This window comes from Pyrgilauda ruficollis, unplaced genomic scaffold (genome assembly GCF_017590135.1).
Source record: "Pyrgilauda ruficollis isolate IOZ18807 unplaced genomic scaffold, ASM1759013v1 scaffold18, whole genome shotgun sequence".
In the NCBI taxonomy this organism is placed as follows: Eukaryota; Metazoa; Chordata; class Aves; order Passeriformes; family Passeridae; genus Pyrgilauda; species Pyrgilauda ruficollis.
In genome coordinates, this window is record NW_024516984.1 from 9,265,752 (window position 1) to 9,554,109 (window position 288,358).

The 288,358-nt window shown below is 38.6% G+C and overlaps 1 protein-coding gene across 14 annotated transcripts; it reads left to right on the forward strand.

The window, feature by feature from the left end:
• The first annotated feature begins 629 nt into the window (after positions 1-629).
• On the forward strand, positions 630-157,789 carry EYA1 (EYA transcriptional coactivator and phosphatase 1). 14 transcript variants are annotated; one of them, XM_041464451.1, is made up of 20 exons: positions 630-658; positions 11,780-11,887; positions 72,627-72,676; positions 74,084-74,211; positions 76,040-76,102; positions 86,627-86,707; positions 88,596-88,665; positions 89,066-89,208; positions 93,281-93,403; positions 99,928-100,010; positions 100,423-100,609; positions 111,592-111,731; positions 112,979-113,062; positions 119,116-119,205; positions 144,730-144,788; positions 144,982-145,142; positions 145,341-145,455; positions 145,780-145,901; positions 148,105-148,205; positions 155,561-157,789. In XM_041464451.1, the coding sequence occupies exons 2-20, from the start codon at positions 11,855-11,857 to the stop codon at positions 155,639-155,641; spliced, it is 1,914 nt and encodes a 637-aa protein (XP_041320385.1). In that variant the 5' UTR covers positions 630-658; positions 11,780-11,854; the 3' UTR covers positions 155,642-157,789. The 14 variants fall into 14 exon arrangements, with proteins under 14 accessions (XP_041320385.1, XP_041320389.1, XP_041320384.1 ...); XM_041464450.1 differs by having other exon boundaries at positions 633-658; positions 89,063-89,208; XM_041464449.1 differs by having other exon boundaries at positions 637-658; positions 93,266-93,403.
• The last annotated feature ends 130,569 nt before the right edge of the window (positions 157,790-288,358 follow it).

Sequence of the window (288,358 nt, forward strand, 5' to 3'; positions counted from 1 at the left end):
GGAGCCCCGGTGCCGGCCGGGGCCGCCGGGCGCTGCGGCGCGTCAGCGGCGCTGGACGCGTGTTGTGTGCCGGAGGACAGCACTGCGGACGCTTGGCCGTGTGTGAGCGTGTCCGCCTTCGCCCCGCTCCCGGGGCTGCCGGCGGTGGGCACGGCAAGTGCCGGGGGAGCGAGGAGCGCGCAGCTCGTCCTCCGACGGACGGGGAAAAGAGCGATGCCGGGGCACCGACGGCGACCCCGCCGAGCGCCGCCGCACCGGTGTCCGGGCACGGCCCCGCTGGGGCGGCCGCCTCCCCGCCGGGAGCCCGCTGGCTGCCTGCCTCCAGCGGGTCGGGGCACGGAGGGATGCTCCGGTGCTCCCCCATCTCCGCTCCGCGCATCCCAGCACCTGGGGAGAGAGTGCTGAGCAAGGGCAGCAGGGAGGGGGTGCACCCACAGGTGTATCCTGCCTCAGCTCGCTTTCTGGGGTTCTTATTTCTCCCGCCGTCACCTAGGACCTTCAAAGTGATGGATGGATGTGGCTACTTATGAAATGGTTTTGGTCTCTGTTGTTCATCCTGGAGATAAAGCTTTTTTTTTTTTTTTTTTTTTTTTTCAGGAAATACTCTGTTCTTTAAGACTATACTCAAATTGGCGGTTTCTCTATCACGAAATCAAAGGTCAGAGTATTCTTCAATCATGAAAATATAACAGTAGGCTTCCCCCATCGCTCCCTCCACTTTTTTTCCCTTTTAGATTTGTAGGAGCAGTGTTGTTTAAATTGCAAAGAGTAGCTCCACTTGACTTTTAGCAGCAAAACACTGTTATTGTTACATATGCTTCAGCAAAATGCAGTATGAACAACAGCACCACACAGTTGCTACGTTTGAAGACTCACACTTTCCACAATACTTTAAAATAAAAATATGGTTATAAGAAGAGAAAATGATCATTCTGTGCTGTCAGAAGTTCTTTAAAAAGAGTGGTGTGTGGAAAGTCCCTATGAAACAATTTCCAGATTAGAGCTGTTCATTCTCTGCCAAAAGCTGTGTAAGCATGAACTGTAATGAGGGTAGTTGTAGGATCATGGAGTAGGCACAGAGCAGGTAGTCCAGCTGCAGCAGAAAATAAGAGACAGAAGGGCTATATGTATGGAAATGTCCCTAATTGAGGACTGCAGCTTGTGGAGGTAGCTGGCACATCTTCTGAAGGCTGGTCTAGATACATTCCTCCCAAACCTTCGTTCTAGCTTGTACACAACTTGTTCTACTGTAGATTTAAGTGTGATGTAAAAGAATGCACGTTCTTCAACAACTTTTTAAAATGTGTGGATTACTCTTTCTGAATGGTTCACCAGTCCTCAAAATTTTAGAAATTATAATAGCATCAATAAAAGTATTTATAACCCATCTAAGTAGAAGTTAAGCCAGTGCTTCCTTATGTGACCATAACCAATGGTTACCAATAGCACCAATAACTGGTGTTATTCATTCCAAGCTTGATGCATCATTACTAATTTTCTTCATTAGCTACATCTTCCCATGTGAAGTGAATCACAAACAAGGTAGGAAGAGAAAGGAGGAAGCAAACCACTCTTTTTTTTTTTGTTTGTGGCTCTGTCCTCCTTGTGCTGCAAAACTTGTCACTATGGGCAAGGTGAGGTACGGACTCTGGCAGGAGAATTGTAAAATCTTCAAAGATAATTTGAATGGTTTCTCCTAGTCAGCTAGAAACTGGGGCCCTCTGGCATCCTGTGCATTTTCAGGATTTTATGTTATTTTCTTTGTTTCTCTCATTCAATTGCTTCATTATAGATTCCAAAAATATTATTGCTCAAAATAAACTTTCCTTCTAGATTTAGAGAGAGGGAGAGAGATCCAAAATTCAGAGTTTAAACTGAGTTAAGAGGCTTGAGATTTTCTTCCTTTCTCTCATTTTTACTCTCTTTATCTTTGACTGCTTAATCTGATATACCAAACATCATAAGATAATGATTTCTCAAATGTCTGGACACTTTTAGTGCTTTCTTTTCCTTCTTTTTTTCCTTTTTCCTTTGTTACACAGAGTATCTTCTCACTCTGTCTGATTGTGCTAATCCTACTGCATGGAGCTAGGAAGTAAAATATGAATTTACCATCGGGTTCTGTTACCTGGGTCAAACTACCATGAAAAGGTTGTAATGGTTGGACCAGGAAAAACTTGCCTGGATTTGATGGTGTGACAGCGAGCTGTGGCTGCCTGGCAGTGACACCCAGAGGGGCAGCTCTTGGGGGAGCCTGGGGGCAGCTGCTGTCCCTAATGAAGCCCTGGGCAGGGGCTGGGGGCGTGGGCAGTGCCGGCAGCCAGCGCCCCAGTCTGCCCAGGCCCCCCCGTACTGTGCCTGGAGAAATCACGGAGGTGAACTCCCACCCTCTGAGGTGGGTCTGCGTTTTTGCAGCTCCCCTTATAATGAAGTGAGCTAGGAGAAAGCTCTTTTTATTTATAAGAACGGAAATTGTGTGTAAAGTCCTTAAAATCGAGGAGGCCACAGCTGGGTACTTAATATGCTTTTAAAAGCTTTTCCAACTCGAGGTTGTTTCTCTGTCCTTCCCATGCTGTTTCCACAGCAAGTCACACCTACTGCTACTTTAGGCAATTGGCCTAATTCCTGAAAATTTTGAATTTTAATTACTCAGCTCAATCTCTTGAGCTCTTTGTCATCTGAATATTGAAGGGGATTGCATGGTGCTGCGTGAATAAAATTTTCTTTTTTTATGTTTTAGGTTATATTGTTCTCAGAAGAAAGTGAAATATTTTGTTCAAAATAATAGTGTAGTTTATTCTTCACTTTTTCCTTTATTATGAAATATTATTTATAAAAACTTAGCTATAACATTATTTGATAAGTTAAACTATTTTTATAATAGTTGTAAAAATCATGTTCTTTAGATAATAACCATTGTCTTTTCTGTTCTTCCCGCTTAATATATTGCTATAGTCAGTAATATTTAACAATAATTAAAGTTTCATCTTGAGCTGTGGTGGTGAAAAAGATTGCAAGACTATTAGGATAAGCAAACACTTCAGAAGTGTGCCTGTTGCTAGAGGACAGACTGATTTATTTAACTACTTAATTTCTACTGTGTTTTGCTCTTGAGTGTTTTGGTTTATCCATGAATGTATATAAAGTTCATTCTCATTGGTAGATACAGTTTGGAGACATGGAGAACTGAAACTAAATATTGTTGTTTGACTAGGTGCATTTTTTGCTGACAAAACCCACAAAATGCATCTTTGTGTGGTTGTGTAAGCAAAACCTATTTATCAAGGTTCCAAATCCTTAAGTTTTCAGTTTTTCTTATGTTAAAAATGAGAAGTTACTGAATTCATTTTCTTGAAAACATAGTCTGGAAGAAATCAGAGAAGAAGGATGTCATCTGTCAAGCAAATTATATGATGAAGTTGAACAGAACAGCATTAAAAACCAAAAGTGTTTTAGCATTGTTTTGCAAGGAATTGGGAGTCCTATAAAGACTCCTACAATAATTTTCTTCTTCTCTCCTGTAATATTCCAATGCAAATTGTCCAAATTTGTCAGTCATGTATTGGTGAGGTTTAATTTCATAAGGAGTGACTGCTGGCTAGAAAAAAGAGAGAGGTTCCAGCCAGTGCCTCCTTGCTTGACCCACTGACAGCAGGGATGGCCCCACAGGGAGGTGGGCAGTGCCTTCCAAGGCAAGAGCCTGAGGATGTAGAACAGAAACGTGAAGGAAAATTAGCATCATTGTTAGGTAAAAACAGTATCACTTCTGCCTTAAAACTAGTTTTCAGTTAGTGAATTATGGGTATTTTCACCATAGGCCAGGCTTCCAAGGGTATTTAGGTGGCTAAAGATGCAGCTGGGTCTTCACTGTAATTCACAAGGGTGCTTGCAGTATAAAGAAACAAACAAGTAAGTGTAAATGGCTTAGGCTGATGTGGTGCCTTTAAATGTCCCATTGCATCTCACACTAACAGATTTGACAATTTAGTGGTACAGCCTTTTGGTTTTCTCAGTATTAGGACCATTCATGCTCTTTCATTTGGACTTAACAGAGGTTGAAAAAGATCCCATTCTCAGAAATTAGTCCAAATGAAGAAAATAGACTACTTGCACCTACTATGAAACTCATCCCAGTTTCAAGTAGGTACCTCTACTGCATGAAGAGAAGTATTTGTAGAAATTGATCCATTGTAAAGATTGAAAATGAGATGCTCCTTGTGGTGTGTGATTGTTGTGACTTACCAGTGAAAATTTTGGTGACCTCAAGAGACAGGGAAGTTTCCTTTTTGCGAAGAGGAGAGCAGCATCCTTAGCCTTGCTGCTGGTGATGTGAGGAAGGTCCCTGCTATGCACACTGGGTTGCTGGTTTTGTTGTGAGATCTGCAAGGGGCATTCCCACGGAGACACCAGAGACATGGCTCTGTGCCACACAAGGACAACTACACAGCTCCCAAGGGCTGGGGGAGTCCAGAGGCAGCTGGGTTCTCACAGAAGCACTGGGACCTCAGCTGGCCCTGAGCCAGCGCTTGGGTCCCCCTCTCCAGGAGATGCCAAGGCTTTGGCCTCTGTGTTTCCTGGTTGAATGTTGGCTTTCTATAGCCAGGGTGGCTCCCTTGCACCCCTGCTTTCTGTAACCCATCTATCTGGGTGGATTTTTCTGCTCTCTGGGATGCTGTGGCATCCACTACTGAAAATATTGCAGATATATGTGAATGCTTTTACCAGCTTGGGGGAAGCCTAGGTTTTAATGAAGGTTATTACAACTTCAGACCCAAATTTACATGATTTAAAAAAAAAATAATTAAAACTTAAAAAAATTATACAACGAAGACATTTTACCTAGAGGAAAATTACTTTAATTGCTCTGTGTAAACCTTAAAACCTCTACATGTGACCTGTATTAATTATAACTAGCAGACTTTTACCTGTTTGCACTGAATTATGCAGAAGCAGGACAAGTTGCTTGCTGTTAGACCACAAACTTTTATAGAGTGCATATATTTTACAAACTACTTTAAAAGCACATGTAAAATAATAAGTAATGCCCTACCTTTAATCTAAATTTATAATAGGTGTAGAAAGGCTTCTTAAAGCACATATGATTACTACATTGTACAGAACCACACAAGTTGAAAGAAAGCTTTGTTTGTAAAGTGTCTTACACTTCTTTCCTGAGCTAGGTAAGTGTTCCAGTTGCAAGTTATGATTCGTAGCTCAACATTTTTCTTTCATGTATTTCATATTCCTTATTAGCCATGACACTTCACCAAAAAGTGTTAATCTGTTCATCCCCCCCACCTTTTGTAGTCTGTTTGACACATAGAAAGCAGAAAACATATCTATTGCTCAAAGACATGATGACAAAGGAATTAGCTGTTGCATTGGTTTTGTTCTTTGTTAATGGTACACAAATAAAATCAGGGAAATTCTAACTTTTTGATGATAAAGATCCTATGGAATGCTGAGAGGAAAGCTGTTTAATCCTTATTCAAGGCAAAGTTCACCTTGTAAAATGTAATTTTATTAATTTTTAAAAGCAGAATTTTTATGTTTTCACCTTAAGAATATTCTTTATTTCCTGTCCTAAACTGTTAGTGTGTTTTTCTGCTGAACAGTTTCAACCTACTTTTCAGATACGACTAAAGTTGATCCCACTGGATAGTTTAAATGTAGTATTAATTTTGTAAGTAATTTAGAAAAAAAATTCTGGCAAGCAAGTAACCAGTATAATTTTAACATTGTTCTACATCTTGGCTTTTGTGTGCATTTAGTATTCAATGAAAAATATGATCTTTTGCTATGTTTGGAGAGCTCTGCTTTTAGAATAACATTATTGTTTTAAATTTTTGTATGGATATGTCTCCCACTTTAGCCTTTTGTGGAGCTTCCTGACTGAGGCACCCTGTGGGGTGTTTGTGTGAGGGAGATTGAACTTAGACATGTGCCCATTGCAGGCACCAGGTTTCATACCTGAAACACATACCAGATCCTAATTCCTGTTCAAAACCATTCCTGGCCATTGGATGCATGAAGCAACTCAAAGACTTCATGAAGACAGTTTTTGAAACAGTTATATTTCAGTAAAACATATTTCAGTTATATTTTAGATCTTGTAAAAGCAATGGCAAATTATTTCCTTTATTTTTTCTAGTTCTTCAGTCTTATTACACTTCTAACTTTTGAATACTGCATTGTCAGGCTTCTGTCTCCACCGCAGGAGAGTTTTCTTTGTATTTGACCATCTCTTCCAATGCTGAGAGACCAGAGAACTCTTCTGAGCTTGCTGAAATTAGCAACCAGGAGATTCCCATAAAAACATGCCAATATCTTTTGCCTTTGTTTGTTTCTTCAGGTAGGACTTTTCTGTTATCCTCACTCCACTCCCCAAAGGTCTCAATAAGTGTGCTAATCAGGCAGAATCATTTTTGGAGGTTTCTTCCACTTGAGGTGAATAGCAAGGAGAGTGGTGAAGAACTGCTCAAGGACATTATGAGACAAGTCAGTAGATGGTAAAATGGCAACTGAAATTCTGCAGATATAAATGTCAACTGCTAAACCTCCGTTTAAATAGTTGTAGCAGCACATGGAAGGTGATCAGCACTGGGCTGACCCTTTCAGAAGTGGGGTTGTGGCATCTAAGATAATTCCAAGAAAATTTGTGCAGTTCTCAGTAAGCCCCCCTAAAATGGATGTTCAGAACTGCTAGGAACCAAAGAAAAAAATTACATAGGCTTCAGGAGGAGAATAGACAAGTACTTGAGAGTTGTACTGAGGATTGCCACACAGATGAGCTCCATCTGTCTCAGGAAACCCTCTGAGCTGAAATGTCAGAAAACTGGGAAAATGCTGTAAAAATAGCATATGCTTGTTCTGTTCTTGCTCTTTTGTCCAGTTATGGCTGTTGATGGAACAGCACCAGAAGGGTTGTTGGCTTCAACCAGTTGTGTTCTCAACACCTTTTTCCTGTTCAATTTGATGGTATATGGGAGAAATGGGGAACAAACTCAACAACAGAGTTGTTCCTTCAAGACATACTTAGGCTTACAGTGTGATGGCAATTTTATAAATGTAATCAGGATTTAGAAAGTAGCACAGATGTATTTTCCAGATTGTCACTGATATCATTTGCCTGTGATGTATTTTTTGTGTTCATAATGCTTCATTTCTACCTTCTTTTTTGCTTGCTTTTGCTCTTGAGTCTCCTTGGTTATTCTGGTTCAACACCCAGTGAGATTCCTGTGTAGGCAGATGAGACCTCATGTTTCCTTACCAGAAATTTAACTTCTCAGTCAAGTTAAAAATGTTAGGGAAATACCATAGTTTTAATCTTTAAAGTAAAGTTAAAAGTGATTACCTAGATAGCAAAACACAATTCTTGATACTTAATTTACATTATTTACTTATAAAGAATGAGATTAATTTGATGCTAGACCTAGACTTGACAGTGAGTGTAAGAGCCATGGGTTTTAGACATGCCTGTCCAGGACACCAGAGTGCTTGTTCTATTTTATATAAAGGAAACCTTACCAATAAAACTGAAAACTTTCAGCCTCCTCTCCCACAGGTTTACTTCAGCCTCAAGTCCTGCCACGCCATACATTTCTGCTTGATGGTAGTGGAAAAAAAGATCTGTTGAGATGAACATGGATGTTTATGGGGGTGCAGAAATAGTGACCTACCCCCTGTGCTGTTGTTCAGTATGTTGCCTGCATGCTGCATGGTTTGCACACCCCCAGAATCTGTCTCTGCTCAGCGTCAGCTCTGCAGTTGGTGTGGGATGCTTTCATGCAGATGTGCATGGTAGGTCCCACACATCTGGGCACCTGTCTGTTTTGCTGGAGTCCCTGAGGCTCACTGGAAGGCAAGATGCTGTATTGCATCTGCAGGCATTCCAGGCTGAATCAGAGGTGGTCTTCAGTCACAGTCCTGGAGTTAATTGTTTATAAAGCTGCTGAAAGGTCCCTACTAAATTTCATTTTTAAAAAATACCTTTCCCTCTTCCATTTTATTTCCTTCCTCTTTTTTTTTCTTCCTTTTCAATTTTCAGCTGTTACACTTGGCAAGTTTCTTTCCCAGCATTTGGAAATAATTGTTTTCTAAATGCTACCCAGGTTATCTGCCAAATTTAACACCTTAAAAGGAAGTGGGGGTGGGGGACGAGAGACCTACCTGGGAATAGAGTGAATGTAGTGAGTCTTTAGAAAGTGCTGAAAAAGAAATTTACCAAATATGGCGCCTAAAATCAAAACCATTGAGTTCCCTCACATTAACTGTAAAATACCACATGCTATCATCTACAGGGTAAAAAAAGGCCATTTCACTCAGCCTCAAAACTTCTTTTTTTAATTTTCTTTACTAAAAGATAAAGCACGTGTGGCTTTTTGGGTTCTTTTTCTTCTAACAAATGTGTATAGTTTGGGGAGGTACAATTTTTTCAAAGTGTTACTGGAAAAATCCCATCAGTTCCTGAGAAAACATAAGAAAATAAGTAAGAGCAAAGCAGAAACCACTGATGGCACTGAAAATGACCTTATCTTGGAGACTTTGCAATGGCATGATCAGCCGGGACGTTGTAAGACAGGATTGATTTTGCTGGTGGCACAGGAACAGGATGAAAACTTTAATTCCTTCTCCTTGGTGATGGAAGGGCTAAGGCAGCCCAAGGTATTGTGTTGGTGCTGTTTCTGATCACTGTGAGTTTTGTCAGGGGCTCAGTGCAGCTGAAGGTGTGTTACAGCAGCCCTGGGACAGCTCCAGGATGTGGATTAGTGGCAGTGGAGGTCTTGCATGGGAAATGCACAGCTTTTATGAAGAACAGCTTGGCAAGCTTAAAGAATCAGGTTCCTTGTCCTTAAATGTAGGTGTCTAGGTGCCAGGGGTCAGCCATGGCCAGTTACTTTTGGACACCCTTGCGTTTGGTACTCTCTCTGCAAGTGGTCAGCCTCCACTGGCACCTCCCATCCCTAGGAGTGTATTTCTCGGTGACTGTGTTTAACATCTGCTTAACACTGGCTTTTGCCAGGTTTTCAGGTGGGCACTCAGATGGGGACAGGGGAACAGCACTTCCCTGACAAGGAGCTCCTTAAAGCTCCTGTCACCTTGGCAGCGTGGCTGGGAGGGGCTGGCAGCCGCCCTGTGCCTGGCGGCAAAGGCGCGTGTTGAGATCCGCGTGCGTGGGGAAAATTGCATGGTGTTGGCTAACATTTCAGAAAGGAGGGAATAAAAATCCCCCATAAACCACTTTCTGTGCTTCTCTGTGGGGTTTTTTAGTGCCCTTTTAAATAGTAATAGCTGCTTGGAAAGAGGGCTGCTGGGCATCGTGTCTGGTACTACAGTACTTCTTTAGCTGGTGGGACTCTTAATACTGTTGTGTATTTAATGGTAATAATATTTTACACAGCAAATGACTTCCAAAGAAGTAGAGAAAAATAAAACAGGATATGTGCTTTCATGACTTCCCTTCAATTTAGATCTTGTCTTTTTCAATAAGTTGAGTTTTTGTCCTACTCATATTTGAAGGCACATTTTGCATATAACAGCTTCTCTGTAATAGATACCGTGTAATTTGGATGTATTTTTTGATACATTAACATGTCAAGGGAATTTAATTAGTTTTTGTAAAGCTTCACTAAAAGTTAAAAATAACTTAACATGACAATTAGAATCAGGATAACTAAGTTGCTCATGTTTAAAAGTTGAATTTTTCAAAATTAAAATTACTTAATTATTATTACTTGATTGTGGATCAGCTGTTCTGTATTAACATCTAAGCCCTCATGTTACTGTGACTTGATTCTGCTACCAGAGGTCTCTGGTGTCTTCTGAACAAGACAAGTCTTTGCCCCTAGCAGTGTGGGTGGGTGCCCACATATATAGGAGCTTTTTTAAACCTCTTTTGCAGTGACATGAAGTGCAGCGTATGTCAGAGCAGAAATTACAAGAGTAGGTTCTTTTAACAGTGGTGCGTTATAGGAATCTTTCCCAGAGAGAGAAAATATTTGCCACAGCAGCTCCTGCAAGTTAGGTTGCCTAATTACGGCTGAGCTATAATACACTCTAAAACACATATGCTTTTTCCTTCTGGGCTTCAAGAGAAAATTACCAGTCTTTGTAAAGTTTTCTTTCCATTAGTAAAGAGAGCACTGCTGATCTGAAAATCCATCAGGTCATCCATACCAGCATTACATCAATTGACTTTTGAATATTTTTCCATTAGAAAAGGCTCCATTTTATTTCCTCGCTGAAGTGGCAGACTTTCAGTTTGTGCGGTTTTTCCATTTATTGAGTTTTGCAATAAAAGAGTTTTTGAAACAGATGTCAGTCATTGCTTAGTAGTGGGGCATTGTAAGAGGGCTGTTTTCTTCTCTCTTTTTTTTTCAGTTAGAAAAAAATCTTTTCCTTCCCTCCCTAATTTTAATTGTCACTTTTTAAAGCTGTAAATAGTTTTCTAACCTATAATCTGGTGTCAGAACAAATATAAGCACCAAACCCTGATTTCACAGAAATATTGCAGATTGGCCATTGTTCTCAGCAGGAGCAGGACTGGATTTGATCTCTCAATTGTAAACCAGAAAGAAGGGAGTGGATGCATTGCAGAAGCATGGTTCATATTAGCATCTTCCTTAGGGTGTGGAGTGGACCTGTTAACACTTTCCTAATGCTTAGGTTTTATAGAAGTAGCCAAATGTTGCAATAAGTAGTGTCCAAAAAACCGGGTTTGAAGGGATTTTTTTACTTTCTTGCTAGAGTCTTATCCAGGTAGAAAGATAAATAAGATTTTGGGTCCTGATTGTAAATTATATGTATTTCATATGCAGAATGGTTTTAGAACAAACTGTATATCTTCAGACCATATCTTCAACTGTCACAGAAGAGCAAAAAGCTATTCACATTTCTGTGTCTATAACGTGTGTCTGTGTGTATATATATACACACTTAAAAGACCCCAGATTTTAATTTTTATTCTTTACTGACAGCATTTTCCCCATGTATTTTAAAAAAAGTGCCAATTTTTCTAATGAAGATTTTAGCTGGGTTTGTTTAAATTATTCCAATGAATAATTCTGAATTTTAAGAGGTATACAGCATTTTATTCTAAAGGAGGAAGGAAACCATACTTTGGGTTGATACCTGTTTGGGAGGGTAAACCTTTTTTGCCTCATGTGAATACTTCACTGTTACTTTAAACATCAAAGAGCACCCTTTCCAAAGGTGAGAGAACACAAAGTATCCCATATTTATAATTTATGAGGCCTAAGACTGTGACCTAATGTAAACTTGAAGAGATTTAGTATAAAAATATCCTTAGCTTGAGGGCAACGTTGGAAAACTTTGTGGATTTTCTTTTTTATCCTGGCTCAGTCTGCAATCATATTGCTTTGTTATTATTTCCTCTTAGCATTAAAGTATGATTGACATTGATAGATATCAGGGGAAGGCTGAGCTTCCTAAAGGAAAAAGAAAAAAAAAAAGGAAAAAAAAGAAGAAGAGATGTGTTGTTGGCACAGAAATAGTGGCGGTAGGAGCGTTCCTGGCTGCCTTTTATTCTTCTGCAGACAGTGAGCACAACGGGGCTCTCGCAGCCTGCTTTTTGCTTGCATGGATTCGCAATAAACAGCTCAGCTATGTGTTTATTTTCAAGACTGATTCAATTCTTCAAAGGCAACTGCTCCCAACTTGTGAATACTTGTTAGTTGCTGGAAAGTTGCAGAAGTGAAGATCAGCTCCTAGTTTCATGCCAACAAATTAATCCGACGATGTGGTGCTGTCTTTTCCACAGGTGTGTGTGTGCTAGGACTGTCTGAAGCTCCCTGTAACTAATAGCCCATATATAATTTGGAAGGAGAAATCTTCAATGGAAGACCCCGAGGGAATAAATGGGAAGTCTGTAAGTAAACAACTTGTCAGTCCTGAGAAAAAAAAGTTGCGGCTTTTAAAGTGGCAATTATTTTTGTGGCAACCAAGCAAAGGAAAGTCTTAGAGAGCTACATGCACTTTTAGTGATTGGAAGAAGCAGGGAATGATGAAATTAATTGAGAGATGGAGGCTTATGCTAAAGCTGCAGAAAATTAAGTATGGCTTTAAAAATCTTTGTCTTCAGTGATTCATATTACAAAATGATGATTGTTCTCTAAGAAATATTTGGCCCACTGTGTTTATGTTGTTAACATTTTTATCTGTTAGAGAGTTTTCATCCCATTATTTGAAGTTATTTCTCTTTGCCTGTATGAATATATAAAAATACTGCCTCTGGGAGAAGCGAGTGCAACTCCTAGCTGCAAAGTCTTAAGAACAGTTGCAAAACAATATAGTAGCATTGTTGTTTGTCGTAAATGCCTGTTTGTAGAGTCACAATAATAAGAAATTTTGCAAACTATCAGGCACAATTAAGAATGTTTCATGCATGGTCAAATGATTAGTTGTGTGTTTTGGATTTGTTAGTTTAATTTGTGACATCATTCTTGGCACTCAGTGAAATTCAAAATGCTGCATATATGTTTTTATTCTGAGTTGTTTAACAAGTGTGTGTATTGAGATTACCTTATTTTTACCAATTGTAAAATAAGTCCAAAAGCTATTTAGTAAATTTAATTAGATTTATTTCCTGCATTTTTTCCTGATATGTTTATTTTCTGCATTTGACAGTAGTCTATTCTCTCTCACTTTTCCCTTTGTATTTTATGTTTCTATATCCAGTTTCCCTGATGCTTCCATTTCATGTAGCAACAGGGTAGAAAAAACCAAGCCCCTTGATAATAAGCCTGTTGCGTTGCGTGTTTTTGTTACACTTCATGTGTAGTGCAATTTTTGCTGTCTGAAGCAATATGGATTTGATTATTTTCCGATGTTCATTTTTTCCAGTCTTGTCTCTATGTGTGTGTTTGGGTATTTATCCATCACTGCCACCACCATGTGTGGACAGGACCAGTTAACTTTTAGGGAAAGGGTGGCCATGGTTACCAACAGGCACTACACAGGGATGGTCCTGTTTGCAGTTGCCATGCCAGAGCTTTCAGCACCACCCAGACTCCTCGTTCTATTTGGAATCAGGCTTTCCTCCATGCGTGAAAAGCCTTTCCCTAATGCTGTCAGGATTTTCTGTGGCTTCCACTGCAATACTTCCCCTCTGTGTGCCCGGCATAGCCTGGGCTTTGTGTGCTGTGGAGGGTTTGGGCTGGGTAATTGTGTGCTGGGGCTGTATGTAATGACAAATGTAACTGTCACTTAACATAACAGGAGTATTAAGGGAAATATTTGTTCATGGTTTGGCACCACCAGCACTCCTGTTGGGGTTATTCAATCCATTCCTTCTTTTCACCACTTAGTCCAGAGAGCCTGTAAAACACTTTGTCTGCTCAGAGTTTCCCTTCACATTACCCAAGTGGGTGGTAGTTGTTGATGCTATCAGGATTATCAAAATCTAAGCCAGTAACTGCTGGATAGACCCACTGCACTGACCAGGACTCAGGCTTCTGTAAATGAGGACTGAGGTGCCCAAAGGTACATGACACAGGGCAGGGTGTGACTCTGCTGATTGCAGTGTCATTGGAGAGGTTTAAAATTGGGGTATTAAATCCTGGAATCAGATCCTTCAATTAGGTCTCCATTCATAACTGGACAGTCTGCTGCTTTTGCAACAGCCACTTGACCAACAGGGAGATTTCCTAAAAGTAGTAGTCAGAAGCAAAATAATCTCAGTGAAAATAAAGATGATGGCATGAACATTGTTTTTTGTTTATTTTGCTCTGTGTGTGTGCATAGAAAGAAAGAGAGGGTGAGGGATAGATTAGCACTCTGTAATTAGAAACCAGAAACCAAAATCTGTTTGGGATTTAAGATCCCAAATACATGTAGTGACTTTGAAAACCTGGTGCTAGTCAACAGAAAAAGAATAAAACTTCCCTACACATACTAGTTGAGAGGTAATTTAATTTTGCACTGGCCAATGCAAACTATGTGGTGGAAGCAATTTCAGGTACATGTGGATAAGGGAGGAGCTTTATTCAACAACTGAGAAATGCAGCTGGATAATGTAAAAAAAGTTATCAGACAACAGTATGAGAGAGTATATGAGGAGGTACTTTGCCATTGTCTTTGGCTAAGATTTCTCTTTTGAGGAAGAGGATGGTGTTGCACTTGGGAATACAGCCTGTCAGTGTTGATGTGTACAGAAGATTCTATAATAAGCCCAGTGAAGTCACTTCTGCACTTCTGTTATACTCACACAGCTGAGACAGTATTTTTGCCATTTTCTAATCAAGAAATGGTTCTAATTGTACTAACTGTCACATGCTTGATTTGCATTCTGTAGGAAATGGATTTCAGACTTGGGCTTGCAAACCTGAACATTACGTCTGCCCCTGCCTTTCCTTTACTAGGTGCTTGAGAAAGAAGCAAAACACAAACCTGAGGCTGGCTGGACAGAGGATGTCAGTGTTTTATTCTGTCTGAAAATTTCGCTGAAGTTCTGTTACTTTCTTTCCAAGTCCAAAAAAGACTTTAAAGCTTGTTTGCTAATGATATATGCACCTATCAAAGATGGTTCACTCATGTTTCATCAAGCTAAAACAAATTGTTGGGTTTTCTTAATTGGTATTTTCTTCACCATCCTGAAGGGGCTTTTCTGCCTGCCAGTCATTTGCAACAAGTCCCACTGCTCAAATATACTTGAGAAATAAAATACCAGCCTTTTGTTTTAATTATTTTTGAGATGAGAATGTCATTTTGGGTGTTACAGAAATTCTAATTGTAAGGAGCCTGAGACTGTGTAATAGTACATCTTATGCCAAATTGATTTAAAAAAAATTATGCAAAATTATCATTGCTTAAATTTTTGGTAGGCTAAGTCTACCAGTTCCAAACTTGGCATTGGCATGAATCTGTCGCCCTAGAAACCCTCTAGAAGCCCTAAAAACATGACAAACACTGATAAGATTCAGCATGATAACCCAGGTAGTTAGAGGTACCCTGATGATGACTTCCAAAAAAAAAACTCGAAAAAGGCAGTGTAGAGGTCAGCAGGTATTTTATTTCGTTTGATTTGCCTGTGATTTTTTTTTTTTAATGTGTGGGGTTTATTTATTTGCAAAACTCAGCACAAGAAAATTTTCACAATACTGGCATGTTTTCAGCAATTACTATACCCTGTGGGGATATTTTGGAGGGCTTTTCTTCCATAACTCTCTCTCTGGTAGCAATATTAAGTTATTATATAACATAAAATAATTTTCATTCCTACCCTGTCCAGTCTCATAATTGAAAATTCTCATTGCAAAATTGCACACCAAGAAGTATTTTCAGCATCGAGTGTTTTTGATGGTGGAGTCTGCCCATCTGGAAAACAGAGTGAAGACTCTGAGGCCCTCAGCAGTCAAGGTAGATCCAAATAGTGTGTACCCAATGAGCCAAAAAAGGAGGTGCTCTTGGTCCACTCCTGCAGTTAGTCTTCTCTGATTCCCCCCACAGCCCCCAAACCTCAGCTTTCAGTCAGCACTCTGGGCAGCCTGGCTGTGGATTCCCAACTTCTTTCTCCTCCCTGCTGCTCCCTGGACACTTCTCCCGTGCCACGTACCGGAGACCAGCACTTTGCACCGAAAATTCATCTCCTACCTCCGTTAGTGGAAAGACACAGAGCAAGTAGCTGGTTTCAGCAAGAAAGGGGGAGGGAGAAAATAAAAACCCAAACCAAAAAACATCCAGCACCTGGCTGCAGCAAAATAATGAATTTTGCAGCAAACATGCGAGATTCTGTGGAATCTTGGAAAAATGCCAGACTCCACGACCACAGAAATGCTGAGTCCATGGGGCCCAGAGAGAGATGGCTGGGGCAGTTCACATCTCTCTGTCTTTGTTTCAAGCTCCTTGCAGTCTTACTGAGGCATCAGATTACACTCTCTTCACATTTTCAAGGTTATCTTCACTACCAGAAGGGCTAGAAAGTTCATTTTGTTTCAAGGCGAGCCAGGATCCGGCAGCACAACTCTCGAGCACTTTCAGAGGCCACTGCCACGGTGGTGGCATGGCTGTGCCTGAGGGCATGGCTGGTGACCTGCTGATTTGAACAGCATCATCAATGACATGTTTGTCATGCTTACTCACATTACCTGTTTGTCACATTAGGGAGCAAAGTCTATGAGGAGGAAGGGTGAAAATAGAAATATTTTACCTTTGGTTGAAAACTTAGAGCATTGTCAGTGTGAAAGTCATGCATGTGCTGCCTAGTTTTTCTCAAAGACTGGCAAAGTTCTCCCCTCTGTGTTCCCCTCCTGTTCTGAAGAAATGCGTGACACGCTTCCTTTTTGGAAAGCTCTGCAAGGCAATAACCAACAAGCACCATGCAATTGCAATCTGTAACTGAGCCTATAAAATGTAATCGCCTGCACCCTTCCCACTCCCCTTCCCCTCTCTATCTGCAATTGGTAGAATATTGGAAACATAAGCCACAAAACCCACTTATTACACTCAGTAAGTGTCAAAAAGAATGAACAGCCGGAACTAGCTGATGTATTTAAGTTCCCCAAATTGAAGTGAACTGCTGCTAGGCTGTCTATAGCAACTGCTCAATCAGTAACTATTAATAGAATTTTTTCTTTCAAAACATTTTAGTGAAAATACTCCTGAAAATTGTAAGCTGTTTGTGGACAGTTTGAAAACATTATTCACTACAGGCTCTCCATTCATCTGTGTTTGCAGAAACACCAGGGAGAAATTCTTGTCACTTAAAATGTACCTTTCTTCGTTGGAAATCCTAAGGTGCCATAGGCAGCAGTGCTTGTATCACTGACAGAAGTACTGCTACCCACAGCTTGTAGCGTTGGGCATATTCCTCAAGGTCACAAACGTCTTGCAGGGGTTTTGTTGGGGTCCATCAACAGATACCAGCACTTATCTTGATAACAAATTCTTGTTTCCTCAAATCCTTGCTTTGTTACAGCGTGAGGCATTTTTAGACGGCTTGTAAAAGTGGGTATATGAGAAGTATACAATCCATCTGACTTTTTCCAGCCACTGTGTGCAACTGTTCAGCGTGGAGTCTCTTCTTGAAAGTCTTGATGAAGTTGTAGCTTAGCCCTTAACAGTAAAAAGCAAACTGCCAGTGAAGTTTATTTTCTTTTTTACTAGGTTTTCTGGACCATTGTTCCGCTCGAAGAGCCATGTTTGTTAGTTTTGGCTCTCTGACTTCTCTTCCTTAAGGATAAGCTCTCCTTAGGCAGTTGTACAGCTATGCACTGAAAGACTGCATAGCAGTTTATTCACAGCCCAAGCTCCAGCCGAATTCAACTGTGTGACTTCCTGGCTTAAGCAGGGGTGCATCCGTAATGTAAATACCTACTTGATTCTGTGGAAAACCAGGAGGTTTTTTGTTTGTTCTTGTAAAAGATTCCTGCGGGAAGCTTAACTTTAAAGTTGGCATCCAGCCTTCTGTGCTGTGACTCGGATACTGATATGATTTTGTGCTTTCATGGACATTTTTATACTTGAAAATTTTTAATTCAACATTAGCTTTGCTTACAAGCTACAGAGCAGAATAAAATCACATTACAAACATTGTAGTATTAGATTTTATCACCATTTATTTCTTCTCGTCTGCCCAGGGATTTCTACATGTTCGGTAGAACTAATTTGCAGTCAGACACTGAGGTCTTCTAGAAGGCCAGCAGGCTCCACAAACTAATTTATCCAAATAACCAATCCCTCATAGGCCAACCATAGAAGGACACCAAAATGGCCTAAGCAGGCAAAGCCCCCTTTTGAAGTCTGGAATGTTTTGACTGACTTGAAACAGGCGGCAGGAATGAAGGGATAATTTTCAGTGACCCATGGGACTTTTTTGCCATTTTCAAATATTAGGTAAAACAAAGAGAAATTGCTTGTTCTAATTTAGAAAGACTTAACAATCCGGAAGGTAACCAGACTCAGAATTGAGTACTAAGGTATAGAGCTGAAGTTTACTTAATGCATTGAAGGTTTGCATCTGGGTGTATGGTATTTACACACCCACACATACACAGGCTGCTTTACTTATACATGCCTAAACTGTTTTTTGAATTTGGCTTCTATAAAAAAAACTTTAGTGCAAAGTATATTTATGCAAAATTAAGTGGACTACCTGAAATCCTGTTTTTAAGAACATATGATTTTTCTCAAAATGATAATTTCTGATTAAAAGGATGTGTTTCTGTTGCTGCTTCAAAAGCTGGAATAGTCATTCAGATGCCAAGACTTCCATGCCATCCCTGTTTTCTTCCACTCCCTGTCCTGGTGCCATTTGAGTAAATGTGGAAGTTAATACAATTTTAAGTGCGTTTTCTGGTCTAAAGTACTCTTGCAGATACAAAGGACAAGTGTTTTGATGCATACATAAACCCACAATTTTCTATGAATACTTCTAGGGAGAAAGAGAGAATCTGAATATTAAGAAATAAAATGAAAACTTTACAGATCAGGTATTTCATGTTCAGCTACTTGAATGTGCGTCTTAAAGACAGTGTGGAGCAATCACATGGATTTCAGCAGCTTTTTTAGAGACATTCTCTTGTAAATTTGGTCTCAAGTTTACCATGCGTATTTATGTGATAGGTCAAACCCTGTATTTAGCAACACTAATGGCAGACCAACTCCAGCACTCAGCTTCATCCCCATGACATTGACTTGCACGTAAGCTGGAGCTTCCCAGCAGAAGGAATGTTGTCTGTAAGAAGGGTCACTAAGCCAGTAGTGAAGCTGCTCTACTTGTGCTTAATAGAATTATGTTACCTAAAAGCAGTATTTTGACAAGGATTTTGGTCACCAACTCACCCTTTTCCTTCTGACATCTTGGGTGGTTCTTGGCATGGGGCAGTGCTGTTTAGCTCACATGTATGTCCTGATAACTGTATTGATAGCAATGTCAGCAGATGGGAGGTTCAAGCTGGCACTTAAATATTTATGGTACTGCGTTGGGCTGTGGCTGTCTCTGGTGTTGCTCCTGTATACAGAACAAACTCCTAGTTTTAGTTTATTATTTTATGTGGGATATTGAAATATAAGTTCCTCCCATTTCAGATTTCACTGAAATATTCATTCTTACCGTTGTCCTATGGTAATATAAAATACAATAGAAAGAGAAAGAAATCCTGTTTAAGTGCAGTTTTCAATCCTGTATATACTGACCTCAGATTAGTGAATTTCAGAAACATGATGTTTAAATTAATGTTATTTTGGTGTGAGTTTATATATGTGTGTGTCTGTGTGCATGGAATGTATTAGATTAAATTAAGTTACGTTCCAGCTTTTACTTGAGGAATATAATTTTGTTAGTAGTTAATAATGTTAATGCCATGATTTTCTCATATTATGTTTACATATATAGCTACAGTAAAATCAAATTATATTTGCTGGGGGTAAGATTAATCAGTCAAGGAGCTGTTTACAACAGGAGAAATTTAAATTCAGACTTGGTAGGAAAGAGATTCTTCTCTATTTCTGTCTGCCTTGCTGTAGCTGTACTGTCTAGACTCTCCTGGAAGTCGTAGACTCAGTGGTCTCGTGGTCCATGCACAGCACAGCAGCAGAGTCTGGCAGTGAATAGAAAGCTTCATAGGGATTTCTCATCAATCACATAGAATTTGTCATTTCGGCATTTTTGGCATTCAAAGCCTTATGTTCTGCCACCACCATTCCCATGGGGTGGACTTTCCATTGTACTGACAATGCACCTCTACAACTGTGCAGTGCAGCAGATCGGAGAAAATTTCTCCCTAGCTCCTATGGAGGTCAGCTCCTACCCCAAAGCACAGGGTTTGATTATCCTGATTGTAATTTACAGAGCTGTAAATGCTGTTAGTGGTCATGAGTCAAGGAATGAAGTTGCTTGGAGATAAAAAAAAAAAAAGTCTTGATCTATTTTTTTAAAATTCTATTTTCAAAGAAGAAGGTAGGAGAGTAAGTAATTTCAGACACATTTTCATACTTTCCTTATGCTGTAGAGTAATTTTAAAATGTAATCTAAGTGTAGCATTTGGGCAAAATGAATGGGGATTCAGAGTGTGAGCTTTTAGAGTAAGCACTGCTTTGGTGCTCATAGATTCAGGAATTTGCTCTTGCTGAATGTGTGTTTAGTACTGTAGATATTTTTAGAAAGTAAGCATGATCTATTTTTTATTTTATTTTTATTCTTAATAATTGGACATATTTTTCATGTTTGACCACCCTTTTAGGCCTGTAAATAATTTAAAAGATCTAAAAGTATCTCAGTATTCAGAATCAACTAGTTAAATGCTTATATGCCTGGCTTTCACCTTCAGTTATATGTACATGAAGAAAGAATCTAAATTTAGGGTTGCCCTGTTCCACTTCTTTTTTTCTATTCTAATTTGAAGCATTTGTTTTTTGGGGGACAGGCAAGGTGTATTTAATGGTAGGCTGGTGAGTCCCTCAGACCTTTGTCCTTTGCAACAATACTTTGAAGAGGGAGAAGGTACAAGATCTATATTATGTTTTTCTCTGGTTTTTGCAAGGCTCTGTAAAAGCTAAGTGGCACATCAGGCAGGTTTCTATAGTGCAGACACTGCATAAATCCTCTGCTCAGTCCCTGTAAGGGCTGTATGCTGCCATTATGCTTTCTATAAACAGAAGACAAGCACACTGCCAAATCCTCGCAGCTCTGGACATCAGCTCTTTCTGTTCTTAGCTTGTTTTGTTTATTGATGCTCAAAGACTGTCTTATTTGCCAGTATTGCATCCGCTTTTGATCATCAGGAGCAAAGAGTATCTTGCACTTCTGGGTGGCTTGGAATCTCCATCTTTGCAATTTCTTCTCTTCTGCAATTTTTTAAATAAAATAATTACCTCTGTTGAGTATAATTAATTTGATTTTGTATTTTGGTCTGACTAATGAGACTTAAAGACAAAAACTACTCAGAAGCAAACACTTTCAGGGCTGGACAGGAAAACAAGAGCCTCATATGACAGCTTGAAGAACCAGACTGGGACTAGCACAGGAGAGCAAGAGGTAAGTGCCACCAGATTGGGATAGACAACTTAGCCTGGTGTTCTGGGACTGGTGGCAGACAGTTAATGAGAGTAGGAGAAAGAGAGCAAATCCTGCTTTTGAGAGGATGGAAGATACATCCAAAACATTGTGTTTAATGCTGTCCTTCATGAATTTGCTTTTGGATACGTGTGGCTTTGATTCTCTGTAGTGGTAAGTTCCACAACATAATTATGCCTTTTCAAAGAAAGTGGTTCTGTTGTTTTATGCTTGCTGCATAATAACTGCAGCAATAACATGGGGTTGTTAAGTTTTCCTGACATGAGAAATAATGACTTGCCAATCTCTGTTCATTTCCTGCAGTCTCTTTCCTGATGTAGTAGAATTCTCTTGTTTTCATTACACGAAGGTATCTCTTCCAAGCTGAAGAGCCTTGTTTTTTCCCGAGGCTGCTGCTGAGCTTTGTGTGGGAGATTCAAGATGTGAGCATTCTGGCTTTGTGATGTTCTCCGTTTTACTCTGTATTTCTTTCCTAATATTTTTAAACACTACATCCACTCTTTTGACTGCCATTGGCCACTAAGGCCTTGTTTTCAGAAAATTATTCAGAACAACTGCAAGATCTCTTCCTTGGGAGCAATAGATAATTTAGCACTTATCCTTGTCCATTCTCAGTTTGAGTTGTCTTTTACTTCGCATTTATCAGTACAGAATTTCACCAGCTCTTGTCATGAGTAGTTACCATAAAAGCAGTTTTCTGTAGGCAGATTTACTTTGAGCTGACTTGAGTTATGTAACAAATTTATAAACTTGCTGTTTGTCATCTTTTCCAGGGTATTTATGTTTAATAGACCAGGTCATTTTGCAATTCCGCTAGTAACATTGTGAAAACTGCCCACTTACTCAGTTCCATCCTTTAAATAGTAATTCATGACAGATCTTTTATTTTACCTTATGAAAAAATTGTTTAAGAGCTTTTGGCTCGTGAGAGCTTTTCAGAAATCTAAATATACTACATTAACCAAATCATCCTTATCCAAATAATCATTAACTCCTTACAGAAACGCTAGTAATCTTGAAGTTATGGCTTCTCTTTACAAAGCCATGCTTTCTCTTCCCCATTACATCATATTCCCCTGTGCCTACCAATTATCTTGTTTATTATAGCAGCTGATTTGATCATGCTTCCATTGTTTTAGAGCTCTTGGGTGAACTCTTGAATCTGGCTGGTTTGTGTCCCTTCATTTTGTTAATCTTTCCCAAAGCTTCTGCTGATACTTTGTTTTAGAGCTGTTGAGGTCTTATCTTCTTGGATAGTGAGCATCATTCAAATAATTAATTTAACTATTTCTGTAATGGTTTTGTCTTGACTGAATTTTCCTTTGTTACTACAGTTAAATGTTGGCTTTTTGCATGTTTTAAATGAAGTTTTTATATTAATCTGAGACAATAACAAATGATTCTTCAGGGTTGGGTTATTTTTGCCTATGTTTTCCTGTGTTTGCATTTGAATCTACTGAACATGAGCCCTTTTCCAGTTTCAGGTATTTAACTGTTGTGTGTGGCACTCAGCTTGTGTAATGTCTCTGATGGACATTCAGAACCTTTCTCACTGAAGCTAATCAGGAAAAAAAAAAGTCTTGAAAGCTAAAACTCTGTATGAACTTGTGATGAATTAGGTTAAATAGTTTTTGCCAAAAAAAACCCCAGAAAGTGGGGGTACTGGCATCCGCTGCAAATCAGGAAGATGTGATTCCACCCCCTCCTCACTCTGTTCTCTGGTGATGGTACTTTGGGAGTCTGCCCATGACAGAGAGCTTGGGCCAGCGCAGAGAGGGGAATGAACACCTCGCCATTATGATCAAGTGTTCTGCCCACTTGGCTACAGCTGAGCAACTTCTTCCAGACAAACAAGAGGAATGGTGCTTTCCTGGAGGAGCAGTTTGAATTCTAGCTGTAATCTGGCAGAAATGTGGATTAAGCTCTCTTTTTCATTCTTTGGCTTGTAAGATAGGGTTGTAGGAAGCACCTGCCTCAGCCACCTACCTGCTTTTTCTGTTGTCATCCAATCTTTTTGTTAAAAGCTCTGTCTCCAAAACTTTCTTCTTCTGCTAGTAAAGTTTCTGGATAGTTCTGATTTATTGTCTGACTCAAAAGGGATAGACAGATAGGTTTTGGGAGAGCGGGAACATAACTTTCCAGAAGATGCATATGGGAGTGTATTTTGCTTTCCTTTTGGAACCTGCATCTTACTGACCGAGAAAAAATATTGCTGTGAAACATTCAGTTATTTATGTAATATTATTTTAAGGTCAACTAGTAGCTTTGTGAGTTTCAAAAAATATGTCCTTTATGTATAGAAGATCAAAGACCCATTCTGGCAGGTGGCACAGAGAGAGGAAAGGGAAAAGCAAGCTGTCACTTAAAGAAATTGCATGTTTAGTTCAGAGCAACATATGACGGAATACTAAATTTTAAAGTTTTAAGCCCATCTGTTCTAAAAGCAAATTATGAGAGTTGAATTACTTAATTTATCTTTAAAAATATTATATTTTTTAAAATGAAAAATTAATTTATTCAATACTTTTAATAAGTAATTCAGTGACTACTTTTTCTTATATTTTGGGTTGAACTGTTGCACTATTTGAAGACTGACTCTTATACAGGGCTTTGTCCCTGTTGTTAAAGATCAGTAATCAGTCAGATCTATTGAGACTCAGTCCCCAGGCAGTTTAGCACCCCTGGCTTCAGTTGGCACTTGCAGCCAGTGTCTGCTGCAGTGTTGCTGGGTAAATCTTAGAGCTTGGGACCGAAGAGACACTCTCCATCATCACTCCTGTGCACTGCGGCTGAATCCCGAGCAAGTCAGTTGGAGTGCAAAATGTGTGGTTCTGCTCTTATTTTGTGCTCTTCTTTCTCCACTTTATTCTTCCTCTTTCCCCTCTCTGTTGCCTTCTGTTCACGAAAAGTGAGTCCTAATTAACTTGCGTGATTCCTCTAGCACGAGTTGTGAATCCTCAACTGGCAAAGGCGCTAAAACCATACCTTACACTGTCTGGTAGCAGCATAGTTTGTAGATCTGAGAACAGCTCATAAGATCATGAGCCCAACTTGGTCAACATATTACAATTAAAGGTGTGCAGGTGACAGAAGCTGTTTCTGTTTTAATTGTATCTCCTTCTACCCTTGTTTTTATTGGGCACCAGCAATATAGCAGCTCCAAATCCCTTTTCTGTCTCTTCCCAGGCTTCTTCCAGGGGAAGAGTTAATCCAATGACCATTGGATTATAATGGCATAACAAAAGATTTTATCCACTTGTTGACCTCCTCATGAAATGTTTTGGCATATAAGTGGGAAGAGAACAAGAGGTGTTAGCAGAAAGAAAGCAGTTGTAATACCTTAAAATTCTGAAAGCATTAATTGCTTTTCTTTATTAAAGATTTAGACAGTCTGTGTGTGGATCATTATGATGGTGGGGTGTGATGATTCCTCTATACTTGAAATGCCCAGATGTATTGACTGCTTGTCATCATGTAGTGAGAAGGGTCATGCCAGCACCTTTGGATCCCTGGGCCTTTTAGAGCATCTCCTGTGTGTTAGAGCTGTTACCTGCATGTTGTGGCACTCAGTGTATTGTGCAGGAGGAGGTTGTGCTGAGCAAAGGTAGGGAGGAAGGAGGGAATTGCACTATGTAGTGTAATCGAAGAGTGGGTAATAACATGCTGTGGAAGATAACTCTGAATGGGAAGCGAGGCAACTGAGTTTGGGCAAAAAAGAAGGATGTCATTTGCTCCTTCCTTTTACCTCCAGCTGAAAGCACTCCTCCACTTATTTGCCTTTCCCAGCCTTTGATTTCTCATCTTTGTTCTCATGTTTTACTGGCACCAAAAAGTCCTTTATTTCAGTTGACCAAGGATCATAGCCGCACATGCCTGAAAAATTATTTGTGCCTGTGAGATCTTCAGTCTTTTATAGCCTGCCATGAAAATAGAAATGGATGTTAAATATTTTTCCAACATGACTTTGAAAGTTATCAGTTATGAACTTCTGCTGATGAGCATTTTCACTATTTGCTTACTTCACACTAATGCCAGATTTACACTGATGCAGTTTAGGTCATCCTGACTCCTTTCCTTAAGCCCAGGTACACCTTTGGCTTCACTCCCATTGACTGTCAGCTGGTGCTAATAATAAACTGCAGATCTCAGCTGTCTTTGCCGAAAAGCCAGTGCTCTTTTGGGGACTTTTGTTTTCTCTGCACTCATCTTATTCAACCACTGATGTTTTGTGCCGTGGTAGTTTCTCATTGTCAGTGGCTAAGTAGGAAAACATTATTCGCTGGGAAGTGTTCACAGGGCGTTCAGCATTAGAGACAGCTGCTACAAATAGAAGTCCTGTCCTTCTTGGTTTTGCTGAGCAGTTGAGGATAGTTTGTGTCAAACGAACTCAGTGGGAGATTTTATGTTGTTGTTACTGCTGTTACTTAGAGAGGATTGCAAACTCTTGCTGCATTTTTTATTGCACATGGCATTTACTGCATTTATTGTCATGGAGTTCTTGTCTTAGTATTTTTCTTTTTACAGGGTTGCTTGGCAAATGTTTCATGCTTAAGTATCTTTCATACCAAATCCTTGTGAGATACAAGTTTAGAGGGCATTATTATTCTTCCTGCACGTCTTGCACCCTGCTGGGAAATCGAGAGAGTTACATTTATAAGTCAAAGAGGATTGTCAGAAACAAGTGGTGCTGACAAACCCGAAGTGTTTTGTGCTTTAACATTTGTTTTCTGTGAGTAATTTGTAGGTATAAAAGTAACATTTGAGTAAATTAAGTGATAGGAACTGTTACACAGGACCTGTGTAGGTCTGCCAAGAAAAATAAACATGACTGTGATGAAGTGTGTGATGGTGGTGTTAGCAGAGCTGTAGAGGCTCTTGGAGGGACGCTAAACAAGCATCATTGGGATCATAAACAAGCTGACCATGTGGAGTCCAGGAGCTGGGCTTCTGAAACAGACATTCTCTAAATCCACCACAACCTTTCATTTTACGGTTCATAAAGGAGTTTTAAAACTTTGTTATTTTTATTAGTTCTGAATCTGTCAAAATTGGAGGACTGGATTAACTGTAACATCTGATGTGTTTAATCCAAGATCTTGTGTTAGCCTAAACTGTCACTAAAGGTTTCATGATTGCTCTGCTGACACTTTTTTAAACATCTAAGACAGTAAGGAGGAAATGAAATTTCTCTGCTTTGAGATCTCCTTGTTCTGGTAGTAAGGAGGGTTTTGTCATTAGGACGTCGATCTGACTTTGGGAAATGAATCCTCTCCACGGCTGTCCTGCAAACTGCTTCTATGACTGTGATGCACTGTAATTTGTCTCTGTCTATTCTTTGTCTGCAAAATGGCACAGTAACGTTTTCCTTCTCATCATATTAGTCTAAATAATTTGAGCTAGTTGTGGTAAGCATCTGTTATGTATACAGGTTGCACTAAGCACTGTCTTATAGTCCCGAGCATTGAATTTATCATTTTCAAAGTAAAATGAGAGTGCCAGGCATGAAAAATGAACTATGAAGATCTATGAAGATCTCTGTGTAAGTGCTCAAAGCAACTATATTCCAGTGGTCAAATACAAAACACACAGAGACTGACCCATATGTTTTTGAACTGATAAGATCTGAAGTCTAGATTTGAACTCTGTATTATCTGTCCCCATGGAGGGAATGAGAATTGTGTGTGCAGAGCTAAAGCTGTGAATTTGATCCAGAACTTTCTTCTGTATTCTGTAAATGCAGTAATTTCTCTAAAGGCATATTATTTTGTGTGACTCCTTCTGCTTTGTGAGTGCACACACTTTTTATCATGGTTGTTATATAGTTTATGAAAAAAGGTATGCTTTGGTGCTATTTAAATGCTAGAGCAATTATTTTCTATAGCAGACATTGACATTTTAAAATGCTAAGCACATCTTTAACTGACACTATTCAATACTTTCACATTTCTTTGTTCTCATCTGGCCAGAATATAGTGTGGGAATATTCTGCAATAACCCAAAATATAAAATTTATTAGTAGTTTTTAGTATATTGAGTAGTTTAATGCAAAGTGATACTGAGAGGCAAATTAAGAAAATGCCAGGATAAATAAAGCTGATTTTAACTTTTTTCTTTAGCTGTTTTTAAGATAGGACAAAGTTATTAGTCTTACTTTTAGCCATCTGCTGTTGCTACTGTGTACAAATGATACTACATGAACAGAGGGCTACGTGATGCAATTTTAATAGCAGCAAGAATCTATTCTCTGGTAACTTGATGGTTTTTTAAACAATGCAAATTTTAGGATCTTTATTTTTAAATTATAAATGTAAAGATAGTTGCCATATGTATTTCTCCTATTTAATTTATATTTAACTGTGGTTGGTCTATTAATCCTTGTTTCGAACATTAAATGCTTTCCTCATGGCAGCTGTCCATTCACTAGTACCATGACTACTGGCATGTTAAGTTCAAAGTGGAATGTCTTGGAGAATTCAGATAATATATTTAGTTCCTGTCACCAGACAGCACAAGGCACCAGTGCGTCTCGTTCTCAGAAGAGAAAGCCAGATACTTTCTCTGCAATGTTCCCCTTCAGTTAATATAATTTGGGGTGGTTTTTTTAGCATAAGTGGTAATCAAGTCTATCAGCATGATTTTTGTTCCTGTAATCTTTGGTGTTATGAATACCTGGAAGAAAGTTTTAAACAAAATAATTTTAAAACCAATACCAGAGAGAATATGAAGGAGATTATATGGTTTTTTTTGGTTTTTTTTCCCCAGTGCTTAAATATATTTGTGACAAAAAATAAGCTGGAACTGGAGTGGATGCAGAACCCCGGGTCTGAATGATCAGCCATTTTAAAATGAATTATAAAAGCTTATAGAAGAGAAAACTTTCCCAAGAGTGTATTGAAAGGCTTAATCCATATTTCTAGAAAATTGCAGCTGTCAGGCTTTCTTTTATTACCCTAGCAAAATGCTGTGTCAGGTGTTACAAAGAAGTTTGGCCATGCATTTAGAAAATTAATACCTTCCTTTAATCAGATGTGTTAAATAGAAGGGTCTGGTTGTACAGCCAGTTGTCATATTTTGATGTTCCTACTGAAAGTTATTTCTTTCACGGTATAATTTACATTCAATAATTAAGCTATGAGGAAAGACTCATCTTCATGCATGCAAAAAAGATCTATAGGATGAGACCTATTGCTATGCCAGTCTTGCTGCATAAAGTGTCAGGTGCTGCTGAGAGCGTGCCATTCAATCACAGGGAATTCCAGTGTGGAACAATAAAGAATTGCAAATTTACTACAAGGAAAAAATTGGTATTGACATATTCTTATGTATATTATGTATCTTATGTAATAAACTGTGTTCAGTTTTCCAAAGAACATATTCACAGGCAGTAGAAGTATCTTATACTGATGCTCTGAGAATTAGTGATTAGCATATTGAAAATTTCACTACTCTAATGGTGATTTGTTTTCTTCTTGTGTGTAATTTCCCATGTTGAACCTGATGTTTATCGTCTCTTACCTTGTCATTGTGCATCTCCAAGAAGAATCAGGCTTCATCTTCTTGTCTTCCTACTAGGAAAAAAAGGAGCAGTAAGATCAAAACCAGTTGTCTTAGCTTATTCTCATATGAAATGTTCCCCCTAGTCTTGATAGACTCCTGTCAGGCCCTTTCCAGCATCTTAGATTGGGAAGGCCAAAACTAGACACAGTAATTCAGATGCAGTCTCTTAAGTGCCAAATAGAAGGGGGGAAAACATTCTATGATTTGCTGCTTGCACTCTTGCTAACACAGCCCCATATTCTCTGGCTTCCTTCACTTCTCATAGCTCATGATGCTTCAAATCTCATCTTTTTCTGTAAATCTGCACCCAGTCAGCTCCCAGCCTGCACTGTTGCATGGGGGTATTCTGTCCTGCCATGGGACTGGGCATTTCCCTTTGTTGAACCCCATGAGTTTCCTACAGACCCATATCTCCAGATTATCAACATCCCTCTGGTGAACTGCAGCTCTGCCTAACCAGTCTGGGCAAACTTGTAAACTTGGCAGTCTACAAACTTGTTCAGAGTATACACCACCCCTCTCCCTGCTTCTTTGTAAAGATAGCAAACATTATGGGCTGTATTATCAATGCCTGATAAGATGACACTGGCCTTTACATGGCTGATCACAAACCTTCAAGCCCAAATTCTCCACCTGCCTTATCTTCTACATATTTTTCCGAAAGGATACTGTGAGAGGCTTGCAGACTCTTGTCCACAGACCCAGTTGTTTCATCTCGCAAGCAATCAAGTTAAGCACAAGTCATGCTTGTTAAATCCATGCTGGCTATTCCCTTCTATCTTCTTGTCTGTCCTGTGCCTAAAAATGGTTTCTGAAAGGTTTTGTTCCATAATCTTCCTGGAGACTGAGGTTAGGTTGACTGGCCTGTATTTTCCCAGAGTCTTCTTGTTCTTCTTGATGATGATATTGCATTACTTTTTTGAAGTCTTAAGGAGTCTCCTCTAATCATTGTGACCTCTCAGAGAGGCTCTGTGATGCCGCTTTCCTGCCTTTATCCTCACACACTCATGCTGTGTCTCTGTACTCCTCATGAGTAGCCTGTCCCTGCCTACACCCTCTATGTTCTTCTCTGTTGTGTTTAAGCAGAATCGAGTGTCTTTTTCATCCATGCTGGCCTTTTGCCTTTCCTGCTCAGATTCCTGAGTGTTGGAAAGGCCAGAGCGTTGAGGAGGTTGTTCTTGACGGTGAACCATCTTTCCTGAGCCCCTCTACTCCCATGGGGTCCTGCCAGCAGGCCCCACCTGCTCTTCTGAATGATCAGATGGGGGAGCGGGGCTGTGCTGTGTTCCTGCTCTTGCCCATCACTGTGCAGTACCCACTGCTGAGTCTGCCAAACCTGTGCTGCTTTCAAACCAGGAGGCTCCCTATGGCAGCCTCCTCCCTGTCCTGATAATGGATTTGAGACATGCTCCTTTCTCCCAAGGTGAGAACAATTTTTCAAGGTCACTCTTATCCCTAAGCTTCAAAGGAAATAGCTTTAAATAAGCAGGCATTTTGCCTAGAAATTGGCAATAATTAACAGTGGCTGCTCATTTCAGCAAAAAAATAAACAGTAAAATATGAGTGCAGATAGAGGATGTAAACCATGGCTGGTTAGTTTAGGAGATTGATCTAAGTGTGCTCTTTTCTGTTTTTTTTCCCCTTTGAAGAAGAATGCAAAATAATTGTTGTATTTTGAATGACTGTTGTTCCTGTGTAATGCTTATGGCATAAACACACCCCTTGACTTTTGAGAGTGTGATAGAATTTTATCAATTCCTGAGGGAAGTTCACACTTTTGAATGACCAGCAATTTTCTGTTGCTTTATCTATTTGATAATGTTTATGCCTGTACAGTGTACATAACAGAAAACTGCTTTTGTGGCAACTTCTAAAAGCTGAAACTAGGCTACAAAATTTGATAACCGCAAAAACTATTTAATGTAGCTAAACACCAGGGCCCAAATATTTTCCCATTATGTAATGCACAAAACAAGTTCAATACCCACAACATTAAAACAATGCTTTTCCCTACTTCCTGGGATGCCTCCAGTTCCCTGCCTTTTATACTGAGGGTTTTTTTAAGTACTCCAGTCGTTGCCCTTGTCTGCAGGGAAGAACAGTAATCACTAAATTAGTAAATTTACTAATACAGTGACAAAAAGCCGTAACTCTTTGGTACCTGTCAGTGGACTTATCTTTGCTCACATTGTTATAAGTTATGATGAAGAGTACAGTACTGAATTGATGATTGAGACATGAAGCTGAATGCAAGGACTGAGTTATGTAGATACAGGTGATAAAATGTTTTCAGTTCCTCTGTCTTTTCCACCTTATCCACTTTATGCTACTGAGTGCTAGATGTAACATGATTAATTCTGAAATTGTTAAGGAGTTATTCAAGAACAATTACCAAAAACTAGTTTAAATTGTATTGTCCCTTCTGAGTTGCAGTCAGGTTTCCATCAAGTAAACTGCTGCAATGTTTGCCTTAAGCCTGGGGATATCATTAACAAAAAATGCTATTTGTGTTAAATTATAAAATCTGGTTTTATAAAGTAGCTTGCATTATGTAGGGCTAAGACTGGGTCCATCACAGATACTTCCTTTAAGATCTTAAGTTTGATGAACCTATATGTAAGGTTTCAAAATAATTTTATTTTCTAAAATATGCAAAAATAATAATGATAATAATAGCAATAGGCCTGAAATTTCATCTCTTCTTGATCCTTCAGGGGTAAGAATTAGACTTACTCAGTGGTTTCTGGAATAGTTGTGGTAGTTGAAACTCCATAAAGCAACTCAAAGACCTTAATAAATGAGCAGGTTTAAAAAGACTACGTAAGTTACAAAAGGGTGTTACTGATGGATTTTTAAAATAACATTATGCCAAAATTTTTTTTTTGTATCCCTTACAGTTCAGTTTCTCTGTAATGAGATTTATACAAGAATTCACAAAGGGAAAAACTAGGCATGTAGTTGAATATTAATGCCGTTGTTTTCAGCTGTGGTGAAGCTGCAGTTCAGCAATATCCGTGATGAAGTGGTTGGTTTTAAACTTTTTGTTCCAGTGACTTGCCTTTTTCTGTAAAACACACCTGAATAAAAACATATGTTTTGGTACATGCATATATAATTATGCTATATAAATACATATGTATGTTATTTATTTTAGGTTAACTGGGAAGATGTTAGAAAACTTCTCAGTAGTACTGTAAGTGTAACTATCATCAGAAGAGAAGGGATCTCAAGTTTGCATAAAAGAAAAATGATCTATTAAAGCAAATTTTGTTTTAAAAAGTAATTGAATTTTTCAAGTATTTATCCCTAATCCCTTGCTTTAATTCCTTCTGTATTATCTTTTCATCTCAGCAGAAGCAAAGTGTTACAATCACAAAACATTCAAAGTTAGTATGTTATATCTCCTAGAAGGAGACTTGTAAAAGGGACTTCTACACTCTTTTCTGGGTATCTGATTGAAAAAAAATTATCAAGGAAACTCTGCTAGTGCCAAGATTCATTTTTAAGGTAGGTGACATTTCTGAACACCAGCCAACATGAAGATTAGGCAGATCATTTGTCACGCTGTTTGATTTTGCTTGATTTTTGATTGTGAGCTTTCAGGTTATACAGGGAAGATCTTCAGTATGCACCAAGTGTAAGTGAAAAATTCAGTGTTACTATAGATAGTCCTATGAACAAACAGTGTTTTTGCAGACCTGTTCTTCTATTTACAACCTCTTATTAGTTTGTTATAATACAAATAATATACATGTTGTTCAGTGTGGTGTCTAGGGCTCTAATCACATGTGTATTCCTAGGTAAATTAAGATATATGTAATTATTTCTAATGATTGGAACCTAATGCAGATATCATGAGAGAAACTATGACCTTGTCGAAATCAGCAAGAAATCATTGATTTCAGAGGGATGAGGCTCCCAATTTTTTTGCAGTTGTCATTTTTGCTTACTTGAGATATCTCCATGGCCCAAATTCCTCCCTTTTTATATATATGGCAGTTTCTGCTAGTTGATAATTGGTTTGTAGTGGATTAATCTGTTAGTCTGTTGTGCATTTCAAAGACTATTATTTTGAATTCTATCAGATTAAAAGTAGACCTTTGGTGCAATTTATGAAGCTCAGTTTTCAGTAGCTGTCTCCTCCTTGGATTTCCTATTATCTAAAATCTGACTGAGGCTATGAGGCAGACTTTCCATTTATGGGGAAGGATCTCTCTTCCACTGAGGCATCTCTGTCCCCTAGCAATGTAGAAGCTGCCCTCTGGCTATCACATTCAAATGTTACCAAAGAATGACAAACACATGGCCTGCATGACAGTAAAATACTTGGTGGTTTTTCTTTTGAGGTGAAGTTGGATTTTTGTTTGCTGTGGAATTCAAAAAAGAGTAAAAATGAAAAAACATATTTAGTTTTAACATATACCCTTCAACATAATAACCTTTCTGTCATGTAAATATTAAACATAAATAACAGGGATGTCAAAGTAAACCTTTAAGTATCATCATGTGTTGAAAAGACACCTCTGAGTAAAAGAAATTAGATGCCAAGTAGCATTCCATGGGATCTTTTTAAAATTCAGATCACATATACATTAAGAGGACACTTTGGATCTTTTGCACAGTCGGATTATGAAATCTTGGGAAAGCAATTGTAAGTTTTTTAAGATCCCAGAAGTAAGATGGAGAGTGTGAAGGAAAGTGTAATCTCCACTGTGTGACTTCTGTGTCCTACATGTTTTGTTGGGAGCTTGTGTAGTACTTCTGTGTGTACCACAGCAGCCCCTGAAAGTGAATTACCAATGTAATAGCCAGTATTAATAGTAAGAAATAAATTTATTGATGTCTACTCACTGGAAAGTGACTAATAGCAGGGCTACTCATAATTAAGGAAAAAAAAAAAAAAAAACAACCAAAAAAAAAACCCAGGTCCTGGCCAACACAGAAGTGATGCAGAACCATAAAAATTTTGATGTGTTTTAATGTTTATTTCCCTTTTTGTGGTACTAAACAGTGCTAATAGACCAACAGACTTTTAAGATTCATCTGCAACTGTAAGTCTTAGTTAAAAATTATTACACCTTATCCAGATATTTGTGGGTCATATTCTCACTTGCAAGGTGCCCCATTTCATTATGCACATTCCTGAAAATTAAAAGTACAACATGATTGATTTTATTTGATAGGATTTGCTTTTCCTTTGTAAACACTCTATGTGTTATGTAGATAACAATGTCTAGGGGATTTAGATGAATGTGCCTGGAAGACAGTTTTAACCATCCTCTTTCAGATGAACCAGAGGGGACAGGCTGACTGTCTTGAGGAGCAGAAAATGTTTCTATGTCTAGTCAAGACATAGAAATTTAGAGGGATCAGTGACCTAATTAAAGAACATGAATTCTTCTAGTGTTGACGCCTAAAGTTCAAATGTCCTTTTTATACAGGAAACTCGCCTGCCTGGCTGCTACACAAATATTAAAACAACTCTGTGTGAGACCAGGTTTTTTGAGCATCTGGTCTGCAGCACCATGAGACAGTAGCTAAATCTTTGCTATGCAAGACCTCCTTGTCAATCTTGAGCCTAAACATAGTAACCAGTGTAATAGGATGTTTATTAGGGGAAACAAATAATTAATGTCTTGAGATAAGCTCCTAACAGAGACTACATTCCTCCTGCAAGTTGCTCTGAAATGACTACTGTATTTTCTGACTGTATTTCTTTCAGGAAGAGACTCGGCATGCCTGCTAAAGTCATTTGTAGCCTTGTCTTCCATATAAATGAATGTCAAGGTTGAATAAGATAACTAATGAGTTGGACGACTTCATACTTGAACACCAGAAGAGATGTAGCTCCAAGTTTCCTTCCTCTAATCCTTGGTGGCTTGCTCATATTCTCATAAGTTTTTCTCCCAACCAACTTCTCACTGTGTGTTTCTGGAAAAAAATACCTTATCTAGGGCTTATCCAAATCAAATCTACATCATTACCACATTCACCTTGGGACAAAAAGCCCTTGCAAGTCAGGAGTAAAATATGGAAACAGTGGTTTCCAACTGTTCTAAATCTTTACATTTTTATAACTAAATATTTAAGTGTCTGAAATCTAACTAATAAATTGAAAGCTTTCAAAATCACAACCAGGAGGTATGCTGTACCTTATAGCACATGTTTTAAAAAGGAAATGACTGAATAAATTAAAACATAGGAAGACAATCTGAGTTACATAATAGCTATATGTATTAAATCATTCAGGAGAAGTTGCAGCTGAACTAACACTCTGTAAAAATGAACTCTCTGTGGTAGACTCTTCACTCACTGAACTTATTTAAAATGTAACAGAGATGAGAGAATGGTTGTACAAAATGGAAAATTGCTGCCATGGAAGAGATATGTTCAGATTTATTCCTTCCAGAGCAGAAGTTGATGATTTAGTTACATACAAGGGAGAAGCAATTAACTGTATCTTTCAGTTTGAATCTGATGCTTATTTGAAATTACATTTAACCCCTAACCAATTCTTTCCCTCTTATCTAAATGCTGATCTATAAAAGGAAGAAAGCATGATCTATTCATAGAGAAGACATTGTGGATGTAATTAGAAATTGTTTACGGTCTGCATAAATGCCAGGTCTAAATGCTTTCCCCATAAATGCTCATTTAAGCATCCCATTGATCATTTTTTTTCTCAAAATGTTTAATCATGTTTTCACTTCAAGTACATGACATAACTACAATCCAGCTAAAATTAAAGTCTTAATAGCCTAATATGTAGTCCCTTACTGGGGCCCCCTTACAGACCAACCAGCCTTATGAATTCAAATCTTACTGTTTTATCTAAATTAGAAGCCAATGAGCTGGAACACATAATTTAATTTTATGATGCACTGAAAGTATTTCAGTAAGTAGTCATACCAGACTGCTACAGCACTCAGTCTCGGAAGGACATTTTACAGGTTGTCTGTATAATAGATTTTGAAGGACAAAAGTTATCTTTTATCAGAAAATGTAGAAATATTTTTCATCTGGCAGAAGGGTACCTTTATTGTTTTTTAAATAACTTAGTTTGGAAAATACTTTGCCATGTATCAGAGCAAAACATTCCAGTTAGTACATGGAGAATGAGCTCTCTTCCTTTCTTCTCTTCCTTTTTTCAAAAGGGATACTTGTCAGAGCTGCTTTCTAGTAATCTTTCTTTTGTAGCTGCTATAAAAATATTATATTTTATTTTGTCAGAGAAAGAAACATAAACATATATTCAGTTCCCTATATTCATATGCTGAAAGCATTAGTATTTCATTTTTGCACTAGAACTTACAAGTTCAAGGGATTGTCCACCCATGCATCCTGGAAAAATGAATTCCCATACCAAGGTGGATGCAATTGGTAATTCTATAATGTATAAAACTTTTACTACAAAAATTACTTTAACTGAATTAAGTTATTTAGCAGAAATGCACAAAAAAGTAGTATTAATTGGAAGGAACCCATTGTATTTTCTCTCTTGCTTTCTAATCAGTAATTTAAATAAAATCAGAGATATTTTGCTGATATTTCAGGGAAGAGCTTTACTGTGTGAGATGGCTTGAATGGTTGCTCCATCTCTTCCTGGTTTTATGCTGCAGTTGGGGCAATGTCAATGAAAGAGGAGAGCACAAATGCAATGTGTCCTGTATTTCCCAATGTCTTCGAGGAAGCAGCCAAGTTGAATCTGTTGCAGTTAGGCTCATGAGAATGTAGAATTGGCTGAACTGTGAATACTTAAGTTCATTTCGTTCAACAGGGCTTCCAATTTTAAACCAGAGGTAGACAGACTTCTTCACTGTGGGAACCCCATCCTAAAATCTCTGGGGATAAAAAGCTGCCTGGGGTCCATTGCATACTCAGGAGAGTCAAAGAGAGAAGGGGTGTGATTTCCCAGTAAGAAGTGAAAGAAGAGTCCCTGTGCTCCATAGGGTTGACCTGCCTCGCATCTGAGTCCCAAAGCAGCTGAAGGATGTCACCTTTAGCAAGCTGGACTCTCCTGGCCATATGGATTGTGTGGCAGCCCAACTAAAACCCTTCTGCTTGCCTTTCTATTTAGCAGGGAAATCCTTTGAACAACCACTTCTGTCTAGCACCACATCTTGGCCAGCCTTATCTGATTGCTTTAAGAATCTGAGTCAGCTTAAGCATTAACCTCAGGAGTAAATGGTCTCATTATAATCAGTGCAGCTACCAACAGGCTAAACTTATGGTTTGTGATTTAGGACCCTCCATTAAGGGATGAATAGAGTGGATTCTAGTGGTTCCATATGTCCATTCATTTTTTATTTATTGAAGGGTACTGCATCAGCCACAGTTCAAACCAAATGGCTTTACAACACATTATTATAATCTATTTGAGTGAGGAACATACAGTATGTTGTGAGGTTAGACACAAGCCTTGTTCATTTGAAAAAATACAGTTCATGTGGGAGTGAAGTGAAAACATGTTTATTGAATTTAGAACTCCTCTATGTTCCATTCAAGGATTTAAGATTATTTATTTTGCTAAATTTTTGTGAGTTTGTTCTACTAAAATCAGTGCTTGAAACTGGGATTTGCTATTTTTAGGGTTATAGAAGAGTTTTCTTTAGAGACACTTACCAGGAATGGGACTACTCTGTTATATAGAAATCCAGGGAGGATAAAATCCATTCTTGGCTGATGCAGTTGTTTAAGCGGTAATGCTAAAAATGATATAAGACAATTCTCAGTTATCAATGTTTGCTTTACCATTTATCTACAAAGAACATTTGTTATACTTATGTAGATGTAAATGTATGTATATATATGTGAGGCCATGTGAGACTAATTATCATTGATCTATGAATAAAATAACCCCTTTTAAACTTTTAATGAACTTTTTCTTTGCTACATTACATACCACCATAACATTTTAAACATGCCATATGTAAAATGAACAGTCTTGATAGAAACATGGATGAGAAATTCAACAGATTGTTTCATCTATCACTGTCTCTGAAGCAGAATCAAACATCTTAATTACCATTGTACCACTGGGACACTTATCTAACATGATGGTGGCATTTACTCCATTCCCATTTCACAGAGGGTAATTCACTGCCTTTGTAGGAGAATTTTAGGAATCAGTAATGATATAAATCGCATTCTTCTTCTCAATTTCAATTTTCTTTCTAGATCCACCAACCCTAGATCCACCAAGCTCTTTGAGCAATTCCTGATAGCTCATGTTTCCTCAGCTTGATTGTCTGTGTTGCTCTTTGCAAGGTTCACTTGCTGGGGAGGATTACTTTGCATATCACAACAGGATAAACATTTTTTTTACACATATTGCTTAGATGTGATTTTTGATCTGCTCCAAAACCATTTCTCCGTAGCTTCAACTACGGAGTGCAGTAGTGACTTTCTCATATCTGTGCAGCTTCTTGTTTGCATGTTGTAGTTGTTTTGCATATTAAGTATAATTTTAGTTGATGATAATTAGAAGAAATCAAAAAGATAGGCTCAGTTTTCTCACTTGACATTTGGGGAATTCTAAAAATTTTCAGTGAGAATCTTGAATTTCAATTTTGCTTTTATTTCACTTCATGTTTGTATTTTACCACTGTTGTTGAAATAAATGTTCAATACAGTAGAACTTTACCATACCTAGAGTGAAATCACTCATTCTGCATTTGAAATGATTAAAATTTATGTATTTTTTTAAATGTAGCTATATTACCAGTCTCATTTTACTTATTTTTTTTAGTGGAAAAACTAAAGGATATCTATTTTTTCTGGTAATTTCTATACATAATTTATTTATGTATTTGTCATCAGCTCAGGCATAAACTTTTGGTGTTGATTATGTTCCATATAATGGCTTTCTTAGTCCATGTTCTTGCAGATAGGCATTTGCATGTAACTAATGTGGTTGACGTTGAGGTGATACAGTTAAACACGTGTTTGCATCTTTGGAGAACCGAGTCTTTACTTTGAGGCCTCCAGGGAAGCAAATCAGTGTGCTTTCCTCCCTGGAGAGTGTCTCATGCATTATAACAACAAATAATACAAGGAAGGCATGTCTTTTCTTATTCCAGCATATTATTCAAGTGCCTGCCGATTTCTTTGGCAAATACTTTTGTTGTCTGATGACCTTTCCATCATTAGTATGAATTTCCCTTCAAGGCAGGCATTTTTCAATCAACGGTAATTTGCATATAATTTATCAAGAGAAAAGAAAAGCAAAATAATTTTATTTAAAAATTTCCCTTTGTTTTAAGTGTCATTAGCAGTTCTGACTAATCAGATTTTTACAATCTCATCAGGCGCTTTTAGAAAATCTCTATGAACTCATCTAGAGGATGCATTTATTCCTAAGTGTCCTGTATTGCATTACAGCACAGTAACAAGTCACCGACTGCTACAGATGTTTATGTGAAATGCAATTAACACTCTGCCAATTTAGTTTTTATAGGGACACAATCAATTTTTATTCATTTTAAAGCTGGGATGCTTTCTTTTATTGTGTGCTGCCTCTCTGCAGATTATATAGCTAAACAAATTATTTTGTTTGTAGTAAATGGGAGTGTTTAGGCAGACAGTACTGTGCCATGGATCACATATAAGATAGGAATGCAATATTTGGATTATGTAGAATGTGTAGGAACTAAATGTATTTAAATACATTTAAGTTATCTTTATTATTTTAAAAAGTCACATAGTAATGTGATCGCAGGTATTTAGAGACAGTTTTTTAATCCCAGTCTTGGTTCTCTGATGTGCTTAGTGTCCACAACTACTGTAGCTTTCATTATTAGGAAAATAGGAAACTCAGTTTGTTCAGGGGCTCCTTTAACAATGACATTTTCTCAGGTACTTGACTTAGGTAAAGTACTTGCAGTGAACAATGCTGAATTATTATACAATAATCTTTTCTGCATAAAGAGACCCAGAGTAAGTGGTACGGTCAGGAAACATGGGAATGTTGTTGTAGATAATAGCTTTGAAAGAGTTGTGAATAATGGAGTTTTCTGGATGGTCTCTGTTGGGTAATATTTTTTGGATATTAAGGGTGATGTCAAGTCAAGTAAACAGAAGTCCAAAAAGAGGACTGGACGTGGCATGAATGTAAGGAAACATTTTTCTTAGAATGAGTTAACTTCTGCACTTAGCAAAATTATTGATAAAACTGGCTTGTTCTCATGCAGAAGACGTTTTTTTCTAGGTGGTGGTTCCACCCTATATAAACACGTCTTGTCATGGCTTTGGTGATCACATGCAGAATCTGTAAAAATAGCTCTTCCTTGCTTTAGCCACATGCCCATATTATTTCCTTCCTTATGCATTCATTTGCTTTTCTCCCTTGACTGTTGGGATATATTGGTCTGCTTTTAAGAAAGCTTTGCAAAGAGTTGCCCCCTGCCTGTCCTCAGTGTGTCGAGCTGTATCACCAGGTTGGTCAGGGAGACACTTGAGCCAGGCTGCCCATGGTGGCTCCTGCTGGGCAGTGGTTGATCCCCTGGGCATCCCTGTTGTGTCTTACCTCAGCAAGCAGTCTCAGCCCTGTCTTTCTGCCAATACTGATGTCTCTTCCTGAGTGGATCTTCCTGATCACTCTTGTTTCTCATGGTCGTGTTCATTCCCAGGATCTTCCAACTTCTTGTTCTTTCATTTTCCAACCCCTAGTTCTGCATTGCCCCTTAGAGCCCTGCATCCCCATCTCCTGTCCTTGCTAATCCTTAGCTTTCTTCCTTCCTCTGCTCACTGGTCTGCCTATTCTTCATGCTTTTCTCAGCCACAGAGCTCATTTTCTCTTTCAGCTACTCTTCTTTCCCTGCATTTGAATCAACTTCTTTCTCTGTCCTTTGTAAACACTAGACAGAGAATGAGAGGAAGGTAAAGATCATTAAAAAGAAGATAAATCCCATTGCTGACCTAATTTTATGAGACAGCTCTCAGAATTCCTCAAAGCATGCCAAGTGTGAACAGATTGGTCCATAGGACTGACTTGCTAAAATGTGATATGTTGTCAAGTCTCTCCTATAAACTTCAGTTTTCCAGGGTTAACTATTTATTATGAGATTCATAGTAATGTTAATAATTGCTGCCCTGAAATGAATTTCACATTCCTAATGTATTGCACAACTTAAATAATTATATTTTTAAAATAATGATAATTATTTTGAATATGGGTGAAATTGCTTTCTTTCTTATGATTCTAGAAACAGCTGAACACTTTGCTTGACATTTTATGTCAATCAGCTTGATATTGGGAAGCTGCAAATTTGTTGTGGAACTTGTTCACCTAGTAGCTAAAGCATGTGTACACTTAAGCTTTCTAGGCTTCTGCCAGTCAGGCTGGGAGGTAAGTTGGAAAGCCATTTCTTCTCAACTGCTTTGCTACCCTTTTGCTGTCAGGCTGCAAGGATTTTAAGTGTTTTTATAGCCCCTGTCACTCAGAGAATGCTTTTATTGTGCCTACTGGCAGAACCACCTCTGTGTAACCTGTGTAACTATTAAAATACTTTTAGAGAACACAGTAAGCATGTGCATCCTATGTGTGTTTAAAGCCCACATTTACATCCTGTGAATTTTTGCTGCATGTTTCAGGGAAGTTTCAATCTAACTCCAGATGTATGGGTTCTTGGAGGCAGTCTTGCCTTTTTATTTGCCTGTCAAGTGTTATGAATCTTTGTAGTCTTGTTAACCATACCAGTGTTAATTTACTTAGGATGCCGTACCAGTATGTTGCTGAATTTTCCTGACCTCAAGCACTGAGACAGAAATGTAGCTTAAAGCACAGAAGTAGTTTTCTTAAATTAAACTGTGACTATAAATAATGCACATTCTTTTGTGTAATTAAATAATTGATATTTCCCCCCAAATTTAGTTATAAACTACTGAAATTAAATGCTTAAAGCTAAGATTTCTATAAAATGCATCTAAGAACTTTATAGAGGACCACAACACAAATCTAAAGAAAGTATTTACAGTTTATATTAAACCTTTTTACTTTAGATTGATATGTAAGGATGTTCATGTGTTCAGAGAAAATGTACAAAGGTTTTGTTTTCTTTTTCCTATGTTTTTCACCTGACCTGGCTTTCTGTGACAAGTAACAAAGAATTAGTACCTTTGGTGCTGATACTAATGACTCTCAATGCAGTTTTCTGAGGCCTCCCTGCAGACAGCATGAAGGCTTCTTGTTTCACTTCTTAAAATTTATTAGTATTCAAGTTCAGTGAAGCCTAGATGAATAATTGCAGAAAATAAACACCCCTAGGAAGTATGAACAAGGTGAGCTGTGGAAGCTGCTCTTACACTGAAATCAGATGAGATCTGCATTTGGCTCTTTCATGTTTCTCCTGCAGTTTTTCAAAGGGAAATGGTACAATGACAATGACCATTTTTAGTGCCATGCTGTAATTACTAAAGAGTTAGGACACAAACTATTGTGAAGGAAGCAAAAAAAAAAAAAAAAAAAAAAAAAAAAAAAGAAAAGAAAAGAAAAAGACTGAAAATGACCAACAAGGACACTTTAATGAACACTTCATTGCACCTCAAATGAAATCCAGATGTTCTTTGTTAGCTTCAGCAGCAAGCCTTCTGTTTCGATGGAGGAAATTGTACCTTCATATTTTTTTGTAGGTTTAATAGATAATATGGCAGAGGTATGTTTCTCTACCTTTCTGAACTTTTATGGCATATTTAACATTGCTGATATAAATAACAACCCATGGTGCCGGAATTTTATCATTTGAACTGTATAGTGCTTTATTTAGGAAAGCCCTGTAACACAATTTGCCTAGCAAATGGAAAATATTTCTGCAAAATCCCTATTGAAAAACTACAAAAAAACCCCTATTTCCTTACCATTTCACTGCACCAGAAGGGATACTGCAAATAAAATGATGTTGTAAATAGATTTTCAGCATAATTTTGATTTAATAGGTCATAAATACCACTTTTCTGAACATTCTCCAAGTTCTAGTGGGGCTGCCTAGGTCTGGCAAATCATCCACTGACAGGAAACTGAAAATTCCTGGGAGAATTAATCACAGCTATTTATGTGTATGTGTGTATCTATATCAATACATACCTAGACATTCAGAAATATATAGCATTGCATATAATCCCTGGACTTTAAAAGCATATTGGCTTGTAGAGCATCTACAGCTGCTAAGTCAGGTATTAGGTGCTTCAGTTACTCATGTAAGCCTGCAGTTCTACTCCAAACACAAATTCAAGGACACTGCTGGAGCCTGACAATGTTAAAACTTCAGCCTTTAAGGAAAGGGTTTAATCAGAGATGTCCAGAACTGATTCTGGAAACCCATAGCACTTTATAAATTCACTTCATATTTCTCCAGGTCATCAGGTTGTTCTACAGCACATGGTATGTGGCCACCTAAATCCTTAGTAGGTAGTGAGGATCCTGTCCCTGCCCAGAAATGATACAGATAATTTTCCTGTACCATATGTTTCCTTTCTCATCAGGAAAAGTGAAACTAGAAGGACAGAGAGGACATGGTGAAACTATCTGCTCTGTGTTTCATTACTTTTTGGACTGTGTTAGTAAAGTACAGGGTGGGCTGCTGTTTGTTTTAGCTGGAGGTGAGGAATGGAGAATAGTCAGCTTCTTGGAGCTGCCCCTCTCCACTATGTCTGAACATAGTTTTAGGATTATGTATATTGTACTATTTCATGAATTACTAATGTAATGTGAATCATTACAATCTGCCAATCAAGGCCTACTGAATGGAAATGTACTGTAACATGCCAAGATCTACTGGGAGACAATTTAATTTATGGCTTATTGACTAAGATTTCTTACCATTTTCTTTTGAGCTTTTAATATATGCTAAGTAAGGCTTTATGAAGACACTTGTATAATAAGTGGTGTGGGAACTCTGAAAGCCTAGCATACAGTGGCTGATGCTAAGCAAATACTAGAGCTACATGTTCTTGCTTTGTGCATTCATTCTTCTGTAATCAATATTTAATTATTTAGCCATTTATCTGTTTTAACGGTTAATAACTTAGGGTGTTAGGACTGTAGAAAAATTCAGTTTGGAAGGTAATCCAGGAGGTTCTTCATTCATCCTCCTGCTCAAAGCAAGATCATCCATAAAGCCAAACCAAGTGGCTCAGGGCTTTATCTAGTCCAATCTTGAAAAACCTCCAAGTTTTTAACCTCAGGGTGAAAAAGATTTTCTTATTATACACTCTAAAGCTCTTGAATTTCAGCTTGTGCCTGCTGTCCTGAATCCCCCACCAGGCATCAACCAATGTTAAGAGCCTGGCTCTTTTTTTCTTGATGACGTTCTTGCAGGTACTGGAAGGCTGCAATTAGGTTCCTCTTTACCTGCTAAACTTTGTAGATTTTGTGTGATTTATTCCACTGGCTAAGCCACATATTATTTTGAGAAATAAAGATCACATTTTAGCTTTTAAACAACTCTCAACAGCTCTCTGTTGGCACGTTTAGGTCCCCCAGGTTTTTTTGCCCTCTCCTTTGTTTGTTAGGACCATGCCCTTCCCTGCTGATCTGACATCAGTGAGTAGTTGTGAGTGTTGTGCCCAGAGGTTCATTTTAGGAAGAGCTAAAATGTTGGGAGGGATATTTAGGTTGTGGATACTCAAAGCTCTGTGTTACATGCATGAGTTTTGAGTGCTTCTTCCCGTGATAGGAGTAGTCTGGTGTTTATATAAATCACACAAGGTTCCTGTAAAGGTCAGGTCTCCTCTCTTCTACTGTTCCCACTTAATCTATTCAGGAGGACATACTGTCTTGGCATCCTTTTTGCTTTCTGCCCTTTTGATGGGATTTTAAACTTTAAAATGAAAGTCAGATGTACAAAGCTACTGGGAACACAAGTTTATCTTCAGAGAACTTCTGTTTTGCTGATCTTCACCAGATTATACCATTTAACTACTACTGAGTATTTCATAAACTCATAGGACATCTTATCTTTGATTGCTGTCTGATTTGCTGTGCGTTTTTTTTTAGCACAGTTAATTTTCATCATGAGGTTTCTCAAAAATATTCATACTTTGAAAAGTGGTTCATCCGCTTTTATGAACATTTAAATTTTTTTTGCAAATGAATGAATCTCAGCCTTCTGGGGATCTGTCTCAAAGTTGTCATCAGCTATCTTTGTTACTTTGCATTCAAGAATGTTTTGTTCCTGTGTCTGGATGAAGACTAGACTTAAGGGAGTAGGTGGGGACATTCCCATACATGCTCAAAGGGAATTAAAGGGCGTGTCTTATATTTGTTTCAAAGAAAAATGCTAAAATTGACAAAACATAAGCATTCTATGTATCAATCCCAATTTTTACATTTCCCATTTGAAAAAAGAGATCCTGTGTATGCCTAGAGAAAGAAGTGAAAATCTGTTACTTTCCAGCCAGCAGTTTAAGAATACAGAACTGACCTGTCCAGCTGTATTAACAGGTTTCCATTCAGCAGTTACAGCACACCAGAAATTACTTTGTGTAAGGTGTTGGAGAGACCAGATTCATAGATTGTTTTTTTTTTTGGAGCCTTGCTCTTCTCTCGCAACTTTATGCTTGACTCCAATGTTTCTGTCCCTATAGGGCTGCTGAGAACTTGTAGCTGGGTTGTGTGAAGCTGAGGCTTTCATAAAGTCTTAATTAAATGTATCCAACAGATCATTTCCAGCACAAACTGTTGGCAGGAAACATAAAGAATTCCTTGAGATTCTCTGATAGCTTTATGCTTGATATCTAGATTTTCCCCTCACAAAATGTGTTATTTCTACTATAAAGACTCAGTTTACAATGGTTAGGTGTAGAGATAGAAAGCTTTTCCTTTTGATTTCTGTCTTTATGGAAATGAACAGTGGTTTAGCATTTTGTTCTCATCCTTGGAAGACTTGTAGGAAGTTTAGTGCCACCTGAGACTGTGGAGAGACGTACTAGATGGAGGGACAGAGAAGCATGAGGAAGGAAGGGAGCAGATCTCCAGATCCTTCTGAATATCAAAAGATGTGATCATTTGGATTTGGCAACAGCTATTGAGTGAACAGGATCAACGTATGGATAGATTGACAGTTTGCTCTTTGATTAGTTGACTTTTGTTTGATTGCATCCCTGAGGTGCCTTAGGAAGAGTTCATTTAGCAACACGTAACCAGTCTGAGTTCTACAGATTTTGACCAGTTTTACCAGAGAATCCCTCCCATGGTACAAGCAGCAAAAATATTAGTGTTTTGGTTTCTCTCTATTTGGTTTCTTTGGTTTCTTTTTAAGTAGATTTTTTTTCTCCAGCATAACTGAAGTTTTGTTGTTCAATATGCCAACTAGTATGTCTCATGGAGAACTGAGGTCATGGAAAGCGGCTGGGGAAGGACTTCACAGCAGAAGGAAGGAGTCCAGAAATGGCAGTAAAACTGTGGTTTTTCATTTGTTTGTTGAAGCCTATTAAATTTATGTTTAACTGAACAAACTTACAAGATATGGATTGATACACTGAGGAAAAAACCTCTGGGGTCATTCCTGTATTTCATATTGTAATAATTGAGAGTGTAAATGCATGTGCTAGTGCTTGGGTTTTTTAAATAAAAGCTAGGCTGAAATACTGATTCATGGGACTTGTGGAAATAATAAAATATATACTTATTTGGGAAGTCATTCTCAGGTTTAATTTATATATTTTAAATAGGTTGTGCACAGTTTATCCCAATGTCATCATAAAAGAGATTCACTTCTTCTTGAATAATACTACAGTAAAATTATATTCACAGGAGTAGATTTCAAAAGAAATATTAGCTAAATCAAAAAAGCCCCAAATGCACAATACCTTAGATACAGATGCAGTTTTAGAAATGTGTTTTGGTTTGCCTTTGAAAGGGCCATATTGCATGTATTTCTTCCATTGCCTGCTCATTCCTGTGCTTTGAGGTTCAGTAACGCAGGCGTGCAATGAGCAGAGCTTCACAAAAGCATTAACTGGTGCCAAGAACTGACTCCTCACTAGGAGATGCTGATGTGTAGAATCAGGTTAGAAAATAAGCTGCTGATGCAGTTCACTTAAAATATTTCCATACTGTACCATGGTGATTTGACTGTTTTAGAGTACATGGAGCCACTGTTCTGCCACATGTGAATGTTAAATTTTGTGAGTACTGGAGTGTAGTGTGAAAACTCTGTCTGCCAAAGTTTGGACTTTTAGGTGGCTGACAGGAAATTTCTTAAAGAAAAAAACGCCATAAAACCAGAACTTTTTCTTCTTAGGTAGATTTCCATCAAAATATCTCCATGTCACTTTCTGATTTGAGTCTTTTTTCTCTTTTATGACTTATTGGAATTTTATCATACAGGCTGGGAAAGCAGGAGCAGATTCCTATGAGTAGAAATCATGGATTGTAATTCAAATCTAGGGTATGATCACTATTGCAACATCATGTGTAGCAGTCTGCTGAGGTTTTGGGGTAAGAAAACTAGTTCCTGGAGGCAGGGGGAATGAACTTTGTAACTTAATAAGAAAAATAGAAGGTTCACTCTTTAAAAAAACAAAATTCCTCTGCCCCGAAAGTCTTAAACTTTGGATACCAGTCAGAATATTTCAGCATTGAAGTTATGCTCCAATAAGACATTGTGGAAATGCAATCTGAAAAATGAAAAAAAAATACTACTGTATTTCTCCTGTATTTCATATAAAACAGGGGAACTCTCAATTTTATAATGCCTTGTGTGTTTTAGCTTGGTGTACTGGAGGTCTCTTTTACTGGAGATTTCCTTAGAAAAGATGGGAGGTGGATGGAGAACTTCATTAGTTCTTAAAGGACTATAATCATCAGAGATCTTAGTTCCCAGCCATTTGAATTGAATAATCTGTAATAAAATGTACACAAATATTTATATAGGTAACTGTGCCTGAAGAAGTTTATTTATAGCAAAGAACATCTTAATTTCAGTACATTTTCTCTGAATCTTCTTTCATAGACACCAAGAATATCTAACTCTTCTGGAAATCAGGCTACCGAATTCTGGGTATCCTAGACAGAAAACACAGCCACTTTCATTTTCTCAAGACATGTATATTTTTGTTTCTTTGTTTGTGAAGAAATAGATAGAAGAGGGTATCCTTTTGCAAATCCTCATTAGAATAAAAACCATCCAGTTATTCCTTTTGTAAAAGCCAAAACATCAATCAGTCAGGCTATTAAACTGTAACAATCTAAATATAACAGTTGAGAAGGAAAGAGGCACTACATCTCCGTAATGACTCGTGAATGATTCATTTGTGTTAGTGTAAAATTAAACACCTACTTTTTATACAAAGTGAGGAACTGTTTGTGTTTTCAATGCTGAAGGAGGTGCTAAACCAAATAAGAGAGCAGCAGCAAGAAAGCCAAATGGCATGGTGTTTGTTCAGCTTAAGAAGGGGGTGGTCAAAAAACATGTGTAACTATACTGAAAGCACTGAAGCATATTTTTGTATGAGGTAACCAGTGAGTGTGGAAGTGTAAATCCCTCAGAGAATATGTGTGAGACACAATGAGGTTTCTGCATTCTTCGTGTGAGTCACTGAGAAGGTGAACAAAAACCAGACAGATACAGTGTATTTGGATTTTTCAAGAAAGGTTTAGATTCTCACAAGAAATAATTCAAGAAGCATGTTACTGCTAAACTTCCATGTGGATTGAAAAGTGTCTGGGAGAATAAAAATAGGAGATTGATATTCATCGTGGAAAACCTTCAGCATTTATAATAAACGTACCTTGATTAATGTACTTATTAATCAACTAAAAATAGGATGACTGGAGAGATGGCAAATTTAAGACAAGATAATTTAGGTGAAGATTAGGAATGGCTGAAGAACTCCTGTGGGACCTCATATAACTGGCAAATATGATGCAAACTATTTGGTAGGACAATGTGGGCTGCTGTAGTCATAGCTCCTACAGACATTTGAACATAATATTATGTAGCTTATTGCCACTTCTGCTCATAGAATAGCACCAAACAAAAATTAAAATTATCTCGTTGATACTAGAAAAAAAGTATTTTCTTTGTGCAAGTAATAGTCCTGTGTTACTGACAGAAGAAAAAAATCACTTTTAAGGCTCAGAAAGATTTAGAAGGGTATTTACAAAGGTAAAACAGATAATAAGTGCTGGAATAAAAATATTTTCTTATGTATGTTACATAATACTTGTGCTTCAGAAGGCACAATCATGGGCAACTGTATCCCTCTGTTTTTCTAAAAGAGTGATTGTAATCTTTCTGATAAAAATGTCTGGTACCATCAGACAAACTGCAAGCCTGAGGTGCTACAGTAGTCGTTGGATTCAGGGTCTACCAGTAAAGATTAAAATTTCTAAATGAGAATGCTTGTGAGTGTACAGGTCGTGGAAAAGTGAAAGTTCAGATTGCAAACTCATCCATTTAGCTTTTTGGGTCTTTCACATTTATTGTGTGCAAGGTGACACTTCTGTCTTATCTGTAAAGATATAACCTTCAGTATTCATATTAATTCATAACTGATCACCTGCAAATGAGCTAACTACTTAGACTTGTATGGTTTTAGTATCCTACCCTAGCTAAGTGCTTCTGGAGACTTAAAGCTCAAAACTCAGCCCACTCAAAAAGCTTGTTAATGGGTCCCACGTGACACAGCTATCAATTTTTTAGTATCAGATATACATGCTGTATCCATTATAACTTTCACTTAGGGGCAGGCTTGCCCTAACTGTACAGAAGCTTGTAAGGCTTTGCTTTTATTTTTGGTCTGAAAGATGGAAAAAAATTAACAATGCTAGATGAGAGTGAAACTGCATATTGCAAAAGGCAATGTTCACTGTGTGTGTGGCAGAGACAGGGCCTGATGCACTGCAAAGGCTTGCAAGATTCTCTCTCTGTTTTTAACATTTCCCAGGTTGTTTAAATGTGCATTGTAAGCAATGATAAAATGACAAGTTATCATTGATCTGTCCTTTCCTCCATCTCAGAGGGATTCATTAAATAATGCATGTACCCATGTGAATTACCCTTCTTCACTATACTATCCCCAGACCATTAGCCAAATATAGCATCAGCAGCATCTTTCAACCCCTAAGAACCCTTTGGCTTTCATTTAATTAAATTATCCCATTATGAAAACTCTTATAATGAGATTAAATTTAATTATTTATTAGACACTTATTTGCACTAGGGAACCTATCAATTATGCATGGTTGTGCTAAACATTTTTCAATCCATCACCTTTTCTTTTCATGGAAGGTGCAATTTATTAAGTGCAACTGAAGTACTGTAACAGAAGAGCTCTAGCAGAAATGTGCATGCCATATTAGTTCAATTAATTGCAAATGTAATAGGAAAACAGAAATATGAAAATTTATCCTCTCTCCTTTTGAAGTAAAGAACATTGACAGTATTGCATATTTTGCAATTATTTGGTGCATCTCATTTTTAGATCCTTCCTAATAAAGTTCATGGACAGTCATTTTAAATCATGATTTTGGTTGTATTTTGTGTGTTAATGGCTCCTAATTGCACAGAAAATTCAGATGTAAAACATAATTAGAATAGTTCAAAGAAATGTTTGCAGCACACTGTGACTTGTTGTTAAGCACACACAATAATAATTGTTTATAGAAGACTGATGTTCTCGTAATATAAATTACACAATCATAAAGATTAGATTTTAGGCAACTTGTTAAGTCATATAGGCGTAAAACATTGTCAGTCACGTATCTTCTTGATAAACATTTGGATATGAAGGCAAAAACTGTAAGCTACCAATAATTGTTTCAAGCAGAATGACATTTTCTAATGAATTTAAGAAAAAGATATAAATGTCAATACAGCTCTGAGCTTTTCTTTTATAAGACCTTGTCAATATGTAATTAATTATTCAGCTAGAGTTCTGTGTGGCTCAGGGCAGCATTTCAAAGAGCTTTCTTTTATAAATCGCAAAGTCATCCTAAGATTGCTTTTAGTTGATTCTTCTTTTTTCCCATTTAGAAATTGTGTGTGTATAAAAGCTCATGGACACCTGTGAGGTGGCATATGCAGTGCAATGATAAAGTGAGGAGCAAGAGGCTTTTTAGTAGCAGTAGACTTTAGCATATGCTTTTAATACTTTGCAAAATTCTGCCTTGCTTTAAAAGTGCTCTTGTTTAATGTTCAGATTTGAATGGGGGTCAAACAGAAAGATTTATTTCCTTTTTTTTCCTCACTTATGCATGTAAGAGGATGTTTGCTTCATTAACTTTGAAATTCACTGGCCAAATAGACTGCATATTTTAGAGGATTTAAGTAAATGTGCCCCAAAGTTCACACAAATTATTATAGAGCATTTCAGTCCTCATCTTGAAGGAATGAGACATGATGCATCTGTTAATAAAAACAAAAGAGTATTGCTTGTATTTGGCAAAACAGTCGTGTTTTGTATTTAAGACTTTATCAATGTCACCTGTTGTTATTATTTGGTACTTTCTTCCTGAAAGTCAGGACAGTTAATTAAATCTCAGTGTACCCTGGTGGGTTTGATAGAATGGCTTTATTCCTATGAGGAAGATTACATTCATTAGGACAACTTTCCAGATGATATTCAGAACTTAGGTTTGCTTTTTGGTATGCTGCTTTTGCCAGCCGAGAATTTAGCTCATATTTTCCAGAATAACCACTCGTCTCCCACTTGGATAGATATGGTCCTGTGTAAGATTGGGATGTAGTTACACAAACAACAGAAGTTGTTTCTTCTGTTAAAGTACCAAGATCTTATATGAAGCAAGTGATGGTACCATAACTGGTAATTTTTGGTTTCTGACACTTCCTCTGCAGAACCAAACCTCTGAATGAAGCTTAAAAATAGTGTCTACAGGAAAACCCTTGCTTCTTTACAGTACAATGAGATTACCATCTGTAAATCCTTGAATAGTGAAAGGGTGAGTTGCATCCATGTCTTCCCAGCCTAAAAGCAGCATTTTAATATATTTTTCAGCAAGTTGCAGCAAAAACTTAATTTTAACTTTGGCAAAGATTTCTGTATTTTGCCTTCTCAAACCTTGCTGCTGCAGTTAGCTGTGGAACAGCCCATCTTTGTCTGTGTTGGGGGCTGATAAATTGGCAGTGGTTATTCTCATTTTTCCCACTGTATAATCAATTGGCAGCTTTGAACTCTACTTTGAAATCTCCTTCAAGGATCACGTACACTACACACTACAATATGTTAGCAAATAATTTTAAATGCATACTTGAGACATGAAAATGAGATTAAAATAAAAATGAACATGAAAAGGCGTGCTTGAGATATGACATCTGTCAGCCACCTGCTTAAATTATAGCTATCCAGTCAGGCCAGATGTACTGGTAGGTGTATGCAATTTTTACACCTATATTGCATGAAAGTTTCAGTGTTTGCAAACTGATTGTGGTTGCAACTCTCCATATACTCCTCTCTTTCTTTTACATGTGATGATACCTTTCTTTTTTCAGGTGAAAAAAGTGAGCTTTCTAAGAGCTTCAAAGGCTGAAGCTTTACACAAGCCCTAAAATGAGTTTATGTTGTGGATCAGGGTTTTTTGATACATCTTCTGAATACTTTGAATACAAGTTTTGATAGTTTTACTTGAGCAAAGACATGATCTATGAGGAAAATTAGAATTTCAGTGATGAATTCATCATTGGTATGAAAGTCTTGTAGACAGGCTTTTTATGTAAATCTTGCTAAAGTCTTAACTTTCTTCAAAATCCCTTATCTTTTGCATTTAATAAAGACCATAATGAATAGAACAATGCATAGATATTAGTACCTTTAAAATCTACTGATTTCAGCTGTGTTCAATTTTTGAGCTTTATTTTTAACACTGATGGTAAAAACACATGACATGGTTGAGTCTAGTTGGTTATAATCTTTGGGCACTTTATTAATAAAGGAGAGAATCAATTTAGTATGATTCTGGATTAATATAATTTTAAAATGTTTAAAAAAAATATGTGAGTTTAGTACTAGTATTACTTAGAGTAAATTTTCATCTTTGGTGCTTGTTTAGTGCTTTCCCCTTCCATTACTGTTTCACTAGAAACAGGTTTCTGAAGAGGAGTTAAGATAGTAGTAAAAATAATGTTGTATGAGGGAAATTATATTGAAAAGGAAAAACTTGTTTAAACCAGAGGGAAACATGGATTTTCAGAAAATTGCAGGATACAGTAAATTTTTTAGGACATTCTAAATGCAAAGACTTTTCAGCTTCTTTATTTTTGCAGCTTTTAAAGTACTTTTTGATAGGAGAGACTTCATTTGGTTTAGGCGAAGAGATTCCTGATTTGAGACTTGCTTGTTTCAGGAAAAAAAATCCTTTTCTGAAGAGCATTGATCGTTTTCCCAGATCAGATAAATCTAGCTGGAAATATCAAGGCATCAGGTCATTAAGTGAGAATGGAAGACTCTTGCTTCACCTCTCCCTAATGCAAAGCTTTTTTCCCCAGCATTTTTGGCCCTGAGGTTGCCAACAGTCTTCCCTTTTGCTTTGAAACAAGCTGACAGCCTCAGGCATTCCAGTAGGCCAAACAAAGCCTTTTCAAGACCTGCTTGGTGGAAAATTAGATTATTCATGAGCTCATACATGGTGTCCATTGTTGTTGGCTTGCAGTTATTTTCCGGTGGTCTCATCCTTCGCTGCATTGCTATGGTGCCTTTGGTTTTATTTTTTGGTATCCATCAAAGTAGACTGAAATAATGGGTTAAGAAAGATGCTCTTCATTGACATCACTCTTGCTTATCATCTGCTGCTAGGTGGTGAAAAGGAGAAAGTCAGTCTGGTCCACATATGAGAGAAGACAGTCCAGCTGTTAACTGGACATCAGGTCTGAGATTGAAAAAAAACCTCAAACAATCTGTAATATAAATAAGAAATGACTTCTTGATTGCAGCCATAGCTGGTCCCTGAAAGGAAGCAATGCACAATTTTTGTCTGTAGTGTTGTTTTCCTTCCTTCAGCAGCTCGATAGGATGAGCCTGATTTCTTGAGGTAGAGTTTTACTTTTGTAGGTAGGGACTGAAAGGCTTTCGTGTGACAACTGACAGATCTTATCCCCTGGGGACTGTCTTTCTATGTAAAATGAAGTTGCCCTGTCAGCAAAATCAAAAACTTCATTAAAATAGCTGAACAGAACTGTAAATGGAGATCAGGCAGTGTCTTGTTATAACCTGGTTTCCTAAAGCAAAAAGGCTTTTGCAACCACATTCTTTGTATGTGTCTGTCTAGCTGCATGTCTCCTAATAACTTTTCAATTTCTTGGGAAATCTCAATCCAGTCTGATGGAAAGCTAGCCAGCCTCACACGTGTCACACTCCTTTAATCTTTAGGAAAACACAAAGATGGATTGTGCAGAATGAGTGGAAGTATCCTTGACTGATGAGAGGCTAAAGACAAATGTACCTTTTGGGTGGACATCTGTGGAGCTCCAGGATGGGGCTGCTGTGTACTGCTGATGGTATGGTGGAGGCATGCCGGTCTTCAAGTGCAGACAAGCTGCCTTTTGGTCCTAAAGGTGCTGTTGATGACCCAACCCCTTGTGTGTCCCTCTCCCCAGACTGGGGTGGTGGTAAGAGGTTGGCTGGGCTGTGTCAACCCCAAGCCATTGCACCTTCAGAACTTCCAAGCCTAGAGAATTCACTTTTAAGCAACTTGCATCCCAAAAGCCGGACCCTTTCCTCTCCAGAACTACACCAATCTCATCAGCACACCTCTCCTTCTTCCCTGTCACTTGATTCCCTTCTCTTAAGCCACCCCATGATCTTCTCTTCGAGTTTCCCAGCACAGAAGCTCCAAACCCATTGCAGCTGCTCCACCACTAGATCTCAGCCTGGTTCAAAGCACTGCTTTGAGCCAGCTGTCCTCCCCCTGGCTGCCCATGTTCATTGCCTCTGCCTCCATGAGCACTGGATCTCTTGAAGTTATCTGTGTGGGGAAAAATGTCCTCCCTACCTTCCCCCACTCCTGGTTTTCAGGAGATGTAAAAAAAACTGGTTAGAAGCAGCAACTGTGAAAATTGAAGCCTGTGAGCTATAAAACAGAGGGAATCTCTGGCAAGGCCCTGTAAGTAACTCTAAGCCTGTAATTCTCTCTACTCACAGCCTTGCTCTAAAATACCCTGGCTGACCTTCCTGGCACATTGTGGGGAAAGTTCAAATATAGTCAAATGCAAAAATCTTTCATTTATACTTGCTGTCATTAGCTTCTGGAATGTCAAAGCACAATTTCTCTGACTGCTTGATGGGTTACAGGTTGATTATCTCTTACTCTAGTTTTAGTGGTTCTTTTGATCATATTTTTTTTTTTTTGTAATTTTACTTCTAATTATTTGAGAAGTTCCCAGGATACTGATACTCTATGCATCTAAAAGGCATTTCAGCAAAAATATTAATGGAAATATCCTCAGAGATGAGAATTAGGAGCAGCACGAGGAATAGAGTAACTATCATTAGGCTGGAGACTTTTTCTTCTGAGTATAAAATGCTAATGGAGCATCCTGTAGTGTCTGTATGAAAAGACTCTATGTTCCTTCTGTATTTATAGATTGCAGAGAGGGAGATGCAGACAGTGCATACCCGGAATTAGATAGTTATTTTAGATGGTGGAAAGCAGGAGGGAAATTTTCAAATTAGAGTGTGAGAACATAACCATGTGACTTACTCAAATTAATAGGAACTGCATAGTGTAGTCTCTATGCACCACTTTGAAAATTTCCCTGGGTGTTTTTATGCAGTCAGAATAATATGCAGGTGATGAAGCAAAAGCCAGTGTAAATAAAAAGTGATCACATAATTTTACATGTTTTTAATTATTGACATAAACTCCACTTTTCTCCAGAAATAAAAAATACATATGAATGAAGTAGTAAACACAAAATAAAACTGTTTCAGCAATTATTTAGAATGGAAATATTTTTAAATTTACTTTTTAATGAAGTCACTAACCTTGCTTGCACATTTAGAAAACATATTTAAAATCTTTACTCCCATGTATGTATAAAACACCCCAAAATACAGATTATTGCATCACTCTAGAGGACATGTTTATGTCAATCAGATCACGAGGTATCAAACAACCTTCTAGTAAGGTATCCAGAGTCTTAATTTGATCTCAGCATTGGGTTAAACTAATTCTTTGTACTCTGAAGACTGTAGCTGCACTGCAGGATGATATGAGGAAGGTGTAGGAGGTAAAAGGAAAGGCTTCTGCCTTTGCTTCAGAACCCATCTATCCACTGTGTTCCTGTGTCCAGTTACTGCTGTAAAAGTAAAAGACACATGGTGCTTATCATTAATTAAGTCATGAATGGTGTTAACTTTATTATCCACTGGGCTTTCATTCAGCATCATAAATCCAAAGCAAAGCTCATGGTTTCTGATTGTCAGTTCAGCTCAGGGAAAGAACGAAAGATGAAGTGGTTATTACTGAAAACAAATGTCATATGGTGTCTGCATCCCCTCCAAAACCCAAGAGCTGCAGAACTAATTTCAGCTGCTAGTATATTGCTGTACCACCTTGGCTTTCCCAGGACAGATGCAGCAGGTCAAAAAATTATAATGCCTGTAAAATGAGAATAATTCTGAATCAATATAGCTCTTAAAAAGCCTGGCATGAAAAGTAGGTATTCTGCAGCTTTCCTTGTCTACCAAGTGGTTTTCACATTTTGAAGCCTTGTCAAACCAAGCAGCAATCTTCCGCCAAATAATTCCATCACCAATTAGTCTGTCATGGGCTCTGTCAGTTCATCTTAACTTCCCTGCCCTATAGACTGAATGCTGGATGCAAGAGATCAGAGAAAAACATGTTTTGTTTTCTCTCTGTATAACACAGCTTTAACCAAAGGATCCTCAACTGCTGACGTTGTGAAGCAACAAAATTCCTTCCCAAGACCCCAAACTCAAAAAAGAAACAATCACATCTCCAGCAGGACCAAGAGTCTCACACCCTTCCTAGCAAGATGTGATGTAGGAACGGTTAGATGTATAAGGAGGAATATATAACAAATCAGTATCAGAGAGAGTGATCCTATAAAATATCTAAGAGAATAAATTCCCCTGGCAAATACGTGTGGGTATTCTCCCAGAGCCTACAAACAAAATACAAACACCTTCTTGATCCTATAGAATATCTAAGAGAATAAATTCCCCTGGCAAATACGTGTGGGTATTCTCCCAGAGAAGGAAATTTTAACAGGCTTGTGTAAAGAAAGGCAAACTGTGTAAATTGAGTAATGAAACAGTAAATTGTGAGCTGGAAAATCGTGCAAGGTGACTGTGGGCATCATCAGCTGTTGCTGGCAGCTCATGAACAAATGGAGAGCAAAACCTTGAGCCACCCAGCTTGTGGTGCCACAGCAGTGTCCACACTGCCAATATAATTCAGAATATCAGTGATTCCTACTTCAGGGGTTCAGGTAAAGAGAGATGAGAGAGTGAACACAGAAATGATCTGATAAATACATCCACTCCTTCCTCTTATCTGCAGAGTCAAGAGGAGGGAAGTAAGCATCTGACATGCCATAGTCAGTCACCCCTGCGTGGGAGAACAAACTCCTAAGAAGGCATTTGTAACAAGTTTAGGGGCGAGACACCGGCGTGTTGGACAATGCGTTGACTTCTGTGATAAATGTTCTCTGAAAAGTAATTTCCAGAGCTAGCAAGGAATTATGTAAATGGAGAAATAATCAGATAAGGTGATCAACAGTGAGGAAATGAAACAGTCTTTCAGGGTTCAGTTATGAAAAGATGATTGGAATGCATTTAGCAGTATTCAGCTAATGAAGTTAGAGTTGTAATTTCAGGCAGGTGAGGAAACCAAACAAATTTTAAATGATAAATCAATATTTATGTTTTTTAGGCTTGGAGGAAGTCAGGACTTCAATTTTTTTTTTCTTTTTTTGATTTCTATTTTGTGAATCTATTTGCACATTTCAGAAGTACATTTTTTGGGATTTTCAAATAATGGAGCTAATCCAAGACCAATACAAGTGATGAAAATTTACTGGATTAACTTCTTTCAGTATAGCCAAACCTACAGAGATGTTAATATGGATAGAATGGCATTTGATGTTAGACAGGGAAGGATGCTGTGGCTTATTAGTTCTTATGGGATGGAAGGAGAGAAACACATTGTCATATGCTAAAGGAGATAGTAACTGTCACTCCCCCGAGCACATGATACCAATGTGGAAATCTTATGAAGTCTGGTTATCACTGTTTTTATTAAATATTAGGTTATCACATTTCCACTGATGTCTGCCTGTGTACTTTCATAATTTTTACTGTTAGATGACATCACTGCTTTCTGATTGCAAATACTTTGCACTGCTACTAGCTCTTAGCTTTTGAGGGAAGATTTATTGGTATTATCCATGGATCTTTCTAGCAAGAGAAAAGCTACACATGCTTAAACAGCGCTGAAGTTGGAAATTAGGCAGGTATCCCTAAGCTGTGCAGTGCAGTTTTATTGAACCAGAGAAACTTATGTCTTGCAAAGTTAAAAGCAGGCTCAGGTGATGCCCTTTGCAGCTGCAGTCTGCCTGGAGCCCTGGGCTTTGTGGTTTTCAAAACCCTAACCCCAGGCGAAACCCTAACCCTAACCCCAGCCCTAGGCATCTTTTCCTGCCTAGGGCTAGGTCTGGTTCCAGGGAAAAAGCTGTGGAGGAAGGCCTGTTGCGGCAATTTTGCGTTGCTTTTGGGATGCCCTTCGCAGCTGCAGTGTGCCTGGAGTCCTGGGCTTTGTGGCAGCTTTTTTGGGGTTTCACAGAGGAACAAGAGGAAACTGGGGGGAGCCACTCTCCATCCCTTGGATTTCCCATTTTCAACTGCTCCTGAGACCACCACACAGGTCCTGAGACTATTTCTGAATTCAAAACCATTCTAGACACAGATTAAGCTTCTGGAGGGGAAGCCTTCATTCTGGAGGCTCGTGGGGTGGGTTAGCACTTCATCAGTGGCTGCAGGGGCTGGGGATGCTTTAGTGTGTGACCAAAGCCCATTGGGGTTTGGTGGAGCAGGAGGTGTCCTCAGCCAGGGCAATGCAGCCTTTGTGTCCCAAGCACCACAAGGCATCACATGCAGCATTGAGTCTCCAGAAGTTTAATTCTGGTTTTTGTTTTTTTTTTATAACCGGCTATCTGCAGTGCAGATATATTCCACACTGGTGGAATATATTTCAAACTAATGCATTTCCAGGCTACTAAAGCTAATAAATTTTCCAAGGTGTCTCTAATTTAGGCTTTTGTGCTTTCCAAAAGGGCTATTAAAAATCAGCCTGGTTACAAAAAATATCCTGCTTGTAATTAAAATGGCAAAGACAAATAAGCATTTCTGAGTTGCACACAACACGTTCCTTTTACTGACAGCAGACAGATTGCAATTTTTTAAAAATCAAATTATAAGAGTTAAAGCCAGGTTACTCAAGTTTGCTTCAAGTTCTTCATGCAGTTGTCTGCTGTTGTGTGCAGCTCTGTGTCCTGTTCTCCTTATGATATTGCATTCTTCTGGTACCACGGCAAGAAAAGCATTCTGCCTCTGCCCAGTGTGCAGCACCCATGCTGTGTCTCTCAGCTCATGAGCTGGCATCCAGTGCAAGATGCATTTTCATTTGCCTGGGCCTAATTTAGCAACACTGTTTAATGGAGGTGGTTGTGTATGGAGGTTCCTGCATTGTGCAAAGCAAGGCATTCCTAGAGATGCATTTTCAGAACTTCCTAAGGTGAAAAGCTTGGGTGGATATGAATGCTTTGCTCTTTTGGGCATGCAGATGTGGTACAAGTCAGAGGGGCAAGGTATAGGATTTGGTTTTTTAGATACTGGAATCACCACTTTGCTTGTTCTTAATTCTTGTGAAACTCACTTGAAATTTTTGTTTTAACTTATTTCCCTCTTAATTAGTGAAAGGTTTTTAGGGACAAAATTTCTGACTGTTGTCTGTGACTTTTTTCCCCCGCCTTGAGCCTAGGTTTGAAGGGATCTGTCATCTTGTGTTTGTGAGCTCAAAGTGTAATTATGAATAATTGGTTTAAGAATTAAATATTTCTACAGAAGGGTATATTTTAAAGCAGAATATATATGTAGAAAATCAGTATAATGCCATTAATTAAAAAAACCAAAAATCCGTATTAGTAGCCTGGAAGTATCCAAGCAGTAAAAAGACTTTAAGCTTTGTTTACATTTTGGCTGCAAGAGGTGCCTCTCTTTAAGTATTTAGATAAACAAACCAAAGCTGCTGTTTTCATTAGCATGTAAAACAGAGCCCAGTTTCCTTACCTGAGAGAACCTTAAACTAAAATTCAGTGGCAGAAAGCAATTTGATCTCTTGCAAATATGAGTCTTGATAAACCTTACGCTATGGAAAAAAAAACCCAACAAACCAACCTTCAAATTTCGTACCTATTGACATTGCTTAATAAAAACATCTCGAGTGCTGGTGCTTCTGGGTGTGTTTCCAATAGCAATGTGATTGCAAGGCTCCGTGGATAAAGTTACCAATCCTTTGAATTCTGACCTTCAGTCTAAAACAGCTTTAGAGGTTACTCTTTTTCCTTTTTGTGAGATTGCAGAGAAAAAGTTAATGCTGCTGGAAGGAAGCGGGGGAGGGAGCTGGGCTTGGAGATGAGAACTGGGTCTTTGAAGCCATCTGAGAAGTTTTCCTTTGGCCTTGATTTGTAACAACAAATATTGGCAGTCTGAGTCAGTAATTATATGGAGTTTCAAAATAGAATTGAATGTTTTATTTTGAAACTTCTGTGAATACAATTACTATTGAGATCCAATTGATTCTAAGGGAAATTATACTGTTGGGTTTGACAGTATGGATTCTTGGGGCAGCTGTAGCCACCAAAACCTGAGAGTAGCTTAAGTCTATCATCTGTGTCCACAGGGAGAGGACACCTCAAAATTGGGTCCCCTGCATTGACTGGAAGTGCTTTTCTCTCCCCTGCAGATGAGGGTTTGGATGATCACCTTTTGACTAAATCCTTAATTTTAGATGACTACGCATAGGTGAGAATTTAGCTTCTGCTGAACAAGTGATGCTCATGATATAATTACTGTAATGTTTAGAAGTATTTATTGTGTTAAATTACCTAAAACAGTTTCTGGGAAAAACATTGTTGCAAGTATAAAATAAATCACAGGACTATTCAAACTTAGACCTTCACTTTGTCCTTTTCATTACAAGGCCCACAGTGGGGAATATTCATGCATGTCACTTTTAGAAGATATTCAGATCACCAAAAGAAAAATTTGTGTGACTGAATGTTTAAAAGTTAAGGATGCACATATTTACTAATGTGTATGTAATAATTTCAGCTAAAGCAAGGTTTGTAATTTGAATGTGTATTTATGAGTCACTTATATTAGTCATAAATGCAGGTTTGTCTTAATAATTTGTCAAAAAGTGAGACTGGGTTGCTGTTCTTTCAACAGTCTTTCTAATTCAAAATTATTTAATCAATAATTATTTTCTCTATATAATATTTTTTGGGCTTTTTGTGCAAACTTATATGTCAGTAGCTGAAAAATTATGTAATAATTGGCACAAATAACTAAAATACAGTAATGATCCACTGCTCCATCTACTGTTGAACAGTGACATGAATAACACTCCAGAAATAAAATTGCATTTAGGAAATAATAACAAAATGGAATTTACAACAAAAAAAAACCCCTATTGTTTCTGTGGTTAGAGAACAAACATCTTTTCCTAACAGTGCATTCTGAGTATGACTTTAATTCAGAGTAGAAAGAGGAACTTTCCATCTTCTCTTTCACCTTATAGAAGGTGATGAGAAAACTGCTTTTGTTCATGTTAGTGGGAAAAATTTAGAAAAAAGACAATCTAGTATTACTGAGCTGACTCATGTCATACAGGGCACTGTATTTATATCACTAGCAAAAATGTAAGTTATTGCTGTGAAAAAAAAAATGTGCAATGGTTTGTAAGTTCTACCTTTATTCTAGTAGCACTAAATGAAAGATGAGGAAGGCCTAAGCAGTCGTGGGAGGATGAACTATGGAAAAATGGCATGTGTGTGAAATGATGTGTTTTTTAGTCTTTGCAGAACAACAGGACTTGATTATTTTGTCAGCTCACTGGTAATCTCTCATTTGTAGTGTGCTCTTCCTGCAGCCCAGTCTTCCGAGGAACTACTGACCATAGCTTTTATCACCCTTAGAATGCTAGCAAGCTGCTTCTCATCATCAGTGGTGCATTTGATTTGACTTGTTCATTTTTAAAAGCAAATTACTATTCACATCGCACAATGAAGGGTGATTATTTTCAAAGTTTAGGCAGTTATGTTTCCATGCTGAGCTGCAGTAAAAGCCTGAATGTCAATTAGAAAAATTAGCTGTTTCTTAAGGAACCTCACAGGTTGCAATTTACTCCCATCATTTCACCCCCTATCTTGTAAACTGATAATTTTCAAATAACTTTCTTCAGACACATCTTTATTGTCTTCAGCAGGACTTGTTTTATAAATAGTTACATGTTTATATATCTTTTGAGCAGAAGTTTTTGTGCAACAAATAAAAGTAATGCTCCACTGGTTTCTTAGGTACTGCAGACAGTATTAAAAATCCCCCTGTAAAACTCTTGAACCTTATTGGAAAATGGAAGACAATTTTCTATAGCTCAATTTAATAGCTAAGACATTGCTAAAATGAAGACTGTTGTAGTTGGAAAAGCGACATTACTCTTAAACCTGAAGTAGATCTCAGAGCTCTGCCCTCAGGATGTCACAGACCTGCTGTCTCGGTCTTTAGGGAAAAGCCACCACTTTTGGGTAGAATATCTACTTCCAGTGATCTGGAGACCAAAGATTTTCAGTATTTTTGTGTGCCAGTCATTCCCTTCCTGAGATTTCTAGGAGAGATAAATAATGTAGGGTGTTGAAAAATACCTGAAGGGAAATTATAGTATTAGATACGTTTAAGTTCATCTAGGAAACCTGTCCTTCACCCTGACAAACTACTTTTTTATTTTGCATTTAGAATACTGAGTATATATATAATTTACACTGCTGGTGCTTGAAAAAAAAAAAATATATATATATATACACACACACTATTTTTTCCTCCCTTTAACATAATGCTTTTAAGATGCAAGAAATCTACTGAAAAAAAATGAGCAAGCTTTCACTTTGGAGTGTGAAAAATTGAGATACACTAAGGAATTGGCTTTCAAACTAGACTTTGAATGCTTCTTCTGGGCTGTCTGCATTTTTTTATGTCATAGCTGTCAGCTATTTCAGAATCATATGTAAGTCATGCATTCATTCAAAAAGCTAAAGCAGCATCAATTTAAGATTAATAAAGATTACTATTTCCTATTTTTAATTATACTAAATGGTTCTGTAATTTGCACTGAAATGATGGATTGAAAACAGCTACAATTTCATGCAAACTAGCAAAACTAGCAAATTTGAGCCAGCAGTTCATCCGTGTTTTGGCTAAGGCCGATGGCTAACAGCACATACCTTTTCTTATAACACGTTACACAGACATTAGTTTAATATGAATTTTATCCAATATATCTTGAAAGAATATAATTAAATTGTTCTTCTTAGGCACACTGATAGTTTTTGGACAGAACACTTTAAATGGTTGATGTCTGTCACTTTTACTATTTGTATTTACTAAGGCCTTTCTGCTTTTGCTCACATGAGTAGCATGAGACAATATGGGCTCCTGTCAAATGCTGCAAACTTCTGTTCCAGCCAGGGATGTCTCTAGGCAACAGCTGCTATGTGTAAGATAAAACTTGTGTGGAGGCATAGGAGGGATATTGCTGCTTCAGAGGGTTCTGACGTCACACTGCAGTTGTTATGGGGAGAGCCAGGTGGTGGCTCTCAGGAGCAATGGGATACATCTTTTGCTTTAGTGAAGTGTGGTCTTCCTAGGCCTATTTCTGATATTAAATATTTCAGTAGTATTTCCTGCTTGGAGACAAACATGTGAACACCCCACTGCTCCATATCCATCTTACATCTAATTTTTCTTAATTACCAGAACATCTGCAATCATGGCACCTAAGCACCCAGTAAATGTTGTGCTCCAGATGGACCCATTTTACTTGTGCTAAAACAAGTGTGTGACACTGCATATGAAGTTAAAACCATATTGCATGAGTAATGGTTGTAATAATATACCCAGTGGCTTGTTGTGCATTTGATGTTATGTAATAGGCCTGGTCCTTTACTTCTTAGGACTCTTGAGATGCCAGCTGCATTAATGGGAATGCAGAATCAGGACAAATTTAGGCATGATGTAAACATATGCAAATCCCACTGAAATTTCTGTTCCAAACCCAGTGTTAGTGCAATTGTGGTTTGAAAATTATGTTGGGTGCCAGTGACCAACAACCCACCCTGCACTGATTTGGTGTGCAGTTACTGGGAAGAACAAACCCCAAAAGATAAGTAAACAAACCTCTTTTAAGTAGGTTTCAAATCGGTGCAGTACTCAGCTGTCATAATTAGATTACCTATGGAAATAAAAAGAACTGCACTCACTTAAACCAAATGAGGATCTGGTCCATGGTATCAGCTGTAGCATAAGTTCATAGGTTAGACCCTATCATGGGGTAATGATATACACTGATCTGAAGTCCAATCTTCAGACATCAGATAAAGAACTTTAAGGCACTCTTTAATGGCTGTATAAACACAGAGGACCCTACTTTATCTCATATCCCCCATCTAGATCATTTATATGGCATCAGTTCCCATACTGCCTACATGCCATACTACAGAAGAGATTAAAAATTCAAAGCTGATTCTTTCCTTGCAATGCATCGTCAACACCCTTTTTCTGATCATCTTAGCCTCTGTGTAATTTATCCCATGTTTATCCTCACATCATCAAGCTCTGTACGTGTGTGTGGGGATCTGTCTTACTTTAATTAAATACAGAGACTGGGCACACTCCTGAAGTTATTACTTAGATGTAACTCCCAGTAGGGACTACAAACTAAACAACCATAAGCCTGTTTCAGTCACCTTTTCATTTAAAATACTAAAATTTATTCATATATTTGTGCTATTTGGTTTTGGTTTTTATTTTCAATAATGGAATGAAATAGATTTATGCTAAAATTTGCATGCATCATTGAAGTCACAGTCTTCTTTTTAAATATTTTTTTATTTCCATACCATCATTTAAGTATCACTGTTTTTGAAAAAGGGTTTTGAGTTACATTTTCCAGTGTTAGATTGTACCTCACAACAACAATATTATATTTTTTGAGTTTTTCTAGAAATAAAAAAAAAAAAAAAGAACTTCTGCTTTGTTAAAGTCTGTGCCTGATATTATTCTTTTAATAGATGTGGGTCCTACAGTCAGTGAAGCAAGATGCGCCTTTATATTAGATTTGGTAGGGCTTTTAAAAAATGATCTTATTAACACTGGTAAAGAATTCAGTGGCAAGCTTTTTCCAGAAGATCGTGGCTGTTCCAAAAAAGCATATAGTTCAGAATGATTGCATAGCCTTGTGCTTCAGGGTTTCATTGACTTTTACCTGACAAAACTGCGTGACTCCATAATAAGCAATTTGTATTTCTTTCACAGTTTAATATAGAACACGATAAATAGTTTTCTTGGCGTGAGACGTGGTTTGTGACTCTGAAGAAGTGATGGGATTGTGTTTGTGCTGGCTACGCAGACGGGCCCAATCGAAAGCTGCTTATTTTGACCTGGGTTCCCATATATGGTGTGTGACTGTCCCGAGATCCCTTTTCTCCGCTAAACAAAATGAAATCCTAGGTGCGTTTTCAGCTCGAGGTTGACTTGTAGCTTTGCAAACCGATCTGCTTTCCTGAAGTATTCCCAATGTACTTGCTGCAAAATAATGTCTCACTTACTGGGATGTAGTAGCCAGAAGATATTTCTCCTCTAGAAGTATTGCTTTCACATTCACAGATTAGTTAATTGAAGGTAAGGATATATTAGCAGTGAATAACCAGAGGTTTTTGTAAAGAGAAAAAAAGTTCTGTTTCAATCTGTTTATACCGTATAAAGTTGGGGGGTTTGTTGATTTTTCGTTTTGTTCTGGTTTTTGAAATTTAGTACTTTAGACCTAGCATGGTATTAAGACTTCTTTTTTGGTACTACGAATCATTACTCTGTTTTCCTCATCATATGTGGATTATGCGCACTGAAAAACAGTGTAAAAAAATTAGTGTTACATGAAGTGAAAGATACTGTCTGCATAGTGGAAATGCTCTGGAGAATGCTGGTCAAATTTAGTTGTTATGTACGTTATAATGTTTTTTAATGTAATGTACGTATTTTTGAAAGAGTTTTGTTTTTTTTTTTTTTAAATTATGAGCAAGTAGAAGTTCTGTAATAGAAAAGCATCATAAACCCATTTCAGTTTAATGGTTTACTAATTAAATAACTTAATTACCTATTGATTGGTAAAAGCTAAGGTTACTTAATGCACAAATTTAACTCTATGCAACCATCTCTTCCTTCTTTGGAAACATACAGTCTGTAGAAACAGACTTTATACCGTTTCAAATTTTAAAACTTTAGTAAGTGATTAGTAATAATTAAAATACGAATTTGACTATATTTGCAATTGTTTTCAGGCGTAGAGGTATTTAATGGTTTAAGTGGTTTAAATCATTTTAAAAGTTCCAGATATTTTATTTAATAAATGCCCTTAAATTGGAGAAGGCTAGCTTAAATAGTTTTAGCAGACCCTTTCTTTACAAGGTTGCAAGAATCTCAGATATTTGAGAACAAATCTGTTACATATCCAATCAAAACGGCATGTCCGGACGTGCACGCTGTTTGTATGCTTAAGAGCCTCTAGGAGTATCCCTATTTAGCTTCTCTCATTGATATAATGTTGGTGTAATTCCAGTTATTCTATTAGGACGGCTTTAGTTTAAACCCAGTTTACAAGAGGGGACGCATCTACGGACAATTCAACTTTCTAAATGAGGCGGGACCCGAGGGATTTTCAGGAGTTTTTCTGGGGTGAGGCTGAGGAAGGTGCGAGGAAGGGGGCCCCTGTCGGCCGGGCAGGGGGCGGAGGGGGCGGCCGGGGGCCAGGGGCGCGCACTTTCCGCGGCGGAGCGCGGCAGCCCCGGCTGCGTTTCGCCCGTGCGCGAAGGCTGACTCCAGACCGCGCAAGCCTCATTGCAGTTGTTGCTTTTAAACCAATAAGGCTGGGACAAGAGAATAGCTGCGGTTTGCATTACAAAAACAAAAACAAAACCCAAAGGGAAAAGAAAAAAAAAAAAAAAAAAAAAAAAAAAAAAAAAAAAAAAAAGGCGAAGGGGAGTGAGAAGGAAAGCGGGCGCGGGAGCGGCGGCGTGCCCCCAGGCAGTGCCTGGGCAGACACACACGGCTGAGCAAACAGACGGCGGGGCTGCAGGCAGCCTCCCTTGGCCGCGCTTTGTCTGCCCAGCCCCGGCCCGGCGCGGCCCGGCCCCGGGGCGCTCCGGCCCCCCGCGCCATGGCAGGCGCGGCCGCCGCGCTCTGACCCGCGGAGCTGCGCGCCGGCACCGTGAGTAGCGGGGACACTGACGGCGGGACGGGCCAGCCGGGGGGACAGCGCCGGGAAAGGGGCCGTGCCCAGCCCCGCTGCCCGGGAGCGCGGGGTCCCGGGCGGCGCGGAGGGACAGCGGCGCTTTCCGCGCGTTCTGCCGCTCCAAAGGAGAGCGGCGCTCAATTATAAATCACTGGGCGCAGCAGTTAATTTTGGCCGTAGTTCAGGCTGGGGTTTGTAGGCTTCCCGCAAAACAGATGTTAGGAGGTTCTGTTTATTGTGATCAGCCAGGTTTGGGGATTCTCCTGTTTGATTTCCTCGAGTGCTAATGGTTCGGCAGATAGGAGTAACGTGATGGGGAGATGTTAAATGGGAGGTGGAAATAGGCACGTACGGTACGAAACCAGCAGACCTTGTTGAAAGAGACATGAGAGCGTGAGAAAAATAATAAAAAAATTGGGAGGAGAATGCTTGACAGAGATTTTGACAGTGCTTTCTGAAGCAGGAAATCCTTTTGCTTAATATGTTTAAATTTTCCAAACACCAAGGAAAACATGCAGATCCCCACAGGAGAACTTTTCAGGATGACAGAATAAACATCTACACAACTGAAATATCTGACGTTTATTGACGTTTTAGGTGGCTTATTCAGAACGGTGATCTTAGATCAAGGAAGTTAAAGACCTTCTGAAGTCTCGTTAAATTTACATCTTCCTTTTGAGCAACCAGGACCCACCAAACATTCTCTTGGTGTTTCAAACACCAAGAGGAAGGACTGCTCTTTACAGTGCAAGATTGATTCTGGAAAAATAAAGGTGTTAGTGCACTTAAAATTGCTTCTTTGAAGGTGGCTGGGGTTTGGTGTGGTTTTCTTTCTTCTGTAAGCAAACATTCAAAACTGAGGTAAGTGGAAGAGATAAAAGCTTTCCGGGGGAAAAAAAAAAAAAAAAAGATAGTGTGTTTCATGTAGTTTGTTTAAATTTAAAAATGAGCACCGGGGGAAATTTGGAATAAGAAGTGGAAATGTGGTGTAGTGTATCATTGGAAGTTTTTAACTTTAGATACCATGTATAAAGATTATTTTATTTTCCAACCCATACTGAGATGGTCGCAAAGCATCCGCCAGAACGCAGACTACTGTTTTGAGGTGTCAAATAAATGAATAGTATTTATATGAATACGCACTGGTAAAAGTACATATACATGTGTGTTAACGCATTACAGAATTATAGGTGTATAAACATGTAAGCACATGGCATTTTCATGTTGCTCACAAACCTATGACATGCAGTTTTTAGCCAAGCACCTCACTGCTGTCAGAGTTTTCCCAAGGCCTGGAAGGGTCTGGAAATGAGCAGCCATCCCCTCTCAGCAGTTCTGCGCAGTGACAGACGGATTGAGTCATGCTTCACCTTAGGAGAAAAAAAGAATGAGTAATCATTTTGTTTGAATTGTAATAAGTATGAAATATTTGTCAGGAGCCAAAAAAATCTTGGAAAAGCAGAAGGACATTCTTAAATGGCTGGTCATAATAGAAGCATTGTCACATTGTAGTATTTCTTAAGGGGAAGAAAGTGTTAGGATTTCAAAATGTTTCATTCATGAGTGTATGAAATGAGCACACAGGATAGCACTTCAGAAGCATTTAAACTGGCAATTAAAAATTTAATAACTGCAATTACTTTCTTTTGCTTTAACAAGTACAATTTGTCTTTGATGTGAATATCTAATGAAAAAGCCCAGCCTCTTGGAGCCCAGCGATATATGATTATTGGAAGAGGGAAAATATTACCAAGCTTCCTGGGTTGCCAGCAAGGTGCCTTTCTGCAGCCAATTTTAGTTTTGTAACATTTTGGCTGTTGAAGCCATTATGTCGGTGGATACCGACTGCGTTGTTCTTGTAGGGAGGTAAAGAGTGCTGTTGGGAAAAAAGTCCCTTTCCCTCCCTCCCTCCACCCCTTACTAAAAATGACAGATTTTTTTTTTTTTTTTCCCCTAAGAAGGAACACCCTCGTTTGATAACTGCCATTGTCTTTGAAATTTGCTTCTTTAAAGTAGAACTGCATTTTAAGAGAAAACGTGTGTGCTGGCTATAGTTTTCTGGGTTAAATTCTTATTTTCACTTTGAAAATTTCTTTTCAGCTGGAAAAATGTTTTAAATTATAGCCATTAAAAAAATTGCTCCTAGCAAGCAAAAATACTGTGGAAAACCTGTAATTTAGACAAGTACCTACATTTTATTTGCTCTGTGCTGCTGAAATTTAGAATCTCTTCCCATTTACAGTTTACTTTTCACAGAACATTATTAACTTTTTGGCTTCATACATGATCTTCTGTCAGATGCTTTTGATTTGTAATTTAGCAAAGTATAATAAACAGTGCAAAAGTCATGAATTTTCCTCTGCATCCTGAGCTCTGTGGTAGGGAATATGTGATAAAATGTGTACCTTAAGTCCTGTTTGATGATCTCTCAAAGCAAGTTTGCCTTCTGGAAATAATTTCTGGGGTTGAAGAGCATGGTATTAACAGATTTAATGTGGCTATTCAGTGGATTGGTGGAGTACTATGTGAGGTTTAACAAAATGAGAGAGACAAATTGAACATCAACAAAACCTACATCTGTGAAGAATTATAAATTTAATTAGAAAAAAGGGCAAACTTAAAAGACCTCATTAACTAATCAGAATTTGATGTTACTGATTTAAGATTCTTAAATGGATGAATTTTAAGTAGCTTTGCTATCATTGTCCTTTTTTTCTCGCCATGTACTACATAGTGCCCAATCTGCAGTCTGTATTAAGGAGAAAGATGTGACTGTTACTGACAAAAATCAAATTATACAGAGTAATGTTTTTGAAGTATTAAGAAGAACGTGTATGCCATTTAGCCTATAAGGCATTTTTAGTTTAAGCAGAGCACTGAGTATGAAGGGGGTGTGACAGTTCCTTTTTTATTTTATTTTTTTTAATGTGACCCATTTCTGTCCAGATAAGGCCAAGCATTTGGGTTTTTTCCCCCCACTTTTTATTTGATATGTGAGTTATGTTGCCAAACTTCAATTACCCAGAAACCTGTTGACAAAATGGGAATATATGAGAGAAAGCACAAGCACACACCACCCAGAAATGTTTTTATTCTATGAATTAACTGCTCGTCATAAGTGTGGTTCCTTACTAGGTTGTAATTTTGTACTGCACATAAAAAACTGAAAGCATGTGAAGTGTAGCATTTTGTAAACTGTAACTAATTTCAGTCACATCTGTGTCTAATTGTTGTCTGCATTCGCATTCTTGAGAGTAGATTTATTTTTCCTGGACCACTCTGTGGATTCAGCTGACCAGCCTAAGTGAGGATTAGTTGTTTTAAAGTTATTTTGATTAAAGAGTCATTTTTAAATTTGGTAACGTGCAACACATGGTTTAAATAATCCTTGAGACACAAAGGAATATATCTAAAGTATGTCTAATGAAAATGAAAATTGTGGATATGAACTTTCACAAATCCTGGAGTGTTGGAGGACATTTAAGGTATATATTTAATTCACTGTGAATGAGGTGGTTATTTTTTTTTGCCCTGTCCCACAAATACCGAAATGAGATCATTCCTGCTATGCACATACATGAACATGTATGTGTATATATATATACATATATATATATATAATGTATATATGATCAAATGTACAGAAGCTGCTATTTTTGTAAAAATTTGTTACTTAAAATAGTGAGGATTACATTTTTTAAAAAATTTAAATCAAGTACGAATAAATGTGTAGTGCATGTTGGAAAATATCAGTTATTTAAAGCATCCATTTGAAAAAGGAAGTTTTTTCGATTAGAAAAGATGGGTTTTATAAGATCCTGTGCAAGAGGGAGTGAAGATAGCTCTGTAGGCAAACTTAGTTCTCACCTATAATTTTTTCCAGGTGTTTAGAAGTAACAGCAGAAGCATATCCTAAGGCACTCTGCAGCAGTTTCTGGGGTAAAGAACTAAGGGGAAAAAAAAATTCCTTACACCAAAATGCAGAGTTTTGACTCTATCTGCTAGTCTAGTTTGATTTGGCATGCAACGATGTATTGAAAAGCGTGTTATGCAGTACTTTAAGTACCCAGTTATAAAAAGATTGATGTTCTTCAGCATGCATTATTGCATGCTTCTTGACATCATTTGTAATGTTCTTCCTTGCCTGACTGCCCCTAGCAGTTGTTTACTCTTGCTAGTAGTAATTCTGTCTGTGATTAAAAATAACAAAAAACCCACCCTACAGACACATAAGTAGGATTTGCTCGGATGATTTTTATGGCACTTAAAATGCCTCATCTCCCTTGTCTTTGCTCTGTGATCATTTAAGAGATGTCAGTTCAGGTTGAATGGGAACGCACAAGAAAGATCCTCGCTGCAGACATTAAGAGGATATATACCTTGCCCAGAGAAGCTTTCATGTGCTTTTGAGCTAACAGTGTCTAGGAGTGTATTTCCACCTGAATTTTATCACCTGCTGACAATTGTTACTGCCTAGAGTTTGTTAGTAAAGCAGCAGAGGTTTTCTGAGGGAATATGAAAACTATTACTCACCTGAGTTATAAAAAGGAATCATTTGATTAAACTAAAAAATTATTGGTGGGCTTTCCAGTGGAAAAAGATTCCTTTTCTTCATGAGCGACCTCAGCGGTAAATTCTACAGCTTCCTCCCATTTATTTAGCCAGAAGTATCCTTTTAAGTAATTTTATCAGAAATCTCATTAGCAGCCGAGATTTTTAGGAGTGAGACTATGCAATAACGTGGAGTTTTTATTTTAATTTGACCTGGCTGGAGATGGGCTTCTTTCAGAGGTGTTCTGTAAGGCTGTGTGCTATGTAGTGAAGGTCATTGACATAGGTAGACTTGCCCTTTGTTATCCTCTATCCCTCCTCCCCAAAAAATAACATCATCACCAGCTTGCCTTTGGGGTGAGCTTGACTTGTGGGTTCCCTGTGGCCCAGGCACAGAGGAAGGATGGCAAAGAGCAAAGGAAGAGGAAAACCAGTATGATGAGGGCAAGACTCTGTCAGGAGCGAAGGAGAGAGGAGGGATGCGAAGGGCGAGAGGATGCTGAGGGGCTCGGGCAGGAGCCGCGGGTGCTGCCCTGGGCGGGCGGCGCGGCGGGGTTACCTTTGCGGGCTGCAGGCAGAGCCGAGCCGAGCCGAGCCGAGCCGAGCCGAGCCGAGCCGAGCCGAGCCGGGCCGGGCCGGGCCGGGCCGGGCCGGGCCGAGCCGGGGGAGGAGTGAGCCCCGGTGCAGCTGTCACGGGCCCCTGATGAATCACTATCCCGTCACTTGGCTGCCGTCCCCTGGCGCGGGGAGGAGGGAGAGAGACCTGCCGGGGAAACAGCAGTTGAGCCTTCAATTTAAAGACAATATGCCTTTCAGGGGCACCGCACCCTCCTCCTCTCCCTTTGGATTTAAAGGACAGAATTGTCATCCGTAGTGATATCCTTTCTTTAAATTAAGGCCTCGTAGTAAAGTGGAGTAATAGAAGCTTCTGTTTGTTTCCCTGGTTTGCAGGTGCAGAAGTCCCAAACCAGTTCAGATGTTGCTGTTTCCTCGAGCTGCAGGTAAGGATTTGACAAAAAAAATGCTAATTTTTTGTGAGTCTTCTATTGTTGGGGATTTTTTTTAACTTCAAGTGATAAGCAAAATATTTATTCTTGTTTCTCACATTAAGCAGATGAGTAAGTGCCGGAGCGCAGCCTTTACGTCTGTGCAACCACGTCTGTAAACCATGAACATGTAACTTTTCCACTAAATTGTTTGAGTTTGTATTCGATGCAGGCATTTTGAACTCATTGCAGTATCATCTTCTTCTTTTTGTGTAGAATGTTTTAGGTAAAGAAATATTAAATGATCTATGTTTAGAATCTGTGATAAAATTTTGGTTAAAACACAAAAGCTTTGTACCTGAAAAGACACTTAGAGTATTTATACCATTACTGCAGGAGTAATTTTATATATAATTTTAATAGTCTTTAAAAGATCCTAAGCATTTCTTTTAAACTGAAAAATTACTAGTTCAACTGCCTTGGAGGCACAGTAACCTATGAAGTTTCTACTGGGAGCAATTACTTAGAATGAGTACGTCAAATAACGATATCAAAAGTTTTAGCTATAAAGGAGCAGAAGGATAGGGAACTTCAGTCATAAGCCCCAGCACCAACCAAGGGATATGTCATGGTGGTGGTGACTGTTAATATAGGGCTATTGAAAGCACAAATCTTAAATATTCAGCTGCTTTTGTGCGCCTTAAACATTTAATTTTTGCTTTAGCTGGGAATTGCTCTTTCCTCATTTTGACTAAGCGACAGCTGCTGAGGCACAGCAGAGTGCTCAGGCACACTAACGCCTGTATGGACTCACTGTACGTCGGTCAGATCCCTTTCCAATTGGGCACGCTTTATGTAATCCACAAAGCAAACAAGTGAGCAGACATAATAATGTTTTAATGCTGCATTTGTTTCAAAGGAAACAGAGTAACAATTAAGTAGTTTGCCAGAGTAAACACATACATCAGGAATATCTCATTCCCTGTCAGTAGATGATAGGTTTCCACAATTGCTTCAAGTGTTTTATTTGTTTTGGAGGTCCATTATATTGCCACTGAGTGGTAAATCTTGAAAAAGCAGAGTGTTAATTTGTTTTAAGAGAATATACGTCTTCATATGTTGGTGATTCCATCTTTGTACATATTTTAAAAATACAAGATTGCACCAAATTTTAATGTGCGGTGCTTGGAATCTAGGTTTTATTTAGTTGCAAGCTGCAAAAATAATTAAAGAAGCTGGCCACTCATGTGTGGGGCTACAACATGAGTTAAACACTGGAAAAGATCAAGTTGGGAAAAGTAGCTGATTTTTTGCTAAGTCTTTCTGGGATGTTGGTAAATAGCAGGCTGCATCTTATAAAGGCAGTTCCTCTGTAATTCATGTTGACTTATGTCACTAAAACGAGTTGCATCTTGTTTTCAGGTCTATGGAAATGCAGGATCTAGCCAGCCCACACAGACGACTAAGTGGTAGTAGTGAATCCCCCAGTGGTCCAAAACTTGATAACTCCCATATAAATAATAATTCCATGACACCCAATGGCACAGAAGGTGAGCCAGCTTTTTTTTTTTCAGTGTTTCATAATTTGTTTTTTCTCCTTTTTTGCTTTGGTGTTCTTACAGTCAGCAAGGTATATAATATTTTACTATTTTAAGTGTTCCATGTTTATTCATATGGTACATAACTGCAATGTTCAATGTTTATCAGTAGTTACTATTATCAAGTTTCAGCAATAGCTTTCATTACAGGTTTATGTTTCTTTCATGGAGTTTGAGTGGACTGAGCAGGTAGTATGTGCAGAGCTTAAATTAAAAAAGGTCAAAAAACTGAAAAAGAAGTTTAATGATGAGAGAAAAGAAGTAGGTTTTTACAATTTCCATAGTACAAAATGTAATTTTTCAGTCTTTTTTTTTCTATTTTGGTATTTCTTTATGTTCTCACTTTCTGCAAGCTCCTAAGGCTATGAGAATTTTGTCAAGTAGGCTAATAAAACTGAGTGTTGAAAGTTCCCCAGGCTAGCTTGCTGCTCTGATGGAGTGGCCAAAATTCAAACAGGTGTAGTAATTCAATGGGGTAAACTGATACCTATTTCTCAAGAAGCAGTCAGGCAGTTGATAAGTTATGTTTGTTCTCAGTAGAATACTAACAACAGAACAACCTAACAGCTTTGCCAGTAATATAATACATCTATAATACATATAATAATATATGTAATGAAACACAGAAGAGTTTATGAAAGAAGCAGCAAAAAATGCTCTTTCCTGTAGCATTTCTATGGCAATAGAGGGAAAGATCATACGTGACATTTAACTAGTTGTGTGAACAGAGACTTAATGCATTACTAGAAGACAGAGTCATGCAGGTTCAGTATTGCTCTTCAGTGTAAATGTGTAGGTGAATTGCTACAACTGTTGTAGCAAAGAGATGAGGTTTTTCTTCCTGAGAACTGGGTTGTAGTAGTGCTGTCAAACTCTTCAGGATTATGGACATGCATTTTTCCAGGAAAGGCACATGCCAATCAAACAGATGTTGTCCCCCCACTCAATTGCCCACATATCTTTGTTATTCATTGTAATTAGAGTCCTTGGTAGTGGGGACAGTTTATGGGTTATCAGATTAACAGGGACTTGTGCCAGACTTGTGTGTAATTTACTTTTTGCTATTGCTGTAAAAGTATTGTTTCAATCAAATATTAAGCTGTTAAAAAAACCCCACACCTATTTAAAGGATAAATAAAGCGCTTACTGTGCTCATGGAGTTTAAGCAGGAAAATATTTTATGTCCATAAATGAATATTCTTCCTTTAAAATAAACAAGTATGTTATTATATTTTTATATCATTTTACCAGGTATATACCACTTTTGGTACAGAATAAAATTGCCCTTTCAAATTAAAATTCCTCTACCTCTCAGAAGCCTTTGTTGTAAACTTCATGAGCTTTTCTACCTTCTATATAACATGAAGGTTCTTTTGTAGCAAGAAAAAAAAAAAAAAAAAAAAAAATAGGGAGTGTTCCTTGAAACACTGAAAGATGTTCATCGTCTGACTTGACTTTTTGTTCGACATGTAGGGCTGTGTGCATCCACTGTGGGAAATGCTTAATATTGCTTCATCAGGAAATGAGGTATATGTTATATCTATTAATGCACTGACCTCAGGTAGAAAATAATTTTGGAAATAATATCTCAGCTTCTAGGTAGGTATCAGTTTATTGAAGGAAGTCAATTAAACCATGGTAACTTATTTGTCTGACACTAGAACTTTCCAGTTTAGAAGAATTTGGAGTGAATTCTACCCAGAAAGCTGTAACTTGCAATAGATGTTTGCCTCCTGAGTCGAAGCCAAACGGTTTTCTTTTGTCTGCCCTTTTCCCTCAGGTGACATGACCCTCCTCAGCACTGCAGACTGGCTGCTCAGCCCTAGCACACAGAGCCCCGCAGGTTTGGGTGCTGCAGTGGGCGCAGCAGGCGTGGGCACTCAGCATGCGATTGCGGATGTTGTTCCAAAAGTGTCCTGAGAGACAGCTTGTGCTTGACGGTTCTGCTCTCAGCTCTCTAATTTGAAAATTCCTGTCTCTGATTGCTCTTAAGTGACAAAGAAGGAAAAGTTTTTCAAGGAAACTAGTAGAAAAATTTATTTCTGAATGAGATGTGTGCCAAGAGACAAAATTTGTGAGTGAAGCAGATGCCTAAGAATCTGAAGGTGGAATTTTTACTGCTAATCTGTTTTATCTTGAGAAAATGTTTTGTTAGGCTCCTTGAGCTGCTAAAGAGACTTAAGGAGTGGAGTGATTGAAGCCAAAGTTTCCTATTTTTTTTTTAATGAAGGTTGAAGTAAAATTATTTTTTCTGGGATTCTTGAAGCAGAATCCTGCTGAGACTGGAGTGGCTGGTTGTAAGGATGTGGTTGTAAGGGCTCACCAAACTCTTTCTAGATGCTGCAATGTGGTTTGCTTGTTTGTTGCACATGGAGTGGAGATGTGGGTTGCTAAATCTTCACATGTCAAATATAATATGTGAAATCAGCTTCTACCATGCACACATTCTCACTAATGTGAGAGAACCGTCCTTCCCTAGCATAAAAGATCTTCATGTGACTGAGAAGAAGGGCCTCTAGGTATTTGCATGTTATAAATATCTTGTAAAGATATGTTAAATTTGATTTGACTATGGGTGTGATTTTGACAGGTTTCCATACCCTGAAGCACAGGATATGTTCACTAGATGAGGGGAAGGGAAGAAGAAAGAAAAAGGAAAAAAAATACCTGTCCCAAAGTGAAATGGCTGCATTTCAAACAAATGTTCATTAATTCCTCTAAGGCACATTTTCAGACTTGTCTTCTATTGATGTTTTTCTGCAGGAGGATGTGGTTGGAAGATAGCTCACTTTGTTAGCCAATATTTTTAGCTTCACAACTAGCTGTAAGTTTTCAAAGCACTGAATGGGGATTTAGTTGTGTGATTGAGTCTGAATTTAATCTCTACGTGCAGCTTATATATAATAACTCTTTGTGTGCTTAATTTCACTTTGAGAGAGCAAAATTCTTCTCTTGGCCAGGCAGCATGGTCTTCACTGATGAGGAAGTAACAAGGAAATTATAGACTTTCACCAGACAGAAATTTCCCAGGATCAAATGCAGAGGACTAAAATGTCTGGCTAAAGGCACTCAGAAAAATCAGGCCTAGTATGCCAAAGTGATGCTGACTATATAAATACTACAGTATTTGAGGTTTTCCTGTTCTCTTTAAGAGTATTTTCACAACATGCCCTCTATTGTAGGAAAGAGCAGGCGCTGGGCACCATAAAAATTATGGCCTTGCATAACTTGCCTAAGAAAATCTCTTTAAAAAAATTACTGGAGTAGGGATCAAAATGTTTGTAGTTTTGCCTTATCTCTAATCTTCCTTTGCCAGGGAATTGCCATGGTAGGTTGATACTGAAGGAGTTAAAGGAACAATAACAACAGAAGCTCATAAAATTGCCATTCATTAAGTTTTATCAGACAGCTGGTGGCTTTTCCAACACAGTGCCCACTTTGGTAGATACCCTTTGGAGGGGAAAGGCCGTGAGTAATCAGTAAACTTGAAAGGAGTAGGAAATCTGTTTTCCATGGCAGACAACTGTGCCCAGTTTCTGCCTACGGTGATCTTTACTTTTATCTTAAGAATGTAAATCAAATCTGATGGATAGCATAGAGTGAGAAACAGAAGCCTGTGGCCCATCATGATGATGTTTTATGCAACTGAAATGGAAAAGAATAGATGAAGACTGGGAGAAGGAGCTGTTATTTTCTGAGAAACTTCTCTTCATTCATTTAAGCAGTACAGACCTGCTACTGCCCTGTTATTTGAGTGTTCAAGAAGGAAGGAGAGAAAGCATTGTCATATCAAGTGGGAAGGGAAAATGGATAACAAATTGAAGATCAGATTTTCAAAGATACATAGGAAGGGAGGCTTCAAAGGGAGTTGGACATCAAAAATGCTTTGGAAAAAAAATGATTCTTACTCTTTAAGTACCTGCTGCAACATGAGAATGAGATCTGACACAAAGGCAGTCAAAGCTCTCCACTATGAGACTATCTGATTTGTGGCCATTAAAAAGGTTGTTTTAAGTCTGCTGAACATAAATCCATCTTCGGGGTTTCAAAAGGCAGCGCTGTGTGGTATGTTTGCTGTCAAGTTGCAGTATTACAGAATGGAGAAAAAATTGTTTTCAGTATTTCCTAAAGTAATGGGGGAGTAAGATGTTAAAATCTATAGAGAGGGTAGAGCTGGTCATTTTTATGGCATGTGATGTAGATTTCTCTAAGTAAATTATATTTCTATAAATTATATTTCTTGAAATTCTCGCAATACTTTGTAGCACTTAAAATAGTCTTTCAGTATTGCAATTAAGCAATTCAGATTGGCAGTGAATGATTTTTAATTTATTCCTATTTTTTTACATTCTTTGGTTTTTTATGTGCTTTGGGATGCAAAGTTGTGGTAGGTGATGATAATCAGACAAAATAATGGTTCTTTTGGTGATTCTGGTTGGATTCCGGTACCTTTTAATTATTCATTTCTGGAGTTCCTGCTAATTATGTATGCTGAAATTTCTATACTTGTGTTTGCACTAAGGAGCTTGATGGTATGAAACTTGTAATTGATACCTCTGTATTTAGACATCCTGAAATAATAGCATACTAAAGGTAGATGCAATATTTGCCTTTTAGTAGGGTATTAGTATCAAGAGCTGTGGATGCTGACTTCTTTACTCATCCCAGAAGAGTGCAAGAGGACTATTGTTTGGCCAGAGGCAAAAACTGCAGGGGTCCTGGGCTCCCAAAAGCAAGCTAGGGGTCTGTAGATGCTTGTAAGGATCTTCCACCTGATGTCACTTCTGGAGGATAAAAATCAGATACAGCTGATTTATGTGAAGGCAAGGGGCTGACTTGGACTATCCTTTCTTCCCTGCTCTTCACCTTTTCTTCTTTGCTGTATTACATTGGCTTTCTTCCAGACTCTTACCTGTGCTTTTATTCTTCTGCTTCACCAAGAGTCTTTCTGTCCTGAGCACATGTAGCATAATGCTCCATTATTCCTCTTTCATAGGCATTTGGCCAGTGAAATGACTTGTCCACTTCTCTGCTGACTCAGTTGAGCAACTCTGGTTGCAAGGTCTTGGGGAGGAGAGTGGATAATAAATATTTACTTACTGTCTTTTCTATATGTATGTGCATCCATTTTTGAAAGAGTCTCTATTTCAGTTTCCTCCGTAAGTTTTTCCTGAAAGAAAGGACCTCCTTTAAGTAATAAGTGAATAGCAATAGTGGTTCCCACAGGCATTTGAAGTAAACAAAATATTCCAAATGACAAATTACTTAAAAAAAAAAAAAAAGGAAAATCTTAGAAGCACCACTATTTTAATAGCATTTATTTTTGAAAGCTTCTCATATAAATGTTCACAACACATGCTGTTTCAGACAGTGGATGAAGTATGAGAGCACGCTCTGAGTGTGTCCAAGGGCCCCAGAGTGGTTGTGCCCAGGCTATGGGGTTTCAAGGACCTGTGAGGATGTCCACTTCTTTTCTGAAAACTAGCCCAAACACATCTTTCTAGGGGTGGCGTCTTTCCAGTGGAAGCAGCCTGTTATGCACGTGTGTGTACAGTTGTGTGATTCCATACAAAAATGTCATGTGAAGTGTCATTTGTCATATGCCTGGGCAATAACACAGATGAGAAGGAAATCCAGCCCCAGCTGTCACTGTGCACCTGCAGAAGGAGCAGAAGTAGTACATCTTAGTCAAAGATCACACCTTAATAGGGTAGTATTTGAAGAGCCTTAGCCACTTCAAACTTGTGGCTTGATGATGTAGCATTTGCATTTGCACCTTATAATCTTCTGATGGATTTTGCTTGGCACAAGTAGATAAAAAAGCATGAATCTTGGTTACACTTCAGGGTTAGCCATGTCATTTGACTCCTGGTCAGTGAGTGAAGTACCTGTGTCACTAGATTTGATGAAATGAGCTAGGGAATTTGTGCTGCTGGTGCTAGCTGGAGGGGAGCAGAAGCTGGCACTATCTCTCTTTGTGAATTTGGCTTTAGGTCTGTCAGTCCTGGAGTTCAGACACTGGCCAAATGTAGACCATATTATTTCCCATTTATGAAAAGTCCCACCTGCTTTGTCATTGTGCTTCTGTCTTCATGAGGTAGAGTTGTGTCTTGTACACCTAAATGGCAGAGCAGGCTTGACTTCTCCATGCTGCTCTCCTGTTCACTTGAAGATCTCCATGTTTCCAGACACAGTGAAGACAGCCTTCTCTGCCCTTAATGACTGGGCCTGTGATGTCTTGTGGTCATTTTGTCTGGCTTTGGTTAAAGAATATGAATACTGTTTGGGAACACTGCAAATTGTTAAACATGTACATGGTCAGATTCCCAACTGAAAAGAGGAAAAGAAAAAAGGAAATAGAATAGTCCATGACACTTTTAAAAGGATTGGTTTTGGATATATGCTGTCTCCATTTGCAGGGGAGAGATACAAATATTTGGTATAATTGGACATGTGAGTGTGAAGGGATAAGAACCTTAGTTTAACTCAGATACTCTCATTTCCCAGCTGCAGTGAATTTTAACCCATGACTGTACTTGTCAGATAAAAATCCAAGTCGAATCTTGCTTAGCAGCTGCAAATACTGTCCACCTTTGTCTCTATCCAGATGTTTTTGAATTTTCTTTCTGATTTTGCACTGTAGCAGTGACACCATTTCTTTGTAAATTTAAAGTTTTTACTGCTAGATGAGGAGGTACAAGGATGTTAAAGCTCTTTCATCTGAAATGCATGAGGAAGATGAGAGTCTTGGGGGTGCATGTGGTAAAACCTAAGTGTTAACCACAGCCCAAATATTGGAGAAGTTTTGAAGCCTCTCACATCAGAGGAGGGGAAAACAGAGAACAGTCTGGGCTTGAACTAGAATGTGCTGCTTTGAGCAGGGACTTTTTTTTGAAAACCATACAAAAATTTAGGCTGGAAATTACCTTCTGGTAGTTTCCAGACAATGAGATTCAGGAAGAGTTCTTTTCTTTGAGAAGCAGTAACAAGTAAGTTTATCAGGCTTCATGGTCAGAAGCTGATGATTTGATAATCTGTGATAGAAAGAGACAATAATATCCTGGATATGAATTAGTGTAATTGAATAGCCTGTAAACATTTTATAATTGCAAGATTCTTCACTACAAACAAAGGGTTGTTTGAATAAAATAATGGAAAATATAATCAGCTTAGAGGTTCAAGGTAGAATTTTTGTCTTGTTGTTAGTAAAAATTATCTTTGTGCTTCTAGGTGAACTTTGGGCTTGTATAGTGAGTACAGAAACAGGATGATGTCAAGCAAAACAGTGTGTGAATAGCAATTGATTATACATTAAGCACTTAATCAAGACTTACATGGTGTTTAGTTACTACTGTTATTTGAAGATGCCAGCCAAAATAGGGCAAGAGATTGTGTTTTTATGTATGTCTATAAACTAACTACCACACTTTGTTGAGTCTCTTGTAGCCCATGAACAATGAGAGCTGTCAGCCAAGAATAATTTAATTTTTCCCACTTTTTTGTAAAATACAAAGAATATAACATCATAGTGTTAATTCAATCTTAAAACTGCAAAATTAAAACCTGTTTAATGTCCGACATGTTTGCAATATTTCTATTCTGATTTAATGCATATGGCATAGCTGTTAACAAAGATGAGTTCAATAGAGCAAGCCTTATATGTATTTAATGTAATAAAAGCAATTCTTTTAAAAGATATTTTAAAACCTTACTTTTTGCTTGAATGTGCAAATCTTTATGAGGTATTCCTACAATTTCTGTGCTAGAAGTAGCCAAATATTAGGTCTCAAAATCCATATTTAAAATAGCCAGCATCTCATTCCTCACAACACTTTACTGATATTTATACCAGGAACTGCATGACAAGCTGTGAACTCAGAAAGTTGTTACTTGGCCAATGAACCACATGAACTTGTGGGTTCTGGTCTGAAGTTCTCTCTCTCAATAGAGTTCAGAAACTGCCATGTAAGTAATTTTTTAACCACCTTTGGCTATACAGCTGACAAAACAGGGTACATTGCACTTGCAGTCTCTGAGTTCCTTTAGAAGAAAAATCTTAGCAATCTATATAACATTAGACTAGCAGTTGTGACATGTATGAATTTTTTTGCTTTTTTTCTCCAAGCTAGCATTTGTGCTATTATCTGCTGCTCCTATTTTTTCTACTGTTCCGTGTGTTTACTTACACAGTTTCTTTTTAAGTATTTTTAGAATCTCACAAATCACTAGAAGCAAAAAATGAGGGGGAAAAAATCTCTTTGTTGACATAGTTTCTTAAGCTTCTTGATACATAAACCAAATCTAAATCACTAGTTCTAAATAAACACTAACTTTTTGCAGCAGGTTAAAAAGACATTAGTGTACTTCTTGAACTTCTATCTATTACATGAGTGGTTTGGGTGGCTCTAAAACTTAGTAGTACATTGCTAAATCAGAGACTGTCTCTAGAATTCAAGTCTGATGATTCTGCACCTCTGTGAAGGTCAGTTTTGATAAAGGAGCAGCAGAAATGGGAGCTTTCCTGTGTCACTTTCCACAGTTTCTGCCACAACTGAGCATGGTGTTGGCTGGTACTGGCAAGCTTGCAATATGTGTTGTCTAGATGTGGCAATATTCCCACTCATTTCCCTGTGTCATCTTGTGAAAGCTTAGGACATGTCACAGAAATGTTAATTGCCATGGAAAATGTAAGGAACTGAGCTCCAGAGCACCAGTAAGCAGCACATGGCAGGGCCAGATCTGTGCCCGCCCAAAGCCTGGCTTCCTTGGACAGCTCCATATGTCTCTCTTTATAGATGACTCATGTGCTGCTGGGATAGACTGTGAGACTTGTGTTCTTAGGCAGTCCCTTTGCAGTTCTCTTTCCCTCTGGTTCTGGGGTGAAATATGCTCCGTAGCAGGTCAGTTTTGCCTTGGACAAACAAGAGATCTTCCTTTGCAGTAAGAGAACATGTAAATATTTCCAACAGGCAAACCCATGGCTATTCTTCTCAGTTCATTTCTTTGTTTAGGAAGATTTTATCCTCTTAAATATGCTTAGGCTGATAGAAGGAAATATGCAGCAATTTTCAGGCATTTTGATTAAAGTGCTTGGGGAATGAAAAGTTTTTCAGTACCTATTCATCTTTATTAAATTCCCAGCTATCTGTGACACAAAGGTTCATTAAGGTTGTGGTTGTTTCTAAAGACAGCATTCTAGGGCATATTTGTTATCACCCAAGGTATCCAGATCCAGGGATCCAGGAATAATGGGAATATCCTTTCTTATATCCTGGGGTTTTTTATATTTGGGAGATTGAAGCTGAGAAGAGAAAACAAAACGTTTTAATGAAAAATTGGTGAGCGCCTCAGTCAGCAACTAGAATTCCTTCCCATGAAGATGCACTGCATTGTATTTAATATTTTTTCCTGTATCTTTAAAAGTAGTATGTGTAGTATACAGCATTCAGTTTAAAACTGTGTTGCACAGAAGTATTGCTCATTAGTCATAGAAACGGAAATTACATTTTGACAATGTTTTTCTGAAAATGGTGTCTTAAACAAGGGTCCAAATAGGTGCTCAGAGGCCCATCCAACCTGTCCTTGAACATTTCAAGTGATGGGGCAGCCACAGCTCCTCTGGGCAACCTGTTCCTGTGCCTCACTGCCCTCAGAGTAAAGGCTTCCTTCCTGATACCTACTCTAAACCTACTATCTTTCCCTTTGGATCCATTCTCCCTTTTCGTGACCCTACATGTTCTTGCAAAAGGTCCTTCTCCATTTTTCTTGTGGGCTCCCTTCAGGTACTGGAAAGCCACAATTAGATCAATTTCTTCCTGATAAATCCTGATAAATTTCTTCCTAATCTAAACCTACTACCTTTCCCTTTGGATCCCTTTTTGTGACACTATATGTTCTTGCAAAAGGTCCTTCTCCATTTTTCTTGTAGGCTTTTCTTGCAGGGGAGGTGCTCCACCCCTCCAGTCATCTTGGTGTCCTTGCTCTGGACTTGTTCCAACAGCTCCATAAACCTTTTCTAGGCTCAACAGTCCCAAATGTCTTAGCCTTTCCTTGCAGGGGAGGTGCTCCACCCCTCCAGTCATCTTGGTGTCCTTGCTCTGGACTTTTTCCAACAGGTCCATGTCCTTCCTGTGCTGGATGCAAGACTCCCAGTAGTGTCTCAAAGAGCAGAGCAGGGGGCAGAATCCCCTCCCTTCCCTGCTGGCCACATTGCTTTTGATGCAGCCCTGGATGCAGTTGGGCTTTCTGGGCTGGAAATGGACATTTCCAGCTCTCACCTAACTTCTCATCCTCCAGAAATCCAAAGTCCTTTTCAGAATGGCTGCTTTTTATTTAGAACAACTGACACTATACTTCTCTATACTATGTGAGGCAGTTCAGCATAGTCCTCAGACTGCTAATTTGCAGTGATCCAAAAATGAAGTATATGGAATATTGTTTCTCCAATATAGAAGAGTTTGGAGAAAGCACATACTGAAAAATTCCACCCTTTACTCCAGGTTAGGTGGATCTGTCTTATCTTCCTCTCTTTTTCCTCACCACAGATACCAGCTGTAGAGGAAAGCATATTTCATTGTTATTCCCAAAGTACAATTGCATTATGGAAATTAGGTTTAGAAGACTTGCAGATTCTGGGGAAACTTGGAGTAGTCTAGGAAAGAAGCATGAGTCTGACTGTAAAATGTAACTGTGGTAACTTTTAAGAAGAGGCAGAAGATAATGTAGATCCTATAATTTTTCATATTTAGATTGACAAACTGTAGAACATGCTGTAAAAATGTTTCTGAAAAATTACTTATGATAGACACTCTGCAATAAATATTTCATTGTATCTGTGTGTTAGACTTTCAGTATTTAGTCATTAAATGGATGGTGAATAACTTACATACTATGTTTTTAAGTAATACCTTTTTAATAGAGTTAGGGTTCAAATAATGAGCACACTTTTGGAGTGAACCTCGTGGCCACCTTTTCTTACCACGTTAATTCCCCTTAGGGAGTCTCTTGGACTTCGCTTGTTTCAAAAAAGCCACTTTGCAGAAGTGCAGCTCATGTTCTCAAGCTAAATAAATGCTCTCAAAAATTCCCAACGTCTGGACACTGGGCCCTCTGCCCCAACCATTTCACTTCATGAAACTTTCCTAAATGGACTGCATTGCTTGTTAATGCAGACACAGCAGAGTTTTGTGTGCAGCTAAGCACTGACCTCCCAAGTTAGCAGGCAGAAATCATGTATGAGAGACAAAAGAAAATACTGGACGATTAGTAAAATCTTGAGAGATTTCTTACAAATTCCATGGAGGAGGCTTGGTGAAGGAAATAAGACATGCAGAAATAAGAATGTGGAAATGTGGACTGGCAATGAAAGGAAAGGTCTTTTGTGAAAAGAGGGGAATGCCTCTGCCTCACCCTTTTCAAACTTGGTCCAAAGGTTTCTGCTAGGGATGGCTGTAAGTCCTGAACACATATATATAGACAAACTGTATGGGGAGCAGCTATTGGTGCCTATTTTGCATCCATGCCAAGTCAGCCCCATCCTTGCTCTTTGGATCAGGATACTGTCCTGATCTTAACATTACAGACTTTGCACTGGAGTGACAGAAAGGGAAATTGTTCTTTTACTTGAGATTTTATTAAAAGTCATTATTTGATTATTGATTATGAATCAGCATGAGCAGGCAATAATCTCTTGGTCTGTTTCTTTTTTACGCTCAGACAGCTGTGTTACGTTGTGGATACAGAGGGATAAAATGTAAAAGCATTCTTTGAAGTATTTGGTGAGGACTGTGTCCTCTTTTTTTTTTATTCAGGGTTGTTGAGTATAAAGTTGGTTTTCATTTTGAGAGGAGAAATCCACCACAAGAAAAGTGTTTTACTTCATCACAAATCCTTAATTTTCCTCTGAAAAATTATTTAATTGGAAGCAAAATTTGAACAGCCCTCAGCAAAAACCATTTAAAAATTATTTCCTCTTTTGTCTTATTCAATTTGCTGTCTTTCAATACTGTAAATACTGTGTGACCTGATCTAAATGTGGATCCTTATTATTGGGTCTGTAGGATTAAGAGGAATCAGGACAGGTGCAGAGAGTTGCATGGGGACTTCTGGTTTGTTACAGTGGCTCTTATTCCTTGGGGACAGGAATAATCCTATTGATCATCTTATATTTATGTGTAAATCATAGCTGCCAGTATTTTGCACTGTTTGTATACACAAATACATCAAATGCAAAATATCGATAGCCATGATTTAGAACATTTTTGGCAGATTTTTGCTTTATTGAGTTTGTGTTTGTAGTGAGTGTGTGTGCATGTGCCTGCAAGAGTATTAGGAGCATATAGAATATCTTCTGTTTATATTTCTATAGTTAAAACAGAACCAATGAACAGCAGTGAGATCGCTACTACTACTACCACAGACGGGTCTTTAGACAATTTCTCAGGATCAGGTAAGGAATAAACAAAATTCTTAAGCTCAGCATTTTTTTCATTTATTATTTTCTTATCCCATGTAATCTAAACCTATGCACCTCTCTTAAAAAGCCTTTTGTACTTTCCATCTTTTGCCAATTTCTGTACACTTTAGTCTAAGTCAACAGGAGTTTTCCCCAAGTAAGGAGCATTACAGTATCAGGCTTATTAATGTCCATTGATGTCTTCGGTGGGAGTCTCACTAGGGAGTATTCTGGCCCAAAGTAATTACTTTTTGTTTTCTGTGAATAAACATACATGCTTCTGTGGTTATTATTCTAACTGGGGGGTAGGTCTTCCTCACTTATTGGTTAATTTATTCATTACAATAAGTATTGAATACCAAAGTATTCATTCTTTTGCCTGGCTTCTTTTCTTAGAGGAAGCCAAATGCATCTTAGCTTCTGACATACAGGATACAAACACTGTGAGAAAAACAGAAAAACCTAAGGTGTTTGCTCAGTTTTGCACACCTGTGGACTAACTGTGGTATTTCTAGCGTATTGGTTTTATGGTGCAAATCAAATCAGAAAAGGCTCTAATATTATATTGTGGGATTACATTTCAGTAGTAGCAAAATTTGACATCTCACAACCAGTCAGACTTCTGGTCTGACAAGCTCTTTCCTAGTCTTGTCACACCCTCCATTTTCTGCACAGGCTATTGAGTTTGAAAGCATCAAGCCTGAAAGCCCAAAGAAAGGTTTCTAAGGTATTTTAATTCTCTGAAAGAAGAAAATACAGTTTGTACCTAATTGTAGCTACATACATCTGTGGTGATCTGAGTAAAGGTTGGAGTGTAACGCTTGGCGTGTCTGCAGCCTCACAGGCCACAAGAAAGAAAAATTATTGGATGTAGAAGGCACAGAAGGAGACTCCCTGCTTCCCTCCCAGAGTGTAAAGATGATGGATTTTCCCTGTAGCTGGCCAGGAAGGGGGTAGCTGGTGAGGGGTAATTATGTGTGCCTTGTTTATTTCCAAGCACTTGGCAATAAGGCCTGTTGTTTCTCGGGCTGTCTGATCTTACAGTAGTCTCATAACCTGCTGCTGACCCTTTCCTGGCAAAGGCTCCCAAGCCCACCCTTGGGACCTAGCAGAGGAGTGACACCCAGAGAGCAACCAGAGAGGAAAAGGCTCCCAAAAATATCATCCTGAGCAGAGGAGGCCAGCAGAGCTGCCACGCTCTGAGCAGCGCCCAGAGATGCTGACCGGGGCGAGCTGTGCTGGGGCTGCTCGGGAAGCGGCTCGCGGTGCAGCCTCCTCCGCTCACCTGTTCCATTAGCAGCATCTGCACCTTGGACAGCCTTCTGCAATACTGATTTGAAGGGCTGAAAGCATTTTAGACAGCAGATAAGGGGAAGAAAATAGAAGTGTAATAAGGTAATACATAGTCTGTAGTAGGAATTATGTTTTTTTAAAAGAGGCACGTGCTCTGAAGCGGGCCATGTGTTTTCAATCGAGGCACGCATAAAGCTCCTTCATAAAATGTAGGTCTTAAAAATTCTAAAAGTTAATAAAATGTTGCACTTGAGATATCAGCAATCCTTTGAAAATATGAAGGGAAATGTTTCCATTAGGAAATAGGTTGTTTGCATTGAAAATGTTGCCTGTGTGCAACCAAAGAATAAACTATGGCTCGGGAATTGTACAAAGGGGCAGTTTAGTATTTGAGATTTGCGATCAAGATTTTAATGTTAAGCATTCCTGTATAGTTCCTCATAAAATATTATTTTCTATCTAAGGTATCAATGATATTTGAATTTAATTAAAGTCATGTTAATTCTCTGAAATTCTATTAGGAAAAATAATATTTATCTTTGGTGTGTGTATTTACACTTCTGTATGCTTTCTTTTCTCCTTGGTGCAGCAATTGGAAGCAGTGGTTTCAGCCCAAGACAAACACACCAGTTCTCCCCACCACAGATTTACCCTTCCAAGTATGATATCTTTTTAAAATAATAGTAGTAGTCGTAATAATAATAACTGGAATAGGCAGATTTTAACCTCATTTAAAATGATAATTGAGTCCATCTGTTAAGCCATAATTTAAACTGCAGCAGCTTCTAAGGAAAAAAAAATTAAATGCTAAGAATGTATTTGAAAAATATTTGTAAAGTTCATGTTTCATTTATTCTTTTATTATTGATTGTTTCTTTATTATTCTATTATTCTTATTATTTCTTTCTTATTTTGTCTCTTAAAGTTTCCGTTGTCTAGCACAGCCTATGATTATGTGTTAATGAAGCAGCAGGATTATAATAAGGCTAAAAATAAGTACATGTGTGTCTGTCTAATGGAGTGTCTGTCCTATTTTCTGTCACTTGTAATCAATAGCAGACCCTACCCACATATTCTCCCTACCCCGTCTTCACAAGCGATGGCTGCCTATGGGCAGACGCAGTTTACAGCGGGAATGCAGCAAGCTACAGCCTATGCCACTTACCCCCAGCCCGGCCAGCCCTACGGAATCCCTTCCTATGGTAAGAAATCCCGGCTGGGATCTTTTATTCCTGAGGTAAATGTCCTTTAGATCAAGCCTGTGTGACCCTTAGGTGAGTGCTTAGTGGGACAGCTGTGCTCTAGAGCATTTCTTGTGAAGGGTTGTTAATTTTCTCACCTTGGAATGAATGATGTTTAATTTGTGTATTAAAGAGTTAAAAAGGTACTCAAGAAAATAAGCCCATATTGGGGTTGTGAGGAGAGGCTCGTCATTAGCTTCTTGTTGGTGACATCAAAAATGCAGCAGTGAAATGGTAAAAGAGATCTCAGGGTTTCCACGACACAGACCCAGCCCCTGGCGACTCGCTCAGGGCTCTGCTCCCCAGCAGTGTGTGAGGTTACAGCAGGATGTAAAAGTCTGAATTTCAGCTGGTACAGATTACTAGAACCCAGATGAATCTGCAAGGCTGTGCTGATTTTCAGAAGGCAAAAAAACTGACTCAAAGTGCCTCCATCCAAAAAAAAACCCCTCTTTTTCCAATGGTTTAAAACTCCCTGGAGGTGAAAATTGAGGTAAATTGCCACTAAAGCTCTGTCTGCCTGATGAAGAAGATAGTACTAAGTAGCAAATATTTCCCAAAAAATTTAATTTAAAAACAAGCTGCCATGGGTGAGACCATTTTCCTGCCAGACTGTCTGCTGGCAGACCACATAGCAGTGCAGCAGCAAGGATGCATTATTAGAAAATAGGTCTTATATTCCTCTGGGGGAATATATTAAAAATATACAATCCACATGCTTTGAGCAGTATATTTTGTAAAAATCCATTCAGTTAATGTAAGTTTTATACCAAAAGGACAGAACTCGCCACATAAGCTGTCCACTTTAAAAGTATTAAAAGTTTTAAGTGCAAAACTGGTGAATCTCTCATCTTGAAGTCTGCAAGTTGAAAATCCACTGGATCTCAAGTATACCCTATGACAGATTATGGTGAAGACTAGGCAAAAGAGATACATTATTTTCCCTTTTACTTTAAAATAGGTTTCTAAGTATCTATTGGATGTTTCAGTTTCAGTTCAGATGCCCATATTTTAAACTTACACTATGAGGTGGGGAGACTTGGACACACACACACACACACACATAAGAGCTCCTGTTGCTGATGAGAGCTCATCTGCTAATTCCATCTGGATCAGGGGGGATGATAACAGACAACCCTCTTCCCCACCCTACTTTGGTTGACCTGTTTCTCCTGTGGACACCTCGTGTTCATACTTGGCTGACTGCTAGGCTTGGGCAGCCCAAACAGTGACTTTTTTGTTTTTTGCTTGGTTCCTCTGGATTAAATTCTGACCTCACTGAAGTCAATTCTAAAATTCCCACTGACTTCAGCCAGGCCTTGATTTCACTGCTTGAGTTTAGCTGTCTCACTGTCGTCGGAGCTGTAATTGAGAGTTGCTTTACTTGGCAACTGCTTGTGGGGGTTAACATGCTTGCCTGGTCTTTTGTTTTGGTTTGGTTTTTTGCCTAGTCCATCCCCCATGCCTAGGACTTCAGATAAATTTGCAATGTTTTACATTGCAGAGCTACTTATGACCACTGAAATCCTCAGTTCCTGAGCCAAGAGAATTTTTATGTGTTTTGTTCTTTTCAGACTTGTGACTTGTGGCTGGTGCTAAGGTGCTCATTGCTGATGTACTTTATAGGAGTAATATTTAAAAGCAAATAACTATTAAAAAGTTTTAGGACTTAACTTATATTTTTTGCATATTTAAGGCATGCCATTTAATCTATGCTCCCAAATGAAATTGGGGAGCATTAGGGCACTCATTTGCAATAGGCATGAGCTGAAGCCTTGCTTAGAGCCAAAATTCTACTCTTTGATCTGCAGTTTAGACCCCATGTACCCTCTGTCTTGCCTTTCTTTCATCCAGGTAGAAATCTTACAGCAGTATAAAGGGAGAAGACTTATGCCTATGTGAAAGGAAAAAACTGAGTTGAGGCCTCTTTCTTTTTGTTTCTTTACTCTGGGTCTACTAGAAGAAAGAGTATTTGTGAGTTTTTGTATTAGCCTGCCTCAGGTTTTCTCTGGAGAGTAGAGTTTGGGAAGGTGCTGTCTCAACTGTACCTCTAGCCTCTTCATTTTTCCAGCTCCCCACCTCCACAGCCATGCAGCCATGCAGGCAGGAAGGGGGGTGGAGGGGAATGCCACTGACAGCTGCTGCCCTGGGGCTCCTGGCTCTGCTTCATCTGCAAAGCCCCTGAGGAGGCTGGAGAATTTCCTGAAGCTCTTTCCTCCTGATTGCTCCAGCACTAGCATCTAGCAAAGGCTTTGCTTACCAACTTCTTTACCTTCCAGATCCTGGCAGTCCTCTTGTGTCACTGTCCTTTCCCACTTCCTTGAGTACATTAGACTTGGGAGAAGGGAGCACCAAGTGATGAGTGAAGGCTTTGGAGATGAGAGCAAGGGTGAGAGTAAGTCCCAGGAGATGAAAAGCTCTTCATAGCATGGAGGTTTGCAAAAGGGCATGTCAGTGCCAAGTTGTCTTCACTCAAGTGGCATCCTCCTACTGCTGCTTTTGATCATCTCCTGCTCCGTCTGAGATGGAAAGTTGGATCAGGCTGCTGAGGGAAATTTAGACTAGAAATTTAATGCTTGATTTAGTTAAACTTTCTCTAAGCCATATTTCATCAGCATTTCAGAAGTCCTTAAACAGACAGCAAATAGGGATTGTTGATACCAAGCCATCCACAGCAGGAGTTTCCCCTTGGAAATGAGGTGTCAAGATTTGCCATTCGAACTGCTTAATTGTAACGTGAAACAGAAGAATCAAGTAAGCATCAGGGAAAAATAAGCAAACAGGTTTAGCTCAGCAGTTAGAAGGTGTGGCAGAAGAAACTGAGGTTAATTAATGGCAACAATTGAAAAATAATTACTTAGATGGTAGAAAACATGCTGCCATTTGTATATAGGGAGGTATTGAAGTTTTGCCAATGCAATAATTTCTGAGCCCACTGCTACCTTGAAACATTGTTGAATATTGTCTAAAGAAAAATCCAACCAGGAAATGAACTTAGATTAACAGTAATTTTCAAAGGAATGTTACTAATTCACACTTAGTAAATTCAGTTCAAATATTGTTGGTTTCTGAACAATGAGTTATCACTGAATGCTACAGTGAAACCCAAGTATATTGTATCACTTTTCCATTCCTTTGGCTATAATTATTTCTAAATGGTAGTTCATGTTAGGACAACCTTATAATTAAAACTAAGAGACAGAGGCTGAATTGTGTGCGTTTCCTCAGTATTTTGCTTACTGATATTTGCTTGCTCATTGCTTTACAAATTGAGAAAAGAATCACTGAAACTGGGCAGCATGTCATTCACTGATGAGACTTTGGATTATTTTATAACTAAATTTAGAAATGAGAGAGTAATGTGGTGTGTAATGGATTTCTCTGCCAGTGTAGATTAATGACTCTGCTATGTTTTTCCCAGTTCAGGAGATTGCTTTAGAAACAGTTCCTGTCTCTTAGGTGCTTATTTGTTAAGAACTGAATTAATGTTTAATTACCTTTGAAAAATCATCATTGCACTTAATACTGCTAATTCTCTTTATCCACTTCTAATTCTTAAAAAAACCATTCTTGGAGCTGTGTGATTTTCATGTAGGAATAATATACAATGTAATTTTCATTTATGTCATTAACGGGTAGATGGCAGGAGAGCTTGGCTATGCTATGCTTCATTAAAATCATATGAAGTTGCTAATCTACCTCTGTCTAATGTCATGAATATATGGAAAAGTTTGCCTCTGGCAGGAAAGGAAAAAAGGAATAAAGCAACTTCCTGTTCATGTATAAATTTCTTTTGCAGTTATTGGAAACACAGTTTTGAATTTAACCTCTCCCTGGTGAACTTCAGTTTTCAGTGTGCTCTTAGACTGCCCTTACCCCATTAATTTTTGCATGCTCTCAATATTTGTTCTCTCAGGCAATAGTAGGTATATGTTAAAATTGTTGTTAATTAAGTGATTTTATTTTCCATCCCTGTTTGAATATGAACAAATAGATTTGCTGTCACTAACTGATTTAGGTGCATTGTGGGCAGGCATCAAGACAGAAGGTGGATTGGCACAGTCCCAGTCACCTGGACAGACAGGATTTCTCAGCTACGGTGCCAGCTTTAGCACACCTCAACCTGGACAGGCTCCCTATAGCTACCAGATGCAAGGTCTGTATAAACAGATATTACTGTTCATTAGATATAGCTAATACTATGGTGGGGGTTTTTTTTCCTCCTTATTTTGGTATATTCCTAGAATAAAAATGAATGCTTGCTTGAGCACTTTGATTTTATTGCAGTTGGAGATAAAATGATGATTGCCTTTGCTGAGAGAGCAACAGACCAGCTTTCAGCAGTTTAGAAGAACCCTTGCTTCATTAAATTTTAAACAGTGAAATATTCTAGTGTTGTTACAGTAAAAAAATGCATCTCTGAATAGCAATAGTTTAGCAAACAGTGAATGAGACAAAGCTAGTCCTGCAAAACGTGACAGGATTATGAATTTAGGAAGTGCCAAATATAATTTGACACCTGAGCATGTTTGAGGAGGGAGAAGAAGATAAAAATACCTACTGCAGCTGTGGAGGTAGCTAAATAATGATTGAAGTCTGTTTCTTTGAAGTCTATTTAAAAGCTGTAAGTCTTTGTATGTGCAGGCTATTATTATCAATTATATTTTGTAGCTGTACTTGCCTCTTTAGTTTATTTAATGTCTTTCCACCTTGTTCTCCCAATTCCTTTTCCCTCTTCTGTATTGAGAAGTCACTGGGTGTGCCTGGTTCTGGATTGTTCACCACTTAATGGATATTTTAAAAAAATCTTTGTTTAGCAGAAATAATTTATTTGGGATGTTGGCTGCAGGCCTTTTCACCCTGAATTTGGCAGTAGATACCAGGTGTGTTGCAGATTTTGGACTTGTTGAAATAAGTCATCAATCACAGAAATGGACCACATTTTTTTATAAGTTTAGCACGTTTATATATGATCAAGCTCAGTCTAAACTGTGTGCCACCAAGTAAATGCTCCATGAAATGTCTTGAGGCAGAAGTGCTTTCAGAGACTAGGTGAATAAGATTTTGCTTTTGTTCCACAGCTTTAAGGATATATTGATCCAGTCCTTTGCTCAGACACAAGAAAGATGTTTTTTGGTGCATTTTTTTTAATCTCCTTTTGAACTGTGTGTTGAGTAGCTCCATAGGGCCGAAGTGACCCTCTGACATCTCAAATACTGCTGATTTATAGTGTGCTCTGACAAGCAAGAGGGACAGGACCAGAGTAGCACATGGATTTTCATCTACATGCTGAATAGTGATGATCTTCTCCTCGTCAGAGTAAATATAACCAAACAAGGTTACTGGTTTTGCTTTCTGCAGGCAGCTGCACAAAAGAACTCAAACACACCTCCACACCTACTTCCACACCCATCTTCCCCCCTCCAAAAATCCTACCTCTCTGTAGGAGAAAGCTCAAAATGCTTGCCAGCAGCAGCTAAAATGAACTTCTGAATCAACACTTCAGCTTTTAAGGAAGTGATAATTCACAGTTGCTAGGAAATAGTGTGATTGAAAAATCATGTCTGTGCTGCTTATAATTTCTATTGCAGTAGTGCCTTCATGCCACGGTCATATACTGGGTTCCTGTTGTGTTAACTTCTACAGGGAAATAAAAATATAGTCCATAGAAGTTGGAGGCTAAAATTAAACACACAGACTAGAAGAGCCTAATGAAACACTAAAGCTGACACTGTTTATTAGTATAAAAAACAGTTGGCACCCCATACTGGTTATCTAACAGCTCTAAAGGTGTTTTTTGAAAGATCTCGAGCAGAGGGGTGTCAATAAAAAGGGATTTTAGGGAGGACAGGGAAATAGTTTTGCAGATGTGGGAAACTCATTCAATAGAGGGAGGGAAGAGGGAGCAGCAAAGGATAATGTAGAGAGTGCTTGGAAATTTTTAAGAGAAAGCTGTAAGTAATATGAATTCTGGCATTAGTAGTGCAAAGCTAAGACTCTGTCAATAGACTGCACAGAGTCTGCTATAAACAGTATTGCTTTTTTTTTCTTCGCTATATGCAAAATTTGTGTAAGATCAGAATTTTCAAGCTCAGCAAAGGGTGACAGTTGTCAAGAGATGGAACAGTAACATCTTGGAAAGCATTTCATCTGTATACTTTGAGAGGCAAGGATCTTAAAATGTACTGCAAAAAGAAATATGTTAAAGATGATCCCGTTGTGAAGCTCTAAGAGGAAAAGGATCAGAAGCACTGATTTAATGAAGGAATTGTCTGCAGGGCTTAGTGGGGAGGGGGGTCTTAGCCTGGGTTGTAACTGGGCTGAGAGCTGCCCACCTGTGGAAGTCAGTGAATCACTGACAGTCTGACTTGAGCAGAAGAGACACAGGTCAGACTTGGAGCATCCCTGTGGTGTGTATGTCCTTTCTGTTGTGCTCATAAACAGCACAATGTGTGGGTGAGGGAAGGACTGGTGTTCAAAACCTTGGAGACCATCAGATTGCAAATAAGGAGAATATTTCAAATGAAAGGACTGGTGGAGTTTTAAGTTGCTAAGTAAAAAAGAATAATATTTCTGAACAGGTCTTTCTTACAGTTAAATGTTTGACAATATATGTCTGTACTGCACATGAGAATATATGTCTTTGTAATATTTTCATTAAGTAGACTTGTGTATTTGAAACAACTCTAATTCTTCCTTTTGATTGGACAGCTGTTAAAAGTAAACAGGAACATTTGTTTCTCTTCCCTGATTTAATTTTGGAAAGAGAACCTATTCATAATTTCAACTATTATTTAAGGACAAAATTGATTCTCATGACAGAAGATGGGGTTACTGCTGCTGCTGTTCAGTTGTTTGTGCAGAAACCTCCAGAGAGGAAAATGAGTTTATTCTCCCTTTTCCCTCTAGCAGTATATGGGCAGGCTGCAGCCTCAGCCTTGTCATAGCCTGCAATAACTGTTCTTCATCTCCTGCGTGCAGCTGCTGAGCTGCTAAATGGAGATAATGGATCCCACAACCTACTCCTCAACTGAGCGTTACATGACAGCGGCTCGGGGCCCTGCTGGCATTCCTGCCTGCGGCAAAGGGGATTTCCTAGCGGCCTTGCAGTTGTCCTGCTCATGTTCCCTGACTGGGGTTACCTCGTGCTCCAAAGCTTTGGAGTTAATTCTGGTTCCTCTCCCTGGGATGAATGTCTGCCTGCAATGTAGAGACACTGCCTCGTGGTGCGTGTGCAGCCAATTAAACCCAGTGCTTTTCCTGACCCTGCTAAAATTACAGCGTCATTAGTCACCGAACAATAGTGGGGTGAGAGGCTGCCAACTTATGAAAATTGTAAGGAGAATTGTTGCCTGTGACTGACTCCTTGCTAAGTTTATTCTGGTAATTGGATTTTTGTTTGTCACAAATTTATAATCTCAATAAGGAAGTGTGCATAGGGGAGAGGCTGAGAAGAGGACTCAGGCAGCTCTGCGACCCATCTCCCCACTCCCCACTCCCCCCTCCTCCTTACTTTATTTAACGAGTGTGTTCCTTAAGCTGTTTTTCATATAAGTTGCTTCATAGATGTTGAAAGACCACTTACATGACTAATGGCTGTGGGAATGGGCCCTTGTTCCTATATTGGCAGATTTATAAGGATTGCACAGTGAGGATAAATGAAGTGGAGAAGGGCTGGGGGAAACAGCAAGGAAAGAACTCCATTTGCAAATATCTTATTTGGGTCTCCTTTGATTGTGATAAAAAGCATGGCTTGTACCCTTCACCCGAGGACCCTACCACTGGTGGAAGGGTGCTAGACCTGCGATGAGTGCTAGCATTGTTTTAGTTACCGAGGCTGTGATGATAGAGAATAACTATCCCTTTGGTTTGGGAATTCAACTGTAAAAAAGTAAACGTTAAGGTATTTGGTTATTATTATACAGTATAAAAATATTGTGCTGGATGGCTAAGCAGTTACTAGGACGACAAGGGGGAGTTTGCCAAGGATTTTTAAACACTGTAAGCAAACGGAAGAAACCTTGAGCTTAAATAGCCCATCTGGCCGTCTAAGGCTTTCCCAAGAGAGCTGCACTAAACTTCTGCCACATACATTGTACCCTGATGATAGACATAGCCCATGGCAAGGAGACTGAGCTAGGAAAGCAAATGGGCTTCTGTGGCCAATACACGGGGGAGGACCTTATCCCGTGCCCGCGGCGGCACAGGGCGCGCCCCGCACCTGGAGCGCGCCCTACTCCCAGCAGGGGCCGGCCGCCTTCCGACGCTGACTGGGATTCCCAGCTTTAATGTGGGTCAGAGCTCTTTGCAAAATAGACCTTTGACCTGCAATTTACAGCTTTTATCACATTTTAAAGCTATGTAGCCAGCCAACTTAGGGCAGTAAATCTTGCAAGTTTTGTAGTGATTCTTATTTTTGTGTTTGTTCAGCTAAGGCCGGGTAGCGGCTCTATGCCATGTTATGGCTGAATATTTAAAAAACAATTTGCAAAATCATGAGTATTTTAAAAACAACTTAAGGCCTGTAGTTCTGGGTGGCCCACAGAGCTGTTTCTGAGAAACCTGCTTCATGTTTGTTACGGTCTAGGAGACCCTTACCCCTCCTCCATAGAAGCCAGTGCTGACCATGAGATGAAAGAGAGATCTGCATGTTAGTGTGTGTGTGTCTTTGTCTGGGAGGGAGAGATGCTGGCTGGCATGTAATTACTTTTCTCATTTGCTCTTGCAAATTATTTTCCAGACTTTCTGAGGAAAGATAATGTATTCCTCAAACAAAGTCTGGGGTTTTTTTACTTATAACTATGAGAGGCCTTTTATATCTCTTTAGAGTGGCTCAAACTGTGCACCTTTAAAACCTGGATTTGAATGTATTACTGCATCTTCAAAAAACCCCACAGAAATAAGAAGAGACACAGTGACTTATATTTTTCCATCCAGAGCGTTATTAGAAATGAAATGTTATTTCAAAGTTTTGCAATTTAAAATATTTTTCAGATGTATTTTGGCTTTCGTGTTTGTCACAATAAAAAAAAATAACATCTGTTTTCCAATTTTAAATTAAATTTAAAACATGTTTTTCTCATTAGTACTGTTTATCTGTACTATCTGCTAAACTTGGATGTCAACTCTTCTGCTGAAGTAATCTGATTTTAGTTCACAGGATTAGTAGCATCTATCAACAATCAGAGATTTTGCACTAATAGAAGATAGAAGATAAATGTTTATAGTAATTTCATACATTAAGCTTCATCCTTTACTCCCACTGCTGTTGGACTTCTCATCTACTTCTTTGAGACTTAACTTGTATGTGATTTTAGTAACTTTTGAAGTCAAAACATTTAAATATTTTTCCTTCTGACTTCTCATAGCTACGATAAATGTGGGTCTGGTGGGTTTTTGTTTAAGAAAAGCAAATAGCTCACAAATGTCCTTCAGGGGTTGTAGTAAGTATGGACCCCTGCCTGCATTCTGTCCTCTTTGGATCTGCAAGAAATGTTGCTTCTCCCAATGAGTAACCTCTTTTTGGATTTGGTTGTTAATTGAGTTGTGTTGGGTACATCAGAGGACTGGTGCATCTGTATGCCTGACCCCCTGTTTTCATCCCTCCCTGTCTCCTTTGCTCACCTGCAAGTTTTACTCCCAAGGTCTCTGTATATCTTCGCACTGGGGCAGATTTTGGTGGTGAGGGAGGCTGTAAACAACCTGTGCACTTTAATACCCTGTGCTGACTGGTGCTCTCCTGCTGGATGAGTTTAATAGGTTGCCTCATTACAGACTTTGTGGTGGCTTATGCAGCTTCACCCTGTGCATCCATATGTCTCAGCTGGTGGCTGTGTCACTCCTGGGTTACAGCCAGCGAGGGCAAGACAGCTGAAAGGGGGCTGTTGCCCTTTTAGTGGAACAGCTTCTCAGGTTGGGTATTAAACGAGAGCCCCATCTGTCTATTTTTGGTGGCTTGTGAAAGCTGGAGGAGGGAGATGAAGGCAGTAATTCAGTCTCTGGGCTAAATTCCATCTTGGGTCTCCCTTTTCAGAGAGGTACTTTTTTTCCTCTTGTGTCATGCCCAGTACACTCTGTCAAAAGAGGAAGGGTTTGCAGCCCAAGGCTGTCTCTGATCGATTAGTGAGTCCTAATGGCTTTGCAGTCGGACTGAGCTGTTTGGAGCAGGGAGTTACAGCTTTTGCTGCTCCTGTGAGGGGTTGAGGCTCAGGGAGGGGAGAGGACACAGTTCTCAAAGGTGGCAGGAGAAACAGATCCACCAGGATTTCGTAAGGGGAGATGGTGTGTCTTGCAACAAGACTTGCCCTTACTGTTCAAAAAAAAAAAAAAAAAAAAACAAGCCAAAGAAAAAATAAAAAAAGAAGTACAGAAACCCTCGTTACTTCCACAGTGCTGGGTGTTATTCAGAGGGGTGCAATAGCCGAATTTTCAATCAGACCTGAGGTGGGTCCAAAATTCCAGTCTAAATTTCAAGGGGATTTTTTTTATTGTAATAATGAAACACAGAGTGTAAGAACTATGAATTATCACTTTCTAAGTATTAACATGTTACAGAGCTGAATTGGTCAACATATGGGAAATATTACAAATATGCCATAATGTTATGATATAATTGTGTGATAGAAGTTATTTTCCAATAGTTTGTTTTAGTAATTCACATCATTTTCCCTTTCATTTCAGGCAGCAGTTTTACAACATCATCAGGAATATATGCAGGAAATAATTCACTCACAAATTCTACTGGATTTAATAGTTCACAGCAGGTAAATTTGTAAATAGGAGTTCAGCAAACTTTGGCAAACTTAGAATTCTCATCCACTGAAAAAATGTAGCTCTTAAATAGCTTGTTGAAAGAAATTGTCATCTTTCAAGTTAAAGTAAAGTCTATAAATGTTTTTCTTCAATCTGTCATCTTAGAACTAATTGTCAGAAGTTGATGTTCTTATTCACACATCTTCAGCAGTGTGTCTAATAAACTGCTTGTCTGAGAAGACATAACAAATTATGTGTAATTTAGATTTTGCTTTACTGCCTCACAGTTTTAGGTCCTACAGCATCCAGTACAGGAAGCATACGTGCTCAAAGTCTGACATGTGTTTGTAGCTATATTTTGGAATTTATACTAAAAAGTAACAAAACTTTGATGGACTGCTCAGCTGTTTTTTTGTCTTGCAGGAATATCCCTCTTATCCCAGTTTTGGCCAGAGCCAATATGCACAGTATTATAATAGCTCACCATACCCTTCACATTACATGACAAACAGCAACACCAGCCCTACGACACCCTCCACAAATGCAACATACCAGCTTCAAGAACCACCATCTGGCATCACCAGTCAAGCAGTTACAGATCCTGCAGCAGGTAATTACATGGATTTTATGGTCCCTATGAGGCACATTTTTGTAAGTTGAAAGGGGATTGAATTGGATTTTTTTTGTGTAGTTGTTGATTTTTTTTTTATTATTATTTCTTAATCCTGAGCCTGTGGCATATCTCAGACAGATTTTATCAGAAAATAGACTAAAGAAAAAAAGAGGATCAGTAACAGTCTTAAAGCTTATCTAGAATACAAGTTATTTGTATTTATTTGTAAAGTGTGTTAAAAATTGCACGGTATGTATAAGTCTTTACGGTAAACAAGAACCTGGGGCTTTTAAGCTCTATATTCATTAAGATAAACCCCTTTGATTTTTCTTAAATAAAACTGAAATCAAGAGGCCTTCAAACCATAACCCAACTGTCTACTTGAAAGAACCTTTTGAGTTCTTTATTTCAGAGGGCATAATAATGCTTGCAATGGAGAGTTGAAATTGCACAAGTGTTTCCATTTTAAGAAAAGATTTTCAGTGGCTTATTCTTTTTCCCAGTCATTTTACCTTTCTTGGTGGTATTTGGCAGTCCTTTACTAGTTGAGATATTTTTTGAACATTTATACCAAACTGCTCCAGCTGTTTTTGGAAATGAGGGGTGAAAAATACTTTTCTCATTATTAAAAAAAAAAGTTAAAATCCATCTTTTTAACAGATGAAGCATGTCAGTCATTAGCAGATGGCAGAAGTACGAAGTCTGTCAGAGAGAAAGTCCCAGGTTGCAGATGTGTTTCTTAGTAATGCAGGAAGAAGCAGTTATGATTTGGCAGTGGTATCAGGTGGTTCTGTTTTGGACTTCTTTGGGATGAGATTGATTTTAGTTCTCTTGTAGCACTTGATGGGACTGATCTTCTATGTGCAATGCTAAATTTTACTATAATTTGCTAGGCCTCTGTTGTTTTTCTGCATGAGTGTGCACCTGGAGAAAATGTTATGCAGTGTTGTCTTTTTTGAGACATTTGCTGCAAGTAGGGAAGAAAATACAGCTGGTGTGTGCATTTATATATATGAGGTCATGTGTGTGCACTGTATTAGAGAAAGGAATCTTTCTGAATATATGAGTGCTTATTGGGGTCTGTGGCATTTAGATATGGATGCATATTGATGTCTGCAAAATTATCCTGCTTTTCACTTTTAAACAATTTTTTGCTTTTGTTTTCTTGTGATTTTGTTTGCTTTTCTTTTTAAGTTGGAAGCAGTTAAGTTCCTCTTAGCCCAAAACCCTATGGTGATCAAGTTTTAGCTGTTATCAAGATACTAAAATTGAGTCATTGTATCATCTGTGTCATGATCTTCTGCAAAGTCTTTGCGTGTATTTTTCTAAAGTCATTGATCTTTACTATAGTATTTACTTCCTAAAACCTACAGTAAATGTGCATATGAAGAGAGGAGGTATATTTTCCCCACACTCAAACTTAGTAACTTAAAGACTGTCCTCCTATTTAAATAGTTTTCTGTGCTTTATAAGCCTGAACAGAACTTTTCTCAGTTCCTTTTTAAGAAGTCTTTATTTTCTCCCTCACATCTTCCATATTCTTGTTATGACAGTTTTGTCTAAAACTTTGAAAGAATTTGGTGAGCTTTCTTGTGGATGAGTTGTGCACCTAATCCTTCTTCTAATTTGTTACTTCATGTATTGAAAGCTGTATATGTACTGAAAATATAAGCTTTCATGTATTGAAAGCTGTATCCATGGATGCCCTACCACTGCTTGCTTAGCCCTTTCTCAGATGTCTGCACACCTCCTCTGACATTGCTGGGACTTCAATTTCTTTTCCCAAGATATTATTGTTACTGATTTAACAGTTCTGAAAAAGTTCCTTCCAGCAGTTTGCAAATAACAACTCTTAATGTAGCTATGGGGTTATCATGGGCTGGCTGCCTCCACCAGAGGCAGGGGCACATTTAGGAAAGTACCTGGTCTCCAAGACCACTCTATTAGAAGGAGCTGATGAAAGTCATCTCCATCAATGTGGCTGCAATCAGCAGAAGGTATGGGGCCAAATTTTTCCATTTTTCTTTTTGCAGTTTTTTTCTTTATGCAGTTAGGTTAGGATCAAGCCCATTTAGGCTCCTTCTGTATTGCCTGGAGAGAGGTGAACACTTCCAATTGGAGTTCAATTGAACAACTGATGCCACAGCCTCTCCACTGGAATGAAAGCAGTTTAAAGTGGCTGACGTGCCAGTGCTGATTTCTAAGGAGAAATTAGGCAAGGAACTTCTGCTGCCTCACCGTCAATGCTAGTAGAAACGAAGGAAGGAACCATCAGTGAATCCAGTGCTGTGCTTGCCATTTCTCCTTGGACAGTGTAAATGGCTGTACTTTTTTTCTTGTTGAGGTTTGTAGCTAACCTTCAGTTGAGCTCATACACAATCTCCTTGGAGGACAAAGCAAGGCTGGGCTAAGAGAAAAGAGGGATCAACATGTAGGAAGGGAATCCTGGTGGAGTGGGGACAAGTGGAAGGCATATTCAACAGAAGAAATTCATAGCTGAGTCCAAAACACAGAACAAAAGAGCAAAATAAACAAATTTTTATTACAGTTAGTAAAATTTCTGCGGCTGTTTTGCCACATCTGCTTAAGTTAGGCTGCTGATTCTTTACCACAACTGGAATGCTTCATATGAGGGATGGTGGGGAGCAGTGCAGAGCCATCACATTTTGTAGGATGGGCTCCAGCTGCTGAATTGCAGCTGTCTATCCTTAGACATCTTCTATATTAAAAAAAACCATGTAATCTGTGTGGTTATGAGCTATGCCAGGACAAGCACAGAACAGCCTTCAGACTTTACAGAGGCACCAAAATAATTTGACAGACATAGGTGGTTTCTATGAATTTGGGCCAATAAGTGAAACAGAAGAGTCTGGTAAGAAAAATGTGAAAGGGAGAAAGTAATTATGTGCCCTTGTGACATTTTTAGTAGAGTTTTGCCGACTCAGAAATCTCAGATAATTTCACTTGAAATATGTTTCATTCCTTGTCCAAATATAAAATAATCCTTTTATGATTTTCCTCAGTTACTAGTTAAATTTGAAAGTTTTTGCCATGCAATGCAGAACATGCAGGGATTCTTGCAGAAAAACCTGATTTTCCATGCTCAGTGTTTCTTCTTTCTCTTTGCTTTCAGGATTTGAAACTTTCTTGTACCATAGTCAGGATAAAATAATTCATTGCCCATATGTTTATAGTCTTTGTATCCATAAATCAGATATACAAATTAATGTTATTTTCTTGTGAACAAAAGCCTGTATTTTTCTTAGTGATGTAATCAGAAAGTTGCTGATTTTTTTGTCTAAGCTGTAGTGTGTAAGAGAAGTAATAAGAATTAAAATTATGAAAGAGAATAGAAGTAGATAAATGAGCAAATATTTGTTCTCCCTTCCAATATTTAAATTCATTGAAATAGGTTGAGAGTGAAGAAAAGCAGTATTTCTTTATGTTTCATGTAGCTAAGCTGTGTAGCTCTTTGCTGCAGGATGCTGTGGATGCAAAAAGTTCAAGCATAACTTCGACAAGCTCAAGTATTAAATTTACAGAGACAACAAGAAATTCTTGATGCACAAGATCACTGGAGACTGGGGATAAATTAGTGCTGTGTGGATGTCTGTCCTTTTTATGCTTTCTTACTTAGTTTCCAGCTGTTTGCCAATGTTGAAACTTACCCTGGAGAGATGGAGTTATGCCCCCATCCACTTTGCCTACCCTGATGCTCAAAAATTCTTAGTTCAACATTCATAACATTATTTCTAGGAGTTAATATAGAAAAAACTACCTTTCCTAAAGACATAATAGTTTTTTCTTGCAATATTTTGGCTCCGTCATCACAACTGGTAATAAAAAGTTCTTGATTTGTGCAATTTTTTTTTTCATTCAGTCAGGAAGGCTGAATTTATGCTCTTATTTCATATGATGATGTATTTATAATTTATTAAACAGTTTTTCTCACAAGAGAGACTTGCATTGTTCTTGAGATTCAATCTCTTTCATTTTTCTTGGTTTCTGTAATAAGTGTGTTTAATATATTACTGGAAGGTTTGGGGGTTTTTTTCATATTACTCACATACTTCACAATGCAGCTTAAAAACCTCACAAAGGCTGTACCCGTCAGCAAAACTTGGTCTCAGCCATGGGCCACTATTTTGCTCTCAAAGACTAAGCTTCTTTTTCCTTGAGTACTACATCATCTTCAGTATTACGAAAGGGAAAGCCACTTTTACAGTTTCTTCTTATCGCGTTTCATAACAATAAATTAGAGACAGAAAAATGAAAGAGGGAAAATAGTTTATGGAGACAACTTTTCTTTCTTGTGTGGAAAGAAATGCAGCTATATTTGCAGTACATTTCTGGTATTCTAATGTTTGTTCTTTTTCATAAATATAAATGAAGAGTAAATCTAGAGGATACATTATACAAGGAAGGAAAATCACAGAAAATTCTGTAGAAACAGAAATTAAATTGGATGCAATGATGAATGGCAAAGTGCAGTACTGGTTTTGCTTTTCTCATAATGATTGTTCTCCTGAGATGCTTACCTTTGGTTTTGGTGGGATTAAAAGTAGCAATGATTTCAAATTGTTTGAAAACTGAACTAAAGAGTAAGCAAGAAATAACTAGAAAGGATTCAGGTACTACTGGCCCATTATGGATTGCTTCATCTTTTTTCTTCAATAAAGAATGCTGGAGCACAAAAATCTGGACCACTGTCAGTTGTGGTCATAAATAGTTTATAAATACTCTTATATATGATATTTTGTCATTATTTTAAAAATGCAATCCTCAATCAAAACCTCAACCAGGCTTTGAAATAAATAGTCATTTTTGCCACTATTTTTAACAGACTGTTGAGAGCTTCTGTCAAGTTTATAATAGCATGCTCTTAATTCTCAATATACAAACATTAAATTTGTTTTTCAAGTGAAGATTTTGACATTTTGTCAAAACAGCACTAGAGATATGCTTCTGTGATCCTGCCAGCAGGCATTATTGTATTTCTTGCAATATTTACTTAGTGCTTTTACTTACTACTAATACAGTATTATTTTTTATAGAGAAGTAAAAAAGAACATCCACAAATACACTTGATTCTGCTGCATTGTTTAATCCTGGTCCAGTTGTATGCAAGTAGGAGTTTGTATAGGTGCTCCTGGAATTTGTGTTTGGTTGTATTTATGCAAAAGGAAACTTATGCAAAAGTAAGAAAATCATAGTTTGAGACTGACATATTCAAATTACTTGAATCTTGTATTTTTGTTCTGGTACACAGGAGTTGAAATAACACTGGCAAAATGAAGTATAAGATTTAAGGAGAAGCCATTAATCTGGGCACAGTGTAAATGGAAATTTTTTTGTACATAGCTACTTGTAGAGACATTTGACTGTACTAACTCCCCTGGACCTACCTTATCCATGTAATTTACATTGTGACATGAGATATGATTACTTTGATAATGTACATTTACTCTTTTTTGCATAACCTTTCAGTGTAGTAGGGAAAAAGTCTGACAAAATTTGCAATGCCTTTGTCAACAGCAAAAGCTTTACTTGTCCACACACCAGCTGGATTTACCTAGAGACACACTTGATTTTGGGCTTTCTGGCATAGCTAGTTTTCCCCAGATTTGTCATTGAACACTATTGCTGTACATCAAAATCAACAGTAAGAAAATGCAGCAATTACTATGGGGGGATTTTCATAACAAGCAGAAATTAATTACAGAATATGGTGTTGCAAATCCTGTCTCTGCAGCCGTCTGTTCATAAATAATCAAGGTGTTTTTGTTTTTGAGCTGATGGAAAATTGTCCCCTGTGACAAAACCATCAACACTGCCCAGAGTGATGTACAAAGGGAAGCATAAGCTGATGAACTCTTATGTCAAGTTGCAGTGTTGTGGTGCCTTGAAGCATAGAGGAAAGTCTGATACAGTATGGTTCATGTATTTTAGTTAAGAATGTAAACACATTTAATTCCTCACAGTTATGTTTTTGTCAGGCTTGATGTCACTGTGTGCTACAGGGGTTGCTACCAGGTCAGAAGCAGGGGAGTACCAGTCACACCTGGAAAACAAGATATTTATAGAATCTGGGCTTAAAATGTTTTTTTTCTGACTGACTGTAGAAGTCAAGAGTGGGTCTTTTACACTTATCCAAGGTTCTGAGGAAGGTGAAGCAGAAGTAAGCTATAACATTTAGTGTCTGCCTGGAGCAAAGTACAAAGAGTTGCTATAGCAGGGAGATCTAAAATGATGTGTACGTCCATGGATGCAGAAGAATAACTGTTGCTACAGTTGCTATTAATACAAATTTGTATTAACTGTTGCTATTAATACAAATTTGTGAAAGCATTGCAACACAGAGCCACTGCACTGGCAGCCTGGAATGCTGGATCCACCAGGCTGTACCCTGCCTGCTGCAGGGGCCACCAGCAGGCACCTCAGGAGCATCAAGGACAGGCCAGGCTTGTGTAAGATTTGCCCTAAGCACCTTTCCAGATCCCAGATATTTTTGTCACAGGTGATTTCCAGACCTGCTATTGTTTGTGTGTTTAGGGTGTGCCTGCATTAGCATTTTAATTTTGAGTAGGGTCTTTTTTGGTGTGAAGCTTTGGCTCAGCAGGGCGGTCCTAGGGCACTCAAGTAGAGTCCTTACAGTCAAAGCTAACCTGGAAGGTGTCCTCCAGAACAGCTCCTCATTGCTCCAGCCCCTTCTGAGGGTGCCCAGAAGATTAGATCAGAATGCACTTGCACTGAAATAACCTCTCAGAAACAGCCAGTGCAGCCTGATGTAGTTGCCACCACTTGCCTGATCCCACAGATCCAACTTGCTAATGTGGTGCAGCTGTAGCACCCCTGAATGTTTCACTTCCAGGGATGTTTCAGGCCCCTCTTGAACCCATGTAATATTCTGGGAGGCTGGCATGGTTTGTTTTTGGTTTTTTTTTTGGCAAAATGTGTACAAATCTCGTAGCTTTTGTCTGAACTCCTTGTATTTAGCCAGGCTGCTGCCAGCTCCCTTTGGCGATCTTGCTTTTGTGTTGGACAGGCAATGGGTCTGATCCTCACCCTCTTCTCTGCTCATGGTTATGTGGAGGGCAGGGTTTTCTCCTGTACTTACTTGGGTTTGTGATGCTCAAGGACGGGATAAAATTGAATTCAGTGCTTTAGAAAAATCATCATTTCACTTGGCTAGTATTAAAGTATGTCTGATACCATGAAGTCAGCTGAAGTTAACAATTTAATCTTCTCTTAGCAATGATTATAGAGTAATGAGTGTAGTGATAACTTGATTTGTGGCTATGTAAATTGACTTCAGCAAGTCTTTTGATGCCGCTGACAGTTAAATCTTTTCACTTAACAATTTTAAAAGCAAGTTAGGCTAAGGCAGTTTGGCAGGAATTACAGCAGAAGAATAAAAAGCTGTTTAGGAAATCATGTCCAGAGAGAAGTCAGTGAGGGCTCACTGTTAAAACCGAGGGATGGCTACAGCAGCATTCCTCAGTGTCTGCCTTGGGCCTAGCACCAGAGCACATTTTCATTAATCATTATGTGATGGAACAGAATGTGTTTGCCTATTAAATATGTAGATGACACCATGCTGAGAGGGGCTGTGAGGCACTTTGGAGACGGGAAGAGAACTCAAAAAATGGAGATGTGATCTGAATAGGAGCAGGTGTGAGGTATACATTTAGGCAGGAATGATGAACTGCACAAATGTGGGATAGGGAATGTTGGCAGCTTCTTCCAGGCTCTACCTTTCCCTGCAGACTGCTCTCAGTACTCCAGATATTAGTGGCACACAGAGTACCATCAGCCACTGTTGTTTTTCTTTCTCCAGAATTTGTCAGGGCTGGGCTTGTTGAGGCTCAGGTCTCAGGTGGACGCTGAATTCTTTAACTGGGTTTCCTTATGAGGCCCTGAGAGTGACCATTGGACACTGAGCTGGTGACACAGCCATGCACACAGAGGCTTCCCTTTATATACATGGCATAAGTTTCCTGCACACAATGTCATGTTTTCCCCCACTGGTTGATGCCATCTGTCGCGCTGTTTGTAACACTGATCTCCTGGGCAGGCTCAGAAGCTGCAGGTATTAGCAATTTTGCTTGTTCAATCATGTGCAAAGTTTGTCCAAGTCTTTGAGAAACAATCAGTTCAATGTCACTTCTTCCTCAGAGGGTGATCTAGGAATGCCCAATCTAATATTTATGGAAATACTGTAGAACATGCAAATTTTTTCTGGCCAGTTGGTGAGCAGGGGAGGGTAGCCTGCAGAACATTCAGGAAGTCAAGCTTTGCTTGACTTTGCTTTGCATTACTTTGTCCTGTTTGGTGAGACTGTAGAGAATGAGAATCAGAGCCTAGCAAAGAAGATTGACTGGGAAGGGTTAATCTAACAACAAAGGGGATCTCTGAACAGTCTTCAAATGCATGCAGATACAATAGAGGGAATAATTTTTCCCCCACTTTCAAAGATTAAACTTTTACTGCTGTAACGAATGCTGAAGTTGTATGTTCTGGTGACACAGCTGTCCAAGCAGCAGAGATTTCCTGGAGAGATCCATAAGAGCAGGACAGACAAATCTTTCTTGGGAATGTTGGAAGTACAGTGGTCCCAAGAAGGGTCCTGAGGCAGGGTTGGGAGTCCTTCTGTCGGGTGAGATCCAGACACATTACCTGTGAAGGGGAAATGGAAATGAGCCTCCACCCAAACTTGCAGCCCTATGTTTGAAATTTTGAATGAAGTATTTATAAGTGAAAGGTGTTTGCAAAGATGGAGAGCTGGATGCCTCTTACAGACAGATTTTCTTCCCTGCCCCCACCATGCTCTGCTCTCTCTCCTCACTCATTTAGGTTTGCTTGTTTGTTTATTTGTCATGGAGTTTTGTTTACACTCTTTCCATCTTACCTGTTCCCTACTTGTTTTAGTATTACTCCAGCAAGTTTAAACTTTTAGGCATAGCATGTCTGTAAGAAAAATTTCTAAAACTGGGAACTAAAGCCACTCTCATAAGAACAGTGTCAGAGAGCAAAAGGAGCAGTAATTTAAATTATTCAATAGAAAATGCAATTTTTCATTACATCTAAGTTTTGAAGTACAAATTTAGGACATCATTGGCCAGTATATCTGTTGAAGAAATTCTGGTCTGTTTATTTTATGAGCTTATAATTTATTTCAAGGCTTTTGTGCACCGTTTTCTTTCTCTTTTCTTTTTATTCAATATTTTAATAATCAAAATAATGTATAGCAGAAAATTTAACTGGGAAAATTTGTACTATTTGTTACAATTTCTTTTCTTTATGGTTCAGTACAGTAGATGAAACAGCAGTCAGCATTCAAATTTTAAATACTTTAAACAAGTATTCTGAAGTGTGCATTGTCACAGGAAAAGATATATATTATTGGGATGTATAGATAGATGTGGGTAGATAATTGTTGTTGTTTGGCACATAGAGAATCACTCTTTTAGTATAGGTCAGATGTCTTCAGAAGGTTCTGTGCTTAACTTTGAGTTACATCTTAACTTGTTCTGCTTTGTTTGATGTAGTCTGAAATATTTAGGTAAATATGTAATGTGAAATGTGTAAGCTATGCTAATTCTCAATAAGTGTAGATTTGAAGGCTGAGCATGAGAATTTCAAGACCTTTTCCTTTCATTCAGCACAAGTAACTGTTATTATTTTGAGTAACTGTGCATATGTGGTGCTACACAGATGTCCAGAGTCTCCTCCTTAATTTAACCTTTGACCTCAACAGGATGTTTTCCTAGGAGAGAGAATCCCTTGTGTGAGAAGTATACCTGTCTGTGCAAGCTGGAATGCCATGGTCTAGGCAGATTCAAACAAAAAATTTGTATCTACTGAACTCTAAAAAGTAGTGAATATTAACTGAGCAGTAAAGTTGAGAAACATAAAAATTGCAGCTGCCTTCACTAAAGTAGTATTTTTAGGAAAAACAAAAGAAAACATGGTGACCAACAAAATAAAAGTATTTGTGAAATTCAGACTATGAAAGGAAGTTTTCAAAAGAGATTTAAAAATGTATTGTTGCATTTTTAAAGACTATGGTACTGCTAATTAAATTAATGGGAAGGAAAAGTGATGCTCAGTGTTTGCTTTGTTAATGTGCAAGCATTCACTCTGATAGAGTCTATGGGGATTAAGAATAGCAAAATATCTTCAAACTTGCATGTTTTCAGGAAAACTCTGCTGTTCTTAACTACATGAATCGTCACTCTTTTTGCACCTGTTCAGTAACAGTACATATTCTTATAAATAAATGTGGCTAGAGCATAATAATTAGCATGTAATACTGTTTGTAAAGATTTGTATTCTGTCTTGAAGGTGCTCATTGGAAATGTTCAGTGTTTATTAGGCCTTTGAAAAGTACTAGAAATACCACCTTCATAGCTGATGCATATTTAACACTTATTAATTTAAATTACTGAGGGAAAAGAAATATTCTGGTTTATGCTATATTTTGGAATAATTCTATTCTTCTGGCTCAAATGTTGCAATCTAAAAGAGTCTCCAACCAGGCAATTTGGAAAATTTTTCAATTTATATATATATGGGTTTTTTTCACACCTGGTTGGATTTTTTCTTACCTGTCACCATGACAGTTAGTTATTTTAAATCATTTAAAGTATTTAAGTTTGAAAAGCTAGAGTTAAATTAATGTTGTTTTATGAAGAACTGGTATCCCTTAAAATTGTTTGCTTAATCTTGTCATAATTGAAGGAATGAAGCGATGAAGTTTTTTTCTACTAAGTCTTTTATAGGCGTTTACTGAAATAATTTATCACTCTTTTTACATATAATTTGAGCTAGATTTAATTAATTTATTAATCAATATGACCACTTACCATTTTATATTTAATTATTTTAGTTGAGACTGGGTTTGATGTGAGCGAGTAAGTTGAACATTTTGAACATTGAACTGAAGGCTAAAAGTGTTCGTTCTCTCTTTACCACGGCAGAGTACAGTACAATCCACAGTCCATCAACCCCCATTAAAGACTCAGATTCAGATAGATTGCGTCGTAGCTCAGATGGGAAATCACGTGGACGTGGCAGAAGAAACAATAATCCTTCACCACCACCTGACTCTGATCTGGAGGTACTATGTATTAAATGTCTTTGGCCTGTTACAGAACTTTGTTTTTATTTTATTTTCTCATTATTTTTATTAACACAAAGAAGTGTTATTTACACATCAAAAATAAAGTGGCATTGAAACTTCCTTTTTCCTAACAGTATTTTCATAGAAAATAGGATTTTTCTTCTAAAGAACCTTCTTCAGGAAGAGCTTCTACTTCCTTGGAAAAATACTGGGTGTTTCTTTCTCCTTTTGATTAAACAAAGCAAACAAACAAACAAACCAAAACAAACCAAAAGGGGAAAAAAAAAAAGAAAGCAAGAAAGAGAAGGAGCAATCTTTTCCCAAGGCAAAGAAAGGTTTTCATTTGGACAGGAGACACTTGTAGCACAATAGTGGGGTTTGTTCTCTCATGCTCTGTTCACATTCCTCCCAGTGGCCCAGGGTTTATGTTGAGAACACATCTCCAGTGACACACCACAGCTATGAGTGTCCACACTGCATTACTTTTCCTTTGCAGAAGCTTACCCCATTTGTCATCATGGGAAATACAATCTCACCAGGATTTAAAATGTTTTTATTTGTACACTTTATTTTTCATTAAGTTACCATTTTTTGTGTGGTCAGAGGACAAATTTAAAACATGTATTTTCCATTGTCTCTAAGCAAAAGAATTATTTTCTGATGCCATAAGTTTTTTACATACATCATCCAAGTTCATAGTTTTTGTTCTTCAGATGCCTAAAATGCATTAAAATTAACATAAGGGAAATAAAGTGCTTAGCAGCAATCTGCTTTGTTTTGGTTTTAGAGGTAATTTTCAAGGGCACTTACATGAATTTTTGTAAGACTTTTGTTTTGTAAGACTTGCAGAAATATGGAATTCTAACCCTGAAGATTTAATTTTCAGATGCTTCTCTTTGTTTATTTCTTATAGATAGTTTCTATCTCACATCAAGCTTCAAAAATTACATTGTACAGTCTCATTTTCTGTGTATATTTGACTATACTATAATTCTATTCTAATAGAAAGATTTGATATAATAGCAATTGTAGTAAAAAGCTAAGAGATTGTATTATCCTACCCTCGAAAAAAAAAAAAAACGACTTGTTAGTATTGAAAATAATTGGCAGGGAAGCTATGGTTTTAATATGCAACCATATCAGTACAATTTTCCCATTTGTGTGCTTACTGATTCAAATTTTAACTTTCCATTTCAAGTATTAGCTTCACAAAGGAACACATTGATTTGATTCTCTTTTTACAGAGAGTATTCATTTGGGATTTGGATGAGACAATCATCATTTTCCATTCCTTGCTTACAGGGTCCTATGCTAACAGATATGGAAGGGTAAGTGTCAAGAAATTGATGAAAATTTTCTGTAATATTTGCTGGTTTATGGTTGATACACAAGGAATACCAGAACATTAATTGATTTTTAGAGGCAAACTGGTACTGGCCTTACAAGACAAAAAAATACCAAGCTGTTTCACATGTCCATGATTTGCAGTTGCTCAGCTCTTGTATTCACTACATATTTAAATAATGTTGGGATACTCGATACTTGGGATACTCAAAGTTAGTACTTTGACCTTTTGAGGTTTGGTTTGTAGATACAGGTTGTCTGAAACCTGTTGATATCATCAAAATCTGCAAAGATCTGCATCCCTTCAGAGAGTGAAGAACTTCCAGGAATGATTGCTATGATGGATTGGCTGTGCTCTGTATTGAGAGGGAAAGAGGAGGAATTCTTTTGGACATGTCCAGATTAGTCTAAAACTTTTTGCCTTTGATTTTTTAAAAATCTAAATATTGACTGATGTTTTTAAAAGTCTGCTTATGAGTCAAATCTTTATATTATGCACAGTCTATAAATCATAACTGAACTGATGAATATGTCTACAGACAGCGGATTTCCTTGGTAATTCTCAGAAGAGAAACATGATTTTGGGTGAATAAGAACAGTTTATGAATGGAATGTCCTTATGAGATCAGACTTCTTTTTGCCGGGATTGTATTTGAAAGCTAACAGCTTGTGCTAAAATCTGTTACAGGCTTTTATGTTCACCTCCTGTGAGTTATAACTGGAATGTGATTTTTTGTTAACCTCAAAAATTTCTATGCGTAAAGAACAACTACATAGTTTTGTCTGGCTTCATGTAATGCCTCTGTCTTCTTGTAGAGCTTCTATTTAGCACTAAAAGGTTTTACCCTACACCCAGCTGAGTGAAGGGCAAAGCTACCTCCAGTTCAGTCCGTGCCTGGGTCAGGTTCTGAGTTTCTCTCAATAGATTTTTGCTATAATATCTATAAAAATCTAAAGCAGTACTACTTTGCAACCTTTCTTACTTGTTCAGGTAAGGTTTATTTGCAGAAATGTTTACTGTAATAACAATGTATCTGTTTGAGGAATATAATTAGGTTTTTTCATTATATGTCAGAAAAGTAAGTTAATTCAGCAGCCTTGGTTTCCTAGGTGTTGTTAGTTTATGTTCAGTTAATTCAGCAGCCTTGGTTTCCTAGGTGTTGTTAGTTTATATTTAGATAATAAAAAGAAACTAGAACTTAAATGTTTCAACAATTATTGTCTGGATATGTGTGGACAAAAGCACTTATAGAAGAGTATTAAATATTTACCAAAAGTTGTTTTCCATTTTTCAAATTAAACCAGCTTTTGTGTGGTACCCCAAAATCTATTACAGTTTACTTCAGAATGAGGAGAACAAGTCCAAGTGCTCACAGGAAAGCTCAGTGACAACAGAATCTCACCACTGGCTTTTGGCCAGCAGAGTAGCACTGGAAAAGCCTAATTAATTAGTCTCTGCCATAGAAGTACTAATGTGAGCATATTTTTTCCATTTGTTACTAGTTCCCTGTAGTGGATTCATTAATTAGGACCTGAACATAAACACTTTATTGCTGGGTGGCTGAAGTTGAGGAAAGTGGCTGGGATTCAGTTGCAAAGAGATATAAATACATACGCTGCAGGGAGGGGGCTGGCTCCTGCTTGCAGCTCCATCACTGTTGGCACTGTTTACATAAGAAGTAGCTTTTGCCCAGCTGGCTCTGGTTTCATGGCATCTGGCACAATATTCCTGCATTGCTAAATGACAGCCAACTGTTGATGTTGAGAGGAATGATGGCATTGCTGCTTAATCTTTGGATAAATATGAAATCTTTTTGGTGAGGGGTAGCAACATGCCTGTCCATGGCTCTCAGATGATGGCATGAAACTGTGCCATTCTGGTTTTGTTTTCCTAAGGTTTCATTCAAATCAGAGTTTCTCTTGGGCTATTGACAGCTTCAGACAGCAGTTAGTAATTGCCAAGGATGTTAGAGAGACAGTGTCAAATGTTCAAAGCAAACATGCTAAAACATGAGAATTTTAGGGTTTGTTTGTGGCAGCAGAAGGTGCATGTTTTTAAAAGAGGGCTTGCCTGTGATTAATGGCCTTTAAAATAAGGAATCTGGACCATAAGTTAATCTGAAAAAAAAGAAAGTTGAGGGGAATTATTTTTCTTTTCACCCGTATTCTTGTTTATGAGCAATCCAACATCATGTTCTCTTATAAATCTGCACTATGGTGAGGGCTAGAGATGCCCTTTTAAAAAATTAAATCTAGGGTGATCACATAATCATTAAAATACAAAAGCTGGATCTTCAAACAAACAAAAATGTCCTAATTAAATAATAGGGGATTTGGCAACTTGGCATTCAGCTCTTTTCATAATGCCTGAGTGAGTTTCATGGTGAATGACTATGAATGATGTTCGGCCTTGCTGCTGAAGGGATTGATTTTCTCTGCCTAATTCTCTACCTCATTCTTCCTGACTTCTTCCTTGTGCCACCTTTTTCTGTATCTTCTTACTTTTTAATCTGTTTTTATCACCTGCTCTCCTTTAGCCGCTATTGTGCTCTATTTTCCTCCTGCTTTTTTCCTTCAGTTTTGTTGTAACATAATGATACCTTTATTTTTCAGTTTACGTAATCACAGCAAAAATTACTCCATAAAGCACTACATTTTTATTTAAGGATTATTTGAATTTAATGGAAATATATGAAACTCTAAGAATATGCCCTTCCAGAAGATTAGACCAAAAAACCCAAAACATTTTCATTTGCTTTAGGAATTTTTTAACTATGTACAGAGAGAGATGTATTGATCAAATATAATGTTGCCAGTTAGTTTAATTGACATTAGGGCTGATTAAGTTTTGGCATTTGGAAAAAGTTGGAGCCCTTTAAGATCTTGGAGCAGGTGAAAATACATCTCAGTATTGGCACAGAATACTGTGGTCTTGACATACATTTCCATTCCCAGTGAAAGCAGTTATATGCAGAGGTTTTAAAGGAATTTTCCTTTAAATTATAAGCTATTTTATTGGGGTTTAATATACTTTAGAGATAGAGAAAAACAAAGCCTGGTTTCACTTAACCCTTCATTTGTGACCTGTAGGCTTAAGTGGAAAATAAGCCTGGTACCCAAAGTGAACTTTCCTGTTTTTCAGCTTCTTGTTCCTCCACCAAACAAAGAAATCAAGTAGGTAGAATTTAGAAATGACATACAGGCAATGTTTTGGCTCCAATGCCAGTATTCAAAACAAAAGGCCTACTTAAGCAGTTTGACATTGGTATTTCTTTTCTTTAGTTAAACTGTACCTCCCTCAGAGATTTGTACCTGATTTTGACCATACCTGAAAAGACACTGACTGAACCTGCAAATCCCAGGCAACAAGAGGAGATTGTTAGCTTTCCTACTCATTGTGTGACACCTCACAATAATTAGTTAGCAATTAGTGGCTTAAAATTGCAAAAGAAGGTTGGGTATGGGATTATTTTTTTAAAACCTTGTTCTAGCCTTGTCTTTTTTTAAAGTTTACAGCCCCCACTGTAATGTCTGATGGCAGAGTTTGATATACTATGATGCTTTAAACCAAGGTCCTTGTACTTTTCATTAGAGCAGTTGCAAGTTTGTGACTACACAGATATTTAAAATGCTAATGCAGATAATGTTTTTGCTTCTGTTAAATATGTAGTTACCAAGAGCCACAGTTTTACATAGTTTTTGTGTTAAGTGGAACTTCCTATACAAAAAGATTGTGTTTAAACTAGGAATTAAGCTTTCTTTGAAAAGCAATCCATTCAGTTTATTCTTTTAGCTTTTGTGTTATTTAATCTGACACTTTCAGTAGGTGCCAATGAGTTTCTTATATTTTTTCTGCCTAATTAAATTAACCTAATAAATGGCATTATTTTAGTATTACTTTGGAGAAAACCATTCTGTTTTATTTCTGCCATGTAAAAATACCTTGGAGTAAAATGGTTAGAAAGCTTTACAAAAATCTCTTTTCACAGACTCAGAAATGTGATAAAAATGTTCAATAATAAAAAAAGCAAGTAATGTCCACTGAAATGTAAAATATATATTTGCAGCCATTAATTTAAAATTAGTCAAATGCGTTCATAACCAATATCATGCTCTGTTGCCCATTTATTCTGCTTTTCAAAATGATGTTCCTATTTAGGGATGGAAGTCAGAAGGGAAATGTTTCTATCTTGTTGCATTAATAGTTGATACTCAAGATCTTCATTTGCATCTTAGACATTGCTAGTGAACTTCATTTGCATCTTAGACATTTAGCCCATCTAATTCCTTTAATAAATAGAACAGAGGCTCCTGTGAAGTGTCTTCTGTTACTGCTCAGGCACAAGAGAAATCTTTGTCTGTTTTTAAAAAAAAAGAAGTCCAATGAACTGTAGGATGTGTAGGATGATGAGCTGCTAACTGGGCACAAAGATAAGCAGAAATGTCAAAATGTCAAAGGGAGAAAAAGCCTCAGGCCTAGCGAGAGAGAAAATACCACCTGCTTTCCACCTCACATGCCTACAAAAGTAAAGCAGAGCAAGGCACAGGTCTACAAATAGAACAATATTAAAACAGAGAGACAGAATACTTTTGTTCATATTTCAAAGTGTTTCCATTTGAACTAAGAAGCCAAATATTCCTTTTTTTTTTTTTCTTTTTTTTTTTTTTGGCTGTGCCAGTTTAAATAAAAGACTTATATTTAAGGACAAAGTTCATCAAAATAGCATGATGCAATTTTTTTCCCCATTTATAAGGGCTATTTTTTTATTCTAAAAAACTTACTCTTAATGGATATGAGTTCAAGAATAGATGTTTTGTCTGCTCATTGTAACTTTGCTTTGAAATTTCAAAAATTCTTTCTCTGGATAGCAGTTCTTGGGTTTTGGCATTTTCAGAAGGCAAACAGGCTGCCAAATCACCATTCTTTTCCAGCTCTTCAGTGCTGACGCATTTTGCCTTTCTAACCAGTAGTTACAGAAAAATGTTTGAAAGTTCAGAGATCATGTTGGAGCATCTATTAATTTGATTGAGAGGTGGAAAAAGAAACTAAGGACTGCATCTCTTGCTTTTTAACTGTGACTTGTCATCAAGTTTAGAATATTAGCTTATTTTAAGTAAAATATGGGTTGCCACTTCTTCAGTTCTATTTAAAATATAATTCCTAACAAACTAACATTATTAATAGAGGCTGTTGGGGGATAATATGACATGTTCTTTCATAAACTTATGCTCCTGTGCTCCTGGATAGACTTGGCATTATAAATGAGAAACTCTATATCAAATGTATGTATTAGGGTCTCTTTTCAATTTTTCAGATTGAAAATATATAAAACACCAAAAAAAATCAAAACAAGACAAACATCTGTAATGCGTTTGGTAACCACAATGCTGAACATGCTTTTTGAGTTTATTAGCTCAGTAAGGAGTAAGTTGTTACGGTAATTTCTGAAGAGAAGTTAAAGTGTGTTATGTATTAATAACAAACAATAGTTTTGTTCACTCTGCATGGGTGGGCCAAACTGGAAACATAATTAAAGCTTTTTGACAATCAAGGAGTGGTTTTAAATATAATTACCATTTTCAAATAAAACATCAGTAGTTCTTTGCTTTAAAGTTAGTAGGTATTCCCAGGACTGAATCCTGTCATTTGTGACCAGTTTATTTTGAATAACAATATTATTATCATACCCCTGCTTGATCATAAAACTTGTGAACAGTTGCAGAATCTGGAGAAGTTTTAGGTGAAATGGATTTGCCCCTTCTGCACAGAGCTAAGAGCCAGTGCCAGGGATGCCTGAAGGGGACCACAGAAGTCCCACTGCAAAATCAAGGAGTCAGTTGAGTTAAAGTCATATTTTTGAGTGTTACTGGGAAGTGTTGTAGTACAGGGAGAGGCAGTTACTGAACTGAAACTGACAAAGCAGATGTTGCATTTGATACAAGTAGCATGCTATGAAAAGCTGTCCCTCCAGTTTGTATTTGGGTATGTGTGTTAGGCACAGTATTGATGGTGTACTTGCTTAATTTCTTCTTTAAGGATCCTCCCACTTCTGTGTCCCTTGGACTCCGAATGGAAGAGATGATTTTCAATTTGGCGGACACACATCTATTCTTTAACGATTTAGAAGTAAGTGTTCATTCTTTTAAAACGCACAGAGATGATCTAATATTTAATATTTGTCTGGTTTTATGTGTTGTTAGATGCTTTGACAATTATTTGCAGAGTTTCAATACAGAAATGCTTAGAAAATAGCTATCTCATTTAGTCATTAGGATATATAATAATATCTACACTAATTGCCTCCACTGACCTTCAAAGGTTACTACAGTTTAAATGGTAGAGTTTTGTCCTCACAGGTTTTAGCACTTATGGTGACAGTAGACAAGTTTCAGAAGTGGATACACCGAAGGAACCTATAAACATACAGAATTCAATAGTCTGCACAGACCATTAAATATTAAACTCCACCTTCTAGAAACAGTTGATGGCTGGGTACAGATTTCTTGCTTACGTGCCACGGTGGGCAAGTGTTACCTTATCCCCGAGGGATATCATAAATGTTGTATGGGCTGTCTGTGGGATGTTCCTGGGGCTGCTGTGCCTGCAGCAGGCATGGGCTGTTCTGAGCCAGGGTGCCTCTGCCTCAGCGAGGAGCTGCGGGTGCCTTGCCAAGGGCTTTTTTAGCCTACACAGCCTATGGTTTGGCAACGCCTGGGAGATCCTTCCAAAGCTCTCCAAACTGCTGAAAGAGACTGTCACTGTAATGCCTGGCTGTTTCATCTTAAAAGGGAAAAAAGCAATTTCTGATCACATTTTAATAACGCAAAAACATGAAAACAGTCAGATTTCTTTCCCATCATAGTGAAGACAGCTGTTTATTTAAAATCCAGCTGTTAAGCAAGCTTGTGGTGGGGCTGCCAACACACATTAATCATCAAGTTGTTGTTTTGCTAGATTTTAGAATAGCGTGTTATTCCAGACAGCAAAAGAATCTAAAAGATTCAAATGCAACTTTTGCTGATCAAAGTTAATTGGCAGCAATTGGCCTTTAAATATTTCCTGATGTTTCCTTTTTCAAAATCAAGCAAAATACACCTTATTCAATAGATGAGCCAAAATAATTTGAAAAATGCCAGTGTGTGATAGACCTCAAATGTGGTTTGTCCAACATCTGTCCTATATTTTGATTTCTTTTCATCTAAAAAGAAACCACTCACAGATGATTTGGCATCTAAGAATGTAATGAAATTATTGAACATGCTTTTTTTTTTTTTCTTCCATTCCTTAGAGTATTTATTTTTTATACTTACAGTAAAATAGCTGGTTTCTTTAAATTTTAAAGTAGCATTTTCTTCCATTAAGGTAGCTATATTTAAAGATATGATTGTTTTGGACATAAGAAGCACCAATGAGTTGCATGTATAAGACTTACTTTTCAGTATTATTTAAAAATATAACAATGCTAGTGATTTTCCAACTCTGTTTCTGATTATATTTCATTTTAACCAGAGCAGAATGAAAAAGTGCTACTCTTTCTGTATTTAAGTATATTTAATAAAGTTCAGTGTGTTTTCATTTGCTGTGCAGAGCCAGATATGTAGCTACTTCATACAGGATTGTCAACCTCACTGACTTTAATGGAAATTAATCAACCACATTTTAAGGGTGGCAGATTATCTTCTGCCAATACACATGTTGCAGCCTTAACAATACAGCACAGTAGTGCATTCACTCAAGAACTTTGTAGCTGTGTATGAGAAAACAGCTTCTGGTTCATGGAGGCAGAGGAGCTCACTGCTAAGCCTGATTCTGATTCTGCATTTCCACCATAACGAGCCAGTTTATGTTGTATGTCCAAACTGAAGTGTAATAGTTTGTGTGCCCTGGTCTGCCTTCCTCATACATAGGGGCACCCAGGAGTGAGCAGTTGTGTGCATGTCCTCCTACACCAGCCCTAATCCTCATGGCTGGGGAACATGGGCTCTGAGGGATCGTGCCTTGTCCAAGGGGTGAAGAGCACATTCTGTGAGCATAGACAAGCCTTCAGGTACACTTCCTTTGTGGGAAGCAGCGTGTAAGGACTAGACATCATCACAGACTGGGGCTTTCAGTTCACCAGCAGTGACAGATTTTTGAACATGTCACAGAAATCTGGTGTTCTTGAAGGAGCATGTCCTTCTGGAACCACAGTTGGTCATTCTTGTGAGCATCACCATTGAACTAGCAGGGCCTGCCAGTTTCCCAAGGGCTGTGACCTCAGGGCAGATTCCTCACATCCATCTCAGAAACTCAAAGTCCTTGCTTGGTGATTTGGAAGTGCAGGCTGCTCACTGCTTGACAGGCTTTCAGGAAAACTGTGGACAATTAGGTTTGGATATGCCTCAGGCTTAAAGCATCTATTCTTACTGATGAAGAACTAAGTCTGAAAGATCTAGCTCAGGTCTGAGCTTTCCAGATCATCAGCACAAGTATCTGGGCTGTTGGGATTGAAAACATTTGTAGGCACATTGCCTGTGAGCTGCAGAGCTTGGGTACTCTTGCCCAGCAGTAGTATGAAGAATGGTAAAGCTGGATTTGGAACATATCTTACCCACAGAGTAGATGTGTCTTTGAGCCTAGGCTTAATTCAAAGTGGGAACCTGAAAGCTGATGCCCTCTGCCTCACCCAGGCTCAGAGGGAACCCTTCTTGGCACATAGAGCGGCAGCTTTTAAATCCAGGCAATCATCTGTCATAACTTTGGCCTATGATGCACATTTTTCCAGATACCACAAGTTAATGTTTTTAAATAAAAAAATCTTCTTTCATCCAACACATTCCAGAAAACTCTATAATCAGAATAGCTCTCTTGTTATCCAAGGGAAAATATTTTTTCGTCTTATAAAATACTGAAGATGGAATGAACATTTTGAATGCAAAGGGCAAAGTTGCAGCAGTGAGCTCTGAAGCAGAGTTTGATTTATGTATGACCTAACTGGCTTTTCAAAGCTCAGCCTAGAGGTTTAGGAATGTTATTAGGTTAAATTCTAAACTTCTGCAGTCAATTTTTAGTCTGTGTAAAGTGAATCAATGCCAATGTGAATCAGTTGAATTTAGTAGGGGGTACAGCCAGGTAAATGGATCATCTATTTTTATGTATGTTGTTCTTTATGTAATAATAATATAATAATAATAATAGTAATTGAAAATTTCAAACTCATTGAAAAAATTCAGTCAGACCTCACTATCTAGCTTTGAAGTCAGTATTCTGTTTCTGGATGCGTGAACTACAGTTAGATTTGCACCCTTGCACTGGTTCTTATTTTATTGCTTTGAAAAAAATAAAATAAATTGCTTATTTCCTTCACTTTGCACAGATTTATTTAGAGTAATTAATTCCAAAGTGATGTAATAGCAAATAATTTCTGATCTTTAGGAATATTCCTTAAACAGCATGTTAAAGGGGTATGACACGATTTTTAACATACTGAAAAGAAAAATATTAATGTTTACTTATGTATAATTTGATCTAAATACCATAATAAACAGTATTTTCATGCAGTAATTACCAGTAATTTCATAATGAAATTATAGAAGTGTACTAGGCTAAACAGTAGAAGGTAGTGCATTGTTCTAAAAATTTAGATTCCAAAATCTGCATTTGGGCTTCCGAACAAAAGCTTTTGGTTTTCAGTATTGAAGTTTTATATTTAAATGTCTCATACTCTCTGTTTTATAGTTGAATTTTAATTGTGTGCAAGAGGAAATAACTGCATTGATGTAGTGCCCTCAAGAGAACCACAGTTATCTCATCTGAAAAGAATGCTTGATTTTGCATGCTGATTATGTTGTGATAGGGATAATAAGGTATAATATTTTAAAGGTGTATATGGAGCAATTACACATATTATGTATTTTAGGAGGTATGCTCCAGTGTTTTAGGGAAATGAGCAACTTGATGATAGGACTAAAACGTGACATCCACTGAGGTGATCAGCTCTGGTGCAGGTGTGTTCTACAGCAGAGCAGGGGAGTGTGGCTCACAGGGGGATCCTCAGCCAGGGAAGCCCCAGGGGAGCACAGAGACCCACCAGGAGCCGGCTGCTGTTATGACAGTGTCTTACTCTCCTGGCATGTGCAAGGCCAAGGTAATGGTGGCCAATCCCTCTTCCCAAAGTAGGCAGCCCTGGTGAGCACTGTGGCCAGGAGCACTGTGGCCAGGGCAGGCAGACAGGTCACGGTGTGCCAGTTTGCTTGGCAGGGTGCACAGGCAGGGTGACAACTCAGAGGAGGGACATCCGCTGGCCAAGTGCAGACACATGAAGTCTACCAGCAACCAAGCACCATCCTGTAGCCATCTGCACAGGTCAGGGGCGCTCATCCCACCTGACTGCCAAGGCAGAATGGTGGGCACTCATCTGAGAGCAAAGGCTGCAGCTCAGATGGGGGGTCTGCACCATCTGTCCTGACAGTGGCCAATGCCTCCACGCAGACAGGGCTGGTGAAGGACAAGACTGCAGTGCAGAACTCAGACTGCAGAAAGTGAATAGAGGCTTCTTCTGGGGCAGGGACAGGACAGCAGACCTGCATGCCAAAGGTGTGCCAGGTGGAGGAGCTCCTGTGGAAAGTGGCTGAGCTGCAGGAGGCAGCAGGAAGCCTGCATAGCATTGGGGAGGCTGAGAAGAAACTGTATAGCTGGTTCAGTGCAGTTGCATAGCTGCTTCCAAGTGCAGTCTGCAGGAGACCCACAGCCCATGGCCAAACAGCCAAAACCTCTCCCACTGGCACACACAGAAGGGAGGGAGAGCAATAACATAGCAGAATGTAAGCAAGGACCTGCAGGAGGAAGATGCCTCCCCAAAATCTGAGGTGCCCCTGCAGAACTGCTTCACTGCTGTGCAGACTGAGTAAGGAGAGACACATCACAGAGGAGAGACGCTGGAGCTGAGTAAGGAGCTTGACCCCATAACCCCCCATGTAACAATCACAGCAACTAAGAGAAGGTAAGAGGTGATAGTAGTAGGTAACTCAATTCTGAGAGTCTTATTTGCCAGCATCAGGTGCTCTCTAGAGAGGTGTGATGTTTGCCAGAGTTTTGTATTAGGGGTGTGTCTCTCGGGCTGTGACCCCAAGACAGGATGTCACCAATAGACTGCCAAGCCTCATACTGTCCTCTGACTTCTGTCTGCTGCTGTTATTTCACATGGGCACCAGCAATACCGTCTGAGGAAACAAAAACAATCAAGATGGAGTGCAGAGCCCTAGGAGCAGCAGTAAGGGATTCTGGAGTGCGGGTGCTTTTTTCATCAATCCTCCCAGCCATAAAAAAGGAGTTTGAAAGGGCCAGTCAAATCTGGGAAATTGACAAATGGTTGCAGAACTGGGATCCCAGAGAGATGTTCAGGTATTTTAGAGCATGGGACTTGCTTGAGAAACCCGGTCTGGTGGGGCTGATTGGCTTCATCGGTCAGAGAAGAACATCTTCAGTCATAGGCTTGAGGAAGAGGGCTTTAAACTTTAGTTTAAAGCCCTCTTTAAACTGGTGGGCTGCTGTAGGAGAGGAAATTCAATCCATCCCACTCTTACCCATCTGATACCTGTGGTAGACATAGGTGTCCAGAGTTTGTAGTGGGATCACAGGTCTGCAGAAGAGCATCTGAAGAAGAGCAAAAAGGAATCCCAGCCACTCCAGCCAGTAAGTTGGCTTCATCAGAGGCCCATCTTGAATGCTTCTATGCAAACACACACAACATGGGGAGTAAACAAGAGGAGTTAGAGGCATGTGCGTGTCTGCAGGTCTATGATCTTATTGGCATCACAGAGACCAGTGGAATGACTCTTGTGATTGGAGTGTTGGAATGAAAATATGCAAGATGTTTAGGAAGGACAGGCAGGGGAGACAGGTGGGGCCTGTAACCCTCTGTGTCAGTGGATGTCAATGCTGGAATGCATACAGCACTGCCTGGAGATAGATAAGGAGCTGACTGGGAGCTTATGGGAGAGCAGGGAACAGGTGACATTATGTGGGGGTCTGCTACAGACCACCTAACCAGGGCAGCAAGGAGGGTGCACAGGAAGCTCACAGTCCTGCACTTCAAAAGAAAGACTTTGGCTTCTTCAGCAATCTGCATCTGGGTAAATCTGGGTATGTTATATATTGGGTAAATCTGGAGGAGACTGGATTGAGGGCAGTCCTGGGTAGAAGGACTTGGAGGTGTTCATTGACAAGAAGCTAAACATGACCTGCAAAACATGTTTGCAGCCCAAAAAGTCAGTTGTGTCCTGGGCTGCATCAGAAGCATGACCAGCAGGTTGAGGAGGGGATTGTTCCCATTTAGTCTGCTCTCCTGAGATCACACCTGGAGTATTGTGTCCAGCTCTGGGGTCCCAGCTAAAGAAGGGTGTGGAGTGAGTCCAGAGGAGATCACAAAGGTGATGAGAGGATTGGAGCACCTCTCAAATGAGGAAAGGATGAGAGAGTTGGAGTTATTCAGCCTGAAAAAGAGAAGGCTCCAGGAAAACCTTATCATGGCCTTCTCTAGAGGGGAGAGCCAGAGAGGGACTTTTTACAAGGTGTCGTGTAGTCACGGGACAAGGGTTGTTGGCTTTAAACTGAAAGAGCGTAGGTTTGAGTTAAGTATTAGGTAGAAATTCTTTAGTGTGAGGTTGGTGAGACACTGGAACAGGCTGCCCAGAAAAGTTGTGGATGCCCATCCCTGGAAGGGTGCAAGGCCAGGTTGGATGCAGCTTTGAGCAATCTGATCTAGTGGAAGGTGTCTCTGCCCATGTCATGGGGCTTGGAACTGGATGACCTTTAAGGTTCCTTCCAACCAAAACTATTTTGTGATTCTATCTGCATCTTTAAAGATTGTATATGTTTATACTGGTACTTTTAAAAGTGTATTCTTTTTTTGGCATATCAGGTGCATATTATAACAAGGCATGTTAAAGGTATAACTAGGTATTGGTGGCAGTGAATTATTAGGAACATCTTATTAGAAAAATTTGTTCAGTGCTTTGCAAACTTTGTTCTAAAATGACAGCATCTCATTAGATCTATTCCTTTAGAGGAATATACTGAGGCTGAATATGTAATTTATGAAGTCTTTTCTTGTCTAATCTTGCCTAACATTTAGAATACTTTTTCTTTTTGGTTTGTGTTGAATTATATTGAAGTAATTAAAAGCAAATTAATTTGTAGTTTTATTTCATTTTTTTTCTTTTAGGACTTTTATTTCTGTTTGTTCATTTCACGTTTTTTGGTGTAGGCTTTTGTTGGAAGGTTCAAAATAAGAACCTAATGATACTACAAAAAATCAAATCTTCACACCTTTGACAAATATATAGATGCATGATCATTATTAACACTAATTTTTCTGCCATTTGTGAAGGATATATAATGCTCACCCATGGGTTCACAATTCACTTCTGTTTGTGGAGTCTATGCAAAAGGATAATATGTTTATGGGAGTAGTTTATAATGTATGGCAGTATGGTATCAGTTTCCAGGCTACATTAGTTGTTGATATATTTCTCTTGAAGTAAATCAACTAAAGATAAGAGATCAGGGAATGCCATAAGGTGCTACTGTCAAACAGTAACTTTGGTTCTTTGGGAAAAAGAATAGTCAGTTAGTCAGTTATATTCTAAAAATCAAGGATGATGACCTTGATTAATTTTTTCTGAGATTGTTATTTAAAATCCACTTGGTGTTCCACATCTAGTATGTGTGTGATGAGCCCAATCTCTTCTGTGTGTCAAAAAGAGCACCACATTAGCATATTACTGTGCATGGACCCCTCTGGAAAGCTGCCTGTGTTGGAGTTGCACATGATTTCCATAAGATGCAACTCTGTCATTAACCTCAGCTGGCTGGACCATCAGCCAGCCCAGGGCAGGCAGTGGCCAAGGTTCTCCCATCCCAGCCTGGCTACCAGGCAGCACCTTCACTCCTCTGTCCTGCCCACCTGCCACCACCAAGGTCAGTTAGGCACCAAGCAGCAGGACAAGAGCAGCCCATTTCTCTGCCTCTTCTCTCCATTAAATAAAGTTAGATTAATACAGAGACATTTTACAAATCCTGCATTTTACACATATGGGAACATTTCCAGCTTTCATGAAGCATTGAGGTGCTGTCTTCCACAGATGCATATTTTCACAGTTTAAAGCAGAGAATAAACAGCATTTATGTCCTTGCACTTTCATGCTCTGTGTTTGCTTTGCAAACCTCCTCCCTCCATCCACAGGGCAATAAATACTTCCAGGACTCTTACAAGTCTGTAACTGCTAGCTTGAATTTACTCAGATCTAGAAGTTGGTAGGGAGAAATTAACTATCGGGGGTTTTTTTATGAACACTGCTTTTGGTGGATTGTTTCTTGTATAATTTACTATGTGGAAGTTCTGCTCTTGTTTATGGTGCCCAGTCATTAGACTGTGAGTATTTATCAATTCTACCTTTCCTTCCTATTCTTTTTCAACTCAAGACTGTGTGGAGGACAGCTTATTTACTTGAAATGTGATGGAGATGTCTGACACCCAGCAGTATGCTGAGCCCTTCTGTTCCCTAAAGGAACATAAAGGATCTCTAAGGCACACATTGCAGGGTAGACTCCTGTGTCACTAAAACAGATTGGGATACACTCTGCACTAGCACCAGGCACTACAGGGATTTCCAAGATGGGAGATCATCGTCAGAGCTCAGGGATAAGAAAGGACTAATACCCAGGACAACATCCATAAAGCCTGACCATGGAGCAGAGCTCCTTGAACATTAGTTCCTTTTTGGCCTTTGCCTTCAATTCTTACAGGTGAAACCTGGCTGCCTCCCTGCTGCTGGAAGCAAATGTACCCTATAAATCACTTCTGGCACTCAAGGAGACCTTTTTTCATGACAGGGACATATATCCTCTTTTCATCAGCCTGAAAATTTCTCCTTTGTAGGTATCAGTAACACCACAGGAGACTAAGTGACTTTCCTCACAGGTCCTTCAGTGACCGTGCACACAGCTATGTCCCCAGTGTACCACGCAGTGCCCTGTAGGAATGCCTTTGAAGCAATACAGCCATATGTTCTGTTTCTTTAATCTGAAGGAGAAAGGGAAATCATTTCCCCTCAGACCTGGGTCTGAGGTACTTTAATACGCCACAGACTCAGACTGGTAACTTTTAGCACAGTAGCACTCCAAAGGATGATTTGGGATCCTGGGCATTATGATAATTCACATTATTGAATTCATTACTGTGTTCAGCAGGCTTACCGTATGCAGAGTATTGCACATCTCAAAGAACCATGACCACTGTAGGGTAAAATGCTCTTCTTTCTGAAAGCATTTTAGCACATCTGGTCCTAGATTCGAATAATCTAACAAATGAAGTGCTTGGATGCAAGCCAGCTCTTAAGTGCAGACTTTGAGCAAGCTCCAAAGCAAGCTGGGAGGGCAGGTTGGCCACTATTAGCAGTGTAGAAGTCCATCATTTATTCTTCCACACCTTGTAGAAATGTCATGGAGCCAGCTTTGGACAGCCATGACAGGTATGACATTGCCTGAGTTTGTAGAGATCCACAGTGATAGGAGTTGGGGGAGCTGCAGTCAGACCAAGGAAGTGCAGAAGAAGGATTGTGAAACATCATTACCAGAGAGAAAAGCTTTCTCAACTTCTCCACAAAATGAAAAGCAGATCAAGGTCATTTTTTGTCTAAAGCTGTACTCCAAGCCCTGAATGTTGACAGAGTGAGCCTTTGTTGGCATTAGGTACTAATCACTTGTCTGGTGCATATTTTACATCAATATTTATGTAGATGACATGACATGAGGTCTGTGTTGTGGTTGCTGATACTTTGTAATTCTGATCACTGTACCTTAGTCTTCTCACCATGGTGATGATAAGGATGATATTTACAGATACAAGGATGATAATTCTGTCGTAAAGTACTCAAGAGAGAAAAGCAGCAGTTGAGTCTGGTGATTATAGCCGTTACCGTGTACAGTTGTAGCTGGCTTTCTAACACAGCTTCAGCTTGGTCTCTTTAACATATTAGTCCTCAGGAACATACTGGCACAACTTCTCTCTGTACTGACACAATTAAGAAATATGTGTATTCAAACACGGGAAAAGAAAAAAAGTACCAAAAAATTGTGAATAGTCAGTCAAGAAAGCTTCCCAGTTTTCTGTTGTATTTAATTTCTTTTCTAGTGTTGGGGGATTTTTTTTTGTTTTGGTTTTATTTTGTTTTGTTTTGTTTTTTAATGATTTTTTGTAAGTTATACTTGTTCCAGTTTGAGCTATTCATACATTTCAGGTAAGGTCTGCTCTTTAAAGCTACAGGTTAAAAAATACCTCAACATTAAGAGCAGAAGGGCATCAATCATCACTAGTCATGGCAGTGTTTCAGATGTCTGTACTTGGGAGCTAGTAGCTAGTGAGAACTCCATGCAGTCAGCTAGTACCAGGTCTTCTGTTTGGGATACCTATATTTTGCTGTAGTATAAATCAGCTGAAGACTAGGCAGGCATGCTTTGTAAAGAAATACATGGGCATGCAAATTGCCCACCATAGTATAGAGCATTTCATGGAATCACAGAATGATTTGGTTTGGAAGGAGCCTTTAACAATCATCTAGTCCAACCCCACTGCCATGGTCAGGGATAGCTTCTACTAGACCAGGTTGCTCAAACCCCTGTCCGACTTCCAGTGATCCACATCCCCACCTTCTCTGGATGACTTTTTCAAGTGCCTCACCACTCTCACAGTAAGGAATTTGTTCCATGTACCTATCTAAGCCTGTTCTCTTTCAGTTTAAAACTGCTACCCCTTATTCCTTGTCCTATGACAAAAAGTCTGTCCCTATCTTTCTTCTAAGTCCACTTTATATATTGAAAATCCATTAGTTCATCCCAGAGCCTTCTCTTCTCCATGCTAAACAACCCCAGCTCTCTCAGCCTCTCTTTCCTGTGCTGAGGCACCCTGAGCTGGAAGCAGTTCTTTCTGTATGTGGGATCTCACCAGTGCAGAGAAGGGGAAAGGGGAAAATCACCCTCTTTCAGGCCTCTTTTGGTGTAACCCTGTGTATCGTTTGCTTTCTGGGGTGCAGGTTACATCCGGGGGGTTTTATCCACTGGAATCCCTAACTTTTTCTTAACAGTGCTACTCTTGGTTCAGCACCCAGCCTGTACTGAATATGGGTGACTGTCCCAGTCCAGCTGCAATACCTTACACTTTATTGCATTTCATGAAGTTCATATTAGCCCACTCCTCAGGCTTGTCAGTGTCCCTCTGGACGGCATCCCACTTGTCAGTGGAATACATGCTAGTGCAAAAAGATTTGTGCTAGGCAGCACTCTAACTTTTAATGGTATGAGACCCATCTCCAAGATGGTATACTAAAAGTAATTTCTATCAAAATGTCAAAACATGTTTTGTCTATTTTCCCAAATTAGATATTCAAAGGTGTTCCTTCCAGTGACAGAAGTAACATTCTTGTCCTTTTCCCAGGGAAAAAAACCAAATGCTGGCATGCTTTCCAGGTGGCAATTGTACCTCCCTGTTACAGCTAGGTTCTGCAGAGTCTGAAATATCAGATTTAGGATCAGCGAGGTCAGGAGATAGTGTGTTGAAGGACAGTGGTAAGGCACCTGGAAGCCATTGCAATACCTGAATCAAAGCTGTGTATAGGCAGAGGCTGTTACTGGAATCCCAGATCCACCCCGCATATGTCAGCTTCAATTGCAGCAGAAAGCTCAGAGCCAGTAATGAAACAATAGAGTTGTTTTAAAAAGCCTAAGTCTTGATGGAATATAAGGGATGCAAAACTGACTGCAAGAAATGTAACAGATTGAGAACTTTGCAACCATTAGCAGATTTCAAAGCACTGTCTTATGTTATATTGCTGACACATAAAAATGCCCTTAATGAATTTTTATTTGTGAGAGGTTGCAAAGTTGCTGATATGTGCCACAGAGCTTTGCTACAATGCAAATCATTCCCTAGGGACAGACACAATACAGTGCTTGATGGTTCATCGTATTATATCCAAAACTAGGTAATAATGTGATTCATCCTGAAGGCCTCTTAGTGCCAGAATTGTCTCTTCAGATTTGAATAAGTTCATTTTATTAATTGAATCATCTGAAACAATAGAGCAGTAATGTCAAATAAATTAACAAATAGTTGATGCTAACAGTAAAAGCAGTTAATGTGCTAATTATGGTATTGTTTTCCTTTTATTCTTAGAGAGGCTTCACTTTGGCTTTTAATATTTAATGGAACTGATGTGAACTTTTTTTAACATTTTATTTAAACATTATGAATTTGATAACACCGAACAAAATCCTATCTACTATTATAGGTGTCAAGACTTGTTCATAACACTAAGTATTCCAATATTAGTTTGCAATCAAAAAAGTTTTATAAATTAAAATAACATTCCTGAACAGTAGATTTGGTGTTTTGGTCTCTGATTAAGCTGACAGATGTGTAAAATCTCATATAGCCAGTCAAGTCCCTGGTGCAGCTGCGAGTGCTAAAGAGTGCAAGTTATTCCAGCTAAGATCAACATTAATTTACACTCAAATATCTTTCCCAGTCTGCCCTTTCTATTCACGTAATGCAGTTATTTTGTGCTGATTCCACTACTTTGTGGAAAATAATTTTTTTTTCTCATTGGACTCTTCCAATAAAAAAACCAAGAAGGCAAACTGAAGAGAGTGTAATAGTAAACCTTTAGAAAAAATATTTCCTGATTGACATAGGAACCATTTTAAAATCTCATATTTGAATTATTCTGGTTGATTTTTTTAGTGGATTAGTGTCTGAAAATTATGTAATGTAATCATTTTAGGAAAGCTAGGTGGAACTAAGTGTCATCCTTACATCCTATTTTGCAGGGTGAGAGTACATTAGCCAATCCTTACATAAGTACAAAGATTTGAAACCACTTAAGCTTAAGCTTATGCTTAAGCATCTTAGCAATATGCATGGTAGGTGGTTTCTATCAATCTTGTCAGCCTAGCTTTAAATTTGGCATGGATTTACAAATTTGTTTACAAGTTGTTTGATATCATGAAAGCCATTTTTGCTGGTGTGGTTATGTGTGAGTGCTATGATTGAAGTTTAAATGTTAAGAAAATATGCATACATATGAATTTTAAACATATCTGTGCTGGGGTTTTAGGTTGTTTTGTTTGTTTGTTTGCTTTGTTTTTTTGGTAGCAATTATATTAAAATGTTTCCACAGGGAAAAAATTTAAGAAGTTTCTTTCATTCATCTTTTAAAAGCACGAAAAGAGTGCTTGAAGTTGGTTCCCAAAATGTTTGAGTTTCACAGTCTCAGGAGATTTCTACTGTTTCAGTGTGGTTACAATAAGGCCTCTATCTGAATTTCATCCAGTTCAATGGCCTAATGAAACTGTAAAGAAAGGGGGAGAGCATTATTTCCTTTACTCATTGCAGTATCACTTCTATTTTCTGTGGTTTAAAGTCAGATTTGGCTCTTGTTAATTGCATTTATAAATTTTTTTCTTTAGATAACTTCAAGAGGCTGGGTGATCCTATAGCACACTAAAACTACCTTAAAGTGTGCTGTTAAAGCTTGAGGCTTTAACAAGGACTTATAAAAATTGTAGACAAAAAGTTTAACAAAAGAAACAATGAAGTATTGAAGGAATGGAGCATTTATTTTATTTTTTTGGGTTTTCCATGATCATTGTCCAGTCAGAGCAAGGCAGTCCAGGCATTATGTGGGGGTTACCTGTGGCACTGTGCCGTCAGAGATGAGAGTTCACGCGTGTTCACTGACAGCTGGAGCGGACTGCTGAGTACTGGCTCAGCTGAAATGCTGTCACGAGAAAGATCAGCTTTATCTAAGCAAATTATACTTTCTGAACTGTAGAAAATCCTTTCAATCAGCTAAAAGACCTCATCTTTTTCTCTGCATATTTGTATAATTCATATTGTGAATGTAAAGTATGAATACACAGGGGAATCACTGCTTCCCTAGCACTGTTGGGCAAAGGGGAGAGACAGCTGTAGCAGCAGCCAGAACACAAGAGAGACAGTTTCTAGGAATTTTCTTTGGCTTTAAAAAGTTTAAAAATACAAATATTTAAATTCATTTATTGGAACAAAATGTATATATTTTTCTCAAAGGTGTGTTCACAAGTCCAAAACTCCCATTATTGCCTTGGTCAAATGAATAAAGCATAAATCAAGCTGTGGTTACCTACAAACAAAGATTTACAAGCAGAATAAAATAGACAGTGAAAACATACACCACCTTTTTTTTTTGTTCCATCAGTTTAATAAACTCAGACAGAAATTTGAATGCAAGCAATACAACCTCTGACTCCCAAACTGTCAAGAGGATTTACTAACAGAACTAACATCTCTTTCCTGAATCTACTCTCCATTAGTTTGGTATTTAACACAGCAAATATAATGACTAGCAGAAGTATCTTCCACAAAAAAAATCATAAAGCAAACAGGTTTTATTTCTAATTTTTTCATTATATTGTAAATTCATAAATCTTTCTTTACCATAGGGGAGTAGCAAAAACTTTTGTATGTATGCAAAAAAAAAGCAGAAAAAAGTTTTGTATGAATGCAAATTTTTACTTTATAATCAAAACCACATTCAAATGGTATGGAATATTTCATGTATTGGGAAAGAGTATCTAATTTTTAATACAACAATGTATAGTGAGGAAAAAACCCTGAATACTGCTTGAATAAGTCAAATTCAGTCTTTTAAAAAATTATTTATAAATTTATTTACTTAAATGAAGTACTATGAAAAAATAATTTTAAAACCTTGCTAACACCAGAAAAGCTTTTACAATAAAATTAAATATCGGTGTGGTAATAGAGCTTTTATGTGTGAACTACATGTGGTCATGCAAAGGGTTAAGCTGTGTGATTTCAGGATAAAAGGTTTCCTGAGTTGACTATTATTCCTATGGTCTGCCAACAACTTTGCAATAAATGGAATGATTTTTATGGGAATGTGGTTATTCACAGCAAGACTACAGTTGGTGTCAGTATGAAAAATTCTTCTTTAGTAGATTCTCTCAGCAGGAATAACAGATCTGAAAGAAAGGCAAAAAGTAGCTACAGAGAACTCTGGCTGGTGTTGGTGACAAATTATGTTTACAAAATGATGTGGTAACTCATTGAAAAAGAAGAAATCAGAACAACAGTAAATCAGAGTATTGCTCCTCTAAGCACTGCTGTTCCAAAACAAGTTACCTGTGATTGTGACTATTGTTTAATAGCTCATTTTTCTTGACCATAAAACAAGTGAGACTTCTAGGCTTTCAGTTGCAGGGGTGTGAAAAAATGCTTCAGAAATCAGTACAATTACCTCAAAGTTATAGCAAAGTCCAAGGCAAAACATAAAATATTGGTAGATATGAATTAAAATAATTCAGGAGAAAGGGAAAAATTGCTGTATCAGAATTTAATATAATTTTATCATTATTTATTTTATTTATAATTTTTATAAATTCTGTTATTTCCTGTATCACTTGACTATTTTTCACATCTTTATGGTTTTTGAAATGATATTATTAGAAGAAAATTGTGATGGACAATGCATTAAAATACTGATGAACTTAGCATTAACAGTTATCTCATTTACATTTGGTTTGTGATAAGCTTTCAGAATGCTGAAAAGATTAACCCACTGATTAAGTCTGCAGCACCACCAGTAGAGCTGGTATTGTCTTCCATTCAAAATGAGGGTTAAAGTTACATAGAATTTAATGATTCTCTTACAATCATACAGCAACTTTGTAGGTTTTAGTTGTTCCACCATTCATAAGTTAAGTTGTTGGAATATGAAAGGGGTTGTTATTATTTGTATTGTTTGGTTGTTTGTTTTTTTTTTTTATAAATAGGTAGCAGAAGTACTTCTTTTAAGAAGTAAACACAACAGATTTGCTTTGAGTGTTTCCTGCTCTTTGTTTTCCTCATGGACAATTACCCCAGTTCTATTTAAAACATTTCATTTTTAAATTTATCACGGTGTTGCAAAACGTCAGGGTTTTTTATTATGGTGTGAATTTGGTTTGTTGTGCTGGGATCACCAATGATGTGCCAGCAAGGAAGAAAATCTACCTAGATGTGTCAATGTCAGTAAAAAAGAAAAAAAAATCCAGTATAAAGCAACTGTGTTGTTGGTAGGTGGAGGTCAACCACTGTAGATAAAGGGATAAGTTTACCAACCTAAAAATAAATATTGACCATGATGATGCCAAAGAAAATAAATTTCTTAGAAAGTTACATTTCACATTCTCTCAGAATAGAAAAGTAGCATGTGCATTCTTTAAAATCCTAAGAAATGTTTCTTCAATAGAAATATTTTAAAAACAATCTATGAAAGAAAAACTTTTTTGCTTGAGAAGAGTTTTCAACAGAGTATAATAGTTAAAGATGAGCTGAGAGAGGAATCAGCTCTTGGTGACTGTTGAATGTAATCATTCAGGATTGTTTTTGCCAGATGACCTTCATTTAGCAATAAATAATGGACAGAAGCTCATATTCAGACCTCTAGGTCTAGTTCTACTGCTGTGAGAAATATCTGTTTTCCTTGAGGCATGAATGTGATTTTGGCAGAGTTGGTCTGATTTGGCTGTGATTGGAGGATGGATCCTGGAAAGTCTTAGCAAAACTTTGGCTCTTCTTTTCCTAATTGGTTAGCTAGATGTTGAATGAGAAACATCTGAGGTGACTTCTTTAAAAAAAAAAAAAAAATAAAAAAAAACACCATACATAGAAAGGACTGTAGAATATACTGAAAATAGATGTCTGGACCATCAGACTCAAAAAAATAAGCAATTACAGGAAAGATTGTTGAATAAACCTTATTCCTGGTGAGATACAAGGAATGGTTTCAGGGAGAGGAAAGCTTCAAACAGAGCAGACTGAATTATTTTCCTCCCACCCCCAAATACCATAAGGATGGCAGCTGAACAAATCTTTGGTCACCCAGAGTGGAGTCATCAGGTCCCTGCAGAGGAATATCTATTCAAAAATTGCTTTTCTCATTTGCTTGAAATAAGAGTTCACCTCCTCCCCATGTTTGTGATGTCTGAAATGGGAACCTCCTGACCAGATAGTGACTAGGGATACTTTGTGAGAAGCATGTGATTCAACTTCTGATAGTTCAACAGAGAGTTCTGGGAAAGCAAAATGTAATTATTCCTAAACCTTTTAACAACATTAAGTTTATTTTTAGAGATACAAACCTTATTTTTAAAGTACTATAAGTTCTATGAAGAGTTGGCAAAGACAAATTCACTTTCTAAGGAACTTGTCAACAACTGTGAAGTCCTTTCCAGGAGGTATCAGAGCAGTTCCCTTTTCACGTTCAGACTGAGACACAAAACCCATCTATTTGCATTTAATTTTCCACAGTAGCAATTCAAGAGCAGCTCTGTTCAGTGCAGGAAGGAAGGGTAGAGAGAAGAAAGGAAATACAAATCACAGCACAGAGTTTTCCCTAATATGTGTGTAAGGGAATGACTGGAAATTGTTTCTCATCTGTGATTACTACTACCATGGGTGACTTGCAGAAAGTTCATGAAGTTCCACTTCATGAATGTGGGACTAAATTACATCACACATGTAGCTGTAGGTAAATTAACAAAAATGCAAAACAAAGTCTTCATTCAGGCAGAACTGTGGCTTTGCTGGTGTGTGCAAAACACAGCTAAAAGCCTCAACCCCTCTGAAATGCAAGATTCCTTCCTATTGTGGAATGTGCTGCTGCAGTTCCTGAGTGTTAGAGCTACAAAGAATAACAAATACCTCCTTTGCTCACTTGAGAAGACCATTCCTGTAGGCTTATGCAACTTATTAACCACTTAATTTCTTTCACATGGCAAACGACAAGTACCTTCATGCTAGGTGCCACTAAAAATAGAGCCTATATGATTTCCTTTCTCAAGAGGATCACACGCGTTGTTCTTTGCAGATGTACAGCTCAGCTGATATACCCAGGAGCCTACCATGCTCATAGCATCACTTTATCACTTTATTCACCTTTCTGTTTCTTCTCCCTGAGGTGCCAGCTGGGGTTGAACCACCACAGGCTGTAAGGTGGCACAAAAACTCTTGTCTCTCTAGCTGACAATCTCAGAGCTCTGACAAAGGACTGTTGCCCTCTTCTCTGGCTGGGCAAGGCAGTGATGGGTCAGCTCACTCCCCACTTCTGCCACTGAGCAGCAGCACAAGGGCCAACATCTGCCCCACAACACTGGGAGTGGGAAAGGAAAGGAAAGAGAAAATTCAAAGTGTTATGGAGAGGTCTTCAGGCTGCCCATAGAAGAAAATGCTCTTGCTATCCATACTGGAAAGGTTAGCAGAGAGAATTTTAAACCCTGCCTTTGTCCCATTAGCAGATAATTACAAAGATGGGAGACTCACTCTCTCAAAGTGTTGCAGCTTTCATTTTGAACATCCATTTAGAAGATTATCAACAGCATCAAGGCCCTGCAAGTTTATTATTCACCAAGTGAATAATATATATTATATTATTATTCACCAAGTGAATTAATTGTGGAACTAATTTCAGTCATGTGGAACTGAAAGACACAGCTTAGGTCGGCTAGTGAAAATTTCAACCCGAACCACTAATTTCCAGAGAAATGAGACATTTTAAGGTTTTTGTGAAAAAATCATTCTTTTCATAAGTTTAATTTTTAGGTCCTTTAAAATGTAAATATATTTTATCATTCTTTAGTGTATAGTTTCAACAAAATCTATATGTTCCTAAAAGTATACTTTCAATTAATGAGTTTGGGAATAATGAATTACATTCTGATGAGATTCATGGGGTTTTTTTGTCTTAAAATATCTTCGTATTTTATTTTCACTGTCTCCCATTAATCATAGAAATTTTTTCTCATTGCAAAAGTATATATTAGCAGATAATAGAAATTATATAATAAAGTATTTACATGTAAAGTGCTGGCCTTTTAAAATACAGTTAATTTGACACTTTGAACTTATTCTCTCCAGGAATAAAACACACCCTTCAAGCAGATTCACTTGCGTTTTATTTAGCTGTTTCTATCTATTGGTAAAATTCTTTCTTTGACCCTCTTCCCCCTCTTCCCTTCACTTTTCCTGCAAAATATACAGAAATAGAATAACGTAATAAGGTAGAATAACAAATTACTTTGTCAGAGTTGGAGCAAGACCTGATTGTTAGAGAGGCAGTGTTATCCACTGCAGTTGCCATGTAGATACTTCTTTAGGTTATGTTTTATTTTAAATTGGATTCTTCCAGTTACAAGTTGCAGTTGAAATGAAAATGTAAACCTTGGTTTACATAGGTACTTCAATAACACAAGTTGCAGAATAAGGTCTTTATTTTGGAATATACACTGTTTACTTTAGGAGTATCATATTTGATCCAAATGCATTTGTTGATGTGAGCAAGCAAAATAGCTTTTTAATCACTTTTTTATCAGAAAAGAATGGCATCCATTGTGTGCTATAAAAGGTTACATGTTTGGTGCAGGGGAGTGCTTTAAAGTCATTGGCTGTGAAAAAGAGTTTGTAAATAATTTCAGTTTTTAGTCTTCAGGGTTTATAACAGCTTATACAGATAATATATAAAAGTTTATATAGATAATAAATTAATTTTTTGTTCTGATGTTCTATTTAACAATAAAAGATAGGATTTAGGGGGTTTTGGTAGGGTTTTTGTGGGCTATTTTTACATTATAAGCTTCTCTTTGTAGTCTTAAGTTTAAAATGGGAGCATTTTGAAAGCCTTCACAGCCCAATTTAATTTCTTGACTGTTCATCCACAAATTGTCAGACAGAATGAAGTGGATTTCAAGAACTCTCTTTGTTCTTAATATCCTGTGCCTGACCCACAGGTAATCTGCACCTTTTTTCTTCAGCACTGAATAATTGTGGTGGGAAAGAAGAGAAAATGTTAGGGTCACAAAGTGCAGGCTAGACAGAGATGACAGGTCCTGCCAATGGAGTGCCAGCGCTGAGGAGCTGCGAACCGCGGTCGCTGCTCTTTCACATGGATTGTGCTGCGCCTTAGCAGGCGCTCCGCGATGACGGCTCAGGAAGCTCAGCACTTCAGCCTTTGTTGCCTTGGCTTGAAAGGAGGTGCAGAGGGTTTTTTTGTATTTAACAAGCACAGAAGTACAGTGGAGAAGCATTAGGTACAGTTCATTATATATATATATATATATATATATACACACACACACACACGGAGGATGTAGATGTACTGTTGTTCAATTTTCCAACCTTCACATACCTTCTAGTCAAGTGAAAACCAGAGGTTGACTCCTAAAGCTTAATGAATGCTGGCAAATAGTGTTGGCATGTCTGGTCACAACTATGAGTAAAAAGGTGGAGGCATGGGGTGTTCACAGGCTAGCTTTGAAATACGTAATTGTTGACTGGAAAAAAAAAAATCTGACAATTTGTAACTCTGTGATTCTGAAAGAAGCACGTTGTGATGGCTAATAGGAGTGATGAGTATTTGTGGAATAGATAATAGTCTTAAAGGGTATATACAACTGAAAGTGTATATATATATCTTATTCCTGGAAAAGACATAAACAGAGGTACTGCTGTCATAAAAAGATACATTAAAATCACAGCAGTGTACACTTGGGCATTTTTTTTAATTTTTTTTTTTTTACAGATACTTCACATTTATAAAGGATTGCATCTTTAACTTGTTTTGCTAGATCTGTTCTCACATGTACATGACCAAATTTCTCTACTGTTCAGTAGGGAAAATGAAGCAGTGGATATAATTGTGTAATGACAGATATGAGAGGAACAGAGAATCCCAGCAATCATTTCCTGTGAGTTGGCCAGCTTCCAGGATGTCTCAATGGGCCCGCTGATGTAAAGGCAAAATGAAAATAGCTCATTCTGAAGGGTAGTTGTTGGTTGGGATTTTTTTTCCCTCTCTCATTTGACTTTGCAGACTAAGGTATTGGAACAATTAGTTGGCAGTGTGGTGTTAGTTTTCTCACGGTAAATTAAGCAGATTAACCAAATGTGGAAATGTATTTTAGCTACAATCAGCAGATTTGAAACTGTAATACTTCAGTATCCTCTGAGGTTATGTTAATATTATTCACATTATTCCTCTCTATAATGTGCAGACTTTTCCAGAGTTACCTTATGTCAGTGTTTATTCAAAGACAGCAGAATTATTAGGTTTATTTTTGTTAGCTTTGTAACACAGAAATGTAGAGGATCAGCATGCTAGCTGTTGCGTCACTCCACTTGGCATGTAGTATTGGCACGGATAAGAGAACCATTATAACAGCCTTAATCTCTTTTTTTATTATTATTGTTATTAACTTTCCTACAGTAAGTTGAGTAGTGAAGCGTATTTTACATAATTATGGCAGAAGTACACAGCTTGACGGGTGGTAGTGAAGGAGCAAAGTAATATAAATATTTGCAGAACATTTCTGCCATAAGTTAATGCTTTGCATATGAATCTTTATAAAGATACTAAGTTAGTTTAAAGGAATGATTCCAGAGGACTACGTAGGTCCAGGCATTTTAAGAGCTGTGAATGATGACTGTGGAGCATCTCTGGGAGTTTTTGGCTTGTCATACAAAAACAGAAAAGAGAAGGAGGAAAACTCAGCAGGAAGAAGTTAACAAATGCTTTGGGAATGGAGAAGGGAGAAGACATAAGATTTCCATGTACAAATCTTAGGCTAGACTCACCTAGTCATTCATTTTTGGTTGCTGTTTGTCTTTGGCTTGCTGCATTTCACTTAGCAAATGGTTGCAGCAGCTTTAAGTTGCTCCTGCAAGCACATATCTGCTGCTGCTTTGAGCCCCAAAGCAGAGCTGATAGAAGGGAATGGAGAAACAAATCTCAGCTATTCCATGCAACATCTGTTGGTTTAATTGAGCTGCTGCAGGAGATTCAATCTAAGCTACCAGCTGTGGCACAGAAGGGTCTGAGGGACATAAACACATGGATCCATGCAAGCCAGCTGTGTGAAAGAGCAAAAAAGGACAGTAACACGGGCAGTAACTTCTTAAGCTACTATTGGTAGATTTGCCAGGTTACACATGCTGACAATCCCATTTTCCCTCAAAATATTATTTCTAAACAATACCAAGTCCATTTGCTTTCCAGGGATTGATCTGAAAGTGCAGAGCTGCATCTCAGCCTGTCTGGCTGAAATACAAATCTTCAGTACAAACATGTTATCACTCGTAGTTCCTCCTGAAGCTTTCAAACTGGATACATTAAAGCTGCAAGGTCAACACGTTTAGGAGCAAAACACAGCTAGCTGCATAGGCTTTATATGTAAGCCACAGGATATTTTGCTCCTTATTTGCCAATTCAGCCTATTTTAACAGAATCCCACAATTTTAATTTTCTGCTTTGGGCTTGAGTGCTAAACTGATCCTGTCATAATAAAATACGTCTGCATAAATAACAGTGTTTCTACAGGGACTCTCAGTATTTGTTTCAGATCTCACTTTGCCAGAGAATTAGAGGGAGAATTTTAGTACTGTATTTCCTATGAAAATTTTACAAAAATGTCATATACATTTGTGAAAGTTTGAAATGGTGAGTGAGCCTGTGAACATTTTTTTTTTTTCTGAATGACCATTTAGCTATAAGTCAGCTCCCCTCGCAGAAGCTTTTCTGAGTAGTACTTGAGGATTTTAGAGTCCATGTGTATATATACACCTTTGTGAAAATGTTCTGGTTTGAAGGGCATGCTTTATTTTTTGGGCAGTGTTTTGCCATATCCCTGATCATGGTGCATATTGAGCTAACTGCTGTTTTAAGTTGTTGACTGTGCGTGTGCTTGCTTATATCTAATCAGAGGACTGAGCAGTGTCTCAGGTAGCTCACAAATAGAATGTTCCACACAAACCAAGCAGGTGAAAACAAATACAGGGGGTTCTGATGGAAGAATGGACCACATCAATTAATGATGGGTGGGTAATTGGCTTCTTTGAAGAATTGCTCCTAAATAACTTCCCTGCTAAAAGAGCAATTGCTAAATGAATGTTTTTCCTTACCATGTTCAGGGGTGGAAAAATGCAGCCATCACTCATTAGCCCAAAGTCCAAGTCAGCTAGACAGTGTGAAAAAATACCTGGCACTCAAAGCTCACATTTAGCCCCAAAGCCGTGCCCTGCCACTCAAAAGGAACAAAACAGTCGTGCACTGTTTGTGACCTCCCTTTAGCTGTAACATAGTGTCAATCACATTGGGCTTTAATCCTTTCCAAATTATAACATGTATCTCTTGTGCTTTGTTCCCTTCCTGCCTTTTTTTCTTCTTTTATTCCTGACAAAAGAGGACACTATCTCTCTCTTATTATAGTCAGTATTTTGTCTGAAATTTGTGGTGCTTGTGACATTTTCTTCCTTTTTCTTGCTTTCTTGTCACTGTTTCTGTACCTTTGCCCTACCAGTTTTTAGTATCTGATTTATTTCCTGGGCTTTTCTCTCCAAAATAATTGTTTGTTATGCTGCCACAATTTCTATTTCTAACGTATCACTGCAGTTCTCACTTTCTGCCTACTAAGCAGGTGGTTAGGCAGAAGGGGAGAATGTCATGATCCAAGGCTTGTGATGGTCCCAAGATCTTGCACTGTGAATTAAAGCTCCAAGTCCCCAGGTTCTCTCTAACTGTGGTATCTAAGATGTAGTGATCTCATTCTTCCTGCCTGTATATTTTCCCTGAGAGAGTTGAAATTGGAAATTTTTTGAGTTATTCCTTCTTCCATCTGCTCCTTTGAGAAGATGAGCTTCTACTGCTTCCTTTAGTTTTGTGGTTACAAAAAAAAGTTTCTTTTTCACAGATTTCTATTTTGAGTCCTCTTCTCCAGCAGCTTGTTGCAGTTGTCATGCATAGTTTCTAAGCTGGAGAAGGAGAAATCACTGAGCAGTAGAAGAGTAACTAAAGTGGGAAACTAATGAATTCAGGAGGGTGTTGCTTCTTTAGCTTACACTCAGCTCATATTTGAATTGTTAATGTGGTATGCATTTGGATGGGCATTTGCTCTAGGTTTTAAACAGAAAAACAGTTTTAAAATTATGTGAATTTGATAACTTGCTGAAGAAGCTTCTGGCTCTTTTTTCTGCCAAGTTGATTTTCAAAGCCTGGCAGCATATGCTCACACTTGCAGTTTCAGCTGTGTCTGTACATCTAATGCATTTTGTCTGCCTAAGGAGGAAATTCACTGTACGCTGGTTAAATATGAGCAAATGTAGTATTGTCTTTGCTGTGCTGGTTATCACTCCCACCTCTCCCTTTAGCAGAAGCTACCTATACATAAGATACAGAAGAGTAAGCATTGCAGTAAGAATATGTTGTACAAGTGCAAAAGATCACACCTTGTTCTTCAAAACATTTCAAGTTTCTGAGGCATTTTTTGTAAACCAGTGTTTTTAAAAATCTAGAATCCACAGCCACCATGTGAGGCCACATAGGCTTCTTCAGCTTTTTTCTTATCTGAGGTTGTTGACCTCAGGAGAGGAGGAGAAGGTTACAGGGTCAAAGTCTTTTCCTCCTTGGAGCTTGCTGCTTGCTGGGAGAGGGTTGGCTGGAAAATAGATGTTTTAGAAAAAGGGTTGAGGGTCATGATTTTAATTCTGTTAGGGAACAGCTGGTTTGAGTTTCTTTCCACTTCTATCTTCCCTCCCTTCCTCACAAATCCATGGAGAGAGAAAAATTTGTTCAGAGTAAAGCAACACAAAAATAAAGGATTGCAGTATTTTCATCTTTAAAATAGATCATATTTATTATAGGGCTTCACATTAGGAGAGAGAAGAGGAAATTATTAAAATAATTGAAATCCATTATTGTTACAAGCATTGAATTGATATTGATCTAGAGTGTCAGAGGTTTATTTGTTTTCCTGCCAACGGTTAAAATGTTAATAGTAATGTTTTAATGGAATTTTTTTTTTGTGGATAAACAATATACATTGCAATTTTTAACTTAGTGATGGACAAAGCTAATTTTTAATACATTGTGTTAGTTTGCAGACAAGAAGCTGAAGAAAAACGGTTTGATTTGGGTATTTCTGTTCAGATTTTCTTCATCTTTGCATGCTGCTTTCATGCACTAAGACCAAAGAGAGAGAAGGAAACTCACAACTCTCAAATGAATGGCAAACTAGGAACAGATTTTTCATCTGCACTCCTCTGAAACACTGGCCTCAGGCTGTGTTGGTGTGTGGCTCAACAGCAATCAGAGGTCATAATTTCATTGGCGGTTAGCATCAGGTTTAATTTTTCTAATATGTTACATTTACCAAAATGTCTGGTTTCAGTTACACTTATGCACTGACTGAATCAGCTTTGAGCAGCATGATGTTTTAAAGTACCTGAAAGGCTACAAGAACATTTATGGAACACATATGCTAATTGTTTTTAACCACTTTCCTTTCTAAACACAAAAATGTGTTTTTGGAAAGCCATTTAACAGTAGTAGCTAATGACGGTGTGTATTTATTCTAAGAAATGAGCACAAGGAATAAGTAAAATAGTTGTTTTAACAAGACTGCCATCTACTGATTTCCACAATTAAAAATATCCCTGATGACCAGATTGGTCATAGATTTTTTTTATAGCTTTGTTTTCAAGATTTGCAAAATCAAGAAAATTATAAAATCTCTCTGTCACCTTAGGAATGCGACCAGGTTCACATTGACGACGTGTCTTCGGATGACAACGGTCAAGATTTAAGGTACAAGAGAACTCATTGAGATAAAAAGCTGCTTCGCAAATTCCTTCCTGGGCAAGGGATGGGCTGCTGGAATGCTCACATTAACCTGCTCTCTTTTAACTGTCTTCTTCGCAGCCCAGCCAAGTGGGTAGCGGGTGGTTCCATGTAGCCTGTTGCCTTTCATTAATCTGTGGGGTTTTTTATCTCTGCCTAGCACGTATAACTTTGGAACAGACGGCTTTCCCGCGGCTGCCACCAGCGCCAATCTGTGCCTGGCGACCGGCGTGCGCGGAGGGGTGGACTGGATGCGGAAACTGGCCTTCCGCTACAGACGAGTAAAAGAAATATACAACACCTACAAAAATAACGTTGGAGGCAAGTGACTCTGGAGTGTCTGACAAACACGGATTAGAGGTTGGAAATGGGAAGAGCTGGTTTCTACTCCTCTCTAGGAGTGTTTAGTGTGCTGCTTAGTTTGAAGTGTGCAGAAAATTGTCTGAGCTGGTGAAAGCAAAGGAAAATGACAGAGCACTACTTAGCACCAGTGCAGACATGCCCTTGTCTACTCCACAGGTCTGCTTGGTCCAGCAAAAAGAGAGGCTTGGTTACAACTGAGAGCAGAAATTGAAGCTTTGACAGATTCTTGGTTAACACTTGCACTGAAAGCACTCACCCTCATACATTCGAGGTGAGTATTAAGAGTAGGAAGGAAGCTCTAGCATGTCTGATGATGATCTGGAAGAGGCTGTCTGGTGTGGTGGGCAAAATGCTGAAGCTGGAGGACCTTATCCTCATTTCTTACTCTGATCTGTCTGTGCTGCACCTTGTTCCTAGATACGGTAGTAAAAAAAAAATGTTCTTTTTAAGTGGTAATAATAATTACCACTTAAAAGGGTAGGTTCCTATGGGAGGGGTTCCTATGGGAGGGCTAAGGTTTTCCTTCTATTTCTTTTTTTAATTTTATTTTTTCCTGTTTTGTTAAGAAAGGATATTTGCATTTTCTCTTCCATAGGACAAACTGTGTGAACATTCTCGTAACAACTACTCAACTAATTCCAGCTCTGGCAAAAGTCTTGTTGTATGGACTAGGGGTTGTATTTCCCATAGAGAATATTTACAGTGCAACTAAAATAGGTGAGCTATTTTCATCATGTTGTGATACATTTAAAGCTGTATTTCTAAAAAGAAAAGGTATTGTAGTCTGACTATATTTAATTCTAACTTGCTTTCACTGTAGCAAATACAGAGATTAGTAACACCCGATCCTCATGAAACATTGCTAAAGCATCCTAAAAGTGCTTTTCGAATGTGTGATGATCCAGCACAGAAAGCTTTTTATAGCTCTGTTAACAGTGGTACAGCCTCTGTTGGGAATAAATGTTAAAAAAAAATTGCTTTTTTTTCATCATTTCTCAAAACTGTGGGGCTGTGTAGCAGTTGAGAAGGATTTTTAATAGGCAGTAAGTAAAGAACACTGAAGTATCCCTGGAGCAGCAGTAGGAAAAATTCTGTAAAGGTAAGCCCTGGCTTATTTGTTTTCATGGACTCTGGAGAAAATTTTGGTAAACAATTTACCAGAAGCAAGAATGTTTTGCTGCAGAATGTAATTATTTAAGTTTTTTCATACTGACTGTAATAAGCTTCAGCCAGGCAAATGTTTATTTCTGTTTTCTGGTTCAGTATAAAAGATGTTATTTTGAGTATGTAGAAGTACCCCAGACCAGATGGCAATGGTGTTGGTAGTTTTTAATGTGATTATGACATATCTGTTCTGTCTCAGATTCCCCCATAATATGGGCTACAAGAACACATTTTTCATGCTTTCTGAAGTATCTATAACGCATCAAGCTCAAATGGTGGGATATTTTTTGATTTTTTTTTTAATAAGACAAAACAAAAAATTGGTTCACAGTTTTACAGAGAAATTTGAAAGCATTCCCATAAAATATTTAATTTTTTTCCTAAATATAAAAGTTATAGTGCCCTCTATCAAAACTTTATAGTAAATTATAGCTTTGAAATATAGTGCTATAAAGACACATTTTAATTAAAACATATTTTAATAAATTTTCACTTGTGACTTCACATACATGGGATAGAAGGGTGGTTTTGGAAAAAATGTGCTCTGTCACTGACTGTCACAGGAAACTATGAGATTTTTTTTAACTTGACATGATTTGTAATATTCAAACACCATTCCAACTTAGTGTTGGAGGTTTATTATGCCTGATGCTACTGTTAAATGGTACCATTAAGTAGTTTGGCTTCTGTAATGGCTAGAAAACTTCATTTAATTTCCAACCTACATTTTCTTATACTATTATTTTTCTTTAGCTGAAATAACTATTTTATAAACCACAACTTGTCCCATCCACTTCTGTAGACACTCAGGTTAGCATGTCCCATGGCCAGACTAAAGTGACCTTTCATAATGGGAACATTTGGGAAAACTCAACTTCAGACTTTTGCTTTCTTTTTTCTTCTCAGTACTGTACATGAAACCTCCCAGTATGGGTACAAATTGAAAGAGAGGAAATTTAGGTTAGCTCTTAGGAAGAAATTCTTTACTCTAAAGGTGGTGAGCCACTGAAACAGGTTGCCCAGGGAGGTTGTGCCACAACCCTGGCAGTGCTCAAGACCAGGTTGGGTAAGGCCTTGGATAACCTGGATAACCTTGGATAACCTTGGATAACCTTAAATAAGCTATTATAGTGTGAGTGTCCCTGCACATGCCAGGGTGAGTTGGTACTAGACGATTTTAAGGTCCCTTCCAACCCTTAATATTTCTGTTTTTTTGGTACTGGTGCATAGGGCTGGAGCACTGAGATCATTTCCCTAGGTGTGTGCAGGGAAGGAATGACCTATATGAATGGATCCCAGTGCAGGATCAAGGGCATGGCCCATGTATTGCATTACAGGCATTTAAATCTTAATCTTTTGGGTGACCTTCTAAGTCAGGGAACTACTGTTTTAGGAGCTGTGATTAATCCTGTCACAAGTTTTGGATAAAAAGCTAGAATTTCAACTCAGCTTCAATCAATTTACTAAAATCAAGGTGCTGGTAATAAACAAATGGTAGATAATTCTCCTGGTGGTGAAATTCCCCACAAAACCTGTGTCATATTAGGGAATGAAACAAGAAAGTTCATATTGTGGACCTCTAGTATGCTGTCTTTGCTGCAATCAGCCTTGATAGACTGTCCTGAGGGACAGACTCTTCTCATCTTTGTAGCTCTACTTAAGAATTCCAAGGGTTGGGGAGATCCAGCTAAAAAGTTATTTATTTTATGACATCCCATCACCACCTATCTTGAATAGTCTGATCTTTTTCTTTCAGGAAAGGAAAGTTGTTTTGAGCGAATAATTCAAAGATTTGGAAGAAAAGTAGTGTATGTTGTTATAGGAGACGGTGTCGAAGAAGAACAAGGCGCAAAAAAGGTAATGACCTTCTTTTGGTGAGGGTTGGTTTCAAGAGTCTGGAAAATTGTCTTTTCTTCAGAATGGGACAGCATGCACTGACATTTAGGCTGGATATCTTTGCCTTATAAAATCTGTGTTGACTATATCTAGTAGAAAGCCAGGTAAGACTACAGATAATGATTTGCCCTGCTGTTCTCCAAAAGACACATTAAACTATGTATGTTTGATGCATTTCAAAAAGGGGCCAGAAAATGGGCCCTGGCTTTTGTGCCAAGAACTAACAGTTCTGTTTTCCTTGGCAACCCAAAATACCACATAGGATATTATGAATGTAAGCAAAATATGGTGATTCTTAGTGATCAAAGGCAGTGTGCCGTTTGACTGTATGAAATACATATATGTCACACCTTAAAAAGGCATGTAGGACCGGAGTAGGTATACAGGAATTTCCGTTTTCTTGTGTGTCCATAATTTGAATTCTTTGTTCAGACAACAACCTGTGGCTTGGCATGCATTCATAATGCTCAGATAACTGAGCAGAGGATATTATTTGACTGTCTATTATTGTTTTGCTTTTCACTGAGAAGAAGGGGAAAAAAACCTTTTTTTTTTTCAATGTGAATTAAGCTGTATAAAAAGCTTAACACTTCCCATTCATAAATAATGGGCTTTATTTGTAGTCTTCCTAGAAAAACTACCCAAGGTAGTCTGCAGATACACCCTCTTTGCTTAGAGGAATGAGGCATAACCTTGGCTATTTGAATAATAGGAGAAAGAGCAGGAAAATGGGCATTTTTGTTCTTGCTTCCTTTCACAGATAAATTGCTTTTACACAGCTGCTTTTTCACCACAAAACTCTCTGTGATACTTCTATCTCTTTCCACTGTGACTTTCTAAATTGGAGAAGTGAAACTAATTAGTCCACATGGCATTTTAACAACCATTGACTGGTTTTGCTTCATGAAATCTGGGTTTTGTGCCCCTGAAGCCTTGCGGGTAGGTTCCCGGCTCGTCCCAGCACTTTGCAGAGTCTCAGTTTCATATATCCCTTTGGCGGGCTGACGGGAACAGTTTGCTCCTTTCTCCTTCAGAAATGCCTTTCATCTTTGCAGAGAAATGTTTTCCCGCTGCAAATGATTACATTTTAAAAGCTGTATTTAAGATCAGGGGGAAAAAAAAATTCCTTCTCTTTGTTCCTTTTCTGTTTCTCGGTGAAATAGTGTTGTATATGATAATGGCAGGAGTAGTCCTTTTGGTAACATTATCTATTCCACTGCTTTTTTCAACAGGAAACATGATTCAGAAAAGCATAAGAGAAAGCCTTTCCAGTCGCTAAGAGGAGTAGCAGTATAGAAAGTTCCTTTGTGCAATTACTTGTGTGTATTCTTTCCTGGTGGAAGGAATTTTCAGGTTGAAAGCATGTTAGATGCTCTGGATTAAATTATCTGCTGCAGCAATGCCAGAGAAGTCAATAAGTAGACCAGCAGCCCTGCCTTTCTGCATAAACTATCAATCTGATTTAGGAAAATGCTTCTGTGATTCTTGTCCTGCTTCTTACTCCACCAAATAAGAAATCACCATTTCCCTCTGTGAATGCAGGATTTTCCTTTTTAGTTTTTTCCTTCACATCCTACAAGAGTCTTCTCTGGAGAGCACACAGACAAAGCAGAAACTTTGCCTCCCCAAAACTACCCAAAGCATCTCAACCCAGAGTGGCATAACTGTCCTGTGACATTGTCATGCTTACCCCTGAATTTTGGTAGCTGGTTCCTTCTCGCCGTGCTTCCCATCAGCATGTCAGGTTTTGTGGTATTCTTCAGAGAAGGAACAGGTCTTCTGTCCCTGCTTTGCACAGCAGTTTTCTGTAGGGCTTTGGCCTGTGGTGAAGCCATCAGTATATGTGAGCATAAACAGTGCAACTATTTAGAGCATAAACAGTACAGCTTTCTTTAGATGGCCCTTCATTGTCTACGTGTAAACTGTAACGAGTCTTTTCAAGTGAGCATATAAATTCAAGCCTATTTAATTAGAGATTTTTTTTTTATTCCATGTTCATTCAGTGGATTAAGAAAAGGTTGATCTTACAGCTTAGGAGGTGAGAAAGTTAAGGTTTATTAATGAAAAAAATTTACCAATAATTTATAAATTGCTTCATCATAAAACAAGATTTTCATATATGTCCTTCATTCATGGACAATATTGAGCCAATACAGCAGTAGGAAAGTAAAAGAAACATTTAAAATATTTTTATTAATGTCAGTATAAAAATTCAATGATAGAAACTTTTAATGCCACTTAAAATATCATTGCTTTGTTGAGAAACACTTTTAGGATAAACAGTTTGTTCATAAAATGCCTCTTTTGGGTGATGTAAGTAAACGTAATACACTGAGGAAACTGCACACTGTTACATTTCTGGTAGCATTAGTCGAACTATGATATTGACACCTTTGTTTAGCTGCCACTTCCAGCAAAATATTTGAGGAAACAATTAAAACTCTCAGGATGTTTGTCCTGTGGATTGAGGAATGACCATACCCTTCTGGGTCAGTGCAGCAGCCAGTGAGCTTGTCTGTAACGCCAGGGTTCACCCAAAGGTTGCTACCTGCATATCAGCTTCCCCAGGAAAAGAGGGAGAGGAGGGCAGAGGGAAATCAGTGTGAAAGCCCAAAGGGTGCTCTGGAGCTGCTGGCACCAGTGCCAGTGTGGGTCAGAGCCACCGCCTCTGAGTGCCACTGCGGTGACACAGCTGTTCTCAGTACCAGGGTCTGGGGGTTTCTGCCAGAGACTCCATTGTCTCAGCATTTTGGTTTGCTTCGCTTTGTTTTGTGGTTTGGTTTTGGAGGTTATTTTCTTTGGCTTTGTTGTGTTTTGTTTTGTGCTCATCTTTTGCCTTTGCCTTTAGAGACGCATTCAGGAAATACTAATAAGACAGAAAAAACCCAACTCCTGAGTTTTTCTGCTTAGGAGAATTCTCCAAAGGATTTCTAATTTGTGAGATGAGACAAAGGCTTCTCTGCACTGAGGAGCTGGATTTTACATCAGGTGATTCGGGAGAGCCTAGGCAAATGGGCTTCTCCTTTGTCTCCAAAATGGTCATGCTGCCTTGGAGGAAAAATCATAAATCTTTGTGGAGCAATAAATAGAATATAAATGGGTATCCAATATGCCACTGCTTTTAAGCTCAGAGTCACACTGTGCTGGTCAGGTTTGGGGTAGGAAGTAATGACAGCCGCTTAGCAAATCTGGCAGGAATACAATAAAAATACTGTGAAAAATGACAAAAACTGATGAGTTTTCTATTCAAATCCATCACAAATCTCAGGAGTAAGTGTTTTGCATAAATATGTATTCATTTAAGGGAAGAAGGATAGAGGATAATCTGCACTTTTTGGTGCTGCTATCAAAAAATGAATTTGTTTTGCATGTATATTAATAGCAACATTGTTTTGTGGAGTAAAATAGCTGAAGTTTTGTACTTGTAGTAGGTACATGCTGAAAATAAAATTATTTCTATTTCAGAAATAAAATAGCTTAATATCTTAGGTTATTTAATAGTACTCTAATTATTAGGCTTACTAAATTTGTAGTTTCATTTTTTATGTTTTTTACATCAAAACCAAAATTTTGCCACCATATTTAATTTCATAAATCAAATAATTTAAAAGTTCATAGATGTTTTATTACTCAGTATCATCTACCAAAAAAGTCATGACTTTTAAAAGACAAAAGCTTCATATTTACTTGGAATATGTTGAAATAGTAGATTTAGGGTTCCATTAGATAATAATGCATCCAGTTTCACCACCTATTTATTAGTGGTTAGCATTTGTCATCCATTCTCCCGCAGCAGCAAATGCGAGATTAGCATTTCTTGCTTGGCTCAGAATAGAAGCATTCTTCATGACACGGGTGTGCTAAGTGTTGGCAGGGAGGGATGGCTTTTTAAAGGCAATATTTAGTACATATATACATGTATACGTATATACATATATGCAAAGGATATCTTGCTCTCTCAAATGATCTCAAGTCATTTGGCAAGAGAAAATGTACTTCTGTCTCATGGGTGTGTTACCACTTTTGACATGGCTGAATAGTTGTGAATCAACAATGCATGTTAATACAGGAATAATAGATAAGGTTTTGTATGATAATTTTGTTACTTTAAAGGTTCTAGTTTCATACAATCATTATTTTAGATGGGGTGAAAATTAGCATACCTGCCTTATGAAAACACATGCATATATATGAACACATATGTGTGAGCCTCTATATATACACACAAACATACAGATATGTATAGAGCTGTATCAGGTTTGTTTCCCCTCCTCACAGCTCTGAAGGCTGGACTGTAGAGTCAGACTGATAGAAATCTGAATTGGCCACATTCAGCCATACCAAGGGCTTCAGAGCAAATTCCAGGCCCATGCAGCCACCATGTTCCTGGCATGCTTTATTTCTTGGGAGTGTACAGCTGGCCTTTAGACCTACATGAAGGAGAACTGAAAATAATTATAATCCTGAGATTTATACAACCTCCTTTTTTTCATGAGACTCTCTATTGTCATTCCACACTTCACTGCTGTAACTGCGTGGCGTTACAGGTATACTCCTTTCACAGACAGACATTAAAGCAGAGGACACTTAACTGAATTTGAGATAGAAATATATAGTGAAAATTATGACTGCTTACAGTTTTGGTTTAAATCTGATCATCAACAGCTGACCTATAAACACAGTAATCCAAAACTTGATATTGCACATGGGCATCTAGCAAGAGGTGCTGTAATTTGATTTAGCAGAAGCTAAACCTTCTGTAAAATCAATCAGAGGCTTTAACTGCTCTGTCTGCCTGGTGTGTGTATGATCTGTGATGCTGAGGTTGTTACTAGGGAAGCAGTATAAAGCTGGAGCTGCATGGAGTGGGAGCTGGAAGCCAAGAATTTATTCCTATAGTTCTCCCTCTTCATTGGTTTGCTGCCTGACCTTGGAGGGCATCCATATCATTGACTCTTGGCTTCTGCAGAGACACTTTGCATAGGCAGGTGTCCACCAAAGTCTCTGCCAGCCACATCATAGGTATTCTGTTCTACCTCCCTGCCCAGTGGCTAAAGCAGACCTGCTGCCAGGCTGACTAAGAGGAGGAGCAGAGAGCTATGGCTGGCTGTCAGGGAGACCAGCTGTGTCCCACCTGACAGGGGTTTGAGTGAGAAGAGGGAAGCTGCAACCTCCCACGAAAAGAAGGCAGCACTGCTGAGCATTGCTGACCTGTGCAGTCATCTGCCAAACACAGCATGGACCTGCTGCAAGCACAAGCCTGTGACTCTTTGTGCTTGATGTAGTACCCCTATCAGATATTTCAAATTCTGTCAGAAAGATCTTGCAGCCTAAGTTACAGATTGGTGCACAGAAGCTTTTGCAAAATTCAGAGAATGGCTTGACTAGCAATTTTTATTTTGTATTGGTCTTGCTGGTTCATTTCCTGAATATGATGCAAGAAGTTCATCTTTATGAAATCTTTGAGTTGGGAAGCAGCAGTGTCTGGCCTGACAGAGCACAGAGGGTAGGCTGTCTGTATAATGCCACAGGGAAGAAAGACCCTGGGATGTGGAGCTGTAACTGAGTGAGCTAACTGCATCTGCTTTCTGTAGCTAGTGGAGCATAGAGACAGTACAGTGGAAGTCCAGATTGAAGATGTAGGGAAAAAAAATATTGTAGTGTTTAACATTTCCTTCTTAAGGAAAAGATACATCTATAAAAGTGTTTTGGAAATATTACAAGCTTTTTTTTTTTTTTTTTGAAAAAAATATCTCTGTTGTCTCTGAATTTTGTTTGGTTTGTTCTCTCCATTGTCAGCCATCGCTCATGAATTTATCTTCTAGCTGAGATTCAATCAGCTCTTTCTCAAGGCTTTCTAACACTCTAAAGCAAAGCAAAGCAGAACAGAAGCTGTTTCAATGGTGTTTTCTTGGCGGTCATTTTGTTTTCTTCCTGAAGAAATTCCTTTGCTCTAGAAGCTGGGCATACTCGGAATGTGGACATGTGTTGCTGTGTCCATATTGCATCTGCATTCAGATCAGGAGTGTCATATCAAAGAGGATGTGATAGACTGAGTGTTAAGGAGTTTGTTTTCTGAGAGAGGTATAAAAATTACAGTAAATGTGCAGCTGGAAACAGTGAGTTTAACATTGCTTTCAAAATTTTTATCTAACTTAAAATTTGAGAAGACCAGAATGACAAAAGGAGAGCAGAATAAAAGTGACAGAGGAGATGGAGTTTTGCCTCTGATTTCAGTGGAATTAGGAATTTACTCAGGAGCTGCTGAAGTAGGATGATGAAAGCATATTTGGGAAATCATAGCTAAAATGGTGGGGAAACTTAGAAGCTAATGTGATAATAAATTATTTGTGGTTTGCCTCCTAAAGATGCCAGGACACAAACTGACCCAATGAAAAGGTAAACACAATCATGTTAGCCTCCAGAATACTATTGAATTGAAACTATTTTTCTACTGGATTTATAGAATAATTTCCTGACAGAAGCTGATGGTTGTATTTTTTTCTTTTTTAATTTATGCAAAAGTTCTTGTTGACATTAGAACCCCTAGTTTCAAGTATAAAGGCAGCTCTTAAGTAGATTTTTGCCCTTAATGATTGAGGTAATCTGTGCTTTTTCCTGGGATTTATGTTTTTGGTTTATTCAGGTTCTTTGCAAAAGTATTTGTGTCCCAGACAGATTTTATTACAACTACTAGGAAAAAAATATGCATTTATTTTAATGTCCCACATGGAAAAGATGCTCTAAAATCAGTGTTAGCAATGACCAGTGTTATACAAGCCACTGGGATAAAAATCTTTTCAAAGTGATGTGACACATCACACATAACAGGAGTTATTCTGAATCACCATTTCTCTGTTCTTAGCTCATCTGCCAAGAGTAGATTTTTAAAAGAAGCAAACACATTTTCATAGTAAACAACACTTTCACTTTCTTTATTTTCTTTCTGTTCCCTTCCTCAAACTACCCACGTGTTTCATGTGTATGTTATTTGGTTTCTTTTTTTCCAGAAGTAATATTTTCTTCTGCACTGTTCTGAAATCTGTTTTTCATATAAAGAGATTAGAAGCCCCTCCCTTCCTTATGATCTCCTGTTGTGTTTGCTGTAGTTCCTATTGTAAATAGATTTGCTGTTATTGAGAATTCATGCTTAGGGGGTGGGTCAGAGAAATCAGACATAAACATGAAGGACTCAAGGTTTTAAGAGCTCTTTTTCTCTCCCCCAAGTGTTCTCTTATCCCTGTGAAAGACAAAGGGTGCGTCTAAATACCGGACTGCTTGGCGTTATTTTTACATGTTGTCTGTGCTGTTCACAGCATGCTATGCCGTTTTGGAGGATCTCGAGCCACTCTGACCTTATGGCCCTTCACCATGCCTTGGAACTGGAGTACTTGTAGCAGCTTAGCAGCACTTTCAAACCTCAGAGCCTCCTTCTGCCCGTGGATGAGATGCCTGTGTCTTGTGTCAGCATTGGACTACAGAACTCTGTGATTTCAACATGCTGACGTACAGCTGCAATTGGTCTTAACCCTTGGCCTTTCAGTGAAGGGAGGAGCATGTTCTTTTCTTCAGAACAGCTGTTGGCTCTGGTACTGCGAGTCCAATGAAAATAAGCCATGCGAGTGTTTGAACAACTCATCTTTACCGTATTCGCTACCAAAAAGAAATAGAGAAGGAAAAAAATAAAATGGGGGGAAAAAAAGAAAAAGAAAAGAAAAGGAAAGGAAAAAGAGGTTCATACCTGTGAAGAAAAGAAAAAGGACCTGCAAATGCTTTGTAGTTTTTAGCCTCTTCAATGTGACACACACCATTTCTTCAACACAGCAAACTTGATTGCACAATGAAGACTGAGATTTTACAAAATACCAGTGGAGTAATTTTCTTATAAAGAAGGTTTACGTTTTGGTTTCTCATACCCAGGGTACTCTGTACATCTTTACTTATTTATGAACAGACTGTATTTTGACATCATATAACTGAGGATATGTATAATAGGATTAAAGGCTATTATAAGCCTTTGCCTTATGGTACAGCAACTACTTTTGATTTTAGCACATTACAGAGTAGTTTAAAATATGTCTAATTTAAACTAATAGGTACATCACTGAGACAATCATGTACAGGAAGAATTTTTTGTGTAAATTTGTAATAATGAATGATTCTTTTACATATTGTTAAGGTAAATGCTATTGAAAGATAGTAATGCCTTGTTGGTGAAGAATGAGGCCACGTGTGCACAAACTTGTGCAGTGCCTTATCAATGTGTTGGATATAAATATGTAGATAATGGATTTTTTTTAGATAAATTTGTCAAGACCAAAAGCATGGATGTCAAGTGTCAATAGGAATTGGGTTTTGTTCTCAGCTGTTTCTCTGCCATTTTCTTCTCTCACCCACTCTATGAAAAGATTGATTTTGTGTGTCCCCCCTGGTTGAAGCAAATACAGATAAAACCCAAGTGAAGAGGAGGCCTTTATTGTCTTTTTGTTTCCTCTTTTAAAGTTAACATATTAACTCTTTCTTAGAGTATTAAAAAAAAATGAGTAGGAGGTCATTCCATAAAGAAATAGAGAATGAACACAAATATATTTTAAGATGTAACTTAAACTGGAACCTTGGTACTGAATAGCTTTTGTCTCATCCAAAAATGAAGGAAACTATCATCACTAATATTTTTAGAAATTAGAAATGAGAATATTTTGGAAAAATTAAACAAGAATGCTCATATACATTTAAGTTTTTTAATCCTCTTCCACCAGGAGTCAGATTTTCCTAAGATATAACATCCATTGCCGGCAATGGAAATGCTGAAATGGTTATCACCAAGGAGTTAAAATTTGCTTTTGTCTGTACTAACTTAAAGGACAAACCTAGACTGTGTCTGTCTGTGACTTGTGACTTTTCTGATCTTGAAGGCTTTGAGCTACTTGGTTAAATAAACTGTTAGTCTGACTTTTTTTGGCTTGAATTGTACCAATTCCCTTGGCCCAGTTAAATATCTTATTAAAAATAAGCCTTACCTTTGTTGTTAATTTTCTGGTTTTTCTTCTTTCATTTTTTTTAAAAAACCACCAGCCTCGAAACAGCTACCTGCAAAGCTACAGAGCACCAATGTAGCCACAAATCAACACCCTTCTCTATTGGAGGAAACACATTGCTGCTAGAATAAAATATTTGTGGATTGCCTTAGTACCAACAGAGAGGTTTTTATCTTACTAAGACTTGCACGTGTGCTTTACTTTACCCAGTATGAGTGCTGAAACTTGTGCAGCACTCACATGCGTGCATAAAGCACATTGTGGATAGTTTTTAGAATTAAGACTATCATTTTCTTTCCTCAAGCAAAGTAGACAGTGATGGGGGGATTGGTTGTCTTTTTTTTCTTTGGCTCTTTTCAATTTTTAGTCACTCGCGGACTGAAAAAAATAACAAAGTTTATCTGGGCCTTATTGTACAAAACGTGTGTTGTGTCCACAATTGTGTACAGAATTTTTCTTCATTAATTTTGTTTTAAATTAATAAAATTGATTTGTGAACGTATTAAACAATTGTCTTGTATGCATGTCTGTGATATTTCTGCCCTCTGGGCTGGGAATGAAGAGACATCTCTCATCTCTTTGCTGTCTCAAGACACAGAAGTTGTTCACTTTCTGGTGCCCAGCTGAGATGTTAAATAGGTTAAAGAATACTTGCAACCAGTTTACAGCAGTTGTTTCACTTGTCAGCAGCAGCTCGAGATGGTCAGTGCAGAAAAAGGCCTTGGTGTCCTGGAAATATCTCTGAGTTACTCACAGCAAATGCCTGAACTTCATGGTGCCTCTGTCATCCAAAGGAATCCATATGCTGAATGGATGAGTCTGCCATTCAGACGTCTCACTCAGGGCTACAAGTCCCATCCTCTGAGGTTTAACAGGCTTGAACATCTGGAAATTCAGGACTAGCATTTAACTTTACCAAGCATGGCGCAGACCTGCCCTTTAAATTGGGAAGAGTGCCAGTGACCACCATTTAATAGCAATTTTATAGTTTTGTTGTACACACATAGTCTGGTGGAGATCCCTCTTTGCTTCTCTGCCCATCAGTGAGAGCCTTGGCTGCCAGCAGGTTATTCCTTACTCTCACTTGCTGGTCTAGTGAGACCTAACAAATGGAAGCAAATCCAAGGACCTACACACATCTCCATACTTGGCATCACCAGGGAAGTTGCATGCTCAGAGCTGAATTAAGTGTTTTCAGCACAGCAGCAATGATGCTGGAAATTAATGTGATGAAGTAAGCACTTAAATGCCCCCTGAAGTCAGTGTCTTTTTGAACAGCTAAATACTCGGATTTTTTTTTTAAGAAGCATCATATGAAAACCCTTTTTAAATCAAAATCTTGTAAGAAAGCAAGGGGTCCTATAGAGTGAAGGAGGTAATGTAGGCAGCTCATAAACTTGGGGTCCACTTTTTGAAACATGTCGGTACTGCTTGAAGTTTCCATTCCTTAGATGCTCACTGATAAAAATGTTCAGCTGTAATGGTTTTTATTCTAAGAATAACACACATGTAACTTTTAGGTAGTGCCAAGAAAGTGAAATTAAAAATAGTAATTATTATTATTTATGTCTCTCATGACTGGAATGCATGCTCAGTGAGTGATACCTTTGTCTCAAAAATGCTTGCAATGCAAGCCAATAAAATATTGTTAGAAATTATTTTTTGCCTTTTCCTTCAGTTTTCTGCTTCTCTCAGTGTTGAATTCTGCGCTGCAACATGGGTAGAGGATGGATATCAAGAGACCCGTTTCTTTGTGTCATATGACAAGGGAGAGGCACAGACCTTTCCCAGTCTTCCTGTCCTTTGTCAATGGCCACTTTTGCCATTCTCTGTTTAGCCAGGAACTGGCTCTACCAAAACTGTCCACCTCTGTTGTGCAGGAAAGGGGTTAGAAGGAAATGGGAAAATACAGGGGAAAACAGTCATCTCCCAGGTTGGAAAAAAACACAAAGAAATGTGAGGGTTACAAGGCTAAAACTGCAAAGAGGATCTGCATGTAACCGGAAAGGGTCACTGAGTAGAGCACCAGTACTCCTAGATGGGCCCCCAGCAGCTTCTCAGGATTATGCTCAGGAATTTGATGGGACAAGAGACCAGTGAGAGGTTCCACAGTCTCTTGGCTACCCTATCCCACCAACTTCATGGATGGCACGTTGGCCACAGCATGGTGGACATAACTCAGTATGGGCCTCAGGATGGTGTAAATCAAGGGGGGGCTGGTTACCATCCCTCTTCTGACTCCTCCTGAAACTCCTGCCCTGTCCCCATTACCTCTGTACAGCTGGCATGCACCATGTACCAGAAAAGACACAGCAAAGACGGAAATCTCTGGAGTACGTGCCCTGAATTCCCTCTACAACCTATTAACTGTGTGAATTTCTCTGTACTATACATGTGCATATATACACACACATACATATACATACATATAGATATATAGCTAGATACACAAGTATAGATAGACATATTTGTTTCTGAGCTCTGTTATGACAGCAAAATTAAAATGGTATATCACTGAACCTGTTGCCTAAGTGACTTTATGCAAATGGTCCCTTATTCTTGTTCTGCAGCACAGCTATGGAAGATAAATAAAGATAAATAAACATTTGACTACTCAAATCATCCATCTTTGTAACTGTCAGCATTTCAGTATGTGTGAGTATAAATAAACTTCCACCAGTTCTGACACACCAGGGAAATTTTTTTTGGTTGGTTTTTACTAATATTCTATACTGCCATTTCTGCTTTTTAAGTGACTGTTTGTTCCTGCTAATGGTAATAGAATAACAGCAGAAGAAAAATAAAATATTTGGATTTATCTAAAGCTAAATACAGATATGCCAGCTCTATGGAAGCCACATGGTGTTGCCAGCTGAAGTGGAAGTCAGGCATAGGTGCAAGTATGCTATTAGCGATCTGCCCTTCTCGTCGCTTCACCAGTGCTGGCAGTGTCTCTGCTGGGAAGAGGTATTTGTGGCTTGGGTTTTGTTTCTCACCCTCACTTAGAAATGTTTTGCATGGAGTGGTCTCTGCTGCTTCCTGAAGGGCTGGCCTTTGACACTGTGCTGTTTCCATTCTTATGCACAGGTGCATTGTTGTCTAAAGTGGGAGTTGAATCATTAGCGAAGGAAGCCCCAGCCTGCTTCATTTTATTCATTGCCAAGTCATGTCAAATTTGACATGGAAGTGAAGTGAGATCTAGATATCACATTAAGTTTAATATCTGAGACTGCAGTGATAGATGGTATACTGCAGAGAAGGCAAAAAGTAGTTAGAAATAAAGACAAAACATAAATTGATTTGGAAAATGTAGGATAATAAATCTGGGAGGAAATAATGCAAAGCAAGGAGTGAGGAAGAATGCTGAGTTGTCCAGAATGGAGAAAATTACGTTTGGGAAGGCAAATTCATTTCTTGGCTCTGCCACAGAACACCCCAGGAGCTGTTAGGACTCAGGCTCAGCAAAGCTAAGTGTCACTGTGCTGGCCACCTGCAGGACATCCAGGGCTTCAGCTGGTCATGCATGCTCTCCATGGAGAGAACTGGGAGCCTCAGTGAGGAGCTGTTGAAGCCAGCTACTGGCACCAGAACTGTGCACAAAATCCTGACCTTATCAGGAGCTTGGGCACCACATCTTGCCCCCTAAGTGGTGGCTGGAATTCTTTCCTGTGCAGGACCGGGGGCTGCCCATGCTGAGGAACATGGCAGGAGCCGTCCGTGTCCTTTGCAGCTCTCACTGTTCACCCTCTGCAGAAGCTTAGTGATTACTGACCACTTGCACAGGATACAGGTGACTTTAGACCAGGTCTGTTTTCAACCCTATCCAGAGCTATGTGGGAACTGCATGCTGTTAATATTCTCAGAGAGCTGGAGGAGTTCCGTGGGAGCAGAAGAAAGGAGAAGTGCAAATGTGCAGGCTCTCAGTGAAGCACACAAGGATGTTATTTGCAGAGCAAAACCACTTTGCCTCTCTGTAGCTGCTTAATGCAAAGTACAGAAAGTTCTGGGAACTGGCACATAAATCAGGGCTCCTGTCTCTGAGGCATGTGCTCACACCACCAAATCCAGTGCTGCCCTTAGGTCCTCTCAGAAAAATCCACTGGATGGACTGAATACCTCCTCTTATGGTTTCCTTCCTCTTATGGTTTCAGTCCAGCACGCCACTAAGCCCCACGCAGCCACTCACTCACTCCCCTCACACTTGAATGGGGGAGAGAATTGGAAGAGTGAAAGTGAGGAGACTCATTGATTGAGATGAAGACAGTTTGATAGCTAAAGCCAAGGCTGTGCACACAAACAAAGCAGAAAAAGGTCTTAATTCACGATTTCATTGGCAGGTAGGTGTTCAGCCATCCCAGCTGAAAGCAGGGCTCCATCACACATAATGGTGACTTGAGAGAACACCATTGCTCCAAATATCCCCCCTCTTCCTTCTTCCTTCCCCATCTTTGTATGCTGAGCATGATGCCATATGGTGGGAAATATCCCTTTGGTCAGTTGTGGTCAGCTGTCCCAGCAGTGTCCCCTCCCAGCTCCTTGCATACCCCCAGCTGCTCACTGCTGGAGTGAGGCACAGAAAAGGCCTTGACTCTGTGCAAGCACTGCTTAGCAGTAACTAAAACATCCCTGAATTGCTAACACTGTTTTCAGCCTAAATCCAAAATACAGTCTCATACAAGCTACTGTGAAGAAAATTAACTCTATCCCAGCCAAAACCAGCAAAACACCTCTCCAGAGTAAACAAGTGCAGTTCTCAGTACCAAGACAAGCAACTGAATAGAAACAAAACCATTACATTCCCCTTTACCTCAAGAAATGCTATAATTCCAGAAGGGATTATTAACTTTGCATTAAATTCATGTTCCAGCTCCTAAATCTATCTGTGCAGTCATTATTTATATGTGACTCACTTAAAATTCAGTAGAGCATCTGTATCATAGATATCAGAGGTCTACTTACATGCCATTTGGTATTTGTCACTAATCTGGGGTCACAGGGGGTCTGCCCAGTAATATTTCCACTACACAGCAGGTAAATCCTCTCAGACGATATAAATAACCTTCTTATAAAATGAGAGTTTGAAATTCAATTTAAACCATACAGGTTTATACCTAGTAAGAGCCTTCCTGTAGCCCTTTTGTTTTAAGACAGAAAGTTTTTAAAGGGGAGTAGGAACAAAAAAACACCCCTAAACTATGTACTTAGTTCTCTAGAAGACAAGGAAAACTCAGCAAAATAAAATTAGGAAGGTTGCAATATCCCTTTTAAACAACAGTTATGTGGGGGGGAAAGTCAGCTCTTGTGAATATTTGCATTCTTTTTGATATTTCTATAGTCCAGCTGTAATGCACTGTTCTGTAAGATTTTTTTGTCCAGAATTTCTCAAATACTTCCTCTTATGCCACCTGATTCCTCTTTCCATTGCTCCAGCAGCTGTGTGAACCAGCAGATCTAAAGATTCTGCTGATTGTCCTTGGGCATTTCCCTGCAGAAGAACCAAAACAGGTGATGGGTGTGCCAAGAAGTTAACAGAGACCTTTGCTCTTGGGAGCAAAGGTGCCCTTGTTACTTTTGGCTGTTCTTGCTTAACACAGGCAACAGGTGTGTGTTAAATGACAGTTGAGAAATTCAATTTCTGAACAAATTTTTTTGTGATTTTCTTTCTTACAGATAAGCAGAATTGTGATTCCTTGAAGTCAAAGACTACATTTCCATCAAAACCTGAAGAGAAACTGCCTATTAAAAATTCCAGGCATTGGGTTGCCCATTGGTTTCAATTAAAGTTATGGGCAACCGTGCAGGTCTGTAACTGTAGTAGACCATTAAAGCTCACTGGCCTTTTTGCTTATTTTTTGCTCATTTCTTTCCACGAGGAAAGGAACAGGAGCAAGACAAACGTGATGAGTGCTATGGCAGCCTGAAGCCAGAGCTTTGACTGGACACTTTTATTTATTTCTTGAATCATGTTTTGCTTGGAAATGTGGTTTGGTGTTTATCCTCCTTCCTGCTGAGCAGTCCAAGTCCTGAGCTAGGACACTCAGTGATGAGAGAAGATATTGATCTCATGGTTCTCTTTTTTTCCTTTCTTTTCTTATTTTTTTAACATATTTTCTCCCACATTTGTCTGTAAAGAACTGATCTTTTATGACCTTATTCATGCCATTTAAACTTTTTCCTAATCCATGCAATGCCCTTCTCCATATTCCATGATACTCCAGAGTTTTAAACATTGACACCTGAGACAGAAGCTATTTGACACTTCCATAATAGTATGTAATGCATTTTCTTCTCTTCTGAGATGGAGAGTACTGCACCTGAAATGTGGAGAAAAAGTTACAGTTTGGATATTAATATTTTCCACAGCCTTCTAATTACTCTTTCATCTGTACCAAATATAGACTGATGTTCAAACCTTTTGTAGGTTGCTGGCAGGATTTTGAATGGTTATGTTGTCTCTGGTCAGGTTTCTAAAACCATTCTAGTAATTTTGAAAACATGCTGGCAAAAGGAGTCTGTTCCACAAGGCACTTGGTTTAGTTCTTAGACAGTGGCTTTCTGGTGAATATTTGTGGTATCGCTCTAAAGTGTGGAAGTACATGGGATTTCTAAACCCTCAGTTTCCTGGTGGGAATAAATCTGGACAGATGGTTTTACTATCCAGATGACAAACTAATTGCCAGCAATTTTGTAGAAATAAAAATCTTATTTGAAATTATGACCTAATTGTTATATAAAAGAAGAATAAACCATTGTAAATGCATCATTGTGTAACATGAATCTAAATATGAGCTAAGAATGCTGCCTTCAAATCAGTCTGTTAATTACACTTCCCTAGACTTGTAAGTTCATTCTGTTCATTCAGAAGTCTAAAGTATAGGGAGATTTTGGCTCTCATAAATGGAAAAAAATAATTTAATCCACTCCTTTCTAAATGGAAGTGGAAAGTAGACCCTCTTCAAATGTACTTTGAATCAAAATGAGGGACAGCTGCAGTCTGAGGTTAAATCCCATTATTTCCATAATTTGGTAGAGAGATTGAGATTTGGATTTTGGCCTTTAGGTTTACTAATCCGCCTAAATAACCAAACGATATCACTTTTAATCTGCAAGAGGGTAACTAAGAGAGAAAAGCTAAGAAAGATGCAATTTTCTTGTGGCAGAACTGATGCCTCAAGTTTTAGCTTTCATATTTTCAGAGTCTGACTCTGAACTTCATGTAAATTGTTAGCAAGGTCTCTTCACAGTCTGCTTAGACAAAACCATCCTTTTCCAGCCTGAGAACCAAGGACACCGTTGCAGCTTTGGGCCCAAAAGGTATAAACAACAGTGAATTGAGGAGAGCAATCTGGAAGGATGGGACTTCATAACCTGAAGTTGCAATTGGACAATTAACCCCAATATGTAAATGGACCAGAACTTATAAAAGCATGAAAATCCGTGACCAGTCCATCTTGGGTCCATCTTGGATCCATCTTGGGCAGAGCCATGGCCAGGCTCTTGTGCTGCCCAAGGTGTATCCTTTGAAGGCTTTTTATTAAAAACCTACTTTATTCCTCTAACTCTGTCTAGCCTCTGTTCCAGGTAGCCTCTCGAGGCATCAGAACTGGCACATGGACATGCTGAATCACATGTAACAAGCGTTCCCCAGACCTCTAACCTGCGTGCCTCATTCCCTGTCACTTGGATTTCACTTCTAGCATCAACAATGGTCAGTATCAGTATGGATATCCTGCCCACCCATCATCAGATACTCTGTTTTGATTCCATGTTTATGCAGAAATTAGTATTTTAGGCTACTCCATATACAGCCCTACTTCATATATCTGCAGAGTCCATTCCTCAGCCCAATGACCATGGTCTTTTGATATTATGTAATAGTAATTCCCTGTGTTCACAGTTGTTGTAGTAATGCTGCAAGAACATGAAATAGCAGAGCTGTGTCTTGTTGTCATGGCATATTATCTCTTTTACACAGGTTGGATTCCTATTAATTAAATTTGAGTCAAGTCACTGAGTTACATGTCAGGTCCTCATGTCTCATTCATTTTATATCTTCCCTTGAAGGACAGTTTTCTGTTTTGTCTTCATGTTCAATGATTCCCAAAGGCAGCCTGGGTAAAATAAACAGAATATCATGTATTTATGTCTCTGGATAGAAGAAAGGCTTTGTTTCAAAGTACTTCTTAACAAGAACATGCAAAATTTAAGCCTGTCTACAGATACAATGCAAGGAAGAAACAACTGCATTGAGTTTATAAATAAAATTAATCATCAGTTCTCCAAAACATACACTAACTGTGATGTTGGTGATATAGCCTATTAAAAAATAGGCTATATTAGCCTATAGCAGTCAGACTCTAACCAACTCTGATATCCTTATATATTCTTATAAATCTACAGTGGTTTGTAGTTTTCTTTGCTTCAAAGAGGAAGGCAAACAAATACAAGTGAAAGACACTTTATGATTTGAAGCTACATAGCCAAAAGTTGAATCTGAGCAACCAAGTAATTTTATTTATCCACCAGCACTGATGTTTGGTTCTGCCAGAACTCCCCAAATCTTCAGGTCTGTAGCACAGACAGTAAATCTAAAAGAACCACGCTTTAGTAACACTAATCAGGACAGCTGCAAAACACCAAAGACCCCAAAGCCAAATAGGATAATGGTAAAAACCTCAGCCCACAAACCTATCTTGTGGTGTCTGCTACTTTGCCACAGCATTTAAGCTTGCCAGATGCTGTCTGCATCAGTCTGCAAGCATTCTAGTATTCCTTCATTTAAGAGTAGTTGAGGATGTATGGTGTATAACAACCATTCTAGATCTTTAAAAATAAAAGGCTAAGCCAGGCTAGGCTAGGTTAAAAAGCAGGTTGAATAACAAAACTGATGGGAAAACATCAATTATTATTTGTGTCTCAGAAACTAAAAGACAGGCAGCAGCCTGGGAGAAAGGATCAGCCAGGCTAGGAGATGTGCTTTGGCTTAGAGAACACGTTGCATGCCATGCCAGCATCTGTGGTTCATTTCAGAGTGCATGGATGCTGAAATATCTTGTCATAATTACTGTAAACAAGAGTAACTCCAATGTGAGAGAGGGAGAGAAAATGATGAGGAGGAGACCGTGGATATCAGAAGGCTAATTAATTACTTTAGTATACTATACTATATACATTGCATCTAAACTGACTCTGCCTTGCACTCACCCTTGCTCACAACTGCACAGAACTGCACTCATCTCTGATTCTCCCGTGACTGTCTAGTGACAGTCTGGACACACACACTCTCCTGGCCCTGATAGACCAAGGGAACAAAACATCCTCACTCTGGGTAAACAATCTCCATATTGGATCCTACTTTGGCACAACACAGGCACAACAAGTGATAAGAATTGTGTTTTCTCTTTCTCTGATGTTCAGAGAATGTGAATCCCAGAAATATTCTTGGGAAGAATTGTGCCTTGCTTTTCTCTATGAAGAGAAATGTAGCAACACATAATTTGGCTGGGGCTTAACCAATCCCCTGGAAAGAAGAGCAAGCAGTGCTCCATGGCAGGAGCAGCCAAGTTTGTTCAACAGCAGCACAGCCGTGTATGACCCTTCTCTGGACTGGGGATCTTTACTTATACCTCTGCTGCTCTTGCAGGGACAGCTGAGCCCATGCAGCACCAGAGCTAAAATAATGAACCCTGTGCAGAGTTGCACAGCATGTGCATCCCCTGGATGCTGCCTAGGAAAGTAAAGTGTGAATACAGCCAGCAGGAAAAAGTCCTTATTCTTGCCAACTCTTGTCCTCCAATGCACCTCATGGAAGTACATTTTCCAGTTTGAGCTGGTATGTTGTGGGTCAACAACAATGTATTGGAAGGAGTGCAAGTGCAGCTCCAGTATGTAGGAAAGCCAGATTGCATCCTCTGATTTCCCCATGTCATGACAGGTAAGTGACTTGTTGACTGTATCTGATGTCTCTTACCTCTTAGTAGGGAAAACATCATACACACCAGTGTTGGGACAATGGGAAGATTACAGACGGGAGGTATGGTGTATTTCTCCAACTCACAAAAATGTCAAATGGCTTCGGTGCTGTCCATGTTTTATTGTATGTGCATTTTTATTTTAGTTTGTAGTATTATTCCTATTTCAATTGTTTTATTTTCTTTACTCCCCACACATCTTAGTGGGTCAAACAGACTTGATGTTTTAGAAACAGTCCCACTTCTCCTTCTCCTGATGGATTTCTGCGTCCCTTTAGAGGGTACCACTGTGGCTTAACTCTGGCTTTCCAAATGATGCATAGGGTCATTTGCAATGGGAGGTAGGGAAAATGGTCATCCTTGGTGACCACACAACAAAAGTATATGGAGATGACGTTTCCTGTTCTCCCACCCCTCTAAATTCAAGGCTGGTGGCTCTGCAGGGAAGGGTGAACCTCATCTCTTGTTGAATTTGGTAACATGTCTGGAGGAGAAAGCTTCTTACAAGCAAAGCTCCTAACTCCACTTCTACTCCTGACCATGGCTCCCATGTTGGCTACTGTCAAGGTGTGTAACAGATAATTTATAGTCCAGCAGCCTTTCACATTTGAACTGAAATTGAATCCTAGAGTTGCTGTGGCAGCTGAATGATAAAGGTGTTGTGAAAGGTTTGCTTTTGTTTGAAGGGGATGATCTGAATGTGGGGGAGGGAGGAAGAAATAGTTTTACAGAAAAAGCTGCTTCAAATCCAGTATTATTAGACCAGTTCTAATGCCACTTTTCTCTCTCCCTTATTAAATGGAATTCTCAGCTCTTCATAAATGCCTTTTTCTTCCTCCTTTTTTTTAAGCCTGATAGGCTACCCAGTAATTGAGATGTCTGGACAAGGATCGGGGGAGTTTATTTTGTTTTCCTCAGAGTCTGTTTTTTTAAAAACTGTGAGGATAAATGAAAGGAAGTCATGACAATATGAGCATTTGATCAGACATCTGTTAAAAAGAGTATGTGAACACTTTTTGTGACATTTGTTTTTAAATATGGTATCTAGCAGGTCGGCTGCTTCTAAAGTTGTAAATGAGTCTTAGTGATGCATCTCAGCAAGAATTAGAGTTTGGCAGGTTCTCCTGAAAAACTGACAAATTTTTAATAGGAATTTATCCGTTAAAGAAATTGGAACCTTTAAAGATCTGTCAGGCACTGACATGAACTGCATGAACAAAAAGGTTATCCCTTGTACCAGCTGATCTTCATGTGTCCAAGGGGATTCCATCTGTGGCAGGTTGACCCCAGCTGGATAGCTGGATAGCAGGTGCCCACCAAACATGGTCTATCACTTCCCCACACAAGAGAGAGACAATATTACAAAAGATTCATTACTTGAGGTAAGGACAAGGAAAGATCACTCACTAATTACCATCATGGGCAAAACAGACACAACTTGTGTCTGTTAATTGAACTTGTGTCTGTTAATTAATTGAATTTATTACCAATCAGAATTCTTCCTGGGCTTTGCCTTCTCAAGATGGGGAACAAGGGTCACGGTTGGTTTATCATTCATTGTTTCTGCTGCTGCTGCTCATGGAGAAGAGTCCTTCCCCTGCTCCAGAGTAGGGTCCCTCCAAGAGGAAACAGTTCTTCATTAACTTCTTCAGCGTGAGTCCATCCCACAGGAAACAGGTCTCCATTAACTGTTCCAATGTGGGCCCTTTCCCACAGGATGCAGTCCATAAAGAACAGGTTCCTACAGTGTGGGTCCTCCACAGGGTCACAAGTCCTACCAGGAAATTTTCTCCAATATGGGTTCCTCTCTCCAAACGTTTGCAAGTCACTGTGAGGAGCCTGCTCCAGTGTGGGCCTCCCACAGGGTCACAGCCTTCTTTTGAGCACCCAGCTGCTCTGCTCTGGGCTGCAGGTGAATTCCCCATGGATCTCCATGGGCTGCAGAGTCACAGCTGCTTCACCATGGTCTTCACCACAGGCTGCAGAGGAATCCCAGCTCTGCTGCCTGGAGCATTGGTACACCCTCCTTCTGCACTGACCTTGGTACCTGCAGAGCTGTTTCTCTCACATATTCTCACTTCCTTCTTCCCTGAGCACAATTACATCTGTACAATAACTTTCCTTCTTAAATATGTTTCTGCAGAGGCATTGCCACCATCTCCCATTGACTCAGCTCAGGCCAGCAACACATCCATCCTGGAACCATCTGGCATTGGCTCTGCCAGATATTGGGGAACCTTCTGGCAGCTTCTCACAGAAGGCACTCCTGTAGCCCCACTCTTCCTGCCATGTAAACCCAATGCACCAGCACAACAGCAGAATCTAAGGAAAAGATCTAGAAATCATCTCTCTCTTGATTTTATTGTCAGTATATTTGTGGGAGCACTACAGCCTGGGTCTTTTAAGGAGGTTGGGATGACAATACCTGTCTCACTCAGGATGATGTCATTCCTGTCCTAATTTAAGATAATACAAAGAAGCTCACTGGTTATAAATTGCCAAGAAGAATATGCTCAGGCTGCAAGACAAAAAGACTTTTTTGGGGGTTTTCTTTGCCTATTGAAAGATAAATTGGGAGCAGGACTGGAATGTGGAAGAAACATTCTAGCTCTCTGGAATATCTGGGTTTATCCAAATACCTGATGCCTATTCTGACTGTGTAATTTCTAATCTTTTTTGTTTAAATCCTACTTTACATTTGATTTTTTAAAATGCGACATTCCATCAATATTGCAGTATATTTTATGTTGTGAATACAAGTACTTCTGCTCGCAGTAGAACTTAATTCTACTGCTACCCATAGTTGTCAACTGGGGAAAACAAAACGTCTTTTATGCCAGGTGATATTTTGCATTCCCATCTCCCCACCTGCTCCACATGCCTACAGTCACAGCTGTACTAATGACACTCTTCTCCAGACAAGATCTCATCCATCCCAGGTGCTGCTTTCATACCTCCTTCCTTCTTTCAAAGCATTCCCAAGCAGAAAGGGAGACCCTCCCAGTGTGTTGCTTATAGCATACTAGAAGTTGATTTTCTGTTCTGGAAAATATCTACTCAAGAAAAATAATTTCAGCTGTTTACACTCATAATCAGAAATTGCTGACTTTTAGGAGGGAAGCACGTGAATCAAGTGGAAGTTGCTAAAAAAGTTTTATTCTTATCAGCATCAGCATGGAGTAAGAAAATTTGTGTTCTGATATTGACAGAACGTGGCTTGCCTGGGTTAAAATACACATTTACCTCTGCTACTGGTTTAGAAATGCTTCAGAAATACACAAAGGATTTTTAAAAATAAAAGCATGGTGCCTCAGGGAGTACCGCTAGTTTAAATAACACATGAAAGTATTTATGAGCCTTTTTTTATGAGGTGGTCAAAGCAAAGACCATCCAGCATGTAACATAAGACTGGCTAAAGAAGAAAGATTTTTCAAAACCACATTGGAGAATTAAGCATGAATGGAATTTTATTTCAGTCTCTATTGCTTATTTAAATTAATGAGGTTTTCAGGTGCAGTCTAAATGATAATACAGATCGAGGTAAATTTTGCCAGGGAGCTGGACTCTAGTTTATTATTCAAAGAAGGCTACTGACTAATGTTGATGTAATCCTAAATAGACAATAAGTTTAGTGAAAGTAATTTTTTAAGACTTTCAAACACTTTAAAGGACACTGAAATTGCATTGATTCATTCATTAGAAATGGAGACTAATATTTCTGAATTGTCCAAGGTACCTTCACAGCAGATCTGCCAGTATCTATCCTGTATTCCAACCACAGAAAAGTGCAGAATAAAGATCATTGTCTCCAATTTGGTTGGGCAGTACCACTCAGTAGTTCCTGCTGCATTTTTGTAGAGTTACTGAGATTTTTCCTACTGGGGGAAGAAGCTTCAGTCCATCCCCATGTCAAGAGATCACTTCTAGGTCTAATTCCTAAGATTACCAAATCCTGGCCTGATTACCAAATGAGATTACCAAATCTCAGTTCCTAGAGATCCTAGGAGGATTTTAAGTACTACAACTCAAAACTGGTCTCACACTCTGTCCTTCCACTTTGTGCAGAATCACTCACACTCTGGTTCCAAGTCTTCTCTTTTTGGTCCTAACTCTCCTATCTCCACATAGGCCTCAGAGATAGAAGATTGCTTTCAGACACTTCTAATCCCAGGTATTTTCTGTTTACCAGATCAGGGTACCTACTGACCAAATGCACCAATCTCAGTAAAATGAGCTTTATTCTTCTTGGATTGTACCTCACAAACCAGACAGAACCCACTGACTTAATATTATTCACTAATTCTGTGTTAGGCTTCATGGCAACTGTGCAAATACTTGAAGGATGTGCAGAAGTACAGGTTGATGAGGGAATTTTTTGAATAGACATTCTTGTGTTTCTGCCTTAACTATGCATGTACATATTTAGCTAATTAAGACAGTTATTTGAAATCACTTTTGCAATTACTGTGCTAGTTAGTAGGGTGGAACGGAACAAAATTTATTACAATGGGACTATTCTTAACTGCTAACAGTAAAACATGGACATAAAACCTCAATTTTTCCAGAACAAACTTTATCAGAAAGAAAAGGAAAGCTTCTAGCATGCTATTTGTGTGACTTCATTGTGAATAAGTTTGGTGAAGTGCTCTGTTTGAAAAATCAGTTAAAAATACTTTGGGCCACATTTTGCTTTGGGTCTTTTGGGGATTTTTGTTGTTCCTTTTGTAACTGGGGAAATTTCTCTTAAGCTGGTATCACTGTTGTCCATTTTGTAACATCAAACCACAGCCTCCTACAGGAAATGTAAATAAATCCCAGTGGCATGGAACTTCAATAACCTTAAACCATTTTACACCTAAATGAGAGCATCTGTGGAAGGGATTAGCATGCTGTAATTTATGAGCAGTACTTCCCACCTTGAGCTGGTTCGCCTTAACTTTTCCCAGTGTCCCTAGTCAGACAAGCAAAGACGGAAAGAGCCTGGGCTGCACTGCTTCAGTCACTTCATGGAACAGTTCCATAGATCTGAGTGCTTGAAAGTGATGCTGCACAGAGACTCCTAGATTTTGGTGTAGGAGCTTCAACCAATGGACTCAGATCATTCACAGCAATGCTGCAGCTGAGTAGGTCTTTCAGTGATTTATCATGAGTGATGAGGACAGTACGTCTGTCCTGGTAACCGTTGTCACTGAAAAGCATGTTGTTGGCTATGGTAATGGAGATTAAAAGCATCTTAAAATGAAACAGCTGCAGTCTCTCAGTTGTTATTCATTAACATTTCATTGTTTGATCTGTTTTATTGATTTTCATTGTGCATAAAATACACAAAATGTGCAGAAAATTTGATACCGAATGGAAGAGCAATAGAGAGGGAAAATCATGCAGTGTGAGGAATGACTACAGTGAAACAGGCAGGCTGAATTGACGTGGGCATGAATTCACTGAAGGAAGTAGACTAAGCTGCCACCCTTCTTTCAAAAACGCTGGAAAAAGAACCATGAAATTCCTCTGTGGAAGTGTGTAAAAGAAATAATAGCAGCCTCTCAAAACCGAACACAAGCCTGTACCTCTACTCAAAGGGGTGTAAGATCATGTTCAAAAGCGTTACTGTGTTTGGCCAAAACCAAAGTTGTCTCCCACTGCTTAATATTACCTGGGTTTAGGAACACAGGGCTTGCAGCGAGAGAGAACTGCATGCAAGTTAGATCTGACTCTATCATCAATTTCTCCTCTTAAAGAGAATAACCTTCAAGCCTCCAATTTTTTGGCACAGATAATCAAGCTGAAAAGGGTAACAACATAATCTGCATGAACAGTACAAACTGTGCCTGATAGTCGGGGAGCCAAACTGGCATTATCCAAATCCCAGGGAGGCCAATGGGATGACTCTGATTTCACTCAAAGTGTGCCTTGGGCCAAGTCCAGCAGTAGCCCATGTATCATCTAAGCCTCTATTGCTTCCCTCTCAGGGTACCCATTGTCTTCACTTTAGGTGCTTACAAAACACTTTGCAGCACTCTGAGAACAAAGATGTTACCCTGTCACTGTGATGTTTGTTAAAGACAGAGAAGACGCTTTATGACAGTGAAGCACTTCTTCCTGTCAAGGAACACTCCTGCTTCATGAAGCAGTCAGGGCCCTGAACATGTGCAGTCAACATGTGCCCTGACGAGGATGGGAGCATCTAAGGCAAATCTCGTGAAGTTCCATAATGTGATTCCCAGGCCATTTTGTCTTCCCTTGGACTGCATGCACAACAAAGCCATGATGGGATTCTCAGTATGCCTGGGCTTACTGCCATATGAACAGCAGTTGCATCCTGGCAGAGGAATAGTCTAGCCCTGGGCATTCCTTTCCTGTAGTCTGGGAATATTTCAGGTCTGGCACCTGCCTGCAATTGGTCCGGGAACAGGGTTTGCCTGGGTGACCCAGGCTGGACACTTGACATTCTTATGCAAGCGCCTGCCTTTTCCTGTCGCCATGCCGTGAGTTTGCAGTACAGACTATCAGCTTTGCTCTATGGGAGCCAAACACTGATCTTCTTCTATTTCATTCTCCTAAAGCCTCTTTTCCTGTGATATTCATTTGCATTGCTGAGTAGTCCAAGCATATTTAGACTACTATCTGTCCCTCTCCAGACTACTACAAGCACTTATCTGGCAATATAAATATAAAAATTGTAATAACAGAGCTGTCTATGAGTGTTCATTTGAGCACACCTCGTAAACTCAAGGGAAAGGCTGAATGCAGTGACATATTTCATTAAACAACAACTGATGTTTTATTTAACTCAATAATTAAAAGTTTTACAAAAAATCACCTCAGGGTGGTTTCTTAATAGCTTGGTTTCAACTTAATGCCCAAGTCTACATTGCCCAAGTCAATATGATAATTGTCCAAGAGAATAATTTAAATATAAGTAATAAAGGTGCTTACAGATTCAAATATGTTTCCCTCAAGACAATGAGAAATGTTTCTATAGAGATTATGATGACTGCTTCAATTAGTCGATCATTCTTCTGTGCACAAACTATAGAAGACTCCCAAATGATTTGAGCAGACAGTTTACTGCAACAGGTCATGTTTAAAAGCAGCAGGTTTAAAAGCATGGAGCTTTTAAACAATGGTATTCATCTGGTTTAGCTCCCATTCAGAGAATATTTTTGCTTGCTGGAAGGACAGTGTACTGCTTAAAGTAGAATATGTAAAGAAAGATTCTGGCTTCTCAGTTGCCACACTTGTCTTTTTTTCATTTTTTTAATTGCTTATTTTTTATGAACTGAAGACTTTTGAAGGGACATAACAAAAGCCGTTAGCAGGGCAATGTCTTGGGAGCAGTTAATTAGTGAGAACATGATATGAAAGAGGGATTAAACTTCCCCTTTGTCTTAGTGAAATGGATTCTAGCTCCTGCATGGTCTATTCCCAGTCTGATGCAGAAGCTTGACAGCTCTGCTCATGCACTAAGAGCTATAAACTATATTCTCATGCTGCTGCTACAACGTCTGGTATCAGCTCTGCCCTTTTTATGTCCTCTCAATCTTAACTTTTTTTCCCTTCCATGCTGCTGTCTTCTAGATGAGACAGCTTCATAAGCCTTTTGTGACACATCACTTCTCTTTTCTGTCTTCCTAATGGTTTTTATGTTTGGGCTCATTTCTCTGATACATGACACATTTACCTTGCAAACCCTGTGGTACCAGAAGATGTTACTCACCCTGACAGATTTTTGCTATGCCAGCACAGTCTCAGCAGTAAGCATGGAGAGTTTTTCCTAATCTACTTCAGCGCAGGGTTTGTGGATTAACTCAAACCACGTTGATGAGTTTTGAAATTTATCTGGGCTAATTTACCCTAGGTGGCCTGGATAGTGTGGGCTCGGAGAAGGTCCAGTGAGCTGGCAATGGAGAAATGAGGACAGTTAAGTCTTCAAGTGCTCTAGTTTGATCTGGCAGAATGCATCATTCCTTGTCCCAGACTTTCTTTACAAGCAAACCGTGATCCCTTAGTTTGTGCCTTGTCTTGTACATAGTTAAATATGGCTGAAAAAATATTTGAAAGGCAGGGATTTCATGCAAGTGTCTGGGCTTCACCTGGAAGCAGTAGTTTACGCCATTATTGACCAGGTAAAACTTGGCCCTCTGTATTTTAGGCATGTGCATAACACTATACATATGTGAGTTACTGCATGTGAGCGTTGCTGTGTAAAGTAGAACAGTCATGATCTTAGTGAAGCGTGAATGAGAATTGTTATAGAATTACCATAATAGTGTTTATAGTAGGAGGTATAAATGGTACCATGAGGCTGATTAAAGCTAAAGAGCTACTTCTGCTTGCTGATTAAAATTAGCTCTTCACTGAATTGCTTGCCAAAGAATGCCATTAAAATACAGTCAATTGATCTTACAGGCTGCATTTTTTGTGTGTTTTAAATGCAGAGCTCAAGACTTTCACATGGAGAACTATATGTATTCTGACCACAGGTACAGTGAGTTGAGTGGAACAATCTACCTGCAGCAGTAGGAATAGCTGGGACTTTGTACACATTGTTACCTTACACATTTGCAAGCTCTCATAAGCTTTTAAAAGTCAAAATCTATCACCTATTTCTTTAGTTTGCGGGTAAGTCTCCATCAGTCTGCTTTAACATTTAGCTATGTCATAGGATTACATTTCAGGAATTTGAGGGGACGGAATCATTTTGGTTTCCCTAAGGGCCACCAATTGAGTATGTGATCTGGGTGTTCAGTTTCCCAAAGTCCGTACACTACTCATGGTTAAGTTTTAAGACGCTGTGCTTGTATTTGTTCAGTCATTACTTTCAGTGAAAGAACAGAATCTTTCACCTCACAAATCTCACTTTCTCCATTTCTTTCCTCCAAACAAAACCTTCTCCCACTGTTCTGGTTACAGTTCCTGATAATGTAGTTGATACATAGCCAGCTCTGTATTTTGCTGGTATCTGCTTTTGCTTTCATAACTCAGCAGGGTCTATTGCTTCCTCCAAGTCCCGCCAAAATTTGACATAAATTTTCACACCCTTCCTTTTGTTTTAGTACTTGATACCCCCAATCATCTTCCCTGCTGATTCTCTGAAAGCACCATGAAAACTGATTTTGATCTCACTGTGAATCTGACCAAATAAGATTAGCATTTAACAAAAAACTCTTTTAGAAACAAAGCCCTGAAGACTAAATGTAATCATGCTCATTCTGAGAGCAGCAGTCATTTGTCCTTGGCTTGTTTTTCCCAGAAATGACTAGCACAGGCATATTTTTTCATCAGGGTAGTTGGCTCTGCTCTCACTTGGCTGGTCTTAGAAGATGATTTCAGTTACAGTTTCATCTGCCAAGTCCCATATTCCCTTGTGACCTCGTTTGGATTTTAGTTTTCCAGCTAGACCACCTGCCTGGTGTTAATTAGTTATGGTTTCCTTTTCATATGCAAAACTGTTTTAACTTCATGAGCTGGCACAGATTTACCTGGGCTTTCCTCCTGGTCCTACTGTACAAGCAGCGCTGCCTGCCTAGACCTGTCATCTACACTATAAAATCAGCCAGCCTCAATCAGATATGACAAATTGTTCAATGGGAAAGGCTAGGAGAAGAGAAGCAGCAATTAAATTTCTTGGTTCCCACTTTGAGGCTATTGTTGTCTCTGGACTCAAAAATCCTTGTCTGACTGAGTTGCTGGTGGTTTTTTTCTAGAGCTTGATGGTTTTAATCCAAAGAGGGAGAGGTAAAATATCTTCAATAAGTACTAGAAGTCCATGTGCCCACCTATTTATAGTCAAGATATACAACTCTGGCAGGGCTGCTTTTTCACATCCAGACTAATTACTGTGTGCTTGTTACTAAATCAGGCTGGACTGGTGTCCTGTTACTATGATAGGTACTCCAAGTAACCTCTGTGCAGCCTACCCCTCTGTTCCCTTTGCAACTGGTGTTATGGAAATTATTGCAAGCATACTTGACAGAAGTTGCATGGCGCTGAGGATGTCCACCAGCCTGGTTCTCATAGCAATGCCACACTAGCCCACAATATCCTGGGCTATCTCTGGTCTGAATAAATAGCCAGACCCTTCTTTTTTTTTCTTTTTTTTTTTTTTTTTTTTTTTTTTTTTTGTTTTTTTTTTTTTTGTTTGTTTGTTTTTTGGTTTTTTTTTGACAGAGGTATTCTATCTGCAATCCCTTCATAGCAACCTTGTGCCTTTTGTCCTGACCAACGGGCTTCCCTGCAGGCAACACAGATTTTTTTCCCCTGGATTTTATTTCTCCACTTCTGGGACTCAAGATTTGCAGTTTACTTTTTGGAGGTTTGTCATTGTTGATAAATGATGATAAAAGTGGTAAATAATACTTACCTTTTCAAATCTTCTGTCAGATTAGAAGGGCATCTTCTTCTGATGCCCTTCTAATCCATCATAGAACAAGATGCCCACTTCTTGGTCTGAGCTGTATTGCTTAGTTACTGCAGTGAGTGTTTGGATACCCTGATTCTGCTGGAGTTGTCACCACATCCAGAGCCTGATTTGAATAAATAAACAATAAATCTCAGTTATTTTCCTGGGAATCCCTTTGTGTCATGGCAAAATTTCTGTTAAAATTTCATAGTGTTATGAAGGAACAATAAAGACAACCAAGCCCTGCATTGAAAACAAGATTGTCATTAGGGCAGTTTGGCACAAAGTCTGTCCAACACCAAATGATGCCATATCAAATGCTGATGCTGAATATGTGATCCATATGTTTGTGGTGGGCAAAATCATGCAAAGCCATCTCTGTGCATAGTTTTCCTTCTTAAGTCTTGCTTCTTTCATTCAGTGTGTGTCATCTCCACAAGATTTCATACAAATGAAACCTAAGCTTGGTTAGGTCAGCAAGATTTCATAGGCCAGTAGCTTCTAAACAGAGAGGTACAGTTAAATTCCTCTAATATGAGCTGAGACCACAGAATTTCCCGAATTACTCCAGACACATTATATCTAACTGAAACAGCATCTATTTTCTAGAAAGATATAAAAATGGTCATGTAAGAAGTTAAGGTAGGATTCTATTTTAGCGATGTAAAATCAGATATTTAATGCACAACACCCTCAAGGTCCATTCACAAGCCTTTCATTTCAAGACCACTCTTTGAGGTGTCTTTAGTGTTGTTTGTCTCTCAAATGAAACCTAAGCTTGGTTAGGTCAGAGATGTAGCTTTCAGATGGTAAAAATAAAGGATACAAACTTTCTCTCTTTTCATCAATGACAAATGTACCAACTTTTCCTTTTTATCTTTAAGATGTGAGTGGCACATGCAAGTTTTGATTCTGACATATCAGCTGTCATCTATATGGTTTTTGTCCCTAAGCTGTGCTATTTTAAAGATGCCAAGTTTGATGGCAACACCGGTGCTGTCATCAGTCTCCTGAGACAAGTGACATGAGGCACCAGCTGGTGCCTTTTCCTGTTTCTACACCACGTAGGTTAGATAAAGAGTAGCTGTACAAGTGGGCAGAAATCAAATATTTCATTGTGGATAGAGGATGTGGCTGTACTAAAAAGAGGCCTAATATTTGAAATGGGGCTGAACTGGTCTGTCTCCTCAGATACTCTTCACAATGTAACAAGAAACCATCCTGTGAAGACTCAACTTCAGTGAGGCCAGACAGCTCCAAACTTACATACTTTAGGCTTCAACCCAGAGATATGATGAGGATGGAGCTGACCTCAAGCATATGAGTTACACTGCTGACTGTCACAGAACTACTTACTTGGTTAAGTGTCTTTGTATATCAAAGTTTTTGTGGGTTCATTATTAGTTCCTTTGAAATGAGAGAGGTACCTTAATGCCCTTCAAATACTAAAGAGGTAGATGACCCTTAATACCACTCAAATTGTATCTGAACTAATAAATTAAACATGCTTGGAAACACTTTCTGGCAATGAGCACAGATGGTACTTGTGTACACATTGTCACACTCTTGCCCTTCTAAGTGGGGTCTCTGCATTCAGGTTGCCAGTGAGAAGGCTTTCCATCCCTTTCTCACCCTCAGATCATGTCTGGATATTTAGTGTGAGCCAAAACCATCCCTGGGACCTTTTAAAAAATTTAGAAGTAAATGTAATTGAAGCACAGTTCCTGGGAGCATCCCTTGCCACTTTTTAATTTACTAGAATAGTCCTAGCCTCAGAGACTGAACACTCCTCTAAGGTTACTTACACAGGCAAGCACAGAGGGAGGAGAAAATTAGTTAGTTAGGAAAACAATCACTTTGTGCTTTCTACAAAAGCCACATACACGTAACTGTGATAATCTGATCAAAAGGAAATAGACTTTCACTAGGCTGTTGAAATGCTGAAAGATTTCAGACCATGAAGCTTCCTATGTGCCAAATCCAAATCTTTATCCAATAAATACTTAGAAGCTTTGGCTGTTTTGAAAATTACATTTTAATATCTGTTATAAAATATTATTTTGTGCATTTAAAAATAAATAATATTTTGTAAACAAATAGGAAAGGGACAAAAAATGACCACAAGACAAAATATTCCTTCAGAAGTCTAATTCAGCTTGAAAGATTAAATGTAAAAGAAGAAAATTCCTATCAGCTGTAAGCTTCTGTTAAATCAGTAACATTACTGTCTTTATCACATAGCATTGACAAGCCATCCATTTCCACTGGGTTAAGACTGTACTGTCATGAAAAAAAGACCATTTGCACTGAAGAGTCCCTGTTTGAAACAGATCAAATACAACATCCTTATCCAAAGGTAGCAAGCCAGTGCAAACAACTTACTAATTGATTTACAGTAAGCCAAATTCCACTCTGTGAAATGTGTGCAGCTTAATAACTTTGCAAAGTATCTTAGCAGAATACGGCCAGTTTCAGCATATGCTATAATTTTTTAATTTTCAGAAACTGTGTGTCCCTGCTCTAAAACTATGGCAGTCCCTTCCCTTTTACATCAATTCTCACAGTGAACTTTCAGGCTGTGTAAATAATTTGCTGACATGCAAGATACAAATGCAGCCTTGCTACTGCTAGAGCTGAGACCATTGCCTGAAACTTCCCGCTTCCCTCAATTATGTGTACTTTGGTGAAACCAGATACATCCATCTCTGCATGCTTTAAGAGTACCGGTTCTTTTGAAAACTTTTCAGAAAAGACATCAGAGCTGATGTACCTTACAGTATATGACTCTATTGAGAATAAATGAGGGGGGAGCAAACTGAAAGAAGGGGAAGAAGAATAGCTGAGAGCCCCAGCAACAGCACAGAGCCGCAGGAAGTGGCTAATGAAACTGGATCCCACAGCAGCTGTGTGTCTAGCAGAGATTTCACTGGACTGTCAAGAGGATAACAGGAGGATGTACAGCCTGGCACACACGTAACAATTTGCAATTAAAAACAGTTAGAGGACTTTTTTAAAAGGACTACTTCACAGAAAAAAAATTAAAATAAAGCGATTTTTGTTTATGTGTTTGAAAAAAGTAAGCATATATATATACTTGCAATTACCTCAGTCCTGTAGGGCATTTTCAAGAAAAAATTTGTTATATGGATTTTCCCCTTGCAGTATTCATGCTGCCAGAGAAGGTGCTCAGCTAGTCCAGTTTAATTATTAGAAATATAGTGACATTGTTTTACCAAATCAAAGAAGTGATCTCTGAAATTCCAGAAGTGATACAGAATGGAAACAACAAAAGTGGTCCTGAGATACGCTTCAGAATTGAATGTGGGGAACTTTTAACTTACTTCTTAAATTCACCAGTTCTTGAGGAATTACCAAACTATCACATGAACAGGACAGGCTTTGAAATGCTTTCCAGGTCTGTGGGTTGAAAGGAAGGAATTTTTCACAAAGAAGAGTAAAATGAAACCTGTAGTGTGAGGAGGAACCATCCCACTTTCTAATTCATCATACATAAAAGCCAAGCGCCAGCCACAAATTGAGCTGGGGTTACTGCGGATCTTTAATAAACGCCAGCCTTTCTAGGCCAGAGCCTTTGTCAAAGACTAAGTCTCATTTCAGAGGGACAGGGAGTAAGACTGTGCGCATTTCAGTACTGCATAGGTAACTCGTGTGATTGTCCTAGGTTTTGGGTAGCTAATTGATTCTGCTGTGGATGTAGCCCTGCTTGAATGGAGTTCTGGTATGAGAATTTGATAATTTTTTCATAAAGGCAGGTTTTTCAGCATGAACTGAGGTCTCTGCCATTATAGCTACTTGTAATTTTTCTCTGAGCTATCAATTTTAAAGCCAGTGTTACCATGTCTATACCATATTTATCCCTTAAAATGCACCTAATTTCCCTGGATTTTAACTATTTGAGGTTTCCAAGGTAGTCTATTCTGTACACCTGCAATATGACAGCTTGACTCTGAGCACAGGATTAACAGCTACAATGGGAATGGCAAATGTGTCAGGGAGCATCATGGGCAGAAACCCTCCTGTCCTGCTGCAGGTTTGAAAAGAGTAAGAGTTGCTAAGACTCATATCAAGGAGGAAGTCACATCCTAGATGAATCTCTTGCAGTATTCCTCTCAAGGCATCAGTTCATGTTACTGAAATCTGGACAAGTTAATATCTTGAAAGCTTTCTTCAATCCCTGGAATTCCAGACCAATCCATACAGCCCGGTTGCCCTAATCTGAAGTTTTTACCATCATCCAGGGAGACGGAGTCAGATGAGCTGCTCTGAAAGCATCTAAAACAGAAGCAATTCCTTCTGGAGGTGCTTGTCTCTTTTCTAGACACCAACAGGAACTTAGCTTGTGAGCTAGGACAAGCTCATAATTTTCAGCTAGGTAGAAGTATATGAAATTACCCTGGTGTGGTTAAATTCCTCCAGTTCATTGTGGCAACAAGTCAAGACAGTTGTGGTAGGCAAATGAAGTCAACTGCTACTGATGCCCAGCTGCTTGCTCCTACCCACCTCCCCAAGGCTACTGCCTCCTCAGTTCAGATTGTGTAAGTAATTGTCAATGAACTCTGGGTTTGTGAATGAACCAGGGAGAAAAAATGGCAGAATGGAGCATTTTGAGGTGGAAACCAACAAATGTGAATTGGAAGCAGCTGGACGACATCATCTGTCCATGACTGAAGTTTTAATTACGTGGTCTTGAGCCTCAGCCCTGCATGGCAGAGTACTCTGTATTATTATGAAAGTTGTATCACCAAAGGAAAGGGGGAAGAGGGTTTCTCCCCTGTATGTGAGCACAGGAGAAGCAGAGACAGCCCATGGTAACTCCTCAGGCAGGCAGTGTGAAGCAACAACCCTGTGAAGGTTCTTCAACGGCAAATCTGAGAAATCAGCTGCTTTTTCAGTGTGACAACTCAGCACCACACAGTAATAAAAAGGGAGTTTTTAAACAATTTTAGCTCCGAGTTCCTCTCAGATAGTTATACTGTGACCAATTTCCAGAAATACCTTCCTGTCATCTGCAGAGAAAATGCTCAGTGGTAGGTCATGAAAGAAAAGCAGAATGTGTGTATATTCAGTTCCAGCTGAACAGCTCTTATTTTTTCTCTGGGTTTTTTTTTATACACAAGATGCTACAAACAATATTCTGATGATATTATGTTGCTCCTGGTCCCTGAATCCCTAGTGGGTTAAAAGCTGCAAGCTCTGTGTGCACTCACATCCCCTGGAAGAACTACAGTAATATGCAAATGGAACATGTCATCACTAATTCCTGGGAAAGACAGAGAAAATATACAAAAAGTTTAATGAACGGAAGAAGAAAGAGAAGTGGTAACTGACGTTTCTAGCTAGGGAATATGACAATCAGCAGCAGGGCTACCAGCCAAATCCTCTTATAGGCCCAAAAATGCTAAAAGCTTTAGCTGAGTGTAAACAAATGCCATGTTCAGTGAAAAGCAGTCTTGAGGGACAGATCTGTTAACCATCAGTGGGCATGTTTCATCTCACCGCTCCTTCCAGGCAGTTAAAGGGAGCTTTGTGTACCTGCCTACAGACAGGAGCTGCAGCTCTGTCATGCAGGAAACCATTGCCTTCCCCTCAGGCCTAAAAGGGAAGACTATAGCTACTGCCTACATATATAAAATATAATACAGACCATTTATAAACACAGAATTCTTCAAACGCCTTCCCTTAGGCTACCACTTTTAAATTTAAACACAAAGAGAACAAGGGGAATGTCAAATTCAGGTGAAAACTGAGGATAGATTTATTTTTTTAATTTAGTGTATAAAGTGAGTCCGTCTTGTCACATAAGCCTGTAATAGCATGAAGTACTGTTTGTTGCTTAAAAAAATTAAATCATGCCTTAAAAACAAGTGCAAGGTGAAGCAGAAGCCCAGGAAAGCATTTAACTTTGGTTTCACCCCCAGCTCGGGAGTAGTCCCACTGCAGGCAACAGCAGTGCTCGTGTACTTGATGTCCTGCCCGTGCTTTGGTGTACCTTTGTCTCATGTCACAATGACCTTCATCCATGAGAGAAACCAGACATTCCCCCTTTTAAGTGACTATGTTCTTCATGCCTGCACACACCAAAAGCCAAGTCATTGAGATCACCTGGGGTTCCCAAAATGCTTATTGAAATGACACTTTCTTACAGTCAGTGAGCTGTTCAGCTAGTGAATCAAAATATCTCAAAGCAGATATTTAACTGCTTTGGTTGATTTTAACAGTTTTTGTAGATTTCTTCTGAGTTATTTAACTCAAAGCAAATATTTACAGAAAGGGACAGCAAAGTCTGACTGTACCATTTTGGGGGGGAACATTGGTTTTTTGCTTTCTAGCACTACCTCAGAGGAGGCCTAGCAGGGTCTCAGTCTCTTCTCCCAAGTGGCAAGAAATAGGATGAGAGGAAACGGCCTCAAACTGCACCAGAGGAGATTTAAATTCAATATTAGGAAAATTTTCTCACCTAAAGGGTTGGTAAGTATTGGAACAGGCTGCCCAGAGAAGTGGTTGAGTCACTGTCCCTGGAAGTATTTAAAAGACATGGAGATGTGACACCTGGGGACCTGGCTTAGTGGTGGGCTTGGCATTGCCGGGTTAACAGTTGGAATCTGTGGTATTGGAAGTCTTTTACGAAGTAAACTCTTCTGTTAGCCTATTGCTCTATGACTTGGTGATCTCTAGACTGCTCCCTTCCAACTTCATCTGCTCTGTGCACATTTAAAAGAAAATCTACAAGATAGAACAATATTGAGAAACTCCCACAAGGAATTGCTCAGACTGTGCTTGCTGAACTAGGAGGTCTCCTTGCTGCAGCAGTAACTCTCTGGATTCAGCCCACCATCATGGAGTACCAACACATCAGTGAGGATCTGCATAGCCACAGCAATGGGGGATGCTGACCAGAGTCTGCTCAAGCATTCCTGCAAACCACTTCCAGGGATAGCAGAATCCACTGGAAACTGGTGCACTTGCTTTATTTGCCTATCACAGTCATAAACCTGTGGTTAACCTACTGACAACCTGTGGTTCAATACATTAAAATAATTACAATTCAATGAACAAACTCCCAAAAAAAGTGTTATCAGCAAGAAAAAGATGTGTTTGAAGAGTAATACAAATCATGCTGTCAGGTCAAATCAGTGTAAGTTTCTGGGATTGTGTGGCAGTAATTTGAGTGGAGCTCTCTCAAGGCTGTGCTCTTTTTTTTTATCCAACAGTGTTTTGAGGATATCTCACCTGCAGACAAGGAGTGTTTACAGATATCTGCCAACTTATTTTTTTCTTGATGATTTCTGAGTGCTAAAAAGTTAACCTTGCTAGCTCTTCTCTACAGTGGAAAATTTTCTTGTGTTACCTAAAGGTAGCACACTAATGACTACTGGCACAATCTGAGTTCTGAAACACAATCTCTGCAGAGATTTACACTGCTTCAGACTTTTATTTTCCAATCTGAAGAGATTATTTCATGGTTCTTAATCTCAGGTCCCCTGGACTATAGTGATATATCTGTGAGTTACCCAGAAAGCCTAAGAAATCTCCTACATGGATGAATTTTAATTAAACCATGAGTGATGGCTGGTGTCTCCCAGGTCTTTGACTTTGCTGTTGGTCTGAGCTGAGTAGTTGGCAGTGGCAGGGGTGAGATTCCCGGGATGCATCCCCACCTGGACCACATGCTGCATCTTGCCTTCCCACATCATGACCTGAGTCTCCTACACTTCCTGGGGCAGCAGATGTGATAAGCCATCACTGCTTCTTGCCAGGATAACAAAATACATTGCCCGCCTGGCTCAGACTGCCTGGAATGAGCACAGTTCTCTCTGCTGAGCATCCTTCAGGAGAATTATTCTTGGCCTCTGTTGCAAAAATGAAAATAAAGCCCCAACCCCGCTCCTCTCACCTCCATCCGAAACCTGAGAAGCACTACTAACAGGCCTTTTGTTACTTGAAAGCCATGAGCTTGACTTCCCTGACTGCCTGTCAGAATGCCCCATCTCTGGCAAAACATATTCACAGGCCAAAATGTAAACTCGGGCCAAATGCGTTCACTTTGAGAGCGTCTATACTCATGTCTATACTTATGTCTATACTCAGAAAAAGTGACTCAGTTTTAAGGTGTTATCACCTGTAAACATACAGTCGCATTTAGGAGTTGTAGATCTACCTCAGGAATAAATTACACTTTGGATTGGTCGCTAGCTTCATTAAATCCACTAATCTATCTTTCCTAAAATTCCTTCTAACAACCAGAACCACTCTGAGAAATTTAAAATTACCTTCTTCATGTACAAAAATTATTAAGCTCTCCTTCAGAGATAAACTTGCACTGCAGAGCTGGACAGGGAAAAGTCCTCTTGCCCCACTGATTACCTGGCATAACCCTGTGAGATGTCACAAAATTGACTGGGACAGTTTATGGAATGGCAGGGTGGGGAGCAGGATGTAAGTTTCTTCTAAAATCAGTGAAACTTTGACTAGTTCATAAAATCACACAAAAAGGCACCTACCTTCTTTTTCCTACCATAAACTGCTGTGAATGCACAGCCTACTGACTGCAGACATTCCAGTGAGACTCAAGAAAAAAGTTCATTAAGTTAGATGAAATACAGGTCAGGAAAAGATTTGTACTACAGTCTTATGTTGCACATTGATTTTTATTATGTTTTCCTGTCCACTTCAGTTTTCTTTAGGAATTCTACCTGTATCAAAGAGAAAACAGGCCAGGCAATAGCAAAATATCCTTCTAAATGAGCTGTATAGATAATCACATAGTACAGACTTTTCCCCTCTCTCTGCCTGGAAATGGGGAACTTTTTCATTGGCTTCTTTTGATGTTATATTCTTGTCACCATTCTGAGGCATATCAATAGTGTGATTAATGTTGCATTTTTTTCCTACATAAAAGCCTGGGAGGGGTAGAACTTCAATATAAATTGTATTGCATTAGAATAATTGCTAGGGAGCATAGGATGGTATTGACACAAACAATTCTTACCTACTCAAGGAATGAAAAATCAGCAAGAGACAAACAGCCACTGTAATCCAAGTGATAACATTCCAAATTATGAGGTGATCCCAAAAAGAAGCATTTTTTTTGTTTCTCACAAAAGCTCTGCTTTAAGCTGTAAAAGCAAGGAATAGGTCAAGGAAATGGTCATGAAATGTGTACATGAACTGACTTTGGTCTGCAAACCTTCCAAGTACCTGATGCTTTAAGTGATCACTCTTGGAATGTATTATGAAATTATAAATATGTATTTAACGAACAGAATAAGTCTTTGAGAATTTCAGTCAAGTGTAAGGAAATATCTAAGAGAGCATAGCCAAAAGGAAAGTACTTTCCCATTTTACAGTAATAGATGTGTGTGGGATTCAAAATATAGCACTGAGGTAACACAATACCATGCAGTGCATGACTTGCAAAACCACAGACATACACTGCTACTGACATGGTTGAGGATATATTTAGCAGAGCTCTGGAAGATTAAATAAATGAAATTTTGGATCTTAGGTCAATGGACCAATTCATTTTCCATTCTGAGAACATACAAAATATAAAAGTATAATCCCTCAAAACAATAATTAATTTTACTGAGTTTTTTTTCCTTTGTGGAATACTGCAATTAGAAAAAAGTATTTTTTACCATTTCACTTTCATGCTTGAAAATGGATATCTTTCTATGCAAAGGCCCTTTGCTTAAGTAATGGATTACAAGGGGGAAAGTTCAGGTTAATGTTATAAAGAATAAGCACAATACAATACAACTCTCCCTAAATGAAGATTAACTCTTTTCTTGGATAAATTTTGTAAAAAGTAATGAAAGAATTAGGAACAGAAGAAAAGGTGCCTTCTGCACAATTTAATCTAGTCTTCTTTAAGTGCAGAATTAGGTTTCTTAGGTTTTTGGAATTGCAAAGTAACATTTCATTCAGATAAGGAAAAAAAACCCTAACAAGGATCTGGATCTGGATAGAGAATTGTGACTTAGTTACTAAGGGAGGAGAGTGACACTTGAAATTTTAATGAAATAAATATACAGTATTTAAGGCATGTTCCATGAACGTGGAGGAATTTAATAAAAGGTTTGCAAAAGCAAAGAAGGATATTTTTCTCATCTTGAACTGAAAAGAAAACATGCTGGCATGAGACAAGCTTTGAGAAGAGGTACTGATAATTTGGTGGAAAAAAGTAATTTTTGAGAAACTTCACAAAACAATGTCAGGGTAGTCCAGCTGTAGGAACTTTTGTCACAGAATCTGTCAAGTTGTGAGAGCTTTATTATCATATTGTGGGGTGTCCTTGAAATTGCTGGAAATGGTGATGGCTTTCTAATTTCTGAGAAACATAACACTTCTGATTTTAGCTACTCTAGCTCATTACCTCCAGTTCTTTTTTTTTCCTTAAAGATTCTCCATAATTCATCCAGCTGAAAAGTGGCAATAAGGAAAAGGTTTTCTTATGATAAGGAAGCCACTGTTGGATAAGGATGCACTCCAGCCACAATCACAAACCAATGAATGTGCCTTTCCTCACCACAGGAAAGGAAGACCAATTTTTATGACCCTGTTGAACGCCTTCCGTCTGGCCAGGGCCTCTCTTCAGTGGCAGAAGAGGAGGAAAATTCCAACAGAATCTCATTGGCAAGAGGTGGTGTCTGGTCCTCACAATTCCCTTGTGGAAAAAGCCATACATAGGATACCTTAATTTTGAGGGCAATCTAAAGGAAAGCAGTTCAGTTAGCAATACTTTGCCACAGTTATACGTGACTGGTCCCTCATCCTTTCTTTCCCAGCTACCTGAGAACAGCTCTTCTCCTGTACTGTCTATTCTTTCCCATCCCAGTGAAATGAGGGAACCACAAAGTTAGAATTATTTTGAATTCAGGATTTATAAAGGCAAAACTAAAGACATATGTTTTATTAGCAACTGACACATGTGCAATATTTTCCCTCTGTGTTACAGTGTTTAAATACCTTATCAGCCAGAGCAATAATCCCAAAGACCTCAGTACTTTTCTCTGGTGGTCCTATGAACTGATGACTCCTGAGCCACTGTCAAGTAAGAGATTTTGATCAGATTATCTGAAAGAATGCCAGGAAGCATGATAAATGAAGGTAATTAGTCACTGTCCCTACAGGTCTGCCTGGCCTGTGAAGAGGAGACAGTCTGCTCTTCTTGCAGACAGAAAATCACAGGGCATCCCAGCCCCATGAAAAGAGGGCTCTGAATGCCTCACCTCCAAAATTAACATCATCAAGACAAGACTGAGAAAGAAAGAGGGAGAAATTAAGAGAACTTTTTTAATGTCTTGATTTTTCCCTTATTTACAAAATCAGCCACAAACACATTTTCAGCACAGTGAATTTAGGTACTTTTTCTAAATAGTATTTACCTGTGACTGATTTTTCTGCACAACATGACCAGAGGCAGCCAAATCTGGAACTAGACCTGACCCATTGGCTCACTGAGGACTACATTCAGCCTCCTTCAGAGCTCAGGGCTGCTCAGAGTGAGCCATAGCTCTATTATTACAAAGGGACTTACAAAGTCACTGCTGATCTAACACACATATCCCTGCAGTAATAAGCTTAGACATTTCCCGTAGATCAGGTTACAAGTGAGAATTGTGCATGCATTTCTATATATTTAGATTCCTACTAACTAGGAGGTGAGTGTAAGCAGTAACCACTCTGCGGGTCCAGCTGTCCCTTTATGGTTATCAAGCCATAAAGTTCTCACATGAGAAAAGGTGTCAGTATACCTAAAGACAGCAAATCATGCAGAGGTGTTGAAGAAGGTGAAGATTTACTGCAGACATGTGCAACTGGGCATTAACTTGGCTGGAAGTCATTGATGCTGTTGAAGGAGGAAGGATTTGTTTGTCTCACAGGCTGTGGTATTTTACCCATTTTCTGATGTGATATTCTGATTTCACTTTTCCATAGCAGAAAACCATATGTAAATCCTCTTTAAAACATGGTAAAGATAACTGTTGTGTCTTTAAGGCGCAGGAGAGTTGCTGAGTGTTGGCTGCTGGCAAAGCTGTGCCAGTGGGATGGTATGAGGGGGAAGAGGAGATAAAGGTTTTGTCCAGGGACAGCCATGGTCACACAAAGAGCCTGCAGAGCAGAGCAGGGGCTGGTTTTCAGTCCCACTGCTGATGAATCGTGGTTGCAAAGTGGCAGCAATGCCCCTTCAGACCTCTGAAGGGTGCAGGTATAAGCACAACTTTTTGGATTTCTGCATCAGAAACCTCTCTGTATCCTAAATGAGGAGCCTTAGACACTGCTATGAGATCAGATAACAAAATTAATGTGTGGAGGTGCTGTGAGAGTCCAGATTTGAGATTTATAATTTATGCATGTTGATATAGCAAAGAAGCAGGACCAAATATTGCTCTGTAATTGGTAATAGCGTAAATCCTTATGGACTTCCTGGAAGTCAGTGAATCTTGTTCCAGATTTGTGCAGGCTTGTCCCTCTATGTTTGTTGATATACTTAATTAAATCTTGTTCTAATTTGAGTGGCATACGGTGCTGGAAAACTCTAATCAAAGCTAGCCACAAAGTTATAGAAACACAGATACAAGGCACAGAATAAGCACAAACTGACATTTTTAACCATTACATTTGCTCCACAGAATACAGTATTTTGTTGAAAAGAAAAGGACTTGGTAGGAATTATTGTAACTCACTATGTTTAGATAGTGTTTTTTCAGTGCAAATTGAAGACAGTATATTTGTCTTGAAATAAAGGTTTGATTTGCAACACTGTGATGCTCTCTAAAACAAGGTCTTGCTATAAATTTGAAATATGATAGTCGTACTTAGGAACATAGTAGTCTTCTGATAAAAATGTCCACTTTCTTGGTGGACCAAACAATCAAAAGCCCAAATTGTTCAGCACTTTTCATACAATTAAATACTTCAACTATTCTTACTTTTGGTCCAATAATAGCAAATAATGAGGTACCACTTAATGAACATGTTGTAACAACCAAATTATCTTTCTGACACAAACCAGAGAACTACATTGCAATTCACACACAAATAAAATTGTTAACAAAACTTACAAAAAAACCCAAAAAACAAAAAACAACAAACAAAAAAACCAACAGGACAGATTCCTGTGGAAGATACATTTTCTACTGCTGATAAAATTTGTGTTTTACAGAACCAAGATCACTGGAAGAACTCATAGTCTGGTGTTGGTGTGCTTAAACTCAGAGTAAGCTGTATGTGTGCAACAGGAAAAACAGAATATTAGAGCAAAATTTATGTATTTCTGAAAGTAGTGGAACATTTATCCATGTAGGTCTGGATTTCCTCTAGCAAAAGATGGTACAGAGTATATTTAATTTTAAAAAATTAAAATCCACAGTGCCCATTGCATTTTTGTCTCAATATTTTTAGGTGAAAAAAAAAAACAACCCTGGAACTTTTTTTTTTTTTTGCATTTCTCAAATTCCACCTCTTTTATTAAACCCTCTATGTAAAACCATATCAGTGTACCTGAGGGAAAATTATACCGCCACTAATTTAGATATAGTCAAATCAAAACCATTTTCACAAATGACTGGCAGATTTTTTGCATTTGGTTTACATGGTTGGGCATGTTTCTTTTCATTACTCAGTTGTTTCTAATGAGTATATTTGTTTAGACTATGAGGAACTAAAAATAATTGTAAATATTCTCTGGTTATTGAAAGGAGAACTCAAATACTTTTCAGAATACACTGAGATTTATATATATACATATATTCAGTATAATAAAGTGTTTGGTTTTGTTTGGTTTTTTTTTTAATGGAAGGGCTCCAACATATAGGAATTTCACATGTTTTTGCTAAACCAGACCCCCCCAGGGCTTTTCAGCAAATATCCAGCTGAAGGGGATTAGCTGGAAAAAGGAAATAGCTAGAAAATCTGGGAGCAGCTCTAATCCACCATTCCAGCTTCCAACTCAATGTGGACACAGGTATTCATTGGTTTTTCCTAGATTATTCATAGATTACTATAGGTTTATATTTACAAAATATACTTGAGACTACTATGTTTCACGAGGATTTTCCTTTGGAAGGAGTTGCAAAGTTATTGGCTTTGTCCCATTCTCTATTCTTGCAGTGAATGTAGCTTCATGGGCCTGAAACTAATTTATTTGCCACAATAAAATTATCACACACACAAAGTCTGTCAGACCCAAGTTTGGAAATCCTTACTCAGATCTAATTAAGCAAAAGCCTGGCTCTAATTAGAAAAAATATCATATATTCCCAATTCACCTACAGTACTTCACACAGAACACAATTATATTCTCCAGTGGAAACAAATTTTAGTCTTCCACCACAAATAAGAGAACCCACTGTGTGAAAGGTAATCTGCTGAAATGAAGCCCTCTTCAACTTATTTAAGTTCTAAACTAACACAAATATTCCTAATATTAGATTTTATGTAAGAAGTAAAGCTTCTAAACTGTTTAACCAAGAGCATATGCCTGAGAATTCTTGTGGTTATACACCATATTTCTGATGCTTGTCCTGTACATCAGGCTTCCCATTAATTCCTTTGGAACAAGGATTTCCCTCATAGTACTCTTTATGATACTAAACAGTTTCACTAAGTTCACTTCCCAGGTTTTTTTTAATGTATGTCACATTCATTCACAGCAAATGTAATAAAACACTCAAGTCTCAATTTTTGCTAATATTTATGTGCTATGACCACAAAAAGTAATTGAACTGCTCATGTAAGTAAAAATTTGGCCTCCTGATTTGTATCAGATTTGCAGAAGACAGTCTCAACATTTCATCACTCTTGTAATTTAATAAAAATTTCTGTATGCTGAAGAGAAAAGGCTGAATACAAGAGATTCCTCTGCCAGGCTGGTAAAAGCTTAGAGCAAGTGTATGGATTTAGACTGAGGAAACACACAGGCACTTGTGCCATGCTTCAGTTCATCTGGCATGTGCAAGGAACCATAATTACAAATACAGGAATGTCTGACATGTACTTGCCCACTAGTGCTGTTGTATCTCTGCCAGAACAGGCAGTAAATATATCACTGGAAAGTTACAGTAGAGATAATATGAAAACGATTATCATGGGTAGTTTCAGGCCCTTCTGCAGGGTAGCCACGTTTGCTGGGCCATAAAAACCCATTTTCCCCAATTTCAAACCAATTTGGACACTATAGGTTTGAGAGTTAAGCTTAAACACCAATATTAACCAATTTTTCAGTTGTCAAGAAGTGATTAAAACATGAGAGGGATGAAGAAGAACAAAGGGGACATCCAAGATTGTTAGTCACAAAAATGCTATGAATTAGGCTGAAAGTCATCTTCAGGTGACTGAAAACTGTTTTTAATGGAGCTCAGCTATACCAGCAAAAAAATAAGCTGGTAAGCCATTGTGTTGCTAAATAATCACTAGAGAAGTAGAGCCCACCAATTTGTGTGAGCTCAGCTGTGTTTTCCTGAAGACTGGAAGAATGCTATCCCATTGTGAAACCCTTACATAGGCTTCCTCTTAGCTAGAAAGCCATTTTCTCAAAAGGGGGTGCATGAGCATGAGTAATGAACAGCACAAGATGGCAAATCTGAGGGCGGTGGGAGGACGAAAAGTTTGTAAAACTTTCCAGCATTTTTGAAGCTATGAAGAAACATATGAAAGATATCAAATATAAAACTCCTAGACAATTGTCTTAATATTCACCTTCACATGCACATAAATTGCTATTAAGAATATTCACCAATGCAGATCTAAATGGAAATGGGGCCACTAATGGAAAATCTAAATCGAATGGAGCCATTGTCTCTCGAAATAGATTAACATGTTTCTACACATAAAAAGACCTTTATATTACCACAATCAGAGTACCTATCTACAAAAGACACCCCCACCCCAAAAAGGGAGAGAGAAGTCCCTCACTTTCTTCTCTCTTAGCATGAGATAATTAAGTACTAAATTAAAATTTACTGTATGAATAATACATATTTGGTTTCTGTAGTATGTGAGATATTAGAGAATGGTTGAAAAATATATGTGCCTGTGATTTGTCCAGGTTTTGTGGGTAATAAACAGTCTCCTATAGGAAGCCATATAAGAGTATTTATGGCTGCAAGCAAACTATTCTGTCAGATGAGCCTGGCTCAGCTTTCATCATGTGATTACAGGACCCAAGGAATGTCATGTAGAAGCCTGAACCTTTATGTGTATTTTACTGTGAGATGTGTGCATTCATAGTGCAATGAACATAGCTCTGAAATCACCCTGTAGTCAATATTTTTCCAAATTTATTAAACTGAGAACTAAGGTTTATCACACTTGCTAGTTTGGTGGATGTTTCTTGGATCCTCTACATAGTTCCTGAGCAGAGTGAGCAAAATACATACAAATAATTTAAATACATGGGGGTTTGAGGCATTACAGATAAATTGCCAGAGATAAGCAGGTCTGCAAATGAGTCAATTGCTCTTGTAGGGCTTTCTATCAAGTGGCTGATGCTGTGTGATAGGCACTTGCCCTGGGAGGGTGGGGTGCAGCCAAGGATCCCCAGTTATGCAGAATCACCTGTCTGGGCAGAGGGCAGGCATGGGGCTCTGCTGCCCCAAGCAGCTGGGGCAGAGCAGGGTGGGGCCAAGGGGAGCCACCTCCTTTGAAAGGAGGTTCAGGCCACACCAGCCACCTGCTCAGCTGGTGCTACCAAAGAGCTGAAATGTGGCCCAAAATCGATCTGCTTTCCAATATTGTTAATATTGTGTTCAAAGCATATTGCTGAGCTGGTGGAAGAATACACACTGCTATTCAGGTTTTCAAATATTTCAGGATCGGATGTTGGGCCCAGATTTTTCTCAAGCTCATATTCAGACACCCAAGTTTTCATAACATTTCAAAAACAGAGAATCATAGAATGGTTTGGATTGAAAGAGACCTTAAAGGTCATTTAGTTTCAAACCCCCTGCCATGGTCAAAGACTGCTTTCACTAGACCAGGTTGCTCAGAGCTGCATTCAACCTGGCCTTGAACACTTGCAGGGATGGGGCATCCACAGCTTTCTGAGCAGCCTGTTTTAGTGCCTCACCACCCTCACAGGAAATAATTTCTTCCTGATATCTAATCTAAACCCACACTCTTTTAGTTTTAGTTCATTCCTCCCTTGTTCTGTCACTACATGTTCTTGTAAAAAGTCCCTCTCCATTTTTCTTGCAGTCTCTTTTCGGGTAATGAAAGGCCACAGTTAGGTCACCCCAAAGCCTTCTGTTTTTCAGGCTAAACAACCCTGACTCTCTCATAGCCTTTCCTTGTAGGAGAGGTGCTCTATTCCTCTAATTATCTTGGTGGCCCTTCTCTGGGCTTGCTACAGGAGGCTGGTGTGCTGGGGACCCCAGAGTCAGACGTGGCACTGCAGGTGGGATCTCGCCAGAGTAGGGTGGAGGTGAAGAATCCCCTCCCTCACCTTGCTGGCCACGCTGCTATGGATGCAGCCCAGGATACAACTGGCTTTCTGGGTTGCCAGTTCACATTTCCAGCTGGTGTCCAGCCTCTCACCCACCAGCACTGCCAAGTCCTTCTCAGCAGAGCTGCTCTCACTCAGTTCATCCGCAGCCTGGTTTGATATTGGGTGTTGTCCTAACCTACATCCAGCACTTGGCACTGGGTCTTATTAAACCCCATGAGATTCTCTTAAGGGACCACTTTTCAAGCTTGTTCAGGTCCCTCTGGATGGCTTCAGGTGTGGCAATTGCACCATTGAGCTTGGTGTCTTCTGCAAATTTGTTGAGGCTGAACTCAATCTCTTTGTCTATGTGATTAACAAAGATAGAATCACAGAATCACAGAATTACAGAATAAGCTAAGTTGGAACGGAATCAGTAAGATCATCAAGTCCAACTCCTGGCCCTGCACAGGACCATCCCCAAGAGTCACACCATCTGCCTGAGAGCATTGTCCAAATACTTCTTGAACTCTTGTAAGGTTTGGTGCTGTGACCACTTCCCTGGGGAGCCCAACCCCCCTCTGGGGGAAGAACCTTTATATAACACCCACATAAACGTCCCGTGCCCTTGGGACCCACCACTGGTCACCAGAGAGAAGAGATTGTTAATTAACACTGGTGCCAGTATGGACCCCTGAGGGATGCCACTTGTCACTGATGCTTGTCATGACTCTCAGCCATTGATCACTGCCCTCTGAATGCAGCTATCCAAACACTTTCTTATCCATCTAACAGTCCAGTCATCAAATCCATCTCCAGTTTAGAAAGCAGGATGTGGGTTTACAGAAATACAGTTAAATGTAATCTGTAACTTTTTGCTTGTCCGCTAATGTAGTTCCTCCATTGTAGAAGGCCATTAGTTTGGTCAGGCAGGACTTGGTGTTGGTAAAGCCTTGCTGGCTTTCTTAAATCACCTCCCTGTTCTGCAAGTTCCTTAGCTTAGTTTCTGGAAGGGTTGGTTCCACGATCTGCCCAGGCACAGAGGTAAGGCTGACCAGACAGTAGTTCCCAGCATCCTCCTTTCTACTGTTTTTTAAGAAGGGTATAATTTCCTTTTTTCAGTCACCTGGGACTTCACCTGACTGCCATGATATTTCAAATATCATGGAGAGTGGCTTGGCAACTACATCAGCCAACTTCCTTTGGACTATGAGGTACAGCTCATGATGTCATATAGCCTGAAGTACAATCAGGTCTCTCAGGAGGCTAACACTGAAGACTGTGGCAAAAAAATCTTACCTCAGCCTTCTCCTCACCTGCTGTTACCAGTATTCCAGCATCATTTTTCCGCAGGGAATATTTTCTTTGACCTTTCTGGTTGACATACTTGTATAACATACTTGTTAACATACTTTTTATTCTTTACATCCCTTCAGTTCCAGGTTCAGTTCCATCTGCACCTTGGCCCTCCTCACCCCATCCCTACACAACTTTGCTTCATCTCTATACTCTTCCCAGGTTACCTGTCCTTGTTTCCATGCCTCTGCATTTGCTTCTTTCCCTTAAGTTTGTGTTCCATGGAAGACTTCCCTGAAGATCTGCCAGCTCTGTTTCACCCACTTGTCCCAGAGGGCAGTCTTCCAGGGGATCTTATTGGCTATCTCCTTGAAGATCTGGAAGTTTGTTTTCCTGAAGCCCTGCAATACTCTCTTTGCAGTCAGGCTGTCACAGGAACTCAGTTTGCAGCAGGGATACAATCCTGATCACACAACATGCTGTCCTCCATGAGAGTCCAGAATGGAAACACTCCCAGTGGATAGCAGCATGGGAGAGAAAGGAAAATATACTGCAATCAAGAATGGACCATGAAAAAATATGGGTGCATGGGCTGGCAAATGCTGGTTCTAGGAGCATAGCATTTTAAATAAGCATCAGACTGCACTTTCACCATAGACACAGAATGTGCACATATGCAATACTAGTTTATCTGTGCATTGTGTAACACTCATTAGTGCCCCTGGAGTGAAAGTGTTTGGTATTGGGAGGCAGAACTTGGAGAAACAAGAACTGAGACTGGAAAGGCAAGAAGTCCAAAAGAAAAGCAAGGGCAAAACTGAGGACGCACAACCCTCATGTGTCAAACCTTTCCATGACCCAAGTAGCACAAAATTCCCACTGAAAATCTGGACGGTAAGTACTCTGCTTGCTCCTAACTACTGACTGTGTCATTCTAAGAAGTGAGATTGCTAGAAGCTTTTAGAAGGAAACACAACACCTTAATAGCACCTCCCATACTGAAGGATATATCACTACCTCAATGATTAAACACTCCCAGGGTTGACAGTGGCAGTTGACAACTCAGTTGAAACTAACCCCAATTGTCTTTATGGCATAGACATGTCTGTTCACACTGGAAATTTCTTTTCCGTTTCCTTCTCTATTTGGCAAAAACCATTTTTCTAGCATACTTTTCAAGTTTGGGATAATTAGAGCATTGATCCTGAAATCTGAGCCACCATGGGATGGATACAGAGCTGTAGTTCGTGCAGTCTTGTGGGTTTCAGGCTCCATAGTCCCATATCTGATTGTAGATTGGAGACATTTAATTCCATGTTCACACAGGAATATTTTCTTGGGGATAATCATAGTAAGTGCTAGCAAATACTCATATGTTTTATAAGGATGAGAAGATTCCCATTTTTATCAGCTGCAGCCCAGATTGTAACATTCTGCCTGATGTACAGCACACCAGAAAAAAATGGAAATTTGGCTTCCAGGAGATTTATTTTACCCTCTGTAGCTACCTTTTAAACTGAGAATTACTTGCAGTCCCCTCCAACATACTGTGATTCAAGAAAGAAAGACAATCCACAGCAGAAATCATCTAGCTAAGAAGTAATTTTTTTCTTCCCAAAGAATATTTCTTTTCCTTTGCAAATTCATGTAACTGTGCTAAATTAATATGAAATCTGTTAAAAATAATGCACTACATGCTCACTTATGGTTTCATTTTTTCAGAGCATGATCTTTCTATGGGTTGTTTTTTTTATTTATAAGCAAATTATCCATCCAAGAGGAATTGTTTCAACTCACAAATCATAAATACAATGTGATTTTTGCCTCAGTTTGTTTTAAAACCTATTTTGACATCTTTGTCAAAATAGTTTGAAACAATCCAGTACATAAAGGGTTAGCAGATTTCTACATTTTACATGACTAATCTCGATCAAGAAAGGAGGAAAATGGATGCAAAAGGGGCTGTGTAGGGTGCAAGTTGTGAGCTGAAAAGGACAAGCAAGTCTGAGCACATCTATTTTGTGTTTGGTTCTGCAAAGAGGTAAAGCAAGTTCAGAGGTGAAGGTCAAGGTCATGAAACATCCTGAGCACTTTGTCCTTTTGGGTGAATTTGACACAGATGTACAGTCCTGATCACACAAATCTGATCTATAGCTAAAAATATGGAACAAAATGGGACTGTAAAAATTCAGTGAAATTATACTTTTTATTTGAAAACTCTATTTCCTATAAGGCAGAAATTTTTTTATGTTTATTTTTATATGGAAAGTGTTGGTATTGGAACAGCTTCAATCAATTAGCAAGGGATAATAAGAGTGATTCTGAGATTGCAAAATCTCATCAGTTGAATTGCTTCAATACCAGAAGCCTGAGCCAGCTTGTCACAAGATACCACATCTCTGCATCCTACTGCTCAGATTCCAAACAGCCTGCAAAATATTTCAGTTTTGGTGAGGCTCCAGCTAGCATTTCCAATATAAAGTTTGTTATCCATGCAGTTTTGATGCACCTGGATTTCCCTGAATTTTTTCACTGAGGAATTGGGGATGTAGCACCAAGTCCTGAAACATGGAGCACTGGCTGGTGTCTGGTGAGGAGCAAAACATCTGGCTACAATGGGTAGGGTTTGCTGGCAGGGCTGGTGTCCTCTTGAGAAAAACCAGAGCTGCTTTGACTGCCCAGCACCAGTCAGCACTGCAAAGGCTTCCAAATCTCCCTGAGCTCTACTTAAAAAAATGGAGCTGCCCTGAAGCAAGCAGTTTGCCACACCAGGGATTGTCATTAACCCTCTGGTGCCAGAAGTCACAGCTGAAGTTTAGTGAATTTGCCTGAGTCCTAATCCCTTGCTTACGTCCTACACTGTCCGCACACCTGCGGAGTGTCCCGGCTCCGAGTCCCAGTTCCCACAAGTGCAGCTGTCAGAGCACATCCAGCTTTTGGGATGAGGGCCTGAGTGAGGTTTGGGATATGGCTATGCAGTGAAACAGATTCCTGTAGCTGTTTTATTTCCCACTTCCACACCACTGTGACTGTCCTTGTAACTTTGCAAATCCTCACTGAAAATGTCTTCCCCGTTGTTTAAATGTTCTTTTTCCAGCAAGCGCATCCTCTGCACCAATGGGATCTGTTTGTTGCTGACTCAGTTGTTTTGCAGTTTACTTCTACATTTATGTGCCTTTTTTTGTGCCCTGGCCACAACTGTGATGCAAAGAAAATGTAGTGAAGATATTCAATACTTTTCCATTACCCTTGGCACCTTCAAAACTCAGCTCATTTTGTTTTAAGTCACAAACCCAGGTGAGAATAGCTGAGCAAAAAAGGTGAAAAGTGAAGCAAACAACTGGCCCACAAAAATCCAACAGCCTAAATGAACTTTCTACCTTTCCACAATAAAGCATTCATAAGCATGGTAGTTAGATACTCCCATTATTAATGATTCACTAGCAGTGTATTCATTAGTAATAAGCACTAGTGTCATGTCAATAGTGCATCTAAATTGAGCTAATTACATTACCTGATGCCTCATATTTTATGTGTATAATTTATTACTTGTGGGATAAAACCCTTGGCTTTTCTCCAAAGACAGGCAGACAGGCCTGGTAGTTTGTTCTCCACTAGAACTAGAACAAAGTAAAACCCTTAATATCCCATCCCAGTCAACACCTTCAGATCTGTCCAGTGGTCCAAATTTTGTAGGAACTGTGACATTTGCCACTTTTTCTCATGTAGAGAGCTGTGAATGGTCTTTCTGCCTCATGTTTTCTCTGCTTTAGCTCTGTGCCCTCACTCCTGCCCAAACCTCTGAGGCAGCTGCAAGTCAGGGGGAGAGGAAGCACCTCAGACATCATTTGCCACAAATACCTCTAGGAAGGAGCTAGTATTGTCCTTGATCAGTATCTCTATGTTGCTTTAATATTACCACAACTGTCTGCAAGTCAACATGCTCTTTGAAAGGTTTCCAGACACTGAAAAACACACAAAACTTTCTGAGGTGTCATTTTCTCTCCCAAGTAAATTGAATCAGGCACCCCTTCCAGAAGCAATGTTCTTCTCTAGGTAGTATGAAGACAATGTTCACAGTAAGGAAAATTTTCAGAAAATTTTCAAAATATTTTTTTTGTAAAAATAGGGACTTTTTTTGACTTAATTTCTTCACTCTTTGACCAGATATGATTGCTTGTGCTTTTGCATCCCCACCTGCTGATTGCTCACCTTTAGAAGTCTAAAGACTAAGACAGGAGAGATAGGCAGTGAAGACAGTCATACTGTCTAAGTTCAGGAACCTAACTTTAGTGAATAATTTATCCCAGGCAATTACCCTGGACTTTTACTGTAGTCAGTGGAAAAAGATACTTCCAAGCATATATTCAAATCACTTAAATTAGGTTCCAAAGGTGGCACACCAGATGCAACCTTCTTATTTACATTTGGGGTGGTAATTTGCTTTCAAAGGAAAATTCAGAGAGCCTTTGTATACAATTCTGTGCACAGTTTAGCATCTATTTTTGCAGTGACTTGATAGATGTAAGTCTAAACACAGTGCCTTTTGACTAAGCTATTAAAAAATAGTATTGAGAAAAAATTATGGACTTGCATTTCTGAAAATATGTTACATCACATCCCTCAAACAGAAAGGAATACTCCAAAGAGGGTAATATGACATGACTGTGTGGATTTCAGGACTAGTCATGCAGCTGGGGCAATACCTCAAGTTTGTACATCTTTTCTTAGCACAGATTTTAAGAAGAGCTCCTGTGAAACTTATGTCACCTGGACAGAGGACTATAGTTGTTTGAAGGCTCCATTCTCCCCAGATATTTCTGCAGAACTCCGCTTATCTACATGGCAAAGACATCTATGGTGTTAGTTAACTGTTCTGATTTATCATACAAATACAGAACTTTTGTTGGTGAAATTCTCCTAGGGCTATGAGTGGGACTTTACACTCTTCTGAATTGGCAGAAATGTTATGAGAGACAAACTGCTCATTAGGGGATGAGTCTTAGACACTTGGAAACTCAGATGTGCTGAGGGAATGAACCCTGCAGACTTTGACATGTACTGTGTGCTCAATATCTAAAAAGGGTTCAGGAAACACCCTCCTTGTGTTTCAAACCTCCACTTCAGTAATAGAAAGAACCAAAAGGCATAAGCAGAAAGAACCAAAGGGCAAATTTCCACAGAGGCTGTCAGCTGCCTGCTGCATGTTGCTGAGGGTCATGCTCTGAACCCCAAAACCCAAAGAGGGTCCCATGTTTTCTGCAGTGAGGCTGGGATTTTTTCTGTCAGTGACCTCTCCTCTTGTTCTTCCCAAAGTGCTGGAAACAAAAGAATAAATGCTTAGAGTAAGTGACTCAAAACACAGAAAGGTTCATTCTGCAGGGACTGCATGGAAAAATCTGAAGGAAACCTTGACATAAAACAAATCCAATACCTATTCCTACCAGAGTCTCATATTACAGTTGTACTGACTGACATATTATAGCTGGCAAGGAATAATGCTACTGTAAAAAAATCCATGATGTCATTTTGACTGTTCAAATACTTATGAAAATAATTTCTGAAAAACTTCCTATTCAACTTTTACTACAAATACAGTATATCTGGCTAGAAATGAAGAAATTGCTGTTTCACTTTAATTGACACAATGGAAAAATTCCATAAACTGGGGAATAAAAGCATGTTGTTCTAGACAAATATTTTTCAATATAATTTTATTCTCTTTTGCTGTCAACATTTGAGACCTCATAATAAAAAATGTTTTATTTGATTTATCCATTCTACTGGAGACTATGAATCTTGAGTTCGTGTAGCAAGGTCAGAGAAGTTTAGGAATTCAGTGGTCTCAAATGAATGTCAGTTAGCTAAGAGGTGCTCAAGGAGGGTCTATTAATAATGAAAGCTCCAGGCAAATGTATAATGCAAGCCCTTCGGATCACAACACAGAGCTCAGATTCTCTTGAGAGTCATCTGAGGACAAGATGCTTTGTTGTAATGAAGAGAATATAATGTGCAGGGACAGGAACAAAAATCTATATTGTGCATTCTATATGTGTGCTTTTATATCATATTATTGCTACATAAATAATAACAAGAGAGCCATACAAATAGATAGTGAAGACTTCAAAGGACCATTTTCTACCATGCAGCTTTTAATATTTGAAAGTAGTAAAATACGTAAAAAGTCCAAATACACACTATTGTATATATGGTCATAATCTGCATAGAGCAAACAGTTTCACAAAAGCCTCATCCTACATTTGAGTTAGGAACAAAACTGACTTCCAAGAGAGGCATAAATGTATGAGCTTAATTACCAGTATATAATATATTAAAATCAATTTACTTCTTTTAAAAAGTCAGGAAGTTTTAAAAATTAGAAAATAGTGATTTTAGTAGTTAGGAAAACAAAAAAGGTATTTTCTGGTTTTTAAGAATGGAGTGCATGAAAGTAACATAACAAATTAATGGGATGGTAGGACTGAAGGAGAGGTTTTGCTGGTTCCTAAGCCAACATTCACACTACTGTTAGAATGTCAATAGATGAAAATAATATATTAAAATAGATGAAAAAAAATAGATGAAAAAAAATTTTTTTTTTCTTTGTTTAAGGAAATGCATCTCCACACTGTTCTCAAGAGCTGCAAAGGTGCCCCCTCTGTTCCAAGACCATGAATGGGTCCTCTAATGCTTGACAAGAGAGAGCTAGCTCTTGGTGCAGGTACAGAACCAGTTCAACCAAAGCTGTGCAGAGGCAGTTCCCATGGTCCTGACGTGTTCTTGACTGTACATTCCCAGCTCCCCTCCCCAGGAACTGCTTCTGGTTTACATGCAGGCTTGATGGCAGAGGTGGACAGTGTGGTCAGCACCCACACCTTGTCTGTGCTGCTGGGGCACCTGAACTCAGAGACAATCAGCTGGTGGGTCAGGCTTGGCCTGCCACTTAGGGTGGGCTTACTGAGGGATTTACATAGTGTGGACCAACGGGGCTGAGACCTCAGCAGACATGTCAGTTCACGTATTTTACACATCCAGCTCGCACATCTGGCTCTTATTTCTACCAATGGCATCTGGTGTGTGCACTTCAGTAGCCAAGGCTGATTGTCAGGCAGGTTGTCAGCTGTAGCCCAGAACCAGGCAATTCCTTTTGGCTGTGGCTCAGTGCCTGAGCTGACAGTGGACAGCATGTCTGTGTCACTCAGTGTGGCAGGGATAACTACACCTTGTCCTGTGAGAAAACTGCAGCCATTCTGTTGTACTAAACAGCAGTCCTACTTCTGCCTTCACCCATTACCTCTCCAGGCCACTTCAAGTTCTGCGGGGTGTCAGGGTTACATCAGCTTTGCTCATGAAAAACTGAGCTAACACAAATCTTGCTCTGGAGTCCCACTGACCCCAGCCACCGTTGTGTGTGAACATTTATAACTGCATTTCCCAAAGACAACAAATGGTAAAAGCATTTCTTATTTGAAGTATTAAGTAATAAAAATTTGTTATTATCGTTTTCTACTACTCTTTTTAATACTGATCCACAAGAAGAAAGACTGCAAGTTACTAAGGCTGTTCATTATAAGCCATTCACAACTGCTTAAGTCTCACTGCAAATCTTGTCCCAGGCTTCTGAACCCATATTTTCTCAGGCAACTTTTCAATATTTTTTTTTGTTTAGTTACACCAGTGTTCTATCTTATCAGCTTACTATTGCTAAGACAAAGAAAGTCACAGGTATATCTTTTAAGATATACTGCACAATCCTAAGAACTTTTAGCCCTAGGCAGGAAAGTTGCTGGGAGGTTGTAGTTGCCAAAGCACATGAGAGGTCACCTTCTCTAGTCCCTTGAGGTTTGTCTGCTGGCTGGTGTTTAAAGAAAGGCTCCTATCCTGGTTTTGGGAAATGGAAAGAGTTTCCCTCCTGGGATTTAGTAAGAGGCTCATGATACATTTATGTCATAGAGATCAGAACAAATTAAAGAACAAATGTTTCTAGCTGGGATCAGATTCTTGGGGAACATCCAGACTGGTGTGATATCCAAGAATAACTGCCTAGAAAGCTCTATTTTACCCTTTACCAGCTTGTGGAGGAACGCCAAGCATTTGTCACCTAGTTTTGTATGACATTTTGAGATTTTTATGCTGTTATTAGAACTGGTCCTAACATGAGCTTATGAGATGGAACATCACCTATACATGCCAGTTGGGGAATGTACTTGTTACCTTACATCTGCTGTTACACCAACATGGTTTATAAAATCAAATATAGGATATAGCCATAATCCTCCAGAGTCCATGTAAGGGCAAAAAATCTAATATAGACATGTAAGGGGACATGTAAATAAGCAGAATGATGATATTTTTCACAGCATGTGGTAATATATTTATTTCAGTAAGGGCATGGACAGACTTTATCAGTCAGACCCCTACACCTATTAACTCCTCACAATCAAGATGTCAAAATACTGATAGTGCCTATAAAACAACCAATTTGGTTAGTAGCATTTCATGTTGCAATGTTCTGAGGACACAGATTAAATTGGCACCTCACAGCATCTGGGAACTTTATTTATTCCTTCTCTACTTAATTTCAGAATTCTTCAGTGACCTACTAATCCCTTGTGTACACTGCATCTGATGGCATGCACACAAGAGGAGAGTATTAAAGGTTTAATCATTTGCCAGTTGGGCTGTGGAGAGACAATTGTTTGTTTCAAAGGCAGCATGTTCTTTGGAAGTGTTTAACATTCCTACTTGCAGCTGTTGAAAGTTGCAAATGTTATGCTTCCATTATGGCTGCTGTAGGGGACCCCAGAAGTGGTTCCATGATGGAAATGTTTAGGTCTGTGTGCTGCAAATCCATTTCAGAAGTTCCAAGCAGATATTAGCCTTCTTCCTATACCCTACTTTCTGCAGGTGCTGAGCCCAGAAGGGACCTGCATCAATTCCCAGAGCGTGCTCTTCTTTGAACACAGCCATCACTGGGGCCAAGATTAAGGAACATGCCACAGAGTGCCTAATCCTTGTAGACTAGATCAGCATTTAAAGCATCCTAAAACACAGGATTATAAAGACAACTGTCTTTTTCCCCTCGAGGCAGAGATAAGACAATTCAGAGCTCACTGAGGCACCTTGACAGGATGTTTACAAAGAAAAATGCATTGTGGGGAGACAATCTTTCGCATACCACCGTAGACATGTCATTTGAATTGTATAAGGAGGTTCTTCATCACTTTTAATGGGGAAAAAAGCAATTTGCCTACCTTTTCCTCCACTCATCTCTTGACCTCTAGTACAGAGAGAGATTGGATCTAGGAACCAAAAATTCACGTTTACAAATAACCCTGCAAAACCTACACAGCCACTGATACTAGATGTTTTTGTTGTCCATATTCCTCCAGCAGATCTAAAAAAATAAAATTGTTAATAACTAAGTAATTAGAATTAAGCTAAGGAAAATTCCAAATATAAAAGCTTCTCTAAAGATGTTTACTGAAGCTCCCTTGATGTGATTGCCTTTGGCTATATTACAGCCATAGCTTGTTTTGAGGAGCTTGAATGTCTGCAGTCTGAAAAAAGTGCTGACAGGAAAACTTAAATGTAACAAATGTTGCATAAAAAAGGGCTAAATTGGTAATGGTCATTGTTTTGTTTCCACTGTGACTTAAAATGAGAAATGAGGAGGAGGTTTAGGTTGGGGTTTAATGAGAGATTTTTCACTTAAAAACATAATTAGGATATTGAAAAGTCTAACAGATGAAGATTCAAGCAGCGTGGAGTTGAAGAGCAGTGAGTGGAGAGCATTTTGGGGCATGGCTGATGAATAGCAGTCCAAAGAAAAAGGATGGATTAGATAGACCAATGGTTCTATTCATACTAATTTCCCAAATTTCACTGTAATCTTTGGAATGGGGATTATTATTAATTAGGCTCTTGCAGCTCCTTTTGAACACTTATTATCTTAGCTAAGAAATACTATAATTAAATATAATATGAAAAACATGGTGTTATGGAACCATGGAACTTTCACAAGACTGGAATGCACCACTTTTAACTTTGCTACTATGAAGAATTTATTTCTAGACAATATTATTAGTTCACTTACAGAATACTTTAACCACCAAAAATTTTTAATTTTTGTAGTTAGAAACATTTTATAAGTGAATGTCTAAATGCAACTCTTAACACTTCCACTGCAGATATTCAAAGCTATTGGATAACCACTTTTATTTAGATGCCAAAATACAGATGTAGGAGTCAAAACTCATCAATCAGATTTTAGTATCTGTATTTCAGACTACAACTCCGATCTCACCTTTATTTAGAATAGGAAAAAAAAATAGAAAAAAAAAATCAAACAAAGAAAACCCTAAGACCTGAGCCAAATCTGATTAATTTGGAATTTTCTCGCACCTAGTGTTATCAAGCAAATAAAGGATGATGATTGGAAAGGGAAACCAAAGTGGAGATTGAGGAAAGGACTCAGAGAGAAGCATGAGAAATTAAGCATGAAGAAGGGAGTGAAACGGTGAACACAAAAGAAACAAGATTAAATGGGATAAGGTCTGGGAGAAAAATCCTTTCTGGCCAGACCTATGGAAACTGATGGCCTAGTGATTATAATTTTGTTTGTAGATTGTCTCTGAATCACTGCCAACATCAGATAATTTAGCCATGGCTGGAGTTTAGGAATGAGTTACCTTTTTCCTCTGTGGAAGGAAAATCACTTTGCAGGACATTTTGTAGGGCATTTCATTGATTCAAACTGTAGCTGAAGTTGGCACCTGATAATAGAATAAATAAATTTTTGGGCCCTGGCCACAACACAGAAATCAAAATAATTTTTTTTTAAATATCTACACTTTCAGAAAGTCTGATTTTCAACACTCACCCATGCAAATATTAAATTATTGCTTGTGTAATCAGGATTCAGAAAAAAAGGGGGACGTGTAAGAGTGTTAATGTAGTTTTTGGTGCATACTATATAAAAATATATATAGAAATTAAAAGCTATATTATGCAAAATGAATATGAATGCAGGATTATTTTGAAAGCCCCTTTGGAAAGAAATGGTGGACTTCTGTAAACTGAAGAGTAAAACCTGAGTAGTTTAAGTAGGTGTTTAGTGTTAGAGGTTTTAGGTTTGTTGTGGTAGCAGTCATTGTCTTCCATCACAACTGGAAATCTGACTCAGAGTGGGAAAAGCAACATGCCTCAGGGTCTCAGGATGAGAGACAGTTGAGTAACTTCAGATTGTTTATGGGAACGTTTCATGGGGTGCAGGTGAAAGGAATCACAAGCTCAGCCATAGTCACAAGGCTGGAAAATATCTCTTGAGTCATATGAAGTTTGGGATAGTGATCTTGGAGAACACAGATAGAAGCACACTCAGTGAGACGAGGACTAAAGCTATGCATACTTCGGCCTGTTTGTCTGAGGACATTATATTTCTATAACTGTAGGAGAGCTGCTGTCCTGCACTGTGAGAGTCAACTTTTCTTTAGACATTAAGTCCCAGAGGCCTTTATTTCATTTTAGCTCTGTAAATTATTTCCTTCTAAAATTATAGTGAACTTTAAATGGCAGGTAACTTTTTTTTCAGTGCTGATGTAATTTGTTCCATCCTGTAGTACGTGTCCTTGTGTCCTGTCTCTTACATCAGAAGAGAACCGGGAAGTTCTTCTGACTACCTCAGAAGAACTGAGGTAGTCAGTACAAAGAAAATGTGAAACTGTCATTCTTCTAAGCACATCACTAAAACCATCTTGGAAAACAGTCTAGGCTCTCCCAACTCTGCTTCTTCAGTCATTGGAAATGGAGGTATGGGCTCTGCATGATCACTATCTCCACCAACACCTTGTACCGTCCTCACTCCCACTTAACTACAGCTGGAGGTCTTTCTGAGACCATCACCTGCTTTGACCCTTGCTTCCACCTCCCTCTGAATGCAATAATACAGAAGCCTGGCACAAAGTGCTTTTTCTAGACACAGCAGTTTCACAGATGTATACGCTACCTCAGTTTTCTAAAAATAACAAAGGACAGGAAATGCTGAGCTTGACTTCTTCCCCCTGTATTACAGAGCATTCAGTGGCAAAAGTGAAAATGAGAGTCATAAAGAAATATCTTTGATACAGACACACAGGGAAGTGGGTTAGTAATACACACCATATTTTTTTTATTTGGTAAGAAGTTCAGACTTCTTAATGTCCTGTTACATATCTAAAGCATTATGTGCACATGCCTGACCAATTAGGTTAAGTCTATACATCATGCTGTTTCATCACTTACTTAAATTCAGTGAATTATTTCCCAGCCAGATTTTATTTTCTGATGTACTCAGCCATCCATGTAAGGAGCAGAGCAAAGGAAATGCATCTCTTCTTCTACTGTAAAAAAAAAGATTTCCATAACTAAAAAACCAAAATATTTCTGTTCTCAGTGCTGTTGTCATAAAATATATTCCATGGAGTTTGTTTAACTAAAACAAAAGTTGAGATCTCAGGATGATTCTTGTCTTCTAAATATATGATCTAGAAAACGGAGAAAAGTAAAGATCTATTATAACTCACTGAAGAAATCTCTTCAGGCTTGCAAAAAGCAATCCAACAGGGATGCTAGACTGTCTGTGCAGAAAGATTTTTGTAATTCTGTGGACATTTGTGGACAGTGTTGGTGTACCTAGCATTCAGTGACAGCCAGCTGGGCTAACAAATGGACATAGAGGAAAATCCTGGTATGCAACACAGATGTTTTGCACTGCTTCAGCACCCACAAGGCCAATGTTGCCAGCTACCTCAGAGGTCTTGAGTATTATACATCCAGATAAGGACTTTTCCAGTGTTTCTGAATCTTTGCATAAGTGATAAAGCATGGCTGAAAAGCAGACATGGCACCTGGCATCTGTGATACTTTTGTCAACATTTTTGCTGCTTGGCTATTGTTTCCAGCAAAAGAGGGCTAAAACAATGCAGTGCACTCTTTCCCAAATGTTCAGTACATAGAAGTAAGGAGGCAAAAGACCCCAAAGAAAGTAATGAAGTAGTGCAAAGGTTTGAGAACAGGTTTGAACATCGTTCTAACAAAGGAGATTGCAGATTTGGGAGGATTAGACATGCTGATAGGATTTTTTAAAATTGTATATGCAAGCAAATGCAAGAGCATAGAAAATATGCAGAAGAGAAAACCTGAATCAAGAGGTAATTTGTTATATCTGTATTTTGATAACAGCTGCAACAGTTACATCAGTAGATGATACAGATAAAAAAGGTATTTAAAAACCAGGTTTTCTCCTCTATATTTATGACATTGATCAGCTTTTTATGCCTTCATTTTACAACTACTGTGTTTTCAGTTTACCTTCTTGGCAATCAAAACTGAAAAGGCACTTTATAACATCTGTATGCAATTTTTACAGACACTAGTGATTCATAAACTTTGATTTCAAAGACATTTCCTACAACTCTTCTTGCTCCACAGGACCACATGAGTTTCCCCACAAAAATGTTTGATTTGTTTCCAGAGTTTATCTCACAATTTCTGTTGTCTTGGGGATGAAGTGGTTTTCTTATAGCTCAATCATTGGGAGCTATTAACTCAGCAAGTTCAAAAAAATTCCTGATCTAGGAAAGGGTCCCTCAACCTTTTTTGCTCTGTGCTTCTTTTGTTGCTTTTGATAAATATTGCTGAATTGAAAAAAAAAAAATAGTACAAATTTAATCATAATTATAATAATAGAACTTGAACTTTATCCATATGGTTTCCATGATTGAAACAGACAAATAAAATATATGTTAAGATAAGGTGGGAACAATTGAGGAAAGAAAGTTGTAGCAGGTTGGAATAAATTGAAACTAATGTTTTCCAAACAAAAATTGGAATAGGTAAATATGCAAATAATAAAATATTGATTTTGACATTGCTATTACAAAACCATACATGAAAATGCAGTCAGGGTTGAGGCCACACACTGGTAATTTAAAGCTTAAAAGCATTATAAAACTCGTAAATATCTCATATATGTAATTTTGTAACATCCACTGAAAAAACCATTATGGGAACCCCAAAAACATGTGAGTGGTTTTAAACAATGTTGTGTTGAAGTGGAATGGCAGACAAGAGCATGTCTGATGCATGCTAAATGCAGTCATTCTTGCTACCACATCATATTGGTGGAAGTGACAAATGAGGAGGGGATTTCTAGCAAGTAACATTCTTATGGGCTTGTAGTAGGATCTAGCTTGTGTTCAGTGACTAAATACTTCTTTTAAAAAAGCAACACATAAAGAATGAGTCTGAGACGAGTAATTCCTGCAATTGTTTGCTTCAGGAAAATGTTACAGGATAAGGATTGAAGATTGTGGATTCTGAGTTTTTATTGGACTAGTTTCAGGCATTGGCTGTACATTTAAATGAAGTGCAATAAAAATATTTGGAAGTAAAAGGAAAAGGAAACTATTCTCTAAAGTCAACAGGGAGGTGGGTTTTATTTGGTGAGGTAAGGCAAGATCAGGTACAATCATACCAATATATTTGGGATTACTGTTTTGAAGATTTTATGCCATTAAAAAAGAATAACTACACTTTCAACTAGTTGTGGGGTCTCACAGATCCCAGTTATTCAAAGAAAAACACCAAAAAAAAAAGGCCAGAACTGTTGAGCTTTAAAGAATTCAGTATATCCTACCTAAGTGACTTGGGCTGAGCGCTAGCAAATAGATCTACATCTTTTCAAACCTGATCATGAAGGTGTTTTTCAGCAGGTGGAAGTGGATCCAAAAGACGTGGACAGAGGTGTTTTCAAGGTGAGAATTCTGGATTTGGCTTGTGTCATTCTTCTAGGACCTCTCTGACATTACTGGTGAAGGTATTTCCTGTCATGCCTCCTACTTGCTTCTGAGGCTGGCTGAGAATTTGATGCACACTGACCATTTCCAGCACGAATTGACGAACGCACAGCCAATGCTGATGAGTTGAAAACTGGACCAAAACGCAACATGAGCTCTTTCAGAAAGAAGTTCTTCACTTCAGCTGCATGCTCCACATAGGGAATTTCCACTGACAAGACAAAATATCACCAGCATAGATCTGGTTGAGTTCCTAGTCAGACTTAATGTCTTACAGGGCTACACCAGTAGTGCAAAAGGCCTATTTTCATGTAACCAAAATTATTACATGGTTTGGGACAGAAGAAGAAAATTGACATTATTTCCTAGCTGTGCTGGGAACCTGTTGAAGTAAAAATGGCTCTAAAATGGTCTTTCAGTCACTTGAGCTGCATTTTGAAACTCAGTTCATAGTTGACACAGAATGAATAAGTGCTCGAAATACGAACACCAAAGAGAGAGAGGAGTCGGTCTCTGACAGAAAAAAGTATTAAACTACCTGAACAATACTACTTTTCAGCTACCTGTAGACGTTTTTACTTGCTTCTATCAGACAAAATTCTAGTAAAAATGAAACATATTTTAACAAGGGTTCTTCAAGGTTTCTTGTGGCAGGGCTACACTTCGTCAGGCAGACCTGTAGGCTTGGGGAGATGTGTGTGTTGTGCAAGTGGCCTCATAGGAACATCTGCAAACGTTGTCTTCTCATAGAACAAGGAGCTGGTGGCCCTGAGGGATTTTGTCCCCAAGGTTTTTGCATGTTCACAGTTCCTATTTCTGTTGCTAGGACAATGGAGAAGGGTGTTGCTGGAATATAGCCCACAGCAAAGAGATTGCTCAAACAGAGGATCTTGATGTTAAAATTATGTGTTACTGGAATTTTGGTTGGTAGTTGCCAACATCTTGGAACAGTTTAGTCTCCGCTATACTATTGAAATTATTTTCAGTTGGAACATCTGGAACACAAAGATGTTACGTAAAGAACAATCCCATTGAATGATGGGAGAAGGTGTCATCTTATTATATGGTGTGACAGGGTGGTCTCCTGAAGGAATGTTATAGTGGAGGTGGGAGTGAATGAATGGAATATGCATAACATGGAATCATATTGTTGTCTTGCTGTGACTTATCCTTTTCTTTTGTGCTGTACCTATATATGGCTGCTGTCTTTCTGTTGCCCAAAGGGTACACAGTCTATATAAGAAAGAGCAAAATGTACTGTGTGAGCTAGTATAAAAAACAAATTAACCAATTGCTTAAACCTCCTTGGAAGCTGACGTGAGGAATCTTCAGTTGTTGCCCAGTTTCTGTGTTTGTCAAGAGACCTGCTGAGAAAAGGGACTGCTGCTACGGAACAGAGAAACTTACGTGTTGGTGGGGTGTCTTTTTCTTTCTTCTTCAGTACAAGGGTATTTCTAAGTTGAGGTGGAATGTTTTTTCAAATAAGGCAGAACTGCTGCTTCATTTAGCCTGGTGACATACCACATATACTTGGGATATACAGAGGATTAAGATCCTCTTATTATTTTAAGCCTTGGATGTCTCAGAGTTGTGACTTAGAGGAAAACTTCTAGTATACAGAAATGGGACAGGAAATTGACCCAGGGAGCTTGACTTCTTTGGCTATTATTTACACTGAGGAAGAATAGTGGCCTAACTGTTCACTTAAACAGCATAATTAGTGCAATTAAACTGCAGGATGGCTGGAGAACCTTACACCCATGACTATCCGAAGACATTTTATGCAGCAACAGAAAGACAGAAGATCTATGTGGTTTGCAGGACAAGGTTTCAGCTGGTAAAGTGGAATATTTACCTGGACAAGAGACAGATAGAGGGGGAGCAGAAAGTAACAAGTTTTGCTTGGAAGATCAGAGGAAAAGGGAACGTCTTAATGAAAAAAAAAAAAAATTACACTCTTATCGGTAGATTTTCTGCAATTAGAATGATGTAGTTTGTGAGTTGTGCCATACCTTTCAGCACAAAATGGATCTATGTCCATTTAGCAACTCAATACATGAACCTAGAAAGAGAGTCACTTTCTCTGCTCTACAGCAAAGTGTTTGCTGCAAACAGGTGCTCTCTCCTCAACAACACCGGTAAATGATATGGAATTGGCCAAATATGGGCTGCAAAACAAAATGGCCCTTTTCAAGACTTTTCCCATAGCAGTCTGGGGAAAGAAATGCCTGATTATGTCAGGCCCAGATGGTTCATGTAAAGAGTAGGTCAGTCATACTGTTCTTCCATTTCTGTGTGTGATTTTGTAATCATCTCCTTGATGCAAGCTAGTTTTTAAGCTCCCAAGAAGAGCTCAGGGAAGAGCGTGATATTTAAGCCTAGACATCTTTTTTCATCTGGGTTTCCTGTCACAATGCCAATGTCTCTGTGTGCAAAGTTTTGGCAGCCTGAAATACTTTGATATATTTTTTCCCAGGCTTCAAAAGGAAAGGTAAACAATGGGCTTACGACTCCAGGGCAAGCATCAGTAGCCAAGAGTTTACGAGATAGATCATCTTCTTTATGATTCTGGCATCACTTTAAGTATTTTGCCATGTAAAAGGGATGTATGAAAGAAAAAGAAACTCATTTAGTGGTTTTTGAGGCGGCAGGTTTGATGCCTTAAGGTTATTTCTGGTCCACACAGGTTTCATAGGATTTTGATTCTTGCTAGAGGTAAAAGAGAGAGCAACGCTTCATCAAAGACTAAATAAAATCTATTTAAAACCAAACAGAAAAATTGAATTTTTAGTAGCTCCTTGAAAGATATTTGGATTTCCTCGACAGTCCAAACAATATCTAAATTAAAAGTGAAAAAAGGATCATGGAAGCTTAATAGTGCTTTGGATATTTATTTTATATGTTTTATATACACCGACAGAGCAGTCATGAGTTCAATACGTATGTAATGTGCTTCTTTTTTGTTAAAATGCTGCTATATAATCTAGTAAACATAATCTTGCAACTGATAAGGTCTAAACATGACAGCATACTTTAAAGGATGATTTTGGGGTTTTTTGCCTGGAAAGACAATTCTAAAATCCTTAAATGTTCAGTCCCACTTCTAATGAGTAATCCAGTAATCTGGGGATGGGAGGGTGACATTTGACAACTGAGACTGAGAAGGGAATAAATATTAAGAACAATGAGATATTCTTAATGATCTTTTCCAACCTAAATGACTCAATGACTCTATGGAGCGAATTGCAATTTAGTGCAAGTGAGAAAGAGAACCCTCAGAAACATGTAAAGCAGCAAAACCAGGAGATAGTCTAACAAAATATATGGGGAAATTTCTGATGGGACAGGGTATAGATGATAGATTAATAATATGGAATGTATCATTTGATTTATTGAACATTGGCAGAAGCAGGCTGTTCTATTCAAATTTGTCCATCCAACTTGCCACGGTAGTAGCAATTATGATGGCAACTAAGCTGTTATAATTGCTGTAAGTAACAGTGGTGCTATATACAACATGGGGTCTTTCTCTTTTTAGTTTTTGTTACACTGAATGTGAAATCAAAGTTATTCAAATATAAATACAATGCAAATCCAACGTAATCTGGAAGAGTAGGCTGGATGACCATATAGCAATTAGAACTTTCTGCTTTACATCTGTCTCAGCTTAGGGAGTGGAAATCTGGTTTGTAATACAACAGTGGAAAAGGCAGAGCTTGTACTAAGAAGACTTTTCAACATGGGACAAATGTCATCACAAATAATCAGTGTACTCACCAGAGCAAGAGATTGAGATACTAGAAAAACCTCTGTAAATAGAAAATCTTTCCCTCTTTCCTTTTCTTTATAATTTTTTTTACCCTTTTTAAGTGTGCATTTTCCTCAAAAACATATTATCCCTAGAAAATGTCCTGCAGATTTGGAATTGCATTCAAAGAGAAATACTAGTAACTTAAGCATGTCATATCTGAAGACCAGGAAAGTTTCCCTCTTCTTTTACCAGATGTTTTTATCATGTGCTGCAACGCTCAGTCTTCCCTTGCTTGTCCAAGCTACATTACAAATTTCACATATCCTTTTGCCCCACGTTCTTAGGAGGGGGTATAAATGGTCTATAAGGGTGCCTCCAGTTATTGAAGAGACTGAAATTGTGTTTCACAATGAACGTTTTCACATCCCATTTGCATAATTTCTTAAGGTGGAAGATACTGCCCAGAAAAGCATCTGTGGCATCAGAGGTCTAAAGCCTCTTTGGCTGGATTAATAAGCCCTTCTTTGCTCCAGGCTAACTTCTTTCATTTACTTGACTTATATAGCCAGGGAGCTCTTATATTTCACGAGAAATGACTGTACAATACATTCCATTACAATTATATTTCCATATTCATTTAATTTAGTGCGAGTGCGAAGCAAAGAAAAAATCTGACCTTCAGATTTCTGGTGTTTTCATTTGTTTTCTTGAGTATTTATGTAGAACCTCCACCTCAGAACAGATATTCAGGCAAGGTGAACCTCAGCTAATGCCAAGGTCCCTAGCCCTGCCATCAACTCTATATTTGCAGACATATTTGCACGTATAAAAGTCCCAACTGTCAAAATGAATGAGACTGACTGCAACAGCTCTGAAAGACTGAGAGAAATTTGACAGCAAGAAAAGAATATTTTACAGTTCCCAGAAAGGTGCTGCTGCATCTAATTTATTACACAAAATTTGGGGATGCAGTAGTTAAGAGCCTTCCTAAATTAGATGATCTGCTAGTGGGGCCACCAGGATGTGGGCAGTGGATTTTCTTTGTATGAAGCGCAGTGAAGAAAATGGATCACTTTTGCTTAAAATCTCATGCTCGCAAAACTTCATGTGTCAATTTTAAGTGCAAAATGAGTCTCCTGAGATTCTGAGTTTTAAAATATTTGTGGAGATGCATAGGCATTTTCACACAGCTTTGTCTCAGCACTGTAAAATTCCCATGATTTCTCCTGAGTACTCTGTGACTGTATAAAACCCTGAAACAGTTGAGAAGGATCAGATCAGCCTGCTGTTGTAATGGGGGAAGTTCAGACTACATCTGTTCTAAGAAAAAAAATATGTACAAATGTTGTGGATCTTTTAGCTATTTTCCTTGTCTAAATATAGAATTGTGAGCCTGTCAGTCAATAACCTGAAGTTTCGTCAGCCTTTTAGGGGCATTCTTCCCTTCAAAGAACTTTTTAGAACCTCTTAAGCAACCATCTCTCAGGCTTTTATTTTACTGTCCGGTCTCTCTGTTGCTGAAAAAAAGAGATTAATCAGCAGCTAAAGCCTCTTACGCTTGTCTCTCCATAAGATTTATGCATCAAAGAGCACTCTGCTCCAGGGGTAAAGGTCACTTTCACAGATACATTTCCCCATATATTGCCAACTGTTTCTACTTTTCAAAGAGCAGTGGGTTCCCTCATACCAGATAGTTTTCATGACTATGTTTAGAAAATCAGTTTATAAGAGAAGCTTTCTCCATTTGTCTCTTTTGAAAGGTTTTATAGATAGGATATTATATTGCTTTTTCTTCAGTTTTTGCTACTTATTTGAAATGCATTCTGTGCCACTTTGAAGTCTTCTGCCGTGTTCAGAACCCCACTGCTGTAGTCACCAAATGAACCTTGATGGTGTTTTTGCAATTGAGACTTCTCTGGAAACCAAGCAAAGGAGAAGGCAGAAGAGAGAGAGGTGGTCCAGGAGCATCAGGCTCATCTTCATCTTCTCAATGTGAACAGGAGCACTGGGAGAGAAAATTCTTACAGAAACAGAGGTGGGAGCCAAAGAAAGGGAAAAAGCAGATCAAGTTGTTAGGAAAGCATCAGGTAAAGGTGAGCGAGTCTTGCAGAAGACACACTAAGAATCTGAGAAAAATTACTACTTTTGCTGCCAAACCTAAAATTATCAAGCATTAAATTAGTTTAAGCTAAAACAGTAACTGTATTTAAAACTATGTCCATTTTCATAGTCAAGACTTATGGACACAAGGATTTAGATATATTGAACATGTTCATACTTCAGGTCTACTTCAGGTCTTGATGCTTCAACTGCTAATTCAAATCAGATCAGATCTCTAACTTTTTACATACCCATACTACTGTCCTGTAAAAATGAGACTATAAAAGACACTCTTTCACTTTGCAACCTGCCATTTACTTATATTTTTAAGGGGTATGTTCTTGGAAGTGCCCATTACATCGCAAAAGATTTTTAACTTGCTGGAGTTCAGGAACCATTCCTTTCCATGTCTCTGGAAAGGTATGATTAGTAAACTCTAGCAAGTTAAAAGGTTAAGGTTTTCATACCTTTCTTCTGTCTCCTAGAAGACCTTGACAAAAATTCCATACATTTAATTATTAAATAAGAAAGCCAGGGCAAAAATTTTCTTAGTAACTTTATTACTCTCCAAGTAGTCACAAAAAAGTCAGTCAACAAAAACAAAGAGCAATCTTCCAGCCCTTCAGTAACCAGCAAGAGCTTATTTTTGTCCAAAATGTTATTCCTTGTCATTCCTCAAGTTTTTCTTCAACCAAATATAAAATTTATTTATGGGAGGCTGTTGTAGTTGTTACTGTTGTTGTTGTTGTGCTTTGCTTTGAGGGTTTTTTGCAAACAAAGTTTTTCAGACATCTTTTGTTTTTGCTAAATGAGGAAAAAACACAAGCGAAAACAATTCTGGTATGACTTTATGACTTTGTCCTTCCCACTTCAGTGACCTCTTTAGAGGACATTCTGGTTTCCATTTTCCATGTGTGTTAGCTTGACAGCCTGCAGATATACATATACAATTGTAGATATACATATACGATATATTTCCCCTCTCTTTTAAAGACATGGTTTCATTTTCCCCTCCTTTTATTGACAGACTTCTCATTGATTTCAGTGTTCATAAAAGCAATGATGACAGATAGATGTCTGTAACTGAACAACCCACAGTGGAGTTCACTTGTCTAGCAGGTATTTCTTTTTTGCTTTTTCCCACTGACTTTTTTCACTTTATCTGGAGCAAGTGTATTTAGGGATTTATGGATTGTTTCCACTGAACAATGTAAAAAAATATAGAATTTTGCTGGGCAGCAAAGTTTCCTACTGTTTTTTTCTTCCCTACTGCATAGCTTCACATTTCTATGACTTTAATGAAATTTTAACAGTTTGATTCTAACTGGTCTCACATTTTTTTTTATCCAGTATTCTTCTGTTTTGCAAGAGAGAATAAGACTTCTTGATATCTTGTAAGAGTTTATAACTAGCTCTCTCAGCACATGTAATATGCTAGTTGCTCCACAAAAAACAATTCTTTATTTTCTGTGGATCATTCCATGATAATCACAAAAGTGTTTATGTTCAGGTCTTAAAATGAGTTCTATGAGAAACAAACTTACAAAAGCTACCAGTGAGAGAAAGCTGGTTGGAAGGAAGAGCAATTGCAACATTAGAAGTCGGGAGATTCTTTATGGCAAAAATAGAGCTTTGTAAAACAAAGTGCAACTTGGCAGCATGTGAGGCAGTTAGCAGAGTTGAGGTTTTAAGCAGAACTTGGAGAGAACTTCAGGTGCTTTTCCAGGGATTTGAGTCAAATATGTCATCTGGAGTGGACTCACCTGTCAGCACAGACAGTTCAGGGAAATACCAAGACCTGTCTCTTTGTCCCTATTTTTCAAAGTAGAGCAAACTGAATTTAGCACATAAAACTTGCAGTTCTCTCCACCCCCCTGCCCCTTTCCTTTCCCCTGTTTTATTTGTCTAGCAGTTGCCAGCAGGGATCAGACACTAGGAACAGTTCAGTCAGCACCTTTTTCTGGAGCACAAGCACCAGACCAGAATTTATTGGCTTTATTCACCACAGGGATGATCACTACATCCAAGAAAGAGCCTCTCCTGCAGGGTGGTGATGCTTTGCCACCAGCCCAGTCAGCTGGCTCTGACTGCAGGTTTTAAGCTTTGTTTCATGCCCCTCGGGCTGAGAAAAGCCTGTGCCTTCTGGAATGCTAACCATCCTTGTGGGATTGGATGCCTCTGTTTCATCAGACAATAAATTAGAGAGCTCGTGTTGGACTGGAAGTGACCATTTCACCTAGCTTGGGCTGGGGATAAAGAGACGTGGTTGAGCTCTGGCTCGAAAGACGGGCCAAGAGTCATATTTATCAAGTGGATCTCTATCCATCTTCTGGGTGGAAAACGGTAGCTGAAGCACTTCCCCTGCTGCAGCACACTTTATAAAGCCGTGGGGGGGTTGGGAAGGGGCTTAGTGAGAACGGGAGGCGTGGGGGCTGCTTTGAGGGGCAGCCTGCAGTGACACGGCAACCCAGACATATGGTGTCATTACTCAGCCGACACAAATTTGACACTTGGTGAATTTATTATATTTTGGTTTGCTCCTGGTGCCTGAAAGGCTTTGCAACTGTCTCTTCATAGGGCCTGTCACAGATGTTGATGTATTTTCCTCCTCCACAGCCAGGTTTTACTGTGGAAACTGATACAACTTCACGATAGAATTTCTGGATGAATTATTCACGCATTGCATGCTTTCTGCACATAGGGGGTTGGAAGAAATCCATCCTATTCAATAAATGGCCTCTTTAATCCCCTTTAACAGAGAATTTTCCCTGACTTTAAACCATTTCTATTATCACCTTTGTGATCCTAATGTTTTGGATAACGTATTTATAGTTAATAGCTTTGTTAAATTTTTCACTATATTTCACCTTAACATGCAATTAAATTCTCCAGACACAGTGATGAAACTGATACATCGAAGAGACAATAAACCATATGGCCCAAATTCTCAACATCTTAACTTTTTGTAGCCCTTTTTTTCTTTTTTTTTTTCTTTTTTTTTTTTTTTTTTAATCCTGCAGATCATTCCACGTCCAGTGATTTATAGGCTAATTCCTGAAATATCTCAATATTTGTTGTTGTAGACAGAATGGGCTGCTGCTAATGTCGGTACCATCTGTGGAGATGATTTTTTAATTGAAAAGAATTTTCAGTCTTGAGAATAGAGAGTTGGATGAACTCATCACTGCCCCCTGAGAGAAGATTAATGAAATGAAAACATATCGTACTGCTTTAATACCTGGAGAAGTAATAAGGATGCATCAAGTGACAATATAGAGCATGGTGCGTGGGGGTAAATTGCTTTAACACAACAGGCAAAGTCCATCCAAGAATTAAAAACTGTGTTTGCTGTTTTAAAAACTATTGAAGCATTGATGCTTTGTACCAAAACTCCTGATTACATTTTCTTCCTGACTTCTAACTCCAGAAGCAGAGTTCAGATTCACATTCTCTTGCTCTTGACCCCACACGCCATAATTCATATTCCCAAAAAAATCCTGTTTAATTTAGTATTAAATAGCTACTTGCCTATAGCAAAGTCTTGAAATCAAATGGCTGCATGGATATTAATCCTTTCCAAAACTGGTGATACTGCTTTTGCAAGACAGAAGCAGGTAACACTATGTAAATTTATATTTATTATCTAAAATATGAGTTTTGTCTTAGTATAAAGCTTACACTGCCTTGAAAAGAATTGGCAATTTAAAGCCTATTACATTTTTCCTCAGTTTACAGTGCTTTGTATATTGTTAGTACAGCCTGCATTGCTGAGTAGCCAGTTCTTAAATTGGAATTTATATTCATATTTTGGAAAATTGCCTTTCTCCACAAAGTTCCATAAATTAAGATCTCAACCCTGAACTCTCATGGCAGTATTCAAATATGGAAAATATTGAAACTACCTGGCCTCCACCCCAGTGTTTTGTAGAAGGATGACTAATAAGCTTTTAAGGTATTATAAATAAGAATTTCCCAGAGTGTTTCAATTTACACAATAACTTTAAATGAAATGCAGAGACTACATTATTTTTATAGGTTTAGTAAAAAACTAGTACACTTTCTTTTTTAACTTTTTTCCCCCAACAATTGCATATTATTCATAAAAGTACTGTATTTAAAATAAAAATTTAAATTGACAAAATCCTGTCATTGCTACATCATGGTTCCATGAAATAAGTAACAGTACAGCAAAATATCTTTGGAAAATTTGTAAAAGATTTTTTTTCAATAGCTTGTAGCTTTCTTTTAAGTTTATGTAGAGCAGGAAATTTTCTTCTAAAAATGGATTAACCTGAGCTGGCCAGACACCATCATTGTTTCCCAACCTGAACCCTACGCTCTAATTTCTCATGGTCTAACCAAATTAGTAAAGGAAAACAAATTGCAACATTCCAGAAAATATATGCTGTTTTAAATGATAAATTGGTAAATCAGACAATGGAGCAAATATGGAATTTAAGTGCTTATTTACCTTGGCTTTTTTGATGTTAATACACATACTACAATCCAGTGAACTGCCAATGATTTGGGTGTAATATTTGGAGATCCATTTCTGGAACGGGGAGATCAGAATGTGGGGCATTAAGCTGATACCTTTCCAAACAGGTAGTGACCTTATTACACTGCTTCTGTAAACAGGACAATTATGCATTCTGAGTGATGCTTTTCTGTTCTTTTAGTCTTTAAATACATTCATAAGCTACAGGAAGCTTCTCATAAGCTGAGGAAAGAAAGCAACCATCTAAAATTTTGATGTAAGACACAGCAGTAGAAGCCTTTACTCAGATTGGTTACAGTCATAAAGTTGTATAGCACAGTCACATCTTGGACAAAAATAAATTTTAAAAACCCCATGCTTAGAATATTTCACTTTGGTGTTGTGAAGAATTGCATAGGTACACCTTTCCTTTACTCCCTTTGGTTGGTGTCTCTTACACATGCCACTTGCCATGCAGGCACTTCTCTGGTTGGAAAAAAACAACAACAAAAAAGAAATCTAATAGTATAATTACTGCAGCCAATTGTTGTGTTATGATTGCTCTTGGCCCAAAAAAAGGTTTGCAGTTACTCTGCCAACAAAAATTGTATATGTTTGGGAGTGTTTATTTTTTTTTCCCCTAAAGGCACTGGCCCAGTTGAAACTGCAATAGTAAAGACCGAGATGTGCTTCTGGATTTGCAACATCTTGCAATGATTGTAAGTCCCAGAGTTAGTAGTTTCTAGAGGGGACAACTGTCCCTTTTCACTTGATGCCACTCTTTTGCAGCGATGTGTCACTGTGCTGGCACAAGCATGTTTGGAGGTTAGCTCTGCTGAGTTTCTGCTGCTCAGGAAATGCCGTTGAGGTGCAAAGGCTGTGAGCAATTCGAGTACAGGGCTGATGGAAAAGTAGCCAGGAGCTGCTGTTAAAAAGGCAGCCATACTGATCCACTGACATACATCTTTGCTTTAGCTGACAAAAAAACTCTCCATCTCCTTTTCCCAGGCTTGTCTGCATATGTGCTGGAGGTACAAAGAGCAATGACCCAGAGGGCCAGTGCCAGACCCCATGCCTTGAAAGTCTCTTCAAGACTTGTAACCTTTCCCCTCCTTGAAGTCCCTACTGAAAACTCATCTCTCACTCTGGCACGTGTTAAATTACAGATGGAGAATGGCCAGGCAGGTTGGGAGCTATCTAGGAACGATGTGCATCCAGGCTGTTCAGCTGGAAGATCACAGCAACAGTAGTGAGCATCAGTTCCCTCTTCAATGTGCACCCCAAACACGTGTGAAGGTTTTTATGACTCTGAGCTGAGCCTCTGTCATGCAGTCATACCTCCAGAGAAGAGCAAGACCAGCCCTCAGGATCTGCAATATTAGCAATATTAGTGTAAGACCATTCCCTCCCACTGGGGCTTTTCCTGCCCCAGTTTGCCCTACAACCCCATTACTACAGACTGAACCCAAGAATGACACTTCCCTGTAGCCCCTAGCACAGTGCTGCCAAATCTCCCAAACAGCCCTGTACCAGCAGAGAATAACACTCAGGTGAACATCGATTAAAGGAGAGCTAATTACAAGCTCAGAACAAGGGAATTTTCTCCTTTATTTTCCCATTTGCATGATTCTCAGCATTTAATCTTTTTCAGTGCTTTGGTGAATGACCTGTAGCCCACAGCCTTTGGAAGAGAAGGAAGTTCAGCATCCAGTGCCATCGCTATGGTAATAAATGAAGACTCAAACAAGGAAGAAAGGAATAGCAGGAGCGAGCCACAGAAATAATCTTTTGTCCGCCATAAGTGTTGAATGATAATTTATATTATCAACAACAATACTTTGAAAGATATAAAGTTTTGCTAGTAACAAATGTTTCAGCCTTCACCCCTCCATGCAGACCTCCTTTAAAATCCTGTAAGCTTAATGGTTTGCAATCTGATTCTACCACAATTTTTTGGGCTTCTAATGGCAACTATTGCAACTAGTGCAGTAAATATAATTTGGTGAACCTAAAAAAATAAATGCAGGTCTTTAAAATCTGATATTCATTGCTAAGCATTCTGCTGGAAAGCATGGCTCTAAATTTATCTCATTTCCCTGTTTTGTAAAGGAGTGCAGCAAGGGGAAAAGAAGAGGGAAGAAACTGAAAATTATTCCGGGGAATTGCTCTATTTCACTGAGTTGTTGTTATGTGCTTTACTTTAACAAGCCAGCTCGAAACTTAGAGGTGGCCCAAAAATGGATGATGTGATACAATGGGAAACTGTTCAAATTCAACACAGCTGAAGAATAGCCTGTTACTTGGCAGGTATTTTGGCACTTACAAATCCTTTCCCCCTTGCCTTTTTCTTATGCAATATTTAATCTCATTGTAACCTTTTTCCCACTTCATTCTGCTTGTCACTGCCACCTTGCCAGTTGTATTTTTGTAGAATGCATTTTAAGTAGCATTTTTATATTTGGAACTTTGAAAGTAAATATTTTTTTAGTGTGTATGAGAGTAAGCAGACTATAAAATCTAGCATTCACCTTGGAGAATTTACATTATTTTTATGGCTAGTATATATGTGCAAAAGCAGAGTGACAGAATAACAAATATATCAGATAATAAATATTTTTATATGTTTGTTATTCAGAGTAGTAGAGAATATAAATTTTTTAACATAGGTTTTTTTAACATGATAATATTAAAGAATTTGAAAGGCAAACCTTTAAGTGCATTCATTTTAAAGAGAAAAGGAAGAAAGGATAAAATTTGCAGGAAGGGTAGTCACTAACATTTCCTTTTGAGCAAGAGCAGTCTCAAATAATATTGAAAATAAATGGACCTAGTTCTGTTAGTATTCTTTGTATACTTTATGTTCCTCATATCCAAAGACAGATGTGTGGTGTAATAAGTTTTAGCTATATGAGCAGAAAATTTGAACCTACAATATTGTCAGGAACTTACCTCTTATACCTCATTTATTCCAGTAGCTTCTTTCAGCCTTTGGTGTTTGGGGTGGGATTTTTTTGGTTCTGTTATAGAGTTTTTTAGGTTTCTGTTTTGTTTTGTTTTCTTTTCTTTTGGCACAGTGGGGGCAATTAAAAGAAGTCTTTCACCATCTCAGTTTTGAAATTCATTCCTCTGTCATCTTCAGTCTATTGTTTCTACATTGGTCTCTAGCCATTCCCATGTTCTGCTTTCGTTTGGTTTCTTTCAGACTGAAAACAGAATGAAGTTGACCCAATGAAGGAAATTTGGGGAACCTTTAAAGGCGCTCTAAAACTGGATCCTTGGATCTCTTACTAACTTCTGACCCCAGAGGAAATGAGCTGAAACAAACAGGACTATTAATATGGGTTTGGATGTTTTTTTTCCCTAAATCCATGCTACCAAAGGCCTCTTTGTTGGCCCACTACTCCACTGTTGGTCTGTAACTCTGTGGAATGGAAATGTCAGGATCTGTGGAGGGAGGAGAAAGGGCTGCTCAATTTTACAATTTTATGTGTAGCCAATGTGAATTCTGCCTCACCTACTCACAGCATTTTTAAATGGTTTAACTCAGAGGTTTCTAAACTTTTGAGCTATATGAAAGTCAAAGTCAGTTTTCTGGTGTTTAGATATCAACACACAGAGTTAATGGCTGTTGGAGCAGTCTCTTATTTTTGATGCTTAATCTTGTGATCAGCAGCAAATAAGCCAAGGAGTGATGCTTTTTACAAATCTGCTAGAGAGGCAGATATAGCCCTGGGTGTTAGCAGGGTCTGAGGTGATTCAGGAAGCAGCTAGAGGTCTCTGAAAAGCTTTGGCAGAGTTTTTAATGATTTTTTTTTTGGGAATTCAGCAGTCTCCATGAAGGCCAGGTCTGTTTAAAAATAACAGCTATTTACCTTAAGGGTTCTTACAACATGAGCCAGGCTTTTTGGTCTCTGACTTTGAGCATGCTTACATGCAGCAGCATTTTTCCTTTTAAATGGAAAAATGTACAAGCACAGAGTAAAGCACGTCTATTTCTGATCACATTATGCATTTCAAAGTGATCCAGGATGTACTTTAGGAAGAGGAGGCTGTTCTCTAGCAACCACAGTGGCCAGTGGGATCTTTCCAGTAGCATTGGAGAGACAACGCTGGGTATGACAGAACATAAAGTAAGAAAGGGGGAAATTTTACTTATTTTATGTAGGAAATTACAATTTTGACTCTCAGAGCAGCCTTATGTATAATAGCTCCTTCTCTGAAGAAAGTAATTTTTTCTGTTATATAGCTTGTGTGATGCTTCTTTTTCAGTCAATCTTTTACATCTCACAGATGGAAAATTATGCTTCTAAAACTCAGAAACTTTGCTTTAAGAATAAAATACTGTAAAATAATTTTGGCAAAAAGCTTTCACTTATAAATATTACTGTATACCCTAGAAGCAGGTAGAAAGTCAAATCCCTAGATCTGAGCATTCTCAAATTTAGAAAGTTTGGCTCTGAGCAGAGATTTTTCTCGTGCTCAGAACATGTTTACCTAAGCACAATCAGAATGAAAATTATTTTAACCCAATGAAAGTTAGTAAAAGGACACTCCATGCAAAACAAATAACCACGGTGTGGAGTTGGAAATAATTTAAATACAACTTCTTGAATTGTGAAAAGCTGTCTTCTCCATCCCAGCACCTGTAACTGTTAAAATTTAGATCTTCCATGCATGAAACAAAATCACACCAGTTGAGCTTAAGGTATTATTGTTAAAAGGTATTCTTCAGTTTAGCTCTCAATATGCAATGCTTGCAAATTGTTGTCCAACTGTGTTCCAGTCTGTGCTTGTCCCACCACACAAGGGACAGCACATTAGGTGTTTGGGTAGGTCAGTGATGAATAATACCTGTATTACTAGAAGGGAAGCATGGTAAAAATTGCAGCCCTTATCCTCACTATTGTCATCTCCAGCTGCACTATAGACAGCTGCTGGGGAAGGATGCTTGGTCATTCCATCACTTCTTTTGGTCAGCTTTGTGGTGTTGGTTTTGCAGTTAAAGTTCCTTTCTAAACTAAATGATTCAGTGATTCTATCAGTGGAAGAAGCTACTCAGACATCTTCCTTTTTGAAACAGAAATTTCAATGTGTAACCAAACTGGAAAAAGCTCCCTTATATTATAAAAGAATAGAAACTACAGGCTCTGTATACTGGAAAAAAACACTTAGTCACAGTTTTCTACTAAATGAATAGTTCTCATTATTCAAACTACTGTTACTTAAAGTAAGGATTCCTTAAATGCATAAATAATCAATTATTAATGAGTGAAAACTGATAATCAGATTAATCAACTCCTTCCCCATTCAAAATCAGTTCAGCTAGTGTTTTAATTTGATATTCAGTTATCAGCTTTTTTTTCTTCCTGTCAGCCTGTCCCTTTTTACAGTGCCCTGTTCTTAGATCACATGATTATTTGAAACACACAATTTTATTTAAAAGAAACAGTGTCTTTTAAACCTTTCTGGTTTTGAACATTCTCTCAGAGATTTCCTCAAAGCCTAACTCTAAGAAAACAAAAATAAACGAAGGAATAATCAGTTATTTATTCATAAAGCTCTTGGAATTTTGCATTATAAATTTTTAACTTTTACCACATAATCAATTTGAATCTGAAGGAAGCCAGGATTTTTCAACACTTTGGAGTTGATAGCTTTCTTATAAATACTTCTAAAACAGAAATAGCCAGTTTAAAATAGAAACCACTAAGCTAGTCTTGTTTGGATACTTGTAACATTGTGCAGTGGATCTTGAAGAAACTTGTGCTGGGTTCAGAGGACTTCATGTTACCTGAGAAATCTACTGTCCAAAGACCTTATATGGTCCCAGGATTTAAAGCTGGTGATAGAAGGTGGGTTCTGGTTCAGATATAATATATGGTGAGTCAAGCCAGGAGGGCAAGTGAGACCAGACAGAATGCTGATTACACACTGTTTTTTGGGTTTGGTATGATAGATACATAGCTGGAGGGGAGCTCTGTTTCCAAATGACATTTCTGTGTTGTTAGCATATTACATGTGCTGAAAGAAGCCTGCCCAAGTCTCTTGAAACAGGGAGGAAGCAAAAGAGGAAGATGACATACACGTGATGCTCTACAAGAGCAATGCTGCAGGCATGGTACCAATGAGATATATTTGAGACATACAGCAAACAGAAACTCAGACTTATGAAAATATAGAGATAATTTCTGAACGCAAAAGTATCATCAACTTATTAAGTGTAGCAGTTCTCCAATGTGAACATGGAAAGAGAAATGTGTATTTTCTTTCCACCTTCTGTGAATAAGTAAACAATTAGAATAAAGTACCTTCCACTGAGCTGACAAGAATGCCCATCCTTGGGCATTGCAGTGGAGTCTAAAGAAACTCTGTGTAGTTGGGTTTTTGCTCCTGCAAAGTGGTGAGGTAGCAATTGTTGTGAAGAGTCAGGCAGATGCTCTCAGCGAAATTGATTTTCAGCAATGGTTTTTGTCAGCTGACATGAGCTCTGACCCCATGCTCTGTGTTTGCTTATGGCTGCTCCAGTGCTGGATGCAAGGGGAGCTGCAGAACAGGCAACAACAAAATTCAAGGCCCAAGTCAGCATCTGCAGCTGAAAACTGCACTTTAAGAGGGCTTTGGTTGTACCTTTTTTATTTATTAGACATATTAGCTTGCGTTCAATGCCATGACTCATCTGTAGTATTATGCTTCTCAAATAAAACACACCTCGGTACTTGATATTTGGTAGTCTAAGGCAAGAAAGGAGAAGATGTGAGATTACCACAACATTCTAAAAATTACTGAATTGTGTATAGATCCATTTATAGGAAGATCTTTCAAAAGTCATTGTGGAAATACATGTCTTCTAATAAACAAATCACAGTGAATACTCATAAAACCCCTTGTACACAGCATTAACCAGGGATACAGTACTAGATAGTCCTGTTTCTCTATGGGGCAGCTTTTATATGTTCTTAAATGTTAGGAGGGCATGAATCAAAATGGCTGCTGTAGTCAAGAATTTTCATTTCCTTTAACAATCCACATCACATGTGAATTGTTCAAAGAACCACCTCAGACACGGTCCTATTCCCTCTGCCGACTGAAGTGATTAATGCTCTAATGACATCAAAGAAGTTTTGTCCATTTCCTTCAACACAGCATTTGGCCTTAAATCCACATTCAATATAATCTCATCAGTTAGCCCAAAATTATCCCTTGCAAATAATGGTATGTAATACTTGTCCTCTCCTCTCCTCTCCTCTCCTCTCCTCTCCTTTCTTCCTTTTTCCTGTATTCATTCTTCTCTCTTTTACATCTTTATTCTTCCTCCTTTCCTTTCCTTCCTTTCCTTTCCTTTCCTTTCCTTTCCTTTCCTTTCCCTTCCTCATACAAAGTTTTCTTCTTGGTACAGATTTCATGCATATATCACAGCAAGCAAACACCCATAAGAAATCTTTCAATAGTAGAAAACATTTGAGACAATACAGTGCCTTTAAAAAATCTTTTGAAAAGCTGCTCACATTCTTATGGTATGTATAATAGAGGAAACAGTCACTATAGATAATTTAAAGCTTTAATGATTGAAATATGGTACTTGCATAATATCTCTTTAAGGAATACTGTTCAAGACCTATGTTTATTAGTAACCGGATCTGGTTACCATTCACAAATCTCTGATATCAGACCTCAATTAAAATGCCATTTGTTTAGTGAAGTGTTGAAGTCCATGACTGAGCGAACAGGATGGTCCCAAGTTCACTTCCAGTCCAGCTGTGGTACATCAGTTGGTCAGCTCCAGAAGGAATGATTTCCCATTGCATGGGTATCAACACCTTTAGGAAGTTTCACACAGACATATGCACGTAATATTAAAAATAATCTTTAGCTAAGGAGTTTGTTTTCAATTCCTTAGATTGGTAGGTCTGCTAGCAGAGTAAAAGTACCTGAGCTATCAGAAAAATCTCTTGTGCTCTCTGACAAGTGATTTTTACATCCACTGCTACAGGAATGAAGCAAATATAACTGTATTTCTTGCCTCTGAGCAGCACCCAAAGACAGAATTTTAATCTTCCCCAAACGACATGCCATTTCTACACTACAGCTTGTACACATTTTTGCAGTAAAAAGGTTTGCTGTAAACTCCTCTGTCTGCCTTGTTAAAGGAAAAAGTCCTCTAATAAAAACACAAAGATCTGTATATTTAATATAGTAAACAGATGGTAGTCTCTCATGGCAAAGCATTTTTGTTCAGTAGTTTTTAAATATGACTTTTACAGAAAGTTCCTGTCTACAAAGGTTTGGGTTTGGGAGTTGCACTTTTGTAGATGAAATAGTTACCCAAAGAGCTTTACAAGCCATTGGTTCCCATTAGAAACTTACTGCTTACTCATTTTCATGGGTTGTTGCCACTTTAACATAACAATGGAATATGTGTTAACATCTCCTTTTATTTTAAATTATTTTTAATGCATTTTAAGATGCACTTTCAGATTCCTGAGCTGTGAAAGCCACTTTCCAACATTATGTGTGAATGAGCATCTACTTCCTTCTTTTCCTCTACCCAGACTAAAAACCACTACTTACAATACTATGCGTCTGTTCAATGTAATTCACTGGCAGAATGATTTCTCCACTCAGAAAAGAGAGGAATTATTTCCTACTCCTGTGGCTCAATTGCCATTCTATGTGTTTTGGGTTCTGTGTGTAATTCAGATGTAACAAAATCAAAGAAATAACAACAGAAATGAAGACCTACTGCCTTTGGCTGAGTATGCTGCAATGCTCAGCAGGCTGCAATGTTTCCCCACTACTAGGTCTCTTCCATGAAATATCTTAAGCAACAACTTTTGTTTTTCATGTATTAAATATGCAACTAGGCAGACCCACTTCTTAATTCTAGTGCTGAGAGGGCTACTCCAGGGATGTCTACACTTTGGGTCAACAGCCATGTAGCTCTGTATTTCAGGGACCTGCCAGAACCTGAGAGCTGCTCCTGCAAAATGAGCAATTGTTCTGGAAAAAAAGGAGGTTGAGAAATTTCACACATCATCTGAAATTAATACCACAACTCATTCTTATGAATAGTCCTCAAATTAGAATGCAGATTGTGTAATTTCTGGATTGCTAGAGGAACTGCTGAGTTCTGCCATTAGCTTGGGTGGGAAAGGCTGATTACACACTCCTTGATGAAAAGGGATGGAAAGACTTGAAAAATAGATCAGCTTTTGTGAGTAACAGCTGCTGATTTCTCTGCTAGCCTCTTGCCTTCATCTTCAAATGTGTTGTTCAAAATGCCCTGAACCAGAGGCAGGACTAGTGAAGGGCTGCCCATGTGGGTAAATGAACAATGTCCGGAGGAAGCAGAAACCATTTATTGAAACACCTCTAGACCATTTTGCTAGCAGCTAACTGAGAATTCCTTCTTCAGTTTTCTTCTCCAGGACTGGAGGATACCGGAAATTACTGAAATTGCTAGACAAATAAAAAGTATGAAAATAGGTTTGGAGGCATTTTTCAAAAAGTGAAAGGTCAGCTGACCAGCCAAGCCCAGCTTAAAAACCAAAATGAATGAGTGCTTACTTTCTCTTTATTTCAATAAAGAAAAAAAATTACTTACAATGACCAACTTCAAAACCGTTACCACTGCAGTTCTATTTGGGTAACTTGGGAACATTCTATATTTTCATTCCTTTCCTTTTTGTTTAAATAATAATGATGCTAGTCATGGTGTACAGTCACTGTTTTAATCAAGAACTGTGCATTTTAAATATTTGTGTTCATTGTAGCCAAGAAGTCTGCAGAGGCAGTGTTTTGACCAATTAAGCTTTAATCAGGACAGAATGTTTCAATGTTAAAATATACAAATTGCATCTGATCCACTGGCATATGCTATTTTTCTTGTTATAGCACTGTCTTTCCTCTTAATCTGCATGCCTCAGCTACAGGCTTTCATTTCTAAGTAATGACATGAGCCTTCCATTGCCAACAGAGCTGTTACAAGAGCAGGGTGAATGCTGCCTTTATAGCCCATCAGCCATGTACTAGCACATTTAGCAGGCAGTATCGTGCTTCTTTATTTATTTACTTCCCATCTCTCATCTTTTCTCTGTATTTGAAATTGTCTGTCACTTATGTTCTGTAATGGAAGACACATGGGTATTGTTTTGGTACTCCGGGGAGAAGCTGGGCTGTCATAGCTTGAGGCACATTGGAAGGACACAGGGATTATTGGATGTTCTATTTGTGGCTGGCTGAAGGGCATAATTCTTCAAAACCATCCACCCACTTCATCCTCAGAAAGTTAAATTCACTGTACCTCTCCTGCCTCTTTGCTCATGAAAAGGGTTTGCAGCAAGGGTCAGAGGCAATTGATTAAGCCCAGCACAGAATCCTAATGAAGTGCAGCCATCTCAGATGCCATTTGTTTCTCAAAACTATGGATCCTTGGTAATCTCCCCACTTGTGCAAATTTCAAAACCTGTACCATAACCATGACCATGTGAACGCTGTGCTCACCTTGCTGGCTGCAGCAGTAGAGCCACTGGCTCTCATTTCAGTTCTGTTTCTTGGCATTTCTGCCACCCAGTTTTCTGCTATTATGTATTTCAGTTTACTTTCTCCTTTGCTTTCATAACACTCATATTCCCAAATCAGATCCTATTTTATCCCTGTTCCTAATTTCCCTAGATTTAGAGAAATTCTGCTTATCTTGCCCATATTTGTGAGTATTCCAAGTTTGGTAGTGTCCTGGAATATCCTTTAAAATGTCAGTTGCTTTTATTTCTTTGTCAATACTGTACTGTACTACATCTGATCCTCAGATCACTCTATTACAGAATTTCTCCTTATCTGATGCTTTGCCATTTACGGTGACCCTAATATACAGTGTAATATAAACAGTCTTCAATCCACTTGACAGTTTTCAAGCTAATTTGGGTTAATTTTGAGTGATATTATCCAAGTAAAAAAAAAAAGGTCCCTTTGAAAACAACAGAACTCTTCACAAGAGCAAGCACTTACCAAAGTGAGTAAAATTTCCCCAGTCCATCCCTCATGGATAGACTTTTTTTTTTTTGCATTTCATTCATTGAATAAATTATATATATTGTTGCCAAAAATCCTGACTAACCTACTTCTTTGATTTTAAAAAATTAAATCAAGGTTCTAAGTTTTTCCTACTACTATTTCCTACCCTTCTGGCATCCATCCACAACTACAAAGTAAGTGACAAAATGGTACAAGGATGATTTATCTGACCCTCAAGTTTCAGAATTGTTTGAATAAGCTTTTTATGGGACACATCAAAATTTTTCTTGGGATTCACCTTTGATTTCTGTGTAGGCAGGTTAGAAATCTATTCTTATGTATTACCCAGTTCTGAATATTTAACACTGTCACGTATTGTAACTTTAAAGGAGGGAGAAAAACAATTTATTACTTTCACTGTAAAACTGAGACACAGTTCATAAGACTCAATCCTAAAAATGAAAGTATAGAATACCCTCCTATAAATCATATTTTGTGCACTTAAAGTTGTGGTGAAATGGACCAGAGGGAAACACAGAGCAAAGCTTTGATCACTTTGATCAAGCACAGACCACCTATCGGGCTCCTGGGTGCCACTGTGCATCATGCACATTTTCAAATTTTTGTCATAATAGCTACCAGTCATTGTAGCTGAGCTAAAATAGTGGATGGTGATTAAACATGTGATTGAATCCAGACATTTTAATCATACTCCTTCTATCTATTTTTGCAAAGCAGGCTGCCTGCTTTCCCAGCAGTCCTCATGAATAGCCCAGGGATGATAATTTGCATGCTAACTGAATTCATGTACCACACTGATTGTATGGAACATCTGTTGTTGATTGTTTTGGTCCTCTGCTTTTCAAACTAATACATGAAAATGCAGAAGGTAAAAGGCAAATTATCATGCCAAGGGCAGAGAGCAATTTGTTCCTTCTCTTTTTGTTGGAACTCTATGTTGTAGCTATTGATAAATATCACTACACTCCTGCTGTCCCCCTGGACTTGCACTAAAATACTGTGCTTTAAGTTGCTGCAATTTTCCAGATGCTTTTTTTCCTTCTCAATCTAATTTTGGCATAACTTTGGCATAACCACATTAGATGTGGTTAGAGAAAACCCTTCCCCCATCGCCTTTCCCAGCCCACATACCCACCACTGTGCATCTAGAACTGACATTTCTGTTCTTCTCTAGATAGATGTAAAGGAAGAAGCTTTCCCAGAAGCTTCTCTTGTCCCTGAAGTCTCACTTTGCTCAAAAAGGAAACAATTAATCTTCTCAGGAATGAGATTTTCAATCTTTATGGCAGAAAATTGAGACGCTTCCTAATATCATCTGAGGAAGCTGCTCCAGCATGGAGCAGGTTGCTGCCAGGATAGTTCTAAATTAAGAGCAAGTCTCAATGCAGAGAAATAAATCTGTACTTCTAGATCCATGATACATCAGGTTTCAAAATAGTAAGTTGAATGGTATGTAAGTGAGAAAATTACTGAGGACCTACACAGCTTCACTGTAAATTTACTTTCACCCTGCATGCACTTATGCTGCTGTTTGGAGGGAGACTATTAAAATTGCCAGTGAGGTTAGCTAGTTTTTCCTAGTGTTTTTGCCTAATATGTAAGATGTAGGGTGAAGTTTTTGCACCACAGGAGGAAGAGACAGTATGTCTGTGCATGATGCAGTTTAGTATGTGAGCTATCTGAATGTTTTAAGTTTTCAGTCTGTGCAGAAAGAAGATAAATGGCTTGAAATAACCATTGAGAAAATATTCCATTAATCCATCAGCAGCTGTTGATTCAGAGTGCAACTGGCAGCAAAGATTAGTTGCATATTCAAGATTACTATAGGAACAGCTATGGATTACATCACTCCAACTCTCCTAAACTCTAAAGTCCGGCTGCACTGGATCTCACCTTCTGTATTCTGTATCTGTGAATATTTGCATTTGCCTTTGCAAATTTCCAATATGCAGGTTGATGCTGAGAAATACATCTGTGTCTCATTCCCCTGGTGATTCATTCTCATGATTATTGTACGGCATCTTGTCTTTCATTTTTCTCTTTATCCTTCAGAAGGGTTTGTTGTGAAAGAGAAATTGTTATTGTAGCACATATGAACATGCATGGTCTTTGTGGGAAAGCAGGGTCAGACGTCTGTAGGATCTTTCACGCTGAATCTCCAGGCATCAGCCCACACAAAGAAGAGAAAAAAACAAACAGGAAAAAGATCTAGTAAAAAAGTGCAGCTGGGCTGAAGGCAATTCAAGCAACAGTGACCTGCATGCATTATCTCGGTCATGCCTTCACTTGCCAAAATGAGTTGATAAGCATCTTAAAACTAATGAGAAATTCGGACAAAAAACTCTGCTGCCCCTGAGATTGCTGTACTTGATATACTTCACTAACTTTGTCATGGACTGAAAATTAATTTTCCATGGACTTTAGTGTTAACTAGAATGGTTACAAGAGTGAATATGAAGAGTGAGTAGGGAAAAACATTCAAGGGTTGCAAATCAAAATTCATTTCTAATTCACTGAAATTCACTTACTGCTATCCTGGCAACTCTTTTTAGTATTGAACCAAAGGAAAAAGGATTTTTTTAAATTATTTTTTTTCTTTCAAGTATTTTTTTCTCTGATCCAAATTATTAATTTAAAAATTGAGAGTTTCATTTGTGTCATCTTAAAAAAAATACCCAATGGTTTCAGTTAATTCCATGACTTCAGGAGTCAGTTCAGGTCTGTTTAAAGATGTCACAATGACTTTCAGGTTTCTTGCAGACTTTCAGGAAAAATAGGACTGGGTCTAAACTACTCACGGGGAAAATAATAGAGGAAAAAGTATTTCTGACAAAATCTTCAGGCGTCCTTTGCATATCCCTCTTTGCAAAAGAGGGAATCAAATCAATCTCTGTCTATACATCATATTTAATTTCAGAATTTTATTATAGTTTGAATAATAATTTTTATTCTAAAACTGATTAAATGAGTGCATATAAATGGTAGGGAAATGAGGATAATAAAATTTATGCTCAGGGAGGAAAAGTATGTTCATTAAAATTCAAATAACAGATGCAATCTCCTAGCACGGAACTCAATATAAAATCCAAAATATAACATGGCAGAAACTGAAATAGAGCTGCCAAGCAAACTGCTTCCTTGTATTCTCCTTTTCTTGGACTTTTTTCTTTTGATATATATGACAGAGAAGAACAGCCAGACTTATGGGTTGGCAAACTAATCTTCTCAGTTTTTCTTTCTTCTCCTGAACTAACTCTAAAATAATAAGCACAGTGGTGGATCCCACAACCTTCGGGGTTTTTTGGGATTATCCCACAAATCAAGGCCTCTGCTTTCCAGACAGTACCACAAGATGTAGGATTTCTGCAAGTTAAATGTCTGCTCTCTATAATCAGAACTGACTAGTGGTTGTTTGCCATGGTTTGCATCAACTTGTTCATAGTATAGAGGCAGAGCCACAGCAAGAGCTGGAATCCCTGCTAATTTTCCATTAAGTTAGTTTGGCAGCTCAAGTACATTATACTGTAAATATGCAAACAAAAGAACTTGATTCATGTGCTCCCGCGGTTGTTGTATAATTCAGTAAAAATAGCAAAAATAACTGCACTTCTACAGTCACAAAGTGTGCCTGCACAGCAAAAACTTTTTGTCTTCAGCCTGGATCAAAAGAATGCCCCTCGGCAACATCCCATCTTCTTATTCTGCTGGTGGTGTGGAATGTCAGTGCTGGAATGTCAGTGTCAGACACTGATGAGGGGTGTGTTTGTTCACCAGTGGTGCTTCAGAGCTCCAAACAGGATTTTGCACCCAGAAAAGCAAACTTGACATGACAGGTGAGAAGCCTATACAAAGCTCAGAAACTCCCATTTTGACCCAGATATGTAAGACTCCCCTTTTTTCAAAAACCAGCTCTGTTCCAGAATCACCATTCATGATACTCAAGATGAGTGGTTTCAGTTCTTGAGAAAAAATATTTGCTCATATTTCTGCTTTCTCTATTGCTAAGAAATAGAAAAAAAAAGTATTAAAAGAACTACCAAATATTACTGGGAGGTTTAGGCTACCTAACATTAAACATTTAAATATAAAATTGGTTGTCCATAGACTGAATGGAGAGTAGATACTGGAAATGTTTCCCCAGTGCAAGAGTCAGGCAAGCTAAGATACTAATTTAGATTTACCAGTTAAATTCTTCAGTTTAGGCAAAGAAAAATATTCCTGGACATAAACGAGGATTGCTGCTCTCTCTACAGAGGCTATTTGTGAGGTCCTTTTTCTTGTAGTGGGTTTTCCTATGAATGTGGACAACCCAATCATCCCTGCAAAGGTGATGTGGTGAAAGATGCTGAGAAGGGACACTTTCTGTTGGGTATCTAGCATATCTAAAATGCTAGAGCTGGAGTGCTCTCATGGAATTTTCTAGTTATGCAGATGACAGCAGCTACAGAGTGTTAGTCACATGTGATAAAATGTTCCTAAGAAAAGATGAGGTACAAAGTTAAATGATAAATTTTATCAGCTGTTTTGATCATTGATCTGCAAACTTCAGGAGTCAGTATGCCTGAATTCACCAAGCCAGTCTGATTTGTGTTTGACTATAATGTGTTGAAGCCTGTGGGGTTATGTGCGTTAACCCTGCATACAGTTCAATCCCAGCTGGCTGTTGGGTTGGGAAGAGAATTGAATGAGTAAAAGTGCAAAAACTCATGAGTTAAGATAAAAACAGTTAAATTGGCAAAGCAAAAGCTGTGTGTGCAAGCAAAGCAAACAAGGAATTTGCTGTTTTCCATCAGCAAACAGGCTGTAATTTCTAAGAAAGCAAGGCTCCATCACTTGTAATATTTACTTGGGAAGACCATAACCGAAATCTTTTCCCATCTTTTCCCATCTTTTATTGCTGAGCACAACCTCATATGGTGTGGGATATGCCTGTAATTGGTGGGGTCAGCTGTCCCGGCTGTCTCCCCTCCTGATTTCTTGCCCACCCCCAGCATATTCACTGGCAGGGCTGTGTGAGGAAATGAAAGGTTTTGATTTTGTATAAGATTTGCTCAGCAACAGCTAAAACATCTCTGTATAATCAACACTGTTACCAGCACACAACATAGCACCATACAAACTACTCTGAAAAAAATTAACTCTATCCTAGTCAAGACCAGTACATGGCATGATGATCAGCACAGTCTGGGGCAGCGTCCCTGGAGACTCCCATAGCCACATACATGAAATTTCTATTTGAGATTTGTTCTTCTGGCAAGACACCTTCCACTACAGACTCACTTGAATTCCTGTAAACTCTGAGCTCTTATGTTAGATATGAACCATTAGACATTATTAGCACTAAGCTATCCTCTGGATGTTCCTGCTGAAGATAAACATATCTTGCTGTTTTTATGTGGATCCAAAACTGCAGCTGATACAGAATAGGTCCTGAATATGCTGAAGGCAGACATGGCCTAACGTCAGTTCAAGTTATATGACTATTAGACTCTTCCAATATTTGTCACTTCTTAACACAGCTTTTTTAATTGACTTGGCACTGGGATAACACAGCCCTGTGAGTTCAGTCATGTGCACAGCAAACTCATTTTCTCCCTCTATGTTCTGTTTTGTGGCTATTTGCTTCCCACCTACTCTCCTTGTGCAGGGGAGCATGGAATACCCCAAGACAAAATCCATTTCTCTGGAGACCACTCAGTGTTTCCTGCACAATTCCAGAAACAATTCCAAAACTCAGTAAGAAGTAATTGAAGTTTGGACTCTAGGACAGCAGAACTGCTGATGTCAAATTTTTCAGATACCATCACTACAGCTGAAAGGGGAAAAAGCTATGGAAACCATACCCTAACTGATTATCTCAATTGATACCCTCAACCAGTCACCCTTCTCTCATGCATACTGTCGATGAGTGATCATCTCTCTGTTATGTTTTAACTGCATTTTTAATCTATGTTTCCTTTTTAGCCATGATTCTTCCTATTTTTTATCTTCTTTGTGAGCAAGAAATGGACTAGTCTAGTCTTGTGATAATTAATGACTGAACCCTGAACTGACATGGTGCATGTGCTGCGCTGCATCAGGACCCTTGAATATGTCAGTCTTCACTCTTCTCTCACTTCTTATACAGCAATAAATAATTGTATGCAAAATTCAAAAAACTGAAATAAGTAACAGAAAAAATATTACTTTGCAAAGAATATTAACCTTATTGCCAAAAAGAGGGACTACCTTGAAGTCTCCTACTCTGACACAGAGACTCCCTTTTTTCAAAGACAAGCAAAAAATATTGGTGAAAATTTCTTTCCATTTCAGTGATGTTGAGTAACTAAAGTAACTAAAGCTGTTTTTCAAAATCCATACTGTAGGAAGAGACTCCTAATGAATAACAGAGGACAGGGAACAATACTTAAAATACTCAAAAACTAGTGTTTTCCAAGGAAAAATGTAGTTTTATACACACCAGTAAAACAGCCACTGCTTAGAAATACAATAATATATTTTCGTCTAGGACTTGAGTTTTGGTGGAATGGTGCTGTGGGACTAAGCACACAGCAGCATGGCTTGTACATTAAGCAGAAGGAAGATCCATTAATTACTGAACATTTTGTAAGGAGCATGCCTGAAAGCAGCTCCGGTGTCTCATCGTCTGGTACCAAGGCTTAGAGTTTAGGACATCTGTGCTTTGCTTTCTCTTGAAAGTCCTTTTCCACAGAAGCAGCCCATAACACTCCATGTGAACAAAGCAAAGTCAGCTGATTAACATCTGTTGGTCTGATTAAAGTCACACAGACTGCAAAATTTCAGGTTCCAGTAAGACAAGCTTGCTCTTGTAACAAAGCCGGGCATTGTGTAACCAAGCTGCCTTTGCTATACCTGCTCATATGATTTAGAATCATGTTTCACACCTGAAAAGGGGGACCCAGGCTGCCTGAACTGGTTGTGTAAATTTCCTTTCATGTTCAACCACTAAAAGATATTAGTAAGCATGCCAGCTACTGTCCTTATTACACAATACTGCTATAGAGGTTTTAGACTTCAGTTTATTTTGGGCGAGTGAGATTTAGGCAATGAGTATATTGGGATTGCCTTGCTGGTATTCAAGCTGCTCATAATGTGATATAATTGTGCTGGTAACTGCATCACAAATGACTGCAATCACCCTAGAGCAAATTTTGTATCAAAGTAGGTATTAAAATGCAGATGTCAGAGAAGGCAGGGGTGTATTTATAGATATCCTCTGCACGCTTCAAACAGATTCTCATGTCATCAGGGAGGGATCTAGAAATTTAAAGGAGCAAAATAATGTTCTTGTCAGCAAGACTCTTGTCTGCGGTAGATGCTTTTTCCCCTGACACCTAACTACCAGTTGGGTTTAGTTTTGTCACTGTTATCTTGTATCACCACAGTTCAAGTTTAGAACAAAGAGAACTTCGGTCAAGCGTTTTACCTGAGCAGCATAAGATGTCTAAATGCATGGCACATGAGTGGAAGGACCACAACTTACTCCATGAACTATTTCTGTCACCAGAATAAACTTTTTTCTGGAAGGATATTGGTAATCTGTGAGTGAAAAATTAGGTTGGCTGATGCATCTGCCTCAGAAATCTTGTCACCATACCTTGTGTCTGCAGGATGTAGTGAGCAAAATAAGTTATCCACAGTGCTGTGTTAGCACAGTGCCATCATCAGCTGCATGTGGGACATACTAGGAGTGCAAAACAGCCACAGCAATTTTGAATCAGCATTAGATCATGTCTGCCTTCAGTTCAGTGTAAGGACATATGCTGTATCAGCTTCAGTGTTTCAGTATAGCCCCAGTGCTGCAGCCACATTTCAAACATCTGCACATACTCAGCCTCTGCTGTGCACTGCATGGCTGTTAAAGTAAACAGCACCACCTTAATACTTAAGGCTCTGGTGGGAGTCCAGGTGTTGGGAACAACTGGCCCATGAGAAGCAGTCTCTTCTAGTTGCAGTATAGAGAAGCAGACATCACTGGTAAGTAAGAATTTCAAGACCTACCATCTTCTACCCAAGTGACAAAGAAATGTAAAGAAATTAATATGCTAAACTCCTGACACAGCATCAGTGAGCAAAGCACAGTATCAGTGATGCAGACTGGTTAGCTGGTTTTTCAACTAAAAAAATATTTATAGGAGAATTAATTTTTCTTCAAAACAGTACAGGAGGGAACCTGACCAATGTGAGTGATAGGATGCCATTTTCATTGTGAAGACACAAAGGTGTTTTAGCTGTGTCCCCCAGCTGCTGAAAATAACCCTCTTAAAATTTGCTTTACATGCTAGCACAGAATGCCATGTAGCCTGTGGCCAGGAGGATTCTGCAGGTGGGCATCATAGTCTAAAATAAATTTAAAAAAACATGGTTCCAACTTAATTTTCTGATGCATCTTAAAGACACTTAAAGTCCTGTGCCTTTCCTTTAACAACTCTCAGGGTAACTAAGGTGAAATTGTCACTGCAGTTCCATTTACTGAAGTCACTGGGTGATGGTGGCAGGAAATAACATCAGCTGATAAATGTGTTCTCAAATAACTTAAAATCTTTCAAAAAACCCATCCCTCCCTGTGAAGCGCATTATCATCACTAGGCTAATTATACTCAAAGCTGATATTCTAAAGGAGTTCAGGGATTTCCTTTTATATAAGAAAGTGAGATGATTAAATGCCCCTGCAGTGTCTATTTCTTTCAACAAGTAGATTTTTGCAGAACTGCTACAGTCTGAAACGTCCCAGATGGTGCTTTCCAGTTGCACTGGAGCATGTATTTTCTGGTAATTGCACAGCTTACCTAATTCCCTTGATCCTCAAGTCTATTCTCTTGTAACAAACTTTTTTAAAGGGAAGCATCTGTTTTATGCAAAACCACACTTGCCATTTTGAAGGGGTTGGGATGTGGAGTACATAAGAAGCATGATTTTGAAGACTTGGAGTGACTGTAGGAACTCATCTGGAGATTATAAATAAAATCTAAAATTTGAAAAAATTGCAAGTAAATGATAAAACTTCAATAATTGTAAATAAAAGGTAAGTCTGATAGACACTGAAAGCCAAGATTAGCCTCGGGCATACAAAAATGATTTGTAAATCAGGCCTCTGTGTACTGTGGCCTCTTGTCTCCTCCAAGTTTCACAGAGCTTTGTCTACAAATCTTTGTTGCTTTTCATCTTTTTTATCACAGTCAATTTCAATGTGCCATAGCAATCTATTTAATACTTCACTAAGGATTCTGCCTAGTGCACCAATATGAAAAATTACTGCATCTGGTGAAATGCTTAATCAGGTATGTGGAGTGAAAATAAGACTTGAAGATACATCTGTGATAGCAATGTGTTGATAAAAGAAACTACTAATAAAAGAGACATTTTGTTCAGTACCTGAACACAAAATCTTCAGAAAAGGCACTAAGTTAGGCCCTGTGAGTAAATTTAAAAGGCTTTTTAGAAAAAAGATTGGCAGAAGCTACTGAGGATTATGAAGGGGAAAGGGAGTTTGCAGTTCCCCTGGAATGGGGCGAAGCTCTGAGGAATTATCCTAAGAAATGAACTTCACAGATAACTTCATCGAACAAATTCCTTTCCAGTAAGAACAGGCTGGTGCATTGACAAAACCCTCAGTGAATCTTGATCTCTTTCAAGAGTGCATGGTAGTTTTTAAAGCTTTTAAAGCTCTGGGATTTTTTTACTAGAGGCTTTGGATTCGCTGTGCAGCATGATGGGACTGTGTGTGGGAGAGAAGAGATTTGTGCCAGAGACATGTAGACAGCAGGGTGAGTGTGAGCCAGATATGTCTGCAAGGAGCAGCTATTTCTGGCTGCTCAGGACAAGGACACCTGGACTTCAGCATGAAAAAAAAAAAAAGCAATGAATAAAGCTGAAGGGATGAAAACCCTCTAAGATATTGCAAATGACCTGATATATCCCATTTGTACTCTTCAGTGACTCATGAATAACACAAGATCACACTGGTAGCTGACATTAGAACAAGTTATAAGTTAATGAACTGACATAGCAATTTTTAGTTTTGAAAAAAAATTAGTTGAGTGGCAAATAACCACTGTAACTTTTTGTCCACACATCGTTTTACATTCCTCTGAGTAAGATAGAGGGGAGGCATAAAGTCTTATTTGAAAATGTATATGCATTGTCTGGCAATACATTATTCAATTAATACTTTGATCTCAACACTGTTGTAGCAAGTACTGGTGAGTATTTTCATCATTAGTGAAATGACTAACTTCAACGAAAAAGACAGCACCATTAAAGTAAAATGTCACATGCTTGTCTTTATCTAGTTGATGCTCTATTTTTTTTTTTTAATTAAAAAGAAAGGTATCAAGCTCAGTAAAATACCAAATCAAAGCCTAGTTTTCCTGCACTACACAAATGCCATATTGTGCATTTCCTTTAGCAGAACCAAACTGGACAAGGCTGCTTTTGTCCATCCATCAAGATACTCTGTGACAACAGCCACGGAGATCAGTTTAAGAATCAGGTCACAGTTCTGTGTTTCTTTTGTGTCATTTACCCTGTGTTCTCCACCATCACAAATTAAGGAGTTACATGGTCTTCATCACATAACTCATAACTCAGAAAAGTTTCCCCCAAAACTGCCCTGAGGACTCCAAGTCAAATGTCAGATCCAGGACACAACAAATACCTACCTTCACCCTCAAAAAAAAATCATGTTCATTGCACAAGAAGTCCATACGTATGAGCACAGAGAAACAGCAAGCCAGGGCCACACTGCAATTGTGTGATTTCTGTAATTCCTGTCAGCTCACCTTATGGGCACTTTTGACCCAACACTCTTCATGTGGCCCATGACTTGTCCACCCACCCGGTAGCCCAGAGCACAGTGTTACCACATCTACACAAGAGCCACACTTCCAGTGTCTGCAGAAATTCTAAGTGGCCACCTCAGTCCACCCCTCTGTAACTCCACAGAAATAAAGATGAGTCTGGCAACAACTTGACCTACTGCTGAACTCTGTGCATGAGGCTGTTCATAGAGAATGATGTTCTCGTGTCTTAAAAGTGTGCCAAAACCTGCAGCAGCGTGGGCAAGGTAACACCTTCGTCACTAAATTGTCTGGTATATGGATAAATAACAGTCCTGGTTTGTGGCTTTCACGCTGGGGTAGATCTGGCTGCTTTCACAGCACACAGACATGCATCCAAATTCCCTTAGTACCACTGAGGGAGGCCCTTTTTCTGATTTCATCTGTTTTTGAATACCTCAAGTGCAAAGACATTGTTCTTTGTGTAAACAACCATTAACTCTAATGCATGACTGGACCTGCCCCAGCTTCCTGAATCACCAGCTCAGAAAGCATGAAAAAGGAAAACATGACAAATGCCACTGAAAAGTGAACTGAATCCATCTCCAAAACCACATAACACAGAAATAGAGGGGTCTCAAAATATTGTCAAGCCTTTACTCTAAGGTGGGTTCAATTTTACATCTAGTCCATCCCCAGCAGAGCTTTCACAGGTATAGTTAATCTTTTCCTATCTCCCTGATGAAGCTTTAGTAATTAACTTAATGTCTCCTGTGGGTTTCACTTTATAAAGCTCTTTTGCTGTTGCCATTTTGGACTAATTAATCCGCACCCTGTTTGAAAAGAGGTCAGCCAATAGGGAAGTGTTGGTCCAGATAAAGCCAATAAACACTAATAAAGTATTTTTTCTTGAATTCTAGCTAGAATGTTTCTGACTAAAAGACAGAATCATGTTTCTCTTAGGCTTTTATTTTTTCACTCTTTTATTGCTACCTTATTTTTTTTACTTGTTTGTTACTACTTCAACCAATTGTCCTGTAAATTGAATTGGTCTTTTTTTTTTTTCCCTTTCATTTGAATTTCTCTCTATTGAGCTTAATTAATTCAATTAATTTATTTCTGACTTCTCAAATTTTCAAAGGTATTTAAAATGTTGATCCTTTCTTCTAGTCTACAAATAACCCTTTCACAGTCTTTTGTTGTTTGCATAATTTGTAAATATGTTCAAAAACCTCTAATCAGCCAAGTCAATACTGAAAATGATGAGTGATACTGGCTGAAGTTGTCCTTCCAGGATCCTACTTACATGCATAACAGAAAATCGGAAATAAGAACTGTTTGAGTGCAGGTTTTCAAGCAATTCTGCATCTATTGATCTTGACCTAACTCTGACCTAAGAAAGCCAAAATATTCTTTTCCCATTCTTTATGGATACAGCACATGGAGCATGAATTTTTAAAAAAACTTTCCTAGAGGCAAAGTATGTCACTATTGTTGTTTCCTGCCTATCCATCACACTACTTATTGAGAAAGTAAGAAAATAAGATTAGAACTAGCTTTGGCTCAAGCTGCTTTTGGCAATCCATTCTGACTGTTTCTCATCATATTATTACTTATTATATTTTTATTAATGTTTCTTATTCCTTTATTGCTTACAATTTTGTTTTGTGTAAGACAGTGTTTCCCTGTCTTTCTGGAGCCCTAAGGTTAAACTTGACTGATTCATAATTCTTCAGAATGTTACACATAAAGAGTCCATTAAGTCTAGTGGAATGTTTCTGCTGAACAACACTGATAGGCACAACCGGTGCAATTACTTCTGTGATTTCTCTTATGCTAGTGAGTTATGGTAAAAGCAGTCCAACACATGATGGCAATCCATGCTGATGTTCAAAGAGGTATACATTTCAGGACACAGAAGAAAATAGGGATTTCTACCCCAAGATTGGTAACCTCTCTCATATTGAGGGCACAAAAAATTAAATCTTACATTGAATGGGAAGAGGACCTTTTTATATATGCACCAAAGTCTGAATTTTTCAGACTCAGAAACACAAAATCAATAACAAGACCATATAGGAAAGCTCAAAGTCAGAAAAATGTCTGAATGTTTTTAATATTTTTCATACATTGGCTTGGGAATAACATTCCTGATTTTTTTTTAACAATTTACATTAAAAATTATAGTGCACTGCAAAACAGAAATAACTAATGCTGTAAAGTGTTTTCAACAACCTGACTCAAGTAGAGGTCACGTTAAAAATGTAAACTTTTAATCAGGAGATCAATCTGTAGGGATATGGGGAATTAACTAATTTTTTTTTCTTGATTACTGCATTCTGGCAAAAGCCCTTCAGTAGAAAGAATGTAAATGAATAGGACAAGTAGATTAATTACAATGTATGACTTCCAGACACATTATTATTTAATCTTTGCACTTTTCAGTTGGTTTTCATCATCAGTCAACAAAAAAATTTCTTCATCATCATCTGTTTGCTATTTACAAATCTAACTCAGTTATCATCTCAGACTCCAGATTCTAGGTCTCCCTGTACTCCATCCTTTTCTGCCAACATTTATGGAACACAAGAAAAAATTGGAAAGCTTTGGCTGGAGAGCAGGGCATAGCCATAATATTTTCTCTTTCTACACACAACTAAACATCCCACACTATGCCTACTGAGACTTGCATGATGACACCATCAGGGATGCTGGCTCTTCTTACGGTGAGTTTCAGCACATTATTCATTGCACTGATGGCTCCAGAAGCCCTATGTAAAAGAGGCATTGTATCCTGTGTAAGAGAGGCAGGAAAACTACTGAAAATGGATTCGCAAAACATATATTCAAATTTACCATTTCTCTTAAAGGAAAAAAAAGTGTTTGTGCCTGGAATGCATTTCACTGGACAGAGTCTTTCACTGGACAGAGTCTGTAAGATGCATTTTGTTGCCCCAGACAGCACCAAAGAAGAGTAAGGTGAGCATCAGCTTTCCTTTCTCCTCTCTCCTCTGTATGGAATTCTTTAGAAATGTTACTTTGATGTCATTTCAGCACCTGTGATGAGACCAACTCTTCCATGGATGGTAGGAAAAGTATGTAAAGCACAAGCAGGAGCCACAAGACAATGTACTTCATCCAAATAGCTAAAATTCCTTGAAACAATAGATGCAAGACATCTTGATTTCCTTGTGTATCACATACAACCACTGAAGTTCATGAGTGTGGAACAAGGCAATGTAGATCTGTACTATTAATTTAGTCCCTAATTTATTTGTTTGAATGTAGTCCATATGCTTCTAGCTTGTGTTTTCTAATGAGCTTACCTTAATAGGAGCAGTAGATTTTTGCCTTTAATCATTGAAGAAGTTATTACAGAGATCTGATACAGCATGGCAAATTTTGTTGCTGTTTTATTATGCAAATAAAAGTGTTTTCAAGAGTACAGTATTTTCTTCAGTGACTGCATATCATCTATTTTACCTAATTTTTAATTACCTCTATAATGCAGAAAATAGATAAATTCCCATTTATATTTTTCTATGCAAAAGCACGTCATATCAAGAAAAATGAATTATTAATCACGGCATAAACTGAAAATTAATGGAAAGGAAACTAAAGTAATAACTTAATAATCTCAGCCTAAGATGGCTCTTTTTGGTGAACAGGACAATGAAGAACTTCATTTATACTTCAACTTTACTTATACTTCTTCTGAAGTCACTGAAAAACTTTCCAGAGAATGCTTAGTGCTTAAGTCCTACTGCTTTCATATTTAACATCTCACAGGATATACTTAGTATGTCAAAAAACTGGACTCAAAATACTAAAAATGGAACTGCTTAAGATGAAATTTTGTTGACTATGAAACACTTTATTTTGAGAGATATAGGTAAAACCATAAGAGAGGAAATTGTGGGGGTTTTTCGTTCTCAGTTCAACCACCTCTATACATGACTGAGTACCCCAGGGAGCATTTCTGGTTCACCATATGCAGATTTTTATACATGTTCAGCTAAAGTATCTGTTTCTATGAAGTGACTCGGAGGGGTTTTTTCCTAAATTGTTCAGTCCTTCTATGTGTGGCTCTCAGCACACCCACACAGTTTGGAAATGCACTCTGCTATGAATAGCAAATGAATATTCTTTGTGCTTTTCTTTCAAGCTGAACCTGGGGAGGAAAGAATGAGCAGAAACAGTGAAACACAAAGTTCAGTGAAACTGAAATATTGAAGAAAAAAAACCCTAACGGCTTTATCCAAGAGTAATGTAAAAAAAAGAGTAGAGAGTTTTGTGAGCTTGCTGTTGAAAAGTCTGTCAAGAGCAGATGAAGCTAAGTAGGTCAAGTACAGGTCAGAAACTGTTCATCTTGCACTGCTTTTAAGTTTTATAGAAGGCAGCTCTCATTTGTCAGAAAGTCAATGAGACAAAAATATCCTCTGTAAGTAGCTTAGGATCAGTCTTCTTTCAGTATACAGACAGTCTCACAAACAAAAGCAAAGACAAAATTCTCTACTATTGTGAAAGAGGATGGTGTAAGTAAAACAGAGGTATGGAATGAAAATGTCCTGTTATATGATCTGGAAAACCAGTAATTTTTGTCCTGTACCTAATGCATCCATGCAATGAAAAGTTCCTGAGTTTGGTTAAAGACCTCAGGTGTAAGTGAGCCAACTTCTTCAAGTCGCTTCAGCCAAGACACACAAGCAATGTCCCGCTCTCCTGACTGAAACACAGCCTGTCTCGCCTGTGAACCAGAGGAATTCCAGTTCCTCTCAAAAGTCTTCTGTCTGAGCTTGCAGACCAACCTAGGGAAGTTAACTAACACTTTGACATCAGTAAACTTTGAACAAGAGTCTATAACAAGACTTTAAATTATTTTTTGCACCTCACTTGATCCCGATAAAAAAAAATTTCTGTAAATCTCTTGGAAGGAATCCTTCATATGAGAGCCAGTGGAAAACCAAGACCCAAAGGGAAAGTGTGAACAAAAATAATAGGATGCAAAACTTTAGACAAAATTAGTTCAGTCGCTTTGTGTAAGCACCACATACAACCAACACCTTTTATGGATTCAGAGATTATGGAAGTTTTTAACACCAATAGCACACGCAGGCATAGGTTTAAGTACTATTTTAAGGCAACAGGCTTCTCTTGTACAGGCTCATGTAGATATAAACTGGGGCACATGCAACTGATAATTAAGTGTCATTAGCAGCTCTGGAGAGACTGACTGCCCAGAAGCTTCCTGAGGCTGTGAATGTGGTATCTGGGATTTGTGGAGGCTGTGGGTTGGGGAACTACATTCGAAATCTTCCTCAACACTTTCTCTACTATATGTGCCTTGCACCTAAGTGATTTTAGACTTTTAACATGATTCATTGGTACTGTTGTCCTTTCTTCCTCCATGGGATCTTTCTGCCCCTTGTAATTTAGAATGTATGAAGAAGCATGCACATGCTTTCACATAAGGAAGTCACAAGATATGCTCAGGTTGCCAGGGGCCTGTGTGGGGTGAGTTCCTTCACTTTCTACAGCACATGCAACACAAATATCACCCAGAGAGGCACTGAGGAATATATCAGTGTGATGTGCAGGATGGAGATATTAAGGAACATTTTCTGTAGGAAAAATCATGTCATGCCAGAAAAGCTTGGCAAGCCTGCTGGCTGGTGTGGCCATAGACAGGCAGCTGCAGGTCCACTGGAATCTACAGAATTACAGCTGCATTGTTAATTTTAATGAGATTACTCTCAGAATGAAAGTTAAGCTTGAACAGCTTTGGTGACCTTTGCTGAGAGCACTGCTTAAGTTAGTAGGTCTACAGCATGCCAATAAAGCTTAAATATGGGTGCTGCACAGTCAGACATACCAAACCTAAGTCCTTTGAGTATTTACAGAGCACTTACTTTATAAACACAATGTTCTTACAAGCACTTGAGGCTGTAAAGTGTCAACAAATATTTATACTGCTGTGGAAAGAGGTTCTTCACACAAGTGTAAGGGGAAGCTTTGGAGTGCAAAGTAAATTAAAAACCAACTGTGTGTGTGTTGTGTTGCTTCTGTGCTCTACACTCTCTTTGCTTTGGCTCCAATCCAGACTGAAATCCCAACACTCTCCACAAAGGTGGGAAAAAGCTGTCTATAGAACTTAGTCTTTTACCTCCCAGACTAGAGCTGCATGTAAAACAAGAATGTTTTTTCATTTTTTAATGGAAAACTGTTTTGCAAACAAAGTCTTATAAATAAAGAATTCTGTTTGCTGTTGGGAGAAAGGAATTATGAAGAATGGCTCTTTGCCACCTGGGTGGAAATCCCATTAGCTGCAACAATTCACCGGATATGGTGAAAATGGTAATTTCACACAGTGCTTGTTATTGATCCATAATTGTCCTCCGAAATACAAGACAAAGGAGGGTTGCACTTAGTGTGTGAAACAAAGAAAGGAAAACAAGATCCAAAAATGCTCAAACACTGAATAGCTGCACCCCCCCAGGAAATTGACTAAAACTAAAACAAAACAATAAAGCAAACCAGCATCCTCACCTCAAGAAAATTAGAATCAAAATCCAAAAAAGGCAGATGCTGGTGGTTTCTGAAACCCTGTCATGGTGATCTGCAGACTGGACAATATGTGCAAAGCATGGACACAACACACTGGCTAGACAGGCTCTCTGTGCTGCAATCTCCATGAGAGGGTGAACCATGACAATGTCATGTCATGGTCCTTTTGAGAGCTGCGTTTTTCCCTGCAGTGCACAGCCCATTGAGACAAAGAAAACAACAGAAATACAATCCCCATGAGTCCCTGAGGCAATACAGGGAAATAAATGTCTTTTTTTTTTTTTTTTTTTTTTCAGAAATTTCGTTTTTCAACACCAAGAAACAAAAAATTCTGCAGAAAGCAGAGGTTTTTTAATGAAAAATCACGACTCATCCACAATCCAACTTTTTGTCAACAGAGTTCATATGAAAAACCTCTCTGGCTGATGAATTTGAGGCCCATTTTCTTAAGAGGCCAGACATGGTATAAATCATTACAGTCCTATTGAGCTCATCACTGTGTTTACACCAGCTCTGGCCTCACACTGATTTTCACTGAAAAGACACAAACATTACCATTAATTGTCTGTGATACAAGAGAGATCTCTGCTGCTGAAGCACAGCTCTTTAGCAATACTTCATTTCATAGGAGTAAAGAAAAAGAGTAGAAGAACTAAAATGCCAGCTTAAGATGAGTATTTCTTAATTTTATCAACAAACTTCTGAAATCTCAAAATGTTGCTTCTTCAGGTGCTTTCAACGGACAAGAAAAAGAAAGAGCAAATTAAAAGGAAATATTAAAACCACCTCAGTTGTTACAGCCTGAGGCTGTAATTCTGCTTTCAAGAAGAGACATTAATAAGAAACCTCAGAAAAGCCTTGAAATATCAGGTAAAAGAGTATAAAAGTCATTCGTGCTGTGTTTGATGTGGTGCCCTGACGTGGATCTTGGAATAGGTTTTATCAGCTGCAGTTGAATTGAGATGAAGGAGATGACTCACACACCCTCCCCATCTCAGGCTGCAGCCCAGGAGCACAGGGCAGCCCACGTCAATGGCTGATCTGCTGTCCACGAGGGACAGCCTGCTTGAGAGCCTCTGGCTTGTGCAGTTTTGCAGCTCTCATAGAGTGGCCATAAACATATGTATCTTTAGAAAACTATCATGTGTTTTCAACTTCCTGAAGAATTCTTGTAAAATACAACTGAACCACATTACCCTTTGTCCTGTGCTTTTATTCCACTAATGGACAAATTGGGAGGAGGCTGAGAACAAATGTGCTATTAATTACCCAGATGGCTTTTTAATAGAACCTTGGATGATTGCGCAGCCACTAAACATTGTCCAGAAATTTCTTAATAACGCTGGTGAACGAAGCATTCCTTGGGAGAGAATAAAGATGCCATTGAGTGGGAGGCTAAGTTATGTCAGGTTAGTTTAGGAGATAGCAGACAAAGGGTGTGTATTGTATGGAAGGAATGACAGGCTGTATCCTCGCTGTCCGGCTCCTCCAGCAATGACAGATTTTCTAATTCACTGCAGATTCTCATAAAAGTGGGTGGTCAGTTCTGGTGAACCAAACAGTGGACCTATTGATAGTGGGTGGGAGAGACGTAATTTTGAATTAACCTGGGTTGATTTAATACAGCAGAGAGTCTTAGTATCAGCATAAAATTAGGATTAATACATTAAATGTTAGGTCAGAATGTTAAATCCCATTGTTGAAAGACCTACATGCAGTCAGTCAAGGATCAAAATGAGGATTTCAGTCAATCAAGGATACAAGCTGGAGAGTGCCATGCTTTCACAGCAGCAATGATGCATGTAGGAATCAGAAACTGAAGATACTTTCCTGCTTCTCTGCAAACAGTAACTTTAAAAATTCACATTTTTAATGTATCTATGTCCATATTAATCTTCCCTTCACCTGATATCATAATGGATAAGAAAATAGCCATCTCAGACTTATCCCAGCATTCAGGGAATGATCTCACATTAAGAAAAAACAGTTCATCATGTTTACTGTCCACTTCTGCATTCACTTTCACAGAAGATTTTTGATACACCAAAAGCTATATAGAAAATCATTCTATCCATTATCATTATAGTTCTTCCTGCAATAGGATTTGAACTCAGGAGTAAGAGAACTGCTCTGGCTTGGAGGTTTTCCAGACAGTAACATAGTCAAACAAACAAACAAACAAACAAACAGACCTAAACAAACAAAACAAAACCCAACAAAATCTCAACCTAAAAGTTGAGTAAATTGTGATAACTGCAATGAGGAACACATAGCATTAAACAAACCAGAGCTGGTACTGGCAAACAAAATACAGTAAGTGAATTATCTGGAACTGAGAATAAAACAGAAGCCAAAAGCACTTTATAAAAACAGATGATCTATGAGCATTTAGCAATGTTTGCTTTTTTGCTTCAAAAGTTAGGATTAGCGGGAGCTCCATCCATAGGTATTTTACAAAGATATGAAAAGTCAGAGAAATTTCTTTCAGCAGCATTCCCATTATTTCAGACCAGCTGACAGTCCCTGAGCTCTCAGCACTTTTCAGAGACCACCAAGGGAAGGTTAGAGACCAACAACTGCAAATCCAGCATGCTGAAGTCAATTTACTGATGCAAAAGGTTGCATTCTCTGAGCTAGTCAAGGTCCTGCAATTGCTTTCCCACTTGAACATTTGACAGCTTAGGTTGCCTCTGCCTTGACTGCACCACCCTCTGCTTACCCCTGTTAATTTTGTAGCCTCCTGTGCTTATGTTTCTGGGCAATGATTGTGTCATTTCATTCTAAGGAAAAAAAGTTTCTTATTGACCTAATTTCGTTGTGGGAAACTGGCAGTGAAAAAGGTTGCTAATGCAGACAGGGACAATGGGCAGGGTTTTATAAGGCCATCCAATGTACAAATCATTAGTGGTTAAAATAATTGGCCCATAAGTAGGGTCAAAAATGTGGTTTAATTCTAACATATTTTAGCCTTTATAAATGCCTTTCCCAGTATTTTAATTTCTTTTTTATTAGTCTTTTGCTTCATTTTGGTATGTCACTTTCAGCACCATACAATTAATGCAGTTCTTAAGCAGGTTTAATAGTGTAAGTTAAGGTGTCACTTGTAAAAATAGACTTACATTTTTTCTTTCATTCTGCCTCCTTTTTTCTTTTATCAGGTAGTAAGCCCATCCAGTATAGCCTTTACAGGTCAGGAGAAAAATCTCCTAAATTGTGTGACCATAGCAGAAAATTTTTTTTTTTTTTTTGCATTAAGCTGATGTATCCCCACATGCTTGCTGTACTTCCAAAGGTTTGTAACCTTCACTCTCAGATTTTAGCAGTGCCACTGCAGATGTCTGAAACAAACAAAACTTACCCATTGAAACTAAAGATAATTTTACTACCAATGATCCTCATTTCTCTAGAGTACATCAAGTGCAGGCTATGCTTTTACTTAAGGAACTCTCATGGAATAAAAATATTGAATGCACTTTTCTTTGTTATGCTTTTGCTCATCCTGGTTTCTTATGCTATTACAAAAAATATTGCAACACACCTTTACTTTCCATTGAATTACAGCCTTTCTGCATCTGTTCCACTCACCACAAAAGCTGCTTTGATGTCAAAACACGCTGTGCTATCCTGGTCCAATATGAACAGCATTTTCCTCTCTATCTACAATAGGCTACATCACACCCACCTCTGGGCACAGGATAGCACAGTTAACACAGTTCAATGAAGAATCTGAAATAGTTTCCAGAGACATATATACTGTTCTCAGGCCTTAAGTATTAGCTTTGAGCACAACAACCTTTTGAAAAAGAGCTCCCTACCTCTTTCTGCACCACTACAGAAATGGCAACTTAAGTACAATGAAGCATCAAGGAAAATATCTGCAGAGTGTGAGCTTGCCTTGAAAAGACAACATTGCTACTAACATACAAAACAAAACGTGATACATGGCATCAAGACAGAAGTTGCCTTAGCTCTAAATATCCTGGCAGTGTAACAAGCTAAGCTTGCTGTCTGCCAAGAAATACCTGGCCAATACAGTCTAATATCCTTTCTTGTTTTCTTTTGGACATATTTTTGTAATTGCTTGTCCTCAGGTACAAAGATGCTTACAGGAAGTCATTAATCTTTCATGAGACTATTCTACCATTTCTTAATTCAGAACAATAAAAGCTTGGAAAGGCATGCATTCTCATGTCACTGTCTACTTCAAGGGAAAGGAAGTTTTAATGGAAGATAAATCTGATCAAATGATAGCAAGAGATAATGAAATAACTGTGTTAAAAAGAGTAGTGTAACACAGCAAAATAAAAAGCTCTTGAACTTCACTCTTTTTTTCTCTGGTACAAGACCAGATGGGCTTCACAAAATATTTCATCTGAAAAAGATGTGATTAGCCCAGGATTTCTCATTCTCCTCTTCCTCACATCCCCTCTCCCATCTCATTTCAAACATAACCCCCTGCTTTTCCTCCAGATACAGGAGAAAAAACATTTTTTGTTTGCTATCTGAAGCAGGTGTGGTTGAGCTAAATGTAGAGAAGATGTCCAGCTGGAGGGACCCATCAGCCAGCTGCCCAGTGCAGGCTGCTTAGATAAATACCACCTGTTTCTAAAGAGCAGGGGGAGAGAGGGGAAGAAAAGCAAAACAAACCTAATGGTCACAGAGCTGAGACCTGCTGATCCTCTGCTTATGGTATAGGTGCTTTTGTAGCTGGTTAGTTCCCAAACTCAACATGGGACTCACAGAAATGAGCATATGCAATGTGTTTAATTTGAGTCTGGACTATGATGTGACAGTTTCAGACAATCAGGGCAAATAATTTAACTGATGCTCATAGCACATGTGCAGAATGACAGACACCATCCAGAAGAGGATCCACAAAATGCAGTTTCAGAGGTGCTTTTTATATCAAGACCATGTTGGAGGAAAACTTAGCTAATAATATTAAAATCATAAGAGTAGTGAGATTATTTATATTCCTCTTGTGCTAAAAATGTAGATTCTGCTTCTCTATGCATCAGTAATAAAGTACCAAAAGTTGCCATCCCTTGAAATAACAGGCTGCTTTTCTAAGTCAGTCTGTACAAAATGTCCTGTTCTTTTATTTAGACCATCTTACAGCTGCGGTAATCTCTTGAGTATTATTTGATCTGAAAGCAATTATTAAGCAGTGATTACAACACATCTGTACTGCTTATGGCCATATATGATTCATTTGACTAAGATAGACTGTTTCCTAACACTGTGAGACATTTCTCTTTCTGCTCAAATAGCCCCAAGGCAAACAACTTTTTTTTTTTTTTCTTAGCAGCAGTGATGCCCTGTGAATGTTCACAATCACTAGATTGTGCTCACAAAGCTAGTTTGAATAGGACTGGAGAGGAATAATTACCCTTTTGAAATGCCTTTGTCCCCTTTGTTACCCATATTGTAGATGAAATTAGCCCTAACTTAGGAGAGCAGCATGGTCCTGTGCTCAGCATTAACCTGAGCCTGAAAACGTGAACCCTCTTCCACGCCTGCTGCTCTGCATGGCCTGCGTGACCTTCAGTAATTCATTTGCTCTTTTTCTGCCTCAGTTCCCCACGTATGAAATAGATATCCAGCTACAGCAAAGGGAACTTCATTCTTATAGTCTGATCTCGTCTTAGAAAACTGACAGAAAATAAATGAAAAAAAAAATACAAAGTCCAAGGGTTTGAAGTTCAAAAGGAAAGTATAGATTTTGCAGGACCATGGTTTCAACTGCAGTTCCTCATCTATTTCTAATACAGAGGTTTCATTGAAGTGGTTGACAATTTTTCATATTTATTGTTTAGATAGTGAGCATATATAAACAAAAGGTTTTGTGTGTAACAACAGCTACATATCTAGGGTGTAATTTATTTAAAGTAGATATCTTTTTTCAGTAAATTTTGCAACACCCAATTTTTGGAAAATTTCTCTTTTTACATTCTTTCAATTATTACCTTCTGTGGAGAGTTAAAATCTACCTCCAGCTTTGCCTGAGTACGATGCAAATGTTCTGCATCTGTGCAAGATCCTTTTGGGCACACTCCTGGGACGTGTCCCTTATAGTTTTTTCTGTGCTCAGTCAATGTCAGAAAATCATGGAAGAGAGGTGTCAGAGAAGAGTGAGTAGTTTTTGTAAAGGGATGTCATGCATCAAAAAAACTATTACAGCACTTCAAATGAGTGCCCTAAGATTTGCATAAGCAAGAGTGAGTAAGAGAAGCAGAAATTAGTGCTGAAAAGTCATTTTCACAGCAAGGAAGGTAACCGGGGACGTTCCCAGGGCTCTGTTCAAAGACAGGTGTCACTCCTAGACAGGAATCACAAACAGTTTGCCCACATCTTTCCCCTCTCAGACAGGATATTATAGAATGGAAAAAGATTCCTGAAAAAGCAACAAAGATACTCAGTGGGAGAGGAGAGTGCCCAGACAGGAATCAGTAAGGACTTTTCTGCCTGGAAAAGGCATCTGAGGCAGACAGTGATCAAGGGCTGCAAAACAAAGAGTGGCATGACACAGATACAGATCAGCTGCTCCTTGTCTCTTCCTAACCACAGTCTAAAAGGCATCAAATGAAATTAGTAGGTGGCAGGTTTAAAGCAGACAAAAGGTATATAGGTACACACACAACAAATAGTTAATCTTTGGAAGTTCCTACTACCACATGTAGTGAAAGGTAAGAGCTTGCTCAGGATTTAAGTGAAGCCTTTGGATCCCAGGGTCTCTTGAACAAATCTCACAAAATATTTGCAACAGTTTCTTGGTTTTCTTTTCCCTTTTTGCTAGGTTTTATGTAATTACATTAAATTATGCTTTAGCTATTAGCTGCTCTGCTGAGCCATGCCAGTTTGCCTTTTCTTCTACTTCATAAATTGAGTTAATGGGGAAGATCTTGATTCTGCTAATTATTATTAACAATAATTATAATAATAGTGACACAGGTAATTTCTGAATATAAAAGACCTGTAAATTCTTTCTGCATTGCAAATACCTTGGCCCGCTAAACTGTTCATGTCAACCTTTTTTAAAAATGAGCTATTCCTTTCCCCTGTCACTGTAAGAAAATATTCTATAGGACATATTTGTAAGGGACACTATTAATGTTTTCATTTTTCTGTGAGGAAAGTCATCCATGCCCCATTATTCATTATGTGTGTGTGTGTGTATAAATATATATAAATAAAATAAAAATACAGCTTTTACTCTCCTAACTTCCTTTCAAGTCATTGACATAACAGTAATTTTGACTGTATGAAAGCTAGTGACCAAGATTCTAATCTAATTCTTAACATCCAAATAAATAATGCACTTCCACTTGGATAGTGCATTTTCCTTTCTGTTTTACCTGTGGCATGGCATAAAGGGAATTCTTTACACACTAATAGTGGCTTCACCTTTCTGAATTGTAAAAAAAATATTTCCTAGAACTATGGTCCAATAGTCTGAGGCCTTCTTGCATGTCACTTTATCTATGTAATCTGACCATGTACTTCAGTTAATGTCTGTCCCATTTCTGTGACCCACTTACTTTACTAATGTTTGTAAAATAATGACTTTAGGTAACAATCAGCAGCAGTTGCATATAAATTACTTAAAAAAAAAAAAAAAGAAAGAAAAGAAAACCCTATAGAAGTTTATTATTGGCTTATTTTTTCCTAAGGGCCAAGGGGTAGATGTTGTGATACCATGTATGCTGAAGGAATTTGGTTTGTATTTGAGAGATCTTTAAATGACATCCTTTGTACTACCTTGTAAAACACAGGTTTTGTTTTAATACACACAAAAAATAAATATATCAAAAATGCATTAGAAAGATTATTTTATTTTACTAAAAAACACAGAAATGTAAAATATCTACTATACTACCATGTTGCTTTCTAATTACTGGTATTCTGACATTTTTGTTGTTTTCATTCACTTTTCCACATGGCATCCTTGCTTCCTCTTAACCATGTGTGCCCAGAACAAAAAAGCTCCAAACTCTGAACATAATTCACTTTCTTGACCATCTCCACTGTAGTCCAGTTGTTCTCTCGGTCTGCCCAGTATCTTATAAGTTAAACAGAAATAAAAACAATGGAAAAATAATATTTTTTTTATTACTCATTGTTGTTGTTGTTGTTATTTATTGTTATTGGGTTTTTTGTTACTGTTACTTAAGTAATATTGATATATTCAAATTCATTGTCTTAAGTTAAGTTGATCTGTTATATTATTTTTACACATGCCAGAGAATCTTATAAAGTACTTGCTCACCCAGACATAGTAGCTGATTTCACACTGTGGTATGTGCCACCTTCTGCATTTGAAGTGTACATTTGACATCAGAATTAAACCTTTCCAGTTGAGAGACAGCTTACGACACAAGTAAAATGGATTGGGATTTTTATTTTTTCCCCTTAAGGTACCACTCCCCAGTACAAGAAAGATATGGACGTAGTGGAGAACATCCAAAATACTGCAACAAAAACAGAGCTGAGACTGTTCAGCCTAGAGAAGAAAAAGGCTCAGGGAATCTCATTGATGTATATAAATACCTGAAAGGAGGGTGCAAAGAAGATATTTTCCAGTCCAATGGAGACAATGGGCACAAACCAAAACCACTTTGACCTTCAATAAACACATTTTCAGAGTGAGGAAGACCAAACACTGACACAGGTTGCCCAAGGAGGTTGTGGAGTCTCCATCCTTAGAAATATTCCAAAGCCTCTGGGCACAGCTGGCCAACTGGCTTGAGCAGTGGGTAGGACCAGATGACCTCCAGAGGCCCCTTTCCACATCAGCCATTCTGAGATTCTGTAAAAGTTGACAGAACCACAGAGTTTTGCAAGGATTTTCATCAATTTTCCCCCTATTAAGTAGCAAATTAATAATTTTCCCTTTATTTACAGGTCAGAAGAGAGTGATCTATAATGATAAAATACCAGCCAGCTTGCAGCAAAGTTGGGAATAGCATCCATTTCCTCTGAGTCCAAGGACAGTGCCTTGTTCATCTGGTCAAACTGGTGTGAACACCAGCCAGAGCAAAGGAGGATGGTGCTTTCCAACCATGCATATCTATAGCATAGATGATGAAAAAAGCCTCAGCCTGACAAGAGATGAAGCTCAGTCTAAGAGATGATCTGTTTTCAAAGAGGATATTGTGTTCCCTATGTGTTCAAAGAATGCCTGTGCTGATATTTATGCACTGTGAAGCCACAAGTGAAAATAGTTGGGTTTTCATTTTAAGGTCCTGTCACTCAAATGTTCCATTCCATTCCTGTGAGATCTACCAAATTAAGACAAAACACCACAAAGTAAAGAAATTGAACAGAAATGTGTGTTAATCACAGTAAGCTGAATGTGTTGATAAAGCAAAACTTGAAATACCTTAAGGTTGTATTTTTTTTTTTTAATTTTGTTCAGGTAAATCACTTCCTAAAATGAAGCAGTAGCTAATTATAAACACGTAGAAGCCTGTGACAGGCAGCAACACCATGTAGCAGAAAAAATGTAAATTATTAGAAATTCCATTTTGTTATTTGCTTCAATGCTTCTCAAGAAAATAACGTGACACTTATGATCCATTCAATGTGAAGTTCTTTGTGCTTGGTTTGTTCCTTTTCATTGCTGACTTCATGCAAAAGCTGTGTTACTAACTGGCATGTCAGCCCCTACATTTGGTACATGACATACAGCTGGACTATTTGTTCTGAATGTTCTTTGTAAATTTATCCTGTTTTCGTAGAACACCATTTCTGAATTGACACTGGCTTTCTCTGAAGATGTCTTCCTGGTTTCTGAATAGATGATGAAAAAAGCCTCAGCCTAGCAAGAGATGAACCTCAGTCAACTATAATTGAGATCCCCAAACCAAGTCTTCTCACAGCCCTCTACCAGAACCAGATTTTTGATAAGAACTTCTGGACAAATGAGGCATAATTCCTGGCTGATAATTCTGCATTATAATCACTGAAAAAAAAATCTGTGCATGCATCCAGCAGCCTGATCCTAGCAGCTTGCTCCCATCTGATATGGAAATTGTGCCTATATTACAAGAGGGGGCAGATGGCAGCATGACCAGACATACCTGGTGCAGTTTAAATTTCACTAGTTTCGGCAACCTGGAAGCCAAGTCCAAGAAAATTGTGCTGCTCTGACATTTATGGGCTCTCCTTAAGGATCTGAACTCTTAAATCTTTATTTCTGTTGGTGCTGGATTGGTTTGAAGAAAAGTGGTTGATCAGACAGTCCTCTGTGCTACATATCTGACCACAAAGTGTTCATAGTTTCTTTACAAATACTATGGTAAGCAGAAGAGGTAACTCTAATTCGTGGGAGGCCTAGTTCAGGCCTGTTTCTGGATTTAAGTGGTCAGGTCTGATTGAATGGCTTGCAGTCAGTACCTGATTTCTGCAGAGAAGAAGCAATAAGTTCTTGTTTAAGCCAATATGTCCTTTTTAAATCACCGTGGCAATTGAAATCTTTCACCAGGGAGAAAACAGGCAACAAATTGTCCCATTCTTTTTCCTGGTGCTTATGGTAAAGTGAGTTGCCTGATCTTTAGCAGAGATGTTGCTGGAGTATATCACGGTGTGGAAAGGTGAAATGTGTCTAGCACAAGGCAGGGTAATCCATTCCAGACTCATGTGTAATGCAGGGGAAACAGGTGCAAACAATTGAGCTCGCTGTCAGTAAGCCACGGTGATCGCTTTTGATATCTTAATCGTTAGTTGATCCATGTGCAACATTGGCAACATCACTGTCATAGCTGACTGCCTTCTGCACATCTGTAAACCTTTTCTGGGTGCTTCTTGATGTGTGCGTGAGTCCATGAAGTCCTGACATCATGAGAAACTAAATTGGGCATGATTGCTGTCATTTCCGTTTTCCTGCTGGAAAACCAGAGAGTTGACAAATGTCAATAACTGCTAATAGCTCACTACTGTTTGTCAGACGCCACACAGGACAGGTGTGAAGAGAAAGCAGCGTGTTTCTCTGAGCACCACTCAGCAACCAAGTCTTTTGTGAGACTGCTATCTAATTGCTTTTGCAGATAAAGTAGTTGCTGTTTCTTCACTTCATGACCCCCTGGTAAACATTCAGCATTAAACATGTTCCCACTGTATCTACTGACCTCCAGCAAAGCGTGCCGCAGATTTCCTTACAGGTAATAACAATAGTTTGAAAATGTGTTTAGCCCATAGAATAGCTTTAGGTGTAATGCTATCAGCTAACAAATTAGCCACTTCCTCTCTATTTTCCTGCAGAAAACATTAACACAATTATATATACCTAATTTATAATCTTCCCACAAAACATGACACAGAAACTACTGACACAGGCTGCTGTGGTGGGAGCTCCTGTTTCTACCTCTCTGGGATTATGCTAGCTTGAGGACAGAAGGTTTTTACAGAGTTCAATAAGATCTGTGTATTCGGCCTATTTTAAACTTCAATTTAATTCTGAAACAATAAAATGAGGTTTGTATCTCTACACAGGGGTTTTTAATTTCTTGTTTGTGTTCATAGCAGGTTTTCACATGAAAATTGTGTTGCCTCACACAAGGAAGGAAGGCTTGTTCATGCAAAATATAATCAATGCTTTATATGTTTCATTGATTTCATCAAGAATTCTTTTGGATCCCTATTCTACATTATGAGAGTGAATATTTTGCCTGGCTATGAGATATATTTCTGCCACCATTCAGTCAATTAGTTCTTAAATTATTTTGAAGCATTTCTTGAGAATAATACCACTTCAGGTCTGACATGCAATCTTTTATGTCATGACTATTAAATGACTGCAACATGTTTAGCTGAGCTTCTCCTACATTCAATGCATATTTTTTCTGACACACTTATTAACTCCTCCAAGAAACCAGACTAAAGTTATTTGAAGCATTTGATTTTTCCCACTGTTTGATGCTCTATGACTCACTGATTTATCTGAGGTAGGTAATCCCAGGCACCTATCTTCTAAAAAGCACCACAGTGGAGGCTTCCATGAAATTTTAGTATTTTCATAAAATGTCTAGAGAGTTTCTGTATCCTGCACAGTATAACAAAGATATGGGGAATATGGTTGATACATGAGATCAGACTCAAAAAACAATTCTTCTCTATCTATTCACCAACAAAAGAAGCAGATGGGCAGATAAAATCTACAATGATTTTCCCCTGTCATCAAAAGTAATCAGAAAATACAGAGAAATGGTCCAGTCCAACTCCTTGTTAATACTGTCAAAATCAAAAAAGGATTCATTTCACATTGCAGGCCTTTGCTCATCTCAATACCCCCTGCATCCTCATTTCAAAGGTGTCACACAAGTTGGTTCTGTTTATAGGATATTTAATTTCAGTTGTTTCAGAACCAATGTACAGTGATAAGGAACATGTTTGCTTCACATAGGAATTAAGAAGAGAACAAACTTAATTCTAATAATGCTGAAGATGAGAAAGAGCCTGTGTTTGTTGGTGCCTCATCTTCTCTGTCCATTCAATACCACAGCAAAGAATGACAAAAATTCCTATGGCCATACATAACCTATCTATTGCATCCTCCATACTGTTACTTCAGTGTTGGGGAGGAACAGCCAGACTTTATGGAGGAATATCCAACACAGTAGTGGTGTTCCTCTCGTAGAGTTTGAAATCAGAGCTGAATATTACTATAAGCCATTATTTAGTCTGCCCTTCTTCTCCTGCTCTAAAGAGGATCACATAAAGAGGGCTTGAGCCATGTTTTCTAGATTGCCCTAAAACTTTCCCCATAAGGAAGATGTTTCCCATTTCTTTTTCTGACAGAGACTGATTAGAAAGAAATATACCTCATGATAGTGCTCACATTCAAATAGAAGGTTAATTATAGCCCCTCATTAGACTATATCTCTTCCCAACTTTCAATTCAAAACCTTTGAGTTTTAGATTTGATAACCCTTAGAATTTTAGGTTGCAAGAGGTGGGTATTTAAATTTCCACATATGTTATAAGACACTTATTTTTATACATATGTATTTGTGGACATAATATATATATATATTCATTTAATATACATTATGTTTACAGGTATGTATAATCAAATTACTTTACGTGTGAACAGTAATATCCTATGTCTTTCTAAATTCACTCTACCTGCAAATGCCTACAGTTAGTTCTTCTACTTCCTCCATCTTACCTTAAATAGATAACTTATTAGGACTGAGGAGACATGTAATGTTTATGATTGATAAGTGACTAGCTCCTTTCATATGCCAAAAACACGTAAGGTATATCTCTGGGATAAGGACCTGCAGCACCTTCTTTCATGCAGCTATCACTATCAACAAATATGGGAATGTTATAGGAGAGCACAGCTGCACCCTCATTAATACCCACAGTGATCAAATAATCTCAATAATGAATTAAATTTTACTACTTTCCTTCAAAAATATGCATTTCCATTTCTAGTTTTTTCCTACTTTCTGTTTAGAAATTTTTTGGAGATCCTCTGTCTTGACTAGGAATCTGCAAAGTGACCTCTGTGGTCCCAGGAAGCTCACAGTTTACAGTTGGAATGAAAAGCTTTAACTCTGGTTTTGTTTAACAAGTTTTCAAAGGCACAAATCTCGACACACTCTCTCTTTTTGCAAGTTATATGTTTTTATGTACTGCTATTTGTTCCCATTGGAAAGATTTAACTCCTAGTGGTAACCCTTTGGAGCACCTGGCTCAGGAGACTAAAAGAAAGGAAAGCTTGATTTATAGAGGATGCCAGTGATTTTCATCTCGCTGTGAAACTTGGCTCTGTTCATCTGATGCCTTTTAAAGCACAACCATGTGTGAAAAATAATGAATCTTTATAACTTCCTTTACCTTTTAAAACAAAAAGGTAATGTATTTCTTTCAAAAGCTGATTGCTTTTCTTAGCCTTATATTTCCTTTCAAAATATATTGCTGTATACAGTAAGGATCATTTAGGATGGATGTTGATAGGTAATTCAGTAGTACATCCTTCGTAGTTCTATAATATCATAATTAAACACTAAAGCATTATAAAAACATATCTGGACAGCATGATTGACCTTTGAAAGAAAAGCCTTGTAAGACCAGAAAGAACTTATGTAATTTTATGCAAAATTACAACCATATAGCCAAGCCCAGCTGTTCACAGTGACATAATGCCACGTGTGTATTCCACCTATCCAGTCACATCCGTCCTCCCCAAAGCGTGCTGCAGTTTGCACCTAATCACATCTGCACTTTAGATTACCCACAGTCCCGCAGCCTGAGCCTGCCAGTAGCCCACTGGCTCTCACCAGATTCAGGAGGAGCCCCAAGGCAGCAGAGCTGAGGGAGCCCCAGCACTATAGGGTGTTTCTCCCCCTAGACACCTCAATAATGGATATTAATGGGTTTCTCCCAAGCATGTGGCCAGGGAAATGTTCCTGGAGCCTGTGCTATCTGCCAGCCCAGGGGCTGCTGGGGCAGGGCAGGAGAGAATTTGCTTCCTGCAGACAGGCAGGTGCAATGTTTGCTCATATTTTGGCTGAAAATGTGTGGCAGAGCATATGAAGAGACTGCCAGCACAATGTATGTGACTATTAAGAGCCTGGGTACAGAGGGAGCCAGCACGGGCTGCACTGCACTACTCTAGTGGAGAAGCTGGGAGCATTGCAGGCTTCGGGATCCACAGTCAGATCTACAAATCTGACAAATAAGTTTTTGGTTTGGCAGCCAGCTTTATCAGATAAAACCAATAATTCAAACTTACAGAGTAACATTTTTTGGCACATTCAGCTACATGTACCAGTAATGAGACATCATGTCAATATCAGAAGTTGAGATGGAAAGATATAAATGATAGATCAGATGTCTTCAACATAGATTAAAATGCTTAGTCTGGAAAAGAGGCAATCAAGGCAGTAAAATCACTATCTCCAAAATCTTGTGTGATATGATGTTGAATGGAAAGCAAATGTTTGCTGTTATACACAATAGTAAAATTCTGTGTCATCAATTAAAAATATCTGGAATTATACTCAAAATTAATAAAAGAAGTTTAGCTCTGTCACTAGTAAATCCCTAGAACACAATGAATGCTGAGAGGTTACACGGGATGGAGCACTGACTGTACAACTCAGGGGAAAATCTCCACTGAGGGGTATCAGAAAACCAGATGGTTTGTCTAAGTGAGTAAGTCCCTGAGCTGCAAACAGGCACTGAACTATCTATTTGCCCTACTCTCTTACATCTCTGTAAGCATCTGCCATTTTTTGCTACTGAAAACAGAATAGCGGAATAAATTATCCTCTGATCTCCTTCATACCTATATACTGATATATATTCTTAGTTGCACTGCAGGGAAAACGGGGGGGAAAAGCAGTTTAGCAGTTAGGTGGCATTTCCACCACTCTACAGTGATATCTGGCATGTACTCAGAACAACAAAAGATTTTTCAACACAATCAAATGTGGAGAAATTGTTTTCCAATTCTCTTTCAGTCAAATCCAATCCTTTGGCTAACTTCTTGATCACTGCCTCAGCATTTGGCCCATTTATATAAAGAACTTCCTCTCTATCAGCTTGCTCAACCAGGATCACAACAGCTCTCCAGAAACTCCTGTATAGACAGAAAATGCCAAATACTTAAAGATTAAGTATGCTCCACCATTGAACCAATAGAAAGGGTACTCTTGAAAATTATCTGCAGGCCAGGTTACCACAGCCAGCTAGGCTTCTGCAAGCACATGAGCAATAAGAAATGATCCAAAACCTGCAAAAAAATTGTCCTTGACTGCTGTAGCCAGACTAGCCTTTGCATCTGTAACTCACATCAAGGAGGCTCTGGAAAGAATTAATTGCTCTGGAAGAAGCTGGATAAATCATGTTTTAAATTATTTTTGTGGGAAGTGAGCCCTATAGTCTATTAACAAATGGCTTGCAAACTGACCCTGTATTCTATTTATGTATTAACTGAATAGTTTAACATATTTCAGCTTTTTGTGAGTTGTTCCAAAACAGTCTGTCAATGGTTACATGAGTCATAGGTCATTGTCTCTGAGAGCCGATTGGATGATTGTAGATTTTAATACGAAGACAAAATGTGAAAAATATCACCCAGAGAATAAAGTACTTGAAAGTGTCTGTGCCAAAAGATTAATCAATTATGGTGAACCACTTCAGTTTTGAGAGTTTTTATAGCCTTTCGTGCCATCTGAGCACTCAAAACACGTGGGTGACATGACCTGCAAATAACAGTTAACTGGACTCACCACTTCAGCTTGGACTGCTTCATACTCTACAGACACACCTATTTTATGTGATTTGGGTCAATACATAAAGTGTGTTTCTTAAAAAACAAATTTTTCATTTGCTCTAAACTGTTAAAGGCAGACAGTAAATGCATGGCCTTGACCACAGTTGATCCAAGCAGTTTACTCTTGCTTCTCATTCAATGAAGAGCAGCTGCACAAGCAGACTAAGTTTAAGAAACACAGCAGTCCTGTTGCAGAACTGCACTCCTGCATCCGCTGCCATGCCTCGGATTTCCCTCTGACGAGCCCCAGAGGTATTCACACACCATACAACAGGTGACTCGGCTCAGGAATCTCCCTCCCAGGGCTCGCTCTATGAAATCAGTGCAAACCAAACTACTCTTTTTCATCCCAGCAGGGACAAAATAGCTCTTCAGGGGCCTCATCTCCTTTGCATTACCACATCGAGTTTGCTATTGCCATACTTTCCCCATCCTTGCCAGCTTTGGCACTTCCTGCCCTTGATACAGGATACGGTTTTGCAATTTTAAAAGGGATTGTTCCTTGGAGCCGTTGTGATGTCAGTGCGAGCAGTGAGCTCCCTAGCCCATCTGCAAGCCCTGCCACGGGCTGCCCTCGGGACCACAGCATCCCCAAACACACACACTTGCCACTGTTTGCCCCCAGGTCTCTCACGAGTCCTGTGCCCCCCTTGGATGTTTGCAGCCCGTGGTACCCAAGCCATTCTTCCTGTCAGCCCCTTTGTCTCTTTTCCTTCAGCATCCTACCTTAACCGCTTTCTGTCCTTGTGCCAAGGCTTCAGCTTGCAGGTGGTTGTTATGAGCCTTTTCCTCTTGTACACGATGAGAACACTTTTCCAACAGGTCTTACTCATCTTGCAGAAGGCTGCCATCACTCAGTAGTTGTTCAGGTTGACAACTATAATGGGGACATCTATGTTACACATAGATATCTGTCTAATCACCAAAGTCAGATGAGATGAAACCCCTTTGAGCCTCTAAACTCTGGAGTAAAACTGTGTTTCCTGAAGGTCAAAGCAAGCACAGAGGATATACAGCCTCAGGGCCCAGGGCTTTGTTCAGCATGACCAAACAATCCTTCATAAATCATTATCTTAAAAGCGGCAGCGATGGGTTTTAAATCCTCGTTCAAATGCTAAACATTCAGTTCCTTGGCTTAAATTTTTGGTTCTTTGGCTTCTAAGCCATTAAAAAGCCTCTCTTTTAATGTTTCCTTCACAATTTTTGAGGACCTATAAATTTGTTGGGGTTCAGTTTAAATTTAAAGTAACTGGATTCTCATGAAACTCTCCCTGGGACTTTTAAGGAAAACACCAAACATCGCAACAGCAATCAGTCTTGAGAAGCAGTTGCTCTGCCTTTCAGAGGCATTTAACTCTCACATAAATCACAGCATTTGAACTTATTCCTTGACTCACTATTAGTGATTCCAGAATAAAAACCAGAAATGTAGTTGAAATTTAGGCCAAATCCACCACAGACTGAAGGAAATGGTTGTGAGATCACTTGCACCACAGTGAGGATCCCTGGGGCAGGCGGTGGGAAGGATGCTTGTAAGTGCAGTTAGAAACTGTGTCAGTTATACTGACGGTCAAATTTATCACTTTATTTATAACCATACCTAGACTAAATAGACCTTTTGTCTTTTAAGTCAATTTTTAGTACCTGTGTTGTTGGGAGTTGAATTTGAACACAGGGAAAGAAAATTGTCAGCACTTTCTGAAATGAGACTATTTTTGCAAAAAGCACAAGTAAACAACTTCATTGACGGTTCAGACTATTCATCTTGCACAAAATCATAGAATATTAGAATCATAGCATCATAGAATGATTTGGGTTGGAAGGGACTCTAAAGATCACCTAGTTCCAAACCCCCTGCCATGGGCCAGACACCTTTCACTAGACCAGGCTTCCCAGAGTCTAAACCTCCTGGCCTTGAAAGGATGTGGCATCAATAAATTCTCTGGACAACTTGTTCCAGTGCCTCACCACCATCCCAGTAAAGAATTTTTTCCTAATTTCTAATCTAAACCTACTCTCTTTTAGTCTGAATCCACTCCCCCTTGTCTTGTCACTACATGCTCTTGTAAAATGTCCCTCTATGTATTTTCTTGCAGGAACCCTTTAGGTACTAGAAGGTCACATTCAGGCCACGCCTAAGCTATCTTTTCCGGCCTGAAAAAACCCAATTCTCTCAGCCTCATGGGAGAGGTGATACATCCCTGTGGCCTTCCTTTGGACTCCAACAGGTCAATGTCCTTCCTGTGCTGGGAACCCCAAAACACTGCAAGATCCTGGGCTCTCACCTGATTCTTGCCACTTGTATATAAAACCCTTGGGCCTATCCTCACCTTTTGATGTGGAAAAGAAAACAACACTCAGGAGGACTCTTCTCCAATCTCTTCACACTGTTCCATTCCATTTCACTATTCCATTTCACACCGAAAGACTTTTTTTTTTTTATATTATCTGGGATGTGTGTGAGACAGATAATGCTGTGTGATTTTTTTGTGTTCATCACTTTCAGAATATTGAGTGAGTCTCTGAAAAATGGCAGAGAAGTGATTTTAACTTTTAATGGGCCTTTTTTTTACAGACATTAAGTCACCCAGTATCTGAATGAAAGAGCAGACCACCTAGCCCCTCAAACACTTGATATTTAATTAGGCAGCAGTTGTCCACATCCATTAGATCGAGGGACAATTTGGATCTCCATTTGTCCTGTAAGCATCTGATAGGTGCAAGAGCAGAAAGCAGGGGCTGACCTGACTTCCTTCTCTTCAGATCAAGAGTTATCAACAGGTCAAAAAGACAAAACTTCAGAACAAATTGTTTGAAGGAATCTGTAGCTGCTCCTTTGAGCAGTTTGACAGTGATTTTGCATTGGCACAGAAAGATAAGGAAGCTACAGCTACCACCAGTGCAGATGCAGTACTCAGGTGAGTAGGCATAGTAAGCATGCCTAAGGATGGTATCACAGGGAAGTTATACTACTCAGAGGATTCCTAGATCAAATACATCACATATCAGTGCTCCTTGGGATGGATGGAACACAGAGCAAAAGAGCTGAGGGTCGTGCTTAATGCCACTTTGGGTAACCAGAATGGCTTTACAAGGACTTGCAATCGCATCACTATCTACTTCAGCTTTGCTCTACACTGAAGTAGAAGAAATATGTGGCTAAGTTTAGTGATCTTCATAGGAATGCTTGGAAATTTCTACATTTTCTCCTTAAATCTATTTTCCTATTGTACCTTTGTACTCACTTTTATTTAGATTTTTGTTTTATTTTTTGAGTCAACAGATCATATCCCTGGAGGTACATTGCATAATTGTGAAATCATAGAGACCAGAGAAACAATCCCATAAGTACTCCCCAGGGCATAACCAACATGGAAATGCAAAAAAAATGTCCTCCCAAGGCTGGTGCCTCTCAGACAGTTACAGTCTTTAATGTTCTGTCAGCTTCTGTCTCGTACATAAACCATAAGACACATGGCCTCTTTGCATCATTATTGTGCTGCTGCTTTTACTGCTCCATCATTGACACTAGAACTCAAAAAGAAGGTTGGAAGTAAAAACATTCACAGTTGCTGGAAACATGATGGTTGACCTGCCTTTCTTAGGTTCATAATTTTTCTTTAGTCTGTAACTGATCTTCAACCTCTTCAAAATTGTAAAGTAAAATCTTCTTTGCCATGATGCAGGGAGGGCAGCAACAACTTGAACGGTGCCAAGGAGTTGGGTAATCTTTTTCTTTTCATAGGGATTTCGCCTTTTTTGTAGTGTGGTCCAAACACAGGCGTGGAAAAGGGGGGTGGAGGGGGGCACCTGCCTAAAGAGATGACGATACCTCACGTAGGTCTCTTCCTCCTCCTTTAGACATTCTATTTATTATAAGATTTTCCATGTACACAAGAGAAAACAGTGGAATGACTCTGTTGACTCTTCTTTATCCTAAGCCTCTTGGTGGTGAACATGCAGGGGGCAGTGAGAAGGCTCAGGTGATGCAGATCAAGTGAGCAAGTGAGCCATTAGAAATAAGTCTATAGGTAAGGAGTCATTAGAAATAAGTTTATGGTAAGGAGAGTCTTTCCAGGCCCAAACAATGCTGAGACGTTGCCAGCCTTCTTCACTGCAGCATCCTTCTGCTTGCCTTGGGCTGGGGAGGGACATTAGGGTCAGTGCAGGGGGTGGGGTGGCAGCCACCTCAGCAGGACACTGAGAATTGTGAGAATTATCCTGGCTGCTGTGTAAAAATCCCAGAGACATAAACTCCTTTCTTCCAGAAGCAAAGAACCTTTCCAAAAGAAAAGGAAAAAAAAAAAAAAAAAAGCTGTTTGCATAATTTTTGACAAGCTAATTTTTAAAAATATTTCTACAAAGCATGATTTATTTCTTTTACTCCAGCTTTGGACTGGAATTGCACTTTTAGTTCATGTTTCTCTATGCTTCTAATGGCTTTTGGCCATGTACTCCACAGCTGAAGTTGTAACGGTGACTATAAATACTTTCACTAGCAGAGAATAATTTGGCTTCTCATGCCAGAAGCCAGAGCCTGCCCCTGAGGTACCTTTGCCAAGGTAAAACCCCTGCTCCCTTCCCACCCTGGGCTGATTGATTTCAAAACCTTCCCAAACACAAGGAGGGGGAGTTCTTTGATACAACACATCTATTTGCCACAGCGATCTGTCTTGTGACAAAGTAAACACAAGAAGATGTCAAAATGTCCTGCTTTCTCTGGTTAACATTATTCACAGTAGATATAGTGTTTATGTGAGGGGGGGGAGAGACCTTAAAGCAAAAGGTAAAGTATAATCAAGGAAGGTTGGAAGGTTATTTAGATATATATCAGTTTAAGGCTTTTGATATAACATCATGATGTCAGCTTGGGTTAAACCCTTAAGATTGGGACTGGATGTAAGAGAGATAGTCCATCATGGAGAATGGGGTTTCCAGAGATCTGTAAGGTTAATCTAAATTATCCTGGAGATTAGCCCTGAGACAGCGAATGGTTCCACAAACATCACCACTGCTGTCCCAGGAAGCCATGTGATACCTTCAAACCTCAGTTAGCATTTTCAAGGAGACTAATCCTGAGCTCACTAGTGAGGATAGGACATAATTTTATAGGTGAGGCTGTCACTCTTTCTCGGGGTGAGTTATGGGGCTGGGCTGGCAGTGGAACAGGAGCATACAAGTTACAGGTCAAGCTCTTCAAAGGCTGTCAGCTCAAGCAAATCCACTCTGCAAATTTAAAGCTCTTCATCCTGAAGCATCAAGCAATTTATTCTGTTTTAGAAGAGAAATAAGCTGTGGCCCTGTTTCTTATATTTCTAGCTACTATCTTTGACTTACTATAGCCATCATTCAACTACTTTGTGAGAGGTATGTAGCATCAGTAACATGGAAAAGTTCCCAGAAAGCTTTTGAGTACTTACTCTGCAAGTTAAAAATGCTAAACTACCTGCTCTTTTGACACCAGAAAATGCAGATTGCTATCTGCAGTGATTTGCTACACTGATTTAATTCCAGGAGGCTTTCTTAAAATTAAATTCACATGCAGCTGCTGAACACAGGTAACCAAAAAATGAGTGTCATGACTATAAATGACATCTGTGTATGCCACTGCCTCCCTGGCATGTGCCTACAGTCCACCTGATACCTATGGTTTTCTTAGTACAATATGAACATGGAGTTTTCACTTTTCATCCCTAACTTACTTTATAAATTACATAAGGAAAACCTGCATAGACTTCAGACTCCAGTTGTGCAAATATTTTCTTCAGTGCAATTTTAAGTGAACACAGTGGATTCCCATTGTTCAAAGTAGATTTAAATGGAGCTGTGGACACAAATAGGCTTATTATACATTAGGAAAACTTGGAGTACGTAGGAAGTGAAATGACATGGACAACATGAAATCATGCCATGACTAGAGCTAGATTTTAATTAAACATTCAAATAATATCAGGCTACCAGGTACTTTCAAAATCATGTTTCACTGATTATGAGCACTATTATGGCAAGAAAAATAACAGAGAGTAAGAATTGAAATCAAAATTATGTGTAGTTATGAAAGGATTATGCAAATATGGACCAGTGCAGATGTTCTGATTATTTTTATTTAATTATACTTTTATGTACAATTATTTACAATTAATTACAATTAATTATGATTAATTACAATTAATTACCATTTAGTTAAATGCACTTTTAAGTGATGGAAGAGGAGTAATCAATGCATTAAAATTAAGGTAATTTTAAATATAAAAAACATTTTAAACCACCCTGAAGCCAGTGGGAGCTTGTTTCACATGCCTAGAAACCTAGAGGCACATGTAACAGTTTTATGTTTCATTTAACTTTCTTGTTCAAAATTGAAATAATGTGGGAATCAAGGAGTAGGGAAGTCTGTTTCTGAATGAAGCATCTATGGGGATGTACTGTCTTAACACTGTCCCCTCTAAAATATTTTTTCCTATAAGAACATTTCATGCTATTGGTATTCCAAGTCTAGGAAAGAAGGGAGGTGACAACGATGACCATTCAGGGAGGCTCACATTTGCACCTCTTTGTCCTTGTTACCAACCAACTCTACTTGCCAGCTGAAGTGCCCAAAGTTTTGAAACATTCAAACTTCATTTCCTTTTTCAGTTGAGAACTGAAATTTTCAAATACCACAAAAAAGACAGTTGGTCACATTTTCAGCTCAGTTTTCCAGATTCAAAAAATGTGGACAAGTTGGACAATCTTCAAGTAAACACACAAACAGTTCAAAGCACAGAGGTAGATCCAAACCAAACCAAGAGCCTGGATTTTAAAGCTCCTGTGTTTCATGGATGCTTGGATCCAGATCCAAAAATCTCAGTGGGCCCCATTGTGCACAAAGGGATGAACCAAACCCATGGCCAAATCACCTTTCTTTTCTTCTTCCTCCTCAAGCTGTGAAGGTGTTTGACTCTGAAACCAAGCCCTGAGCATCATTTCTCATGTTGCTCTCCAGCTGGGTGGCTGTTAACAGTTGAAGGTAAACACAGATCCTTTGAGGCTCGGCCAGTGAAAAACCAAAGGTTTGAATAAATACTGTTGACTTAGCCATGATCTCATGAGACAGCAGATCTGTGTCTGCTCCAAAGGCCAAAATATTTCAGATGGCAATATGAGCTACTTTATTTTTATCAGTGAATAGAGTGACAGTAAGAGTTTCAGCACTTATAGGCTTAGATTTTCAGAAGTAACCAGTAATTTGGGGTTCTCAGTATGAAACACCATATGCTTGATTTTCCAGAAAATGCTGAATATTTTAATTCTGAAAATTGGAATGTCTTAGAATTGCCCGTTTGTTTTTGTTTGGGTTTGTTGGGGTTTTTGTTGTTGTTGTTGGTTTTGGTTTTGTTGGGCTTTTTTTGCTTTTAAGTGTCAAGTCACAATTTCAGAAATATGAAAATGTTGCTGCAGTAGACATGATCTCTGTAAAAACAGACAGTCTTCTGCTTCCTCACATCTCTGGAGCAAGCATTTTTGTAAGAGACGTCTACGCATTTCTTGAAAATTCTTTGTTGATCAGCATTGTTAGATTCAGTCTGACAAGTGAGCATCTGCATCAGCTGCTAAAGGATAGAACATATTAATAAAAAATAATCTGCTTCATAGGATCCCAGACGTGTGTGGGTCAGAGGGGACCTCAAAGATCACCTCGCTCAAACCCTCTGCCGTGGGCAGGGGTACCTCCAGTAGACCAGGTTGCCCAGAGTCCATCGAACACTGCGAGGGATGCGGCATCAGTGAACTCCCTGCACAGCTCGTTCCGTGCCTCCCCACGCTGGGAGTGAAGAATGTTCCCCGCTCTCCCGTTCCATGCCGCCCGGTTCCCCGGGAAGGGCGCGGGAAGGCGGCGGATCCGCGGGGAGACAGCGCCATCTGCCGGCCGCGCTGCCCGGCCCCTGAGGGGCCGCGCCGGGCCCGCGGTGTCCCCGTCCGGCCCTGGGGACACGGCGGCACCGGCACGGGGAGCACGGCGGCACGGAGGGCACGGCGACACTCTGCTCATTCCCTGCTGCAGGGCCAGCAGCCCCCTTGTCGCTGGATCGGTGCGAACCAAGCCAGGGCAGCCTCTGGCCTCCGAGAGCAAACGTGTAGGAACACATCGGCGGGAGCGGGAGAGAGGCCGAGCTAGCGCTGGTTTATGAACTGAGCGTCCCGCTGACCAACAGGGCTTAATTTACAGATTGCAACCACAAAATGAGGTCTATTTTTAGGCTTTTATAGGCTTTTGTCAATAATATGCTCTGCATAAAGTACTGAGGAGGTCATTAAACTTGAATGTTGGTCAATTTACAATTTTCATCTTTGTTTATTTTATGCTCCCCTTGTTTCAGTGCTGCAAGCAGTTAGTCTGTCCTTTCTTATCAGTACTCCAAGAGGCCAGACAGTACCTTCAGAAATGCAGAATAACCAAGAAAACTAGTCATTGTTACTCAAAGAAAAAAGAAAATATAAAAAGTTCCCCTATTTCTTCTGACATTATTCTCCAGCAAAAAGAATGCTATGAGAAAGGCTTTCTGGTGCTTGAACTGGTGATCAACTAACTTGGATCTCAGCATACAAGAATCATAAACATTTTGGGTTAAAAGGAACCAGGGGATCATCTGTTCCAAACCCTATGCCATGGGCAGGAACACCTTCCACTAACAAGTTGTCCAGGGTGCCGTCCAACCCAGTCTTGAACATTTCCAGGGATGATGCATCCACAACTTCTCTGGGCAACCTGTTCCAGTGCCTCACCACCCTCACAGTAAAGGATTTTTTTCTTACATCTGTTCTAAACCTGCCCTCTTCCAGTTTGAAGCCGTTCACCATTTGTCCTGTCACTACGTGCTCTTGTAAATAGTCTCTCTCAGAGATAAGAAGACACAGTGCAGACAATACTTAGTGATATTTAGAGCTAATGATCACTGTATATTCATCAAAAAGCAATGCTGGGCCCCAACCACATATTTATCTGCAGTGGGGCCCTGTTGTTTTCTGTATCCATTCCACTCTTTTGGCAGTGGTGAACTACAGCTTTTTCAGAAGGTGTTCATTTCAAGTGAGAGAACAAACTGAATGCAGAGACTGATTTGGTCCTTGATGTTACATGTGAGGATATTATAAACATTAGTTAAACAGTTAACAAAGAATCAGATTTTTTCTCACAGTCAACCATTGCAGCCTTCTCTCAGAATGTCTGCCTGAAATAAAGTCCTTATGAAGAAAAAGATAAGTGAATCTATATAAGATTTTAAAATTAGTTTTACCCTTCAGTTTTGGGGTTTTTATTTGGCTCCATATTCTTAGCCATAATTATCTGTGCTGGTTATAAATACATATGAACAGCCATCCATGGACGAATCCAATAAGGAAATACTTTGTGGATTCTTTTCAGCCCCAGAAATGTACAGTATCATACCTGAAATAAATTCCGTGCAAAAAGGTTGGTTAAAAAGTTAGTTGGGGCTTTTAATACAATCTGGAATTGGCATAAAATCTAAAATTATTTTGTTTTCTCAAGTCTTTCCACTTATAGCTGGTCTCATGGACTCTCCAGAGGAAAAGCATTCACTGGGATCTGCTCTGCTAAGTCACAGAGGGATGAGAAAAATTGTTACCATGCTTATTTGTGTTTTCACTTGAGAGGATGGAACATAGCATTAGTCGGTTTTGGTACTTCATATGTTGCTGATATTGCACTGCCAGTCTATATTAAATAAGTCAGGCACAGTTTAAAGAGAGATTAATATTTTCCTTGTTTGACTGGTTGATAGAATTGTCAAGTGCACCAGGGCACTGGCAGGTGACCAGACTTTCCTTTTGTTCCTTTGCTGAAGAATAGCACTGGGACGCTGATCACAGAGAATTTCAGCAATAAAGTGATATTCGTCGCATTTTTCAGGTGAGAAAAATTTTAGAGAAGTCCTTCTCCTTTCTTCCTTGCAGCACTTCATTGCTTCTCCAGTAAATTTCTCTGCTCCCTCGGACTCCTTCCAGCCAATTTAAGCCACCACCATCACAACAACCTTTTTCTGTGTGGCAGCACGAGCCATGACAGCAGATGCAGTGTCTGGGATATACTTATTCCTGTTTGGCATGTTCCTCTTACCTCCTCCTTGCTGTGTCTGCTGGACAACCTCAGATGCTGGTGTAAGGCAGAAACCTGAATTGTCCTCAATCTATTCACTCCCAGTTTCTCTCCCCAACCTAACTCATCCTGCTAAGGAATAGCAGTGCTGTGGCAGTGATCACAACCACTCCCTCACAGCTCTGCACAGAGCCCTTTCCAAGCCATAAATCTGGTGTCCTGCCAGAGAGATTGCCATTTGCTGCGTGTGGAAGGTTAGAAAGATGCATAACATTTTGTAAGGCAGAAGCCTAGGAAGGAATTTGAAGGAAAAGAATGTGGGCAAGGGATCAGGAATTGCTATTTGGGATATTTTACCCCTTGAAAACAAAGGAGCTTAGATAATAACCAGTGACAAGCTGAATGCCCTTTCTAAATTACAAGGATAGTGTAAGTCCCCACCACTAATACTGTCCTTTCAACTCTGTTCCCCGCCACTCCACATATGCACATATATATACCTCATATAATATCATATACATACTCATAAAATCTCACCTGATTTCAACTATGGCCTCTGTTAAGAAGGATCTTCCACAAAAATGCTGAAGACTTGGTGCTCTGTATTTTTGAGAGAGTACAAGCTCCAAACCATGATACAAGAGCATGTCACTTTGCCCTGGAGTAACGTTATGAACTTGATAGCCCATCCAGAAATGAGACTGCAGTGAAATGAGGTGATGCTTTGTTTATGTGAAAGAATATTTGTACTAGAGACCAAATTTTTATATGTATATAATCAGTCCTAATAGATCACTATCAAACTAAAGTAAACCTCTTAAATGCTCAATCTGTGTGTGTGTAAATGAAGCTCTGCAGAAAGGCCTCAGGATAGAATGAAGTTTATGAGATTGTAAATGAGTGCTATAAAACTGTTTGGAAATGAAACAGAGAGTTGTTTATCACTTTTTGTACACAAACCATCTTCCCTAGCAAGCATGCTGGGACACCATACATTTGGGATTTTTTAGTTAAGAAGGATGAAAATATGCAATTCCTGTGTTTCGACATAAATAGACCCCTTTTCAAACAAGCATATAGTTTGATTTTGAAATGTACTGGAATAGAGTATGCTGAAAGTGTAAAAAACAGTGGATGGAGTTAAGTTTGTGTCAGGAAGTAAAATGTTGGTGAAAAAAATCCATATTGTGTTTTAATAGTCCTGACTTGTGCCCCCTTTTTTTGCGATGTAATGTTTCATGGAGATCAGAAATCACCAGGATTATTTTGCTGTGTCCTTAAGATTTCCGGCCTTGACTCAGCTGTAGTTACCTAAACTAAAATATTGTATATTTATTACTCCTTGTCCTTCTGTATGTATGTAATTGCTTTATAGAAAATTTATGTCATAAATTAACTCTCTGAAGACCAAAGATTCATTTTAGAATCATAATAGGTGTGTGCTATGGTCACAGTTGCCTCTGGGGGGGTTTTGTACAGAGTAAATCATACAATACTTAAAAAAAGTAATTGTAGTGGACCTTTATTTGTGGTCTTGAGGAGCAGTGTGCCAACCCTTCCAGACATTCATCTTCCTTTTTGTGACCCATTTCTCAAGCCTAGGAATTGCTTTTTACCTTACTTCATATTCAGAAGCTGAGCCTCTCTATAGTGCCTCTATTATAGCAGGATCTGTTGATGAAAACTATCATAATAAGCCATTTTGGTGATTTGTTTTTAGAGTTTGCACCTGTTGAATTGTTGGCAAAAATTCAGTTAAGATTCAAAATAGAAAAAGAAGTATGGCGCAGATGTAGGTTGTTGGGGTTGGAACAAAGGGTACTGATCTTTACACTCCAGAAATTTAACCCCAGCCTAGATGAAGTATTCTTTAGCCTCATATTTAATTTTCACTGATCTGTTTTTATAAGAGTCACGGTCTATGGAAAGATCTTTAAAATGTAACTATGTATCTATCTATATTAAAACACATGCATGCACATAAAACTATGAAGAGCTTGAATCAGAGGTTACAACGGTTGAAAATACCCATTTTTCTTTCTCTTCAATGAACAGGGCACAGCCTTTGGAGGGGAATATTAATTTATCTATATTTACTACAAGGGTATCAACCAAAAATGTTCAACCAGTTTTAACTTCAGGAGCTTTCTTCAAAGAAATGCAGATTTAACTGCAAGTGTTCAGTAAAAGTCATTGTAGAGGGGTATCCCACAGCCAGAGTTTAAAGCCTCATTTAACACTGCCAGTGCTCAGGACTTCTCCTTCTGCCCCAACCAAAGTGTCAGGACTTTGCACCTGGGACTTCTCCCGCAAATGCTCAATAGCTGCCTGGATCCAAAAGCAAATTGCTTTATGGCAAGATCTTGCAGGCAGGAACAATATCCTGATAGTTTCTCGTGCATACAATCTAAAATGTTTCCTCTGTACAAAAATGCTGACAAACATGAAGCAAGAGACTTGTTGCAGGACAAATTCAGATTTCCATATATCCTAAAAATGATAATTTTTTTCACATTGGCGAACAAAATTAAAACTTTTCATTACAAGCTGAATTCATTTTTCTTTTAAAAAATTAAAAGTTTTTCAGCTGGGTTGGTAAATTAGATCTCATGTCTGAAAAATGCATATTCTGGCTTGGGAAAGTAGGTTTTTTTCCTTTCAAATGCTGGCATGTTCTGACAAGCAAACAGCTTGGCCTAACATTTAATTAGGTAAATAGAACATTAGTGTCAGAGCAAGAGAGGCTGGTCAAGCATTCCTGACTCAAGACAACCTCTTAGACACTGATCAAAAATGAAATATTCTAAATGTGGGTGCAATATGAGATGCAATATGAGATGTTACATATGCAATATTATTTATTGTTCTGTTTGAAGTTTGGATAACAACTGTAAAATGTGTGTGTGTACATATGCATGTACTTAAAACAAACAGTTAATGAAATCAGGATGCCAATGTTGCTGCTGATCTCCATATTTAAAAAAAAATATATATATATATATATCTATACACATACATATACATATATATATATATATATATATATAATGGGACAGGCCAAAGCACAGTCACAGTCCTCAGGTTTTCCAGACCTAGAACAAGATCCAAATGCTGTGGTTCGTGCCCACCCCTACTTCTTTTCAAGGAACTCATTCATCAGTGGTGTGGACATTTCCCTGGACTTTATTTTAGCTGCCAGAGATTTTTTGGCATTTTGTAATAAGACTAATTGCAGTGCATGTGAGCCCCAAGGAATGAAGACACTTCTCTGCTTTAAAATTAGTAGCTGTGTCTGCCAAAGTGACATGCAGAAATAATCTGGAGGGCAGAAAGAAAACTCAATGAGTGTTTCCAAGGCCACACAACAGTGCTGACTTTTTCAACTTAGCAAATACTGTTTTCTAAAATGCTTGTCTTCTTTTTATTCCTATGGGGTGCTGCAGTAAAAAGAATTAGAGTGAGCAATTCTTGGACTTAAACACTTGATTTCCTAGGATTCTGATGAGCTTTCATCTCTCTCTTACTGAACAGCACATCTTTTCTTCATTGTTTTGAATATTGGCTCCTTGGCTAATAAAATTTTACAAGTGATTTTTGAAAACAAACAATACTATATTATCCCTTTTTTCCAACTCATGAAATAAATATTCCATCAAAGAGACTTTTATGTTTCACAGTGGCAGTTCTCAAATGACCAGCATGGTATCATGTTCAAAACAGGGCACGGTCCATTTTTACAGTAGATTTACTCAATCACAGTTACTAATCGGATTAGTACTGCTTTTATGTCTGACAAATTTTTAAAAGTTGGGGGTCATTAAAGCCCTTGCACATATAGAGAGCCTGTGGTGCTGGGCCGTGTTTTTCCATTTAACCATTTCTGCTTTGAAAAAAATCAAACCTTTTTTTTTTTAATGCATATAGAAGTTAAGTTGCTCTTTTAGACAGCAATGCCACTGAGCATTTAAATCCATTGCTCAACTTAGCAAAGCACATGCTTTTGTATGGAGTTAAGAAAGAACATCAGTTTGAAAGGTAGAAGAGGCTGAGTGCTAGGGAGAGACTCACCCATGCTACTACCCAAAAGAAAAACTTTTCCTTGTGCTTTGCTCTTCCAACTCAACCGCATGCAAGAACGAACCCTTACCATCTGAATCACAGCTTTTCATATTACTTCTTCACAGTTCCTGTCAAAGGCTCTAATAAAAAATATTAGGGTTAGAATTTGCTGTCATGAGTTTGCAAGTGAGTTCTCTAAGAAGTTAAGAAGAAACTACATGTACCATCAAAGGGCTAACTTGGGCACCAAAAGACTAGGTTTTGCTCAAGAGGCTGAACTCCAGTGACATCAGAGAGCTATTCCAGTTCTTGCACAAGGAATATACAAGCCTTGTTTGGGTGCTAGGTGTGCATCTCCCACTCACTCCAGCTGGTCCTACAAATTGCATAGGAAAGCAACTGCAAAACTTTTACTCATAAAACTATAGGAAAGTCTAATATCCTCTATCAGACAGTTGGCATAAAGCCCAAGTAGGATTAGACCTGTGTCAAAAAAGGAAGCAAAGAAAGCAGACAAAAACAGGTAGAAAATGAAGCCCAAACTTTCATTTCTTCTGGAAATTCCCCCCTGGAGCTCAAGATGGGAGCAGAGAGGATGGAATACGCTTTCCAATAGTTAGTGCAGCATTAAAATGGTTCAAGTAGTTCTGACTGGCTCACTGCTGTACAGGCAGAAATGGAATGCAAAATTGGTAAAAAAACATGCTAAATGTTCCAGGTGTCATACAGCACCAACAGCAATGAACAATGCCTGTCTTTACTTAGAAATCAAACCGACTTCAGTTTTAAAAGAGTACCAAAAGGCTACCACAGGAGCTGATATCTGCAAAGACTTCCACTGCTACCTCCCCCAAATCCATGCAATCAAGCACCTTTCATACAGTTATTGGAATAGCTTAGCAAGCCTTCAGGGTATAAGCAAAGATTAGATTTCTTAATGGAATTTTTTCTTAAATAAAATAAGGTATTTACTTTTTTTAACATTAATCAATTATGACAGAATTATTCCAGTAGAAACAGATGCACTAGAATAGAAAATAACTAAAACAAAAATTGAATGAAATATAGTCTATGTTTACACATGCTCTCTATAAATATTAACATCATGAGAAAGTGAATTAGTTAGCATCAGCTAAGTCAGGAAATTATCAAATTAAGTTTACACACCATAGCTTAGACTCTGTCCCCTGGGTACATGCATTGCTGTGAGATCTTTGATATGATATCATATGTCATTTTCCAAACCATGAAGTGCAGTAGCATGCATTTAAAAAAATATATATAGAATTCTCATATAAAAAAGGTATACAATGTAGCCTTGCTGCCTGTATGTCAACTCTTCTTTGTAAGGGAAAAACAAAATAAAGATAGAAACCTAAAAGCTGATGTCTCCTTTGCAAGATTGCAAAGCTCTGTTTATCTGTAGAGTAACAATAGCATATAAATATAAATCTAGTTTGCTATTCATTAACTGAGCTGTTAGGTAATCTATGGAAGAGATTACTAATGTAATTATATGTCCCTTTTATGGCCATGATTCATGTTTTCTCCGTGGAAAGCAGGAGACTAATTTTTCATTTGTTTTATCCCAAATCATTAATTCCTCAAGAGTTCAAAGCTGAACACCAGATGATACCTACAGAGGTTCTACAACTATTATTAATTCCTCAGCACTTCAAAAATTAGTACAAATAAACTATACAGAGCAACACACTGACAGAGTTATACCTTCAAAGGAATAAAAATATCTATTACCATGAGGCTGCTACTATGCAGACACTGCAAAATAGTGTATAAATTTTGAACAATATATGTCATAAGGCTTTTCAGCAAAATTAAGGCTCAAAGATATTTTGCCATTTTTAAGCAAAGGTAATGATTGAATTTACAGATAATCCCAATTAGGAAAAAAAATACTAACTTCTGGCAGTGGCACAATAGGTCTTCCAAAGGCTACTATTGAGCAAGTTGCCAAACACATGAACAAAACCTCTTGGATAAGTAAGTTTGTTTTAAAGGAAAAGTCACAAAATATTAAATTGATCTCTGTTGTGTTTTGTTGGTACAAGCTCTTCCATATCTCAAATCCCCTTTAAGGCCGCTTGTGAGAACACCAGCACCATTATATGCTGTGATTAAAGGGCAACCTGATCCAAATAAATAATAATTCCTTAAACCAGGCTATGTTGAGAAATACTAATTGTAATCCTGAAGACTCAGGAGCTTTTATTTAGGGGCACAAGGAGTAGGTTTCAGACAGAAAGTCACCAGAATTTAACTGTTGTCTTTGAGCCAAGGTCATCTTAAACTTTCAGAGTAATCAGTGGAGACCCAGTCAATACAGTCAATGAAGCTGGGAGAAAATTTCACCTTATCCTAAAATAAATAAACAAAAGAGGCATTCACTCTCCTAAAGACAGATGTTGAGAGCTGTTTGAGATGCTCTAGGATACTTGGGACAGAACCAAGGGACACTGGGCCCAAGACCTACAGAAAATCTTTGCCCTTCAAGAGCAGCAAATGGTAGCCAGGTGAAATATCCTGGAGCATCAAAAATATCAGTAGGACGTACATGATTAGGCAAGGAAATCCCATCTGTACTGGAGAGTGAGTTAAAGAGCTCCCTGTGGAGTTATAAGTTTGTGGACTGGACAGCTAGTGTGCATATGCTAGTGTACTGGTCAGTTTAGATAGACACTAAATCCCATACATTGTGTAATTTCCATAACTCCTAGCTAAAAGATGGATGTCCACATACTTCTGACTGCCTTAGTAAACTCACTGAGAGCAGAGAAGAATATAATCTTTGGAAAAGTTATTAGCCAAACACTGAACAATGAGGATGCTCAGAGAAGAAAAACACTGAAAGCATTAACTTAAGCATTTCATGTGTTTAAACTCTTGGCATGTTACTAGTCACCCTGACCCAGTTTGTTTATTCTTCTCAAGCAAAAATAAACAAACAGAAATCCCTGGGTCTATGACAAGAAGACACTAACAGTATTCATCCATTTCCAGAAACATGTGAGGTAAAATTATTGCCAGTAAAAATTTACTATGAAAATGGTCAAACAATTTGGGCATAAAGTATTACCCTGGGAAGGACTTCACTTCTGATTTGTCTGTTAGATTGTCTCTAACTCAGAGCAGCAAGCCCTACAGTAGCACAGCACTTTTCCATCAGCAGGTCAGGAGGATATTTCATGCACACATCACTGACCCAGACCTCTGGCCAAAAGTGAGTGATATTGATGCACTCTGGAGCAGGTTTATCTGACTCTTAATCAGAAAGGCATTAGTCTGACACAAGGGTCAAAGTAGGGAGTATAAAATGCACTCATATAGGAGAGATGTCCATGATTTCCAGAAAAGGCTTGGAAAAAGAGAGTCTGTGGCATTTCCTCTAATTATTTTTATTACCATGTTAGACTTCAAAACAGCAGCCCAGGAAAAGAAACAGTGAGGTAAAGTCTTGACCCAACTGAAATCAATTGGAATTTTATTACTGACCTCAAAACCTGAGGTCAGGAGGACAGGACAAAGCTTGACCCTTTTTAAGCTTAAAAGAGTGCCTGCTTGTTTTGAGCATATAAATATTATAAGATGGGCAGGGATTAGTCAGTGAGACTAAGAAATCTCCCTCTGATGTCCTGTACAAAGCAGAGGTTGTCAAACCAAACACATTGGCTTAGCTCGCTCCTGCTGGATGTTTTTCCTAGACTCTGTCAGTGCCCTGGCTGCACAACCTGCCTTCCATTGCCCTGAGCAGCCCCACCTGGGACACACACACAGCCCTTTTGCCCATGGCCTCAGGAGCCCATTCACGTTTGGCTGTGGGTTTTTCTGAATAGACACCAGGTCTGTGTGGTAGGATCTTTCTCTCCAACTCTGTTTCTAAGTGTAGCTCCTGCATGGACATCAGACCTGGGCAATAGCCTAGGTTTTGCTCCTGACTGGTGTTGCTGGCTGGACTTTGGCCCTAAATCATCATTTTAGCTTGTCAGAGGCTATCAGTTGAAACTCAGAAGCAGGACCCTGTTCATGGCCTGTTTTGTAAGGAGAGCAAGAGTATTCCTCATTTTTCATCTGTTGTTCTCTTTAACTTCTCTCTCCCTAGTAAGATACCAAGAAAGTTATATTCAGTGATTGGAACTGAAACACTCAAATTGCTCTGTTTCCCATTTAGTTTATGTTTTGTCATTTTTACACTGGTGGGTGGTTACTCATTTGTGTTTAATGTAGCTAATGGATGGAACCTTAATGGATGCTTATTAAAATGTGGATCTCTGAATATGCAGTTTCCTGTCACACTGCAATACTGACAACTTTCCAAAGATTCTGAAGAACTGCCTGAATGGCAAATTCCAGGGGCTCATAATCGGTGTCACAGCATCTAGTTGGAGGCCTGTCACTAGTGGTGTGCTCCAAAGTTAAATACTGGGCCCAGTATTGTTTCACTTACTCATCAATGATTGGATGAAGGGGCAGATGCCTTCTCAGCAGGTTACCTGACCACACAAAACACAGAGGAGTGGCTTATATCCCAGAGAGCTGTGCAGCCCTTCAGAAGGACATGGACTGGGTGGACAGATGGGCAAAGAACCACCTGAAATTCATCAAGGGCAAATGCAGTGCCCTGCACCCAGGGAATAACAACCCCCTGCACCAGCACAGGCTGATCTGCTGGGAAGCAGCTCTGCAGAGAAGGATCTTGTGAAAAACAAGCTGATGTGCTGGCTGTCCAAGACCAGCAGTGAGTGTGCCTTTGTGGCCAAAAAGGTCAACAGAATCCTGCTGTATGTTAGGAAGAGCATTCCCAGCAGATTGAGGAAGGAGATCCTGCTCTTCTACTCTGCCCTGGAGAGGCTGTGTCCAGTTCTGGGCTTCCCAGTACTAGAGGGACATGGAGCTCCTGGAGCTGGACCAGTGAAGGGCTACAAAGATGATGAAGGGACTGGAGCATCTCTCTTATGAGGAAAGGCTGCAAGGGATGGACCTGTTCAGTCTCAAGATGAGAAGACTGAGAGGGAACTTCATCAATGTACACAAGTGTCTGAAGGGGGGATCAAGAGGCTGAATCCAGGCTCTTCGTGGTGGTGCCTAGCAATAGGACAAGAGGTAACAGAAAGAAATTGATGCACAGCAAGTTCACTGGAACAGATTGCCCAGAGTGGTTGTGGAGTCTCCCTCACTGGAGATATTCAAGAAACATCTGGACATGATCCCATACTTGTGTTCTAGGATGACCCTGCTTGAGCAGGGAGGAAGGTTGGACCAGACAACCAAATGTGGTCCCTTACAACTTCATGCATTCTGTGATTCTGTAATGACAAATTTCAGTCACCTCATGAATATGGAAAATTCACTACCAGTGCTAGAGTTTCACCTCCAAGTCCTGTTCCTGCATGCCCAGTTCTTGTAATGGACTGCAGGTAAGCATCTTTTAGACTTCTGGTGAAGAGCTGGGACAAGCTTGTGATTAAAATGTGCCTACATTAAATAGCCCTCAAATAATATATATTCTCTGGGTTTTTGTTTGTTTGTTCCCCACCACTCATCCCCATCCCCACAGTGGCTGAGTAAACCCACATAATCTCTTAATATCTGCTATATCTATGGCAAGAGCTTTCGTAGCATATGTGTGTTTTGTTTTGTTTCACAAGTGGAATCTCTTTTATTTGATGCTTCCTTCTTATATCACTACAGGTAAGTAAATAGTGAATGATTGTTTCCTTTACTTTTCTAGTTTTGTAGACCTGTAATATATCACCTTTCAGTGTCCTCTAGTTGGAAGAATTTTTCTTTTCTGTGAAAGTTGTGAAATAGCTTTGATTGTCCTTGTCTGTCTGTAGAATCTTTTGTAATCATTCTTTTTCTGAGATGGGGAAATAAGAACAGCATTCAGTATCTGAGGTCAGCACATTGTGAAATTGTAGAATGGTGTGGTACTGCTGCAAAAACAAGCTCTTCATAAAAGTGTTGAGAAACAAAATTTTATCTCAATTTGGAGTTCATCTGCAGCTTTTCCAGCTCAAAGAGAGGTCAGGCCTACTTAAATTATTATCCCATTCAATCAAACATCTGTTCAACCCTTGATCTGTTAGAGCAAGTCTTGGGTAATAGGGGATTGAAAGATTTCTCTAATAATCCAGAGACTGCTGAATAATCCTAGGATAATTATAATTCTTCAGGTAAATCCAAGCCCTCAACCTGTGTTTATGTAGCTAACCTTCACTGCTTAGCTGCAGATGTGTTTAAGCCCATGACTTAAATACCTCACTAGAACTTCTCTGGTAGTTTGCAAGGTCCACTGAAGTTCTTGTCTAGGGGAACTGAAACAATTTAACCACAGAATCAAAACAAGAAAGCTAATAATTCCTTATCCCACATACTAACTGACATAAGTGACACTGATGCCACTTTTTCCACATGGCAAATTTTCTTTAAAAATTTAATGTCTAAGTTTCTGCTACCTGACCTTTTTTGGGCAGACACCACTTAAAAGAGCAGCCTGACTTGATAGGACAGGGTGGGTTGAAAACATGCCATTACCTGTGTTGTAAATTTCTGTGGATAAAAAGAGAAATTCTACTGGTGGCACTGTTAACTTCCCATCTTTGTAAGCCAAGAGAAAAAGAAAACTGACAGTTAGAGGGGGAGTAGACAAAGAATGGAGTCATACAAAAAGTTGCTAAAAATTTAGCATCTGAAATTATTTTTGTCCCTCTCTTACATTCCTTTCCTTATTAAACACTTAGAGAATTAAATCTCAGAGATGGAGAATGCTTTCTTCACAAACCTAACTTCTGACCATTATTACCATGCAAGGAAATCGCCATACCAATGCCCTGATGCCTATTTGAAAACCTATGAAGTCTTTTTTAGCAATTCTGCTAAGAATGTGTTTCTAATGTAAAATGTTTTCAGATGAAAATAGTGCCTAGATAAAGACAATCAGCTGCACGATTAATGCTAGAACTGCTGGTTAATAGTTTATGCATGAGGGAGATTAGTTGGCAGGCAACAGACCAAGGATGTCAAGGAAGGATTAGGAGAATGAAAAGCAGCCCCCACACTTAGGGTGGCTTATACAATACTGCCCCTCCCAGCACAGCAACAACCATCTGTTTTCATTACATATATGTATATAGGAATATTTTGTGTTGCTTGTGTGCTATTTTTGTTGGTGTAATGCTTGCTCTGTTTGTTACAGCAGAAGACAACATTGGAAGAGGTACTCTTTTTGCAGTCAACTACATTGCCTAGAGTACAAAAGGTAAAACACTTAGGACAAAATAAATGCAGGCTATATAGAAATATATAAACCAGGCTATAGGAACACAGTTAAGTTAGAAAGAAGAGAGGTCAGTGGCTCTGGAGTCCTGGACTTACTGACCAAAACCAGACCATACACATGGATCAGTGAAACATTGTGGGAATACTTTGCCTGAAGCCCAGAGGCCTTTATTCACTTTTAGACAGCAGCACATCCACAGTAAAAACTCTCTGGGCCCAAGGTGCCCACTAAGCAGCTCACTGGAGTACACTAATGCCTCCCTTCAGAGGGGTTTAGAGGTGGTCCCCAGGTTCCTGCCCTTGCAGCATGGTCATTCTGCAGCTCCTCTGGACACCTATAAACATGGAAGGTGTGACTATTCAACCTCACTCTGTGGGAAGTTAGGGGAATAGTAGTATCAGGAAAGGTTGCATGATAGAGCAGCAACATGTAGGCTGAGACTTCTCACAAAGCCATTTAAATGAGGAAGATTACATCAGGCTTTTCTATTATTCCTTAGGTGTTGAAAGCCTTGTAAAAGCTACAGCTCTTTCTGGCAATTAGGTTCCTTTTATGTTGCTCAGTTTTACCTGGAAATGCTAAATACTGTGGCCTGCTCAAGAGTAACAATGCTACTCCAGGATATGGGAGATTTTCTTTGTATGTTTGTTTTTTCAAGTTCT

Bases quoted from the DNA above. Each gene is read 5' to 3' on its own strand.
- EYA1 (XM_041464448.1), top strand. From the start codon at position 11,855: ATGGAAGACCCCGAGGGAATAAATGGGAAGTCT. The intron at 93,404-99,927 runs GTCTGTATAAAC...CTTTCATTTCAG, and splicing joins CTATAGCTACCAGATGCAAG to GCAGCAGTTTTACAACATCA. The intron at 100,011-100,422 runs GTAAATTTGTAA...TTTGTCTTGCAG, and splicing joins GATTTAATAGTTCACAGCAG to GAATATCCCTCTTATCCCAG.